This window comes from Pipra filicauda, unplaced genomic scaffold, assembly GCF_003945595.2.
Source record: "Pipra filicauda isolate LSUMZ 115617 unplaced genomic scaffold, ASM394559v2 scaffold378_size695849_pilon, whole genome shotgun sequence".
NCBI classification, from domain to species: Eukaryota; Metazoa; Chordata; class Aves; order Passeriformes; family Pipridae; genus Pipra; species Pipra filicauda.
In genome coordinates, this window is record NW_024104507.1 from 16,469 (window position 1) to 304,826 (window position 288,358).

Genomic DNA, 288,358 nt, shown 5'->3' on the forward strand with positions numbered 1-288,358 from the left:
TGAGTGTTTACCCCCATTTCAGTTCCTATTTCCATCTCACTCTCCTTGACTTTGGGCATTTTGCCTGACCTCCCTTTGCTGCAGTGTCTGATGTGTGACAAGGGAAACATCCAGACCTGACATTTGTCTGCCTCTTCCTGAGCCTTCTACCCAACTAGGTCAGAATTGGAGCCAGGACTGGAAGAGCCATTGAATTCAGACATCACTCAAATATTTACAGAAACAGCTTTATCCTACTTCGGTGTCTCCAAACAGATCAAAACGAGTTGGTTTTTGTTTGCCAGGTCAACAACTTCGTTTCAAACATTAGCGATGCATTAGTTGATGTAAACTCATAAGTACCTCACTGTTTTTTTCACACACACAAACTCCCCAACCAACAAAAGCACAGACATTCTGCAGAGAGCATTGACACGGGGTGAGACCAGCCATGGATCTCACACATCCTGCACAGGGAGTGGAGAGAGCTCTAAGCCCATGGTGGGGATGCTCTGAATAACCCTTTACTCTGGATCACTACTCCAATGAGCACACAGGAATTTTGACTCCCCGACACCAAAGAAACACAGTCAAAAGTTAACCCCTCCCTCTCCATGTCTTGGTTTGTAATTCTGCTGAACTTCGCTGAACTGTTTAAAAAAAATCTGGAATGTCAATGCATTGCCAGATGCACACATTAAGAGGAAACTGCCCATATTTAAATTCATTAATCAAGCAGAGACTGAATTATTCCAGTTCCAGGGATCCCCACAAAAAAACTTCTGGGTCAGGAATATACTGAGAATGGGCTGTGTTTGATGAACACTAGTCATTATATACCTGCTCCTGTTTTGCCTGGTGTCCCTCTCTTTGCTGTCTACTGTACTTCCACTGTCCTTTCTTGTGGATGCTCAACATAATCTGGCAGCTTCACTTTTCTTCCTTTTCTGTGAGCACTTTTTTTTAAAATCTTCTACAGTCTTAATATACTCAGTAATTTTAGTTTTATCAGTTCAGAGGACGAGCAATTTCTAGGGCACTAATAAATGACTCTTTTTTTAATGCTTTTTTTTTTTCATTAGTAGACTTCCAGATGCATTGAACAACATTCAAAACAAGGCTTGTCTCCACTTAACAAAGTTAAATTCATTGAAGCACTTCCTGTTATTAGGAGAAATAAAATTACTGAAACTGAGCTAGATGCTTGATATCATTGACAGGATAAAATCCTTGTTCCTATCATAAATATGTTTTACCCCAGGTTTAATCTTTTTACATTTCAAAAATTGCTGTTTTACTCTAAGTAGCAACTTAACTGTTATCATTAATACTAAAGCAGTAACTAAAGTTGCAGTCCTGATGTGCCTTTTTTTTTTTTTTTTAGTAAATGTAAAGGAAAAGCTTGAGAAAAATGTTATTTCTTGCAGAAATGATTATAACAGCTGAACAAAAATATTGCTGAATGAATTTTGCTGTATTTTGCTGAATTTTGTGGTTCTTTATCCCACAGACTTGGTAGTTTTTGAGGCTAGAATTTCCATTATTTAATAAAAATATGAGTTCCGCAACACGCATAACCCAATACTCTTTCTCTGTGCCTTAAGGACCTTTTGAAAGCTTCAATACCTTGATTATGCTTTTCCTGAACTTTTTGACTGCTGTCAAAAAATTTTAGCCTTTACTAGGAATCATTTTTTTGTAAGAACTTTTCAAATATCAAAGTAGAAATGTTCTTTGTTCCAAAGAATTGTCTCTCAAAGGGAGTAAAATGCAATTAGACTGTTTTGGGCTTTGGAGTTAGTTGGAGGTCTTTGTAGTGTACCCCAGAATCTGGGTAGCTCTGCCTTTCCAAGTAGAGCTATGTTTGCTTTATATCTATATTGTCTTTTCCAGCCTGTGCTATGTTGTGGCTGGACTCAATGATCTTAAGGTCTTTTCCAACCTAAATAATTCTATGATTCTATGACCTAATGAGGCTAATTAAAATTGCTGGTTTCCATTATAATAAGCATTATGTATCCATGACACCAAAAAGAAATATGTGTGTTTTCCCAAAGAAAAGGAGAGAGAAAATCCAGAGTGACTTGTCCTTTTCTGTGTACAGTTTCAATGATGTGGTTAAAGAACTGGTTTGTAAGTCCTTGTTTCTGCCCTGTCAGTTCTCTGCACAAGCCACAATTGCCAAAGAAGAGAGGCACATGTGGAGAACAGACTGTGGAAGTGTTGTCATTGAGTGAAAATTCATCAGTGAGCTTCTTTAGTTATTTATCTTAGTTCATCAAAATAGGGATTCTCCCCCTCTTGGGTAGCATTGTCATAGTGAAATGATGCGGCCCTGTGGATAATATCAAAATAATATCAAAGTCCCTTTTTCTTATCACAATAACTTTTAAATGGAGCTTGTCATTTGGATATCTGAATAAGTGTGATCAGAAACCTAAATATAACAACTTGTTATAGAGGCCACAAAAGCGCATTTGTCATCTCTTTTGACCTGCAAATTATGTCTGTAAAGAGGGCAGCACTTCCTAGTGAGAGCTAAAGATCAAATCCAATATGATCATTGGTACAGTCATTTCTGCTTGCTGGGTTGAGACAGTGGGAATTACCCTAAATTTGTCTTCAAGAGGCAATTGTCCACAACCCTTGCCACGACAGGAACGTCACTAGTCTATTTTAAAACTGGGAACTAGTTAGAGCAAGGAGTAATGGATATCTATGTTATGTTCTCTGTGCTCCCCAGTGATGTAAGACTGGCTGTGTCTCTGAGATGACAGCAGAGCTACTGAAGCTACTGAACAGTATTTTCATACCAGCAAAGTTCCAAAACATGTGCTGGGAATAATGCCTACACTATACCCTTCTTCTCTAAAGGTCAGATTTACAGGAGTTGCAATACAGACTCATATACAGATGTTCAAATTCCGTGGATTGAATGATTGATGGGTTTGTATTTTTACCCCGATTATTTTCTTCACTTGGCTTTCAGGTTTCTGAGCCACTCAGATTATGTTTCTAGGATGCTTTTTTGGTGAACATTAAAGTCAGGTGTCGTTCCAAGAAAAGGCAGGTGAAAGATGAGAGTATTTCCTGGGATCTTGGTCTTTTTAAAGAAAAATACATAGCACAGAGTCTGTGAAGTTCTCCATAGCACAGGCTTGTATAGCACGGTTTGATGCTGGGTGAAGAGTCCAACCTAACAGTCAGTGAGCTGGTACTTCTGCCTGGCACAGAGGGGGGGCTAACAATGGAACCAGTCGTGTGCTGGGGCTGGCTGTGCTAATTAGCACCTCACTCCTGCATTTATCCTGCAGCAAACTGGGCTTGCCTGTTGCTCAGACATCTCTGCACCAGTCTGCACTGCGCTGTATCTGTAGGAAGAGAACTTCAGATCCTTAAGTTAGAAGAAGAGACAAAGCAAGCATCCTTTCTGAGCGTGGCAATGCACTCAGAGGATTTGGTTGTCGCTTCACTTGGTGCACAGAGGGCCAGTTTGGTACAATTTGTTTCTTCCCTCTTCTGTTCTCACTCCATGTTCATGCTCTCTCTGGATTTACTTTTTGAAAATTGGAGCTGCTGAGTTATACCACTAAGATACAGTTTTCCTTGGTGCATTTCATTAAAGAATGCTAATAATATTCCAGGCTTCGTGCATCCAATTGGTTAAAAATGCCTGGAAAGAGTAGGTGTATTGCCCTGCTCTTGACTGCATCTGGCTTGACTCAATTAGTCTGGAGATAAAATTATGTTAATGGGGTGGGCTTGCACAGACAGAAAAGCCTGTGGGTGAACACACAGGGTTTTAAATAGGTTAGAGTCTTCATTTGGTTTTTGGTCCCTGACGAATTTGAATAGAGAATTGTCCATATATATTGTAAAAATATGAAAATGGTTTTGAAGTTCTAGAGGGAATATTGAAATGTAAATATCTAGTTTATAGCTGAAAAATTATACAGATATTTTAAATTTTTTTATAAAAACTTTATGAACTTCTGTATGTTATTGTTACCTCTGTTCCCCCCACATAAAAGTTCACTTTAGTTCCATGTTCTATCCCTTTCATCTTACTGTAAACACAGGCTTTCAGAAATATATATAAAATTTTCCCCCCTCCGGATCTGTCAGTGAAGGGCTGAAATTCCATTTCCTCCTAGAGACTCACTTAATGTTCACATTCTGTATTATCCTTAACTCTTTCCTCTTCCTCTCTGCCAATCTCTGATTTTATTTATTTATTTGGGGGGTGGATTTGCCCTGCTCTTCACAGCTGTGCTTGTCACATAATGTTTCCTTTCATCTCTAAGTTTCAAGGTATTCTGCTCCTTCCTGAGTTGTGGTGAAAGCTTACAACGTGACCAAGTATTCCTTGTCCCTATAAATGCTGACTGTGCCAAAGAGAGGATAAACCCACACATATTTCATAACTCAGTAGCTATTTTCCCTTTGGAGTGTGACATCCATGTTGAGAAGGTGAATCTGTACAAGCAGCAAAGGCAGGCTGGGAGGACAAGTACTAGGGGAAAAGAAGATATCAGTGTGGGGCTTCTGCAGAAACTAAATTCAGTTGGTGTTAGAATAATAATGAGGAAGAATAAGCAGAGGAGTCACCACCTCAGTCCTGCTGAATTAGGCTGAACTGACTTCTGAAGTGGGCTTGTTGCACAGCACTGCTCAAACGCCACGGATGTTGAGAAAAAGGTTAAGAGCTGAACACGGAGAAGTATCTGCATTTTGCTCAACCTCAGTCTCCCCAGAAACACAACAGAGCTAACCCACACAGCTGAAAAGCAGAAAGCTTCTTGAAAAGGTTAGGCTTTCTTTTGTACCAGTCTGGGCAGAATCAGATGTGATGGTTAAAGAGATATGAAAAGGCCTTTGCTGTGGTAGAGTGTTGCACTGTCTGTTACTCCGGCCACCCTTGACACGGGAGGGAAAATTCTATTGCAGAATTGCCTTTGATATGAGAGGGGAATTAACAGTTATTGGAAATAGGATCAGGTAAAATGTAATTTTTCTATGTTGTGTCTTTCTTGCATTACTAATAGTTGCCAGGGAAACCAACAGAACTCTAAATTCTTCTGCTGGAAAGGCGGCTATGGTTATAAACAAGGTCATTTAAAACTGTGCCTGAAGATTATAAAGGTACTAGTGGGGACCTGCTGTGGGTTCTGCTCTGCAGCCTGGAGCCCATCTATATGCTCAATTTCAATTAGATAAAAAATGTTGATCCTGGTCAACAATATTAAGGGGTTTTTTTTTGTTTTTTGGTCTTTTTTTTGTTTGGTTGGTTGGTTGGTTTTTTTTACGATAAACAATACCCCTCAATTATTCTGATTTATTCCTCAAGAGGAATTATTGTACACCAAGTGTGAAGTTTGCCTCCCTGAATTGTCACATTGCTCTGCAAGCTCCTGTTAGAATCCAGGATCTGTCAGTCTGCTGTGCTTTCCGTGGGGAAACTGGATACCATTCAGTAGCTTTACCAGCATTTTAATATGATAACAAAGTAAACTGTAGCTGTCTTTGGACAAGAGGTATAATCATTTCCAGGAGGTTAGGCTCGGCTAACTGTTTGTCTTTCATCTACAAGGGCTCTGTTTCTTGTGCTTTAGTGTCCACCTTTGTCAGGCACAGCTCTGAACCTTGACACATCCATCATCAGGCTTTCAGGGAAAAAATGCCCAAGTTTGTACATAAATCTTTTTAAGGAACAGATGCTTATGAACTTTTCTCTCATGTTGACTTTACAGGTCTGACGTTTATTACCTTACTGATTTCAGCTAAAGCTTATGAGGGAATTGATTTAGGATGAAAACAGGTAATTATAGCTTGATTAGAATCACTTGCAGCTTCAAAGGACCCTCATGTCATTCTGCATTAAATAATGATCATAAAATCAATTTGTGTATCTCCGATTCCCCTTTTTACCTTTTCTGAAGGTGATATTCTTTGCGAAGGACACATTTTTTCATGATGTTTTATTGCTCTGAATAGCACTTCCATTCCTGATTTACTTAAATTTTTTGGTCCCATGCTTGAATACATTGAGGTTGTTAAGACAACCAAAGGTAATTGACAGCTCTGAATGCTTCTTCCAGAAAGTGCCATAGAACTTACACCAGTTTTTGCTCTTTAAACCAACTGTTTCTGGCTGTCACAAATCCCACACACTTTACCCTTTACCATTTACTCCTGGATTTAATTTTTGTCTTTTTAGTGATGCAGAGGACAAACCTGATGCTCAGAGGAGTAGCAGTTGCAAGCTATCTGTGACTACTTGTGCTGTTCAATGTGACCAAAGTGTGTGCAGATTTGTCTTGCTATCTCACTCTTAGTTCTCCCAGGTATTGTTGGCAGCATGTCCTGGCATTTGGGAAGCTTTGTTGTCCACACTGAACTCCATGCCCTTCAGACTCTGAGGCAGCTTGCTTAAAAAGAGCTCTGCTTAGGAAAAAAAAGATGATGCTGACACCGCTTCTGTGCCACATTTGGAGTTCTCAGCACAGGGAACTTAAAAGAATTTCATACAGGCATCAATGGGTTTTGTTAATTAGAATAAAATGGTTGCATTTGAAATTTGTACATTTATTAGTACAATAAAAGGATGAATTTTTTAGCTGTATTTCTGTTGATGTCACTCATCAGAGATATAACTCAGCATTTCTCACTTGGGAAGTATCTCCAAAAGGCAGGTAAATGTTGTTACTTACTTATTACAGGATTGTGAAAAGTAGTTAGAGAAGATTCTGGTGTGACCAAAATCTTTGAGGAAAAGCTTGTAGGGACAAGCTGCAGCTCTCTGCTTCCCCAGGGGGAGTATTTGACATTCTACCATCAGTGAAGCAGTAGAAATGATTTCAGAGAATTGTTGCAGAGGAAAAACTTTTCACACATCTGAAAGCAAAGCAGTCTGTCACAAAAAGTTCAAAGGCAGATCTTGTGGAGTGTAATATCCCTTTGTCTGGACTTCTGATACTTTAATTTTCAGCTATTTAATATTTAAAGAAATGGGCACTGAAGCCTTTGCCATCATGCATTTTGATTTTCAGCTTCATGTTCCTGTGAATGAACTAGTGCAATTTTGTCTTTTTTTTCATATGCATTTGGTTGTGCAGGTAGATTACAGACTAAAAGTTACTGATTGTGATTAGGTGGTTTTAAGTCTCAATATTGTTCTAATCAATCAGTTTTCTTTTCAGCATCAGACGTTCACATATGTAGTAATTTTCTTTGGCATAGTTATTCTTTGATTGTAAATGCCCCATGAGTAGGGCATTATAATAGGGAGGCACATTTTACTTTGAGGATTGATATTCCTTATTTTTTTCTCTACTTTGGTTTTTTTAGTGTCTCATTGTTTTCTTTAACAATAGCTGTGGCAAGGGGAGAACTACTGTGACAGCCCAACAGCTAAAACATATGTTAGTTAACGTGTTAATTTATCATTAAACACAGTTTACAGATCCAAACATAAACCTCATGGGAAACATAGTAGCTATTAGTTATACAAACAATATACTTTGGCCTAATTTTGGACCTCATCATCTCAATAGAATTATCAAAACAACAGATATTTGTCTACCAAGCATGTCTAAATGTCATGTAATTTGAGGAAGAACTAAGACCAAAGAATTTCCCCTAAAATATGTTTTTCCTCACTATTTGAAAAGCAAAAACATAAGGGGAAAATTTAATGAAAAGGAAGGATATTTTCCAAATGAAAAGATGTTATGGATTAAGAAATCAATATATTTAATTCTAAGAGAATCCCAGTCCACTTTCTGAGTTCAGACTCAGAAAGAGTCCAGACTCTTTCAAAACACAGAGTGGTTCTTCTACTCTTTGCCAACAGTGAGAGGTGGTTTGTGATAAATCTTGATATACTCAAAAGTTTTTAATAAAAAGAAAATCCATCTACCATTTTTTTATCAAATTTCCAGGTTTTTCCACCTTGCCTATGGTGCAGAATTTTGTGAGGAAAAGGAGTTGGTCTCTTGTGCTACCATATCGGAATACACTAAAGTGACATCTGCCATCTGTCATTTGAGTACTAAACATCTACATTATCTACCTTTTTTTTTTTTCATTTTTTTTTGTCTGGTGATGTTGCAAATTTGTGGAATTGTAATTCAAAATTCTTTGCCCAGTTGTCAAGGCTGCCTAATTTTAAAGGTAACCTGTGAACTAATGCATGTCCCCCTCCATCAGGAGCCAGTGGTATCCACCTTTCTGTGGTGTCCTCCCTACGAGTGCCATATTATAGTGCAATATGTCACAAATATGATGTGACAGATAATTTAAGAGTCTTCTAACCTGCAGGTTGTGTTTTAGTCAGGTCTGTTATGATGGAGCATGAGAGAAAAGCAGGGCTTTGAGGGCCTGGGGGATGTTACATGGCTGTTTTAACCTTAGGAAAGGCATAGTCCTGTACCCATTAACTTCTTTAGCTCCACATGCAATTTGCTGCTCAGACATACAGTAATCATGGCCATACATCAGAGATATTGTCATTGCCATGCTCTCCCCTGGACATGCCCCACTGGCAACTCTCACAGCTGTTTGTCCCCTTGGCCTGACACTGCACAGCAGTTCTTATTATAACACCAAGATTACTTTAATCTCATGTATAATTCAGCTTCACGTCCGATTCCATTCTGTCGTTTGTCCTGTGACCTTTCGTGACTACCACAAATGCCAGCCTGGATTCTTTTCAAGGGGTCCAGTTCCACCTCTTTTTCCATCTGTGGAAGGATCCCCAGTTGGCTAAATCTTCCTGTTAAGGGATGCTCAGTGTGCATTGCCAGAGGAGTCTGTCAGGAAATGTTCAGGGTTATTTTACTGGGACTGTTCTGCCTGGACCTTGATTCTCTCCAGTAGAGATAAGTTTCAAAATTTAGTGTGTATTTAGTGTTGTTTCAATTATTGCTGAGAATTGAAGGGGAGCAGGATTAAATCTCTTACATTCTAGAATGAGGCAAATAGTATGCCTTTTTTTTTTATTTTCTTAAAGAAAAAATGTAGCATTTAAGTGCTTTGGATACCAGGATCATTCTGGCTGGAAAACTCCTCACAATTTTATTTTGTCTCATTATTCCCTAAAAAGGTAACCATTAACTGATTTGCTAGAAATGTTTGGAGATTAAAAGTTATGATGCAGTATTTATAGCATAAAGGTAAAATTCTTCTTTTCTTATTACAATGTGTGTCTTAATACCATTGTATTCTTTCTTAAAAACTAGAAAGTCAGACTCTTGAAGAAGATGGTTTTCTCATGATGTCACTTCTGTCAGTAACAGCTCTCAGAGTGCAGTGCAGTCATGTGTCAAGAAGCATTATAATTATGCAGCCTGCATAAGAGTTCTTATTTTATCTCCTTGCAATTATACAGCAATATTTTTCCTAACTTAATGTCCAGAAAAGTAAGAATAATGCCCTTTGCATAAGCAGATAAATCTTTAGCTTCTTCGTTCACAGCCTGGCAATACTTGCATTTTTATTTTTTTAGTCTATAATAATTAGTCTTCACAACAGTCAGATTTTATCATTAAAAGTATACCCTTGATCAGTCCCTAGGCACACAGTTTTACCCAAATATTTGATCCTTGGAAGTCTGCCAGTACTTTCAGACTAAAAGATTACTTGAAGTTTCTTTTACATAATGTATGCCAAATTGTTCTTCTCCTGAAATACTTACAGAACTATTTCTGCTATTCCCAGAGCACCACTGAGTAATTCCTTACTGAATTTCTTACTGTATTGAATATTCATGAAAACTTCTGAAATATGACAATGTTTCTTCTAGAGATGGTTCTTCCAGTGTCTCACCCATAGAGACTGGTTTGTTCCACCTGTTACTTTTTTTCTTATGGTTGGATGATTCTTCCAAAGGAGAATGCAAGACTGAAGAACCATGGTCATTGTCAGTTCTAGCCCTTTGCTGGCACAGATGACAACATCTGATCCTTTTGCAACTTTAGCAGACCTCAGCTGAAGCTAGTTAGGTGCCTTTACTTGATACTCTTATTAGTATATTGTCTCATAACATCATTGTTACGACAGAAGAATTTCCAAACTTATTTTGCCAATGGCCACTTCACACCTGGTCCTCTTAGTACACCAGGATGGAGAACCCCTGAGCACCGTCAGACATGGAGTTACAGCTTCCTTTTCAGTACCCTAAATAAGCTCCATTAGTTTGACCTTACATTTGTCTTCTTTGATGTCGAGTCTGATAATGATCATATAGAATTCCATGTCCTGTGGGTACTGTGAACCTGGTACACCACTGTGCTCTGTAACAGAGAATGTGATGTGAAAAAAATTCTGTTTGTTCCCCTCCTGTAAGCAATTAATGTGGACCTATTCTGGGAGCCACATACAGCAGCTTTTCTGACATTGCATAACTCGGGTCTTTATAGATGGGATGGTGATGTTTGTTAGTAGCTCTTGCATTCTTAGCTGCATTCATAACTGTAGGAGAAGAATTAAAGCTAAGAGTACTTTCAGCAATACTCAAATCTCTAGAACAAGAATTCAGTCATTGTTGCCTGCTTGTTTAGCCCATATCATTTATATGTGCTCGTTTACGTAAACAGAAACACTTGACAAATGACTGATGGAAAAAGAACTGTTTCTGACTCAAGACTCCAAATTTATTGTAAATTTTATTCAGAAGTGTCTAAACCAAGGATTGTTTTCTTTTCAATGATTTGATTTATATTTTTTTAGTCAGAGTTTTATAATTTGTGTATCTGGATGTTCTCCCAGAATCAGTCTCATGAACTAGTCTTCTCTAAGAACTCCCCTTGTTGTGAAGAGAAGAGAAATGAGCAATCAAGTGCTGTTCAGTGGAGTCAGATATAGCTATATTAGTGTTCAGTACTTATTTCTATTTTTAACAATTGTATTTAATTAGAAAATTTCAAGTAAGTACAGAACATATACCTTTACCATGCATTTCAGTGACAATGCATGAGAGACACTCCAGCAGAAGAAGCCAGAATAACAGAAGACAATGTTTGTTCTTTGATTATATCTATTTCATTTTCCCCAAGCTTCAGAATAGCTCAGTATCAATCCTGTTTCTCTTATCTCTTTGATTAACTTGAGTTGTCTCAAAGAACTATGTATTTTCAGAGAATCTACATAGTAGTTATAAATACCCTGAGAAATTCCTATCTTGGTGGTTTCTGCCTTCCTGGTAAAACAGTAAAATGCTATTGAAAATAAATAGAAAAAAAATAAAAAAGAGTAACAAGTGGCACAAACATCATCTTGCTGTAGAGACCAGTACAGTTGTCTTGTCCTCCACACAACCAGACCAAACATGTGACTGAGAAAGAGTCTAAAATAGTACTGCAGAAGTGCAGTGAAGTATCAGCATAAAGGAGCTCCTATGGAAACCATCCTACCAAAGGCTCTGGTTTTGTAAAATGTTTGGAACAGTTTTTAAGATGCTGTTATCTTCAAAGTTCATGCCAGAACTCAGCCTGCTTATGGGTTTAAGAAGAAAATAGGCCATGTACACGTCCAAAAAATGGCTGGACTGTAGTTTGCTGTAATTCTGCAGGCATCTGACAGAGCAATGCTGTTAAAACTGCTCGATCCTCTGCTTTTCTCAGCCAGTAGCACTTTTCCAATTCCAGTTTGCTTCCAGAAAGTAATCAGACAGACTCTGGTGAAAGCATGTGCCATGAAAATTAGTTCAACGCAGAGATGTTCAAGCTAGGTGAGATCCAAGCTTATAAATTCACATAAATTCACTTAAGCTTATAAATTCACTGCATAGTCTTTTCTGACCAGGACCAGATAAAATCTAACCAAATTAACTTGGTACCAAGCCTAAATTAAGAAGCTTTGATTCTTGTCAAACGATTATTACCTTTGGGACCATGCCAGACCTTTGTGACTAGACTCTCTCTGGATCTAAGATCAGAGGCCTGTAGCCAGCATTGCTATTCCAATTTGTCCATTCCAAATTTCATGATTAATATGAGTAAAATGAGGTGCTTCAGCATCTGTCAGTATAAAAACTTCTAGTGTCTTCCTTGTGAAATTCTTAGGACATACCATGTGTTCTGTTTGCAGCCACAGATATACAGAGCAGAAGTGACTCAGCATTTCCAACCTCATGATAAAAGTAACAAAAAAAAAAAAAAAAAAGAGTTGGTCTCCTTTCCTCAATTCCCCTTTTCTCCCCAGCAAATCGTGAGCTTGAAAAATACCAAGTTAGTGTTACAACCTCCTACTCTTTGTTTTTTTTTTTTTACTCTTTTCTGTGGTGGAGGAGGAAGAGTCAGTTTGGGTTATAGTTCTTGGATAATCACAGGAGTTTAGAAACCCCGTCTACTGTGCTATTTGACAGCAGTGAAAACTGATCAAGGTTATTCATCCCTCTAACCATTGACCTCTACATTCAATAAACACACAGTTGAAAAATTACAGCATCAAGGAATTTGTCAAATCTGGCCAGAGAGCATGAATTTAAAGAAACAACCTGTGCAAACCTATGAAAAATCACTTTGTAAAAATGACACTTACTGAAAAACAACCCCAATACCTGCTTATATGTATTCAGACATGGGGTTTTTTTTAGAAATAAAGTATTGTTTTGTTTTTGCTTTTACTTACCAATGAGAAAGAGTTGATGGCTTGCTTTTGGGGCTTTTCTATTTTTTTAACTTCTGTGTATTCAGCAACAGCATTTTATATTACATTGATATACATCTGCCGGTGGTGGGGCTTTCCTAGCTAGCAGAGGGATATAATTTTTAGATATGTACATCCTAGATTGATAAAAATTCAATGATGCCTCTGGAAATGGAGAGTAGAAAAAGAAAAGAGAAAAGCTCATTCTACTATTTACTAGTTGGTTAAAGCACACAGAGAAAAATTGGACTAAAATCTAAAATCAATCAACCTAGAACAGAAATCAGCGTCTTTGCGGAGGGTGGGGATGAAAAAAGGGTAAGGATGGGAAAGGGTAAGGATAAAAAGGAATAAGGGAGACCCTTCTGTTGAGGCACGAGGTTCGGAGTAGACTCCCTCACCAAACTTTGCCCCAGACTTGACTGAGAGTTTAGGCCTAAAAGTTTTAACAGCACTTAAATTTAACAGCACTTAATTGATAGATTAATTTAAACTGTTTAACAGAAGATTCTGTAGAATTCGCTATAAGCACAACAGTAACTCACAAGCCTAATGAGTCTAACATATTTAAGAATTTAGGAGACCAACATTAACAGCACATTTGTTATAGTATATTCACATGTGCACACACACAGACATAAAGGAGTATGTACAGGTATATCCTGTGAAAAATTCCCCTGGAGTTTAGTGAGGGAGTCTCATCAGATGCCTTTGCATGTTCTCAGCAGGCAGAGGGTTGAGCCTTGGGCCGTGGGGGTATCAGCCCAGGCTCTGTTGCTGTTAGTTGGCCTTCCAAGTACAGCGAAGTTCAGGGTTCACTGGCTCTGAGAGGCCCCACTCAGAGATGCTGCTCACACCTGCTGTGCTCCAGGAGAGCTCAAAAGGTCCCTCAGGACTGTTCTTTGCAGGGTCACAAGAGACTTGCTTCTCACCACAGTAATTTTCCATCCTGGCCCCGATTCGGGTTGATAACTTTCTTTGAAAGTTCAGCAACAAAAACGTTGTTGCACTTGGGTTGTTGTTCCGGCAAGAAAAACAAGTTTCCAAGGCTGTTCAAAAGCAGGAGCTCGTTAGCCAGCACAAATTCCAGGGAGCAGACAGTGTTTCTGGTAAGCTCCAGAGGAGCTCAGCCTGGGTGCTGTTCATCAAGGTCGAGGCCAAACGAGCATTTGTGAGATGATGGTGCAGCCCAAGGGGTGTGTGTGTGTGGGATGGTGGTACCACCACATACCCTTTAGGGTTGTATGGTGAAAAGTTACATTTATGGCCACTTTCTAAAAGCAAAGATAGCTCATTTTCCTGTCTGGGTTTGGTAGAGACAAAACTGTGAAATGGGAGCTTTTCTGGTCAAAATGCAGCAACCTGGAGCTTATTTAATTAAAAAGTTTTTTTGTGAGGTGTTTACATGAATCTTCAGTGAAATGTATTTCTGCCCACTGTTTACCTTTCATTGAGTACCTTTTTAAAAATGCCCATGACAAATAGTGAAAAAAAACAGAAAATATACAGTGTATTCAAACTAAACAGTTAGAGCATAGCAAAACCAAGTAATTCAAATTACCATGATGTATTATAATTTTCACAATTTATGAAACACTTGCAAATATATAAATGCATTTGATTAAAATAGAGCAGTATTCACTTATGAAAAACTTAATAATTAAGGAGCTAAATGAAAAGGAATATTATTTTTAATTACTAGTTCTGTGCTGATGCATCTCTTTATTGGCTTCCTGTACCAACCCATCCCTTCCCTAATTGATTTTTAATACATGTTCTTCTTTTGAAAGAAATTGAACCAACTTTGCATATCCACCATGCTTGTTTTATACATCTTTAATAAATCAAATCACAGTTATTAAGGTCTGCAATTATCTGTGTCTGAAATGTTGACTAGATATAAATAAAACTCTTGTTTGAATGTTGCTCTTAATTATGTGCTTTGATTTTCATGACTCGCATTTTAGAAAACTGTAAAAAATGTAATTGCTAATGAATGTCTGTGCTAGGGTGTGATTATATTGCACTGTCTCTTATACAAGCATTTGAATTTGAATATAAATATTTTTCCTGTTGCTGTTGCATGAGCACTGGTACTAAAATGTCGAAGTAATGCTAATGCATGTGTGTGTAAAGTTTTAGTTTGTGTCTGAAGTACCTTGACACTGAAATAATTAGACAGAGAGAAAGACTTATAGTGAAATAGTGTTACTGCTGTAATGGCTGAAAGGCAGAACTTCTGGTTTGGATAATTTAATTTTTTTTTCAATGCCATCAAATCTTTCTGTTTTAGAATATTTGCCAGTGGTGAAGCCTTAGTCAGTCTAGTTAATCTTGTCCTGTGTATTCACTTTCATAGAGAAGATATAAAGGCAAAAATGCACGTGAGGGAGGGACAGAACAAATGCTGAAAGGTGTATTTTCAGTTTTCATTGTATGGCCCAGTGACACATACGCTGTTGTGATGGAGCCACAGCGAGCTGTACTGCTGGCTAGTTGTCCACAGAGAGTTGAAGTCAAAGAAATTCTCCAGTACATCATTAGACAAGGCAGAAGAGGCAGACTCCATATTAATTCTGCTTGCTCTTTAATTTCAGGAAGTCACTTCTGAGCCGTATGGATATGTTCAGGCGGGGGCTCTGTGTGATCTCAGAGTAGCTGAAGGGCATCAGATGTCCTATTTCTGCCACTGAGATGTGCCTCAGCAGCCAAGTAATAGATTATAAATCTCTGAAAGCGTTTTTCAGTCATGCATTTTTACCATATCCCTAAACTGACCACAGGATTTCAAAGAGCATAAAAATCACTTGTACCAGAGGATTTTGCAGCATAGGTAATACTGTGGAAACTCACTGTACTGTCATTTTGACACAAATAATTGGGCATGGAGCTGCACACATACAGAAAAAAAGGGAAAAAAAAAAATCTTTATCGTGTGCTACCACACAGGATGTGTAGTGTGGACTTACAATTGTAATAATCCATCACTGTCTGCCTGTATTGAAATGGAAAACAAAAAAAATGGTCTTTGGACTGCAAAAAATAAAATTGAATACCTGTGGTACAGCTACATTGTTGGGTTATATTGTAGCTGGTATGTCTGCAAAACTGAACTCTTTTACTATTCCACTTCAAATTTATTGCCAAGTAAAGTCAATTTGTGAAGACGAGGACTTACTGGTTTGTAACTAAAATGTTTTATTCTGAATAAATTGGGTGCATATTTATCATTCCCTGCAATGTTACTTTTTACAAAATACAGACATTTCTTTTATCTCATTCAGTTTGCTTTTCACCAAAGGAATAATTGCACTGCTGATAGCTGGGAAAAAAATTATCATTTGTATTTGTAAAGAGGAATCTGCCCATTTGTGCAATGGAGGCTGAGTTTTGAAGGCATTATATGTACAAATTAGGGATATATATGTATTCCCACAGTTTTAGACTGCTTCTAGCTGGGCTGCAGCCAAAAGAGAGCAAGGTGAGAGCCATCAGCTGTGACAGGCTGGAAGGGTGATCTCCATGGAAAACAGTTTGCTTGTAGGCACGGGCAGTTGTAACTCACAGGGAAAGCAGATGCCATATTCCCTTTTAGGCTCAGTGGACACAAAGGATGCTTTTGCTGTCACTGCTGCTGACACTGTCACCCAATGGAGCCTCAGCTTTACCCCAAGTGATCAGTCTGTTGCAGTGTTACATCCTTCTGTCACGTCCTGCTCACTGCTGAGGGGATTGTGTCACAAAGACAAGTTGTTCTAAGACATTACTCAACAATGTGTTGCCATTTTTTCTCTATTAGCACTTTTTGCTTCAGCACCTGAAAGAAAGTTGGAAAACTTGACTTGCTTTATGATGAAGAACAACAATCACACACTTTGCATAGGGTGGTTAAAAAATTAAATAAATGGGAAAAAAAAAGAAGTGATTGATGACTACACAGGTTTCCCAAGAAAATAAGGTTCTCTAAACCAGTAACCATACATTAATGAGCTATGTCACAGTTCTCATTTTCTCTTATTTTTATTTTGCTTTTCAGTGCTTAGTACATTTGTTACAGTGAGACTGGTGCTTAGTAAATTTTGTTACAGAGTGGTGTAGTATTATTTCAATAGATTGCCGAACATTTTTAATTGATTTCTTCATTTGTTTTCTGATGCTTCATCCTGTGCTCCTGGCATTGCTAAGAGCATAACATTAGTGAAATCCAGTGTTGCATTAGTGAGGCATCTTTTCCTTTTTGCTGCCTGATGTGGCAATGACAAGCAGAACAGACCAATTCAACCACTGTTACAGTGCAAACTCTGCTGCCCATCACTGAGTTTCCAGGGCTTGTTTGCAAAATAGGCAATATCTGTTTTACAAAACATGGTGCTTTTAAATCACAACTAAAGGTGGCTCACATAAACATATTTTCCTAAGGGAGCAAAAAGAAACAAGTGATCCTGTACTGGTTGAGGGAATGTATCAAATATGGAAGAGATGTGCTTTTTTCTAGTACTGAATCTCACCCTGGTAATGAAGCAAAGGTGCATTGGAGTTATGACTGTAGGGCTCCGCTGAACCTTCTGTGGCTTGGTGCATTGAAAATGCGTGAAGAATTAACATTGCTTGCAAGATGGACATTTGTGATGCAGAAGAGGCTGCTGGGAAATGATTACGATGCTTCTCTTGCTTTTATGGATGGTAAAAAAGCCACTCAAAAGAGAAATGTAGAATGTATGAGAAGGTGAGTAGCTACAGGTGGAGACTGGAGGGGTAAAGGAGTTAAGTGGGCAGGTTTGAGTGCTCATGGCAGCAGAGAGGATGATGCAGGAATATGGAGTTCTGTGCATAGGTGAGGAAGAACTTGCAGCTGTCCTGAAGTGATCTTAATTTCTATACTAAATTTCAGTATTATTCTTTTAATAGTGCTCTTGCTCTATTCTATTCTCTTGCTTGGGGATGCACTGACTCTGATTAAACAAGGTTTCTTTTCTGGTATTTGATATAACTGTTAGAGGAATGGAGTCCTGGCTCTTTGTGTTGGCTTGCTCTTATGATTTATGTCTCATGTATTCATTGCACTCTCTCCAACATGTTCTTGGAAGGTGTGGGAAGCAATCTTTTTCTTGTGGGAAGGAGTTTTATCACTCTTTTAAAAAGCCAGTTCTGAGGAGAGGGTCTGCTGAAACACCAGCTCCTTGTCTCTGGTGATTTGTCTCTTAATGCACAATGTTGTGCCAACAGTACAAAGAATGAATTCTTACTGATTCGTATAGGAATCAGAAATGTGCTTTCTCTTTGCCTTTTCTACCCCAAAAAGTTCATCAGGCCTGAAAGTTTCTTTCCACAAAAAGCCCAGAGAATCAGACAATTTATTGTTAAAAACATAATGCCATAGTTGCCAAGTATTGTACCTGATGGATAAGAAGGATATAGTTAAATGTCTTATAATTTATGTCAGATTACATTTTTAACAAAATTTCTTCCCTTGGTTGTGTAAGAAATCCCGGTGTTTGTGCTTGGTAGAGTCTGACAGCAACAAAAAATTTTGCTAGATTTAATAATTAAATACACAGCAGAGGTGGCAGATAAGTTGGAGAGTGAACTCAGCTGGTTTTTGTTTTTTTTTTTTTGCTTTGCTGTGTTTAGCTTTGCTTTTATTCCAGTGTTGTGCTGGTCCTCACTGCTCCTGTAATGGTTGAGCAGAGGTTTTGTCACATCCTTGCATGGGCTCCACATGCTGTTAATGAGCAAACAAGGTGCAGAATGAACCTTGTGGGAAGATGCCCCAGGGAAAACAGACGTGTCTGAAGGCAGGAAAAAAAAAGATGAATTAAAAAAATGAAACTAAAACCAAAAATGCCCTCACAACAAGATATGTCTGCAGTTATAGGGAGAGTATTAGCTCGCTTCGTTCACACACAGAGTTGAATGCATTTACGTTTTACTTTTTCCCCACTCTCTCTCTCCTCCTCAGAGGCATATTTGAAATCAACATGATTTATAGTTAGAGTTAAGGATTCTTGTGAGACAAATCAAACTCATTTTCATTTCACTATTGCAAGAGAGCTACATCAGGGAGTGATTTTATAGGAAAAGAAGCATTGGAAACCACCACAAAGAACTCACAGAAATTACGATTATAGGAAAGCTTAAAAATCAGTTGGTATAGATCAAAGATGATAACAGGTATGATGAGATAGTGAGTTAAATTAAGTTTGGTCATCATGTTGTCTAACATCCTTCAATGCAGTGAAAAATGCCTTTTCTGTAGCTGTTAGAAACTTAAGCTGGACACACAAACAAAAGAACTTTTGTATTATTCCGAAACCTTTCAGAAAGGTGTTGTTCTGCAGGTGCAACAGTGCTACAGAGAGTAATTATTCTCATTGTAAATGTTGCAGAAAACCTTCCTGAATGCTGGTGCTGGGGGATCCTTTGAGATAATGCCTTGAAGGGCTCATACATGGATGCAGTTGACACCGATCAATCACACTGGGTTGGTTTTCATCACGTAAAGTACAACGTGCACGGTAAGATTCCATTTGTAAAGAATAAACCTACCAATCTACGAATAAAAGGTAAGTTTTATTTGCAGTCATGTATGTGCCTCCCTAGGTGCTAAAGGTTCCAAATTGTCAAATGCTAAATTTTTATTTCCATATTTTCAATAACTATTGTCGAGGTAATTCAGATGTGTGATTTGTATTTCTTAGAGAAATAGGAATCTTATTAAGTGTTATGGGATGCTGGGACAGAGATGAGCAAAATAATCAACTTTAAATAGCAGTGAGCAACAGAATTAGGATAGGAAGACTAAACAGTACACAATAAGCAAAGAAGAGCAATTTCAGATGCAATGTCAGAATTGAAAAATTGGTATGAACATACTTTGAAGTTTTATGACTAAAAGCAGTTATTTTTTGATTCTGGAAACTTGACAGTGCATGACAGAAGGCAGATTTCTTAGAATTATCTTTGGCTAGAATATTTCATTTTATTAGATAAGCATCTGTTGTTATTTCTGTAAACAGGCTAAAAATAATTGTCAGCTTCTCTCAATTTCCAAAATTACCAGTACACTTGTAGTGACATAACACCGTAAAATAATTTTAATAGCTATTACTGATGGTCATCTTTTATAAAGCCTGACTGTGTCCATTCTGCAATGTTATTTTGTGTGTGAATGCATTTTCTATGTTGTGTTCATGAGTATACATGACCTGTTAAGTGAGAGTTCAGTACTAACCTTGCAAAGTGGTGTTCGAAGGCCAAGCTACTCATGTGTTCAGTTGTAGTCACAGTGGCTATTAATATACCTCTTCTGAATATCAGTGGGTCTCTCCTGATCCAGGACTGCTCCAGGAGAAGTTTTCTATGTTATAATTGGTGAATGGTATAAAGATGAGAATGTGGAACAACAGTTACCTGAAGAAATTCAAAGGAACGCTGTGTTACTCTTAGAGGCAGAGATTGTAGAAAAGTTCATGTAGAGTCACACTGTCTTAGGTAACACCTCATATATATCTGTATTCTGCTTCCTGGGTGGTAACAGTGTTGGTACCTACGGAAAAAGACCAACTGTGGCTGTGCTGTGCAAATTACAGCCATATGTGAATGACATGACTGAGAATTACACCTGATGATGCTGCAGTTGAGAACTTCAGACTCGAGCACTGCTGTGTGATGTGTGTTGCAGGCAGTTTGGTTCCTCTCAGCCCTCCTGCATTGCAGGCTAAGACAAAACTGTAATTCAGAGTCTGTCATTTTACAACCACAAGTTTATGCCACTACTTTTGCTGTAGAAATAAGGAGCCAGCTGGGTCAGCTGGAACTAGCACTAGACTTTTGTTAGCATCATGGTTTAGGTCATCAGAAACAATTTGTAATTGCATCACTCTTTGTTTGCCAGCAACTCAGAGGCTGCACATCAGTATTGCTGGTGTAGTCATTTGCTAACACTCAATCCTGTGTTTGAGCCCTTAGACTGAAATGAGTTGATTGCAGATTAAGTTCAAGGTAAAACATGGTTTTACCTTGAAGATAAACACATTAAGGAAGTAAGAGTTTTCAGAGTTCATTATACAGTCTGATGAATTTGAGACATCTTGTTTTCTCTGAGGCTATGAAGTTGAGATCTGAGCTATTTAGGGAGACAGGGCTGTAAAACCCATCAAATTTTGTCATCCACCATCTCAGGCATCTTCCAGAAGATGTTAAATCCAAGAAGAGAATATTCCCTCCACAACTCCTCCCTTGCTACTTCTAACATACTTCAGAATCCTTTCTAAATTGAGAGGATGTTTTTGAAGTACACTTACTTAAGAGGAAGCATTGAGGGGTTTGAGTTGCTCCAATCAAAAAGAAATCATTTAAGTCCTGTTAAGGATTCTTCTGTTGCTGTGTGGTACTCAGCAGTTTGAGTTTGGCAACTTCTCGACACAGAAAAGTAATATATATAATGAAAAAATAAGAAATAAGAGATGAATGATCTTTTCCAGGCCAAGATGTCCAAAGTGTTATGTAAAACTAAATTTTCAAAAGCTGGTGAAGAAACTTGGCTTTCCACCTAAGGCAAATCAGTATTATCTCTTAAGACCTTAGTAGCACCTTTAATGTTGTTTCCAATGGGAAACACTTTTGAAAAGAAATGCTGCAAATGCCAGGCTTCCTTTCAAAACTGGGCTTCACTTTTACAATGATAGACAAGTGATGATGGAGTGGAATTTCTACATGTAAAGCCTCTTTTCTGTGCCTGAATTTTGAGGTGTCTTAAGATCTCACCTTGTCTCTTTGTCATCTCATACAGGAAGTCCCAGAACACACAAATTACCAGTAGTACCCTTTTGCTCTAAGATACAACCCTTGTAATGATTAGAGGGACTCTGGTCAAGCCCAAATTTCGGAGACTTCCCTCCTCCTGTTGAGTGCTGGCTGCTTTGCACTGCTTCTTGTCTCAGCCTGTCCGCTCCCTTGGTTGCTTGAGGCTTTAAAAGTTGCCCTCAGGCCCTTCTTCCTAAAAGTAGCTCTCAGCTCTTGTATTTCATTCTTGTTTGGACAGTAAATTCATGGGCTTTCTCTGTCCGTGTGTATGTACAGCCAGAGATAATTTTGTGGAACAGCAATCAGGAGAAAAGCCCAAGGCCTGGAGCCAAGGGAGAGAGGGACCTGCTGGACCATTAAGCAGTGTGTGCATAATTCATGCTGTGTCTGGGAGGAAGGAGCAGCAGCCCAGGCTCTCCCAGCCACCCTCTGTGGCTAAATTGATTTTGTGTATTGCAACCAAACTTGACTTATGCTGATTTACTTTACATGATGCGCAATGGTTAATGAATGGGTAGATGGAATGGCTGTATCAACTGCAAAAATTGAATCTGAGAGATCAGGAGGCTCTTAAACTGTACCTGCTTGACACCTTGCTGTTGTCTCTGTGTGGGACAATACCTGGAAACCCTTGTTTGTGGACTAGTCAAGTGTTCACACAGAATTTTTAAAATAGAATTTTGTGTCTTTTGCACTTCATTTCTTGTATACCCATTGCACGTAAACCTGGAGTTTCTGACAGAAAATTACAGCCCCAGTCCCAGAAAATACTGACTTTTCTGTTGTTCATTGATTGTCCCTGGTGGCACACTGCAGGGATGCCAGGAGACTGTCATTTCTGAATTTGGAGTTCTGCCTGGGGACGGAGGACTGAGCCTCAGCCACTGTGAGTGCCAGGCAGCTCTCAGATGAAAAGGGTTCTGTGGCCTGCAGCAAATAGCAAAGGTGCTGTCTGTGTGAGACAGGCTCTTCTAGCCTGTGTACAAGGGAGATAAAATCAGACAAAACTGGGAAAAGAAGGGCATTATGCATGTAAACAAACATGATAAAGACAGTACAGTGGCAGCGTTAGGAGAGGTTGGATAGAGCAGTTTCTAAGTAACTAATAAGTGGGGGGGTGAACGCTCCTCCTTTCAGAGGCAGTAATCTAATATCAGATATCTACATCCTAGGTGAATGCTACCATGAAAAATACAGCCCCATAGCATCTAGCATCTTTGGCTGGGCTTGGAAAAACCACCACCACAAAGAATGGTCTTTAGTCCTCTAAAGAGAGGGGTAGTGCCACACTCCTAACTGGATTTTAAGCCGTGAATTGAGGTAAGAGCAGCCATTACCCAGTAAAACATTGTAAAGTGCATAAACATCATTGCTTGATATTTTATGGGCTCCTGTCAAGATCATTCCAAGACCTGATTCATGGATTTGTTTAACTTAGGTTGTTGATGGCTTTACTTTTTTAAGAACAAGAATGACTGCTGCAGACTAATTAAAGCTCAGGAGAATAAAATACATTTGGAAATCACACTTTCAAGTAACCTGCAATACCTCTAAGATATATTTTTAGTAATGTAAGAAGCAACTCTAATCACTAAAATAAACTCATCAATGTCCTCACTTCTGCTGGAATCAGGAATTTGGGCCACCATTCTCAGCATGTAGGTGTAAAAATCTGTCATTCAGTCTGGAAGCTGCAGGAATATATTCCCTCTCTCCATATGAATCCCCATTCTGTATTGTGCCTGTCCAGAGTGTGAACAATTTCCTTTAACAAGAGCAGAGGGACAGTCAGTCTCATTTACAGCCTCAAAAAGTCAAGAGTTTACAACATTCCTTACTGTGGCATACTTGGCACTCTAAAGGATATTGCTGTCTAGGTGGTAGTTCAGTAGACAACTCCTTTGGCTGGGATTTTCACTAGGAAATCTTCTAGAAGATTTATATCTGTGAATTTAAATTTTCTTGATGCCTCAAGCAGAAATGTTAATATCCAAACAAGGCCTTTGTAAGGAATACAGAATTGACAGCCACACAGTAAACACGAAACTTGGTTAGTGATTGAAAGGATTCAAAAATGACATGGTTGACAATACTCAGATGGAGGAAAATAAATTGTCTAGACTTTGCCAGCTTGTTTCCCATGGTTGTTCTGAGAGGTCTATTCTGTAGAAAAGGGGTGGCTGTAATAGCAGAAGTTGTAACTGTCAATTTGTTAAAAGGCAAAGTAAATTATCAGCTTGAGAAAAACATTTTGGAATATTTCATCTATAATGTCCAACACCAGGGAGCAAAGTCTTTTTTTTTGAATATTTGTAATAGCATAGAAGTGATGAGGAAAGATGCTTTGGTAGGAGAGGGACTAAAACCAAAGTCGTGAAACAAAGTTTTAATTGAACATAAAATATCTGAAACTTAAATGAGCAATTTTTCATTTCTTCTGCAAGTTCTGTTCTAACCACTGAATCACACACAGAAATTGCAGTGACATAAACAGGATTTTCTTATAAATATCCATGCCAAGAAATGGCAAAATGGAAGTAGATATTTCTCATTATTTGCAAAAATGTTTCTGCATAATTACTTCTGCCAACATTTCATTGCTTTAGTATCCCCTTGAAGGATTGCCTTTCAAAGTGGGTTTTATTGCAGTCTTTAAAGATAATGCAAGGTTGTATCTCTGGTGCTTTAAGGGAAAAGGAACTTAAAATGCAGGCTCCCATTTCTCTCTTTACCTAATCAGGGTGTGCCTGCAGTGCTTTTGAGAGTGTTTCAATGTTTCTGTAATATTTTCTGTAATGGTTTTACTTTCAGTAGAATGCATCTTGCAGAAGGTCACCAAAAGGTTGAGATGTACCAATTAGCAAATATTCTCATGATGTGCACAGCCTCAGTCTGAAACTCAGCTTGTAGCTTCATGTGAATTTTTGAATACAAGATGTGCTTCTAAAATTACCTTTAGCAGGTCACTTTTTAGTTTCTACCTTCTCATCGTATCCCCAGCAGTAATGGATCTTGGTTTTCCTGGATCCAATTACACTGCACAGGGCTATCCAGAGGATGTGGATACAGGCTAGTAAACTGCATATTTGAATTAATTTCCCATATAGAGTTTTTTGACCTCTGAGTGTCTTTTTATTTGCATGAAACACTCAACTCTGTATCACTGGGTCTATGAAAGCTAGAGCTGTCTCAGTCTTGACTGTGTAGTTAACATGATCCTATACATTGATCCTACAAGGTGTGAAAAGATAAAGTTTTCTACCACCTCTGATCCTTGAGGACCCCAGTCTCAGCTGGTGTATGAAGAGCTTTTGTAGGGTTTTTCACCTTGCAAGAGGATGCCACTGCTTTCTTTCAAGAGTGGCCAGCAGAAGAGAAAAGAGTTGTGCTGCTTCCCTCCAGCCTGGTGATCAGGGCATTCCCTGACAAGTAGAACAGCCATCTGTGTCTTGTACAGCAACTGCCTTGCATTAAATGCTCATGTTGCCTTTTAGGAGACATCCCTGCTGTTTAGAAGGTGCTTCAGAATTCACTGGTTCAGGAATGAACGTCTGACTCCAGCACTTCTGTGGAGCACAAGAAAGTTTCTAGTTTCTGGTCCTTAATGCCTGGGCTGATTTTTTCCCCCATATTGTGTTATTAAGGAGCTGGTAACTAGAAACATAAAAAAAATTAATTGATTAATAAACCCCAAACCAAAAAACTCCCCACCCTGTCCTGCTAAAGAAAAAAGAAAACCTCTGAAACAGCTTTCCATGAACTCATCCTATGGAATCTCCTTCCTTCTTAACAGTTTGAGCTCTGCTTTTCATCCACTTGAATGAGCACAGGAGTGCAATAAGGATGTATTGTAACGTGGTAAATAATTACCTGCTAGCTTCAAGGAAGAAACAATGTTGGAATCACAGTTTCAGAGAGGGTGTTGACAGCAGAATATCTTTCCACCTGGGTGTCATCTTTTTGTGGAAATTAAATCTCAACCTCTATGGCCTTCAGTTTGGGTAGTGTCTCATAGAAGGTGGTTTCTGAGCTGCAAAGTTTTGATTCAAATTTTCCTATCCACATCTGATTAGGTATTAGATCTGGAGCATGGGGTCAAGTTTTTCCAGTCTTCATGCACAATATACTCTTAGGGAGAAAAAAATGCCCCAAGTACAGGGAAGGAAGGAGAGAAGGAAGGAAGTTACTCTGTTGTCCATGTAAACCTGAGGAACTGCATAGTTCTGTTTCATCCTATCACTTTCTGTCAAAGGTAGACATAGCTGGAGGTTTTGTTTGAACTCTACATGCTTCTGATTTCTTGAACATGTTCTTTCTCTACAGAGCACTGCTCACTGTGCAGGAAATTTTAAGTTGTAATTTCTTTTCAAGCTACCACCAATTTTTCTCAGTAGAAAAGAATTGACTTGGTGTCAATTTTAACTGGTGGTAGATGGAGGGACATTTTTCCTACCTGCAGTAAAAAGGCCATGGCAACTCTGAGAGTACCTGCCTATGTCTGTTTCCTGTGAACTAAACAAAAATAAAATAAATAAAGTGCAGTCAGTTCTGAAAACTGATGCCTGTCCTTTTTCAGGAGCAGTTGAAAGTTAATTGAAAAGGGGGAAAAAAAAGGGTTTACTGCTCTCCCCATTTTTAGCTTAACTCTGCAGTAATCAGAGACTAAGAACTTTCTACATGCTCTTGGGAAAATGTCAATGTCTTCTATTTTGTTATGACATTTGAAAGCTGTGACAAATGAATACATACGTGTAACCCACTCACCAGTAGTCATTATACCTGTCCTTCCCATTTTGCCCACTCTGTTGTACATGGGGAATTGTTTTGGTTCTCGGATATGGATCCTGTCTGTTCAGTTCAAACAATAATGGCTCGTGCATTAATTCTGATCACTGTCAACAAGGATTAGCTGTGACAGTCCCCGGTGCTGTTTTCAATTTACAGGGCTGCAAATTTGGAGCCAGTGTAGCTGAACTTCAGTGCTGCTGAAGTGTGGTGAGCAGGAACCCCCACACAGTGGGGTTTGATGGCAAATTTTGCCACTCCTTCACATTATTGCTTGCCCACAGAAGCACTGCAGCACTGGATAATCCAACTGACTCTCACCTGGGGCTGAACTAAGGTGCTCCTCATAGGGCTCTCACCTGCCAGGATGATATGTTGTGCTGTCTCAAACATGCCCATATGTTTTTGGGCAAAGTCATGTGATGAAGGTTGACACCAGATTCCCTGGAATGATTCAAAGTGAGTTCTAGCCATCCACAAAGGTGAATGTGGGTAGATCTCAGGCTATCCTCAGTGGGAGTAGGGGCATTGGCTACAGGCTCCTATGGTTACCTTGGGCTTTGGGTCTTGGTAGAGATGTGAACAGGGCTTTTGTAACAGCCTTTGAAGAATCTCTGTACATGTGCTGGTAGAAGTGTCTGCACACAGCTGATCCACCCAGTGCTTATACTGGCCAGTCATTACTTTTAATTAATAGCAGGATTGATTTGGAGAGAGGGGCTTCCAGACTGGGGAGAGAGGTAGATAATTTTCTATTTCGTCTTTTCTCTTCTTCTTTCGAAAATTGCACTCCTTCATCCTTGAGTTTTTTGCCACATTAGATATGGACCAGATATATGAGACTTGTATGGAAGATACTCCATGATTCTGGGGGTTTGTACTTCAGTCAGTGGAAGGCTCAGACTAAAGACCAAGCCATGGTCTCGAACAGACATGAGTGTGCTAGAACAGCATTTGGTCTGAAGGGGGTGGAACATTAGCACATCTAAGCAGGCCTTTATGTTTACTGAGTTACTGAAAATCCAGAACCCAGTTCCCATGTAGAATGGAAATAAAGACGAGAGATATTAATGAGAATTCAGAGTCTGTTGTTTCCCCTGATTTCCCTATGTTAGTACAGGCAATGCAATTTAATGAATCTATTGCTGCTTGGCTAAAAGGCTTTGTCTAACTTTTATTTTCCTTGTCTGTGACACTTTGCTATTTGCAAAGGGGTTATGCAGAAGTTAAACCATAGTAAGATTAAAATCAGGGTAATGAGAGTTACCCTGATGAGAGTGTGCTGACATCTGAGAGCAAATGTTTGACCTTCTGAATTTTGAAGAAGCTGCTAAGAGCCTGGATGTGCAGTACACATGCCAGGGAGGCAGCGTAAAGAAAGGCCTGTCATATTTTGGCTCGGAGCCGACAGACATGATTTGCAGCATCCTTGCAAAGAGGAAGCCTAGGTAGCTGTGTGATAAGCATGGAATAGACAGATTTCAGATATCCACATACAAATTCATTTTTTCCCTTCAGTTCAGAAACCACCAACATATCACATCCACAATGCCCCAAAGCATCCTCCCAGCCAGTTGGCTCTTAACAAGAATAGAACCAATTTCTTAATCCTTACTACCACCTCCTGCCAACACACTATGGAAATAGAAGATGTATCTGCTTCAAAAAGCATTTGTCTGCTTTCCTGGGCAGGCTTATGCTTCAGAGGTGACAGCTGGTGCAGGAAAGAAGCACTTATTTATACATACGTATATATAAAAATATATCTATTTATATAAAAATATCCATGAAGATATATATATATATGTACATAAATATATATGCATACAGCAAATGCTTTATGTGTGCATGTGTGTATATGAAAAGGAAGAAACCAAGGAAACAGATGAACTGCCAGTTTTCCTGTTCAATTTTATGTCTTAGTGCTTTAGAAGAGTAGGGACAATGTCTGTATCTCTAATGAGCAGCAGACAGAGTAGACCTTATCTTGGGATGGTTTCTAGGCCTGGCAAAGTACATTTTTTGCAAATTCTCAATTTGACATCAAATAAATTCTTAAATATGCAGAAGATCAACTGTCTTGGTTCTCCCCTTCATAAAAAAATAATCCTGCACTCATCATTTACAGAGAGTGACTCAGTAAATTCTTGGTAATGACATCTGTAGTGAAAGGAAGTATCAAGAGAAACCGAAAGAAGGCAGTTGAATTTAAAGTTGCTAAAGACCTCAAAGAGAAAAGTAACTCATAATCCTTCTGAAAGAAAAGAAAATTCAACATGTTGACATACTCGTACAGAGTTAACAGATGCTACATGCCATAGCCTGAGCTCTCTGCAAATGAAAACTGCAATAAAAAGCATTTTAAGAATATGGATTTTATTTTTTTTTCCGAAAAAATCTCTTTTCTTGCTAAATCTTTCTCAAATTCATATTAAACAACGTGCTTGCCTTGGCACTGAAGAGATGCAAAAATTGTCAATCTAAAAATTTGCTTCATCTCTAAGAGAACAAGCACGCATTGGATACCAAATGCTGGCTTGAAATGTATGTATTCATTCCCAGTTTAGCATCTACTCATAGTACATAAAATGCAATGAGATATAAAGTGTACAGAAAACACTGCTCCCCCAACCCAGTTCTAATAGCACATACTTACCACCATTCTTATGTTAATGAGGTGTGTGTACAGGAAGATTAAAACCTGCCTTCACTCTGCTTAAAGAACCTGAGGGAGACCAACACATCTGGTCTAGGGGGAAGATCAGTCTGTCAAAACCATTATTTCACATCATTTGCAGCAGCTTAGAACAAGGGTGGGAAGGAGAGAAGGAGATTTATTAACTTCAAGGCAGCCATATATCTGTTCTATCCTACCTGCCACTTTCTCAATTTGTTTAATAATCAGTAGCCTTGACACTCACGTATTATCTTTAGTACCTTGATAACTTTTATTCTTAATTGCTCTCTTTTACTTGGTTGGTTATAGCTCAACTACTAGAAACCAAAAGGGGTTCACATCAGGGCCAGCAAGTACTGGTGAGTGTTTCCTGGTCCAAACTCAAGTGGTGAGTGGTGATGCTACAGAAACTGTGGCTGTTTACTTGGGTTGATTGTTGTTTCCTAGAAAGATCTTAGATATCAAAAGGACATCTTTTGGAACAAAAGTGCATGGGTGTGATGGACAAATAGACAGATTTTACTAGTGACCCTGAGGAACTGTATCTTTAGTCACATTGTCATTAGTGAAGCCAGTGGGCTTGTTTTAGCTCCCAGCTCCACAGCTCTTCCACAGAGCAGTGACATTTCCCTTAGAGTTTTAGTCAATTAATGCAAGAAATGTTATGAAAAACAGTAATATTTTGTCTGTTGTTCTGTTACTTGCTGAGAATAATGATACATGCATAAGAGATGGTAGTTGGTTGGGTACAAGCAGGTAGTGCAGATGGAGAAGGAAAGGTGTTTTTCAAAGCACTTAGAACTATTTTAATCCACTTTGTTACAGTGACATTGCCTCTAATCCTTTCCTGATATATTATTGATAAACGTTTCACAATGTACATCACAGTAGGATTCATCAGACTTGACATTTTATCCTCACAGTGCATTTGGGAAGCTCAGAAGTCTTCTATTTCCCATTTTACATTTACATTTATTTCTCATTTTCTTGACATTGAGAGAGAAGAGAGTGTAAGGCAAATTGTTTGAACTTCAGTTTCTGCAGTTAGGCAAGAACTGCTCATCTTGTTAAAAATCAGGCCAAAGATTTTGGTCTCTAAATATAGATTTAAAAATCTAATATTAGATACATCATATGGGAGAGATTGACCTCTGTGATTGACCAGTACTGTGTAAGGGCCCTACAGTAAATCTCAGAGACAGATTTTTGATCTCCTAAAGTTTCATTGCTAAAAAGTTACTTTTACAAGGATTTTTATGCAAAAAAATCTTTAGACACATCTTAACAATGAGATTTAAGTTGGCTAAATGTGTTTGAAAAACTGGATTTCTTTTCAGAAACTGAACAAAAAAATAAGACAAAATAAGTTTTGGTCAGTTTGAATAAAAAAAATATTAACTGCTTGCTTGGGGATTTTCTTCTGAAACAACAAACCAAGAAAAAAAATGTTCTGGCTAGATATGAGATGGTTTAACTCAGTAAAAAAAAAAAATTGATTTTTTTTTTGAGCTTGTGTCTCTTTTTTAAGAAAAATATTGAGTATGCGTATTTTTCCAGCTGAATTGATTTAAGTTAAAAAAAAAAAAAAGGTATAAAAGTTTAAACTCAAAACTTTTTACTCATGCCTTGTTGTAAATAAGTACTTTGTCTGGTTAGTCCTCCAAAATTTTGTATAAACCTTTATTTTGAATTTATGAGAGCTCTGATTATGAAGCTCAATATTGTAACTTGGACTCAAGCAACCTCTGTATGAGCCCTCTGGGTAATGTCCTGTTACAAGTGAATTCTTCCTTCTTTCTGTTTAGTTTGGTTTGGTTTATTGTTGTTTTGTTTTCTTGGAAGTGTGACTTTTCTGAGGACTGTCATAATACAGATGATATGTAGTCCATTGCTTACTTTACCACAACACATTGTGCATCCTAAATATCCGTGTTTGTCACAAACTCAGGCCAGTACAGATACTATAATCTAGTTTATTAAATAAGCTGATTAGTGTTTATTTAATTGGATAACTAAGAAGTTAATAGCACACAAAGCTGAAGAGCCTTAACAGTGGAGTCTGACAAGAAAAACAGATACAAAAATCACTAGTATGGGGAATCAGGTCTTATTTAAAAATTAAATTATACAAATCCATTCAATTACCTTGAATTAATTCCTAAGTGTACCCATGCACACACTGTGAAACATCATTAAGATCCATCACAGTCATATTGATTTGAATTAATTCTCTGCAACAGCAGAGATCCATGCACTATTTTGTAAACTAAATCAACTTTTCAAGAGCTCTGTTCTCCAGTAGTTCAACAGAGAAAAGCAGAGAAGACCAAGAAACAGCACCCAAAGTCAAACCTGTGACTATTGTGTGATACAACGAGCTCAGGCATTTTGAGTCTCACCCCAGCAGCACCAAGTTCACCAGAGACTGCAAAACCCTGTCCAAAACCAGGGTAAGTTAGGTTTTTCTTTCTTTCTTTTTTTTTTTTTTTTCCCCCTACAAATCTGAGAGCTCTTAGGGTCTGAATAGGTTTGTTTAAAAGAAACCTGAACTTCTGTACAAAACCCTCTGTGATTTGTTTTGACTGCACAGGAGATACCCTTAGAATGACTTCCCACATCTCTTGTATCAAATCATCTCATACTCCAGGAATACAATGTGCTTTCTGACTTGAAAAGAGTATTGTGTGTTAAAAGGCAACTTTTGCTTTTGAAAAATGCTGGCACAAAGCACCACTTCCAGTTTTATTCTTAAGAGTGACCTGATACTTGTTGTCAAATTCTGATGCCTTAGAGGTACATGGCATGATAATTTTTTCTTGAAGGGGCAGAAGTCTCATAGAATTTTTGGCTGTTTCTGTTCAAGGCCGTTATTCCTTTTGTTCAGGCAGCATTTTATCATTGCAGGCTCTGGTTAGCAAACATAGTCCACTCTTACTCTAACTGGAGAAGTGTATATAACATATTATTCTTACAAATTTACAGAAAACCACCTTTCAAATACATTTCAGTACTAGTTGTTTAGTAAAACAAAATTTTCCATACAGTGTAATGGCCCTACGTGACTAAATATTTATTAGATCAAATAGGCTGCAGATTTGAAAATAAAAAAGTCATGCATAGAAAAAAATTCACAAGCCTCACAAAAAAGAAATTCCCAAGAAAGTGTCACAAAGTGATTTAGACCTTGAATGATAAACTGGTTTGAGACCATGCTGTTTGCTGCTTTCCTCATTATTACAAAATCCCATGTGTTGTACTGCACACCGAATTTGGAAGTTGCCTTTTTGGTGGGACAAATTTAAACAAAGCTTTTAAGAGCTTTTTGAGTTTTCAGCAGTTTTTAAGCCCTAACCTGTAGTCCCTTCTCTAACCATATATACAAACACAAACACAGGTGCACACACTTCATGTGTAGCCATTCAGGAAAAGCTAGAGGGTAAATAACACATTAATTTGGTTGAGTCACCAACAAGTTTTGTTTAAAGAGGAAACGAAATATTAAGGTTTACAGAAGCAGAAATGAACACACATCTAGTCAGTGACTATAGGAACTACTTTTTGTATAAAAGGAACTGGAGCATTATTGCTTAGTACTGATAAAGGACTTAGAGGTTCCTCTTCATAGTCATTGACAAAACAGACCTAATCTGCCCCTCTTGTGAAGCCACTTTCAGGAGAATTATTCAGTTTTCATAATAATCATGGAAAATTAGGAGGAATGATGCAGCCAAGTAGTATTTCTGTTAGGAAAATATCTATTTTCTACGCATCGCAATTAGTGAGATATGAGTCAAATGAGGACAAAACAGACTCTTGTATTGTGTTTGTGGGAGCTTAGGGTTTATATTTGCTTGTTCTGCATGGGAAGACTGTGCATGTCCTGTGGTGCCCTAGGATTCTCTCTAGCTAGGTAATGCTCAATTTGGCATCAAAAGCTGTCTCCCAGTCTTTGTATCCTAGATTTGTTTGAGTAACCACAAGATGGGAGGAGCTCATCCTACACATCTGTCCAAACACTTCCCTACCTCCTTAAAATTTGTCTCTTGACAAATTAGGCTGCTGCTGAGTTGTGCTGTACTGTGCATTAGGGTCTGGGAGAATAAACTAGGTGTTTTATTCTCTGTCTGCACCACACAGCTCAGCTCATTATTACTCTTATTGGGTGTCATTATGATAAAATAATGGTTAAGGTAAAAAATTGATTTCTTCACCTATGCTGCTGTCAAAGGGCTTCAAAATGATGGCTAAGGATTGCTGACAGCTTCATACGAAATATTAGCATCATGGCTTAAATCAAGTTAATGTTGGAGAGGTAATTAAATCCACAGAACTGAAAATGAGGAGATGATTTTTTCTCTTTGCTGTTGTCTCCCTTATCTCTGGCACCTCCAGTTTTCTGAGATCAGTTACACCAAAGGACAGAGCATAGGTGTATGTTATTTAAGTATGCATAAATTATATTCAATGCAAAATAAAACTAGTTCACACAGTAAACAGGCAGTGAACTGCTGAATTGGGTGAATTTATGAGAAGAGTTATTTCAATTTTCTAGATGGATTGTGACTGAAAGTCCCTCTTAAAATGCTTAATTCATCTGCAGTTCAGCTCTGTGAGGGACTCCCCATCACTGTGAGTTACTGCAGTACTTGTAATTGGGGCACTCCAGCTCTGTCTCCTGGGCTGTATTTGTGGTGCTACAGAAGAGTGCTTTGCCAGCAGACTACAGCCATGTACCCTGCACCAGCCTCTTTCTTTGGCAGCACTGAAATGCTTGTCTGAAATATTACACTACATGTCCACTGCAGTACTGTACAGTGAAATGATTAGATCTGCAGCTCATATAAATCAGCTTATCACCACTGCCACCAGCGTGCTGCATGTCACGTGAAAACTTGGTCTATCACCTTCTGCGTAACTTTTACAATTTTTTATCTCAAGTTATTTCTTAGTGTTGCCTGAGAACCTTTTCTACATTTTACAGTTGAGATGACTAACTTCCCAGCTTACACAGGTTAGGAATTTTTAGATTGGGATCAGAAAGGATAAAATTGTTCCTTGTGACACGGTTGACGCATCCAAGTCGAAATACTGTATTTATTCAACATGTACTTCTTTCACAGGAAAAAGTGTTCAGTGTCATTTATTATGGTTTTCACTATGGAAAACTCATTTCTGTAAAAGTTACAGGAATGTAAAATAAAGGGTCTTCTACTGACTGTTGCTTTATAGTCTTGTGTGGTTATGAAGAGCTCTGTGAGAGTAGCATGGAATGATTCATCTGTATGAATTGCAGCAGTGCTGCACCTCAGTGTTGTGCTTGTCTTTGAGAATGCTGTGGAGCTGTTACCACCTAGTGCCAGGGACTTTTAAAGAGATTTGTGTTAATTCAGGGTATATTGGCATAGTAGAATGGGCTGGACAGCTTCAAACTGCTCTGTTCTTTTCAAGGAGTGCTCTACACTAAGTTTTTTTGTTTCAAGGTGAATATGTTCCTACTTAGAATACAAGTTGTATCTATAAAGTCAGTGGGAAATCTGGTAGATTGAATGACTTGTTTTCCTTAAAGAAAACTCCAAAGTAGTATGTCCTTACTGTATAATATTGGAAATCCAGCCTGGTCACTGTAAAACAGAGAAAAGCTCTGAATGTTTCCATCCTGAAAAGTTTTTTAAAATGGCAGTAAGTGATCTAAATTTACAGGCGTGAATACTTATCTGAAATTGAAGGGGAGAAAAGCACCTAACACATATTTAGGCAAAGAAAACCCACCATTCTAGTCTGTAGGAAAAAAAAAATTACTGAAACCTTTCAGAATGCATTGAAAAGGATAATGTCATACTATTAGGAAAACTTGCAATTAGATTCAGGTAGGCTGTTAAATTGGCTTATTAAATTCAATCTGCAATCTGAATAGCACTGAAGGTTTGGAGGAAAAAAATGTGTCAGCCAGTTATGTCCACTGTTGCTGTGACAACAGGATTGGAGAACAGTCTGATTAAAACAAAACAAGCTCTCCCAAAAATAACCACTAAAACCAACAGAAGAACATTCTGCTGGCCCTACTACACCCAAATAATCAGAAAATAAGAACATGGTGATGTTCCAACTTAATGAAAATGAACCATAGAAGTATTGAAATTCTACCTGCTGCTGTTGTCTAGAAAAATAGTAAACCCAGAAATGGATAACTCAAAGCTGTTGTCTGTTTGGGTGTCTAAATGGAAATGGACCCCCATGTCTTGCCTGTAGCTGCGACACAAATTACTGTTACCTTTTTGTATAACGTTTTATCTTCAATTTGTGGACCAAACTAACTGATTTACCCGTTACTGTGGTGCAGTCACCTCCTTATTTTTAGCTCTGTACATGTAGCTGGGTATTTGCAGGGCATAGCAACTGTTATATCCAACTTCAGGGTCACAAGCCACAGGATGGTAACAGTGGCAGGCAAGGGTCATTGTTTTCTTCAAATTAATTTCAACTCATTAAGCCAAATTATAGGAGGTACCCACAAGTTGTGAGGATGAGGGCAAAGATGTACAATTATTCTAATTTGAATAATTATTCTAATTTGAATGCGTTTAGTGATTGGGGAAATTCTGGTTGTTGGAAGCAGAAAAAAAGGAGAGAGAGAAAAGGCTAAATTTTAAACCTACCACTTAAAATATGTCTACTAAGACGTAATTCAACTAAGTAGCAGCAAGTAACTTTAATTAATCTCTAATTAAACCCATGAGTTTTAGCTGAGAGAGGGTTTGGTTTCTTAAAAATCATAATAAAAAAAAATACCTCCTCCACCAAAGACTGTATTTCCAGACTCTCTTAGCCTTAATTGCAGTCACAAACACCTCAAGCAATTTTCTGGGCCAATTAAATCAGGGCAGTGGCTAGATTAACATATTGCAGTGCATTTGGTGTGCTTGCTTGCACATTTGGTGTGCTTGCTCACTAGAGTTAAATGGCTTGAAAAGTGAGGAACAGCCTGGCCCCCAGACCTAGATCTTGCAGCTGGCATTGCTCTGCAATTGCTGTGGCTACTTCAAATCTTTATGGGTAATATTTTTTTCTACTGATGCCTAAGGAGACTTAAAAGGTAGGAAAATAGCAAAAACAACTACAAAAAAAAAAAAAAAAAAAAGGAGAACAAAAGGTGACGGGAAAAAATTGAGCCTTTCTTATTACCTGGCATTCTATATGCTGAGAACAGATTCCACTGAAGAAGAGCTCTTCCTTCTGTGCTCTGCTCCACCGCAGCATAATCAGCTCTGTTTGTGTTCCCTATATAAGGGAATGAAGTTTTGCATTGATATTTTTTAATATACATCTACTGTAATGTTACTTTGAGGGGTGATTCACTGCATAGGAGCAGACATCAATACTGAAGACAAGGCAACATTTTCCTTCATTTTTTGGAAGCATTTACACAGACTAAAAGACAGTGAAATTTGACAATGCTTTTCCCAGTGCAAACACTGAGGATATAGAGAGTTCTGTTTCTGAGACCTACGTCTCTTGAGTATGTGATTTATGTGATGCATTTGTCTATTTTCTAAAGGGTTAATTGAGAAGGGGCACTGAAATAAGCTAAATATGATGTTTATGTGAGCTGATCCATTTCATTTGTTTCATACAGTCTTAAAAAATATTGTCTCCCTGCCTGCTTCTCTGTTGACCTTAGATTACTTCTTATTTGCGACCACATTTATATTTCATGCAATGGAAATGGAAGCAAAGAAGTTTCATACTGTAAATATAAAGGAAGAGGAAATAGTAACATCAAACACTGACGACAGATGAGAAACCAATGTCAGAAAATCTGGATGGAAATTCTATTTGAAATTGGAGAATATCTTCTACAGCAGGAGAGTGAAATGGAGGTCACAGCAATAAACAAGTTTATGTGAGGGAGGGAACTTGCCAACTCCAAAGCACATTTAGATCACATGGGTATGATGATGGGACAGGCCCCTTTCTTTCCATCTAAGTTGTGTGCATATGGAGTCTACACACCTGGACAACCTTCTAGGCACCTACATTTCTGCTGAGGTGTAACTGTAGGAATCTTAGACTTTGACAGCTTAACACCTACCTTATAGACATGTCCTGGTGAGGATCCGCAGGATGGATGTTTTCCATGCATACTTCTTCACTTAGGAAATATGACCTGGCATCTGTGCTCAGAGTTTCAAGATTTTTGAATGCAAACTGAAAAGATTTTAAGTAATTTTTAAAACAGGACATTTTGTGGTAATACGAATGATTCTTTGGGATTAAAATAATGTGGTTTTGTTTCCTAGTTTTAAAGCAATGATAATACTAAAAGAAACGGAGGTTATTTAAAAGCAGAAAGAACATGACTGATGACATTTACAAAGACATGAAACTAACCCTCCAGTGTCAGAATATTTTAAATTAGGCATGTCTATTGAGGTATTAGCTAGCAGAGGTGTATCTGTCTTTGTAGTGTTATTTATGCAAATTCATTTTGAGCTGCAAGATTTATAAAGTTTATGTCACTAAATCAAACAATCATACATAAAAGGTGTGAAACATGGACCAAGTCAGTAGTGTGACCCTTTTGGATAGCCTCAGATTTTATATACTTGATTTATTACCTTCATTCTCATAAATAGGTCTGGATTTCCTTGTCCATTAGTAAGCTTTTAAGCAAATTGCATATTCTTATCAAAGTTCATGTAAACTGTAGCAACTTTAAAATGACATTTAGAGAAACAGAAGAGCAGCCTTTCAGCTGCCCTGATGAAAAGGATTGTCAGATCCATCTGATATTGTCTCCCTTTATTTTGCTGCAGTTGTTACCAATATTGAAAAGCATGAACTGGCTATAACAGAGTCTGCAATGGTTCTTGCTATGACTTCTGCTGGCTACTTTATCTCTTTTACCAGGATAGCCACTGACTTCCTAAAACAGGAGATCCTTTGGAATGATTAATCTATGACTTAGGCCACAGCCAAACAATGCTGCTGAATACATGTGGGTGGCTTCATAATGTTGCCTTACAGAAGGCAAGACATGGCATAGTCCATTAGAAGGGTGTGAAAGGCTGACTGTATTTCTAGTCACATGTGAGCACAGTTTTTTGCAGCTTTAAAAGAAATTCATGTCTGTTTGAAATTTTCTGACTTAGCAAACCTGAGCTGTTCAGGTATTGGACTGTGTTAGAATTGCACAATCAGTTGATTTGATTGTGTTGAGAAATGTCTCCATCAGATTCCATCCCAGTAAAAGCTTTACTGATCTCATAACTGTTTAGCAGAATAGAACAAAGACTTTCCATTCTGGGATAATTTGGAATTTGCTATCCCTGACTGTTTTGAATTTTAGGTGAACTTAAAGGTTAAAATGAGCTGAAACCAAGTTTTACTTGATTAAGGGGGTCTGAAGAAATCAGATCTCTTGTACTGAAAGTGCTCATTTCTATTTCTCTCAGATTTGATATAAATAGTGGCATAAGTATTCCTAACATCAGACTGACTATTGTGTGTGGAATAAAGCCTGAGGCTGGTAGAAATTTCTATGAGCTTGTATTGGAAGAGTTTCCAATCCAGAAATGCTTATGGTGCAAATCTAGAGTCAGACAGTAGTTCAGAGCTGCATACCAGATGAGATATGTAAAGAATAGAAATTATTTATTCTAAATGGACATGAAGAAACACAATCTGGAAAGACAAAAAAAAGAAAAAAAGAAAGTTTTTGCTCAAACATTTGGCACCATCAACACAAACCAAATGAGATTCATGTCCATGCTCTGTTCTGGCCTTGCAATGTCCTCAGCAAATTCCATAAAATATCCATCTGTGTGAAAGGCAAAATGCAGCAATGGAAAACTGAGCTTGATGGGAAAGTGCACAACAGAACTATGCACATGAAATACTTGCTCAGGATCTGCTCTGCTCTATGATGCTGCCTCTGCAAAAGGAGAGTGCCTTTTATATGTTTTTCATCCTTTGCTGTATGTCAGGTGCTGGACCAATGCACCACTGTGTGAGGCAATGCCATCAGCCTACAGAAACTTGTACCAAAACCCCTCAGTTCAGCACAGCCTTGGTTTGTTCCCAATTAATGGGACACCTTACAGTTCCAGTAGAATTAGACAATCACTTGGAAAACTGGTAAGAAGAGAAAAAGAAGGCTGTTTCATATGCCATTTTATTGAAGTCTTGAGCTTTAAATATGGATGATTTAATTTGGGGTGATGCTGTGACTGAACAACTAAGATATTTTAAAAAGAAAGTTGTAATTGGAAGAAGTGTTTAAAGTTTGAATTTTGAGATAAATTGCATTGCCTATGTGTATGTGGAGACTTTAACAACTCAAAATCTAAAAAGTACCTTAATGTATCTGACATTTACACAGAAATGTCTCTCATTCCCTTTGTTTGTTTGTTTGTTTTCCATTTTGAGCCCCTGGGAATTTTGGGTCACGGCTCAAAACTTGGCTGCTGGTGTTTCATATCCAGGCTTGTGGTTACTGGGCATTGTAATGCCTTTTGCTGTGTTTCTGTGATCTGCTTGCCATCCACCTCCATCATGAATAATTAGTTCAGCATTCTTAAGTAACAATTATGAGAGATGATTTAATTGTCTTTCAGAAGTCCTAATCTAACTAATTTTCACATCTGTTTAATATAGTTTTTTCACTGAAGTACTCATGTTATACTCTCTCCTTCTTAATGCTGTTTTCTCATCCAAAACAACACACTAAACACCTTCAGTTTTGGTGAGGTGAATGATTGAAACCTTTGGTGGAGAGTTCCTGGTACTCAAAATTTCGTGTTAGGATGTGAAAACTCTATACAGATGTACATAAGATGTTATCATGTCCATTTAAATCTAAAATGCAAAAAAAGCCAGAGAAGCTTTTGTAGTAAGAACCTGAGTGTTTCCTAGGACCATTAGCAGGCCACATTCAGAACTTGGCTTCTACTTGGCTCCTGATCTACTCACTAACCTGTGCTTCCTCCCTAAAGTTCATTGCAGAAATGGTACCAGTGAGAAGTTTGTCAAAATCTGTAGTTCAGCTACTTGTGCCATCTTCACATAAGGAAAACTTAAAATATTAAGCTATAGTATATTTAAGCTATTAAACTGTACTGTGACATTAGAATGGCAAGGATATGCTTTTCCTCTGGAAAGGCAGTAGAAAATAAGCAGTAAATCTGTTATGACAAGTGAAAAGTGCATAAATGTTATAATCTTCACTGACAAAACCATACCTTGGTTTAGGTAAGATTAGACTTCAAAGCCTGGTTGTTTGTGCTGTGCTAAATTCTGCATCTGTGCTTCTAAGGTGAATTTAACTATGGAACAGAAGTTCACGGAACATCAACGTCATGTAGGTCAGGTGTAGCTTAGATTGTGTGAAAGTTCGTGATTTGCAGTGAAACCTCAAAATCAATAAATCACCTGGGAGAACATGGTGGTGGCTGAGTGTAGTGCACATGCTGTGCTTTTAGCACCTGGTTTGGAGAGTAGAAAAGTTCCAAACACGTTCCTGTTTGTGTTCTCAGCTGTGAGTAATGCACATTTTTGGAAGAAAGTTCTACTGTAAAGATTTCTTTTAAATATGGGTACCCTGCAGTTTTACACCAGCTGGAGCTTTGGCCCAAGCTGTTTGATCTGTCTTTCATGAGGAGAGTGTAGGATTTCTGTGCCTGAGTGATGGCAGGAATGCTATGTAGGTTAGAACCCTTGGGCAGAGCTGCACTGGAGAGGTTCTAATGAGTGACAAGGTAAGCCCTTTAAAAATGCAATGACAAAAAAATCAACCGGCAGATCATTTGTACAGGACTTACAAGAGGAAAAGGTAGATATAGAATATTAAAAAGTATAAAATAAGGAGTTTCATCCAAATGGATGTCTATTGTTCTCAGCTGGGTCAACAGGCATATTGGTGTTCCTTAGGAAAAGAAGCATGAGATGCTTGGTAAATATCAAATAATTTGTAGGATAGGTTTAATAAGTGCTAAAAAGCTGAGTTCTCTTGTTTAAAAGAGAAAAAATCCCCAAATCCCAGAAGGTATTCCCAGCAAGAGTTTCAAAAATTTCAACCTAAAATGTAACCTGATTTTTATCAGAGCTAAATCCTCAGTATCTCCTTCTATGGGAAGCTTTCAATGCCTGGTCTCCTCAAATACTGGAACAGTACAATTTTACAACAGGCTTTCTCTTTGCCTAACATCCACATTAATTTTCTCTGGCTCAAAAACCTGAGAAATTGTAATTAACAATAAACCAGCTCCCTGTCACAGATTCAATGTTGTGAGCAGAACCTGCTTGCTTTGAAAGGGATATGAAGACTGTGACTGTTGGATTGCAGAGACTGAGAGCACTGCACAGATGACACATTTGATTTCTGTAGGGAAGGGGAAAACTGACTGCTCTAACTAATGACATTCCCTCTTGGCCAGAGTTACTGTAGAGAAAATGGCAAGGCTGGTATTGTAGTAGAAAATGTTAAGGCAATGAAGTTGAGGTAAAGGAAATACAGTCATGAAAAGCACCCCACTAATTTAGGTTTCAACTTCTTAGACTTTGAGATGTTCCAGACAAGTGAGAAAGCTCATCTGAGTGATGAATGGTACGAGAAGGAAGTTAAACAAACAAATGTATAGAGAGAAGCTCCTCATAGAAGTTCCTCACAATGGGTGATTTCACTTTCTGCTGGAGCAGGTCTGAGCTATATAAGAACAGTTAAGTCAAAAGGGCCTGTTGTGCTCAGCACTTTTGCAAATTGTATTGCTCAGTGATGTGTGTGGCTGAGCAAGAACTAATTTGTTCTTAGAGCACCTGGTTTTTTAGGGTTGTTAACCTGATTTGAAAAGATTTTTACGTGTATATACTATATATATAAAAACATATATTTACATGCACGCACACACATATGAATCAAAACAGTAAGAATCAGGGCTTTTAATTTTAGTGTTATGTTAGAACCTGACCAAACCTTGAAGTTGTGTGGGTTTTGACACAATGGTGAAAGAGGTGTGTTGCTTCTTACAGTTGGTGTCTGCCTGGAGTTCAGCTGTAGTGATCCATCTAATTATTTGAATTCAACAGATTTAGGAGTGAAATGATGCTCATTTCTCAGAATGATTTGAGTAAAGTACTGTGGAAAATGTGAAATTCCACTGCTGACACCACAGAAATTATGGCATAAGAAAACAACGGAAGTTGATATTTGGAATAATTATCCTATTATTCTGTTGCATAAGTGCTTGTGTGCACAGAACGTGTCCTGCACGCTGTGACAGAAATCAGAGGAGAGATGAGCTTGACTGAGTCACAGAAGAAAATACAAAATATACTCCAACCCCTCAGGAAAACTGAACTTTGAAACAAACTTTGTGGCTGCTGTAGGTGTTGCTCGCACGTACACTGCAGAAGGACAGGAAAAGGTGAAGGTGGCAGGTTGATCCCTGAAGTAGCATCTGCTTCTGCCTCTGCTACTACTGCTGAGCAAAAAGCTGATTGTCTTTCTGTCCTTCCCTTCCATTTTTCTTGCTTTCTTTTAAATTGTGGGGGAAGATGCCAGTGGACAGGAAACAGAGAAGTGGATGAGGAAATCTTTTATTGTTGCTGCACAACCTTCTACTGAATTTTGATTGACTAATTCACTTTATGCAGGTGACTCCACAGATTGGCTCATTGCAGTGGATTGTTTTTTGTAAGTCCTTGAGGATTTTTCTGCCTGGTCTGAGATTCTTTTCTCAGCTTTTCCCATTCCTTGTGTTTTCCTTCCATTTCTCTATTTTTATTTGCACTGCTGCATATATTAAAAGACAAAGAGGTTTGATTTTACTAATCTCCTTGTGCCTATGTGTGTAGTGTACCAAGTGTGGAATAAAGAGTGATTAAAGTATCTTTTTAGAGGATAACAGAGTGAAGGACATACAGCTTGACTTTGCTGTTAAACCTACACAAGTAGATGAGGAAAGACCTGATTATCAGGATGTCAGGTAACTGAATTGTTATTCCTTGGAAAGCACCTGAAGTGTTTTTAGACTATATTTTTTTTAACACTATATTTTCTTCTCTCAGGGTTGCAACTTTATGATTTTGTTTCCCTTTTTCTTAATGTTGTTGGTGTAAATCCTCTGTGTTTAATGGCTCAGTGAGGAATGCCTGAGGTTCTCTCCAAGTTACTATTGATAGAAGATGAACATGAAAATGCATTTAAGTTCAGCAGTGTCTTCTAGTTTGTCAGGTACCCTAGATTTTATTTTTATTTTTTACTGATGGGAGGAAGAGGGGCATCCTCCATTTTTGCCCCTTTGCAGGGTAATTTTGAGCGCAGCTTGATTGGTATTATCAGTTTGCTGTGAAACAAGTGAGCAGTCTGTGGATTGCTCATTCTTCTTTTCCTCAGAGCACGTGCAGGACTTCAGAGAGGCATCACCCAGGTGCTCTCTGTCAGGAGCTGTGAGAGCTTCTCACACTGCAAATGCCATGAGAGTTCAGAAGATATTTGGCAGCGCATAAGAACTGATCCTGTTCCTGACTGACCATTCCTGTGGTGTGTTGGATGAGCTGAGGAAAACCATTGCCCTTGTTTTCCTTTTTGTCTGACTTATTTAGATTACAAATGGCACATGTGGTGTTGCCAAGTGGCAACTTACAGAAAGCATTATAATACCCTGATATAGATAATATGTATCAAAATTAGCTGGTGCTGGGGCACTTGCCCTTCAGCAGTAAAGATGCTGTTCATATGGATTCAGAACTATTCTGGAGGTGTTAGAACAGGATAGATACGGTGCTCATAAATTATTGCATCTTAGGCACACAACCAGATCCATAAAAAGGATTGTTTCTTGTTATATATTGGCCTCCTACCAAATGAAAATCCTGTTCTGACTTGCAAACCTTAGGAAATGTTTCACTCCTGAGAAAGAACAATAGAGGGAACATCAAAGTAACTGGAATCCAGCAGAAGAGTTTTAAAATAGATTTAACTGTCCCATTTTGGATAAATTGGCAATAAGAAGGAGAAAACTTTCTAAGGAGAAAATAGTGAGAACAAGTGCTCTGGGAGGCAAAGTATTAAGAGGCTGCTGGTCATGCCAAGTGATGCAGGTAGCAGTATTAGCCCTTTCTGCTGTGGATCATCATGGCACCTTTGAGGAATACGGGACTGAGGATGAGGGAAAAAATGTGTTGTCCATATATTGTATGTACGTGGCTTTGTGCATTCTTCCTATGCATCTAGAGTCATTCTACCTCCTTTTTTTTTCTCTTTAGAGGTCGCTACATAGGCACTATACTAAAAGTTGTGTTTGGTTTGGTTTGGTTTTTTTTTTTTTTGTCTCTGGATATGTAATGAATTCTGGTAACATAATTTTTCGCACCATTAAAGCTAATAGGTTTTCATTACCATTTCCACTGGTGTCAGCATTTCAGTGTCATATAATTTTATTTACTTTTTCACCACACAAATACACCCTGGTTCTCTGTGTACCATCTGCTGCAAGAGTTTGAGCTGGAGGATTGATGGTGCGATAACACACTCGGGATCTGCTGTTGTTGGGGAAGGGACATCCAGCTCTGCAGCCGTGGGCTCCAGTGTAACACAGATATCAGGAGCGGCAAACACAAACCACAGAGTCATCACAGTGCATCCTGGGGGAATTTTTTGACACTAGGAACAATCTGAATCTCTCAGTTAGGTTGCTGCACGTGCTTTGTGCTGTGTAACTCTTCCTGTTTCCGAGCTAATTTTAAAGAAAAAAACCTTACAGAATTCCAAGAGAATAAATAAACTGAAAAATGTTGGTATTATTTTCTGATAGTAGTAAGCAATATCGAACAGTAAGTATCAGCTGGAATGTATCTCAGTAGAAGTTGTTTTAAAAGTGCAATAAAATTCTAATGTCTTCTGAAAGGTTATTATCCAAGTAAAGAAGACATTTATGTATAAAGCTGTACCAATTTGTCTCGTCGAGATGGGGCTTTTCATGAAACCAAATGTGAACTAATTCTTTTTTCACTTACCTTGTAAGTAGCTTCATTCCACCACTACTGAAGTCAATGACAGAGCTACCATTAAATTCTTTTCGAATAATAGCACAGAACTGATGGCAAAAAGGCCGTGAGGTGGCAATTCCAGCTGGCAGCATTTACAAAGGAGACTTTATGAGGAAGTTGGATAAATTCAAAGCCAAAGTGCAGTAGAAGGTGACAAATTCTCAATCATTAGACTGGATTTACAGAAAAATTTACTATAACAAATTAAAAAACTGACAGAACTTGGTATTAGTGCTGTTACTTTTAATTGGTGGAATGTAGCAGAACTATGGAATTATGAGCTGGTAATGAGGTTTATAGAAACCAATTAAAGTATAAATGTTAAGAATGGCTGTATTGAGTGGCTGGGAAAAATTTTCAGGCATTTCCTGAGGTTGTGTTCTTCACAAAGATGTTTTAATTGCTAAGGATACTGCTCTGAAAAGCAAGTAGCTTATTTTATTACATTCTGTTACTTCTGTAGGTACCCACTTATCCCTCTAGATTGTAAATAGTTTCTTTCTGCCGATTTGGTAGTTTATGTTTCCTTTTTTGAAGTGATTTGGGGTCATTCCATTTCTCTCTGTATATTCCTTTCATGGGGAATATGGATCATCACCTGTCACTGGAAATCCACCTGTCTTACTGTGGCAAGCTCCTGAAGTAGTATCATCCACAGGAGATGTTTGCATAGTAGTTCTGGCCCAATCTGCTCCTGGCAGCTAGAAATAAGCATCTGAAGGAAAGATAAAGCTGGTGAATGGATTAATATCCAGTTACAAACATTTCTTTCCCAGAGCGAAGTGTGATATTAAATCACAGCAGGGCAGTTGGAACTGGATGGCCTAAAGGTCCCTTCCAACCCAAATCATTCTGTGATTCTGTGATTCTATGACTCTATGAAATGAGTCTCTCATGTTGGATTTAAATATTTTTGTACCTGGATCTTTGTCTATCCTCATACTTCAGCTCCTCACTTGTAAATTGGGAATAATAGGAATGTTCCTCTTCTCAGGCATGTAACTCAGTCTCAAAATCGTGCATACAAATGTTTCAAAGGTGTAAGAACTCTTTTCTATGACCTTCCTCATCATGATGTCTATCTAGAGTGGGTAAATATCATCATAACTTCTTTTCAGTTGTGAAAATCCCAAAGAAACAGCTTCCATACAGTACTTAGAAAAAAAGAATTCTGACTTCCTAGACTGCAACACAGAAAGGTAAAGGGAGGCTCACAATAAATATTTTTAACTTATACAATTCTAGGGTTTAGGAAAGGTGGAAAAAATGAAGAAAAAAGCAATACACAGCCTCCTCAAATTAAAAATGGTACTTTTTTCCTCCTTATAAAAACAAAGAACTAGACAAATCTGGCAAAGCTGCAGTGGGACTATTTGTACTCATTAGTTCCTGCATAGTTATGTCTTCCTATGATTTTATTTTATATATATGTCACTTTGAGTTCTGACCCAAAATCCTTTTGCTTCTGTGTGAGTGATGGATAGATTTCCTGGTCCTGCTGCTCTGGATCTGCTGGCATGTTCATTCTTTATTCAAGTGTGTCCCTATTCAGGTCTGCCTTCAGGTAAACAAGTCTCTTTTGCAGTCTCCTTATGCACGAGAATTTTCCCATGCCCTTAATCAGATTTAACTAAGCCCTTAATTGTCTCATTATATTTGGTCAGATTTTCTAATACGATCATTTACATCACTTAGATGACATCGAGTGGTTATAATCTGGCTGCAAATTCCCTGTGGCTTAGAGAAACTAATGGCTGGACAGAATCTGACAGCTCAGAGTTTTCTCCTTCTTTCCAGCATAGTTGATTTGCTGGAGGGGAATAGAGAATATGTGTGGGGGTGCATGAGATCAGCTGTGTTACATCAGTCCAGGGCTGGGAAGGAGTGTGGCCCAGTGGGTTTCAACCACTTGTAGGATGAAGAGTTGTAAGAGTTGTGTTTATTTATGTCACTGAATGCAGTAAAATTTAACCTCAGAAGATTGGGTAATAATTTATGTGTCTCAAGTGGGTGAAATATTCAAGTGTCACACTCTGCAAAATCCCAATGGCTGTGCTATTTAAGGCAGGTTCTGTTTTTATCAATAGATCATTTGTGACATATGACAAAAAAAGAAAGAGAGCCTGGGGCAAAATAGATTTTAGCTAGGTCTGAATTAGATTTTATAGGTCAGCTATTCTCAGTTAATTCAATACCATCTGATTGCTAAAAAGGTGCTTAATGAGGCTTAATTAGAAGGGATGTCTTTTATTGTCATTTTATGCTGTTGCATTTATATGAACCCAGGCTTTGGCAGCAGGTTTTTCTCTTAGTGATTCTTGGGTCTCAATCAAACAAAGGCCAATAAATGATCCCATTGGCTCCAGGCTTCCTGTCTGATGCTTGGAGTGTAAGGAGCATAAGAACAATCTTTAGAGAACGTGTGACCAATGCACAGAAAGGGTCTTAACCTTAAGCTGCTTGCTAGCTTGATGAACAGAGAAATAAAGCAATAAATGTCATAGTAACTTGAAACTTGAATGTTGCATTTCAAGGGAATAGGAATTTTATGGAAATTTTATTATTTAAAAATTCTTCCGTGTTTTCTATGTCATTCTATTCTTCAATTTTTAAATTCCCTCAATACATGATCAATTAATGTCATAATGGGACATTACAGCAGAAAAGCCCCCCAAAATATTACCTTTCTAAAGAAGACTTAAGCACAGTCACTTCTTGGTATTCACTCTCTCATCAAAATTTTGTAAAGATTTTTCCTGTTTGTCATAATAAGCTTCACTCTTATGTATATTATTGTACTGTAGTTCCTAAATATGTCATAAATATGAATACAGACATGCATTTAAAAAAAAAAAGTAAGTCAGGAAGTAATATTTAAAGCAAAATCACAGCATTTTAAATTAAATTAATTTCCAGGCATTTAAGCTATATTAATCCTTGAGTATTTGGGTATTTCAGAACAAAGGCAATAATATCAAATGAAAACGTACTTCAAAAATCTCTTGCTCTTAAAAAAAACCTCCAGCATTTTCAATTTTTTTTTTTTTTAAAAGAGAGATTGTTTCGAATTTCCAAAATATTTTCTACTGACCAGCCAGATGGAACAAGTTTTGTGATCAGACTCCTAAGAGGCTGCTGCATTTTCTCTGAGATACACCCAGTTCTGAACACACCAACCCTCTGTGGTCTGCTAAGTGAAACAGAAGTGGTGTATACATATAACCAGTCACTGTGCAAGCCCCAAATAGCCCAATGTACATATGTGTTTTGGCTAAACTGATATTGGAAATGCTAAGGACAGGCAGATTTGACTGACAAAAAAACAAAAAAAAAATAAAGAAAGGATGTTGACATGACAATAAATTAATTGGGTTTGATTTATAATAAATGTATCTTTGTCAAGCTCCCAGATGTGCTTCTCTTACAGTTGAATGCTGTTAAATTCTATACAATGACAGCCTCATTAAATTAAAATTAAATGCTAATTTAACACATCTAAAGGCATTATCACATTTTATTCTGAACTGTGTTTCTAATGACTTCAAATCATGTGTGATGCATTTGTTGCGAATTTCTGTTGCGATTGTTCCGGAGAATTTGTGGGGTTTTATTTAATAAATTATATCCCCTTTCCCTGTAACATTTTACAACAATAATGAAGGCACAAGAGTTAATGAAGCACAAACTGAAGGCATAAACAAGGAAGTGGTTCATACAAAATACATGGAAATCTAACGACTAATTGAGAGAGAAATAAGATTGTCACGAAGAAGATGCAATGAAAATTTAGATGAAGAATTTCAAGTTATACTTTCAGCCATCAAAATCCTACCAATTGAAACGTTAGATGGTGTACTAATAGATTATTTCGATTATTTTTGTTTAGTGAAATTAGGATATATTTCTTTTCAATACACATGCTGCTTGAGCAACTAACCTTTAACTAATGTGCTAATGCCACTTCCAATTGATGTACCTATTTAAAATGAACAATGCTTGTGACAGAATACTGAAAACAATTAGGATGAACTTGTCAAAATTAATAGAAGAGATGACATCTTCATCTTAGACAGCAAAGGCTATTAGAATCAAATGTTTTTCATAAGAAGACTTCTCACTGTTTGTGTGTGGTTTCAAAAAGATGCACGTTCCCATTCTCGTCTTACAAAAGATAAGTGATCTGAGTAGATCCCAGCTGGATTGAGGTAAGGATTGTAGAGTCTTAGAATTTCCTTCAGGAAACTCATATTCTTTAAGTTTTTTGTTTTTCCTTTCTCTGATGTTGCCAGTAAAAGGTGCTCCCAGGCAGCCCTCAGGAAGTGCCGAGTTCCCGGGAAGCCTCTGCATGCCTTTCAGTAGGTACCTGAGCTTTCAGGTGCTGATGCACATTGTAGATACAGCCTCAGATTTGTTCATGTGAAAGGATACTCCTTGAAAAATACCTGTTCATGAGAAAACTGAAAGGACATAATGTAGTATGGAACAGACTGTTCCACGAGCAACAGAACTACATAAATTTAGCTTCCTGTAGATTTTTTCCCATGTTCTTATATCCAGCTTCACATTTCGTGCCCTCTTTGATCTTATTCATTACCACAGTACCATTCCCATCCCTTAAATACCTCTATATTTGAAATCTTCTGCCTCACACATGATCTGAATCTTTCTTATGGACATTCTTATGTTATTCTATATAATATGATCACCTGTGCAATGTGAAAGATAAATCAAACATCCTGGACAGTACCTAGCAGCAGTAGCATCTCTCCAATGGTTTTATTATTATTTGATGGCAGAAGAAAAACTGCCATTGCAATAATGTCCTTTTTTAAAATAAAAACTAAAGTAATTATGCTAATATTTGCTTAAAAATCAAAGGTTATTGCATATAGTTTAAGGATAAGCTTGCTTGCTGTGTTTTGCTGAGAGCTTGCCTAATCTTCCTTAGTCAATAACTTACATATACTTTGCTAGAACATCTTAGATTTGCTATGTCTCTCCCATATACTGAATTAAAGGCAAGATGCTAATCTCAGTAAAGTATCTTGAGATCTTCCTGTTTTCCATGTGTTCTGTCTGAGCCTCTGTGGTACTAAAAGTAAATCTTTGGAGTGCATTTCAACAGAGTGATAGTACATTGCTATTATTTTTGGAACTATATTTGATGTTGCATAATTACTACTGTGAGTTCTGTGCCACCAGAAGCCTTCATTAATCACAAATATTTTGCTCTTCTAGTTATGGCTCTTCCTTCCCTTGTTCCGCTGACTTCCGTTTTCTTTCTTATTTTATTTGAATCACTGGCCCAGAGCAGCTATAAAGTGTAGACATTTATGGGCAAAACAAAGAACAGCAAATTCTACATTGGGCAATGTAGGCAGTCATTTGTTTGTTTGCATGCTGAGAAACCTGCCAAAAGTACCAGAACTTCTCTCTGGTGAATAATGTAATAAATTAGATTTCATCACCATGTAATCACAGGTCCATGAGAATTGGGTATAAAATCTTTCTTCAAATATTTCCTCAGTGGAGCCCATCGTGATATACACACAGACTCTGTTTGAAAACGTACTTGCTTATTACGTGCCTGTGTTTGCTTTTCAAAGAAAAACAACCTTTTTTACCTCAAAACCTGCATGGAGGCTCTGCGTGTTACTAGTTAATAATGTGTAAAGAAGAGTTGACTGTAAAAGTAGGGCATATTTGTAAGCATCTGCTACATTTATATTCTCTAAATATGTCCGTTTGAGTAGGCAGAGCCACAATTTAGCTGAAACACAACAAGATCAAAAAAAAGACTTTACAAATAATATGACTTTCTTTCGAAAACGTCCTGTTTTAAAAGCATCAAGATGTAAATAAATAAATGAGGAGGACTGCAAGAGTTCAATGAAGCTGATATGGTCTGGGAACCTGGTGGCTACTTCTGTTGTGTTTATTGACATTGTTTCATCTTTAAGTACACAAGTCAGCTGCTGGAGGGCCAGATGTGCTGGGGTGCATCAGTCAGTCAAAGTACATCAGTCCAACACTGCTGAGAATCCTGTTAAAGCCACAGCAAACAGAGGATGTGGCCACTGGGTTATGAGATGATTTTCTAAGTATTAGTTTCTCAATAACTATGTAAAAACTATTACTAGGGTTTGAGAACCTTGTAAAAAAAGGCATCAGTGGATTCACTGGTGTCTTACCCTCATCCGTGGAAGATTTGAGGCATCCGAAAAAAGCTCATAAGGTAATAAACTTTGAGTGTTTTTCAATACATTAGGTATATACTGCATTTTTCTGATAACAGTGAGCTGGCAGGAATACATGAAAATGGGTAAAATCACAGGAAGGTACCTGTAGACACCCTGTCCTAGAAAATATTCTGCTTGACAGAACTTTTCTTCTGGGGCATCAGCACTTGTTTACAACACAGGGATTTCTGGACCCTAAAGTTCTTCGGTGGATTCCTTTTGATAAATTTAAGAAACTGTTGCTTTAGGGTTCTTTTTTCCTAGGGGGTGGTGGTGTTCATTTCTGTATGTAGACAGCATACTGGGTCTCAGAATCCTGCCTTATTGTTTTAAATATAGTTCCTTAACGTTATTTCCCCTCTTTAATTAAGTGATTACAGCTTTATGCAAAGGTCTTTTTACTTCTAATAGGGTCTTTTATTCTGAGTTTAAAAGCAACATCTTTTTTTCCCTTCCTCTATTATAGTCATGAAGATTTTTATACACTTGTCATGAGCTCCACATAATAGTATCTTTTAATAGTCTTTCTATCATGGCTAAGTGGTTTTACCTTTTTAGCTGTTCCTTTTTGTTTTCTTTCAGAAAGTTGCTTCTTTTTCATATAATCCTCTCCCTGGAATTGAGTATTACTGTGCTTGATTTGTGTGGGGCTTCCTCACTCCTCCAAAAGCACTAAAATCAATTTTGAATTGAAGAGTTGCTCTTATTTTGGAAATGGGTCTTCAGTAACTGTAGCTTGGGCTGCATCCAATATGCTGCTAAGGGAGTAATGAAGAATTGCTTTTGCACTTCTGGATTCTTCTTTTTATCAACAAATTAGGACATTTTGCTTTTCTGTCTATTTGTATTTTCTCTTATCACTGGTGTTAGAAAGGTAATGTGGAAAATATCATGTAGGGGTGTTGCAATTCTTTAGACACCTTTACTTTTAAAAATTGTTATTATTCCCCTAACTCTGAATTTAAGTGATGAAGAGGGAGGAAGATAATTTTGCATGAACCTTCATCTGTTTGCCTATCACTGTTTCCCTAAACTGTAATTATACAGGATGTTTTAAAGTATATATATCTATTAGATATCAGAAAATCACGGGATGGATTAGCTTGGAAGGGACCACAGTAGGTCAGCAGGTCCAACGCCTCTACTAAAGCAGGGTCAAACCAGAGCACATGGCACAGGATTGTATCCAGACAATCTGGAATATCTCCAGTGAGGGAGACTCCACACCCTCTCTGGCAAAATGTTCCAGTGCTGGGTCACTGCACAGGAAAGAAGTTCCTCATGTTCAGGTGGAACTTCCTGGGCATGAATTTGTGCCTGTTGCCTCTTGTCCTACTGCTGGGCACCCCTGAGCAGAGCCTGGTCCATCCTCTGACCCCTCCCTGCAGACACTGACAGACATGGATGAGGTCCCCTCTCAGTTGTCTCTTCTCGAGGTTGAACCAGCCCAGCTCCCTCAGCCTTTCCTCATCAGAGGGATGCTCCAGTCCCTCAATCATTTTTGTCACCCTCTGCTAGACCTGCTCCAGGAGCTCCTCTTCTCTCTTGTCCTGAGGAGCCCAGAACTGGACTCAACACTCCAGATGTGCCTCACCAGGGCTGAGTAGAGGGGCAGGATCACCTCCGTCGACCTGCTGGCAATTCTGTTCCTAATGCACCACAGGATACCTCTGGTCTTCTTGGCACAAGGACATTGCTGGCTCATGGACAGCTTGTTGTCCAACAAATCCTTCTCCTCAGAGCTGCTCTCCAGCAGGTCAGTCCCTGGCCCATACTGGTGCCAGGGTTATTCCTCTCCAGCTGCAGGACCCTGCACTTGCCTTTGTTGAACTTCAGACAGTTTTTCTCTGCCCATCTCTCCAACCTGTTGAGGTCCTTCTGAAGGGCTGCAGAGCCCTCTGGGGTACCAGCCACTGCCCCTGGCTGTGTGTCATCAGCAAACTCGCTGAGGAGGCACCTGCCCCTTCATCCAAGACATTGATGAATAAGTTAAACAATACTGGGCTCAGTTTAAGATTAAAAATCTGATTTAGCCTTTGTTTGCTGAAGATTTGCCATCAAGTTTTTCATTTCGTATGGTAAAGAATATCCAAAAAACCTCTTACTGTCATGCAAGATGTACAAATTGCTAATAACATTGAAAATCCTTGTTTTCTTCAAAAAATAATCCAGGAGTTTCCTAAATATGTCATAAATAATCCAGGAATTTCCTTTTAAATTAAGGAGTTAATATTTTATGTGATTAGAATTAGCTTTGGGAACATTTATCTCATCATGTTTGAATATTCAAGTCCATGATGTATTTTGAGCTAATTTTGGGCAGATTCATTAGGAGAAAAAAAAAAGGTGTTGTTATTAATAGTAATTTGAAGGAACTTTTGTTGAAGATTAAGTTCCTGTTAGACTAGATATTTTACAAGTGATAAATATAGTAACAGTCTTACATAGAGAAGGTGTAAAATCTGAGACTTGCGTTAGTAAGAAGTTGCGCAGTTATTAGATTTTCATTTCCCAGTATTCACTGGGATTGTTATCCTGATACAATCAACTTTAATGATGCTACTTTCCTTCCTAGTATATTTCCAGAAGAGACTGGGGGGAAAAAAAAAGTCTTAGTATGATGGAAATGATGAATATTTGAGATCAGGTTGGGAAAACCACTAAATAAAATGCTATAATTTTTTTTTTCTTTTAAAGCATTTGATGTTCTCAAAATGAATTTTAAACATATTTTGCCCTTCATAAAATATGATTATGTTTAGATTGTTCATTTTATAAAGTAAAACTTTCAATTTAAAGTATTGGAGAAATACCATATGATTTTTCTCTATATTTCTAATAATTAATGCAGTTAGTCATTATTAGTCAGTCAGTATTACCTTGTATATCATCCATCATTTTAGAATGGATACTATTAACTGGAAAGGATTTTTTTTGACCTAATACAATATAAATAAGAAGTGATTTGCATAGTAAATAGAAAAAAATAAATGCATCCAAATTTTGGAGATCTGTGTCTGTACATATAATAAAGGAAATTATACTACTTAAAGAAAAAAAGATGGATTTCATCCCTTCTGCACGTAGTACTCCTTGGAGTTAGGTCTGATATCATGTAAAAGACCCTTCTCTTAAAATGCTATAAGCTGCTTTGATTAGACAACTCATGGTACAGTAAACAGTTCAAAACCTATAAAAAAAGCTTTTTTTGGGTAGCTGATTAAGTGCATTGTCAGATATAGGGATAGTAAAAAAAAACAAGTAAAAGGAGGACAGTCTAAAAAAAGCTCCATGCAGATTATCCCTTCAGTCATTCCTTTTTTATTAGTTTCATCATCAATTGCAAGATCTATTTTTTTTTTAATTGAGGTATTGTATTTAAGTAAAGTGTCATTTGCTAATAGACAGTTAATTGGTCTAATTGTCTACTGTAATTAGCTGAACTCTAGTATGTCTTTATTTTAAATATTGAAGGTCTGATTACAATTCCTTCTTGTGAATAGGGGAAGAAGGTACCATTAAACTAACTGTTTAGGCAAAGTGAAAATATTCTGCTCCTTTATGTGCTGTCAAAGATTTGAGCACCTAAGGATGCATCTTGGGAATCCTTATCCATCCAGAAGAACTTGCCTTGGGATGTGCTGTGAGTAGTGAGGATGTGGTAACCACATTCCAGCCACTTCTCAGCACCACAGCACCGTGCAGCAGTCAGAGAAGGGCAAGTGGTCATCTTACAAAGGTTAGTGCCTTGGCAAGACACGTAAAAGAGAAGCAGAATATTTCAGTTTATTCATTATGCTAAGCTCTGAAGAAACTGTAGTGGAATCATATTTTTCTGTTCTACAGTAGGAGGTTGGTGTTTGTTCTCACAGCCCACAACTAAGAAATGGACTCTTCATTTTTTCAAAATAACAGTGAAATCAAACTTCTGAAACTGCCAGTGTAGGTCAGAACAATTACCTGAATCTTTTTATGATAGAAATGTGCTTCTTCTGCTTAATAGTGAGTGTTTTCTGAATTGCATGAAACATCTGTTCTTAGTGAAATTTCTTGGGATAGATATCATACCTAGAGCCAGAATTACATCAGAGTAGCTTCATGATGTCTTTATTGAAGGGCTATCTCTGGCCAGGCTTTATGGGGCTGCTTAGGGACAACAGCTGTGGAACGTGTCAGGCACATACATGAGAGTTTATGAACAGTGAATGTCCTGCAGTACACTCACAGCACGGTGTCATTGCAGGGCAGTGTTACAGAGTAGGGATTATCTTAAAAGTGAAGGTTTGATCATTTCTTTATCAGCATCTAAGACATTTTGACACATGAGCCAGCAGTGTGGCTGCTGGGACGCGTTGGGAATGCTGCTGCACAGCTGGCACATCACGCAGTGTTTATCAGGAAGAAAAAGGGACTTCATTTCCATCAGCTTCTGGCAGTACAGTTTACAGCTATCCTTTTCTTTAGGGACCACTATAATTTTTATCATTAAAAGAAAGAATTCCTCTATTGTAACAGTGGAAAGCCATTAGCTGCAGGAGTTTCACTGTGAGTGCTAATCCTTTCCTGAGGCTGGCTCCAACAGAAAAACAGAGATGAACAAGTGCTTGCTGAAGTGCTCATAATTCATCTGGGTGCTGTGCAAGCACTCAGTTTATTTCTGCTTCCAAGTTTTATATTTCTAAATCTTCAGAAAGGAACAATGAGGAAAAGAAAAGCCTATTTAAAACTGTGCTCCCCTTGCCTCAAGATATCTCCATCCCAACACAGACCATGGGAAAGCTGGTATTTTTCTCTAGGGAAGTCAGTGGTATTTTTGTTTCCTGAAGCATCTCTGCCTTTAGTCCTTTCTGAACAAACCACATGTAGCACCAAAATCTGGATTCAAAGAGTCCACTAATCCACCAAGATCCCGCGTTGAATTTTATTGAAGTGATTATTTGCTAAAGAAAAGGAGTAATTCAGTTATTCAAAGATTGTTGTTGTGTAATGGAAAATGTATGTTCTCTCCCTGTTTCTTTGATACCTCCATGTTGACTAATTTTTAAAATCCCCAAAAATAGAGAATGTGAAATTGCAATAAGTTAAGAATGTTGTTCTGTCAGTTATGTGTTAGATACACAGTTGGCTGGTGTTTGTGTTAACTTATGATCTTTTACATTGTGAACTTGCAAACCCTTTCTGTTGTGACCAAAACTTTTTAGAAAAGTATTTTTTAGGCTTGATGAGCTAATCAGCTTGATATAAAATTGCTTGTATGACTTACCCTTGAAACTTTCTTTGCTTTACATACATGTTTAAATGGATAGTACTTGCAGTGGTTTCTTATAACTAAAGGATGGTTCGTTTAATCCTGGAACCTTAGTAACTCCCTCAGATGGCCATTTAAATATGGGTTAAAATGTAATAAGGCAAAAATGAAATTATCAATGTCTATCTGAGATGATATTAGTTTTTATGCAGGATAATTTTGTCTTGCAGACATTTTTTGATTCCTTCTCCTGTTACAAATATCTTAAATAAATAAGCTCTGTTTGGAACAGTTATAGTTTGGGATACTTCACATTCTGCTTCATTATCTTGTAACTGTAGTATAAATTTACACTAATCCATTCATTCTTCCTCTCTCATATGCAATCTGACGTCACATAAACTGATGTAAACAGAAAAATTACTTGTGTCAGCAAACCTACTGTAATTTGAGGCTGTTAAAGTAGAGGTTAGAATCTGGCTGTGAGTATAAATAGAATGTAATCTAATTTCCTGAGGTCTGCAGATTCAGTAACTTTTGATATTTATGAATTCAAACCCTAGCAATGGTTATGCTGACATGCAGCTGCTTGATGCAGCTTAAAATTGGGTGAAGGAAAGTTTATGAGAGGAGTGTATGTCCAACTTAAGACTGAGTCTGGAGGTAGGGCTGTGAAAGTGAATCCTCAGTTTCTGATACTCCCTGTCCCATCCTGTGCACACACACCTCTGCTCCTATTTTGTGTGCTTATAGTCTAGGTAATTTTTTTGCATCTCTTGAAGTGAAACTGTGAAATTTAACTCACTAAAGAACATTTTTCCCTTTGAGGAAAATAAACCAAAACCATCAAAACCACGATATCCGCCAAAATTCCAACCTCAATATCCACTGTGGATTTCTAGTGCTCTGTTTTGCGGGAACGACTTCTAGTTAATAAATGGCTTTTGCTGAGATGTTCATTTTTGCTTTTCTCAGACTTCTCACTGCTGCAGGGATGGCAAGGACATTTGTGTGGGGGGAAGCACCCTGGCCATGCAGAACAGGGGGCTGTAATTTTCATCTCTTTGTCCCTGGATATTATGACTTGGCTCTATAAGCAGCAAAAGTCAGGGTGGACAGTCAGCAAAAGCCTTTTCATCTCAACAGACTTCACTAGAGCTGAACTAATGCAAATGTAATGGTGAGAGAGTGGAAGAAAAATAAGGGAGTCAATGCTTTGGACTTCAGGCTGTGAAACAGAGACTCATCTGTTCATAGCAGTCCTTCCATCAATTCGTTGACAAGCTGCAATATCTTTAACTGGCCAAACACCTTGCAGATATTTCTATTTGTTGAATCAGCCATGCAAAACATAAAAAAATTAATCTGTTATGGAAACTAAATTGCAGGCAACTCTCAAGTGTCTGTTCTGCCAGTTAATGATAGTAGTGTTAAAAAAGATAACCACTGTCATTATGTTCATGACTGCATTTTATACTTTAACTTTATTTTCAAAGGGACATACTCACAAGTTTTTCATCTGTTTTATATACATATGGTTCTGTAAATTTTCTGCTTTAGTTGCATGCAATCATCAAGTTTGCCATCATAGGGCTGTATTGTTGTAGTTCTCATTCCAAATGAAGAGAGCATAAATTGCTGACTCGAGCAGTGCAGTGTTTCTGAAGTTTGAAGTAAATCTTACTCGTGTAATTATCTTTCACTGTAGTAGGACCAGCTAAATCACGAAGCTGCCATACCCGGCATGATGTGTGAGCTTTCATTTTACCTGGTGCTGTGGAAGGGCTAAAAGTTTCTACAGCTTGTGCAGTGGAGCTGGGCTTTCTGTCTGGGTGCTATAACTCACACCCTTGAAGTTCAGAGAGAGTGTGGAAAATGCATGTATATACCCCTTTCCAGCAACTCTGGGAATGCCTCTCTGCATATGACCTGAATTTTTCAGTCTGTAGTGGCCCAAACAACAAATGAACCCCATCTGCTGACAGAAGCCAGCCTGGACCAAGGACATTGGAGCTAACCTCAACACTTTCCAGAGTTAACTAAAACATGGTAAAAGAGACTGTCATTGCCTTTAAATTAAGGCTGGAGAGTATTATGTGTGTGGGTTAAATATGTGCCTATTAGGGGATTGTGTATGCAAAAAATAGCTGGTGTTTCTAGGAGACAAGGTAGACATATAAATTAGGAGAAATGAAGAAATGTCATTACCACTTGTAGATGGGAACTGAGTTACAGAAAAATATCTTGTATGCAAAAATAACATCATCCCGAGTTTGCAGAGAACCAGTAACAGTAATTCTGAGACTTGTGACTTGCTATAATTCTGGCAATGAATCCACATCCAGTGTTAACCAAACACCATTGTTCATTAAAGTATTTAAGTGAATAGAAGAATAAGCCTGTTTTGAAAAGCTCTAGACTATACTTTCCAAATTCATTGAGATTATATTTTAAGTATATTGAGTCACTATAATCTCCTAGGCTTTACGCAACAGCAAAATGATCAAGAGAAGCCCTCACCGAGTTCAGAAGTGTTTTGTAAAACTCTATTACTGTGTATGACAAACTGTGTGTTCAGAAGTTCTTCTACTCTGAATTGCAAGCATTCCAGCAACCTCAGTTTGGAGTGAGACACCCCAAGCGGTGGGACAGCTTAATAGGGAGCTAATGGTGAACCAATCTAGTGTTTATTGGCTTTATTGGTAGTATTAAGCATTACTGTTTGGGTTTGCCAAAAGCACAGAGAAAAATGATGCTGCTCCTATTACTACATAACTTTGGCATGTGCTACAGCTCGTTGGAACAACCCACGTTTCTGTTTGAGTCACTGGAGGATGGAGAGCTCCTGGGAGCTCCTGGGGATGGAACAGTGTGATCTGAGCAACTGCTGCTAAGTTTGAAATTGTATTTCAGTTTTCTTTTAAAGACAAGAGCTGCAGAGTGAAGTTAGGAACAGACAGTGTTGAGATGTTCTGCACTGAGTGTCTCCCATTCCATAAACATTGAAAGTATCAGATGACAAATGTGACTGCCTTCAGGGCAAAGAGCTAAGGGCACAGTTTGGGGTGCTCAGTCATTTTATGTGTCCTCAGCTGAGCTGGACCTGATATAGGACAGCTCTGTGTTCCTTGGATAACTGGAGCATTTGCAGGTACTTGGTAAAGGAAAAGCTGAATTTCCAATACCTAAAAAAGCCTTAACATGGGGCCTTTTTAAAAAAAAAAAGACTAGTAGGTCTGGAAAATTTTACATCAGCCAGCTTCACTTCCCAGAAAAACACATGAGTAGAGAAAGGTAGATGTATGGCCTACTTTGCTTACCTAATTCTGTATAGTCAACAGGAAAGAGTTTCAGCACAGAGTAATTCAGGGCACCAAAGCTGGGCCTACTCCAAGAGAGGCTCTTTCCTTGGATGCACAGAGTCTAAGGTGACTGGCCTTTTAAATGGACTACCTGAATTTGGGCATTACAGATACTCATCCACCTGGATATCAACAAAGTATTGTAAGCATTGTCAACTGAATTATTCATTCCTGACTTTAGGTACTTGAGTAAGGAGCATAAATATGCTCCTACCTATCTTTAAGCTTCTTTATCAGTAGAGGCAAGTGAAATTTCAGATTGCTTGCCTAGAATTTTGTAACCGTAGGAATATTTAAGTATTGGAATAAATGAACTGTGGAATGGATAGTTCTAAAGAATATATTAAATAGTTCTAACAAATATATTAATTGAATGAAATCGTTGTTATTAATGGTTTAGAAGGCAATGATCACTTTGGATTAGGACAGTAGTAGAGCAGCTTCTCACAGGACAGTCCCACTTGGTTTCTGTGGTTGCTTCTTTACGATTGTACCTTCCATTAGACTGTGGACAGGTAAGTTGTAGGTAGCTTCTTGTTTCATTCCTTGAAGTGCAGAAGAATTTTAATTTTAGTTGTAAGAGAGTGGTGCTGCTCCTCTCAGTCAACTTTGTGAATATCTGAGTCATATTCTTCATGACAGGGGTTCAAAATCTGAAATACCTAGTATGTGAAAATAGCAGCTGTGCCTTAAATTAGAGTCAAAGACTGAGATGTTTTTTTTGAATCATGTATTAATAGATAAAGCTGAGATATATGACTACCACTAGCATAGAAATAAAGCTACAGTTTAAATCTCTTTAGAAATTAAATATGTCACTTATGCATGTATGAATCAGAAGTCACATCTAAATGTGCCAAACTTCTGTCAGCTATCATTAGGGGTTTACAACTTTTTGTTCCCCTGTAAGTTTTCTGGCTTTTGTTCATATTTGTTCAGTGTAGGAACAATGGGCCCTTAACAACATGTATTTGGCTCATTTCTACTCAGTTATCAGCTTCCTGAGCAGAGAGCCTTTTATAGACTGTGACACAATTGTTAATTATGAGTACTGCTCTGTTCATGCTTTGGAATACTAGTGGAAGATTAAGGTATTCAGAGAGACATAAAATTGGCCACCTTGTGTCAGCGTGGCATAAAAAGGCCTGATTTGGGAAGTTCAAACTCTTGAATTCATGACATTTGGAGGAGTCCAAGTTGGTATTTCTGACTCATATAGAATTAAGTAGCAAAGACAGGCTTGATTTTGCAAGGTGCTCTCCAATATTCTGAACTTCTCTACAAGTGGAATTTTGTTTCCACAAATTGTATTTCCACACCTCCCTCTCATCAGGGAAACCCTATGCATTCATATTACAGAAAAAGTTTAGTGAGTCTGTTCCCAAAGTCCTCCCTGGAGGTGGGTTCCAATGAAATGACAAAGATATACAGCAGCTGGAAATGAGAAGGGTCACCCAGATGATACACCCAGAGCTGGTGAGGGACAGAGGGAAGCAAAGGAGCAAGAGGAGAAGCAGCATGGTCAGTGCAGCTCTGAATTCTGAGGGAGCCCTGGTGGTGAGTGTGATCCACTCTTTTTGCCAAAGAAACTCACAACCCTGGGAAGAGCTGCATTATTTAGTTCTTTGCGATAGAGCTGCAAGAGCCTATGGGTGATGGATACCTCTCAAGCAAATTCAGGTGCCCTGCCATTTTTTTATGCAATATCTACTAATAAGCACAAAATAAACACAAACTTATAAGCAGATATTGTTTGTTGTGTTCACTGTGAGGAAAAAAATTGGCACACTCTGTTAGTCCATCCCTGTCTTGGATTTCAGCTCTCAGATAAACACAGCTTTCCAGTCAAAGACAGTATTTAGCATAGCTTGAAAAGTGGGCTTGTTTATTTTTAGTGTTTAGAAGGATCAGCTCTCAGACAACTCATTTTTCACATAAACCAACTCATAAATTACTCGGATGCTATCTCAGTCATATCCTAAATATGCCAAGTAAGTGAAGGTCACACAATGTAAATTGAAGCTGTACAAGTTTGTCTGCTGGTTTTTATGTTTGTATGCCATGGAAGGGAAAGACCCATATATAATTTTTTTCCCCAAGCTGCTTTTTCACTCCATCTGCAACCCTTAAACCACTGAGGGAATACCCTTTCCCTAGTGAATAACTGGTGTCGGTGGGCAATGCCAATTCAGTCTGAATTAGGAGAAGAGTTAGACTAGGCCAGTTCCTTCTAGACAAAAACTTTGTAAGAAGTACCATTAGCAAGAGTTTTCATCACGAAAACCAAAAACACTTGGTGTTCAATTGTTTTATTTATATGAGGAAATCTAAGGGGAAAACCCCAAAAAACAACAACAGCAAAAAAACCTCCAAACAAACAAAAAGAACTCCACAACCCTCCCAACTCAGCAGTTGGAAATCCACCGTATTTTGGGGAAAATGGCAATGTACATTTTCTTTTTCTGCCAAAAATGTGCCTTTATCATTGCCAGCCACAAACTCAGCTCCTAATGGCTTGAGTAGCCTATTCGAATTCCTAAACCCTTTAAGTGATGTCTTTAAGTGATGACTGTCAGGATGATGAAGATATTGGAGCATCTCTCCTGTCAGGAAAGACTGAGAGATGGGACTGTTTAAATAACAATTTTTTGCACTTTTACTTATATTTAACATATATTACTTTTATTGTGTTGCTCCCTACATAGCCATAAATTAGTACTTTCCAGTAGGTTTTAGAGTATCAAGAAATTCCACTTTCCAGTTATGCCATATGGACATTCATGTCTGAAAAACATAAAGATTGGTTGTGGAAAATGGTCAACCAAGTTGAAGTTTCACAGAGGTGGAGTTTGACCAAGACTTTACAACTTTGGAAGTAATGGATTATTTCAAACAACAGTATTTCTTTTTTGGTTGTTTAAAGATTTCTCAGTCTCCAAAATCACACTTTGATTTATGCCCCTACATTCTGGTGGCTTACTGCAAAATATTTATCTAATCAATTGTGAGACTGTCACAGAGGAAAAGTCAAGTGCCTATTTAGAATGCAAATTGGTATATTCTAAAAGCTGTAGTGTTTCTGTGTCTGCTACAGCATTCTGCCCCCTTTTGTGCTACTAACATCCCATGATGCTGAATATTTAATTACATACTGTGCTAAGTGACTGATTACAGTGGTTGGGGCCTTTTTGTATTGCACATTAATAATATGGGGGGAAATTCTAATGTTCAGCCCCAGGTACATGCAGGACTCAATGGTCTGAAGTTTAGTCTAAAACTGATCTTAATATAATTACAAGTATGTTGGGTTTTTTACTCTCTGAAGCATTTGGGGACAATTTAAAGTGTAAGATCTTATATTTGTGTTAGGCAGTTCCAACTATGACTTCCAATACTTAGGCTCTTATAAGCAGAGAAAGTTGTGATTTCTGATTACTTTAGTGTCGTAGTCTTTCTCTCTTTGTGATTACTTTCTGTCCTGATTTTATAGTGGTTAACCACAGCTATAAGTGAATGGAATACATCCCCTAAAAAGTCCCCCTGAGAAAGTATGTCCTCCTCTGCACCAGCCATTCTCTTCCAGTTTACAAAACTTTCTGAGTCATGAGGCAAGACTAGCACTTTTCAGAATCCCCAGGTCTGAAGACAACTGAAAGACTTGACATATTTTTATACCCTTGATAAGACTAAATTGTACTTTAATGGAGATCAAAAAGTGAAGCCACAGAAAATACTTGGAGTCATTTTAGAACTGTTGTTTATACCTTTTTCCTCTGTAATATTGCACAGACTCTTTTTGTCAGGCATTGGGAGGAAAAAAAATCTGGCTTTTGCTATGGCAACACAGAGGACTTAGAAAATGATCTCTCAGCATGGAAGAATGATGACTCCTAAAATAGTGTAGAAGCAGTGAAAAAGAGTGAGATTCTCTCTTTTGCCAAGGTCTTTTCAGCTCGGGAGTGGAGGTTCTCCCACAGAACTGGCTGTCATTCTCTCATCATTAAACTTCTTTAAACGTACAGTAATTTAGAGCAACCTATACACTGATGTAATTTATGACTGTCTGACTGTTGTTTGCAAGGACCCATGTATATATTGTGAGCTGTCAGAGTGCAACAACACTTTACCCAACTTTAATGCATCCCCAGTCTGCAAGTGAGGGGGAGGGATAAATAGCAGAGGATGAGGATCCTCTCACTTTATACTGGTTAGTTCCAAAGAGCTCAGAGAAGTTTTGAGAAAATGAATGTTTTTAGCCTTATTTAGGTACTTTGTACTTTTCAAAGAACTTTCTATGCAGGTAGAAAATTGATCACAAACAGCTTTAGGAGATGGCTGTTTTGCTTCACTAATCCAAGCAGCCAATAATTTATGAACAAAACGATGTCACAAATCTGTGAGGTGATGTTTAGTAATACAGCATTGTGGTTACCACCTTTGAATAAATCTAGAGGAAAAAAAAGCTGGCTGTTCAGTTCCACAAAGTTTGAATGAATTACTTCAATGATTTTAAAAATGGCTCTGAAAAAACTCTTATATTTCCAGTTAATGAGAATGAATAAAAGTAATCCATATGCCAGATTTTTTTTATTGCTGGCATGTGCAATAAAAATTAAAATAGAAATAAATAAATATCAAAACAATGTCTTTTAATTAAAAGCACAAGTACCAAGGAGATTTTTGGAAAGCTTAGTATCCTCTGTCACCTTCTCTGGCATCATATAAGATTTTCACCATTTGGAACCAATATTATATAAAATCCACTTTCAGGATTTCTGCATTGTCCAGTCCAGTCCCTAACCTAGTTATTCCTTTCATTCTTCTCTACAGTTCTTCTTACACAACAAAATAGTCATACATGGGAGATATTAAAAGAAAATTTGCTGACACAATAAGATCTATTTCATATGCCCCTTGAATTCACTGGTTCTAATCTTTCCCTTTTGTAATCATGTGCTGTACAATGTTATCTCACAGCTTTCTCAGTCTGCCAGCCAGATGTAGAGTGTTCTCCACCAAAATATCCCTGATTGATAAAGGGTGTTTGGTGTGTTTAAAGGGCCATAGTTTCTGCTGCCATTCAGAACACTTCTCTTTCTAGCCCAACAAGCCTTAATGAAGAATGGTGTCTCATAGCCATATTCAGTCTAGGAGTACTGTGAGCATTCCTTTTTGAGAGGACTTCATGTTAGCTGTCTCTGAGATCAAAGAGATGTCAGCTGACTCCCTGGAGCCCTATAGACTGCTGGAAGTGAAAACCCTTTGTGTGTCTTGTTTCTCAAAAGCTGCTTATCAGCCTTATAGGCAAAGGTAGGTATTTAAAGGAGTCCCCTGACCCGTTCGTACATGATACACTGAGATTTTTGTGTTTCCAGGGATGTTACTCTAAAGTACATGAGTAAACATCCTTTGCCTGAAGGAGAGGTTACTCAAATGGGTTTTGGAACTGCTATGTTTTGCTCTGTACCTGTGCCCATATTATCTGAAGTTACTCAGACCTACCCCTACTGTACATATAACTCATGTGAGAGCTGACATACCCAGGGCAGTTATTCTCTGGACTCAGGGTTTCAATCAATGGCCTTTCAGCCCATGTTCCTAAATGATTGAATACTTCATTCTGGAGTAACAATCTCCCTCTGAACAAATCTCTCCAGACACACATATCCCATGTGGAACTTGCAGGTCCTTCTGTTCTTATACAGCTCAGCTATATGAGCTTTATGTGTTAAGAGCCTTCTGTGTTCTGCAAACAATTTTGTTTAGTGTGTTTGAGAGGATTAGGACTGGTCTACAAGTTCTGTGCTTTGAGGAGGGTTGTGATTTGTTTTCTTCTTTATTCCTGTAGTTGTTTTAAGTCTGTCCCTTGAGTTGTTGCAGCCGTTTTGCCATCAAAGGTATCAGAGTATTTTATTCAGCTTTTAGTAAAGGTATATAATCTATACACATATAAATTCCTTTATGCTTTTATCACTAAAATGCTCAGGCAGAGGGATGGAGGAGGAAGTCATACTGTTCTAACTATTGCATTACAGGTAAGAAGACAACAATTTTTATTTGTAGTCAAGATTGTGGCTATCAGTAAAAGTCAGCATTACTAAAAACTATGTACTAGAAATTGTTTACCATTAGGGAGGTGTGTGTGTTGTGTGTTTTTTCTCTGGCTCTTTACAATTCATTATTTGTATTTTATAGCATTTGAGTGTGAAATGCCTCCATTGCTATCAACACAGGGCCTGTTCTCCCTCTGCAGTCTCTCCTAAACCAGAATCTATTAATCCACTTATCCTTTGTCTTCAGTGTGGTTCTCACACTATCAGCCTCAACCGAAGCATCAGTCTACCATACAATTGTCTCTCTCTATATATATATAATTTTTTCTTTTGCCAACTGAAGGGGCTTACTCTCTTACCCACTCTTTTAACATAAATGGGACACTTATGATCTCACAACCTTTGTAACTGGGATTAAATCTGCTCTCTTTCATGATGCCAAAGCTGCCTTTCCTTGTTACTTATCATCACCCACATTGTATTCTTGCACTGGCATTGCTTATCCATGGGGAGGTAATTTCTGGAATGCAAAGACCACTGCTGTGCTAACTTTTGATGGTGGCAGCCATGGTTAAGTCTAAGCACATTTAGATCTGCCTTCACATATAAACAGCTGATTTTGTAGTCATGAAAATATTTGCACTCTTGGCACTCCAAGATCTTATCTATGTTCCTCACATGCTGCATCCACAGTGTATGAGATTTTGAAGAAATGCCTCACAAATCTTGTAACTAGTTCAGTAAACTGAATGAAAGAAAAGTCATCTATGTAACCAACTGCAAAACATCTTTGGTAATACAAAGACATACCTATGCAGTCTGAAGATGCTCCATAGGACTGGAGTGCAATGGTTCTCTTACATCAGGAGTTAATGGAAAACAATATTTTACAAATATGAGTATCACAAAGAGCAGGTATTTGAGCTTTTATACTGTGCAAGGTCTCTGTGGGTCTGGGAGAAAAAACTTTCTTATGTGAAAACATGGACTGTGGGGGAAAGGGAGAGGAATATGTCAACATCTTGTGACATAAATACATATTTATCTATAAGACATGGCTGAGTTCCTTTGCAGCCTTCCTTCACCACTTCTGTCTGCATGTGAAACAATTCTGGACAAATCCCAGATCACAAAGAGCAGGTATTTGAGCCTTTGTGCGAAAGGTCAAGGCTGTGGGTTGGGAGAAAAAACCACACCTCTTATGACATGGACTGTGGGGGAAAGGGAGAGGAATATGTTAACATCTTGTGACATAAATACATATTTATCTCTAAGACATGGCTGTTCATAGAGTTCCTTTGCAGCCTGCCTTCACCACTTCTGTCTGCATGTGAGACTGCAAAGCTGTTCTGGAGCTCGATCCAAGAGCATTTCCATTCCTTTGTGTTGAAGACTCAAGGCTGTAGTTTGCCACACCTCTTATGATGGTGATGGGGTCTCATGAGAGGCTTCAGTTTTCTCCCAGTTGCTGTCTTCATTAGGAAAAAAATTCTTCAGAAACAAAGGATACCTCAACCATGCCTGTGTAGAGTTTTACTGGGACTCTGCTGCCATAGAGGAGAGGTAGTGAGACTACAAGGGATAGTCTAGAGTTTTACTGTGTGCTTAGATCTTGCCTTTCCTCCTTCCAGCAGGGCTCCCAGTGTAATGGGACATGGTCATCTCTGGTTCAAGTGTCAGGCTGGCTTAGGGCATTGCTGTGAATTTTGACTTCTAATAATAACTGATTAAAGTTCTCTCTGCACCATACATTTATTAAAGGACTTTTCCCACATGTAAAATATGTAGCTGCTTTAAAAGAAAACTCCCAACTCACAGATTCAGCTTTTGGGCATTTTATGCAGGAACCTTCTTTGATGTACTGTTAGTTCTGCTTGGTGACATGAGGTAATCTCAGCCTGTTATGGAAGCAGAATCATCTCATACTCCCACAGAATAGAAGCTGAGTGAAGCTGCAGAAAACTGAAGTGGGCTCTTTTTAGAATCCATCTCTCTTGAATCCATCTCTCTATTGAATCCATCCTAAAACCACAGAATTAAGGCCAATAAGACCTGGAAAGACCCAAATGTTGTACCTCTGGGCTGGACTTTTAGACATATTGACAATTAGGGAAAGCAAATATGTGCATGGTGTAGAAATAGAATATGTATTTGTACTCATAAAAATGTCTATATGTACAACTTTGAATAGGGATATGAACACTAGGAATATATTTCCTGTTCAAGCAAAAAGCTCTGTCAGAAGTCAGGGACTTGAACTTGAAACAAGTACTAAATTTTTTTTCAGGGTTGCATCAACACCTCAGAAATGGAGAGAAGAGGAGAAAATTCTAAGTTACAGTTATCAGTAGACTTCTCTCTTACCTGCTAACACTAGGGTTTTGTACTAGAAAAAGATATAATGAAAAACCAGAAAATTATGAAAAATGAAAAGTTCCTTATGCTAAAAAGAAAGGACAATGGTATTTATATGATCTTTAAAAACTAAGCAATAATGACACTTGAAAGGCTTGAATGAATGGAACAAGGGGTGGTTTGCTGAACTGTTTTGTAGAAATCTCTTCCCCTAGAAGCATCACTAAATTGATTAACTTATTAAGAAGCACACATTTTCACTGAAAGAGAAGGATTTCTTTATCCTTATTTCTGCCATCTATGTGTTCTGGTTGATGTCAACATGTTTTAATCAAAAGAAATTGTTTAATAGCTTGATTACACAGAATAAAATATCTAGTTGTACTTCAGGTCAACTAACAGATACAAATTGGGCTGGCCATCTTTAATTAGAATGTTTGTGTTTTTTTTTTAATTTCTCCTGTCAGGCTACAAGGAATCTATCCTTATAATCAAAATGTTCTCAGGGGAGTAGAAAGAAATCTGAACCATGGAAATTTAAATGAAAATGCAAGAAGTGAAATGGAGTGAGCATTGCCATTTGAGATAAAGTGCTAATAAAACACTCAGGTATTAGCTTCTGAAGGAGATTTTTATAGAAATCCCTTGCAGCGCTGGAAAGGCTGGTATAATATTGTAATTGGCATCCCTGACCTGGTTCATTTATACTGCAGGAAGTTTTTTGTCTCTTGCTTGCAAAGTTCATGATAAAACAAAGCTCCCAGAATTCTCTGCTCTTTAGCTTCACAGGTCTTAATTAAAAATACTTATTTAGCCTTTTAGTAAAGTATCTGTGAAGGTACTATGATGCTTACAGGATTTTTTCATTACAGCATAGTGAAAAATAAACTGGTTTAGCCATGAAACAGAGAGCATAATCATCATCAGGTGTTCTTTCCTGAGCACTCTTGGATAAGATTTTTTGCAATAGCTTTGACAAGAATTTTACTTAGCAGACTGTGAAAACATGACCTTCAAAGTTATGTTGTGTTCTAATCATGTGTACAGTGCCCTGTAACCAAATCTGAAGCTCACGCATTGCGTGTTTGGGTGTCATTTTTCAAAACACTTTTATTGCTCATCTAGGCCTGGAAACTCTGTTAAAACCAAATCAAGCATTCATTCCTACAAAAGAGGCAAAAATACAGCCTTATTAGCTGTAACAAAGTCAGCATCAGCTCTGGCATGAGGGTGGTTACCAAAGGCAAAACAAAGTAAGAAAATTATTCAGGAGCTGAAATATTTGATTGAGATATTGAAGGTTCATTACAAGTATTAGCAATTCTTTGCAGGCCAATATAACACAGCCTTCTCACATCTCCTGGTGTAATTACAGCGAGGAGGAAAAGATTTTCAGGTCAGGTCCTTAATTTAGATAATTCTGTCTTAATATTCAAGTATAATAAACCAAAGGATTAACATTGTGAGTGCTGAAGGGACTGTTGTGCCTTGCAGCATTTCACTCCAGCCAGCTTTATTGAGGACGTGTTTAATATCTTTCTTGCTTTATAACACGGACTCTGCTCTACAGAAATGGAATTAATGCTTTGGTTATTTCTTTCCTTCCTGACCATCACTCTCGAGGTGACACCTTGCTCAGCTGCAAATCATTATTTCAGCACCCTGTAGGGGTGGGTGCTCACCAAAGGTGAGCAATAGTGTGGGCACAGTGTTTCAGACATTCCCTTTCTTTGATGTGTAAATCCCAGAGAGCTGCAAACATGTGCCCAGCCATGTGCCACACTTGTGTTGACTTTGCAAGTCCTTCCCACTGGAGCAGAAAATACAGGTACAAAAATGGCAATGATTGAGACATTCTCATAACTTAAAATGTACTTTCCTCTCTGTGAAATAACTGTTATTGAACAGTAAAAGTATAGGCTTTGTTTTACTGCTATTCATCAAAATCTCTTCCCCTTTCCCAGAAATTTGTTCTGACTTGACAAAATGTATAGTTTTTTGAGTAACAACCTATATTAACAGACACAAAGGCTAATAGAATTTGAGCATCTTGAAGTGTGATTTAATTTGACGACTGTAGTCTGTGAATATTAACTACTAACAAATTAAATTATTCAATGGCAAATCACATCAGGCAGGCACCTCTGTAATATCAATCGTTTTTGTCATTATAATAATTCTTCCAAACAGTAGGATGCAGGCAGACTCTGCATTAATGTTTTGGCTCAAGGTGTTCATTTGTAAATGAACAATTCATCATGTGAAGGAAAAGGGAAATAGCTGCAGGTTTGTGTCAGATTGCCCTGGTATTAACTGCTACTCTTTGATGTGACATTGTCTGGACCTAATGCCAGTGGGAGTAATAGAGGAGGAGAGTGGCCATTCCATTATTTTGGATGAATTAAACCATTGGCTGCCACTACCCAAGTATAATGTTTTTAGTGATCCATATCCATAACTTGCATTAATGAAAAATTGACATGCTAGCTGTTTGCTTCCAAACTTTGAAAATATGACCTCTATATACATATACCATTATAAAATAAGTACCTAGGAAGTATCTTAAAGTTATTTCTTTTTCTTCTCTTTGAAAAAATAGAGCCAGGGCATGCTGAGATTAACAGGAGTAATTATTTTGTTTTCTATTGACTTAGTATTAGCTTTTATAGGAATGTATTACTGAACTGCCACCAGGGATATAATTTATTCTGGCAACCATAGAATGAAATTAGCAATTGGAGGGTTATTGCATAGTGCACCATAAGGGAAAAAGGTGCACCCTTAGTCACATACAACAGTAAATCTTACTGCCAAAATTTATGCAGACAGAATCTAGATAGTACCAAAGCACAAGTTTGTCCCCAGCTCACAAAAATTGAGTGGAACAGACTTTAGGCTTCCTAATTCTGTTGTAAAGAACTAGATTTTAGGATACATTACTGTTTGTTTAAAATATTTTGTATTTGACTATTCCATAGAAGAAAACCTTGTTATAAAGTGCATTTTGTGTGTATATTTAGGGACTAAAAATATTAGGATTTTAAAGAAAATTCAATTTTTATCCCAGAATACATAGCATATGATGGTTTAACATCTAACAAAGTCAAAGAGATAATTTGAATGTCTCTGAATTCAATCAATACTTTGATTCTGCTAAAAATAATCCTATTTCTTAATGTTATTAAATTTATGTTTATTGCAGGGCTACATGCCAGGAAATAGATATAGTTTGTTCATCTTATTTTTAAAATAATGCTGTGTACTTTTGAAACAAGACACACAGCTGCTTTCTTTGACCTTTTTATGTTTTTAGTGGGCGTTCTCTTTCAGTTCTCAGGCAGTCACTTTTGAGATACTCTTTATCCTTTTTACAAGTATTAGCAGTCTCAGTATAAGAAAACTAAATCCAACCAGAAACCTCTGCAAGGCCTCGAAGGTTTGTTTTGTCTTGTCCATGGGGTTTCATAAGTTTAGGAATAGTTTGTCTAAGCTTAAAACACACAACCCAATCTGCTCCAGTCACGAGGTGTCTTAGAGTAATATCTTCAGTGGTCTAACAGAATATTGATGTTCTGTGGAGCAGATATGCCAGGTTACCTTGACCTGTCAATATGGGATTACAGTTGCATTAGTATATTTGACTTCTTTGCCTGCTCTCAAATGATCAAAGAGACTTTTGTTTCTTCTCCCAGGAGCCATCTGCACAGCACAATAGACTCAGGTCTGGCTTTCTTCCCCATTTATTGCTTTAGAGAACAGCAAGTATTTGGTACCATCATAAAGAGTTCTTCTCCCTCCTTAGTGTTCATTGTATATCATATGCCTCTCTTCTCTGCTTTGGGTGGTTTAACACATTTAGATACTTTTCACAGTCTCCTCACTCTAACCAGAACGATGCTGAAAGCCAGAGAAATTCAGCTCCTACTTCCTCAGCTTTGTCAGTCTTGCTGGTGCTCAGTCTAAAGGAGAGTCATGTCAGTGAGAAGCACTTCACATCATAACAGTGTGACACAAACCTGGAGCTATTTCCTCTCTGTTTCACAAGATGAATTGCTCATTTGTAAATGAGCACCTGGAGCCAAAATATGAGTCCTGACTTTGACTACATTGCGGTGTTCAGAAAACTCTCCTGGTTTCCAATTCACTGCAAACCTGAAAAATCATACAGTGTTTACTGACAGGTTAATAAAACCTTTCTAGTCAACAAAGACAGAGTTTACAGAATTGCACAGAATCACTGGAAAGACTGAAGCTTGCTCTAATGCTGAGACAAGGGAAGATGAAACAGTCCAACCACCCTTTGGCTTAGGGTCTGGGATTTTGTTTAGCACAAACATAGATCAAAACTTAACTTTTTTTTAAGTATAAAGGCCTACTTCCATGATTGCAGAATTAATATTTTCCAATTCTCACATTTATTTTATTACCTTTTTCAAATTTGTAGAAGGGAATTACAAACTTTTCAGCGTCCAGAGCTGTATGTTGTATTGCAGTTACTGAATGTCTGGTGTTAAATACCATCTAACTACTTTGTTAATTACTTTCATTTTCTTTTGATTCTCAGGCCTGTGACTGGTGATATTACACAAAGTATCAAAGCATTATAGGATATTTTAATTAATATCAAGCTATCTAAACCAAGAAAAGTTGTTTTATGCTAAGCTCTAGAAGTTTGGGATTTTAGGTATAATAGAAGGAGATTTGCTGATAGAACAGCCATGTGTCAATGTATTACTAATTAGTTTTCTTTGTTTTCCTGAACAGGCAATACCTCTGTACATATAAAAACCCATTGCTTAGGATTTAGTGAGTAGGATTTGTATGCTTCTTAAGTTACAGCCCTTTCAAGATGCTCAACTTGGCTCCCAAGGGAAGCCAGCATTGCAAAAAAATGATAACAAAATAAAAGTACAAAGATACCCAGCTTCTTAAAGATTGAGAGAATTTTGCACATACAACCCTAATTATCAGTGTAGCCTAACTACCATTGTAACAGTGATTAAATAACTAACATGCCTATGCTTAGCAATCCCCCAAGTACTTACAGTTTTAGAATATAAACAAGTTTTAGGCATTTGTGCTTTGTGCTAGCATTGCCAATCTCACTATTATGTTGGCTATGCAGTCACTTTTAGTGCCCTCTATCCACTAACAGAATGGAGAGCTGTTCATGGAATTTACATTTTATATTTGTTTCTTAGTTTTTGATGTTACTGATCTGCAAGAGAACTGTTCTCTTTTATTGTGTGAGAGCTTTCCTTTTTCAAGAACGCTTTCAAAGATTCAAGGACAATGATTTGACCACACTACACCTCTCCACATAGTTGTTGACTCCTTCAAAGAGCTGTAAGAGGCTTGAAGGACATACCTGCCACCTACAGAAGCTGCATGACTTCTTCCCTTATGGTTATCCAAATATCTGTCAGTTCTAGTTTTCATTCTGATTTTTACCTATTTACCTGAAAGTCACAATTGTTTATCTATGGTTTCTTGCACACCTGATGGAGTCCCTTTCAAAGGCTGGGGTTGCATTTGCTGCCTTCCATTCCTCAGGAGCTGTAAAGGATTTAAGTGACAGATTTTATGACACCACAGTTAGCATGTGTTTTGCTTCCTATTTATGTATAGTCAACTTTTCTCTAAGGACTTGAGTGCACAGGAGCATACAAAACATCTGTTTAAAAGCTGTGTTTTATTCACCTACTTCACTGAGAGGAGGGAGAGACACTAATTTTTCATTGCAGCGTAAATCAAATGTATTATTCAGCCAGTGTGACCTTGCCAGCAGGTCCCAAATATCTTCCAGTCCTTGAGATTTTATTTAGTATAAATGGATCACATTCAGTATTAGCTGGAAGAAGATCAAATGTAAGTGCTGACTTACTGGTTATTAAAAAAAAAAAGAACAATTTGTTAGATATCAATAGGATATTTACCTATTACTGTGTTCATAAGAGATAACTAAAAGCACACAATAATCAATGCAAGGGGAAAGTCATACTTTATTCCTTATTTCCATCTGATGTTATCAAAAAAAGGATAAGAGGGTTTTATACTTCCATTAATGTTTTTTTCAGAGTAAGCAACTGTCCACAGGGGCCTCTCCTTTTGTTTTATAACACACATGTTGTCAGGAGAAACAGGTGGCATGAATTTTACTAGAAGAGCGATTCTCTTCATCAAAAATTTATTCTGTGTCTGGGAACAATTCTCAGTTCATTTTAGCCTGCTCTCACATGACCCACGTTGGCTCAGTGATTTGAAACCCAGATGATTTTCAGACCCTTTGTTTATTTCTTCTAAGTCACAACTGTTTGCATTTTAAATCTTATGCACACTGACGATTGGTAGCTGGTTTTATTTCTGCTCATGCTGTGCTGACCAATCTGCTACAAATCCACTGCAAGGGATTGGCAAAATTCTTTTTTTTTTTCACTTTTTTTTTTCTTTTTCCAGCCAGGTCAAGGTACTGTTGAAATGACTCAACCATTTTCCTGAAGAGCAATAAGACTATGCTAAAATGGTTTTGCTTTTTTTTATTTTAGAAGAAAAACTGGATATGTAGAACATCAGACTACTTTGGTTGCTATTTGGTTTTCTCTTCCCAGTGAAATGCCTCATGTAGCCAGAACCATAGCATGGGGGGGGGGGGGGGGCAGCAGAAAAACTCAGCCTGAGCTTTCTTGTCCCTGTAGCTGGATATTAACACTTTTCAGTAAGAAGTTTTCACCTCCAGTTATTTGACATATTATTTCTTTTACCAAGGGACTAGGTAAGTGTTGCACATTTATTTCCGACAAAGCTGAGCTAGTCAGGAAACAGAACAAGTCCTTTATTGGTGTGACTAAGCTATGTCTCTTGCTGGAAAGAAAACACTATTTAAATACTATTAAATCACACTTAATTTAGGAGGAATCAGAATAACTTCCCTCTAAAATTGCCTGCTGCCAGGAAATATTTTTGCTCTTAGTATTAAATACACACAATAGACAGTATTTTTAGAAAGTGTCTACTGTATTGTTTAGGATCACAGTGAAGTTGCTATACCTGGAAAGCTTCAAATTGTGCTAGATTATCTTCTCAGTATTGGAAAATATCTGAGACTTTACAATCCACATATTTTATTCCTTCAACATTCTAGAAATAGCTTTCAGTGCATTCCTGCTGGAGACCTGCATGGATGAGCAAGGAGCTTCTGGTAAATCTCAAATGGAAGAACAAAGTTTGCAGAAGGTGGAAAAAGGGACACACCACTTGAAAGGAAGATGGGAATGCTGTCAGAGTATGCAGGGATGCACTGAGGAAGTCTGAGGTCCACTTGGAATTATGTCTGGCAAGAGAGGTCACAGACAAGAAGGGCTTCTTCAAGTGTATCAGTAACAAAAGGAAAACTAAGGAAAATGTGGGCCCAGAGCTGAATGAGGTGGGAGTCTGGGGGATGAGGGATACAAAGAAGGTGGAGTTACTGAATGTCTTCTTGCTTTAGTCTTTACTGCAAATGCCTCAGGAACTGTAGAGCCTGGAGGCAAGAGAGATAGTCTGGAGAAAGGAATACTTTCCCTTGATTGAGGACTGGATTAGAGATCCAACAACAGCTGTAGAGAGGAAATTTAAACCTTTCACCTAGAAAGCAACTGGAAATAAAGCCATTCCCTGCAAAAGCATCCCTGTATAAGCACAGGGAAGAAAAGCTGTTACAGCTCACTGGTGTCCAGCTGGCAGCAATTGGGAGGAGCTGATCTTGGTTTCTGGAGACAATAGTGGCAACAGAAATCAGGTTCCTTGTAGGTGATGTGAAACTGGAAGCTCTGAAAGCTGACATAGGGTCATCAATGGATTCTTCCCTCTGACATTTTTGGTTTTTTCTCATGGTCCAATTAATAAAGAAAAGCTTAAGGTGTGAAAATGAAAAGTTCATCAATAAGGTCTTTTCCTAAAGACATACCCATCAATTCAGTGGTAGAGCTGGATATATGACTATTGCCAGGCCTTGCTCACATGCACAAAGGTTATAAAACTGATAGGAAAATGCAGCACCTCTGGCCCTTTACAGTGGTGTTTGAATACATGCTGTTTTACACATTTAGGACACTGTAATTAGTAGATAATGCAAGTAGTTATTAGTATTTCTGAAGTATAAACATCATGGCTGTTTGCTGTATCCCACTTTCCCCAACATATTTAGCCACTGTTTCCAACCTGACTTATGCCATTTTTGCAGCATTGACATTGAATTTTTTTGTTGTGCTTAAATAACATTGCTTGTTAGACTGTGGTTCCCTTTGCTCATCCCTGTTGACCTCAATGTTTCAGCTGATATTACTGCCTGTAGCATTCTGGCACAGCCTATTGGAGCCAGTGATTTTTTGTTTCTATTTTCTACGACCTACTCAGTAACATATCCACTGCCACTCCATTTACATTAATGACCCTCTGTTAAATTATGAGGGTGTTTTGCCCTGAATTTCTTATCAGACCTAGTTCTGGAAGTCATCACCTTTCTGTATTTGTGGCTTAGGAAAGCTCTGTGATACAAATTTTTGAAGGCTAAGCAAATATTCTGAGGAAGAATCGCAACAGTGTTGACTTGCTCATATAATCTTTAAGATATCTGTTTGTGGCTATTCAAGGGAAGGGGTGCAAGGAAATGGTGATCTTGGTTCTGATATATAAGGGCATTTTATATATTCAACTTGTAATGCTTATTATTTTTAGGCAGGTACTGTAGAGATCCATATTCTTCATACTTACCAATGTCTTTCTCCTCTATGAATTCCTTCAGTTCTTCTTATTAAAAGGATTAAGTCTGTAATTGTGCCATCCAAGAGGGATCATAATATCCCCTCTGAGTTTCCCAGATTTGAAATGGTAGGATAATGTCAACTACCAGTGAGTGTGGTTGAAGTTTGCTGTACTAACGTCAGCCTGAGCGCTTCTTTTTAACTCATTTCTTTTTTTAACATCCCAGCTAGCATAAAGGGAAAATAACTGAATAATGAAGCTCCTAATTGGCTGTAAATAGATAGAAATATGTGTTAACATATGGTGACAGTTAATGGTGGCTTACTTTGTATAAAAGAATTCTATCATTTGTCTGTCCAAATGATCTCACCACAGAAGCATGGCAACATTAGTGTGATACAAGTTTCTTTCAGTTTTTTCTACATGATAGCTAGAGTTTAATATTAACCAACTCTTATTTTCCGTGGCTTGGCAGCAAATATGATCTTTGATCATAGATCTCATTTGTACGACACTTTTTTTTTTTCCTTTTAGTAATTTAGTGCCGTTTAGTATAAACGTGCAAAATAAACATGGTTTGCTGGCTACTAAACCAAAACAAATGTATTTTTCCCACTTAACAATCTTCACATTTGCAGTTAGCCTTGTGCATAGCAAAACAGAGGCTGTGGAGCATATGTGAGGATTCAGTTTTACTGGCAGAAGGAAAGCTTTTTAAATGTGAAGCACACCCACTGGGCAGTTTGGAATCTAGGGCAAAAATTGCTATTTCGCTCACTCCTTCCCCATATTTACAAATCTTTTATACAAAGATCTGTAGTGTTTATTGGAAAGCAATTCTGGAGCTGGCTGGTTTTGGCAGGTGGGCAAAGCATCTGAAAATTTTCAGCCTTAAAGAAACAATTGATGCTTGATAATGGATGGTAGCAAACAGCGCAGTGCAAATAGGAAAAGGAATACACTGTGAACGGTCACTTGCCTCTAAAGGATGAGTTAATTTACTTACAGCTGGTTTGAGTTTGCATTGTCCCTCTCCATCACTCTGAATTTTGCAGACTGAAGCGAATCTCACACCTCAGCAAAACCAGGTGTACACAAGCACAGCCTTTATAGATTTTAATTCATCAAGAAAGACATTTCACTTTACAAGTTTTCCACAAGTCTCCTTTGTCAACTTCCATAAAGCTTATTTGAATTATCCTCTTAGCACAAACTAAGGAAGTTTATAGTATATATATGGATTCTTTTGTCTGCAAGTACTACCATGTGCATTTTCCTCAGACTGTGTATGAACCAGAACTACAACTACACGCAGGTTAGGGAAGGATAAGGGAATTTTTAACTGCACACTATGAGGGGTCATTTTTAAAAATTTCTAAAAAATTCATGTTTAGCTGTAAACTACCTGTCATCCCAGTAAGGTTTGGTGGTGCCCCCACCAATAACTCTGAGTAGTACCTTTGTAAGTGGCCTGTTGAGTCCCAGGCAGCTGCTCCTCAAGCACGGCTCTGAACTGCAGTATGTGAGGAGGTTCTGATTAAAGGACTGGGGTACAGTCTAGCCCTCTGCATTTGGTCAATGGAAAGTATGGCTTAATACTAAAAAAGGAATGTCTTTTAATGTTCCCAGAATGCTGCTAATTATTCACACTTCATGAACTCAACAGGCTGTAAATAGCAGGCAATCATGCATTATTTGTGAATGGTGCCCTTGCAGTTCTACTTGATCCTATAATATACACAGTTAATATGGAAACTTGTGAATCATTCCCAGGGAAGCATTACCATGCTCTGTAGACACCTGGATTAAAAATTTTCTTGCACACTTTTACAGATGCATTTTTTACTTTTTAGTGTAAACCAGACAATGTTACAAATTGTTAATATCTCTGTAAATTAAATCCGTTTGATTTCTTGGATTGTCAGATACACTAAGGGAAATCTTATCTTTTTGCTGTTTACTATTTTACTACAAGATTGTTCTTCCTGTACCAAATGCCATCCCATCTGTGGGAGTTGCACACAGAAGCTGTGGGAAGTCTCATAGTTTCCATATGCACGTTCAGTGAGATGCTGGAGTTTTGATATATTGTGAAGGTGTCCAGCCTCTCACCAGATTTCAAACTCAATTTACAAATTTTTTGCTTCTGCTTTCATGTTCGATGCAGCCCGGCTGAGATTCCCTCTCCCAATTTGCATGATGGATGTTGTCTCCTCCTTGTAGCAATGTTGGTCAAGGGATCTTGGAAGCTATAAGGGTCAGGAACCACCACTTGATTATCTTCTGCAATGCTAGAAGGGCTTAGAAATGTGTGTGGTATGAATTGTGGATAAGCTGAGTGTCCCTTTTTTCCTCAATATGTGCCAAAGTGCCAGAATCTCTTATAGGTACAAGTCAAGTGAATGGGTTTCCAGGAATGAAAGAAATGGTGAAGTGCTGAAGTACTATATTTTTTATGGAAGTTTATCTGTTCTGCTCAACCAGCATCAGGTTAAGATGGCTAAAAGAGGTCTAAATTATTAAAGCTCATATTTATTTTAGAACACATTTGACATTCATAGCATTTATATTTTGATAAGGTGTCTTCCAGGTTATGTAAATATTGAGCTTGGGTCTTTATATGAGAAGAGACAGAAAATTAAGAGTTTTCTTCCCTGCAGGTACAATATAAACCCAATAATTTAACTTTGTGTAGTAGGTGCACCATTGTTTAATATTCTTAAGTAATTCCTGAAAATGATGAATAGGAAGGCAGTAAAACTTACAGAGTACAGGTATATAGGTTAGTGGCCACTAACTGAAGGAAGGCTGTTTATGGTGTGTGGGATGGAAAGATGTTCATATCGGTTTTCTGGTTTAAACATCAATAAACTTCCAGACTTAGAGGCCCCGTGGTCTTATTCAGTACCTTGTGCTGATGGATGAGCTTCACCAGGATCATGACAGCAAATGAATTATTAGTGAAAAGTAATATAGGACCTGGGTCACAAAACTGCACTCCATTGCCCTCAGTACAGTACAATATGTTTACTTTTAATTGTAATAGTTTTATTAGGTGTCTGCTTTAGGCTGTACTAGAACAGACACAGTCTAGATTCCCCCCTTGTGTAAATTACTGTAGCTCCCTGGGGATCTTAATAATTTTAGCAGTCATGATCTGATCCAGGAGAGCCTGAACATAGAATTTCCCTTTGACCTTGTGACAATGTTCTAATTATTTTCATAAGGAAAGTTAATACAGCTGAGCAGAGAGTAGATCCTACTAGACTTGTAACAGTATTGTCCACAGGATGATGCAGAAGCAGAAAGATCACAACCTCCATCAATAAGTAAAGGATACTGTAAAACACCTAAATGGAATGGAAATAATCACTACTTGGCTATCAGGGCAAAATAAATGCACTGACGTTTGTCTTATCCCCCAGCCAGACAACAAAATTTGTGTTCCCTCTGTCAGTCTCAGCAAATTCTCATTTTCTTTTCTTGTCAATCAAGTGTTTGTTTTCCTCTCCTGTATTTTGGCATCCTCCTCCCCTCCACTTTTTTTTTTTTAATTCTAGCAATACTGTATTCTTTAAAGCTCTTATATCCCACCTCCAGATTCTTTTCATTTCCTTTGCCTTTATTTTAGACTTCACTTTTTTTTTCCTCCCTTATCTTTTTCTTCCCTCTGTCTCTAGAAAGTTCAGTGTGCAAGTTAATCTAACAGCATGAAGCCAACTGATATGATCAAGACTTGTGAAATAGAAACTAAGCTCTGATTGACTTTTAGAGCTTACTGGTGGCAAATCTCACATGAACAAATTGGTTCTTGACATTTGATCAGGTCTGCTTGCTTCTTAAAATATGCTTTAAAATTAACCTGTAAGCCTTTGTTCTGGAAATGTTGTACAATTGTTTCATAGAACTTTTCCATAGAACAGTTCTTGATTTGATAAATTTAATCAAAGTCAGTTATAGTAAATTCACACCATTCTAATCCCATATATTAACGAGAAGTTAAAGTCTCCTTCTGCATTTCTATAAAGATTCAAGCTTCACAGAAAAAATAATATCTTCTTTATGTGGTTATTGCCTTAGAGAGAATGATATTAATTGTATCATATATATCTATACAATACTCATATAGAATCATAGCATGGTTTGGGTTGGAAAGGACATTGAAGATCATCCAGTCCCAACTCCCCTGCCCTGGACAGGGACAACTTCCACAAGACCAGGTTGCTCAAAGCCCCATCCAACCTGGCCTTGAAGTTATCAGGGATGTGAAAACTTCCAACACTTCTGCAGCTTCTCTGAGCAACGTGTTCTAGCGTCTCACCACCCTCATAGGAAATAATTTCTTCTTGGTGTGTAATCTAAGCCTATCCTTTCAGTTTAAAGCTATTCCTCCTCGCCCTTGTAAAAAGTCCCTCTCCAGCTCTCTTGTAGTCCCTTTAGGCACTGGAAGGTGCTTGAAGATCTCCCTGGAGCCTTCTCTTCTCCAGGCTGAACAACCCCAGCTCTCTCAGACTGTATTTACACTAGAGGTGCTCCAACCCTCTGATCATCTTTGTGGCTTCTTCTGGACTTGCTCCAACAGGTCCATGCCTTTCTTGTGCTGGGGACCCTAGAGCTGGATGCAATATTCCAGGGGAGTTCTTCCCCAGTCTATACTCACATCTGGGATTGCCCTGACCCAGGTTCAGCATCTTGCACTTGGACTTGTTGAACTTCATTATGCTCAGGCGGGCCCAATTCTCAAGCTTGTCCAGGTTCCCTGGATGGCATCCCTTCCTTCTGTTGTGCCAACAGCCCCCTCAGCTTTGTGTCCTTTGCAAACTTGCTGCGGGTGCCCTCGATCCCTCTGGCCAAGCCATGTCAGCCTTGCTTGAGAGACTTGTGAGTTCCTGGTGGAGTTCTCAGTTCTTGGTCAGGTTTCCCTGAGACCAAGAACCCCCATCCAGCTTGATCTAGTGCTGAGCCAGGAACTTTATGCAGCCACTGCTGCTGCTGCTGTGTCATATTCCCTGCATTGCTTTGCTTTCTTCCTGTCTTTGGACTAAGACAACCCATCTCTGCTGCCATGCTGATGACCCTTAATGTAACTGTCAACGTGTTGTCTGCAAGTATTAATTAAATAACTATTACCCCTTCAAGGACATAGAATAGGCTTTATCAAATGCATCATAATAATTAGGTTCTTAATTAAAAGAACTAATTATGTTGAAACTTATCCTGTTGGGAAACAGATACCAAAAAATCTGAGATCAGCATAAGCTAACCTCTGTAAGCCATTGTAGGACACGGGATTGCAGCTCTCCCATCCATTCCTGATCCTGACACTTTCAGCATTCCATTTAGCCCTGTTCTAGGCACGAGATGTGACAGAGAACACACACTGTGCCTCTTTTCTCAGGCACAGTGACTTGGCTCAGCATTTCAACCTCGCTGCTGAGCAGAGGTTCAGAGGCAGCAGCCAGGTCCAAGGTCCATTCAGATCAGTGCACAGTGCTCAGGAAAGCTGGATAAGGCCCTTAGAGTATAGATGAGCTGAAGCTTTCCTATAGCTTCAAGGAGGCAGGAGACTGGTGTTTTAACCTGTCATGTAAGAAGTGCACAGAGGATGTTAAATGTCCTTTTTGAGGCACTGGGCAGGCAACACCGATGGTGGGAACTCCAGGAGGTGGGAAGGCTTGGTTTTGCCACAGCTGATTGGGATTCTGAATTATGCATCCAGTTTCCAGAGGGTCTCTCATTCATCATTTCATGTTGAACGACCAAGTGATTTCTGCTCTTCCCTCTCTTATTCAGAGGACAATATTAACCATGTGCATTTCAAACAACTGCAGCAGTCCTACTAAATTTACCCACAGTTCCAAATATCATAGCAGTAATGCCCTCATTCTGTCATATTTGTTTGAAATGTGTGTATTTGTGTAATTTTACCCTGAGTGGAAAAAAATACAAAAAGCAGAATTAACTGTTTCTCAGTCTTCAGACAGCTTCATTCTGCCAGTACTATTAAAAAATAGAAATAATTGCTCGGAGATCAGAGATAATTATCTCAGGGGCCTGTTGATACCATTTTGCTTATCATTTTGTTTAATACAACTTTTGTTGTATTGGCTCAGCAGTACTTTTTAAACATTCTACTCTAATGAAAACCTTGTAAGAAGAGTAAAGACTTTAAAAATAAATGGGAAATAAATGAATGGACTTGATAAATAGAAAACTTCATATATATATTTTGCTACAATAAAATCAGTCAGTGCTAAGAAGGCTTTGCATATATTCCATGAAGACACATAGATCATATTAAGTTGGTGTCATAAACACCGAAAGGCAGATTCTTGACTTGCCATGGCATAAAATGGGATGGTTATGGCTTCCATTTCAGAGGGAAATTATTCAAGACCACAAACTAGTGGCTTGGAGCATGCTGCAGCATTTAAAATTCTCTTTTCAACAACAAATTCAGTGTCTCCTTACAAATTGCTTTGTTGCTGGGAGGATTTTCAGTTATATGAAAACTTCCTATAATAAACCACTGCTGTTCAAATAAAGTCTTTACTCCTGCTCCTACTGAATTTACATGGACTTCACTGATACAGGATTGCAACGAAAGGGTGCAATGGGCTTGTACTCTCTTTGATGGGTGCATTTCATCCTTTTGCAATAAGAAAGGAAAAAAGTAGATAATACGCTGATATTTTTAGAAGAGTTGTCCTTACAGCCTGAATTTTCTTTCATACTTAGCATGCCTTAGATTGAAAACCGAAGGGTATCAAATAGCAGTGAGCCAAAATAACAATACATATTTTACACTTCAATGGCTCTTTCTACCTGGGACTCTCAGAACTCTAAATACCTCCTGATGGAATCTAATCATTTGTGAAAAACACACAAACCCCCTTTTAGCAAAGAAAGAAACAATTCTGTAATTAATATGACTCATCTCTATGACTTTCAAAGCACTGTTCTAAGTTACTTGATTTCTCAGTTTGCTATTCTTGCTACAGAAGGAAATGAATGATGTGCATTTACCACACTTACACTCTAGTTGTGGATACATTTCCTATAGGAAAATCCTTATCTTCCTAAAAGTTCTTCTGGATAAACTCACAATTATGCAATTATTGCATGGATGAATTGCCCTGTTTGATCAGTTGATATCTGAAAATATTCCTTTAGTGGAGATAATGTAAATGAAGAAGAGAGGTAGTTATTTTTGCTTTGTTTATTTTATAAAGGAGAGAAGTGTGGATAGGTGTGAATTGGGAGACAAGAGGGCTCACCTAAAGCAAGAGTACAGGCTGCATTGTCTTTCTGTCTGCTTAGCACAAAACAGAAGAGTAAAATGTGCATGTTTATTATTGTAGAGAGCAAGTAATAAAGAAGAATGATTATTTACTTGCTATAGAAAGTAATATCCGTGGCTTTCCAAATGAAGATTAATGGTGTTGGTTCTGTGATTAAGATGTTAAAAATCCCATTCAGGAAAGGCTTTGTTTTGTGCATTATATTACTCTTTTTGTCAGCACAGATCACAAGAGGTGGATGGAGGAATGTCTGCGTGGGAAGGGGATCTAGACATCTCCAGCTGATTGCTAATTTATCTTTACTTGACTTCTGCGTTAGGGATGACTAGAAATTGTACTGTACAAAGTGTGATGGCTTCAGAGGCACCTTTTCCTAACGTGAGCACCTTGGAAAATCTGCCACTACTGAGGCTGCTACTCAGACTGGAGTTTCATCCTGGGAGCTGGGATAGAAGCTCCAGGAGATCATAAGGATTGCTTGTCCTTTTGGAACTGAGTGTTCCTTAGTTGCCTGAGGCACTGTTTATCTGGACAGATGTGACTGTTGTCAAAATACCAGCAACTAAAAAAAAAGAGATAAATCACCAAATTTCATAAACTCACATGACTTATTTGGTAAAACAGTTTTTCATGTTGGTGGTGCAAACATGTGACCATTTAGACACCTTCTAGAGCTGCTCAGAGCTTGAAAAACAAATGAGTATTATCTGCTTAAAAATGCATGTATTTCTTTTATGACCAGATGTTAAAGAGGTGATTTATGGTATGACTCAAAACTTAGACACCAGTAAGCCTTTGAAAATGTTACCTTTTTCTCCTAAGAACTTTCATTTACAAAAGGACATGTAAAAAAAATGGAGTGATTTATCTCGGTGAATAAGAGCAAAGTGAGGTCACTCTCTGTGAGCAGCAACTGTTATGATAAACAGATCATAAAGCCATGGTTGGCTAAGCAGAATAATTTTAAATACTTTGTTAGATACTCACAGCAACTGTACATAGCTGGTGCTGCCTCAGAGTGATCAGCACTGAGATTCCCAACACTTGGTGGAATCTCTTGCTTGCTTGCTATTCAGTACAAAACCACTGAGTCCCCTCATGGTAGTAACTTCCAGGCATCTTCCAATTTATTTTCTCTCTCTCCTGCATTTTTCTTAGGTTTAGTTGACTAGATGAGATGAACAAGTATTTTTGCTACTCTACAGACTGCTGGATCTTTCTCTTTGTGTAAATATATCCAAATGTGGCCTTTCCCAGCTGGAGAGTTTGTAACTTTCCTGCTGGTGTGATGTGTGCTGCCCCTGACAATTCATCTGCTACAAACTCCATTTCTAGCTAAGGCCCCTGTGTTTTAAATCTCAAGATGTGTCTGAAAAAGCCCTATTACCTCTAAGAAGGTAAGGAGGGAGATGAGGATCTGTATCTTAGGAATCTCTGTGGGATTCCAGGATTTGCTAAGTCTTGCTAAAAAGATGGTTTTCAAAGGAGGAATCTAGCCATAGACAGAAATTTTGGTACAGAGTTATCTGAGCTGAGTATCTTCAAGAAGAGAGGTGGTTGGGGAAGATTTTAGGCTCAGGGAGCACTAAGAATGTGTGGCATATAGGAAGGATGTGTAGAGGGCTGCATACCACTAAATATATACCCTTCTCATTAAAAAAAAATCATATAAGAGAACATTTCTTGCTTCTTTCCTTTGACTATTTTTTTCTCTTGACAAGAGCTTCACTTTGCTCTTAAAACATTGAAAATTCATGTGTTTCTACAAGAAGCTTGAAGATCTGTATGGATGTGACTTGAAAATATAAACTGCTTTGGAGGTTTCATCCATTTCCTCTTCAGTAAGACTTTTAGCTCTTAATTTGACATGGGGAGAAGACTTGTCTAATTCACAAAGGCATAAATACTATGCAGACAATGGCAATTTGCTGAGGTGGGTGAGATGAATCAGCTCATGGTGGGGCTGATTTCTTCTGCTAACTATAGAAAGAACACTGGTGATTTAACTAGACAAGATTGCTCATGTTGAGATAGCTACTCTTAAGTGACATGAATCCCACATGAATGACAAAATCAAACAGCCAAAAAAAGCAACAGTTATTATAGAGAATCATCTGTGGAGGCAGTAATGCTTATAGTTCATCTCTCCAAGGACTGTCTCTATTATCACTAGAATTTAAATCTCTTGCTGCACTGGACTAGAGAGAACAGTACTGCCATGTTTGGTAAAGAGATAATAATTCCTCTGCTTTAAAAGGGTAGATCAGTGCACAATCTTTAAGAACAAGTCAAGCACCAATCTCAAGGGAGCAACTTTGCTTAAAAAATGATGGTGTTATGTGACCCACTTTGTTCTCAGGGCAGAGAGAGTCCAGTCTTCTTCCATCTTTCTTCCATCTGTGCTTACAGAAAGGACTTGAAGCCAGGGTCAATTAATAAGCAAGACAGGGCTCATTTGTTCTTTCACTGTTGAGGTCATTAGGGAGTCTGGTCTCCCTGTCTCCTGTTCAGGATGGTCCTGTTCATACATTTGGGACAGATTACTATTTACCTCAGTCTAGAAATGCAAGGCTGGTTCTGTGGCATTCCCCATCTTTACTACACCCCCCAACACCACCCCCCCCCCCCCCCCGTCAAAAACCAGGTTGATTTCTGAACATTGTTCATCACAGACGAGGCAAAATGTACCACGTGCTGGAGAATTAGCAGAGTAGAGCTAAATTATTTGAAGTAGTTGTTGCCCCTGTTTTCCATCCCATGAAAAACAATATTTAGCTAATAACATGGTATTGGGAATGTGTTTTCTTCTAGAAGGGAATGGGGACTGCATTCAGAGTAATATTTGTAGATATTATTTGTAGATATTATTGTTGATAACACTGTAGTAATAATTTGCAGTAGAACTTCACCTCATGCCTCTTTCCATTTCTGTAAGTCTGGGAGAACTTCAACTCAGCATGAGTAATGATGTGAAAAAACCCACCATCTGGACCACCTGTGTCCCAGACAGCAGCAGTACATTCAAGGGGTTGTACTCTGGGATGCCACTTTGCATCTCAGCAGCTCCACCACTGGATTCCTGTTGGACCTCCAATACAAAATACTTCCTCTTATATAACCATTTTAATATTTATCTTCCTCTGTGTCCTTGTTGTCTTACGCATTTTATCTAATTTTAAAAAATAGTGGCCGGTTATTGAATGCAGTGAGATCAGGAGTGTCAGGGCAGGCTCCCAGGACTCTCTCGAGGAGAACTGTCTGGGCTGTTCACACTTTTCCAGTCAGCTGAAGCACAGAACACCTCAGACTGAATTCCTTAGCCCTTAGAATGGGATTGCTAGAAGACTGCTAGATTTCTTAGAAAATTAGCCAAGTTTAAGAGAATGCAGACAGCTTTGGATGGATAGACATCACCCCAGTGCAACTGTCTGACTGTGCCCTGCCAGCAGTTCTTTGGGAAGCAAAAAGGCAGGTGCCTGCTGTCTGGTTTTATTAGGCTGAAGCCCATCAAAGCCTGACTGTGGAATGTGAGATGGCATGTCATGCTGGAGGAGCCTGTCTCTATGTGTGAATGTGAGGGTCCCTCCTAGGAGGGCAGAACTCTCCTTTTTGGTGGCCTTGACAATCTATTCAGGGCTGTGCTTCTGTGTCTCTGTTGCAGTTCCTCTTCTGTCTCTTATTTCCCCTTAGCAGAAGCAGCCTGGCTGTTACTCACCCCGACCACCAGAGGCAGCAAAATTCAATTTATCAATCCAATTAATTCAATTAATAAGCAAAATCCGACAGATCAGAGAACTGTAATCAACATTGCAATCCATGTTGTTAAAAGGAGTTACTTCAGTGAAGGGGACATGCCATTGTCCTTTCCACACTCGTATTTTATTAACTCAGAAGAAACTGTTGAGTTGTTATTAAATGGAATCTCATATAATGGCAAGTGTTCTGGAAAGATGCTGGCAAGGCTTGCAAAGTTTTGTTAATTTTCCTCAGAGCTTTCACAGCTTTCAGTGTGGCTTTTTCACAAAGCTAAACTTAGAGGATTAACACCACTCTCCTCATGGGACTCTGTTTACCAAGGGAACTTTGGTCAAAGGGAGAAAAGTGGACAACTTCAGACTTTTCATGTCAGTGCTACTTACAGAACAAATATCCATTGGCAGGGTAAGAGCCTGAAGAAGAAGAAAAGCAGCTTTCTACCTATTGTGCAATAAATCAAAAGGTTCCAGCGAATTTCTTTGAGAGTTAGCAAAACTGCTTAATCGAGGATTTCAAAGGCTGATCAAAACTGTTTTCAGTTATTCCTGACTTGCACTTGTATCATTCCAGACTGAGCTGAGTCTTTTTCCCTAGTACATTCCTTTATTTAAAGGCAATAGAAAGAAGAGAAAGCAGTGAATTTCAATTATCAGAACCCCAACGTGTGGGAAATATGACTTCAATTCTTCCTCTGGAACATCTGAATAAGAGCAAATAATTACAAGTTCTTCACTAATAAAAAGCAGAGGAAAAAAGAAACAATAAGAGAACATTTTCAGAAATTGGATTTTCGTTATCTGCAACAATCCAGGAAGCTTATCTATTGTGGAAAAAGCAAGTCTGATTCTAAGTGGCATAAATATTTGCATGATAATAAGGTTATGTATTTCAGATGGAGTCAATGTATTGCTCACAAGGAAGAAACAGCTGTGGCCTTCCTTGGGAAAACGTGACTTTCTAAATGTGACTTTGTGTATGACCCAAGACTCTACAGTTAAGTTTTCTTTGAAAGTACATTTACTGTTACAGTGCAGTTACCACTGATTACAGACTCACATCCAAACTCTGAGGGTGGCAAAATAGGTAAGAAAGAGCTGTTGAGAAGCTTTAATCTTTGCAAATAAGGAAGAAGTCCCAAATGAAGAATTCATGGAAGAATACATTGCATTTCTAACTCTAAGAATTAAAAGGCTTTGTGAAGCACCAAGTGTATAAATGTATCAATCACAGAGTTTTATTACAGAAATTAGTCATTTATATCCCAAAATTAACTAGGTAGGGAAATTTCAAAGATCTTTTTCTTTTCAAATGTGACTCCAAATTCCAAAGAGTGGCAAATTGTATTGGTTCTAAAGCAGTGAAATGGAAGTGAGCAACACACTGCATTGCTTGTAACACCGATCCATTATTGGTATAAATGTCGATTGTTTACAAAACAAAGCAGCTGCATCCTCAGCTACTATAAACCATTAGAGTGATGTTTATGGAGCTAAACACTGTTTACAGCAGCTGAGGATCTAGATATCCTTACTTAAATAATAAACTCTGTTATTCTTAGGAGAGAAAAAAATTACCGCTTAAAATCTCAAAGATGAACATGTTCAAAGGATCATTGAATGTCTACATTCCTTGATCTACATTTCTCCCAGAACTTAAAGAGAACAAGTCTTTTCAGGGACTGTTTGAAATACTGCTTTTGATGTACTTCTGCTGGTCCAGGACAGATGGTTTACATTGCACTGCTAGAAATATTTTGTGGTGTACCATGTATCTTATGTTCTAGATAAATGGAATCTAAACAACTGCCAATTATCTAGAAGTATGACACTGTGCATGGAATCAGAGCACTCACCACATCCAGCCAAAAAAAACCCATGTCACTTACAGTCTAGAAATCGGGAATAATTGTTCACGTGTCCCATTTTATGAATCAGCAAAAAAATGAGAGCATTAGTCTTCACAGACTAAGCCAAAACAACAGTGAATGAATTGTAATTGGTTAATCAAAAGCAAATTTAAAAGGTGAGGTGAAATTATCTCTCTGTTGTGTTGAATGGATATTGTGACACAGATTCTTGTAGCATGTAGGCCTAGGATTAGAAATCAGCTCTTTGTTGCATGGAAGCATCAGATTGCTAGGTATGACATGTCCACATACATTCTAGAAGACAGTATTTGAAAAATGGTGGGCTTTCCAACACATAGTTGGATTTTACAGTGTGTAGTTAGGCTATATATGGAAAAATATGCCCACAATCTGCATTCAATGGACAAGAGAATTATTGCAGTTACTATGGAGTAGAAAAAATGAGAGGGTTACAGAGCACAGGGAAGAAGCTGAAAAGGAAAGTTGAATGAATTTCTCTCTCTCCTCTGAGTGCCAGGTTCCTATTTCAGCAGCTGTCTGCCACTCAGAGCCTCTCTTGGCTCACTTGCTAGCATAAAAGCTGTCTGCAGTAGCCAAACTGACACAGAAAAAAAGGTGAATCAGAAAATAACTGGTATGCTAAGAACTCTTTCTGAAAGGATTCTGTAGGGCAGAAACAGACAAAATGATTCAACTCAGCCAGAGAGGAAAAACTGTGGAGATGGGATACTGTGTATTTTCAATAGTTTAAAAACAGATTGTAGCTTTTCCCACCCTCCCCGTTTCATTCCACGTATCTCATCTCCTTTTGCAAGGAGACAGTATCTTTTCCCGTTACAAGGTAATCTTTATGGTCTGTTTTTAGCTGCAAAAACAGAAAACTAAACTAAATCTGACATGTACACACCACCTTCTTAGAGCAAAAAGCATACACGAGGGTTAGAAGCAGTGCACTATTGCTGCATTTGGAAGAAGCTATAAAGCCACAAGCACTTGCTTTGAAAAACAATTATACCCAACAATTCTCATCAGTAAATCTCACTAGACTAAGGTAGAAAGTATCATCCTCCTTATTTAATGATGCAGAAATTAAAGCATGGGGACACAGGTATGCCTTGTGCAAGGGCACTGGCAGAACCAAATAGAGAACACTAATTTTTCAGTTCCCAGCAAATGAGCTTTTAACTAGGCCCACTGCCTCCCTCTCTAAGCAAATAAATAAATAAATACAATAATATAAACAAAGTCCTTGGTGGTTCAATTTTAGGCGTTCCCTATGAATTATCCATTAGGACTCTACTGCTAGGAATTATTCCCATGCATTATTTGGAGAATGAAAAGAAGCCATGGAAAACGTAAGCCACCATCAAACGAATGTGTAAACATTGCATTACGGAAAAGAAGGCCACATCAATAAATAAGAATTATCCACTCAGTTGTAGTAAGTAGCTTATGAGTTGGATGCAATGGTAAATATAGTATCAGAGAACACAAACTAAAAAGTGTACCACTAATTAAAGTGTGAACCATAGCATTAAGCATTTTCCCCATTATCATTGTCTTTTCACATGAACCATGCTTTATGTTGGAATCACAGCAAACCTGCTCTAACTTTAAGTCTGAGATTTCTCAGCTCTCCAAGGGAATTGCCTGTCCAATTCCCTCAGCCTTTAGGAAAGCAGCCTGTGTACCATTTCCTTTACATGTTCCACAAAAAAATAGGCATTTTTGTAAGCTCTTTGAGTCATAAGCTGAAGTCCTCAGCTTTCTGGTAGTCTCCTTTTAACATCTTGACAGTTAAGACAATTATAATCTATTTTTTCTCCCTTCCCCCTCCCCTGCTCCCCACTATCTTGCACAAAATCCCCTACACAACACTGTTAGAATTCTATTTGCTTCACTAGGAATCATAATAAATCCCTCTGAAACCTTCAGAAAAAAAAAGCCCAGAAAATTTGAAAGGCTTTTCCCAACCTCTAACTCCCTCTCTTTTTTCTGTTGTAAGTAAGCATGTAAGCTGAATATTATAAGGTTTTACGTAGATACTTATTAGTGTGTAGTTGTTTCAAGTTGGAATACATCTGAATAAAATCAACAGCTCAGCAGAACACAGCAGATGTGATGGGAGCAGTAAAGCTTTGGTAAAGCTTTGTTCACTTGAGTGGATCACTGAGTTTCTGAAAGTTCTGACTTGTTCGAGTCTCAGCTGCCTGGTACTTGATGAATTTGGTTACTTGTGAAATAAGATAAAGGAAAAACAAAGATTTAGCTGAGCATATTCCATTTGCCTTCCATAGCAAGAATACAGTCAGGAATAATCAAGAATTAAAATTCGGAAGAGACAGAATAAACCAAAGATTCCAAGCAAAACCTCACCCTTTCAGGAGCAGGAGATGTGATAGACAAAATGTCCCATCACTCAAATATTATTGAAAATCTCATACTTAGTGACTTGAGTATGAACTTGGAGTATGCTGACTTCAGATTTATGGGAATGAGTCTTCAGTCTGGAAAACTCCCAAGTGACATTTTAAGTGATAATAAGAGGACATAACCATTTTTCTCTCCCCTCTGCCACTCACAAGTGAGTGAGTTCAATAGGATTGCCCTTATTTGATGAGATTATTGTCACTCATGCCAATGTACCAAATCTGTAACAAATCCCTGGAGAGAAGGAAAAAAGTTTATAGCATGGGAAATAACAGCCTTAACTCCACTTCCTTTGCCTCTCAGTTGAGAGGCTCTTAGAACTAAAATCAAGATGTTTAAAAATAAACTCTGCCATATTATCAGTGATCTCAAGGGGATTTTTTTTCCAGGCTTTTGTATGGAAATAAGTTTTATCTCAAGAGGAGATAACTGCAACAGGCCTGTATACATTAGTTGTGCTTTTTTCCAGTGCAGACAACATTCTTAAAAAGGCTGTGCTGGCTCCTACTCAGAAGGTAACTGGTGTCCAACACTTCTGGAGAGCAATGCACACAGAGGGCAAGAAGAGAAGGTACCAAGAATCTGTGTTGCCAGGATGCAAATCTATAGATGGTCTGTCACCATAAAGAATCAACATTGTCATATTGCAGACACTTTGTTGTGCTGCTGTAATTTCTGTTATACTGCAAATATGGATTTACATCACCTTGATTGCCAAATGGTAGTGCCACCTTCCCTCTTAAGATCAGCCACTATGATTTGCATTGCTCTTGTTTTATAAGTAGCTACAAATATTCATCTGAACAGTTTGCTGAAAAGTTAGTTTGTATAACAGACCCTAAAAGCTAAAAGTCTATGGCATTAAGTGCACAAACAGTTAATTCATTGCATTTTTTAAAATAGAAAAAAAAAAAAACATTCAGAAATACTGCAATCAGTTCTACTCTTCCAAAGTTCACCTAGCTTACTTTTTCCAAGCACAGTGTACAACCAGTGGTAATGTAGATGTGTACACATGGGGTAACAATCAGAGATGGGCACCAAATTCTGAGTGCTTCAGTGTATCCTTAAAGCTAATGAAAGTGCATCTGGCCTCTAATTTTATCCCTCCAAATGGTTAACAGCATGTAACAAAACCTGCTGCTGCACTCAAAGGGGTGTCCTCTCTGTTCAGGATTTCAGGGAAAAAAAACCCACTCTTATAGTGCCTTGTTTTTCAGACTTCACTCATACTCTTGAGTCTATTTGGTGTTTAGAACGACTGCATCTCCCATTGCCACTCCAACATTTCTCTCATTCAAAACAATCTATTCATCTGTATTAATAAACATGTCAATCTACTGGTTCAAAAAAATCCAACTAACCCTCTAAGAACACAAAAAACCCACAAAAAACTTCTCATTAATCCACCTCCCTCATTAGCTAGGATTAAAAACCTTAGTCAAAATGCTTGGCCTTGTGCCCAGAAAAGCTATGAGATCAATAATCCAAACAGACTTAATGATCCTCTTAGAAAAGAATAACTTTTGTACTTCTCCTGTGGAACGCTTCGAAAAAGTGAGGGGAAATACACCACAAGTGTCACATCATCTGTATAAGTTAATTTATCTGTTATTTTTGGAGTTGGGGGAGGTCTTGGGAAAAGAGTTTTGTTTTTTTTTTCTTCTCTCTCTCTTAAATGACATTTATTGTCTGCAAAAATAGTAATATGAAAAATCACAAAGTGTATCAATGATTAGCCTCTAAGAACCTAAGAAGTTTCATTAACATTTCCAGTATCTCATTTCACTCATGAGCAGTTTAAAATTATTGCATTTGTATTCCTGTACAAGCTCAGTATTCTATATGATTTTTATTTAGGCAATTTAACTTGTTGGGATCCTTATTTTGACACTATTAATTACAGTTTCTAACTTCAAAAAGTGTAATTTTTATTTTACAAACTCAAGTACTGACGAAAAAAACCCCAAAACTAAGGCCTATCATATAGTTCTCTACCAGCACAAGAAGGTGTTATAAAAAGCCAGTGCATTTGACCGAAGCAGGCTATAAACTCCACAGGGAATATTTTTCATGGACAGAATGGAAATGTCTTGAGGTAGAGAGGGGCAGATACTCAGCAGAGCATATATATTGCATGTGGGTATGCTAGAAAATTATCAGGCTGGGCTGACCACAGCTGTGTGGGAATTAGTATTATCAGTGCTCATCATCTATCCTCTCTACAATTCCTGGAAAAAAACAGGCGTATCTGTAGCCCAATCCACGCAATATATTTTTGAGGGGGAATAAATCACCTTTGAATGGCCTGGTTTTTGCTATTTACTCCAGAGATGCTACACAACCAGTTTGAGTTTAAAATTTTCGTGGCTAATTTTGGCAAGATTAGCTCATGCTGAAGAGAACTCGCCAAAATTACAGCAAAGTGTGATGTGATGTCAGTAGCTTCAGAGAGCTCATCCGCTTGTTCTCGCTCAGAAAAGCTGCTGGCATGGCCAGGGTTGGCACACAGGCAATCCTGCATGGAAATGCTGTGGGATCTTAGGCTTCTCTTCTCTGCCCAACCAGTGGAAGAGGGGTCAGTTATGCAGACCTGGAATACCACTGGGATCAGGTGTCTCATTTCACACTGGGCTACTCAGCAGTGTCAGAAGAGGAGGTGAGGACTGGCCTCTCAGTGGAGCAGGGACAGCAGCTCAAGGCTGAAATAGGCCCTGCAGAACTTGCTAGAGAAGGAAAGGAGTGCTTAGGGGACAGGTACAAGTGGAAAAGCTGGGGCATTACATGGTGAGGGCTTGGGAAGCAATAATAGAGGTGAGGTAGGAACTGAGCAAATGCTGGAGCTCAAAAATGATGGAGTCTGATGGGAGAGAGAAACTGCAGAAACAAGGACTACCAGTGGGCATTTGGAGTGGCTCTGCAGCAGATTTGAGCACCCAGAGACAAAGTACAGACACTTCTGCAAAAAGTGGCATTTGTTTTGTGGGGAGAAAAAAGGAAGTATGTTGCTAAACTTAATGCTTACCTAGAAAGGTGCCTTAAAAAACGTATTTATGCTTTGGAAGTGTACTTCCCCCTATTTTCACTGGAGATAACTGCATAGCTTCAACAGTGCTTTAGTCTGCACAGTTACTGTTTCTGTAAAGGTCATTATGTCCACTTTCACAAAAGAAAACTTATGAAGAAAGAAAACTATTCGTATCCCATTTTCCTGAGGGGGGAAGAAATACTTTGCTAACCTGGTTACATAATTTCACAGTCCAACTTTTCAAACTATGAAAGAAATTTTTTTCAGACTCATTATAAAGCCAGTACTCAGGCAAGCAGCTCTCCCCCTAACAAGCAGTAGATTCCAGGGTTGCACAGCTGAAGGAATGTGGAGACCTTCTATTCAGCAGCTGCCGACACATTTTCCCTGTTAAACAAATCTCTTTAAGTGTAACTGAAAAAAAATCTTCTCTCTCACCTGGACACTCTCTGAAAAGAATTGCTTAATAGATGTCAGCTGAAGGGTATAAAAACAAACCTAAAAGATCTACAGCAATAATGATTTTTAAGCCGGTACTGGTGATGCAAAATAAAACCTAGTCCTTAAATAAAGTCCACATGGAAAGCTAAGGAAATGTAAAGCAATAGCAACCTCTGTAAAGTATGGCTGTGCTACCAAGGCAAACATGAAAGTTGTCTGACACTGCAGTAGTAAAAACAAACAATATAAAGTTACTACAAGAGTCAGTTCCCCATCTCTGTTGTTTGCAAACACAAGAAAATTAAAAACATTTCTGTTGGAAAAATTTGCATTTTTCTGAGTAAAAAAACCTGTAATTGCTTCTGGTTCACTGGAGAATAATAAATAATAGTACCCTAGCTGCTGCCAGAGGTAACATGGTACTTGTTTTGCAGACAATACTAAAATCATACCTGGAAAGAGTCAATTACTTTAAAATAATACTTTTCTTAGTGTTTCAGTAATAAATGCTTTTAATTGCCCAGGGAAAGGAGCCATAGTAAGACAGTCAGTACTGGAAGCTTTCAAGCAAGTACCTTGCTCAAAGACGGATGCTATTCCAGTCAAATGTTCCAAGTTCAACTAAAGTGATACCATTTCGCCTCCTTCTTGAAGTGAGACCATTTTGGAGACTGATTCTTCAGTAGCTCGTTGTAGCACTTCAGCTTTAAACCTGATCTAACGAACAGCCATAGATGCTATGGACTCTAAACATAAAGAATTGACATGTTAGCATATTAATGTACCCAAATGTCACATAAATCATTAGAAGACAGTTTGCTGAATGACTCAGATATCTGGCAATACACATGCAAAGCCTCTTCAGCTCTTAAATATAAAGCAACTTCCTTTTGGCAAAGTCCTGATTAGAACAACATTGATTGTAGTTATTTATAGCTTAAATGCTATTGCTGAAAATTTCTCTGAGTTGTAGATACTGTGTTATTAACTATAGTAAAGCTCTAAAAATCAGTCAGCAGAGGCCACTTCAATCTCCGCATGATAATAAAGGATTATTATGTGCAGTAACCTATTTATGAAAAGGAAACAGTGTGCTTCTTTCAGACTCCATCAATTGCTTTAATAAGGAATTGAAAAGCCTGGCCTACTTTATATGCAGATCACCATCCCAGTTGCATAAGGATTTAGAATAGACAAAACAAAACTGTTTTTGTTGTAAATAAGGGCTGTTTGTTTAAATCGCACAATCATGTTTGCATCTAAAAATTATTTAGAAGCTAATAAGCCTTAATAAAGTTTGACTGTGTACTTGTTAATAAAAATGGTTTCAATATTCTCCAGGAAGGAAATGTAAATTGGAGGTGATAACATAAAGCTTGAAGCAAAACAGGCCTGAGTTAATGGGAAAGGAGAAGACTCATGGCATTTGTTCACTGATGGGCTTAAGAAAACCAATGCTGAGAATGGAATTCGGTTAAAACATTTTACAAAATTTAAGATCATGAACTTAATGGTAGTTTTCTCTAGCAGATTAGAATTATTGCAGTATTACTTTTGCTTTAGAGACTGAAAACTAGACATAATTCAGACCACTGAAAGTTAGTGTGATGTACATACTGATTTTGGCTACCTTGATTTGGAGGAATCCAGAAACGCAGGTTCAAATTTTACCTTTGACATTGGTTCATTTGCCTGTATGTTAATAAATTTAATGAGGTGTGGGATGACCCCTGCTGGTGTCCCTGCTTATGAAAAAAAATATGTATCTGGCAGGAAGAGGACATATTAATTTCAGTCCAAAAAGTTACAAATATAAACTCTGTCACAAAATGTATAAAAATACCTAATTTAATGCATAAAATATTATGAGTAATGTTCTGTTAAGTATGAAAATAATCTTAAGCCACTGAACATTACTGTGTTAGAACTGCAATGCAAGGTATTAAGAAGGACATTAATTGTTCAGTTCACTATGACATTGTGTTAAACATCTTTTATTAATGAGCTGTTATTCCCAGCAGAGGCGCTTGATAACCTCTAGTCCATTGCTAAATCCTCTCAGTTGGTTTCAGTGAATCACTCTAAACAAACCTAGAAGGAAAAAATATCCCAATAATTTACATTTGAGTCTGTAAGGTCCTAGAACTAGAGTCATTTAAAGAAGGGCAGCTTTCCTATAAATCAAACCTTCTGATTTAATGCAGCTGACATATAGATCTATTTTACAATTTTTTTTTTAATTTCAAAAATACAACACATTAAAATAGGTTCAATTTATCAAAGCTAAGAGCAACAATTAAGTAATAATGTACTTAAAGTGCAAAGGCACTTTAACACAAAAAAGTGACGCCCAGTGGCTATAGTTGGTAATTGAAATAGCAGTACCGTATATTATTATTTACAAAAGGAAGTCATAGTCCAGGAAAAAAGACCTTTGGAGATCTTCTACATAATACATTAAGTTTCCACTTTGAAATTAAAAGAAAAGAAAAACAACAAAAAACCCAAAGACCCCCTTCCTCATTTCCTTCAAAATCAAAAAGAATTATGCAAGATCTATTACAGAAAGGTACATTTTAAGTGACAGTTCCTACAGAAGGGTCAAAAGGAGAGAGAAATAACTTAAAGAGAACGTTGCAAAAGCAACACCATATCCCTGCTATGCTGCAAGGGTTCCTTTTCTCTCTCCCTCTCTGATTTAAAAAAGTGGAAATGTTGGGAATGCGACAGATGATATCAGCACTGAGTTCAGACTCAATGAAATGTGATGCTGAGCTCATTTAAAAAATTTCCTTTGTCTCCCACCTCCCCCCTCACAGCTGACTGATTGCAGTTTGTTTTTCCAGAACTTCGAGGTAGTCTGGTTCTGTTTGTAGCTTTCCTTGGAGTAAAGGATGCTCGGGTTTAGACTGTTCTGCAAAATATTTCCTGGGAGTTCCATATAAAACAGTTTTATTTATCCTGTCCTGGTTTTGGCGTCTTGATTCATATGAAGGGGCAAACTGCCTTTTGGGTAAGGTACAAAAGTTATAATGAACTAATCCTCCAGCCGGCAGTTCCTTGACCCTTTCTGCAATATTTTGATACAGAAGCTCTGGTTCCCTCGGCGAGGATTGCTTTTCCAGCAATTCAGCTGCACTGATGGTAAATGCAAGACTGGTGGGGTCTTCCTTTTTGTGGTCAAGACTGCTATAGCTAAACTCATGGAGATTCCTGTAATAGGCAACTGGATCCCCTTCCTTTTGCATGTAAATTGGGTTTTGGCACATCTGTCCAACGGGAGGGGGAATGTAGTTATAAACGTGTCCTTCAGTTTTGTCGTGGGTCTCAGTGTTGTAAGACCCATACTGGAGCTGAAAGGAACTTATATCTACGTTGTTGGCGCTGCTGGGCATGCTTTGCACCCCCTTCCGGCGCTTAAGGACGAAGACAAACAGGCCTGCCCCAAAACAAACTGATAAAATAAACACAACCAGCAATCCTAAAATTAAGACAGACAGTGGAACTTCAGTATGTAATTCTGGGTAGGAGCTGGGTGAGACACCGAGGAGATGGGGTATATCTGTGTTCTGGTTCATGGAGAGGAGAGAAGAATCTAACAGGTTGGGGTTCTCTGGGCAGATGGCTTCTTTGCTCAGGAATTTCAGATGCTCTCCAGAGTGCTTGGTGGGAGACTCACATATGACTTCATTGATAACTACGGGGGGATTTGACTGCTGGTTGTTCTGGTCAGTGACTTTCTCTATCCAGTTCCTCAGCCCCAGGATGTCACATGTGCAGTCCCAAGGGTTCTCCTGGAGGTCTATCTGAATTAGAGCTGAGAGCTGGTCCAAGACTCCTCTCACAGGCAGGTGTGAGAAATGATTGTTTCTAAGGTTGAGTCTGGTGAGGGAAGTGCCGCCAAAGACATTGTCAGGCAAGGATCTGAGCAGGTTGTTGTTGAGAAACAACAGATGAAGATTACTCAGAGCATCAAATGTGCGTGGCAGGATCTCCTTAATGACATTGTACTCTAGGTAGAGATATTGCAGGCTGTGCAGCCCTTCGAACATAGACCGGTACAGGATCTCAAGGTAGTTGCCATTAAGATAAAGTCTACGTAAACTTGTGAGGTTTGTAAAGGCACCTTCTTGTATCACTGCAATTCTGTTATTTCCTAGATGTAGCAAATCCAGAGAGCTGTACTCTGTGAGATCGGTTCTATAAATGACTTGCAGATAGTTACTGGTAAGGTAAAGTTTCTTTGGACTGGTTGGCCTGGGGTGGAGATCGGAGATGTTACTTATCTTTTTCTCTTGGCAGTTGACATTTAAGCCATTGTCTGAGCTCTGTGACGTACAGATGCAGCCAGCCGGGCAGGTGATGGGCACTGGAGACTTTGTCTGGTAAACCATGATAGGTCCGAATATTTGCCTGTCCTTGGACACAGAGACACGGGGGGTGGGGCGGTTCCTGGTTTTGGGTGGCCGGCTGGCTTTTGGGGCTCTGGTGGGATTCATGGCAGAGTTGGCTGTGGGCGATAGCCTGGAGATGTGCGGGTCTGAGAGGACAGGATGTTTTTCTCTCTGGTTCGAATCGCTGGAGCTTTTCCTAGGGCAGAGATCTTGCCTGGTGAGCTGGGTCACATCTTTTCCATGAAGCCTGAAGGGGGTTTCGCAGACTATTTCGCCCACAAACACGGTGATGGTGTCTAGCCAGGCCTTGAGTGGCAGCAAGTCGCAGGTGCAGTTCCAGGGGTTTTCCTCCAGCTGGATTTCCATGATGCCTCCAATGTGCTCCAGCACACCAGCAAAAGGCATCATCTTCAGCCGGTTCCCCCGCAGGTCCAGGTGAGTGAGGAGCACAAAGCGGAAGACATTGCTGGGCAGGGACAGCAGGAGGTTGTCATTGAGAATCAGCACCTTGAGCTTGTTTAGCTTGCTGAATGCCCCCGCTTCAATGGCACTGATGTAATTGTAATCAGCCTGTAGGTACTCCAGGCTCTCCAAGCCCAGGAACGTGTCTTCCTTCAGCACTTCCAGCTTGTTGTTATTAAGGTGCAGCCTCTTGAGGGTGCGAAGGCCGCTGAAGGCCCCTGTGCGGATCTCCTGCATGTCGTTGTTGCCCAAGTGGAGGGTCACGGCATTGGAGTAGTTGACAAACTCATTGGGGAACAGGCGGGTCAGCGCGTTCCCATTGAGAAACAGCTGGTAGATCTTGGATGGTGGCGGCAGGAGGAGGCTGACGGTTGTAAATCCTTTGTTTTCACAATTAATGTTCAGCACGTTCTCCTTCTCCTCACAAGGGCAGCGGCTCTTGCTGCAAATGTCTTTGGCAGGTTTGCGACTCTCTGTCCGCGAGATCCCAGCCACTGTTAACAAACTGAGCAACCAAACACCCTTCAGCATCTTTATGCGCCGTCGATCCCCGCTTTGGTACCTACAGTCAAACCTTTTGAGACAGGTAAGGAGAGAAAGAAGAAATCCCCAGTGAAAACGGCCGGGACCAGAGGCAGCTCCGGGAGGGGGAGGCAGAGGCAGCTCGGGGAGGGCGAAGCAGGTCGGAAGGTTGACGGGGCGCTGGAAGGAGAGCTGCAAGGCAGCGACTTGCAAAGTCCTCTGGAATCCCCCCTCCTCCTCCCTTCCTTCTGCTCTCGGAAAGCGCCTGCGGAGCTACTATGGGGGAAGCCCCGTCGGGGAGCTCCCCGAAAACCGGGGTCCCGGCGCTGCGCTCCCCGCCCGACCTCTCCGCCGCCTCCCGCTGGCACCGCGATCCCGTTCCCGCTGCCCGTCCCGATCCCGGCTGCCCTGCTCCCGGTCACCGCCAGCATCTTAAACTGGGGCTGGGAAAACAAACGCCGGGAAACCCTCCCTAAGCCGCTCCCCGCCGCAGGGAGACCCCGGCCCGCGCCCCTCGCGCTCGTACCTGCTCTCGGGGCGCCCGAGCGGGCAGCGGGGGCAGGGGCCGCCGCCGAGAGCCGCCGCGCCCCGGGAGCCAGGAGCCCGGCGGCGAGAGGCATCGCCCGCACAGCGCCTCAGGAGGAGCCCAGCGGGGCGCCGCCGTTCCCGTCCAGTCCCGTCCAGTCCCGTCCCGTCCCGGCGGGAAGTTGGGCCGGGCGGGGGCCGAGGCGGCGGCGGCGCCGCTGCGGGAGCGCGGGCTCAGCGCGGGCTCTGCGCGGGGCGCGGCGGGCGCGGCGCTTTTGCGGGTGCCCCGCGCGGAGCCGCGCTGACGTCAGCCGGGGGCGGGGGGGACACGTTTTTCCCAGCCCACCCCCCCTCCATCCTCTGTCCCCGTCCCCCCCCTCCCTTCGCGGCTCTCGCAGCCGGCTCCGCTCCCGGCTCGGCTGCGCATCGCGGGAGCGCTCTGACAGCACCTGCAGGACAGCGCGGGCACTCGGAGCCGGGAAGGGGAATAAGGTAACGAGCGGATTTACCTGGGTCCGGAGAATTTTTTAGCCCCGGGTCCCTAAATCCGTGCCCTCAAAACCAGAGAGCAAGTCAAGCAGCTTCTTCGGCACAAGCCAGCCGGCGAGCGCTCCCGCCCCGCACACACATTCACCGCACACACGCGTATCCCACACAGACACACGCACACCCCGCACAGACACACGCGCACCCCACACATCACACACGCGCACACCCCACACACGCACAATCTGGCTCTCGCAGCAGCGGTGCTGCAAATCCCCGATCTGGCATCAGCATCGATCCCCCGCTCCGGCTGCAGCAGCCCCCTTCCCAAACTGCCGTGCCGAGCTCTGCCCAGAGCGTTGGTGTTTTCTACACGTTCAGGGAAGTTCAACACCTTCCACCAAGCCGGGCTGGCAGGCAACGGCAGTCTCATGCCTGAATCCCTACACTCTCTGGAATGCTTCCCCGAGTGCTGAGCAGCCAAGAGCACATCTAACGCCATCATTCCCACTGGCTGGATTAGTCTCATTGCCCCATTGCAATATTGTGGTGTAGCGTTTGGCTTCCTTTATAAAGAACAGAATGGTGGATGTGGGTTATTGGGACTTTGCTTAAGCCCCATGCCCCGGGCACAGATCTGATGGGAAAGGCTGGCTGCTCTTGATTTCTATCTGAAAGGTAAAACTTTGGGTTCACACTGGGGAAAAAAAGCAAAAGACACTCCACAATGAATTTTTAAAGCTCTAATATGGCAGGGTGCATTATTGACAGATTCTTATCGGGAACTATATGCACTTTACTTAGTCTTGAGAATGTAAAGGTTTACTGCCAAAAGAGTGTTGGACTTGGCAAAAGTGGCACTGTCATCTCGTGGTGTTCTTTAGCCATTACGTATCAGAGCCTACATTTTAGGAGCAGCAGAAATGTGCTGTCTGTTCTTATCTCTCTTCTTGAGATTGGAAAAGGTAACATCCTGCAGCAGCCAGCACAGATGCCTTTGCAATGCTCCTGGGCAGGAATAGTGTTGGAGTTTGCATTTGGGATTGGAGCAGTTGCAGTTTTCCTATCTAAAATTTGGAGAGCTTGTGGAAAGAGCAGGAGCATCCCACATTGGAGCATGCTTTTGCTGTGGTGCTGCGTGAATTTCAAGAGGATTGGGATTCTGAAATGCACTCAGAGCTGCTCCATTCTAACACTCTTTATCCAGCTGAATTCAGGAGCACAAATTGCTAAGATCAGGAAAGATGTTTGTGGCAGATCTGTGGTTTTACAACACTAATACACCAGCAGCCAGATTACTATTCTGTGAGATTTTTTTGCTTGTTTTCAGCTTTAAACAGTAGGATATGGTGTTTGGGGAGCAAAATTGGACTAGTTACAGGATGTAACCAATCCTATTTTCAGCTTTTTCTGACACAGGCTGGGGGCATGAGCCTAAAAAGAGGAGGTAAAAGTAGACCTAGGTTGATTTTTTTGTTTTATCTCTTTCTGAAAGTAGCATGTTCACACACAGCTGCCCACACTGACACATGCACAGAGGCACACACACGTTCCTGTAACCTGCCTGAGCAGCCCTGCACAGTGTTGCCAGCACTCACAGGGCTCACTCCAACACACAGCAAAAATGAAGGCAGAAGTAAGTCCAGTGCATTTTCCCCTCATCTCACGGTGTACATTTGTTTCATGTCCATGAGTCTTCAGTCACGTGCAGCTTTCTGGAGAGCAAGGATCATGCCCTGGAATTGGCTTATGAGGCAACATGTACTGTCCCACTTGCTGGTGTTTACTAGTACGTAGGAATTGTGTTTGTGGTAACTGCTGATGCTGCCTTGGAAGGGAAAGTGTACGCATGGCATGGCTCAGCAGTAATTACCAGATTCATGTGGGATGGAAGGAACAGCATGTTAGGGGATTGCAACAGTAATAAGACACAGAGATGATACTGATTCTATTACACTGCAAATGCATGCATATAATAACCACTGTTGTAGGAGGAGGAACAAGGGTTTAAAAAAAATAATAGCTACAGCTTTTTATTTAGGAACAAAGTCATGATTTCTCAGCATGCCTGAAGTGTTTTATAATCCCTTCAATTAAAAACAGAGTATAAAGGAACAGCTTTGTTCCTCCACCTGTTTTACTGCCTTTTTATTTTGCATGTTGAATGCAGGAATGTTTTCAGGCTGTGAATGTCTGGGAGCTTCCAGGAACGGAAGACCAGGAGGCAGGTTAATACAGCAGCCCATGAGGGTTTGGGGAAACTCTGTTATGCCTGATTTATAAGCATTGTGAAGCTTTCCTTTTTACCAAACACTTTGCTGCATTCCCTCATTCTATGCAGTTATGAAGACTGAGTACAGACTCACAGATTTTGAGGCTTAATAGAACCATCGTGGCTTTGGGGTCTTGCATAACCCAGGCCATCAGCTAAATTGAAATTAAACTAGATCATACTCACAGGAAGAAGGAAGAGAAAAACAAAAAAACTGAAACCCAATAACATATCCCTGCATATTTTAGCAATTGCCTATGGTGAAAATCTGCCATAATGTTTGGTAAATTGTTCCAATAGGTTTCATCTCCCAGTGTAAAAAATTGTGCTTCCTCTACAACTCTGCATCTATCTACCTTCAGTTTGAAATGTTTATCCTTGTAATATCCTTGTCTGCTGGCTTAAGAGCCCTTAATTATCCCATACCTGATTCCCATGGGACACTTCCAGACTGCTGCAGAGCAAGTATGAACTGAATACTTGCCTGATACCAGCCTTATCCCACTTCAAGTAGTCTGTTAGTCCTGTGCTGCTACAGACACCGAGCAGCTCTTGGCTCTTGCATGGTCCTGAAGTCACAACTTTATTGATCTGCTGGCAAGGGAAAGAAAAAACCAGACCATGGCACGAAGCACAAGCACATAAAATTTGGCACAGATCATTACCCTTCCTGCCTAGTGCACATCATGCTGTTGTCCTTCTGGGAGAGTAAATATCAAGAAACAGAAAAAGTCTGGAAGTGTGGGGATAATTTTCTTTCTCCACATTGTGTTTGCGGGTGGATGCTAAACACTTATACATCTTTATCTTTCAGTTTATCTGGTTTTGTTTCTCTGTATATAAATGAAGAAGGAACAAATATATCCACAAAGTCTCAGGGAATTAAGAAAAGAAGACAACAAGAAAGGAAGCAAAAAACTTTGTGAATTTGATGGAGGGAAGGATTTAATTTTATTGATCATTAGAAACTATTAACATAGCCTGGATACTGCTAAACAAGTAAAGAAGAGTTTATTCATATAGCATAAATAGATGCCAATGTTTATTTCTGTGAACAAAACATCATGACTGATGTTGTAAAATAATGGGAATTTGTAAATTTAGGTATATAGTGATCTAATGTGTTCCTTCTTCTGTAGGAACTGCATGTGAGGTGCCTCCTCTCTGTCAGGTTTTAGGGTTCTGAGACAATCATCACTGCTCTTCAAAAAGTAGCCTGTGTTCTTGCTTTCTCTGTATGCCTCTGTGTATATGTGCCTATTTGGAGCTGGAGACGTTCTCCCCCCATAACTATGTACATTTCTGGGATCTTTCCTGTACTGTAAAGTGGGATATTTTTAAGCCTCACTTAAAAGTAATTGTTAAGGTAATAAACGGTTTCCAGATTTAGCAGTGAGCAGTATGCAAAATAATTGTTACTTGTAATCCAAGGTTTTATCTCATCCAGCAGCACTGGGAAGTGTGCTGTAAAGGACAGGATGAAAGAGGAGTCTCTGGCTTTCACTTTCTTTGGGCAAGGGGTGAGCAGGGGATGAGTGAAGGAGTGTGAGCACACAGGACAGGGAGGGAGGAGCTGGCAGGCTCTGCCCACCATGGCCCTGGCTCCATCCCTGCTCACCCCTGCCCAGCAACAGCAAACTGGAGCAATGTGTGCCCGAGAGAGCCAGAGGAGGGACATGTTTGTGGTGAAGTCTGTGTGGAAGGGGAGCTGGTGGATGAGCCAGTCTGTGGGCACAGAGACACTCCAGAGTATGTGGTGCCTGCTGAGTTGCCTTTTGCTGGCAATCAGTAATTGCCTTTGCCATCAACTGTAACAAATTTCTTTGTTTTCCAGATGAATTTTTTAGCTTCATTTCTCCCAACCATTTAAGCATATGGAGAACTGGCCTACTTCAGAATACTGTTTACTGACACATCATGATTACCGACTGTATAACTAAAAAAATTTAATGAACTATGACTTAAAATCAACAGGCTTTCTAACTCTTCCCTCAGTTTCTGCTTCCTCCTAGGAAGCAGTTTTGAGACCCATTATCTCACTGCAACATAATTTTTTGCAAAGAGACTTTATCATAATTTGTTTCAGTATATCTGGGATAATCCGTTTTGTAACAGCACAGTGTGATTCTACACTGGTGGTACGAACCACAGCAGTAGAACTATCAGTTTCTGGTGTTTTGTACCATTAATCCTAACTGTCTAAAGAAGAGAATTTTGTGTGTTATAATAGCACTAATATTGGTTTCAGCAGGAAATATGATAGAGAAGCTGTGTGTCAGAAAGCACTCCAGGTAACCTGTGTTTTGGGGACACTGACAGACTCATGACTATGTAATTAAGACTGAACATTATTTTAGATTTAGCCTAATTATTTTTCTTTCTTATATAGAAAAATAAATCTCCATTCCCCTTCCACACTCACACCTTTTATCACAGGACCCAGCAAAGTACTACAAGACAGTTGATATTTATGGATGTCTTCATCCTATTCAGCAAAGTAGTATGTCTGATCCAAAGCCCTTTGGTGTCAATGGAAGGACTCCTACTGATTTCAGTGGGATTTGGATCAGATCCCTGAACAAATGTTTAACTTCAAAGCCTGCACTTATGTTTTACTGAGTGGTTTAAATATTTTTGGAAGTGCTTTATTTCATCGTGTCAATAGGTCTTTTTCTCTGATAGGAACAACGAGATGAATCTTTCTGATGATAGATATTCTGTGCTGGCATTTCTGAGCATAAGGACAAAAAAAAAAGCCTGGATTTTTGGTTTGGGTTTTTTTCTCTCTTTAAAACAACAATGGATTTATCATTTATTGCATTCCAAATGCCTGAATGTCTAGAGTAATATCTACCACTACCATTTATAAGTGCAATTTTTCAGATTTCCTCAGAGTCATAATCTATGTGTTACATCCTGTGAATGTTTTTAACTGGAAATGTCCCATAATGCAAGCACAAGTGCACACAAGTGTTTTTAGTGATTCAGAGAGTCTTGTTTAAATTATTGGGTCTTCTTGCTTTACTTCAATGGACGTCTGGCTCATATTTGCATAATGCAGTTGATGTATGGGTATGGTGAATATTCACTGTTGAAAGTCTGGTGAGTTGATGTGTGAGAGCTTTCTTCCCTTTATTTATTAGTAGTAAAAGAAACATAATGAAATCTCTCCATATCATTATTTTTATGGCAGTCATGTTGAAAGAACACAAATCCCACTGCGCTAATGACATATCCAGCAATATGTGAGGAGCAGGAGCAATGGGTGAAATTCAGTCCTGGGCAGAAGGCCAGTCTAGAATGATTCATCATGAAAGCCCCCAATTAAGACCTCAAAACAGGGCTTAAGTGAGACTTCAGTGCCCTATGCCTTGAGCTGGCTTTCTGCAACAGTGGGAGAAAGTTCCTTCAAATGAATTATTCATCATAAATAATGCATTCTATTAGTTTAGCCTATTTTTCTTGATTCCTTGAATTTATTTAATTGAAATTACTCACCAAATAATTTCTATGAATAATCATGGCCTGAGGATTATTTTTGAGCAGTTCACGGTGAGCGTTTCATATTCCACATGCAGAGTGAGAGCCGTGTCATTGAGTTGGCATTCTGCACAGAGGTCACATAGCTCGGGTTTTGCTCCAGAAAAAAATGAGATGAGTAGAAAAAAACCAGCATTTTTTACGAATCCATGTGTTCACAAAAGATCTTTCCACTAAATTCATTCCATGAGATATTTATGAACAGTCGCCGACTGAAGAAAAATGTTGGACTGTCATTGACTTTTGTGTTTTCCACCTGGTTTCTAACAGGAATTTGATGGTGTGTGTGCATGTCTGGCTGTGAGTCAAGGTCCCCTCCCTTCATAAAAATTTTGAACCAGGACTGATGAAAGCAGGTGCTACTAGAGGTGTTATTTTCCCACTTCTTCAGTGGAAGTAAGTGACTGAGAATTGCCCCAACCAGCTGAAAGGCTTCAGCCTGGCCTCATTGCATTGAGTCTGGCTAAGATGGAATTCATTTTCCCCAGTGCAGCCCTTCTAGTGCTGTGCTGGGTATTTGCACCTAGAAGGGGTTTGATGACACACCAGTGTTTTGGCTACAGCATCAGTGTTTTGTTCCCACAGCATCAAGGCTGTCTCTCCAACATTCCCTCCTCACCAATAGGCTGGGGAGGAGCAAGGTCTTGGGAGAGCACAAAGCCAGGACAGCTGCTCCCAACTGGCCAAAAGGGTATTCCAGACCATATGATGTCTGCTCAGTGATAAAAACTAAGAGAAAGGACATTTGTTACTGGGATGTTTGTTTTCTGGAGCAACTGCTAGTGAAGACCTACTTCCCTGGAATTGGCTGGACAACTCCTGCTGAGAAGAAGTCTTTTGTTTTCCTTTGCTTACACATGTGACCTTTGCTTTTGCTTTATTAAACTGCCGTTATCTTGACCCATTAAGGTTTTTTTCCATCTTAATTGCTCTCCTCTGCCCCATCCCATCCTGCTGAGGGGGGCAGTGGTAGAGCAGCTTGGTGGGTACCTGACATCCAGCCAAAGTCCACCCATCACACTTACCCACTGCTGTCTCTCAGAAAAATCCACATCAGAGTTTGGCTCAAAACTGAAAATCTGTGGTTTGACTGCTCACCCAAGTGACTGCCAGGAGCAGGGAGGGGGACGAGTTGCTCCTGCAATACTGAGTAATAATGGATTGGAGGAGCCCACTGAAAATGTTTTCACTTCAGATCAGATAACATTGTTTGCAGGGCTGTTCCAAGGTTTCTGCATAGGCTCAGTGTGATAACTTCACCCTGTAAAGTCATGTAGGTGCAAAAGAACTTGTGGGCCCAAGATGGTGATTTCTGGTGTCAGAGGTGAAGCCAGTTTATGGCTACTCACTCAGCACAGTGCAGGCCAAGAAGCCACCTTGAGTCAATAGGAAAGAAGAGATTACACTGAAAAAGCAACCAGCTTACCTCTGAAATGGGGGTATAATAAATCAGGGAAAAAAACCAAAAAAACCCAAAAAAAACCACAAAAACCCCCACAGTGATTAGCTTTTAGGAAGAAATAGTTTCTGTTTTGTTTTTCCAAGAATAGAAAAGTCAAGTCTCTGACAATTAAAGACTTCATTTTTTGACTAAAGAAAAATATTTCCTGCTCTCCTGCAGTCTTTTCCACATCACTCTAGCCAGAAACTTTGCTGTCTCTGAGCAGTAATCATTTACCTGAAAAATACCCTATAATATTTCTCTTTGTGGAGGTTGGTAGTACAGATGCTGACTTTGAAGCGTGATGTACGACTCCAAGTGGCATGAAAAGAAATTGATGAGACAATTAGAACTTATGAGAATGGTGCTTGCATTAATATGTTGGGGAGAATCACCTAGAATAAAGTATTTCAAACTCCACAGAAACCTTAGAATTTATTTGGCATCTCAAGTAGCTCCCTGAGTTGTTATTGCACAAAGCACAATACAAACATACATAAAATCCTGACCTAGACTTCAGCCACTGACTAATCTCCCTTTGACTTCATGGGGCCAGGATTCCAGCTGACTTCTACTCCAGGGAGTTACACAGAAACACACACAGATCCTGAGCATCTAGTATGACTTCTGCTTTATATTGTTGTCATTGTGGTCTAGGATGCTGAAGATATTTAGTTATCTCCCTTCTAGCCTATATGCCAGGGTAGGCCAGGGAACACCTGAACCTGGTGAGTACTCAGAGGATAAGTGTGTGCCTGACTGTTACACAGAGGGATCTTGTTCCTTGTGTGGTGTCTTTCTAGTCCATGAGATTCCATGTGAGGTGGAACAGCTATGGCAAGAGGGCATGAATATTTGGCCTCAATATGAAGTGTCTTAATGCATTCCATAACACTTGTGGCATTTCTTTCCATTCCAAAGCATATAATTTTTGAATAACTGCCCGTCCTTTACATGGCCTCTTCTTTTACCCTCTATCAGTCTGCTTCCTGTAAAGCAATAAAAGCCTTTGCACAGCAGGAGATTTTTATGTCCACTTTGTGACTGAGCAGCAAGTAAAGCTGGGAGGAGAAGAGGACAGCTCAGTCAGCCTTGGTAATCAGCTCTGGCTTGGAACCTGGAAAACCCATTTGAACACACATTTGCTCCTGTGTTTTTGCTTTGCAACCACTGCACTGGTTAGCATTTGAGATTTCTGACTAGAAATATTGTTCCTTTTGCAGATAGAAGTGTTTGGTTTTATTATTTCTAGCTGGTGCTACTGATGCACTTGGAATTAAATAGGGAGGAGATCATTCCTTTATGGCTATTTACTTATGAACTGACCGATGGTCCAGATCATGTCACATATAAGTATTTCAGTACTTTCCTTTTTAGAGATGTTGTATCTTTCTGAAGCCTTTCTTGCCTTATGACAACTACTTTTTTACTTTTGATAATTATATTTTTAATGATACAAATATCTTAAATATATTGTCTTTTAGCAGAATACTTTGACATCAACAGCTACACAGGTCTCATTTTGCAAACCACAGCTTACTCTGTACCTGTAGAAGAACTGGGCTTGAGGCAGGTGCATTGCACCTACAAATTTCTCCCTGCAAAACCAGATTTTTAGTTGTTATTTTTTACCCTTTCTGATATTAAAATTTGTACTCAGTATTATTGGTATTTTGACACTGCAGGAACATCTGATAACATGAGTCATGGACCAGCCTCATTGTTGTATTGTTAGCTGTTTTGCTTATCTCTTTCCTTCTTCTGTAGAGTGCAAGCATAGCTGTGAGAAGGGGGTCGTATAATTTTTGTTCCATACCTTGAGAGCCTTTGTAATATGAAGGTTTAGATCTAGAATTATAATTGTGTGGGATGCTGTATGCACAAGCAGAATGACAGCCCTTGCCAGGTAGTTTACAATGATGTATTGAGAATTCTTTAAAGTGAACGTGGACATGGAAGATGCACCTATCTCTGAAAGATAGGTACAATTAGATTGACAACTTGGATGTCAGGCTTCTTGTTGATGTAATTTAAAATAGTTGTTGCCACTCCCTCCCTCCCTCTATTCCCTGAAATATGTCTTATACTGGAAATGCTGACAAGACCCTCATCATTTGCGATGGCACCGTGCACAGCTTTAAATACTGGTTATAAATGTTAATGTGTTATCTGAATGATATTTTTTCCATATGTAGGCAGCTCAGGATAGAGTTTCAGTAATAAATTTAACGAGTTCAGGGGGAAGATGCAGTATATGCTTATGTGAGTATTATAATGATTGGCATTTTTGCAAACAGCATATGATAAGTGGCGCAATTTTATTTTCAAAGTTTAATCAATAGAGAGCTCTTTGATATTGCCATGTACTTTTCAAATAGATGATTCCTAAGAATGACAGCAAAACAATTTCTCTATCATGGTGTGTATATGCTTGGGGTTTAATCAATCTGCTTTAGTGATTGTCATAAATTTTGATATTCCAAAAAATAAATAGAAGCTATAAAATAATTATGCTCTGGGGTGTCATCCTGTTGCTGCTTGCCTGGGTCATCTGACTTCACAAATATTTAAAAGGATGCACAGTCCATCACTGTGCCAGTTACAAGAGCATGGGCCGTGTAGCATTTTATTCCTATTTATTGTAAACCCACACCAGCTATTGCACAGGAAATTGAGGTGGATCTTCAAGGGCTTAAGAAGGACTTTATGAATGCCTTGTGTTAAACTTTTGGAAGTGAATTTGCTCTCAAATAAGAGGAGCCAGAAATTACCACCTCACTACACAGCAGCCTCCCCTGTAATTTTGATCCCTGTGGGGTCATCAGAAGTGGCTGAAGCTCCTTCTGTGTGAACCAGAACATCCACCTAACCCAAATCCCCTGGGGTGGTCCCTTCAGTGGTCCCAGCACCAATATAGGTGCTCTTCTAGGAGTCTGAGAGGAGCAGTACACCCCTGGCCTTTCTCTGGGACGTTTCAAGCCAGTAGAGAGGACTTTGGGGAGATGCCCAATGCTCTGGGTGAGCTTTGTTCTTGCTGAGCGGAGCCCAGTTGCCTGTGTCTCTTTTGTTCTTGGAAACAACAGTAGCAGCTGAAAGCTGAACTTTGGAAGATCATTTCACAAGCATTTGAAGGCTGGCCGTGTCCACACAGAGCTGTGGTGCCAGCCCAGCTTGTCCTCCCTATTGCAGGAGCCTGCAGAAATTCATGCTGGCCCCACGAAACCAGTCCCAGGGAAGCCTGCCTGGAACAGACGGTGTCAACGATTTATTGGATGTGGCAGCAGAAGGACACACATGATGAGCTTGGAGATAACCTTTGGCAGGGAACTCTCTCTGTCACTTCCAGTCTTTCTGATAAAAAAATATAGTAACTGGTAGGCATTTGGGAAACAGGGAAGCTGGAGCATTTCAGGTGATTTGACCTGAATGTAGCAGAGTGCCATGAGCACTGATGCAGAACCTCCAGAGATGTCAGCAGATCTGTGCCAGGCACCACTGCAGGGTATGACCCGGTCGGCATCAGGATGGATCCTCATCTAGCACAGGAATTCCTCCAGAGCCATGAGGGATTTGGGCAGGCTGACATCAGTGTAAGACCAGGGTTTAAGTGTGCTGTGCATACTAGATGAGTTGTTGTAGACACTTGTGAAAAAAAAAACATCATTGAAAATTTATTTATTTTTAGCACTTTTTAGTTGCAGCAAGAAGATCCCATTGCAACATCCAGATATTACAGCCTCAGCTGTAGCTCCACTTACTTTCATGCAAGGATTCAAGAGGATGACCTAGAGAGAGCAAAGGGTTTTTACTCTTTTTTTTTAAAAATTTTGTTTTGTAATATATATGCGTGTGTGTGAGCTCTGTATGGGTAAATATATACATGTAAGTATGGACATCTGTTTGTTTAAATAACATGTGTTTTCCTTTGCTGTCCCTGACCAATATCAATTGCTGTGCTGCCTTTGTAAATATGCTGCAATGGCCGATTCTTTTGAATTCTTTGTGCTATCTTTGCTTATGCTGAATAGCAGCTGACACTTTAATTGGGATGACTGAGCTGAGTGCATTCGCCTTTGGAATTGGACACTTTTCAGTCTGAAGAGAGGGTACCACAGACTGACTTTTCTGTCTTTATCCTCAACCAAAACTCCATTAAATCAGACCTACAGTTTGTAGCAAGGGACAATCTCCGTTGCATTGAAACACATGGGAAAGGCTGGAGACTCAGTTTTGAAGGTTAATTAGATCCTGAAAAGAAGAATTAACTGAATTTGTTTTCTGTATTTTTTTCCCCTATTTTTAAGAATCTTTTTAATTACTTTCATCTCTGTTGGTGATGACCACTTTTCTCTTTATAGGAAAAATATCATGTACTTTTGAGTTTATTAAAAACCTTTTTGATAGACAGATTCTAATTCTCATTTTAAACAAAAATAAGCATAGTGCTGGCACATTGTGTTAAAATTTAGGCATCAGAACTTACTCTATATTAATATGAGCTAATCTTTATTTTTGTTTAACTGAGTGCTAACATTATTCAGACTTAGGCACTAAATGGAATTTATTTTTTTTTTTCAGTTGGCTACATTATCTTTGGAAAATGAAGGAAGGAATAGTTTAGGACATGACCATTCAAAAACTCTTTGGTGGGGGTGGAAGTTTCAGCAACCAGTTCTTTTTTTCAGGTTCCTGTTACGCAGCTGCTGTTGACCCTACTATTGATTCAGAAAGGTAAATATTCTCCTTTTCAACTCTCTCTGGAAGATTGTCTTTGGCTGCATGAAAACATGCTTCTTGTATTGTTATAGTAACAATATTTAAGTGACCTGCTCGTGTACCAGCAGAAAAATCACTTCTGTGCCCCTAAAGAAGGCTCTCAAAACCTAAGAGTTCCAGCAAAGACAGTCTCCTTGTGGAAGACCATGAAAGGTTTGAGGTAGGAGAAAACTGTTGGTTGGAGTCAGTCTTATAACTTTCTTCTTTGTGTGGCTGAAAATAGAGCTATTTATCATGCTTACCCTTCGGTGTCAATATACATGAAGAATGGAATGTGTTGTAGGAGGGAGACATCATCTTGTTCTTTTACTCAATTTTAGTTGAACTGATTTTGCAGAGGAGTAAAGTTGTATTTTTAGTCCTCCTCCCCATTCCAGGTTTCCTTGTGTTACATTCACCTCCAGCCCTTTCCCCCATATCCCTTCAGAAAGCTCCCTTAACCTTTAGCAATAATCCAGGCAGGTGGTGGTTTGAGCAAGTTCAAGAAAGGCACTGTAATTTCAGCAGTGATAATATGGTTTTTCTCATTCTGATGGTGTTCCTTGCTCCATGTTAGATTAAAGCATTTTTCTGTGACTTTACTGTTGCTGTAGAACGGACTTCAGTCATGAAAGAGTGATGTTCTCGATGGATTGGAGGATTTTCTTCTTGATCCTTTTTTTCTGTTCTTGTGATCTCAGCTCTAGGTTTTAGATCTGTTGTACTGAATGTAAAAGACCTGGAAAAAGCAAGACTGGACAGAGACTGACAAGATAGACTTCCAATCAGTCATGTTACAAATAAAAAAAAGTATTCAAAGTGAAAGAAGCACGGAGGAGGGACTGCTGTGGGAATGCAAAAGAAAAATGGGGTAAACTGAATTTTTAGAGCATGTTTTGGGGATCCTGGGGTGATCAGAAGTAATCAAATGTTGGAACTGGAAGCCACGACCATGTAAAACAGTGCTGAAACTAATTGTCCTGGTGTGATGCTGAGGTGAGGTGATATCTCCTGGTGTTTATGAACAAGTGCATGCTGCAGTTTGCTTTGTTTCTTGGAGTGGATTGAGGCTCTCTGCAGCTTATGGCAGAAGGGCAGCCCCAGCTTGTTCTCTCTTTTCCGTATATTGGTTACTGAAAAGCAAGAGATACCAACACTTCTGTAGCTCTGCCCCTCTGTCCCTAGAGGCAGTGTGAGCCAGTCTTCTGCTATGATTAAGACCCATGCACTCTCCTGTTGCAGACCCCTGAAGCCAGTGTGGTGATTCTCAACTGGGCAAACGCAAGCAAGCAGGAGCCACTGTAAGAACACCTGTCCCTGTGTTTCTCTTGGTGTTCTAGTGCTCTGTTTACATGATCACACATCGGTTTCAGGGCTAATGACCTGCTTGAGGTGCTGAAGGAATACAGTCACACAGTTAGTCAGGCTTAGCTTCAGAAATTATTGGGACCATTACTAGATCTTGGAGTTTTACTTTTCCATTCTGGCTGTGTTTCATTCACACTTAGGCATTTCACACCTGCTGTCATGGAAGAGTTCTTCAACACAGCCCCATTTCACACATCCTCAGGCATCCAGGAACATCTGGAAAGTGACTGATTTCATCCGGCTTACAGCACATTCTCAAGTCTTGGCATTCTTGCTTTCATGGCTTTGGGGTTTTGCAATGTAAAATCAAACAGGCATCAGTTGACATATGCAGATACAAACAGATTAACTGGAGGTACAAAGCAGGGAGGTGAAGGGGTTCACAATTAACTAGTGTTGTCTAATGGAAGCTGTGTCATGGATTCCCCCTGTGGCTTTGAAACTGCTGGCAAAACAAAGTCCAGGCTTATTTGACACTGAACCCAGTACTACTGCTGGTATCTGTGCAGTGCCAAGGAACCTTGACTACGGCTCAGAAGCCCCTTGCTCTGGATAATGGAAAACACAGAACAAGATGGTCACTGCCTCAATTGTAACTGTTGTGTGAAACAGAGATTCCTTGATGCCATCAGTCTCTAAACAGCCTACAGAGAGCACAAAACCAATCTCCTTTGAAAGATAGACTTGGTTTTGCTGACGTTAGAAAACAAGTTGTTTGGATTCCATACAAGGGAGCATCTGATGATGAGTTGCTTTTATACAGAGCAAGTCAAGATGCTTTATGTAATTGCTTAGTGTCAGAACAAAGCTGTATTAACAGAGCTTAGCAAGTTAGGGACCCAAAGCCATCCTTTTTTGGCACCTCCTGAAAGTAGTATATTACTTTGCTCACAGGCAAAGTGCTGTCTGAGCAGAGGAGCTGAGGTAGGCAGACAAATACCATGGCCAGGTTCATGTAATGCTTGTTGAGGTCAAACCTCCTGGAAGGCAGTGCAACAGAGGTGCTCTGTCCTGAGCTTCTGAGGCTGTCACCTGCTAATTGGATAGACTGTCTCTGCCTTAGTACTGATCAGAGTTAATGCCCAAGATCAAAAGATAGCTCAATGAAGATAAATTTGCAGCATGAGAGAATTCATCATGTATTTAAAGTTACTGAAATGTGCAATAAGCAAAGCACTGATATCATGGAGGTGTGCATAAGAATGTAGTGAGGCAAGATCCCGAGGCACTCACTGAATCTGAAGAGTTTACCATGGAGTTTAAAGAATATTAAGGTTCCTAATTTGTGTTTGAAGTTATAGACTCCTCCCAATATTAAAATATATTAAAATTCATCCCTCAGATTCTCTAGAAATGGTCCCACATTTCTAGAATATACCACAGGACTTTCTGTTTGCTGTCTGATCTTTCTACCACTATATGAGTATGTAAAACTGAGGCAAAACTGGCTCCCACTGCCATAAGTCTGTGATATAGGGGACTCCGACTGCAACAAAGGCAGAGAAATTCCTGCCACACAGATGTAAGAATGAGGAAGCACTGTGTTGGGGATACTATTCTTTCCCATTAAGCTTCAGCCTTGTCTTTCATCACCAATGAAAATTTATTGTCTTACAGCTGAGTACCCCTTACCTCTATCTTGAAGGGCCTCAATAAAGGTGAGAACTCAGGCATTATGTAAACTGCTGGAACACCTGTTACAGTAATTTTTCATTTTACTGAAATCTGTAAAGTTTTTCCAATCGCCTTTCATTCTATTCAGACACTTTGGGATATATGGCAGGTGAAGGCTTTTGAAATAGAGTGAAATCTAACCTGGAAATGTGGGGGAGCTTTTTTTAAAGCAGGTGTACATACACACACTTCCTGCACAAACAACCTCCTTTTTGCCCAAGTGGAAGGAGATGTGTTCTCAAAATTTGCAGCCAGCACATCGTGTTTACATGTGTTACGCTTCCAGGGCATCAAACAGCGATCAGCAGGGTAAGGCTGGAGAGGACAGAACCTTTCTTTCTGCTGCAGAACATTCTGGTGGGGTGTAAGACAGCGAGGAAACATGGGGACTGCTGAGGAGGTCTGTGCTGTACAGGTAGAACTCACCATCCTCTGACCAGCAGAATGCTAATGCAGAGGATGAAAAGCACTGTTTAAGGCAGATGGAGTGTATTGAGGTGTGTGTGTGTTCTGCTACTTCATTAGCAGCACTCAGTGTTCCTTCAGTGCTCTGATCCTTGATGGCCTTTGAGCATGAGACTGCTTCCAGTAATTTGCCTCATCTACTTCTTCCTTATCAGATGGCCTGTAGCAGACACCCACCATAATGTCACCCAGCATGGGCTGCCCTCTGGTCCTGACCCATATGCTGCCAACTGTCTTGTCACCTGTCCCAAGGCACAGACAGCTCCAGGTGTCCCAGTTGCTCTCTCACATAAAGGGCAGCTCTCCCTCCTTGATGTCCTGGCCTGTCCTCCCTGAAGAGCTGGATCCATCCATAGCAGCCCTCCATGGCAGCTGACCACCCCCCTCCTGATCCTACCAAGCTAGTGCATCACGTGTCTGTGGTGCCAGCAAGATCATAGCCCATCCCAGCACCTTTGCTGCCTTCTGTTTGTCCCCTGTAGTGTACAGACACTGGGGACCATTATGAACCACTGTGAGTCAGCATTTAGACTTTGCACCCTGTTCCAGCAGCAGGCAGGTGCAGGGGAGGTCAACCAGCCCCAGAAGGATTTCTTTACTTGCACAGCACTTTCCAGCTCCAATGAACCACTCGACATCGAGGGGCAGACATCTCACCAGTGGCTCACACACCTGCCCCAGCACCCTGGTTAGGCTGCCCTGCACTTGTGTGAGCCCAGCTGCCTGTTGGTGTGGCGTTTCACAGGTGTACCAAGTGCACAGAATTTAGCAAAACTGTGACCTGAGCCCTCTGCACAGCGCTCATTAGCAGCAGGCTCAGCCCTCAGCACTGCCTGCTGCATACTAACAACTTGTTTTCACCGTTGCAGGGCATGGGAACTGCCTCTGTGTGCCGACATCCTCAGCCATTCCTCCCGTGGCTGCTCGGGGTGCTGGGGCAGCCCTCGGGGTTTTGGGAGGTCACAGGTGATCACATTTACGAGAGGATAAAAAAGAAACTATCACTTGTTGAGAAGACTTTTCACAGGATTTGTGATAAGTAAGAGTTTGTCTTTTTTTTTTTTTTTCCTTAGTTTGCAGACACTTTTTCTGTAACTTCTCTTTTGCCCTGGGTTGAGACAAGATGCCCTCTATGCTGGCAATACGATGCTGTGGATGTGGCAGTCTTTCTTTTTCACAGCCCCACGCTGATTGCAGGGCAAGCAGGCAGGGCAAAAATAAATCTGAAAAGGAAAAAAAGGTGGTGCCATTCTGTTTTCCCTTCCCCCTTTTCTGCCTGCTCTTTTTCTCAGGTCTTTTCCCCTGGTACAAATGCAGGTAAAACCCTCTGAGTTCCAACTAGCAAAATGCAGAGAACCATGGGCTCAGTCAGTATGTATTTACTCTACTTTCCTCTTTTATTTCTCCTTGTAATCCAGACAAGTCTTACATGTTTTCTGCTCCATTCTTTGGGTCAAGAACACACTGGTTAATAGCCAATTATTTCATACCCTGAGGAAGTTTTGGGGAGAAGTTCCTGGGAAGAGTCAACTTGTTTTGGGAAATGAGACTAATATTAAGTGAGATATTTCCCTTTGCTCTCCTTTTTCATACTGTCCCATTGCAGCACAAGGCTGAATTTATTGCTATAATAGCTGTGATTCAGATAAAGCATAATAGTTTCCCTGAATTGGTTGTTGGGGTTTTTTTTTCTTCTTCACAAAAATTGAAGGTTTAGCCAGGACTTTGTGGCAAAATTTGTTAGGTAATTAAATTCTGCTTACTAAAAATCCCCATTTTAGAATCTATCCCAGAATACAGCTTGCTTTTCCTTTGAGCACTTTTAAAGGACTAATTCATTTTAAATTCACAGCTCTCCAAATTCTGAAGCCTGCTGAAATTTTCCTTGACAGCCTAAACCAAAATGTGCAGCTCCACCTGAGGCATCTAAAGGTACATTTTTGCATGCTTAATTGTTGTTGTCTGTATTCTTGTTTAGATACAAGTCATTTAGACTCAACCAATGACTAGCAGAAGTAAACAAAATTATTTGCACGGGAAAAGCAAGCACTATTTAAAACTATATTTTCAGTAACAAGTAACATAGGCCATGAATAAATTCAATTTGTGTTTCAAGGGCTTTTTTGCGTGTGCAAAAATCCAGTAGTGAAAAAATAGGCTGAAAGATAATCTGAGGGGTGCAGTCCAGAACAGCAATCCAGAAGAGATGATCCACAGTAAAAAATACTGCAATTTATTTTTTTTAATTTACTTCTGCTACTTTAATTTATTATTGTTTATTCATTTGATAGATGGCATTTAATTTCAGTTTGAGAGCTTCAGGATGAGAGTTTGATGCTAATGGTTGGAATTTAGTCCTGGGCAGAAAGCCAACATGCCACAGCCATGTTCCACTTATGCCCTCCAAGCTGTATTTAAGTGGCCTTCTGTTGCCCTTAGGGTATGTTTTACACAGGAAGCTTAAAGCCTATTGCAGGCCTGTAGCTCACTTGCTGGAGCAAGGGAAAGATGGCTTTCCCTCTCTTCTGTTCTCTTCAGCAAGAAAATCAAATTATTGGATTACTGGCCCTTTGATTGTGCTCAGCACAGATAGTTCAAAATCCCATTTTATTGGACCTCTGAGATGAAACGTAAATGGTTGAGGAAAAAAAATGCATTAAATTGGTCTAATATGTCAATAGTATGCTAATACCTGGCTAAGTGGAATGGCTATGACTGTTCTTCTAAACAGCCTAATGTATGTAACATTTCTGCTGCTAGACTGCCCATGTGAAAAATAAAAACAGTAAACCAAAAAAAGCCACCCATAGGACCCTATTAGAGGGATAAATTAATGCAGATTTTCTTTCCTTGCTTATTTTTATTTCTGGAAAAGAAAATCAAAGCAAACAGATTGATCCTTTGCAGGGTCAAAGTTGTAATTAACTGAGGATCTATGCAGCACATGAAATATTGGGGGTAATAGATTAGAACCTGACTGCTTTGTTCTACATATACCTTCATATACATTGACTTGAACTTTGAATTTGCTACTCTCAGTCATTTTTTGTTTCTTGCACATATGTTTTATGTATTTATTTAGGGCTAAATTCTATTTGTTACCTTGTGTTTTTAAGACACAATACCAGCAGAGACTGGGAGAAGCATTGTAATAGATTTTAAATGACTTTATTATTGTCATCATTGCGCATATTCACCCATAAGTATCATGGTCCAAACTATTTTGAGGTAAATCATTAAATTGTACAAAATAAATAAATAAGTCCATGTGAAAGTGCAGCTGAAGCGAATCCCTGTACTTTACAAAGTGGAGAAGATTTCTTTAATAGCCAAGGATTTGATTCTTCCATTTTATATTAGACTGGTTTCTCTACATGTTTCTTGTTAAAATTGTTATCTCACTGTCCTTTTGTACTGATGTGTCTCTAGAGCAATAAATAGCTATTGAAATGCAGCTGTCACTGTGACTGTGTGTGAATTCCTTTCACTGCCCAGTTTTGATGAATGCAGTCTGGACAGGGAGCAGAGGCTGCACCTTTGGATGATGGGAGCAGGTACCTCTTGTGTTCAAGTGAATTTTTTGCCGGCCAAATATCTGAGTAGATATTTTAAAGAGCTGGGTTTAGAAGAGAGCCTCTAAAACTGACTGATAAAATCCACATTAAATTAGAAGCTGAGACATATTTTTGTAGCTTGCTGAGATTCTAGCACACACTGGTATTAGTAAGATAATAAATGCATAATGGATGTGGCGCTTACCCACCTGAATATTTCTGAGTTAAAAAAAAAAGATTGATAGACAACGCATTCCATTAATTCTCTCTTTTACAACTAATAAACTTCCAGTTCATTAAGTTATTACATGCCATTCTTCATCTCGCAAATAGAACCCATAATTCAGTTTTTCCCAGAGCTGCACATTCTTTAAGTCTACAGACTAAATTGCCAGAGCACATTTTGTCAATAAAGCTTCTGTTTGGTGGGAGAAGGAAGGGGCAGTTAAGTAAAGTAATATGAAATGCAACCCATTTTTTGTGTCAGAGGTCATGTATTTGCTTCAATATTGCTTTTATTCTATTAATAAGTTCACTGAATGATGATTATTATGGAAAGTTGGTGGTTATTCACTGCATTATGTTTAAAATGTTCTACATTTTCTTTCAGGCTTTTACACTTGTGAATCTTTAGCATTATCTTGAGAAGTAAACTGTCCTTTTGCAGTGAATCCCTGACAATGTATTAGTTCAACTGTGCATTTACTGAGGGATAAAATCTTTCTTCTGTGAGCAGTGGGAAAGCCAGAGAGGCAAACAAAAAATCAGCCATGTTCTGCAGCCCTGGACCAAAAGACTTGTCGCTTCCTGAGCCAGCACAGCCCAGCACAGACGCAGGCAGCCAGTGACACCTTCAGCATGGAAAGTTATATGGGACTAATTTGCGTCCTAGACCAAGTTTCCAACACTGCTCTTCTCACCAGGGCTTGAAGAGGGATTACTGTGCTCTGTGTTAAGTCTAATATATAGTATCTATCTGTAAAAAATACAACCTGAGATAAAATGCTTGCCTAGGGAGTGGGATAGAGTGGTCCAGGCTCTTCACAGCTTGCAGTGATTTAATACCATTTTTGCTGTCCAGAGAAACAGGCAATTGTGATGAGATTAAAAAAAAAAACAGTCTGCCCTTTGCTCTGCCAGCCCTGGCATCTGGGTAGATGCTCAGATAAGGGTGCCAGTAGGTTGTAGCTGATCTGCCCCCTGAGACAGCACTGTGTGAAGAGGGAGTGAAGTGAGGGAAGGGAGGGGGAACAGGGCAAAGCAGCCACACTGCAGCAGGTTTAGCTCTATTTTGGGGGGTGGCAGGGGCAGACCCCGGGAAGCATCGCAGTGCCTGCCTTGGGGAGGAGTTGCTCTAACCCTGGGAGGCTCAGAGCCTGTCTTTTCCCTTGTCTCCCCCTCTTCTGATTAAAGCCTGCTTGCTGTTTTCTTCTCAGTGGAAATCAGCAGCTGTGAGCAGTCAGCATTTTCACCAGAAGGAGAAGAAGCTGTTCCCTACCCGAACTTTCTGAGGGGTGTGTGGTTCAGTTTGTTGCAAGTGTGTCAGCAAATTAACATCACCTCTGTAGGTGAATGGGCACTGAGTCAGGGTTAGTCTGGCAAGGAGAGGAATGAGAAAGGTTAGCGCTGACCAGGAGTATTCAAGCCTGCACACTACTGGGAGGAGGTGTTGAGTAACATTTTAGCCTGTCTGGATCTGTCCAAAATGCTATCACACTGTATTATGTTTCTTTAATATCAGCCAGTAATTCTTCTCATGATATTTGTAGTTAGCAAATACACGTGTGATTGTTGTCAATTGAAGTAATAATGGTGTAGTTGGAAAACATTCTTTTAAAACAAAAAGTGGTAAAATGGTACTAAGACAACAGTATAATGGGATTACTTTCATGAAAATTACAGACTGTGAATTATAAATAAGAGAACAATAGAAAACTTTTTTTTTTTTAGTGGAAAATATAATAAATGCAAGGGAAGCCAAAAGTTTCTCATTGATCCTTTTCCCAGAGATCACTCAGGGAACCTCTCATGCAGAACAGTCTATCTTTGAAGAAGATGCAGTTTGTGTATGTTCAGTCTCTGCAAGTCCCTCACAGCTACAGCAGAGTGTGCACTTGTGGATCCATATTGTTATGTGCTCTTGGGCTTATCTCCATCTGGACTTGAAACCCTGCTTAGAATATATCCTGCCTTCACACTATGGAATCGTGCTGCCTAGGCTATATTACTGTCCTAAGCTAACCTCTGAAATGCTGGCTCTCTGGACCATCATGGAGTTGAGTCAATAATGTTTTGCCTTATCAAAGCATTTCTAAAATCTGATTTTTCTAGATAGCTAGGTGGTGTAATATTCAGTATTCTAATGGAGTTTCTTAATCTACCGTCACTCTTTACTGTGATCTTGGCTCATGTAATTTGATTAGCCATTCATAACTTTAGTACCTAATATATAAAAAATGGTAGTGAGCTGAGAACACTGGAAATATTCACAAGAATCAGAAAAGCAGACTGGGAGCTGTGGGCCTTTTGTAACTGCTGACATATCCTGAGAGGCCCTTACACTGAATTTATCCAGTACTTTTGAGCTCTTGCTTTATGTTAAAATAAATAAATAAGTAAAGCTCTTATCTTTAGGCTTGTTGCTTTTTTATCAAGGGAAGTTTTAATGAGGAAGTTTAACTCATCAATGTTAAATTTTCTACTAATTACATGAAAGTGATTTTTCCCCTGCAGGCAGGTTCTGTTATCTGACACTCCTGAACTAGTGGGTAGCATCCATGGATGGTGCTATCCTACTTTAGTCTTCAAAAAAAAAAAAAATTCTAGGAAGTTATTGATTAGTTAAATAGACACTTCAGAGCTGCATGTTGTTTCTGTAATTCCAGAACTGGGATAGATATGCTCAGTTTTTCTGCTATAATATACACTGCTCCAAGGGCAAGATGCTTTATGATTCAAAATAATATATTTGACAACATAAGTGAGGGGTCTAGGTCACACCTAGTAACTTAAGCATGTGGTTTTGCTCATTGTTATATTAAAAAAACAAACCAAAACAAATGTAGTTAGGAGATCAGCATTCACTCCTGGCACACTGGCTATTTTTGCATGCTGGCTGTTTTTCATTTTACAGGCCTATCATGAGCTGAGATCAAAGTCACTTTTTTTCCCCTACCGAGCAAATAAATTGCAAGTCCTGGAGCAGCTCACAATGTGCTGTAATTCTTGGCTATAACATCTATGAGATATGTTTAAACTGAATGATCCACTGCTCAGAGGAGTGATGGCTTCTTTTATAGCCCTCTTGTTCTTGTAGACAGTAAACCACTGAATAGACCATGAACACAAGGGCAGGATCACCACATTGTCATCTTTTCTGGAGTCTTGCGTGTACTTTTGTCAGTTCTGTGGAGCTCCTTACACCTCACACATTCAGGACTAACTAGTAGTGGTATTTTTTCTTCAGTCTATGTTTTGAATATTAAAACTGATAATTACTAGTCAAGTTTGTACATGTCTTTGAAGAAGATACAAGTATGTATCTGCTTTAAACTCACATGTAACCTATATGTATCAAACCCTTTTTTATACATGTTATTGTTCCTTCCAGTAGGTCTTTCTCCAATCTGCCCACAAAATGTTTTTCTACTTCCAGACAGACTCTACACTTCCTATCTCCTATTTACTCAGTCACCTTGTAAATGCAGAGTATTATTGTGTAGAGAAAGTGCAGCTTTCTCACCGACTCTGTGACTGAAAATTGCACTTATTGTAATTTTTCTTCTCTCCTGTCCTTGAGAGATCCAGCAATATCATTTTATCTATTACATGACTTTCTTACTTGACATTCCTTTGTCATTGCCAGGCACAAAGAACTGAAAAAGGCTGGGATATATGGGAAAGGAGAGGCCAGGATTGTTCCACATAGATCACAGAGCAGATGTGCCAGGGAAGGTCTGGTCTGTAATGCTGCACTAAAGGCAATTGCATTGCTTGTCTCTTTAAATGCTAAAGAATAACACTCATGCTCACAGCTTCTTCATTTGTTAAACTATCATATCCATAGAAGCAAGGCAACATTTAACATTTTTTTGTACTCATGCTGGCTACTGTGATTGAAAACCCCCACCCCAGACTTTACTGGGTTTCTACTAGTGAGTGGTATGCTTTATACTAGTGAGTGGTATGCTTGTGGGATAAACTGTTTTCATGTATTAAATATAATGTCTGTCTAGGTACTGATTTTATTTTCCTGTTTAATTTATTCTCCAGATTCTCTGGCCTTCAGTCAATGCACTGGCTGATTAAATTATTATCCCAATAATGAGATTTGACACAATCTATGCCAGTTACCTGTGTGACCTGCTAAGTAGGTTAATTGGCAACCCTGAATAATTATCAACCACCTCATCTTGCTGATTGAGAGTGTGCCAATAAATGAAACATAAAAATGCTGAAAGAGACACAGTTTTTAATTTCAACTTCTGAATTTTTTCAAAGAAACTTTTTAGCTATTAGCTTATTAATAAGACACAGCAATTTAAAAAATACCTCTTTTATTAGTATAGTTTGCTCTTGTGCATCATCACAACTTCCTAGGAGAAAAAGGACTCAGTGACATATTAGATAAACAGGTCCTTCTATACTGCAACTTGCTTGTATAAGTGAATAGTTGCATCCTCAGAGAGCCAGCTCAAAAGTGAGGAAAATTCAAGAAGTCAAAGTGATATTTGTGGTGACATTGCAAGACTTATGTTTTAATGCCTTTCTGTGAAACCTTGAGAACTAGAAATTAACTTTATTGTTCAATGAAAGCTGTGATTTTTCTATTCCCATTTCTCAGGAAACAAAGTTAAGAAAAATAAATATGGTACCTACTGACTCTGACATGTATTGGGTGTATCTAATCTTTTCTACTTTGTTCATTTCTGAAAAGGCAGTATGGTATTTTTTTCTACCTTAGAAAATGTAAGATTGGAACTTAGAGAGGAAGAATTGACTGCTAGAGATGAGAAGATGGGGGGAAAATATGTGAGATTTAAACTTGTGGTCTTTTCACAAGGTAATGAGCCCACATTAGTGGTTCAGAACAATGGACTTAATCAGATTTCTTCTAGAATAATTTCTCTGCCCTGGCCAGAAATCCCATCAAAACTCGGGGTAGAAAGAACCATCAAAAAATCCATTTCTTGTTATCAGCAGTTAATGACTGCAACAAAAAGAATGTTCACAGAGGCACTTTGGAGACCCCCACTTGTGCTCTGCCCTGTCCTTGGGCATGTTTGTGGCACAACTGGTGGTCCTGGGCTGGTCCTTCTCCACTGTGACCCTGCAGCCTGTGAGCACAGGCACCACTGATGGAATCACACAAATAAGTATTAAGTGCAGAGTAATTTTGGCCCAGCTAAATCTGATTATCATGTGCCATCTCTTGTAACATTTTAGCACAGTCTTCCAGCAATTAAAGGCTTGCACAGTCCCCTGATCCACCCCCTCTGGTTGCCACTGACATTCTTCTACTTCAGCCTCTGTGTGTGTTTCCGTGTTTAAGCTCATGCCATAATGGAAAGCAGAGTGTGCACTTTTCTGTGTTCAGAAATGGGTCCTTCAAGAAGATACCCAATCCAAAGCCACCTCAATCTTTCAGTTTGTTGGCTTCTGGGCTTTAAGGTGGGCTGATATAGTTCAAGAGAGAATTCTGATGAAATCACATAAACCTGAGCCTGAGCAAGTCAGCAGAGCTCAGATGTTGAGCGAGTGACTCACATATTAACACCAAACATATGCTCAAGCCTTTTTCTGGATCATGGCCATATTGAACTATAATGACCTAAATGGATTTACTCCCCAGACAAATTCACCCTTCACTTTCCTCCCACCCACACATACATTTGCACCTCAATCAACCACTTATGTCTCCTTCTATTTCCTATATCCTACTTTTATTAAAAACTTTATGGCTTGTTTAATCTCTTCTAAGCATGGCTTTATTTCCTCTCTTGGTTTCCTCTATGATTCATCATCAGGGCTTTTTTTGCCCCTACCTAAAGGTTTTCAATTTCTCTGCACAAATTTAATAAAAGCAAAATTGTTAAGGCTTATTAAAGAAGCTGTCCTGTCTTTTTGTGCTCCTTCATCTCACCCCCCTCCTTCCCCTTAAAAAGATGAAGAAGGTGTTGAAGTTGCACATCAGGTGAAACTACTGTCTACAAATGGAAAAAATAATATCTTTCAGCTCTCTTTCTGTGGATTTTTTTTTCTGGCATGTGGTCTTGATGTCTAAAATTATAGGCATTTAGATGTCAGGTAGCAGAAGAGAAAAAAATATTTTAAAAAAAAGGAGGCATTGTGGCAAAATATCAAAGAACTGATGTGTTGGTGGTAGTTATAAGGTCTTTTATTCCTCAAGAATAGCACAGCTTTATAAAGTTTTTATCATACCTGATAGAAAATTAAGGGCTGCTGATATTTTGCAGCTCATTACTCATTGCTTGTTGATTACATAAGTGTTTTTGAATGAGGGAGCACTGTAAGGTCCTGTGAGAAGCTAAGCTGACATGACTTCTGTCTTTCCTTTTTTTTACGACAGTCAATAGCTCAGTTGTAAGGAACAGAATTGCTCTTTGTGACATTCTTTTGGGAGAGCTAGCTAAAATTTGAGAGCAGAAAAGCATTTCTGGGAAAAAAAACAACCCAGCATGCCAGACAAATCAATAAGTGGACGGAGCCGAGTCTGAGACTTTTGGATTGGGTTAAAACCTAAATCAAGATAGTATTGACTCTGCAAAGCCTGTATTTTTGGGGGTGGGTATATCAGAATCAATAGTGCCTTCTTGCTTTATTGGAAAACTTCTATGTATCTGTGCAAGCAAATCCATTCTACAATTGTATTTATTTTCTTGAGCTAAAGTTTTCTATTTGGTGTGTGTGACCTGTGTGTTGTGGCTCTATGGAAATAACAAAAGGTGGATTGTGTGTGGTATCTGTCACCAGTGTTCTCTACTGATGATATTTGTAAAGGAAATGAAATATTCTTTGATGAATAAATTATGTACAACTCATATATGTAAGTTCTCTACCACCTGTTCACCATTACCTCAGAAATAATTATTTTATTTTCTGGGAAAAAGATACAGGCATACATTGATCAGGATGTGAAAGCATAAACTGTGGGCTTTAATGATCTAATGCTTTGCATCTATGAAGTTTCCCATCCAAGATCTTATTGTATCCAATATATCCAACATTACATTACTTAAATGTATCACATCTTTGCTAAAGCTAGATGTTTGTAGTCCCGTTTTGCAGATAAAGCTGCAAGGACAATGCAAATTTTACCTGTTTGTGCTCTAAGTTAGTCAAGACTCTTGTGATCCTACACTTGGGCAAAAGCATTTGGGCTGATCCTGACTGTTGGGAAAGCTCAGCTGGGCTTAGTAGTTTAAACTGAGTTATGTTGCTCTTGTTCAGAACTGGTTTGTGTTGGCCACCTCAGAGTGCACCCAGGGAAAGCCTCTCTCTTTGTTCCCCTGCCTATATAGACTTGCCTTAAATAAATCTGAAAAAGAGACTTAGGTATCTTTGATCATTTAGAATGGAGTTGATCCAGTATTAGCTTGCTATAAAGCCACTGAAAAATGTGAACCTAATCTCCACAGTTAAACCATCAAGCACACCATAACCAGGCCCCTGTCTTCTGCAGGTTTTAGAAATAAAAAGCATTGCTAAAATTTTAATTAACTATTTTGTAGAGCAAACCCACTGCATTCCCAGTGAGCTCATTATGGTAGAAAATGAATCTATCACAGTTAACATTTCCTAACTCCTAATGCCTCTGATTTTTGCTTGTGCTACCAGTCTTCCCTTATCTGCCTCATAAGTACTCTGAGTGTGGTACCTATGAAATAATATCCAGGTATGGTATTTAATCTCTTGGCAGGAAAGAAAAAAACACAATGCACTTACTCAGCAATTCCTTCTGAATAATGGTCTGGTGATCCGATTTTCTCCTTCTGGATACAACCAAGTTATTACTTCAGCAGAACTGCCTGCAGTGCCAACACACACACAGATGAAGTCATAATAACAGTTCATTTTACACACACACATGCACATCCTCCAAATGGTGTTCCTAAGAATAGAGCTTAGAAAACCTTCTTGATAACATGAGTATGAAAGAGGGTTTTGTGCAATTGATATACACGTTCTGCTTGGTGCTTGGTATTGATTGCATCTGCTTCTACAGGATGTAAAATAAGTGTGTTAAATGCTAGAACTGTGGTTCCAATAAAATAAAAATTCTGAATTATTAGCTGTATTTTCCATTATTTTTTTGTTACATTTAACATCTCAGAGTTCATATTAAAATTCTTCCTGAGTCAGAAGAAATAAATTCAGTCTTCTGGGTGAAACAATCCCTACAGGGCTGATGAAATTCAAGCTTTAAATTTGTCTATATTGTAAACTATGGTTCACTGCAGAATGACAAAAAGTTTAAGAAAATAGAGGTGTAATATATGAATGCATGAGGGACTGGAGATTCAAAAATGTGTGGTTTTAATTGCGGTTTAGGTAAATTGTAAAGGTAGGAAAAAATTAAATGGTTTATAGCTATATAATAATGATGTTCAATAATGAAGCATTCATTGCAGGTAGAGATTGGAAATGTAATGACCACATCTTTTTCTGATGGATTTCTTTAAAAACCTTTCTGAGATGATGTCATAACATGGTGTGTTTCCACAGGGTACTGAAAGTGCAGGAACTCTCTTCATAAAGGAAAACCTGCACGGGCAGTCACCCTGGTTTCCCTACAGCTTTTCCCTAAGACTAAAATTTGCTTAAGGAAAGTTTCAATAAGAAGGCAGATCCGATGGCTGAGTCCCACAGAGCAAGGGACTGGGAAGAAAGAGCTCTTCAGCTTCTTCTGCACCACACTGGACACCAGTTACTGCCCCTGTGCCATTGTCTGCATTTTGTGGGGTCATTTATGAGGCAGATCAATGGATTGATCCCTGCTAAGAGTAACCAGTCAGGAAGATCAATTAACACACTGAAAGTAAGTAATTTCATAAAATAAATCAATTTGCACCATCAAAGGAACTATTAAAAACTGATGGGCAATCTCACCCTTTGGGCTTGAAAAGAATAGACCTGTTCTGATACAAAACAGCAATGATTTCATTAAGTAACAACAATCAATTGCTAACTTTTTTTTGCAGTTTAGGAATCCTTTTTGTTCCTGAGAATACAAAAGAAGCCCAATAGCTAGTGAAGCACCTTTACTGTGCTTTGCATATATGTAAACTGTCTGGACTGAGTAGGGCACTGTCCAGGTTTATGTAACAACTGCTGAGAGTAGAAAATAGCTGTAATCCTAATAACACCTTTTGACTACAATTGATTTCTTCTTGTGAGGTCTTCATGACCGATGAAGAGCAAATTACTGGTACATGTAACAACCTGAGAAGCAAATAAGTCCCATTAAAATATTTTGCTGGTGTTCATAAACCAGTGCTTCCCAGAAATCCATCCCTGTCAAATAAATAACTTTTTGTTTCTCATGGAATACAGAGAGCGCAGGTTACTATGGTGATCAACAGAACACAGAATAAACTCTGATTCATCATAACTGCCACATGCTAGAGGAAAAAAAAAGAACCCGAACATCATCTTGCGGTTTTGAGCTGGATCTCTGAAAAATATTTTGAGAAAACAAAACAACTGTATGATGTCCAAACAACACTGGGCGAAGTATCACAAAAATGAAGAGTTGCAGTAGTATGCCACTTAAAATAAAAATGTTTCAAGTCTGAAACATTTTAAAAGTCATGATCACAAACCTTAGTTTTTTTAGTCTAATCAATGGAACATATAGAACTGTGAGGGGAATGCTTTAGGCCACATGGTTGTGCATCTTCATCTGGGTCAGGGACACCCTGGCCTTTGCCTGTCATGTACTTTCAGCGCCCAGTTGTTAAATCCTCCTTGCTCTGTGTTTTATGTTCAGAGGGCTGAATCATTGACATTGGGCAGCCACTGAGCAGGGACAGCTTTGATGCCAGTTTTGGAGGCTTCACTCTTTTGATAAATATGACTCCCATGTTTTTAGTTGCATTTATTTGCACTCACTGTTGGCTTTTCACTATCGAGGCTTGAAGGAAGTCATGAAGTAGCATTTACATCTGCTTTCTCTAATATTTGTAATCAGCACACTAGTTTTTCAAATGCATGCAGTGAATTCCACAGCACAAAATGCAATGCTATAGTTATTTCTAGTAATCCCCAAGTTTAGTTTAAAGTAATGAAACACAACTTTGATTAATGCAGTTTTATCACAGTGCAAGTCAGACCTTTCTGTTGGTCTTTACAGTGACATTGAAATGGTTTAGGAGCAAGGAAGGCAGTCTAGAGCTAATACAGCTGCGTGGACCTAGAAAACAGCACTTGCTGCCTGGTTTTAGATTGTATGCCATTTGTTTTTACATATTTCAGCTTCCAACCTCAACACTACATCAGATCTACAAAACATCCACATGAATTAAAACAGAAAGATCCCCTAGTAGCTTGTATGCTGACCTTCAGAACTCAACTCTACCAGGTCACCAAAGTCTCCATTCACATTCATTAAGACCTGTAGAGCAGCTTTGAGATGGATGTCTACTTTTTCCTGCTCTATCCATTCCTGCTCTATCTACTAAGTAACCTGCTACCCTGATATGCTTTTGAAAGGGATAATAACCTACTTTTTAATCGTAAGGCTGCACGAGGGACTTGGTGAAAGTGATTAAAAAAATTCTGGTCTGTTGTAAGATGCTTCTAACTACTGCCCACTCTGGAGGTTTGAAGCCCTACACAGTTATTATCCAGATGGTGTCTTTGTACCAGTTTTATCTCTAGTCCCAAGCCTTCTCTCCCCAGACATTCCTGGTAGTGAATTTAAGTCACGCAAACCCTGTGCAGCATGAAAGTCGTCTGCAGCCTCCACGGTTCAAAAGGACGTGCCTGTGGGTTCACAATTATACCAAGTCTTTCCATCAAAAGGGTTGAAAGCAGGAGATTCAAAGGCTGGTAAAATCCAGGGCCCACGGCTTTCATCATTTGATGATGCTACAGAGGATGTTTTCTTCCCAGCCAAATCATGCTCACCACTCCCCCTTCTCAGATGGGGTAGCTCCCCTTTGATACCCCTGAGAGAACTGCAGACTCTTGCTGACATGGTGTGTTTTCCATATATTTAAGGTGAGGAGGGGAAGGGAGAGAGGGAGACAGAGAAGTAGAAATAATATCTTTCACATTTCATATTATTGGCAGCCATTTCTGAATTTCTTAAGGACTTCAGAACTTAGTAAGAATAAAGATGGGGTTTTTCTTTCTTAGAGACATGCTATAATTCAAACAAAAATCAGATTGGCAAAAACATCTGATTTACGCCTTAGATCAGACTTTATAATGTAGACGTATAATCTATATTATAAAGTCAGCCTGGTCACTCAGAAGGTAACAAGCATCTTTGTTATTCTTCACATGTACATTACAAACTAGCTCTTATTTCCCAACCCTTGACTAATTGGTGTCACTCTGGTGTCATTCTTCTAACCCATCACTTCTCCCTAGCATGGGTGCCTTTTGTCTTTAAAATGTCAGATTAAATATCATCAGCATTTGCAATCTTCTGGATAGAACATTTAAAATTAAAATGGTTGGGGTCAATATATATAGACACTAAAATGGAACTTATTCAGTAAAAATCTATATGGATGGACAATTACTGCAGTACCAGCTCTTCTCTAACGCAAATGTCATTCAACATTATGGCCTGGCTGGAACGACTGCATCACAACTGAGCCATGAATTCTAAAAGCACCAGCCATTTCAATTGCACCTTTCTTAAAAAATAAAAAATCTCCAAAACTTAGTTGCTCACTAACCTCTTTTAATAAAGGGCACTGTATTTTATGTGTATGACTAATATCTCCGTATGCTTAATAAATTCTGTGACAACTGTATAATCATTCCCAATAACTGTGGGTTTCGAATGGAAGAAGCACCTGGATAATGGAGATCTGAAGAAGCACTGAGGTTAAATCTCCTCTTGTTTCTCATGAGCAGTAGCCTTTTATGGGATGAGTATGCCCCAAACTCGTGTAGATACAAATGCCTGTGTCATGCTGTGCCTCCCTAAGCATTATTCTGCATAAATATTTATGCCTTTCTAATTTTACCTGGTATGATCATGGAAAGCAAGGGTAGTGAGTATACGAACATACCCACAAATTACCCAGTTTTCATCTCAGAAAACAATTTAGTAATTTTTCCCATGTTAGTCCAACATTAGTAGAAGTTCAAGTAATCAACAACTGTCACGTTTACCAAATTATAGGCAGAATACACACTTAAAACCCTGGGTTAAATTTTAAATCCAGTTCTTAGTTTTGCTGCTGTTTTGTTCTCTGGGAATTTGACCAGTTGTTCTTCCAACTCTACTGCTCTGCACAGATATGAGATTTCCCAGCTGGGCAGGCAGCAGAGACTACACACATGAATGACAGGAAGGCAATCAGGCACAATGGGAAGTCAGGTGAGAGGGCCATTAGCAAAAATCTGGCTCAGTTTGACCACACTGTCTTCAGGGGCTGCTATTATTAATTTTTCTCCTAAATTATGTTCCCCAGTATAAATTATAGGGGAAGAAAATCATAAAGAATACTACTAAAGAGCATTTGATGAGGCAAGTTGGTACCCTCGTGAGAGATTTCAATAAAAGTGATTTTATTGAAAATAAAACCAAGGATAGTCTTCAAAGCAAAGGCTGTGCACACTGTTTCGGGTGGAGAAGCTGACACTTTTTGGAAAGAACAAAAATCTACCAGCTGTTGAGACTTGAGCTCGAGGTGGGTTTGCTATGAATGAAGATAAAGGCAGACACACCAAAGCTTTTAAGCAAACCCTCTCAGCCTTTGTAACTTTCCGTGTCAAAGCAGGTACTTACACAGGTCCAGGATGAAAATGTTTTAACAATGACTTTCCATTCAGGAACTGCAGCTTAAAAGTCCTGCTCATACCCAGCTAACTGTGAAGATAAAATGCAGATGCTGGTGCATGAGACTGTGGGGTTTAGCTGTTCTACCCAGAGTGCTGGATGTGCTCAGCATCACACTGCCCTTGGGCAAGGATGGGAAGTACCTGTTCTTGCAGTGCCCTGGCTCTGCAGGCCAGCAGAGAGTGTTTACTTCTCCTCTTTTTCCTTCTGACATACAAATAGCTGTTGTTATATTTCACATTATTTTGACCAAGAATGAAAGTAATTCTCTAAAACGCAATTAAACGCAATTAGAGATAAATGTTATCAAAAATCCTATTAAAAATGGTGGAAGCTCCAATTTTACATTGCCAATTTTAGGATGATTAAATAAAAAAAGGTGAGAAATCTGCACCCAATGAAATTACATTTAAACAGTGGAACTAATAATATTCCTATTTAGCTTTAAACATTAGTTCACTGAGGATGCATTTCACCATGAGTAAAACATTCCACAATGGTGGTATTTTATGTTAAACTCCAGTGAATACCTTCTTCCTGCTTTGTAACAACTGGTGTTGGTGCAGAAGAAGGGAAGAAAAAAAAGTAACAGACATTTTCTTCAGTGATCTGTCTATATGGAGAGCTGCATTTAATTATTTGGAAACTCATTTATTACTGGGCTCCTATAACACTTCTGATAGGATTGTAGGGAACATTCCAATAAACACTCTATTGCTCTTGAAGCAGGAAATAATTAGCTTTCAGTTTGCTTCAGTTCTGACCAAAATAAAGTAAACCAGTCCTGGTAGAAGGAGAGCCTGAATTTCTGCTTCCAAACACCATTATATACTTAACAAAAACTTAAAAAAAAAAAAAGAGAGGTGGATGGGCTCAAATCTTGAGAGCTCCTCAAACTGTGCATGAACAGACTTTTGAGGATGATTCATTGCAGTTCCTTGAGCAGAAGGTCTAAACAGGAGGTCCAGAGCTCAGCTGTGTGTGCTGACAAGGTGCTGAGTAACTCCCTTATGGTCCTGGATAGTTGGGCCTCACTGCTGGAGCCCCTGGGGGCAGGGAAGCAGCCATTCCAACCCCCTCTCCTGGCCTGACTGGCATGGACTGAGATATATTTTCATTGTTTTCCCACATTCCTTGTCAAATACCTTGGAAGTCATCCCTGAGCAGCGCAAAAGTACCAGTTCTGTTGCCTCCTGCCTAAAAGCAAAGGCAAGTCTTAGACTGTGGGTCTCAAACTGGTTTCAGCCTTGCTCTGCTTCTCTCCTAGGCAAGAGAGTAGAATTATATCCAGGATTATTTTTAATGAAGATTGCACAGGAGATGATTGACCTATAATAAAGATTATGAATTGTGTGATATCAAGGAAAATAATCTATATGAAGATGTCCATTTTATATTCAATTGTCACATATCTGTCACTTATTTATCCAGTCCTGTAAGATAGACAAGAGTCTATATTAAAGTGCAAATCCATATAAAAGAAGAGAGAGTCAATAACTATCAATAGTGTCACTGTCATTAACCAGAAAAATGGCAATTTTTTAAAAAAAATTCCTACTGGTTTTGACATATTTTCCATTGGATAAGGAAGTAAAGAAGTTCCAAACCAAGTCCAAACCAACATATTTCCTAAGAGTTGCTTTTCTTCAGTACCTGTCTTGGTTTTATGATGTGCTATATCATCTCAGGACAGCTGGGTTGCAGCAGTGCAGTTCCACAGCCCTGTGCTGGATCAGTCTGGTGTGTGGCACACACTTGGCTGTAGCTCATCCCTGTGACATTCTGACTCAGCCCCACAGGATTTAGTGCTTCGAGAACCCTGTTGGAGAAGGGATATTTATGCCCAGAGGAGAGGGAGAGTTGTAGATGAGAAGGTTTTTAATGCATGGCTTTCACCCACAACCCCAATCCATTTGGATTTAGTGTCCTTGTTTGGAAATGTTCTGCTGAAGGCATCTCCTTTCCCCTGAGGGCAAATGAATGTGTTGTAACAGTGCTGGAATTAATCTGAGCAGATAGAAGGTCAGGAGGGAGGTCTTCACTTCAGAAAGGAAATATGATTATACTCCTCATTGGACAAGTCCTTTGATTTGTTCACAGTACCTGTGGGAGGTCCCTGATGCCAGGATCCTTCAGGGGCCTTCGTCTCAGCAATGTCACTTAGATGACAAGGCAACTTGGAAGCAACAATTGCTCTTTTGACCAAAGCATTCACCCACACATTCAGGATTTTGCAGGGTTTTCTGCTTAGAGGAAATATGTGTGGAAGACCAGTAGCTCTTTGAAGAAGACCTATTATTATTTTCAGAGAACACAGACCTATTTCCCTGAATGCTGAAGGAATCAAACAAGAAGCAGCATTGTCTTTGCTCACAGCTTCTGCCTCTATATGCTGGCCTGTCAGGCTGAAAAGGGCTCTCACATGCTTTTTATTCCTCTTCAGCTTTTCTCAAGTCTTCATTGCAGAGAGATAAAGGTGGTACAGTAAGGAACACGGCTACTTGAGGCTTTGCTGGGTCGCTGAAATAATTTTGGAGGCAAATATATTTTTATTAATCTGCAAGGGTTCGTTTTACAGTGTTTCTGTGCTATACAATGTTCATAATACCATGGGCCCAGCTTCACAGGTTGAAGCAGCACATTATCAATGGTGGTGGTGCACTATATTTTTTGTTTCTTAAATCTATGTTTGAAGGAAACGCTATAAAGAGGTGCTTCTGCTCATGGCAGAGGATGGTAAATTTAGTTGGAAACAGAGGCTATTTAAACCTGCAGTTTCTGAGCTCTCATACAGAAGTTTGAATCTGTTATACAAAAATCCTCTCAACACTACTTTCTAACTTACCTAATTTTTATATGCAGCTGTGGTAGAAATGTGTTCTTTTTGATGAAAGAGAAAGAGGATGAACATATTTGTGTCATTGCTGCCCTCCCAAAAGATTATACCAGTCTATGGGACAGCTATTTCTATGTTCTCCTCTGAGGAAAGCACTGAAAGAAGCTATAACTTCCTGTGGCAATCTCAGCTCACCTGCTTTCCCAGCTTTCTCTAAGGCAGTGGAGTTCTGGTGGGATCACAGCTCCAGGTCCACCTCCTGCATAGATGGGATTTCAACAAACACCATTCTTTACAGTATAACTCAGCACCTCCAGGCATCTAACACTGAATGGACAAGACAGAATCAAGAATTTGAAGGGGAAATATGGACTTTTTGTTGAAGAGTTTAAATGAGAAGTGTCTGATTTGGCAATAAATCTGCTAACTAGTCTTTTTTTCTTCGCTAGGACTTCTAAATTTAATTACTCTGACCCCAACTATCCTGAGCAGTCTTTGTATGGCTGGCAGTACAGAAGGAATGGATTTGCCATAGGTTAGTAGTTAAGGTTTTGTTTCTCATCAAGAAAACTCAATTTTTGCAGAGGTATGCCTCTTCCCAGACAGGGAAAATGCTGGGCATTCTGAAAAGCAGCTTGACTTTAGCTTGAACTGGGAGGTCTCAAAAGAGCAACAGTGCCAAGGGTTGGCTGTAAATAGCTGCAGAAATCTTTACACCTGGCAGTGGCACTTGGCTGAAAATGCCACCTTCCAATTTTTTTTCCAGTTCTCACTTAATTTCCTCTGAAAACTCAGTGCAGATGTACTTAACCTAGTGTATAGTGCTGAGATCATGAAATTAATGAGAGACCATGCATTCTGGGTAAAAGAAAACTGTGCACTAGAAACTCTCATGTTAATGAGGTTTTAAGGATCTTCCCCTATCGTTCCCCTTCCCAGGAATTTCTAAGCATCCTACCATGGCTCCTCTTTTTCAGGCTGCCAAGCAGCTGCCAAGGCCTGGACGTGTCCAAGAGGGTTGGTCTCTGTTTGGGTCCCTCCAGCTTGGGGGCAGTGGTCCCTCTGCTCTGCCCTTTCTTTTCCTCTGGACTTCCAGAGAAGGAGTTGCAGTGGTAACAGCTGTTTCTTCCATGGCTCATCCATACACAGGGAATGCCAGTGTTTCTGTGGGATTTAGTGTTCATGTGCAAGGAAGATTTCTCTTTGTAGCAAAACCACTGCCAGAATGGAAGAGTGAGGTAGGATTTGTATTCTTGACCTGCACTTGTGTAGAGATGGAATAATTCTTTATAAAATAGAAAGGATGGGATTTAGTGGACAGTTGAGGGTATATCTTAATTAATCTCTTTGCCAATTAAAAGATGGAAGTTCTAATTAAGGTGACCTCAAAGCAATTATTCAGACTTGTGTATTTACATTAATTAGACTACCAAAGCATTAAGAGTAAGATTATGACTTTGCAGATGGCACAAAGTCAATTTTCCATGTTGAAGTACCTCACTACCTAATTTGTAATGAGGGAAGATGTCACAATTGCACCATTTCTACTACATAGTTATTTTGTCTCCCAGGATTTCAGGTCTAGAACAAAATTAAGAGGAGGATGCTTGTGTTGAGGATTTAGGTCACAGCTTCATTCCTGATGATGGGGAGATTGATGCTGAAATGTTTATTTGTCACATGCAGTGGAAGTCTTCTCGCAGGAGGCAACTGCTTCTTTTCACTCCCACTTAAGTATTCACCAAAGTAACACCTAATCAAGTATGATATCACTACTTCTATTTAGCACATGCATTTGGGCTTTATCGTTTTCTAGAGAAAATCTAATCTACTCATAAAATACTTAATTACCATGATGATTAAGCAGTGGATGTTAAGACCATAAATAGCATTAAAAAAAACAAAACCAAAAAACCAAAAACAAAAGAAAAAACAAAACCCAAAAACAAACCACAAAAAGCCACAAAACAAACAAACAAAAAAACAAACAAACCAAAAATTATGCCAGTGGCTGTGAGCCCCTTCTGAGAATTTGGGACTCGGACTTATTTCGTGTTTCCGTAAGTAATCAGTGACACTAATTGCCATCCTGCCGACTCTATGGATTCATCACAAATCCTCAGGAATCCTGATTTAGGATCCTGCTGACTGCACCAGTTTGTTGTGAATGGGTGATTTAGATGGTGCTTAAAGAACCACCATCAAAGGTGTTAACAAAATTCCATGGCAAGGCTCACTCTATTACTCTACTGCACAATCATTTAGGCAGTGATTCAAAGCTGCACAAATCAAAATTACCAAGACAAAAATCAAAGTTATCATGCAAGGTTATGCACAATATCAGTCACTTACCAGAATCTGCTGTTGGTGAAAGGTCTCTCTGCCTCAAGGAGACCCCTTGAGAGGTGCCCAGTTCAAGAGGAGACCACCACTGTGCAGTCAGGCTGCTTGGTAGGGAGAGCTCAAGGAAGGTTCACTTAAGCTACCATATTTATGGAATAAAGTGGTTGTCTTGTATTCAAATAACATGCAAAGGAGAAGGTAGGCATGACACTCCTTGTACTCACAACTGTGTTCCTTGATAAATGAGTCCTGGGAAATCCACCTGCTATTGAAGTGTTAGTCTCATGAGCGGTGTTCCAAGCTCATACGTGTCGATGCTCACTGGGTCACTCTGCTCCTCTCTGGGTTTTCAGAGAACAGATTGGAACTAGAGAAGTTTTTGGTCCAGTTGCAGCTCAGGAATTTGCCTTCCTTGGAGCCTCTACCAAAATACACTTCTTTGGTTGAGGAGTCGTCAACATCCATCACAGTGCCAAAGTCCACTGACAGAAATAATCAGGACCAGATATTTCCATATCAGACCGAATCAGTCATTTTAAAAAAATGATGCTACTTTTATGTGGATGAACATTTCTGAACTGTCAAATACCTTGAAAATCTCTCAGAGTATTAGAAGTTGTTGTCTATTAATTGATAACAACGTTATGTGATGCAGCATGAAACCATATGCCTCTAAAATATTTTTGCCTGTCAAATTTATATTTCACCTGCTATAATGCTATCAGTGTTTTAGCAGAAAAACAGCCAAAATTTAATTATTGTGGGAAAGAAAAAATAAAAGTAAAAATTTCTACAGAGCCACCTGAGACAACACCATCTGACATTTAAATATTTTTAAGACTGTATTATTGCCCTTGTGGAAGAACCAGATGAAAATCAGGAAGGGTTTGGAGCTCTGGATGGGTCCACTGGCATTTTTGCACTCATGAATGCCCATTTGATGTCCAGGGAGGAAGTTGGGAAGGAATCACATAGATATTTGTCCTTGAAAAAGTGGAATCTACCTTACCTGCAAACTCCACACAAATACCAATCTGCCTTTGCTTCACACACCCCTTAAAGTCTCTGTTATTTAAATTTTCTTCTGAAAATTTAATCAGCTAATACAAAACCATGCCCATTTTTTATCTTCCAGTCACTCCAAGCACTCACATACATTCTCGTTTCTGTTTACCCCCAGTCCTGACCTAAAAAGTTGGTTTAGAATAGGGTAAAATACAAGTAGCTGGAGATTGGAACAGACTTACTGATTCATCTCTGTGTGGTTCACTATAAACTGTTCTGAAAAACACAATGTAAATCACATTTAAAATGTCAGAATTGGACTACGTTCAAGATAGTATTAGACTAGAAAAAGACACTATTTTAGCTGGAGAATGCCTGGAAGGATATGGACTGATCTCTTTTGACCCAAGTAGCAGAATCAATATTTAATGATTTGGGGAATTTGCTGGTTCAGCGGGGAAAAAAATAGTAGAACTGTTGCATTTCTGTTTATTTATTAAAAATGTACAAAATTCCACCTTCTTGAGCAGAGAATCCAGTGAGACTTGCTTTAATGTTTACAGCTCCAAACTTTATTCAGCTGCCACATTAACTCAAAAACCTACTTTTTGAATCTGTTGTCGAGGTCAAACCCAGGTGTTGCTCAGGCTGTACAAAAACATCTGCTGCCTCGCTCTTCCCTGTGAACAGCCTGTCATCCACACCAACACATTCGCTCATAACCCGTCACAAAACAGTGCAATACATGGAAAAAAATCCTCAAACAAGAAATATTGAATTTTTTATGATATCCTACAGTTTTCTTTGGCTGTGGAAAGGACTGCATATATCTTATGAGTGTTTTAAATGAAAGTTAAACCCAAACATTTTAAAAGCTTTAGTCCAACCTTTAAATATAGGACAGACAAGAGCAGAAGATTTCCTCTGCAAGCCAGTAAGTTATTTGTCAAAAACAAAGCCAGAATAAAATTCTCTTCTAAAGAGTTAGATTGTCAAAGTTCGGTACTAAATTCAGTCTGAGTTCACTCAAGTGTGAAAAAATGGAATTTCAGTACTGCATTAACTGTATATTTCAAGCAAACAACCATCTTTAACTGTGGCATCTCTTCTGACATCTCCATAATGTGTAAGCATGTACATAAATGTATATACAAACTAGGTTTATCATTGAGTCTAGACAATGGAAAAAAATGCTCTACTGTCATGAAATTCAGTTGCATAATGGAAAATTCCACAAACAGCTGGGATTTACTCTTCAAAAATATCCCACACTCTATTCAAAGACACTTAATCCATTTTCAAAGATAATTTTTCAGTTTTCTTATTTCACACTTTGCTAAGATACATCAACATCTTTCGCTTTTTCCCTCCTCCCTCCTATTGTAAAGTTCTGGTGCTATATTCAACTTCTTACCTTCTTTTCCTCGAGGTGATGCTTCCACCCTGGGCATCTCTGAGTAATGCCAAAGAGAGAATTACCAGGGCTGCATAATATAGGGACAAACTATTTCACAGTTGAATAGATCTGAGCTCTCCAGGCAAGAAGATAATAGAAGTTATGGCTATGAGGTGTCTGGGTTACTCCTTGGGGTGCAAAAAAAGTCCATCTTTACCCAAAGGTGAAGGAAAATATAGCAAACTACGGCAGAATACAATTGTATATATAACCCACTCATGCAACTTTTACTCCTGTGATGAAGGGAAGAGCAGAAGGAGAGAGAGACACAGTGAAAATAAATGTGTCTTACTAGATCATACATTATTTGATCTACTATGGTGATCTTCCAAGAAAGAAGTGAAAAATCAGGTTTACAGTAATTCACTACAGAAAAGAAAATTGCCTTTATCTCCTTGCTAATTTACTTACCAAAATTAATGCACAGACACTCTAATTTTATAGCATGAAATACCTTAGAGTACACTGGTAAGCTCTACCCATATTTTTTTTTACAGTTTGCATACAAAGGCTGTCAATGGCCTTATGAAAAACGTAAATTGGAACAAACATTCTGTAGAGAGCCCTGCAGCTATAAAGCAAGATATATTCACCCAGATTTTCTTTCTAGTAAATTAATGTAAGTCTGATTTTAATTCAGTTGTGTTGTAATATATCAATAAGTCTGTCCAGGTATGGTAAAGAGCTTCAGGGCTGCTAACTCAGCCTCTGGAAGGGTTGTTACCCTTGTGTTGGCATCCAGAGACAGGAGACTGAAAACCAGTCAAGGGTCAGATGAAAGGCTTGGCACAGCAGTCAAAAATTTCCATTTTAAAGTAGCTACTGAGCCACTAAGACACTGTCTTGAATAGAGATAGTTGCCTTAAAGAGAACTCTTTGAACAAGAACAAGGCAACCCATGCCTGGCTTTGCAGGCCCCTGGAAAGAACTTACCTGTTCTTCATGTCCCAGGGACCACTCTCAGGAGCCCTGCAATGTTCTGTCCAAATGCACCAGCAATGGGGTCTAACCCAGCACTCGCTCAGAGGTCTTCTTATATTGTGGCATTTTCAGCTTTAAAGGAAAACAAAAGGAAGGAAATATTGGACATTCTCCTTCCCCCCTGTTCCCTCGCCCTCACCCCTCAGTAATGTCACGAGTATTTTCAACAAGCAAAAAGCACCCAAACGGGCCTGTGTGTTCCACTCACAGCTAGTCATCATCACAGGAACTACAGTGCATTTGTCATTTTTCTTGAAGCTTGCAGCACATAAGTATCATTTATATCTCTGGTCTTTCATATACCAGCCCTCAAACCACCACTCACCGCTGAGATATTCCATTAGTGTCATGCTGGGAGTGGAATATGTTTCGGGGTTTTATAACACAACTTTGAACCAGAGCCTCGTAACTAGTCTTACTCTCAAGATTACAGTTCATCTTACAGTAGGAAGGAAAAGTGGATGTGATGCATTTGAGCACTTCCCTGCCTGTGCAGTAAGGAAGCTGCTGGCTGACACACGGCTGCTCTGGCCCTGAGTGAGCAGTGAAATAGGGGATGCAGTCAGACCACGGGACAAACTGTGACTCAGTCAGTGTTTTTTCCTGCTCCTTGCTCGCATAAGGAGTGAGTAACTTTGCACCTGCTTGTCAAATAGCTTACTCCCTGTCTGGAGTGCAAAAAAGGGAATTATCCAACTCTTTGTGTCTTTGACCCACCTCCTCTGTGAACCCATCTGTATCTGATGGGCTTAGTGACAACGTGCCTGAGCAGCAGCCTAAGGAAAGGGAGTTTATCTCCCAGAAACACCTCTTTGTTCAGCCAAACAGCTAATAACAGCACAATACCAAATGAATATCAAGTGGCTGTAATAATCATTATTTGAATCTTTACCTGTTCTTATTTGGAACATAATATTTTCAAATACTGAATGCAGAGAAGGGCAGGATTGATGGTGGTGTCAGCTCTAAAGTGCTCTACTTCCCTTTCAGAGCTCATCTGGCATTTTCAGAGACTTTGGTGAAGTGTAGGACTACTAATCTCAGATCAAAAGGGTGAGAGTCAAATCAGAACCTGGATTTCAGACTCATTTCTTAATTTTAACATGTGGAAGATGTTGCATTGCTCTGTGCATTCATTGCTCCCTTGTCAGTCTTAGAGGAGAATGATGACTCTACACCTTTTGATTAAGGCCTCAGTTGTTAAAGGTTTACAGATCAACATTTATCCCATTCTCCATACAGCTTACATTTTTTTAACTTTGTAATTTTTCCTTTTTTTTTTTTTTTTAATATTCCGTAGAATCTTCTTTCAGGAGTGGGGAAATCAGCTTCAAAGGGACTGACTGTGGAAGGCAGTGATTGACTGCTCAGGAATGGGAGGATTCAGCTGGGATGGAGACGGGGAGAACAGCGGGGCCTGGGGCTGTGATGAGATGCAGGGGAAAGATGAACTGACTGCTGATAGCAGGAAGGAGGAACAGATGCTCATTAAAGCACTTTGTAAAACTGTGCTGATGACCTGAGTAAGATGTAGCAATGCCTTTATCAACTTTTTTCTTTCTTAAACATGCACTTATTTGCTCTCATTCACACACCAATATAATGGATGTCAAGTGCCAGGACTGAAAGGAAAAGCACTAAAGGCTTTCTTTGGCAGCACTGTTTCCAAAGGCTTTGTGTATATCCTGGTGAGTAACAGAGCAAGCTGCCTGCTACCAGAACTGGCTTCCTGAAAGGAGACAACTCAGAAATCCTCAGTCATATCAGACAACATTCTGCAATGAACTTCACTGACTTTATGTGAGAGGAAGGTGTTATTCTAGGGTTAACATTAGCAGAATGCTGTCCATAGCAAATCAGAAGGCAGTCTATATTCTTATAAATAATGAGAAGTAAATACGTGTCTAGAGTTTGTGCCAAGTTTATCTGATGCATCCATGACAGACATAGAGTGAGGGTAAGCCATGCTACAATACAGCATTCCTTCCATGTTACTGCAGAGCAGCTGCTCTTGCTCACCACTGAGACCTACATCCCATCCCCTTCCCTTGTCCTGTACGTGTCTACCAAAGTGGGAGCAAAAATCTATGAAATCCAAAATGCAGGCCTATATAGCCTCTTTACATTACTGGAAATCATTACACAGAATAAAAGCAAGGTTGAGTTGGGTCCAAATTAACTAAGAAAACATTGTCAAAACATATTCTGCGGTAATAAAGACAGAGAAAGAAAAAAGGACTTTTTGTTAGTTCCCATTTATTTAATGATGATATGAACTCCGAGCTAGCTATTTTGTGTGTCAGGAAGTAATTGTGCATGACCAGTTTTTGCTCTTGTAAGAATTTTACCTTGTGGCTACATTCTGTTTGAGATCATTTCAAGGAATATTTTGATCACTTGCAGGCTTTTCAAAGGTTTGTTCACTTATTGAACAAGGTAGGGGAAAAAAGAGACTTTGTTTGACTAAAGTAACCTTCCAAGGAAATCAGGATTCATACAGAACATTTAAAGGCTTCGTAGTCTTTTCCAGTGATTGTGATGGCATCCCATGCTTCCCAGTAATCAGCTGAAGAGCTCCCAGTCTCCTGAAGACACTTCTGCCTCACAGAAACTTTCATTATTAGTTTTCAAAACAACTCATGCCACCAAGTGGAGATACAGCCACCACCTTTTACATATCCCAGAGAAATGGATTGGAGTGGCCTAGACATGTTTACATGGACTAACAAATACAAAAGCATGAAAAGTCTAATCTTAGGAATGTTCAGCTCAAACAGGCTAAGTTAAGACCAAATAATCCTATATTTAAGATGGTTCCTAAGAGTTTCTGCTGAACTAATTTTATTATTTTTATGCATCTGTTGAACATTGTTCTGTAAAGATGGTCATTTTTGCCTTGCACTGTGCTAGTTACTGAAGTTCATGAGATTCAAAGTGACAACAACCAAGCACTTGTTTAAAACTTTTACAAGCTTAGATTCTCTCTAATTGCACAGGCTGCTCAGGCCTGAAGAGCAGAGGTGAGGCACTAGTCTATTTTCAACTGCATAGACTTTTCCAGGGAAAAATTATACAACTGACTGAGGTTTTTTATGCATACTTGAGACTCTGATTTTATTAATCATCATATCATATCATATGTAATTAATATTAATCCTCACAATATCATATGTAATACTCAATGTAAACAATGGAGTTAAGTGTCATTCCCAGTAATAATCAAGAACAACATTTGTGAGGCATTCAAGCTTTTGCTTTAAAAAAATTCGTCTGTAAGAGACAATTTGCTAACACACGACTTTCTCATTATACATGTTATTAGCACTCAGATATCACAGTGTGCTCCCTTTGCAGCACAGAAGGCCATGCAATCCTTAGAATGTAAAAAAAAGGGCAGAGTGATAACCATGATGATCAAAATTACAGAAAAATTACCCAGGATTTTAAATAATACAGTAAGTACCTGGCAGGCTTTCAATTACTGAAGGCAATTACCAGACAATTACAAATACCTCCAGTTCAGGACAGACAGCAATGAGGCAATTTTATCTTTTTTTTTTTTTTTTTTTTTTCTCCTGCCACTCAAAAATACCCTAGTATTTGAAATACCTTGAGATCTAAAAAGAAAATGTGAAATTTCAACTGTGCTGTACTGCATTGATGGGAATTTCAGATACTTAGTAAAACTAATAGTCCCAGGTATGTTCTATGCTGTATACTATCACTACCATGTTACTTCACATATGACTAAATGGTTGAGATTGTGTTTAGGAGTTTTAAAAGATCACTTGGAGGCTCAACGTCTTTCTAAAAATGAAGTTTTCATTAAAACTGTTTGAAAATAAGCCTGTAAATTGCTTGTAATTGACTACTTTGTTCCCATTCCTTTTTCAGAAATAAATCAGAAAAGAGAAGTAGAACACATATAAACACACAGACCATATGTAAAGGGAAAGGTGATATAACTTCAAATAAATGAAACCTATGAATTTATCTTTTCACCAAAATTACTTGTATATTTTCCGAACCACTTATAAAGGCTAAAAAATTGAGTTCATATGAAGATATAAAAAAGGAATAACCTTTTTAAAATAGGTTTTAACTTTTTTGGTAGTTGTAACTGGGGAGCAAAAGAACTGAGAACTTACAAAGGGAGGAAGGGATGCTGTGGGTTTCTGTGTCTCCTGCTGCTGGGTGTAGCACCACTTCTTGCCTTTGCCTCTTCTCTCTCTGCTTCTCCATGAGTCCTGAGGATGCTTCAAGCTGCCATTTACTTTTTTGGAAACCAGGAGAGCTGACCACAATTTCTGTTTTTAGCTCACCTTCAGCCTCTGCCAAGGGGAAATAGGAATAGAACAAATCCTTTCCATTCTAATGTAAAAATATTTGTATATCTATAGATAGATGTATAGATAGATGGGTGATTGATAGAGATAGGTATATAAATTGAAACATAAACATGTGGAAATCCTTGTTCTGTCAACATGTTCTTGTATTGACTGACATCACCTCTGACAAAAGCCAGTAAGTAGGAAAGGATTTAGAAACCCCTTTGAATAATATTCCTCACGGAACTTCAATAAGATGATGCAAAATAAACTGCAACAGAGTTCAGGTGAACAGGGCACATACCTCAGAGGGTTTTTTTCCATGTGGCTGTAAAAATCCTTTGAAGTTGGCCATTGGGGAATGCTTCTTTCAGCAATTTGAAGCATTTCTCAGGGGAAACATAATTGTCTTTTTACCTGATATTTTTCTATGAGACCCAAGAAATTCCCCAAAGATATTTCCTTTCCCACAGACAAATGGGAAGTTAATATTTTATATGGAGATGAGCACAGTCCTCTGATGCAGCTTAATGTATTTTTTGTGATTCAAATGCCATTGAATTACCAGCACAATGGGTCAAATTTGCCCGAGGGGAGTTCATGCTAATAAAGTGACAGGAGGGTTGTGGCAGGCTCAGAGCAAGGTAAATATGTTGAACATATTTAACTTGGGAATGGCTTCTCCAGAGGAACTGAACACATCTCAGAGACTCCTTCAATATTTCAACGTTTAATCTCTGTTAGCAAGTGGTGAAATCAGATATGAATTGTATGACACACATTTAATGTGGGGACAATGACAAGCAAAGTTTAAAGAATCTGAGCCTGGCTGACTACACAAGCAACCCTCTTTCATGCTCTTGTCCATGCCTGCCAATGGAGTCAGCTGCATTTCTTTTCCCTTTTATATTTGTAGCCAGTTCAATCCAGGAACAGCAAGTGAATGAGAAGACACCAGGAAAGTGCACAGAGGAAGTAAAAATACAAAGGACAAGCACATACCGTTTTCTATCTTCCAGAACCAAACCTTAAAAATCCCTGAGGCTTTCTGGAGTGAGATGTATGTAGGTGGTGACAAGGGGTTTCAAGGCCATGGTTGCCATGGAAAATGGGGGTGATCTCTTGGCTCTTTGTGTGATAGATGACTGAAAGATGTGGGACTGGCTCAGATCAGCCACTTTGGGCCTTGTGGTTTTAATAAGATGATTCTAGACTCAAGTAATGAAGAGGCATGAGGAGCAAAACTTGGGTATAATTCAGGCTGGTTGGATCTGGACATAACTCTTCTGTAAAACACACTGTTTTCTTCTGCTATTAACAGACAGCTTTTTTCTCTGCTGTTGGAACAGTAAGCAGCACTTCAATCTCACTCAACACCCAAGCATGAACACTTTCCAGGTGAGAAAAGGGTGAAAGAAGTAGCTACTATTTGCTCTGCTTGCTTATTAGAAGGTGACATATGTGTTGGGTGCTGGATCATCAACTGCCTTATGATATGTGTTGCAGTCAGCCAAAGCAGATGTTAAAATAGCATCTCATTCAGCAGAGAGAGTGTAAACTGTACATTCATACACTTTGCTGAATGTATGTGAATATGCAAGGTGCTGAGCAACAGTAAATTCTTCCTGAAATATTTAATCTGCACACCTATGGTATTTAGGATGTATAAAAGACAAATCAGATCTGGGTAGAGACAGAAATTAATCATTTCCCCAAATTCTGATTTCTGTTTGACTGATTCCTTCCAATCTATCCCCTTATTATGACTTTAAAACCTGACATTTTCAGTAGGGCTATGTGTTTTAAATGATAATTTATTTCATGCCAGGGAATTCTGTGATTTGATAGCCACAGTGAAGAAAGCACAAGAACCGTTTCTAGGTTGAAAGGACATGAATTTAAAGCAATCCCTACATCTTTTTCTTCAGCACTATAATTGTGTAAATATGGATTTGTAGAAACATACAGCTGAGGTGTGGAGGTGGGAAAGACGATGTTCTTGCCCAGGGGAACAGATGTGATATAAACATTTTTCTCATGAATACACCTATTCTTGTACTGTTGTGCCATATTTATCCTTTTAAATGTATGCATGCTTTGGAAACTGAAGTAAAGGCTACACCTCAATTGTCTGAGCGAAATATTAACTCCTTAGTATTTTATTTGTATTTGGAAATCTGAAATAAGAGAGTGCTGTGTTAGTACACTGGTGTTTAAAAGCTGTTTTACAATCAGGTCTTCATTCAACCTAAGCAATAATAATGATGCACATTATTAATCTATATTTTCTTCACAATATGAAGTCAAACTTTTTAATTTTAAATTTATAATTTATAGTCAGATGGAGATGCAGGGGTGGAAGATTCAAATTTCTGGGCTGGACAATGAAATGCCTGAGGAGTCCCAGACACTTGTGGTCAAGGGCCATTTCTGTGAATTGTAGGCACATGGTCCTGCCCCCACAGCCTTGTGAGTGGTCCTGGTCCAGCAGTCACATGGTGGAGGAAATCATCCAGCCTCTCCCCCATAAACTGCCCAAATAATGAGGGTAAGATGTTTTGTTTGTCTAAATCAGCTCTTGCTCTGTGGCAGTGGGAATAAGGCTGCTCAGCCAGAGAGGAGCTGTGAGGCTGGAGAGGTTCTCTGAGGACTGTCTATGTACTTAGCTAGATGAATAGTGAGTCAGTGGGGCATGGGAAAACAGCTGCCACATTTATCTTCCTCACACTAGCAACTGAGAGTCATTACCAGGATCCTAATACACCAAAGGATACTTTGAACACAGATGATCCTCATTTATTTGTCTACACATACTTAAAATGTTGCTTTGTGGTGTAAGTTATGGCACAGGAGGAAGAGTTTGGGCTGAAGTTATTTTAGGGACTATTTAAGTGCAAGAGTTTAAAGCTGATTTGTTCTTTTCCAATATCCTCTTTCTCATTGTACCATGGGGAACCTGTTTTTGTGAGCCAATCATCATTTTTCTTAAACATATAGAGAAATTATGAAGGATAATTATATCTCAGGGGCACCTTAATTGCCCCAATTACTTGGCCAGTTTTGACAGCCAGATCTGATGAAGAGAGGGAGGAAGGGAGATCTGTAGATACAAGACAACATTTTAGTGGTACTTGGACAATACTCATGGTACAGCTATAATAATCAAAACATCAGTGTTTAAAAGTATACTGCATGCAATATAAACTGGAGTAGAAAAAGAGCTTTGGTGAATTATAAGAAATACTTTACCCAGTCAGCCTTCTGCTTGAGATATCCAGCATTAGCACTAAATCAATTATAATTAAGTTGCACGTAACTAAAATTGGCAAATTCAATTTCCGCAACTTTTCATTATAGCTTAGCTGCTGTAATGGCAGATTGAATTACAACACCTTCCACAATATCTTCCAGGTATAGTCATTATCAAACATAATTCTACTTTTTACTTCTTTTTAGTATGAAAATTAAACAATATAGAATTGTCCTGGATCAATGATGAGGTTACTGCTTCTGGTACAATAGGCAATATAAAATCCCTGACATCATGTGAGGGTGCACAGATGCTAAAGAGCCATTTCAGGGTTTTTTAGGCATAATGGATGTTTTTTGGTGTTAGAAGATGAAAGCCAAATATTTGAACTCACAGTGATAATGCTAGCTTGAATAAAAAAAAAAAAAAAAAAAAAAAAGAGTAGAAATGTCCACTCTGCAACTTCTGAAAATGATGTAATCATCCTCTTTGTTGGAAGGCTTTGGTGTTAGTATGATTTCAAGAACGTGGTTAATGTTGAGCGCACCCTTGTAATCTGTCTTGTAGAGGTGCTTTCTTGAACTGAGGTCATGATTAAGTGTATAAGTAGAAACAGAGGCCTTCCTCTTTTTCTGTCTCAAATGCTGTTACACCTGGAACAAGGTTTTAACATCTTGCCCAAATGAGCAAAATGTTATTCTCATTATTAAACTGGCAGCTGCACAAATGCAATTGGATCAGATATAAAATGGATGCTCTTCCATGAGGTTATTCTTTGGGGTAATCAGGGAGCAGGCAACCCTATATTATAGCAAAACTTTATTCCCTGGTCCCTAAATCTCCAAATTAGTTATCTAAAAAATTCAGCTTTTTACAAGAAAGGTAGAAGAGAAGCCGGGAAAAATATCTATGTTTAAAATGCACATATTTTGAATAGGTCTGTGAGATAGAAACATCCAATTTCTTTAGCCCAGGGTTCTCAGTAAAAAGTAACAAGAAAAAAAAAAAAGGGAGCAGTTTTCAGAGTCTCAGAAATCATCAGGGATGTATTTATGCCTGCATTGGAATGCAACACAAAACACATCTCCGTGATGAACTACTAGTACCAGGCATATCGATAGCCCCTGTTCCTAATAAAATTTATTCATCATGTGAAATAAACATGGTAATACAGTCAAAAGCTCACTACTGAGCCATTCTTACCAGTGCACACATCATCTATCACACTGAGACCCACTGGCAGGTTGGCTCCTGAAGAAAAGATCATCTTCATGCAAACCTTAATATTGCCATAAGCCACTCTAGGCAAGCAGTGGGGTGCCTGCCCAATCCTTTTCCAACAGACTTGTTTTACTGGAAAACAAAAATTACTGAAAGTAAGGAATATAACAATCAGCTTCAAGGTTCAGCTCACCCCTGTTTACTGCTCTGATTCCAGAGATTAGCCTCTTTATTTCCTACAGAGAGATTAGCAATCAAAGCTAAATTATATTTTCATTGGATAAATCATTTACAAGTATTTGGGTCTTTGGTCTTAAAGCTTCAGCACGACTGAAAAAGCTCTGCTCTCATTTCAAGTGTATTCAAGTAGAATCTATGTGTAAACTGGTCCTATCACCTGGAAATTCCAGGTTCCATTGGAAATTATCACAAACAGATGTAAAAACCATTATCAGCCAGAGAGCTGAATATAATCCTTAGGGAGGGTGACATATTTTATAGTTTCTTTGGACTCAGGCTACATGGTTACTACATGGGAGACTGTATCACAAAAAAGTTATAGGGCCAAAGTACTTAGCAAATGCAAAAATGTCAAATGATCTTGCAGGCTGCATGCTTCATATAGCTAAAATCCACTGGATACATATCATACATCTGAAGGATAAATGAACTGGAAAATTCATAGGCAAAGCTTGAGAGCCACAATTCATAGAATCATAAAATATGAGGTTGGAAGGAGACCTCAGTTCATCTGTTTGTGACACATACGTGCTCTGAGAGCCAAAAGTTAGTCATTATTTTGTAAATAAAATCAGATCCTCATACCTACAACGTTCAAGCACCTTTCCCAGTTTTCTCTAGCCTAGCCTTAGTATCAAGACTGTTGTTACTTAGACTTGCAAACAATGCATTCTGTCCAGAAGAAACTTATAATCACTTAGCAGCATTAATCTTATTTTCTGTGTCATTAGGATTCATGTTCATCATACTCTTGGTGGAGGACAATGGATCAGATGTAGAACATATGTGCTTGTGCCAGAACACAAATCCAACCATTTTAACTTTCACCAAAGATTGAAACCTGCACTCTTTAAATCCTGTAGATGTCAGCCAAGCATACATCTTTTAGAGGATGAAATAGTAGTTCAGATACTAATTTTGCTCTCCTCAGTTTTCTTCCTTCTTGGCATTTTAAAATCTCCAAATACAATACTTTTTCCAGCATAAAGAAAATCCTTCAAACAGATATAAACAACAAGTGACCCTGGACTCCACTACAGCTATGAAAATAGTAAAGAACATCTAGACTGCTGTTTCTTCTTGCAAACATACAGACAGCTCTTCCTGTTCCATCAGAAGTGACTCATGGAGCTCTGCAGAGCTCACTCTGGCACCTCCCTGGGTGTTGGGACTGCAAGCACACGTAGGTGATGCTGGTATTCCCACCCAGGGATGGTTGCTGCAGCCAGCCCACTGCAAATGGACAGTTCTTTAATGAGCTCTTTACTGCTGCCCCTCAGGGGAACTGTAAGTCTGATTTAACTCTGCTGCACATTTCAGAGATAGAACAGAGCACATGTCCCAGCCTCAAGTGCTCAGCTACCTTGGGCCATCAGTTTTCTAATTCACATTAGTTAGCACTTAATGCCAGCGACAGTGATGTTTCAACTATTGATCCACATACACAGATAGTATTTAATTTTCAGTGGTACCCAGGACATCTCAGATAGTAGGTGGCATAATTTAGTAGTCTAGCAAATTGATGAGAATGTTGCTGCTTTCATCAATGTGTATTAGGGTACAATTGATCAAGTATCCTTATTACATTCTGCTAACAGGATTGAAAATCCCAAAGATAATTTCACTGTAATGCTTGCCTTGCATTGGCAAAGTACACATGGAAATTTCATAGCCTTGCTGATTTTTAATCATTATGAGCAAAATTAATCCATTTCCAGAGAACCTAACAGAAATTTATCAGCCCATCAAGTTAAAAAAGGACTTAAAGAGGGCTGATCAATAAGGTTGGATTTCACCCAAGGTTGCTGTGATTTCATGTATGTCTGTAGAAGTCAAATAAGCCATACAAATGTCGGGTTGTTAGTTTTTAATCTATACTTTAACATGCACTCTGGGTGTCTGAATAGATTATTGATGATCCCTGGAAGCAAAGGTGGACAGTGCTGAACCCAGGAAAAAAAAGTGTTATTCAAATAAGCAAAACTTAAGTACTGCCATTGTTAAATATGGTTTTTATGTCTCCACCCCTTCAATAGAACCTACTTCATATATTAACTATATTTTAACTGTACTTTTCTTACCCCTTCCTTTTAGTTTCCACTTCCCTACCCATCCATCCCCTCAGGTAGCAATAAAGATAAGCTGTACTTTTGTCTCACTTGTTCCTGTTTCTAAGGTCATTCACAAATAAAAATGTATAGCTTATCTTAATAAGACTTTAGAAATAATGACTTAGTTTCTACTCAGTAGAATCTGTGTTAAACAACAAGAATAAACAACAAGACAGTAAATAGGGCAGGTAAATCTACTTACTTAAAAAACTCTGGCAAATAAATGTCAGTATTTTGGAAAATTTACCTGTTAAACATCAACTTTATCACTGTTATCACTATTAATTTTCTCTCTGAAAGCAGGTAAAGGTATTGGGCACTTCCTGCTAGATACTGGATGAACATATACCAAAGTAAGTTAGTTTCAGACTTTATCCTGAAAGATGAGAGAAAATAGAAAAATACAGTGCAGAAAGCAGAAAAACATGCTAAGGGCAGCTAAAACTTATCTGCCAAAAAATATTCTCAAAGGAAATTTAAGTTTTTGAAAAACTATTGTTTTAAATGAATAATACATTTTTATTAGAAAACAATTGAATTTGAAATTGCCCTAAAATAAAAAGGGGTCAGAAGCAGCTTAGAAGCAGCTACAACTTTCCAGAAGCATCATCTGAAAGTAAACAAAACCTACCTTCCTTCTGTCAATCTTGTGATAGCTTTGCCAAAGTGATATTTCTAAAAGATTGACCAGAAAAAAAACCCTGTGTGGTAGCTGGAAGACTTTAGGGGTTGTTTCCCTGCTAATGAGTCAACTCATGCAAATACAGCTGCAGAAAAATTGAACAGCTCAAATCACTGATAAAACAACGCTACAAAACTAATTGATTTGAAGCAAATGAGTCAGCTCAGAGGCTGGCAGGATGGCCTGCTGTGAGAAGGCACTGCTGGAGACCATCCAGCCCAAGCCCAGCTCAGAGCAGGAGCAGCTGGAACAGGCTTCCCATGGACATGGCCAGTTTGATTTTCAGTGTCTCCGATGATGGAGACTCCACAGCCTCTGTGGAGCCTCCTGTTCCAAAGTGTGAGCATCCTCACAGTAAGAAAGTGGTTTTTTTAGGTGGAATTTCCTCAGTTTGGGCTCATTGCCTCTCGTCCTCTCACTGTGCAACGCTGAAGGAAGTCTGGTTCCATCTTCTTTTCTCTCTCCATCAGTTATTTATGACAAGGAGAAGATCTCTGTGAGCCTCCTCTTCCGCAGGCTGAACAGTCCCAGCTCTTTCAGTCTCTCCTTCTATGACAGATGCTCCAAGCTCTTAATCATCTTAATGGCTCTTTGATACTCTGTGATATCCACTGTTAAATTTAAAATCAATCAATTTTCTCCATCATGTTTATCAGGTTTTTAAAATTCAGTTATTCCCAAGAGTGAACAAAGGCTGTCCCTGTTGGCACTTTCACTGCCATCACCTACTCTTTTGCCTCCTTTTATTCCCACATTCCCAATTTCTCAGTTTTGATTGCATCAGGTTCCCTGTTTTCAGGATCACCAATGAATAGGGCTGGAAACTGTTTCAGTTGCTTAAAAATAATGGAGGAAAGATATTTCTTTCCCTTTATTTTAATAGCAGTAAAATTTAGACTGCTCCTTTGTAATATTTTGAGGATATAAAGTGTGACTGTGCTGCTATCTTAGAGTGATTGCTCTTGGTATGTTTGATCATGTGAAGATGTTGGTTTTTACTTTTCTAAGTAGCCACTCTCAGAACATGAATGCAACAGAGCATAATGATGCACTGAAAACTGTGCAACCAATTAGGCAAAAATATTGAAAGAAAAGAATTCATTAACGTGTCTCTTGAGATTTGATGCCCATATGGGCCTGTAGACTTCTTTCAGAATAAATACTTTGATGAGCTGGTCATGTTTGTTCCTTATTTTAATATTTTTATATTTAATCTTATCATTGAAATTCAATTCCTTTCTCCTGGGTTTGCAGGAGTTCTGATACCCTGTAAATTATGCAATCCACTGGGAACCTTCTTTACTTATACTTTTGCATATGGGTAGCTAGAGGGAGGATGTCTTTCCCTCTAAGCCATTACCTTAAGTCTGGAGATCTATTCATTCAACTGAATACACCTGTGGAGTATTTCTACTACAGGAATATTACTACTGTCTATCTGGTTTTGTCTACCTTTTGATCTTCTCCTGAGCTGGGAAAGCTACTCCAGAAACGTCTTTGCTCCATGGATTTGGGGAGTAGACCACCAGTGACTGGGCAGTGTTGGATAAATGAGGAAAAACATGTTTTTGCAGCAACATATCACAACAGTTCTAGTCACAGGTTAGAAATCCACTGTGGGGAAAACGGCTCATCCAGAGAAAAAATCCTGTGTCATGGCCCTTTATGATACTTCATGATAACAGTATAAGAAAGGAAGGATAGATGGATATAAATTCAGCACATCTGTGACTGATTATGATGGAAGTTGGCAAACAAAAAGGGTTGGAAGGAGGATTTTGGGGAACTGTAGTTCACATGGAAATTACTCAGTAACTCATATTCTGTCTCATCAGACATCATATAGAAAGATGAAATCAATTGAACTGCAGGCTGCAAAACAGAAGAGATAAAAATAAAAATAAACGACAAATAGAAAAAATATATGCAAATTAGATGTAAGTTGTCTGATCCATTAGATCTTTCTATCAGCAGTCATTGCTCTGCTTTCTTGCAGATTAGGAAAAATACATGCCCATTAAATAAAGGTCAGCCTTTCTCAATCAAATATAAATGTTAATTTTTAAAATATGTATTTTCTGGTTCTCTCTTTACCCTGTTCTATGCAGGGCAAATGTTTTTGTCTTGTCTTGCTTCTGTCTGTTTTTTTCTTCTTACTGTGGAGACAAATGAGAATGACATCTGCATTTTTGCTGAGTTATGAAAGTTAACAAAACTTGATACAAAATGGTGATGGTAATGAAAGAATTGATGACATTTCAAGCTAACATTTTAGTAACATTTACGAGTGTTTTAACTTAAAAATGTATTGAATAAAGATTTTTCAGAATTAGGCCCAATCTCAAAAAGTTTGTGGCTATTTATACCGATTTTAACTAAGTATATCTTACCTTGGTTTCTAGAGTAAATGACCAGAGACGAGTTCCTAGACAGCATTTCTCAAAGTGTGGCTTAGAGCTCTTTATTGGTCATAAATGAGTCACAAAAATCATGCTACCTCAGCATTGCTGAGCCCAGCTCAGTCCTCCAACACTGGCCTCAGTAATTTCAATTAGTTCTCACCCCTTATCCCCAGATGACCAGAATTGCTGCCAGGAAGCAAAGGTGCTGCAGGGATTTTCAGAATGAGAAAGAGGAAAAGAGAGTTATGGGAAGAGACTGGAGCCCTGACTGCTCACAGCAGTTCAAGAAATGTTGCTGCAAAGAAAAGAAAATACTTTAGTTTTTGCTGCATTAGTGCAAACATTGATTGAAAGTTTCCCACTTACAGCATCTGTACTGCAAGAAAGTGGAATAATAGTAGGAGCTGAGACCAGAAATGATACAGAACAACACCAGCCTAATTCAGCTCTAGAAAAATACTGCTATTGTGGTTTAACCCCAGTCAGCAACTCAGCCCCAGACAGCCACTGGTTCATTCTCCTCCCGTTGGGATGGTACACATGATTGAAAGGTTAAAAGTAAGAAAACTTGTGGGTTGAGACAAAAACAGTTTAATAATTGAAATAAAATCTATTAATAATTAATAACAAATATAAAAAATTAAAAGTTGAAAATAACAACAAGGGAGAGAAATAAAAACCAAGAAAAAGAAGTGATGCACAGTGCAATTGCTCACCACCAGTGGATTGATGCCCAGGCTGTTCCCAAGCAGTGACCTCTGGCCAGCTTTCCCCCTAATTTATATGCTGAGCATTATGTCCTATGGTCTGGAATGACCCTTTGGTCAGTTGGGATCAGCTGTCCTGGCTGTGTCCCTTCCCACTCCATGTGCAGCCCAGGCCTGCTCACGAACAGGGCAGCATGAGAAGCTGGAAAGTCCTTGAGTTGGTGCAAACACTGCTCAGCAACAACCAAAACATCAGTGTATTTTTAACACTATTCTCAACTTAAATCAAGCACAGTGCTGTAGCAGGTACTGGGAAGAAAATTATCTCAGCTGAAAGCAGGACAACTGCCCAATGTTATACTTTTTAAGCAGGTGGGGAAGCTAAGTAAAGTTTTGATACAAGATTAGAATCTCTGTGGCTGCATGCAGGTAAAGGTTGGATTCTGCAGCTCAAATCCACAGGCACTGAAGAATGACACTCTCACCTGAAGGTTCAGGAGGCAGACACTGAGTGTCAATGCTGACTTCCCACAGATCTTCAGCTCAGTTCAGGGTCTTGGTCCTGATCTTTGTGGGCTCCATTGCTCCCAATCTTCACAGATCCTGGACTCTTTTCAGCCCCTTTGCAGAATGACATGACATTACAAAGCGAGGAAAGCACAGCCATGACAAAAGAAGTCATACGAGAGCAGAGGTGAAATTCTCCCTGAAGCTCAGTTCCTCACAAATCTCTTTGCCTGAACTGCTCCGTGCATTTCATTAATGTGACTTTCTCTAAAATAAATGCATTATAGCAGATAAATTAAAATGTGCTCAATCACTGCTACCTCTCCAAAAAAAAGAAAAAATTAAAAAGAGGCTGAGTAAACCAAGTATGATAGATTTCGTTAGTGATACACATGTCAGGGTGAAAATCCAATTTTATTACAATGTTTTGCCATAGCAATTCACATGGAACAGAAAAAATGTTTTCCAACTGACTCTAGAATATAACTGCCTGAGTACAAAATATTTACCTATCTAGATCTTCATTTTTCATATAAGAGACATAAAATTACCTCTGCTGCAGCCACTACCACCTCTAATATCTGCCCTATAAAATAAAAGTCCATATGTAACATAAATGAAGTATGAATGCTCTGCAGAACTTGCTACAGTACCCAAGGTATTCTGTGCCCTCATCCAAAGCCTTTGGAGACAAAGATCCAGCTAGACAAAGAGAGCTTCTGTGACAGAAAGACGTATACCTGAGGTTTTTCAGATGTACCCAAACCACTGAAATCAGGTCAGCAATGCGGAGCAGAAAAGCTCGGTAGAAATCTAAATCCAAACAAAAATATTTTCAGAATCGGAGCTCAAAAAAATTCTGAGGATAACTATAAAGAGAATATATGAACAATCTTTTACAGTTAGTTGTATTTTTTTTCCTTTCTGCTTTATCTCAAAACTGACTCTCTGTAGGCTCCAGATAGCAGAAACCTGCAGAGAAAGTGATCCCGGTTCCACCCCCACCCTCTCTAATCTACTTTTATTATAATTAAAGAATAAATCACACAAATTAAATTTTCACAAAAGCCTCTATTGTTTTACATTTACTTCCATTTTTATTCTGACATTGCAGAGATGTTGTTTTCTTATTTATCATCAGAGATGTTGTTAAAACGTGGGAAGTGGCACGATGGGGTAAATGTATGAAGGAACAAAACTCAAACTTTTTGCCTGGCTCATATTAGTGACTATCATCTGATAGCCTTCCTGTAATAAATCCAGGGAAGAGAAGGCACAGTTTAGAAAAGTTTTAGATATCCTGCTCTATGCTGCCTACAAAATCTTTGTGGACAATTACAGTTAAAGCAATGATAGCCATGGGGAGGGTGCCATTGGATAACTGCAATCACTTGATGTTAGCATGTTATAAACAGAGTGTTTCAACCTTCAATTTTAGAACCATTTCAACTAGAATACGAAAATATTTTAATTACAAACTGAATTCAAAATCACCTCAAAAAGAATAAATGAAAATTTCAATTTGTTTTTGAGAAAAGTATTTTTGGAGGGAACCCTTCCAAAGGGTTGTTTGGATCAGACGCTGAACTGAAAAGTCCATAAATAATGGACTTTGTGCTGTAACATTGAAATTATTACTAATTCCATTTCATATAATATGCTTTGCATAACTAGCAGTTACTTCAGACAATGTTTTTCTCTTATTTATTTTCACAGTACTGGAGACGTGATCCTTGCCCATGCCTGGCCATGACTACATTTTAGAAATAATTAATGTCATAGGAAGAAATGGAGTCTTGAGTTCCTAACTGCTGTTCACAGCCATTGTAAAGATTCTCTGAGACAGAATGTTTAACTGTGGGAGGAAATGTTTACCTGCTGGAATGGCCATTTCCAAACAACAAACCACTCCCTTTTGCACATTTTCTGTAAAAGAGGAGAAAAAAAAACCCTGAGAGTTTGCACACAGCATGTTCATGTCTGTTAGTACCTATCAAAAGACTCCTTTCAAATTAAATAACTAATAGGTGCCAGACCCACTGACTGCAGTCTGTTGATGTTACAGCATTCCCAGTCCCACTTCACAGTTGCAGATTAGTTTGTTTTGAGAAACATGGAAACTTTCTAATTTGCCTTCTCTCAGACACAATTACAATATGCATGAAACAGAGGAGACGAATTTGTCAGCATTATTACAGTAGCAAGATAAGAGATCCTTAGAAGTGACTTTTCTTTCTCAGATGCATAAATATTAAAGTGTAATTGAGGCTGGAAATTACCTCTGAAGGTCATCTTGTCCAATCACCTTTTTACAACAGGTAAAAATAACTCTGTTGCATTTGAAGGAAACAGATTCTTTCTATGCTCTGATCTAAGATGTTATGAAAGTTTATATATTGTCAGATTTATATTCAGGAGACAATTTTTTTTTTTTTAAATCTAACCGCAGAACTTGGGTCTTCAGAGACCCAATTCAAAGTTTCTAATTAGCTCTTTTACCTATATATCCACTTTCTGCATATTACCACAAGATAGAAATTGGCCATGAGGGAGAAGGCTTCTGATAAAGAACAGAACATTCAAAGATATGTGCTGAGATACCAACTGGTAACTAGGCAGAAACTAAAAAACACATAATCTGGAAGAATGCAGGGAAGGGCAAAGAGCAGCCTGGGCTAGTGGTTGTACATGAAGTGGTACAGGGGCATGAGGACTCCTGGGCTGATGAAACCAAGGTGCAAAGGATGCAGAGCAGGACAATTGAGGTGGCATTTGTGTATAAGTAGCTCTTAAACCTGTGTTGATTTGCACACACGCACTTGGCCACTGATCCATGACTTGGGATGTACTCTCAGACCTCAGTGGTTTATTTTCCCTTTCTGTTTGACAGCCTTTGTGTTCGCCTTTGAAAAAGTATTTTTGCTGCCCAGTGAGACAGAAGCAAAGAGAGAGGGTTGTAAATAGGCTATCTGCACCACCATGACAATCTCCTCGGGAGACAGCACGGGGGTTCAGCCAGCGTGGCTCTGTCGTGCAGCCAAGCCACTTTTCAAACAGCTTGTCCAGAACCAGAGGCTTTTCCAGCAGCCTGCATGCTGCAGAAGGACACATGATTATTCTGCTAGAGAGGGGGAACCTGCCGAGCCAGAACTCTGTCACTTTATTAAGTAAGAGTTTGTGAGGAAGCCGTGTGAATTAATCAGGGAGTCAGACAGCAACTTGACTAAATCACTGAGGAGGAGTCCTGCACTAGTAATGAGTTATTGTGTCCCCTGCCTGGGGGAAAGGAACACATGTGTCAGGAGCTATGCTGACTGTATAAAATGACCTGGACAAATTACTTGAGGATTTTTCCCAGAACAGGGGAAAAAAAAGTGTGTATAACTCTTTTTCCCCATAGAACTATTGTCACATAACAGTGCTTGGGTGTTTATTTCTTCCTCAGCTGAAAATCCAAGGATAAACCCAGAATATTTCAATTGCTTCCATCCATTACACAGAGAGCAACAGGATTAGGAAAAAAGGAATATATTGCCTTCTAAAAATCATGGCTTTGATAGAGAAAACTGATTTGGAACTGTGAAAAGCTCAAGCTGTTTTATTCTGCAAGTGCCAATGGAGATTGCACAAAGCCTGCCTGGAGACTCTGGCATGTAACAGGACAAATGGAAAAATGGATTTACTCGAGCTTGGGTATTTAATGGTTATTAATGGGGAATCTATGGTACAGCATGTTGCTTATAGTGTATAATACAAAAATATGTGTAGTACAAAAATATGTACCATATTTTTGTATTGCACATTCGTAACAGTGGTTCACTCAACACCCCAATATGCAGGAAGGCCACAGTTAGATATTTAAAAGTGTAATATTCACAAAAGCACCCAAGGAGACCTTATAAAAAAGACATCAGCAGAAATAATTAGGAAATTTGAGTCAAAACCTTTAGAGGATTTGCCTAATTGCTTTCACTTTTGTAAATATAAGTAGTCTAATTTTTAGGCACCTATATATGTTTGGCTCAAGATAATTAGCTCTGTGCAGACCACCCCAGAAGACAAAATTGGGAGTGGGGAGGGATGAAATAAGGACTGTCATCACATAAGCCACAATCATGTAACACACATTTATTGTCACCTTAATGTAACAACCAAGCCTCCCCACCTTCCACTGAGGCTGCATCAGTCAGTGCTGTGAAGCACAAGCTGCACTACCAGAGATGTCACCATTTTACGAGGGTGAAAAACACAGAGGGAAAGTTATATGACCTGTAGTAAAATGAGAAGGCTCACTTTGCAAGACGTGGAGATACATAAACACTGATAAAAGTCAGGCATATTCTGGTCTACCACTTTTGAGTATTTACAAGGAAGAGACTGTTACAAGACTTCTCCCTAAAATAAACAGTATACAGATTGCTATCTCTGACACAAACATCTAAATCTGCATTTAACGAGAACAAAATACATGAGGGAAACAAAAAAAAAAACAATCAAAAGATGCTCAAGAGTACTTGCTTCTTGATTGTTCCCCAGAATCTCAGATTTATCTTCAATTATTGCACAACTACCAGCAGTTCTAAGGGTGAATCATTGTCTCTATAAAACCTAGGGAATTTGAGAATACTGCTGCATATATTCATCAGATATGGAGAACTAGAGCTATAGCTTTAACCTATAAGAACTTCAGGGAGAACTGAAGTTTTATTTCTGTTTTGTTATAGATGTCACCACATAAGCAATTCCAGAGGAGAACCTTCCAGTAATCTTCCTGAGAGAATTAGAAAGTTTATGAAAACTATAATCTTTATACTTCTTTATCAGTGATAGAGTGGAGTACAAGGCTTTGGGGATTTTTAAATCTTTGTGCGTCTGAAAATTTTTCCTTGTTTGTCCGATCTGCAATATGTTCCTCACAACATCTCTGAGTATGTTCCTGTGAAAGAGATGGTTTTAACCCCATCTGGCAAACATGACACTGAGACACAGCGGCACTTGCTTGTGTTTCATAGCAACTGCCCAGAATGCTCGATCTGTTGAGAGTTTAAAAAGAGAGTCTGTAGCAGGGAGTGGGGCTGGCCTGTTCTCCTAAAATTCACAGGGGGGTTAACCAGATCCAGGCAGACACCTAGAAGGACATAAAGTACTTCCAATGACTATTTCTACAATGAGAGGATTGTTATTAATTAGGCTAGTTTAATCTCCCAGGCTCTGGTTCAAGACCCTGGTCCACAAAGTATCCAGCTGTGTTCCCAAGATAATCCATATTTCACACTGAATGTAGCATACTAGTTCATCAAACTGAATTAGGTCCTGCCACATTCTCTGCTGCTTTAACTTCCATTAAACCTTATTCTGTATTAGCTGACTCATTGCAGCACACAGTTTAAGCTAAAGGACAGAGATTGAGAAAATCTATAGTTAAAATAGCATTATGATCTTTATTTGTGTGGGGTAGCAGTTCTCTCCCTTAACACAGGAGATAAACTGCTGCTTGAGGAATGTGGCAGCCTTTAGCAGTTATTTACCTTCCTGGACTTCCAGCAAAATTTTGAGAAAGAAACAACCATCACCCATCACCAATCCCTTTTTCCCACCGAAATCTCTTCCCTCAGAATGCATCAAATAAAAAAAATTCCCCCAACTCTCGTTGGGGGGTTATTGTCTGCACTCAAGGATTGAAAAAGGCAAATACAACCCCCATTGCTAGGCTAAGAAAGTATTCCCTTCCTGAGTGTATAAATGTTAAGCAGACAAAATAAAAGGCAGTGCTAATGGCTGATTGAAACCCAAAAGCCCAGAGACATTTACATTCAGCACCGTCACCCAAGGAAGCTTCTCTGCTGAAGGAGGGGAGATGATGCAGTTTTAGGCAACAAACATGATGCCTAACATAACTGACTGAGTCAAGTGCAGAAAACAACTCTAGCTTGCTTTCCTGATTTTAACAGCCCTTTATTTTTACCTGGTGGCACTGTTTGTTCTTTAATATAATCTTCCTCTGAATGGTTGTGGTTTCTATAACAGAAATGTAACAACACACAGGGAGCTCCCTCCTTAGAATCAGCCTGACCTGAGTGGAAGCCAGAAAGCTTACTGGGTTATAATAATCATGTGCAAATTTTTATTGTATTTTTTTTTTTCACATGAAAATCAAGTTGGTTTGGCAGGTCTGGCACTGCACATCATGCCTTCTCAGTCCTGGCCTCAAAGAATTCATCAGCTACCTAACCTTTGGTATGGATCGTGAGCAAGGGTGTACAGAGTCTTCACTCAGTTTATCTTATCATTACCATTCAGATTTATCCCCCATCTCCCAGCGAGTAATATGCTTGCAGGGGTCTGGCAAGCAGGACAGACAGAGGGCTGATCTGAATTCAGACTTCTATTTTTGGCATTCTACCTTGATAGCTGGTGTATTTCTTCATTACTGCTCCGTATGTAACCTCCAAGTGATAAGTGCAGGAAATAACCCAAATAAGAGTAATGGAAAAACAGGTTTCCTTTGCAGACAGTGATAAAAAAAAGTCTAATTTCCATTCCAGCTGGCACACAGACAGCCCAGGCCAGGTTTATCTGACAGTGCGTCTGAGCTATGTTCTTCCACATCATTTGCCACTCTGAATTTTAACCAAGGAAAGTGTATTGACAAGAGAATTTGTTAAGAACTTTTCTTTATCTTGTCTATGCTATTGCCACATCTTCAACTTCATTGAAAATGATAGGCAGTATAGCAAAGTTGAAAAATATAATTTACCTTTATTTCCATGAGCTTTGAGCCAGGGCTTCCCAGATGCTCCCAAAGGTCACACACAGCCTGCAAAAGACTTGCAAAGGAAGCCCTTGCTTGAGATGTTGCATTTGATTTAGGTAATGCATTGAACATTGATTTTGTTATATAGCATTCCTAACCCGATTTCTCACGTTTAAGCAACTGCTTGTGAACTAAACTTGGAAGACCCTGCTCAAGATTTTCTAAATCTCAACTCCTTTTTAAAAGAAAATTATCAATGTTCAATTCTGTTAAAAGGTAGCATTTTGAGGAAATTTTGAGCAAAACACTCTGAGGGCTCTGATTTATGAAAGAGTGTAAAACCCACATATTCTGGTGTCCATTTCAATAAATGAGTACCTCTTACTGTATAGAACCTGGCATTACCATGACAGTGCTTGTTATGATTACAAAGATAAAAATCCCCCTCCAATAGCATTAATGAGAGGATAAGACTGGGGTCAGGTTTTAAAGCTAAGAAAGAGTGATTTCTGTGAATGTTTATGAGGAAAACTACATAGAATTGATATTGGAAAGGAGTCCAGGAGTGTATATGCTACATGAATTAAATTGACATTTTCCAAAACCTTTTCTATTGCACACACTACTCACCTTTTAATCAAACCTTAAAACATTAATAGTACCATATTGAAACATAGAAAAAAAATAAAATACCACATAGGTTTAAATTTGTAATGGGGGAAAGAGAAAGTTGAAGGGAATAGACAGCAACAATGAAAGCATATCCAAATCAGGAACTGCAGTTTTTACATTACATTATGATTTTATCTAAAATTTGTTTTAATCCTTGTGTAATCCCCAGCCCAGATGAAGAACTGCATGTTGAGAGCATAAAGCTAGAAGGATTATTGCTGCACAAATATTTTGGCTAAGAGTTTCACCTTGGAGAAAGTGAGCCCTGGCAGGGCCAATAAATTTTAAAATTTTGACAGTGTGGTGGAAAATTTTAAAATGCAAAGTTGCCATCAAACCTTGGCACAAACTGTGCCTTCAGTCACAGGTATTCCTTTCAGAGAAACCTGTGGCTTGGGCAAATCAAATAAGATCAAACAGTACTCTGATAATACAAAAATCCCCAAGCTGGTCTAGGAACTGCCTGTTTGTTTCCTTGGACATTAGAACAAACCATATTTGTTCTTTCCCACCTCTCCCCCAAGATTCCCAGGTAAGTTTGCTTAACTTCTTGGTCTTGTTGTTTCTCTGGTTGCCATGAAGGAATTTCAACTTGCAGCAGGAAACCAGCCCGGTTTGTTCCTCCTCACAGCTCTTGCCACGAGCAGTGCTTTGACTTTGCAGGAGGGAAAATGGATTTTTTTAGACGCCTCACTGATAACCCTCAACATCCTGCAGCCCAGCACGGGCAGGGAAAGTCCTACAGATCCTGCACAAAGCACTGACTCCAGGGATGCAGAGCAACAGCTGAATTTCTGTACAATTTCTGATACCAAAGATCTGCCCATGCTGTGCTGTAGGAGTTCTATTGTCCTTTTAGCTGACAGGAGTACTCCAGATGCTTTCACATCATCTTTGAATACTGAGTTTGAACAACCTGGGTATAATCACTGGGAGCTTTTTCTCTGAGAGATTAAATATGTAATATTTTATAACCCAGTTTAAATGTGTCCCATGCAAAATTCAGGATTGGATTTTCAATATGTAACTTTCTTTTAATTTTTAAATGAGCTCTTGCAACAATTTTTATTTTATTATCTGTATCTATGGAATGATGAGTAAATCAAAAATATTAAAATCTACAGATAATTTGATATTTAATCATTATTTTAGTCTTGTAAAATGAAATTTTAACCAATAATAAATTTAGATTTAATCAGAACTATATCTGTCACTATATCATTAGATTGCTGAGTTGTCAAATAACTGAAATCCATTACCCTGACATAAACTTCTAGTTTCCAAGGCAATTTAGTCTCTAAGCTCTGAAGAGCTGCCAGTTAAATAACTATGGTTTCTTTTAAGCATAAGGTAGAGAAAACTAAAATTCAAAATAAAGGGAAAAAAGAGAATTGTAGAACAGTAACAAAATGAAATTACATCAAAACATTTTTAATATAAACATAAATTCTCTACAAAAATAATAAAAAATGAATGTTTGGAAGAATTCTTAAATATTATTAGTAAACTCTACTGATTAAGACACTTAAATCCAATGCTTTTTATCATTAATGAATGGAGTCCATTAAATGAGTCTCCAGATAATTTATTTCATTTTTTGCAAATCTACTCACATCAAGGTTTAGCAATAATGCAAAAAGAAGCCTACATGAAAAGAAAATTAAAATTATAACTGATTTGGTGGGAAGGGAAATGGACAACCATCATTTGCTCTTAAAGGAAATCTATTCCATTGACCCAGCTTTTAGAGCAAGGCAAAAAGAGTAAAACTATATAGATTATAGGTCTGCAAATGGAGGGCTCATTTTGAACTGCATTGACTTTCAACTTGTGGAATAGGTTGTGAATAAACCCAAACAAACAAACAACCTCCCTCCAAATGAAGTTATGTGCTGCTTTTATTTATTGAGGTTTTTTGTTCCACATTAAAAAGAAAAATAAAACCCAAACAAACCCCAAACCAAATACCTCCTGTCAAAATACCCAACCAATCAAACAAAAAAACCCAGAAAACCCAGGAAAAAGGGGTGTATCTTTGCAACATAGGTAAAGATTCCTCTTTCCTTTTTCTCATTCCAGTACAAGGGAAACTACCATCTACTTACTATTACTCTTTGCTGGACTTTTCCAAGTTTTCTATTTTTAGAATTTCTATTCCCTCCACAACCTTCATTTCTAACCCATTTTTCTGCTCTCTAACATCTTTTCTTTCTTCGAATCTGAATCTGGGATGTTTTGCAAGATGGTTGATTATGAGAGAATATTACAAGGAATATGAAACACAATTTTTGTGTGTGCATGCATCGACTCCTCTGACTGTGGGAGAGTCCCAGGAAACTGCAGTTTTCTGGGTTTTTTCCCTGCAAGGGTGAATACAGACCATGCCATGGTTCAAGAGACCTTAAGGCAAAAGTTTGTCTACAAAAAAAAAAATAGAGACTTAGTTAATTTGGAAGTTTGGGTCACAAAAATTTGTCTCTTCCATAACAGATCTCCTTAATGTCACTGTTCCTCACCAGTGAGTTTGTTAGTCAATCTGGATTGTTGTTGTTGTTGTTGTATCCATCTGTTCTTCTCTCTCATCCCCTCATCCAGTCCAGTGCTGTCTTTGCCTTTTTTGACTGCAGGTGGCTGTTAAAATTCTGCCCTAAGTGCTTGTTTTTGAGGTGGCTTGGGGGGTTCCTGAAGGGGGGAAAGGCATGTATGCTTGCTGTGCTGCTGCTGTGCCTCTCACTTCTTCTGTTCATCCCATCCACAATTCAGACAACTGAAACTCAGAAAAGATCCAGTGTAAAAGAATTGGAGCCAGGAGGTGGCTGTGTCTTGCAGACACTGATGTGAGCACTGCTGGGCAAATGTCTGTGGGCCTGGCTGCTGGCATTATCTTCTTCTCCAAAATGAAGGAATTGGTAAGCAGGATTGCAGTAGGCTGTTACTTGGCATGCTGTATCCACCCCCTTCTGTGTCATGGGCTTTCAGACAGCCTAAGAGTTATTCATGTGGCAAACATCTGGATTTACATAGCAGCCAGGAGGGCTAGTCAGTTCTGGTACAGAGAAGGGACATGTGCAGAATAAAACCAACAACCCTAAATCAGAACCTGTTCAGGGGCAGTTCAGTACCACTACACTGTCCATCCAGCTGGAAAAGTAGAATTCAGGAAGAGGATTACAAAGAATTACAAAGATTTTAGAGGAAGGATTATTTTGGCTGCTCAATGGCACATGGACAATATCTAGCACCTTCACAGAAGCTTATTGTCTAAAACCATAATAATGTGTGTTCTATTCCTAGGGCTGATTTATCAGGAAGGCAATGAAATGAATCAACATAAACTCCAAAGCAGAAGAGTCACATCTGACAGGGTTTACAGGAAAGCAAACAAGAAGCTTACAGCAGTGTTAATGTACCCTTACATATTAACACTTACATATGGGCCAGCAGAAATTGTCTGTCACCATCCAGAGGCAGGAACAACAAATTGTACTCAAGCCTGTGGGAAACCATAGTTAGAATTCATCTAACACAAGCAATGGTTAGACCAAAGAAACTTTTAATCTAGGACTAAAAGGGAGGTAAAACTGCAAGAGATAACCTAAGAGAACTCAGATTCTGCTAGGTTTTCGTATATTGTTGTGTATTTATCTGCTCATTTAGATACACAGGGAATCAGTACGAAAATAGGTTTTCCACAAAGGTGTTCAGTGAAGAAGAGGGATGAACTCTTTGCAAGCATGTGGCAGCATCCCTTTCCCTGTGATACATGCCAAGCTAAGGAGAATATTCTTAAAAATATCTGTAAACATATGTCACAATCTTGCTTCTTTCAGGATACAGAACTGTTTTCTGGGTATTTAATTTGCTTTTGGTTTCACTGGAGGCACCAGAGATTGGCAAAAGCTGTTGTACAAAAGACAGAGTAACCACCACTTGCCATTTGAAAGCCAAAATCTTATGAAGGCAAGTGAGTTACCTGAAGGCACATGACTGCAGGATTTGATTTCATTGGGAATACAATATTTGCATCTGCCTGTGAGAGGGGTAGGGTTAGGGTACAAAGTAGAAGTGATAAGCCAAACATATCTTTTCCCATACTAGATGTTGATTAGATGAAGAATGCCTGCTGAGGTTGAATAAACAACAGATGTTTTTGGCTTTTGTTCCCTGAAGCTGGAAAAAGTTGATAGCTAAACAGTAACAACATGTTATGAATCATTCTTGTAGTTTTATTAATATGTTCATTTGACTTTAGCTCTAAAATATTAATATAAAATGCTGAAAGAGCTAATGAGACAGTGGTACTTCAATGTTTCTCTCAGTGATGTCACAGAAGGGTTTATTGATTCTATTTAACTTCTAATTGGCTCACATTATTAAATTATCATCATTCAGGCTAGAAATTAGTTTAAATGATCAATCAACAAAAATTAAGGTCAAGATTATTAGTGACAGAGTGGATAGGCAGATAAATAGATCAATAGAAAGAAATAAAGATAGATCAAGCAGAAGTTTAGACCAAACGGAAAAAGTAGGTCGACCTTTTTCTCTTTCTTAATTACATACCCACTGGCTTTTTCTGTGGGGACTTGAAATCTTGAAGTCTATTTCTTCACTGCATAATTAGAATTCTCAGATCTGACTGATCATGTCAAATTTTGAAGCAGAACAAATAGTGAAAACTGGGCACACTGAGATGTTGAGCCATCAAATTCCATTAGTAAAGTCACGGCTTAATAGAATCCTCTACTAATTCTACCAAGTTAAGATATGTGGAACACAGAAATACTTAAAAAAAAAAAAGCTCCACATTAATTAAAGAAACTTGTGATAAATCAGTCTAGACTGGTGCATAACCCTAAATTTGAACTGTTAGATTAGCATGGTTATAAACTGACTGCACTTTTTTTTCTAATATATCCCAATCACTAATTACTGAAAGCACACTCCTAATTTAACTAATATTCCCAAATCAAGGATTTTTTTACTTGACTTTGTTCTATCACACCACTGACTCAGGAACATTGTATAATATCTAGTAAGCTTCCCATTTTCACAAAGTGTGTCTGATCTTTTCTCAGCCACATCCAGAACATTTTATATTTTCTCCTCATTAGCCCAGAATAGGCTGCATTCTCCTTAATGATCACTAGGGATCACTCAGATTTCTGCACAAACTAGGACAAGCTATTTCACTGTTTTGCACCTTGGCTTTCCTATCTGAAAATGAGGATGTTGATTTTTGCCCTCTTTCCTTTAAATGAATTGAGACATGTGTATAAAATACTGCTCAACGTTAAAAAGAACAATAATTTTATTTTCTGTTTTCCCATCAAAATAGCACCTCAGGTTTGCTGCTAAAAATTTTAAAAGTTATACACCAGTTTTCTGTTTTAGGAAGAGTCTGACTGTACTGCTAACTACTCAGATTAACATCTGTGTCCTGAATTATGACTGTATTATTTCTTTGCAGGGTTTCCCAAAGCTCCTTCCAAGGGATAGCCGGGTACAGGGACACCTCTATGTCTCTTTATATGCTTCCAGAGGCACCCACAGCTACAGTTTGAAAGGTGGGCAACCTTCTACATCCAAGCCTGTCTCCTTCCTTACCAATCCTGCCTCCTGGCCACTGTGTCAGCCTTTGTGTCATTGGAAGAAGAGGGACAGCAAAAAAAGGTTGTATTCACCAGTGGTATCAGACTTCAGATGCTGTGTGGATAAATAAGTCCTGCCATGATGATCCAGAAGAATAGTTTCTTGGGATAAGCTACCAGATGACTCCTTCACTACACAGTGAAACTTGAGGAAGACATGAGCAAGACATAAGATCCTCTCCCAGTAGCAGAGGATCAGACTTCATGAATGAGGAATTTCCATGTTTCCGTGAAAACTGACCACTCATCCGTAATTTAATAACATATAAAACACATAAACATATAAAACTCTTCCATGTGTATTTGCCAGTAATAAGGGACTCACCTTTCTCAAAAGGGCAAGAAGATCTTTGCTCATGAGCCTGCAGGGCTCACTGACAGAGCTTTGCACTAAGGCAGGACAGGGGCAGTGGTTTTAAATGAAAAGAGGGTTGATTTAGATCAGATATATGGAAGAAGTCTTTTACAATAAGGGGAGTAAAACACCAACACAGGTTGCCCAGAATGGTGGTGGATGCCCCATCCCTGGAAACATTCAAGGTCATTTGGATGGGGGGCTCTGAGCAACCTGATCTAGGTGAAGATTTCTCTGTTCAGTGCAGGGCGCTTGGTCCAGAAGACCTCTAAAGGTACCTTCCAACACCAAGTGTACTATGATTCTATGAAAGTTTCCAGATATATTCTTTACTCTCTTTTTTGTCTTTTAAATAATTTCCTTTCCTTTTCTTTTATTTTTCCTGCTATATTTCACTATCCTCACTACTATGCACTTGCTCACAGTAGCAGTTGCTCTGCATTAGAGCTGATTAAAAGCATAAAGAAATGTACTGAAGAAAGAAGTTACCATAGTCACTCCTGAAATGTTTGTACAGCCATTTCATGCTTTCAGAAAGTTCAAAATAGTGGGAAAAACCACAAATGGAAAAAAGTTAGGAAGAACTGAAGAGATTCTTCCTGACAGTCAGTAAAAACATACATTTCCAAATATTTCTGAATTACATTTTCAACTCCCATTTTCCCCCCAAGTCTCAAATGCCCACCTCTCAGACCAAGGTAGTTTCTCTTGTTTCGATTCACTTTTCCACGGTGCAGACTGCTTGGCTTTTTAAGTCTGGAGAATTCTTCTACCTACAAACAAAAATCAATGCATATCCTCCTTAGAGCAGATAAGGGCCGCAACGGTCCTTCATCAGTCTTCTGATGATGTGTATTATTTTAGGTGCCTGGTCTGTGATTTTGAATGGGGCAGAACAGATGAGATGGCTTTCTCTAGACACATTCCTCAGCCTTTTTGAACTCCCAATGGAAAGTTGCTGTTTATTCTCTCCTCACACCCACTCAGCCTCGCTGCGCCTCAGCAGCTGCCGTAAAATTCTCCCCCTGATGCTGATGCATAACTCACATCTGCATTAATCAGAGCACATAAGGAGAAGCAGTGAGAGGGAAAATATACCCTCGTGAATTTGGAAGCTCTGAGAGCATCTAAGAATATGTGTTATCGTTTCCTTGAGTGTACTATTAAAAATAAAATAAAGCATCTCAAACGCACAGGATTCAGTTCAAGATACACAGACATCTGAACCAAGTAGGGTTCAATTTTTCCTTGTTTCTCTGGTGTTGTTCAAGTCTTTCTAAAAACAAGCAAACAATAAACAACTGCAAGGCACTCTGGAGAATATTTCAGCCCAGCTGTGCTAAAGTAAAATGTGAAATACTGCATACAATGACGCTGAAACTTTGCTCAAATTGTCATAAGTCTCTCTTGTCACATGCATTTACATTAGCTGCTGAACACTGAACTGACTCCACAACATGTCTAAGCAAATTACAAACCAAATAAGGAGGAAAAAAAGAAAGTAAAATTACTTTTCTTCCATAAATTGCTATTATATACTACAGAGGTTACAAGAAAAAAGTGACAAAGAAAAGACAGTAAATATTTTCTCAGTTTTGAGAAAAAGCTATGAGGAGGGGAAAATAAAGAAAACAAACAAAAAAAGATGCATTAAAAATAAAAACATTAGGCCGAGAAAATTAGTCAAATCGAGCCACTGTCACAGGGCAGATGAGCTTATCATGTTTTAAAGAGAGAGTTATATTTTCAGTAGCAGATATACTAATATCTTTCTCACAGACATTTATTCAGTGATTTGAGGCTCAGCAGAAAAGAAATTCCTAATTTTCCACAGTCAAAGATATTCAGTAGCTTGTCCCTGGATACCCAGGGAATATGAGTCCAAGTCTTATCCTCTCTGTGCATCTCATAGTCAATGTTATCAATATTATTATAAGAAACAATACTGTAGAAATGTGAGTTCACAGCATCCAGTTATGTCAGTTAGTCTCTGAAAATAAAATACTAAAAAAAAAAAAAAAAAAAAAAAAACAGAGAGAGAAGAAGGAAAAAAAAAAAGAAAATTTGAACAGAAATATGAGAAATATGTTCTGGAAAACCACTGACAGTTTGGTTTATTGAAGTTCAGAAAGGACAAAAGATGAGAACGGGAAGAAAAAGGGAACTCAATTCATCACATAAGGCAAATGACCTACTGTAATAAAGTTATATCTGTCATCTCTTAGGTGGCTTCTTGAATGTAAATACAGGAGTTGTGCTCATGATGATCTTCATCACTGTTCCGAGGACACTGATAGATTAGGGAACTGACAAGGTCTCTCTAGGACTTCGACATGTTTGAAGTATTTCTCCTCTATCTGTGAATAAATCAGAGGAAAAATTTCAGTGGAAGGCAGGTGTGTCCTTCTCAAGTCCCTTTTGTGCTGCTCTCTGCATGCAGGTGATTTGTAGTCCCCTCACCAGCTTGATGGAAACATGAGGCAACTCCAGACATGGGCTAAAACAAATGCTTGCCATGTGGATATTTTCAATAGCAGGCAATTTTTTTCCATGTGGCTTAAAGTCTACAACATCTTGAAGAAAAAAGATCTTTAAGAAGAATAACACAAAAGTCACCATACTTAAAGGCAAATTATGTTTTCAATATTTTTGGAAGTTTTCATGTATTTAATTTGCTATACTGCTCTAAGTTCTTTTCAAATATTCCCTCTAGGAATAGTTAAAGACTGTAAATGTTCCTGAATCACAGAAAAATTACAGGAGACATTAACACTATGTCTGCACCTAGCATTAGAATGGTAATTTGTAAGGAATGATTAATATCCAGAAATGAATGACAAATAAAACTTGCACCAGCCTGAAGCCAGATATTTTAAAAAAGATGAAGCAGTTGCAAAAAGTATGACTGCAATTTAAAAAAGAAGCAACAGTGAATGTCAGAGTGGAGGGAGAGGAGGAAAGAGAAAAAAGGATAGCAGTTCTGAAGATTATTAAGAGCAATCACTTTACATTGCAGGTGATGTTGTAGTACACATGATGTGTGATAGTACCTGGGTTAATGGCTGGGTTAGATGGTCTCAGAGGTCTTCCCCAGCTAAATGATTCTATGATTCTCTGACTTATCTGGGTACACAAAAAAGTTGAATAATCAGTAAACAAGTGAATAAAGCAAAGGAGTTAATGGATATGAAAATCAACATATATTCAAGTAGAGTTGTGGTTGTTTTCCAGAGTCCTAAATACATAATAACATTACTTTATTCTTCTCTCTATTTCCTGACCTTTTGCTTACCTCTCTCAAATTTTTCAGTTGTATTAATTAAACTTGTCATCTTAAACTGGTGTGTTTTTTTCTTCCAAAGTAGACATTTCACTGTATTTCCTTCCAATATTTCCTGTCTACCTTGTAGGAGGGATTAGAAAGGATTTCCAAAGTACCTGGAAAACATCCAGGTACTATGTGACCTCTTTTCATTGGTGATCATGATAGAGAGCAAAGTCAGAGCAAAACTGAATGGCCTGACCAAAGAAATCCCATTTCTGACAGGCTGAGCCAAAAGCAACTGCAGCCAAACTCTGAGCTGAACTTGAAGTGCAGTGGAATAAAGGACATCTACATCTGCCTTTGTGGAGAAAAATGAGGAGAAAAATGTTTATGCTACATGCCCAAGGCATACAGAGGTTGCATTGTGAATGTCCAAGCAGGACAAGAATCCTGTTGGACTCCTGCTTAGTTGCCAGCTGGTACCAACAATTTTCATCTACTCAAGATTAATGGATCCAGTGGTTCATCTAAGGTTAGTTTCTGCGAAATGGTCCAAGAGGATTTTTTTCTCTTTATTTGTATTTTTAATTTTACTTTCTTTCCTAACCTATTTTTCTTGCATCTTTCACATTTTGCCGTGATGCTAATTAATCTTGTCATCAGCTTACATTCATGACACATCTTCACAGACAAGTTATCCTGAGTTAATTTTTAACATAATATTCATGCGTTCATAATTCAAATATTCACATATTCCAACACAGTTTTAAGGAAGGCATAAGCAGTAAGAAGATTAGTGCTGAATATTCAGATATAGGTAAAAGAAGGACATCACTCTGTATGAAGAGACTCGTCTGTAATTGTTTCCAGAACAAGTCAGTGTTGAGATTTTGTTTGTGCTTGTGTGGTTTCGTGTTTAACTCTCTGAAGTCCATGAAAACATATTGTTTCCAATAAGCTTTAGGTGTATGTAAAGCCTGTACATGGCATCTCAGGATCACAAATGTCAGTGATAGTCCCTCTATGACTGAGTTGTCCGAGCCCAATGACATCCAGTAGCAATTTCAAATGGCACAAACTGTAGTAGTCTGGAGACTGCTACAGGGGTTAAAAAGAATCATATTTCTAAAACTCATTCTCTACACTGAAAAAATTACGGTTTACCCTGATAACATTCAGTAGGAACTCACTCCACAATGGCAGTGCATGTCTACAAGGGCAATCTTTACAAGGAAGGCATGAACCTCACCTGCTTGAGTGGATTAAATCAGGCAGGGGCCACAGCTACTCCAAGGGACTCAAAAACACACCCTGTGAGTGTGTGGAGTCATTTGGTGATCAGTCTCAACACACCACCCAGAATCTGCAGAACATTTAGTTCAGAAGTCACTGTAAGAAAAAGAAGAAAAGAAGCCTGACTGAACTTCCTTCCTTGATTTAGTGAGGGGTATTAGACTATTGCTTTTGGATACAAATTTTGCCATTGTTCTACTTTAGTGCTGAGCTTCAGACTTTCAGGCATAGGTACTCTCAGTTAAAGTGAATTACCACTTCGATAATAAATCACAGTGATGAGAGACAGATTATGAGATATAAGTGGCTAAACTTTGCTTTTTCCTGGTTTCAGATGTATGAACAAGGATCCTGGTTAGCTGTAAATGTAATTTTTAGACCCCAAAATGGAACTGAGTTTTATATCTGCCCACTGTAACTCAAACCCAGGTGCCCTAAATAATTTATCTTTGTACTGGCTCTTAACTCACCAAAGATTTCAGAAAAAAAAAAAAAAAGATAAAGGACTAAAAAGAAATATAAAAAGAAATTTGAGATAGCATCAAATATGGCAACAGCATTTATATTTGAAAGTAATCTGATAAGAGGAAAAAAGGGGAAACACTTCTAGCAGCTGAATTAAAGCTCTGAGGAGTTAAGAAAATTAGAACAGAAAAAAGATGACACTTCTGAAGCTGAACCCAAAGGTGAGAGAAAATATCTAATCTGCAACACAGTCTGCTTAGTGTCCCATAACTCAGCACAGGATTTTTCAGCAATAAGTACAGAGAGAAGCCAGTTAGGAATTGGAAGCATCAGTGAGAACATCACAAAGGGTAATGGAAAAGTTCCAGATGACTTCATGAGACTGTGGATCAGGCAAAAGAGTCAGTTAAAGTTGAATGGTGGGAACAGGTTTTCCCTTGGCAATTCTGGGAAAAACTATTTTCCACAACAGATTTTTGGGAAATTGTATTATAAATCAAAAAATTCTTTAGACACACATTTAAAATCTTTTTTTCATGGTTGAATCTTTCTGACAATTTCAAATATATGTTGTTTTCATACAAAACTTCATTTTGTGAATGAAAAAAATTCATGATGAGAAAATGCTCCCCTCTTCTCCCAAAATTGTGGAAACAAAGACAAATTAAAATAGGTGATTTTAATTTTGCAAGACATTTGATTCTCTCCACATGCAATAACAAGTTTTAATTCATATCCAGTGTTCCTGATGTGATTTAAAAAAAACAAGAAAACAAGACTCCAAGTCTGTCATATCTGCCAGAGTCTTCCTTTCTAACAGTATTCATTATTGCTCAAACCAGTGCAAGAAACAGATAATACGTGTTTTGTTCTTTTGACAACTATTAATTTCATTGAAAGCATAGACGTTTAGGCCTGTGTAGACACAAGATTTAAACAAGCAGTGTTTAAAACAAATCTCATTTTAAAAAGCTTGATTGACGTGGCAGTGTGCCATGTGACTGTTTTGCAAATTATAACTTGTATCCATTAGAACAAAAAAGTAGAAAAAGTTTGCCTTTTCTTTTAGGCATGTCAGATCAGGCAAAAGAGTTTCCTACTTTGAAGAGATTTGCTGTAGATGCCAGAGGCAGGACAAATAGGTATTTGGAAAAAAAATTGAACGTAATATATCAGTTGTGAAATGCAGAGTGTTTTCTGCTCTCCTTTGATGAGTGACCTGTTCCTCACACAGCTTCCAGTGAACATAACAACAGTTCATGTTCTCTGGGGTAGGATCTGGAAAGTTCTGGACTAAAAATACCAAAGATCACCAGCTACATTCATGGGACCAGCAAACTTCTCTAGGTGTGACAACCAAGACACCTTCTGGTTGCAGACTGTGACCTGGGTGAATGTGGCTTTGCCACTAGTCTTCCAAAATTCTGCTGAGTTGGTACCTAAAATAATCCTGCAACATCGGTTTCAGATTTAAGCCCCTGAAGATGAAAAAGCAAAAGGTCACATAAAAAGCTTTACAAAGGAATCAGGCACCCCAGATTTGAGCCTGGCCAAGAAAATCAGAGCAGGAACAGTTTTATTCCCCTGGTATCATACTCTTCCAGTAGAGAAGTTTGATTTTTCAGGCCACTCACCCCGAGGATCTGCCTCTTGCATATGGGATGAAACAAGAGCTGAAGTGAAGCAGTTCACAGCTACTCTCCCAGCCTCCAGACTGACAGTCTCTCCACTCACGGTGTGCAGCTCTGACCTTTCCTTGCACTTCAGGGAAGGCAATCACCTCTACTGCCTCCTAAAATGTTTCAGCATCTACCACAGCCAGTCTTGTGTCTTCTGTCTGCCAAGACATCTTTCTACTGAAGGATGTGAACTAGCAGCTTTTGTTTGTTAGAGTTTAAAATTAAAAATCATCATCCTAGAGAACAGCTCAGCCTCTCTCTCTCTTTGTGCATATGTTCTTTACCTTCAGGAAACCCAAGTAATTCAACTTAGCATTTGCAGTGAAAAAGGTTTAAGGAGACTACATTGTTTTTGATTCCTTGAGGGAACCTCCACTACTTTTTGTTTCAAGTAAAAAATTTCTAGAAACTTCTACAGTTCTTTAGAGCCAGATGTAACATTTGGAACTATCATTTCCATCAAAATTAGATGCAGTGCTGGAATTTAAATATTCTTCCTGCTCAAATCTGGCAGTGACCAAAATCATGCTGTCAGACTCTCAGCCTTGTATTCAGAGAGAGCACCTAAAGCCAGCTCTTAGGAGCCTAAGTGTTCATGCTTTGCCCATAGTGGTCCCAAGAGCCCATTTCACTCTCGTAGAATCATTGAAGTTCTCCCAGATAAAGTACAATCATGAATTCAGCATCACCATATCCGCCACTAAACCACATCTTCAAGTGCCACATTGACCTGGCTTTTCAACACTTCCAGGGATGGTGATTCCACCACTGCCCTGGGCAGTCTGTTCCAATACTTGACCACACTTTCAGGCAAGAAATTTTCCCTAGTCTTACCTCTAAAGCTTAAGAATATTAGAATTATTAATGTTGGTCAGGATATTTTGGCTGATAATCCACAGGTGGGGCTGGAGGCTCACAGGGAACTGTCTCTGTAACTGTTCTGGGGAACACCTTGCTTAAAATACTGCTTTTAACCTCAATTCTGCAAAATAAGCAACAGTGACCTTTTAAGCTTCCCCCCCCCTTTTTTAAACTATATAAGTTTTTAGAAGAAAAAAAGTAAAGCTTCTACACATGTCACTCATTTGAGGCTCTTACCACTTTAACACTGTGCAACAATTCTCACCCTGATTGTACCTTATTTTCTTCAGACCTTGAAACTTTCCATCCATTTTACATCCTCTCATCCCCAAATTGGATCCCCAAGTTCAGCTCCACATCCTGTCCTCCCAGAGCCCTTTGTATCTCGCAGCTGAGTGAATTTTAAACTGAATTTACTATGGCTGAAGCATGAGATTTCCTTCCTCAGACACTAGAGACTCTACTCAGAAAGAAATACCACCTCAGCTGTATTTAGATAACTAGAAAAGACCTAGCTTTGTACTTTTAGAATAACAAAACAGAAGCCAGCACATATCTACTTCTCCTAATTAAATGACACTGTTAAAGGCTTGAGTTTAAGATGTATCTGAGTGAAGATGCATGAAAGTGAGGAATACAAATCAGTCTATAAGTGAAAAAATAGAGATGTGGAAATAGTGGCAAGGAGATTTTTATCACTTTTTAAGTGACAGGTCAATTACCTTGTTTACTGAAAAACAAAAACATTTTTCTGTTAATGAAGACCAAGTTCTCAAATTGGCAAGTAAATGGAGTTTAAAAGTGTCAAATAAGTTTTTCCTTATTTGTTAAGGGTATAAATATTCTACATGGAAATCATGAAACCATGAAGTCAGAGTTTTCCACAAGAAATAAATATGCAGACAATTTATCAGTTGCCACTGGAAATTAGTCATAATATTACTTATAATTTTTCTTCCATACAGTTAATAATCATGTATGTTAAAACATTTACTTTATAATTCATGAGATTTGGACACTAAAGAAGTTCTGAAATTGGGCGTACAATTTTAGAAACTCATAAATATACATGACCAAAAATCCATAAATAGCAACATGTCTATCCAACTAAGAAATGTGCTACTTTTGTGTTTTTATAATCATGCATTGAAATAAGATCAGCCAACTATTTGTGGCTGATGGAAAATGTGATACAGAGACACACACCCTTGAGTACTAGAAATGATGGTTAATGTGTAATGTTAACTGGTGGTATGATTAATTGTGTCTTAAAATCAGTGGAATGAGCCAGACTCTATAAAAAACTTCAAACTGGTTCTTCTGTGATGTTTGGGGGGCAAAAAAGGCACAAAGGGGAAAAAGCAGCTTTTAGAGTATTATTCTTTTGAATTTCTTCCTTATGAGACACAATGCTAGAGCATGCAGAAAAATAAACTATTTTTGTTTCTTGCAAAAATGTTGAAGTTTGAACTAGGACCATGTGGAGATTTTGAAAGAATCCTGCACCAAGGAACGTTCTGAGGAGTCTGACACTAAGGTCATGCATCCAGCATGAATTCCTTCTAAATTAGGCAAAGCTGGACTGCACTTCCCATGTCAGGTAAGTGCCCTGACCCCACGGTCCTGGCTGCCTGGGGGAAGGATGGGCTCTGCTGTCTTTTTCCCTATTGCCCACTATGGGACTTTTGATGGAACTAATACGCTGCCACAACAGCTTTTCACTTTAAATGGATCTTTGCTTTCTGATGAAAAGCCATTCAGTTAGGGGGAAAAAAAAAATAGAATATCTCCTTGTTCTAACAAACAGGAGGTGATGTCTATTACTCAGGCTTGACAGTGCCTGACTTGTATGGGGGTGGAAAAATGAACACCTGGAGTGTTTTACTCTTTCCATATTTCACAGGGGAAGAAAAGTTTATTCCCCACAGCAGTGGCATCCTCTGCTCCATTTTGGCTTGAGCAGAGAGATAAGAAAAAACCTCTTATTATTCAGGTTGTGTCACAGATACAGGAAATCTGTGAGGGACCAGCTCATCAAGAAGAAAGATTTCCACCCACACGGGTCAGCTCAGTGAGTGCACAGTGTGGCCTGTGTGGGGGGAAAACAGCACAGCCTCCCATCAGCCAGGGATGGTGCTGGGAAAGGGAGGGACTGAAGAGGAACTGCAAAGTTTGTGGGGATGCCGGTTCTGCCACGGCCACCCACACACCCCCAGCAGGAGTCACAGCTGACACTGGCACTGCAAGGCCTGGGGGGATTTGGGTCTGAACTTTGCCATGAGTTTGACACTTTCCAATGCCTCCTCCAGCAGCATTTTGTAAAGCTCTTGGCTCATGGGTGCTTTGCTTGAATGGCTAAATCAATGATATCATCACATTTACCATTCTGAGGAAGTGCTTCATGTTTTCCTGAGGCTCTGAGATTAAGTATCTTGAAAACTAAATGGCATCTGCAGGCTGTTATTTCTGAAGTGCCAGACACTGAAGGATCATAAAGTCAACTTTCTGAGGCTTCATTAAAAAAAAAAAATTAAAAATGAGTAACACAAGTGGAAGTAGTAACAGGAACTGTGTTACTACACAGTAAACCTTCAAATCAACAGTCTGACTAATGCATGAGTCATTATTCATATTAAAAATAATTGCTAAATAAAACCCACAAAAAAATAAGTTATGTGGAACTTTAGTAATACATGTATACAAGTTTTCTGTGCAAACTAAAAATCAGCTTATATTCTTAAGCCTTATAAATTATTGACTTTTCATCAAAAAGCAGATAATACATTACCCATCCATATACTTCAACCATCATACTATAGCTTGTGCCCAAGTTTAGATCTTGTGTATAGATTTACTCTTCTTCTAATGCATCCCAATATCACAACCAATCCCTCCGAAAAGACAGCTTGTAGACTTCTGCAAACAGCCAGCTGAGTTAAATCTTAGCAGTTCTAACCTCAGAGCTTAATTGATTACAGTGAAGATTAAAGCAGACATATTCCAACTCCAAGATTTATTGCTTGCTGTACCAATGATAGGTTTCTGTCACACTAGGGTCAATACAGACTTTCTATACTTGCAAACAGTAAATACAATATAATTGCACTTCAGAGTCAGATGGATATCAGCAGAGAAAGGACTATGAATGTGTGTAGCTAGCAGAAAACATCATAGGTTCAAAAATATGAGTTGAGAGCACTACAGAAAAATGATTTGAGATCCATAAATTTCCTTGGATGTAGAGCAAGCACACAGATGGGTGAGAAATAGCAGAATTTAAATTACTTTGTTGTTCAGTTACAGCTTAAAATAGCATCCATTTAAATATTAAAGAATATAGTGATTTGGCTCATAATACACAATTACAACATCTTTTAGAAACCAGATGAATGTTTAGAAGCTTTATGCTGCCTGAACCCTGGCTACAATGCTTGGCAACCCAAAAGTAACCTCAATCAGCCGAGAAAATTCTTTCAGGAAAAACCTGCCTGAAAGCAGTTTAGCAGAAGGAGATTATTGAATTATTTTTTGCCAGTCTGTCAGGGGTTCACAGTGCCTTCATCTGCTTCCTGGGTCTTTGCAGTGACTGCAGAAAATGTCTGTGCAAAATTCAAGAATTATTGGCTGTGTTTTGAATTCATCAACATGGAAAGAACACTGCCAACAGGGTCAAGTTGGTTATTTACCAGCATAGGAACAGCAGAGGATTAAAAAAAAACAACAACAAACAACCTTAAGTACCCATCTGACTGAAAACACGTTAGTATGACAAGATGGATGAAATTTGAAGATGTCATTGTCTGAAATCACACCAAAAAAGAAAGGGAGGGGAGAGTAAAAAAATCTGCAGAAACCAGTCTTTTGAAGCAGAGACAGGATGAAAGATTGGTACAATCTCAGAGAAATGACCCCAAAAGATGACAGTGGATGTCCCTAATTCAAAATAGTCACACCCGGGACAGGAATATTCTGTCCAAGTTACATTTTAATGATGAAGAAACACATTCTGAAAATTGGATGTGAATCTGTTTACGCTGTTTCATCCATCTTTCTTTTTCTCTTGAGCTACTTAATGCAAAGAACAGTTCATTTTTTATCTTTTTCTTTTCTCTTCCTTTTTTTTTTTTTTCCCCTGACATCTGTGTTATTTCGATTACTAGGTGGCCCATAAGGGACAAATTGTTAGCACCCAAGGAAGTCTGCAGCCTGTGGGACTGAAAGTCACCCAAGTCTGTGCCAAAAGCACGAAGGAGGAGCCACTAGAAATGGAAGAGTCTCAACAGGAAAAGATCCGAAATCAAAGAGCTCTACTAGTCTGGAGCCTAAAGCCTGGGCATTACTAAGTGTTCAGCTCACATTCAACTTTTCAGTGCAATATTAGAGATGACAACACAATAAAGTAATGTATGAGAGCAACAGCACTAAAACCATGGGTTTCTGGTGTGAAGGGAGCAGTGACCCTAATTTAAACAGGTCACTTCCTGGCTCTAGATAGGTCTGAAAACACAGGTGACATTGTAGAAAGGAGACTGGAAACATTATTGTTCATGTGTAATTCTGGAGCTTAAACTGGGATTATGTGTTTTATGTCCTCCTCAGCTCAGTTATGCAGGAAGGAGAACAGCTACTTGTTAACTTTGAGACATTACTGCTCCCACAAGCCAAACACAGTGTGACAAACACTTCAGTACCATAGAAAATGATGCAATTAGGGACAACTACTGCACAGATTTTTTTTTTAACTTTGTGAAATATATAAATTCAAATGTGTGATATTTAGTGATAAATTCTTAAAATGCATACATCTTTTTCACCTGTATTTTTTGTTTAATTCCTTTATGTTTGGTTGGTTGGTTTGGGGGGGTTGTTTTTGTTTTTAGAGACCTTCTTTGAGGATATGGAACCTTCTCTTACCGTTTTACTACTAAAGATTCTCCTTTAGTATCTGTTGTAGTACAAAAGCAAAGGCTGGAAACTCTGATTACAGCATTTACAGATTCAGAATCCCCATAAAACAAATCCAGTCCTGGTCCAAAGGCATTATAAGTTGAGTGCATGATAACAACAATCTAAATATAAACAAGCTTCCATAATAATTGCTACTGCTTTCTAAATTAGGTTTACCCAAGCATATACTTTCTCGTAGGTAGTTTTGAACTGAACTGTCTCACAGGAGTGTGTCCACCAGGAAACAGAATAGCTCAGAAGGTGTGAATGATTCAGATGCATCATCAGGAACAACAAGATCCCAATGCATTTAGTCATATTTCACTGCCTCCTACATAATTAATTTAATTTATTTGCTGTGCTCTCAATCCACTTCTCCATTATTACGAAAAGAACCGAGGCTTGAAAATCATCTAAGTACCCATGGATATGGAAATACATTGTGACAGGTGACTGTGTGAAAAGACATGTCTGGGGTGAGATTTATTTCAGCTTGCTGTGTCCACACACTTTTTTATAGCAGCTATCCTGTCTCTTTAGTCGGTGAGTATCTCCTCAGAGAGGAAAAAATGCCCTGTGGCATTGATTGTATATTGGGTTTGGATCCATTAAATCCCTCTAATTCCCGTTGGCTAAGCATACTGGATATAAGTCACGCTAGGCACAGAGCCTTTGGGAAAATTCAGTACATTGGAGTCCAGGTCCAAAGGCTTTAAATTATTAGATTCATTCTTAGGGACCAGAAACTGTGTGACTCAGGTAAACAAACCTCTCTGTATTCCTGGAATTGAAGGCAATCAAATTTCATTTTCTTTTAGAGAGTTTATTTGCTATTAGTGACACAGATTGAGTTCATTATCGAATATTCCCGTGGGACAACCAAGACTGGGCCTTTGTATTTGCAGCACATGGTGCTCAACACAGCAAATTAACCTGGGAGAGCTTTATTCTCCATTGCTCCAGGCTACATTGCAACTGGAAGTCTTAGGGGGATTTGAGGGTCCTGAATGAAAGATTATTTCTTAGTTTAAAATAGGTGTTGCTGACTATCTGAATGTGTTATTACCAAAAGAATAATGATTCTCCTCTCTTTTCGCATTTTTTTAATGACTAAAATAAATTACTTTGACATACACCTTAATTATAAAAAGCATTACCAAACTCTATGATGGTATAGGAAATACAGTTATTAAAATAACAAATGGCTCTAAGCACAGAAGAGTCTCAAGTAGGTTGGAAGACAGGTCTACAATTCAAAATGATTTTGGCAAACTAAGAAAATACTGCAGACAAAAAAAATAAGATGCCATTCAATAAAGACAGCTGTAAAGTTTAACACCTGGGCAGGAAGAATAAACTGCAAAAATACTGGCTGGGGAACAATTCACTAGGCAACGGTGATGCTGAAAGGAAACTGGGGACTAGAATAGCTCACCAACTCCAAGCTGTTGAAAAAATAAAGGAAAAGGCTGAAGGAGGATGCATAAGTGGGAATATTTTCTATTGGATGGAGGACACTGGCCTCTTCGCTTCACAGGTGGGACCAGAGCATCAGTGGTGGTTCATACTGAGAACTGCACTCCAAGAAAGAGAAGAATAATGGTCCTCAGTGTAATTTTCTGATTCCTCAGTATAGATATTCTCTTTTTTTTTTTTTTTTTTTTAATATCCAGAATATGCTCAACTGGAAATAATTTACCTTCTGAGTTATTTTTTCACACTTGATACAGAGGTGACCAAAAAAGAAATCTGTCACATCAGCCTGGAATTTGACATGTTTTTAATAAAACATGAATTAATTTTTATTGCTGTATCCATTCTACGCATTTAAAAAAAAAAATCATAAAAAATGCATGTGAAAATTCTGAAATATTTTATTCTATTTGCTGACCTGAAAGGAAATGCTTAGTTTCAACTGGTCATTAGCTGAGTTGGCTGATCTCAGTGCCTTTGTTGCCCAGTGGGAACCACAAAACTGTGTCCCTCTTTGGCCAGGTTTCAGTTTCCCTTCCTTATTGTTGGCTCAAACACACAAAATCTAAGGTTGGTCAGAAACAAATTATTTCCTGACAGAGAATTTTTACTGACATAGACTTTTCTTTTGCAGAAATGCTGAAGTTAAAGAAAAACCCATTTAGTAGTGAGAACGTACTTGAAATGTAACCAAAGATTCTCAGATTTTTACCTTTGAGGGAAAAAATATTAATCTTCCATTATGACTAATGTTACTTATCTCCCAGAGCTAGAGGTCTATCTTCAAATCCTCGTGCAGGCAGAGTATTCCACATGAAGCTCAGATAACCCAACACCACCAGACATCCTTTTTTGGAAAAAGATCCTATTCTACACCCTCTCTCCATCAGGTTGCTGACTCATTAGAACAGGCAAGGTCACACTTTGAGTTTGACTCTGAGTATAACACCACAGGTTTCAGGGATTTCCATCTTTTCCCACTAAGGTTTAGATTTTTTGCGGCTTGAAAGTGAAAGAGAGCTCTAACGTTGACTTTCAAAAGTACATTTGCAGATCAGCTTATTATAATTTGCACTGAATTATTAATGCTGAGCCGACTGATTAATTCAGAATGTGTGTGCTGGTTCTACCAGAGCATACTGTGCTCCACAGAGCAAATGAAATCGGAGCAGATTGAGAGGGGCAGATCTTGTGCAGCTTCTTTGCTGACCCCTGCAGGCACAAGCTGATTCTGTCAATTTTTACCTTTGACTACATCTGTTTTGTACACTTCTTGCACAACACGGAGCTCAGGAGGAAATTAAATATGGCCTAAATCTACATTCTAATGCAATTCTAATGCACCACATTATTTCTGGTAATAATCTCCCCCCACAGAAAGAATTGATGCATATTATCAAGTGTGAATATATTTAATGATTTAAAAGAGAAATGAGTTCATTAAAATACTCATTCACCTCAAAACAGTACTAAGTCAGAGGAACAGGTGAGGAAATGGTTCTGCCAGGTTTTTCAAACAATACAAAAAGAAATGATAGCATTTGATAGAAATTATTGTATCTATCTTTTTGAGGTGTATCAATATGATACATACATAACATCATCAAGGTTTGTGTTTTCCAAACTTTCTATTGCCTGGGTTTCTTTCCTGGCATCCTCCTCCTTCTTGATTTACTGCCTTCTCCAGCCCCTCTGGGCTGCCTCCTGTGCTCTCCAGCCTGGGAACACCTGCTGCTGCTTCCCCTCTACCACTCCTGATCCAACTCACTCATCCTCTTCCTCAGATTTGTGCCTCCATTTCTTAATTCCAGACCTCTACTTCTGCCTCCATGCTCAGATATCTTTTTGACAGCTCCTACTGTTCCATACTTCCCCACCTCCTCATTGCTTTTCCTTCCTTCTCCTCCCCCGTAAGCACTTTTGTCTCTGTTGCAGCTCCTCACACCTGCCTCCCACACCTTGCCTTGGGCTGCTGTGCTCAGCTGAGCTCACACTGGGCTCCCAGTTCAGTCCCAGTGCACTCTGCACCATTACCAGTACCCAGCACCCTTCCCCACCCACCAGCACCCTTCTGCTGGGGGTCCTGACTGCTCAGTTCAGATAATGGTATTACCATGAGGGCATCATCCTCTGCTGTGTCCATTCTGTGCAAGCTGCTCTCTCTGATCAAAGTAAAAAATGGTACTTTTTACAATTTTCTGAGTTGCAAAAGATCGAGAGTTTCTATTCATGAGAACACCACGCAGTGTTTAGAGTGACAGGTAAAAACAAACAACCAACATGCAAAAAATCCCCACGATGTACTAGGTTTGTTTTGGAAATCAGACATAGAGATCTACCAGAGAAAAGAACTAATGTGAACTCCTAATGATATATAAATATTCCCTGTGGGAAAATAAATAAAACAATGCTCCTTTTGCAACAGCAGGTATGAAATCTTAACAGTGTGAAAAAAACCCACCTTAATCTTAAGCTTTTCTGTTTCTTGAATCTGTTTACATCACGAAGCCTTTCTGAAGCAGGTGAGCAATAAAAGATGATGAACCATAGTTCCTTACCTGAGTGATCAGAGAACATTGCATGCAGACCTCAAATAAGATGGATTTCAAGAGCATTAGTCCTATATAGATATAAGCACATTTTTAAGACAGATGTGAGTTTCTTAAATAAACAGTGCCTCACCAGGTAGTTGAAAGTTGGACTGTTATTTCTTGGACACCTGTTCTTTCAATCTAGCAAGATCATGTGAGTTTAGTATGACTATTGATATCTTCTGTATTTCAGCACTGCATGAACATGAACTAAGTAACATGGAGGGGAGAGGAATCCATGTAACTTTCTAACCACATCATTTTTGGAAGAGCAAAATAAATGGATTTGTCTTACTGAAACAGGTGATGAATACAAATACTAGATAAAAATGTTCTAATGTTAATCAGATGTGGGTTTAGAATCAGATTTTACTGCAGTTACAAAAGAAGATAAAGACTTTGAGAAACTGCCACTATACCTGAGAAAAATGAAGTCTCCATGTTTCCTCAAAAATACCTCCAGGTGGGATTCTCAGGCAGAGGAGGACCAGTCAGCTCTCAAATTTCAGTTGTCATTTTCTATCTGGTTATTCTATTTATTTCCTTAGACATAATGATGAAATAAACATAACATTCCAGGCATGTAAATGAAAATTTCAGTGACAATATTTGGATTCATCTTCACACAAGGAAAAGCTGAGAATTCTCAGCTTCTACAAATCAATCTGTGCCTCTGTGAAAGATTTCTTGATCTATGCAGACTGAAACAAGGGAGAATAAATTAATGGCTACCTGGAAGTCTGAAAAGTTATAGTTAGTTCTGAATTAAAGCCATGAAAAGGAAAATTAATTCTGAATGTTGAAAAATATTTTTTAATTATGTGTTCCGTTAAACAACAAGGGCATGTGGACCCATGAAAGCAGCTTTATGAGGTGATATTTTATGATTGGGTGGGAAAACTAATTTTAAGCATCCTTCAGGGCATAATTTTGCATTGGATAAAATACAGGGATGGTATTTTGCTTTCAATTGTTTCTATAATTCTAAGACGAATTGAAAAATTACTGCTCTTTGACCACTGCCTTCTCTATTAATACTTTTCAATCAAGTTATTGTTCTTTTTCAGATGTCATCTTTGACTGAGTATTTCTGATAAGTCAGGACCTGCTCTGGGTTTCCAAATGTGCAGCAACTGTTAGGTGTGCAGCAGACAGCAGGAAGATATTCAGGCAGCACAAAGTGCTTTTTAGAACCATTAAATGATGATCCATCTTGGAAACATTACCTAATGTCAACTTTATGTGCCTAAAATCAGAAAAATACAGGTCAAATTTTCATCTCCAAACTTTCTAATGGCGTCTACAAAACTGCAAAATTCCCCTCTACAGAAATGTCTTTTTGTAAACAGTATTGTCCTTTCCAGATTTATTGTCTGCAGGGCACGAAAACACAAATAAAATAAGCACAGAATAAGGTAGTAAACACAACAGATTTTTAATAATTCCCATTTGCCCATGCTCCTCCTCTGTCATTTACTGCCATGGATCCTAACTGTGGTCTGTGACAGTGAATTGAAAAAGTCCTGTTAAATGACCATGACTGGCCTAAAAAGACGAATTTAACATTTAAGTGTTTTCAGAACTTCAGTTTAATATATTCTCTGGGAACATTTTTATTGTATTTTCTCTTTCACTCTAATTGTTCCATTTTAATTTGTCCTCTCTAAGCATATCATTCATTTCTACATTGCTCTTGTTTCTCAAGGTGAAGAGCAAGCCCTCAGTCAAGTAGACTCTTATGAAAATAGACAAAAGAAAGAAGTAAAATTACAAGGTAATAAGAAAATGTTAAGAAAAAACCCCATAATTCTGTGAAAAAAATCTATGTATTCTTTATCCCTGTAAACAGCTGTTTATTCCTGTAAACAGTTCCAATATCCTTAGGATATTTCCCTTTTGTACCTATTCGCTCATACAGATGCAATATATTCAGTTTCTCTATCTAAACAGAGATTTTTATCTAACTACCCAATTAGAGTAGCCTGAAGAGAAGGGGAGAGAATACCTTATATAGTTCTCTGTTTTATCCAGAGGGCAGGTAAAGAAATGGTTTTTTATTTATCTACATAGATAAGCAATATAAATGAGAAAGAGTAAATAGATTCAGGTTCTCTGTCCGTATTTGTATCAAAATTGCTATAGTTTCTCATTTCAGATTCAATACTTTTCATTATTTTGCTTATGTTTATTTAACTATGGTTTTGTTCTGTCATTGTTAATTCAAATATTATGAAACTTTGACTGGGTTATTTTTTAAATACCTGTAAAATCTTCATTGATTTTGATGGAAGCAGATGTAAATCAATAATGAGAGTTTCAGAAAAAAAGAGCTATTCATTATTGGACAGAACTAATACAATTCGATGCTATGCTGTTTCATTTCAGAATAAATAATGCAAAATAAATGAGGAAATTTAAAACATTTCATTGCAACTTTGCAAAGTTGCAAAATATTAAAGAAGTAAAACCCATTAAATAATAATAGCTCAAGGCTGTAAACTTCCATTCCACAGAAATTAAGAAGAAAATTACCTTAATGAGAAAAATATGCAACTGCTCGGGTAACTGTACCCAAAATAAGAGTATGTGTGCATGCCTGACTGAATAAATCGTCTAACTAAAAAATTTCTCTTAGAAACTCCCCTAGAACATGCTATTATGAACAATTTATTTCATAGTTTTGGCTCAGAAAGGCAGTGGTTCAATACTGTGCCAGTGAAAATTGTGATCTGTAAAAATCTGTGAGGTTCCTAATTGGCAAAGTTAGTGCACAGTTCAGTTTGATTATGTTGTCATAATATAGGCAAAGTTAAATAATTGGATGACAGATGTGTCAACTGCAGCCCTGAATTTAAACTACAGATGAAATTAAGAAGAATAAACTATTTCAAGGCTTGTGGCCAACAAGTCAGAGGCAGTGAAGTAGTGACTCATCAAGTAAAATACATCTTTCTCTGGGCTTCCCCAATAACTCAGGACACTGAATGAGTTAAATCAGACAGCTGGGGGGATGATGGAAGAGGTGCTATAAGCACTCCTTCACCGAGTAAAGCAGCTTTTCTGGCTCTGAAATCAACTGATCCAATATACAGAAGATTTTCCTATTCCAATTCCACCAGAATTTTAAAGCCACCCTCAAGCACTCTGAATCAAAGGTAACATAAAAACTGCTTTTAGCAAAACCGAGGAATAGAGCATCGAAACTTCAAACCTCTGCCAGACAAAGCAAACGAACAAACAGAAATCCCAGAGCAGAATTACACTCAATGAAATCCTACATTAGTGTTTAATCTGTTCAGCCATGGGGTACCTTGTAGGCAAGTTGGTTAATTTTTTTTTCTGTACTGCAATTTCCCCACACATAAAATAGGACAGCGATGTTTGCTTAGTTGCAGTGGTTGTGAGAATTTAAACCCTGCACACATCTCTGTTTTGCAGGCAGGAACAAACACCCATTTGCATAGCACTGGGCTGGGGAAGGTACCATTAATCATAAAGAACATTAATCATAAAGAAGAGATCAAGCATTTTTTCTGAATTGTTCTGAGAAAGGTTATTAATCCTAAAATCCAAGATAGGACTTCAGTGTACCTGCGCTTCCTCCAGCTTTGGACGTTTTGCTGACCTGCCTAAATTAGAGGCCCCATCATTCTCTGTTCCCTCGACAGATTTTTGGGAAGGAGGGATGCTCCAGATGGCATTCCAGATCCTGCCTGGTACAAATCACCCCCTGCAGCTGTCTCCTCTCCACACACAGCCTAAGGTGAGCACTTGAGGTTCTTCAGTAGGAAATGACAGTTAAGAATTCTTTAAAGGAAGAATTCTTTAAAGGAAGAATTCAGGATAAATCCAAAAATTATGGGAGGTATCCTAACGTAATTGAGAACCAACCAGTTTTTAATCTCCAAACCCTATGTTTCATTTGTAACAGTAGAAATGTAAGTTTTCAATAACAATATCTTACTAGCACATCCAGATTTCTCTGTAACACTCCATATGTTGAGTGAAAACTCCAAAGTAAGGGTGTTTTTCACCCCAGTTTTACTCATACTGCAGGTGCATCTCTTAAAGCACAAACACTTACACAGATTCATTGTGTATTCATAAACAAGGATACTTTTATTTCTTAATTTTATGTAAAATTTCTTTTGAGGACTTAGAACTGTTACAGTAAAATACATGTAACAGAGATTAGAATTTTCACTGTTAACGAGAACGCAATTTAATGACCCTAAGCATGGACTGTAAGAGGCACTGTTATGCCACATTAATGGTGTTTTCCTGCAAAAGCCAATTACTTCAGGCCACAATGATAACCTATTTCGTAGCAATAAGTCATGGTTGCAAAAAGATTTCCATCTCTTATAATTATCTTTAGGAAATGGGTGAGGGGCAATACAAAAGTTGTCACTGATAATACAGGGCATCAGGAAACAAAAGAACAAAAACATAGATGCAGCTCCTGGAATAGGCATTTGTTGCTAGGAGGAGGATGACTACTATTAAAAAAAAATCCCCTTCTGAAGCCAGAAGAGGAGGAAATAAAAATATTTCAATGGGCATTTTAGCAAAACAACTAAAAATATCTTTCAAATGTTCTCCCAAGTTTCAAGCATTGGGGAAGTTTTTTTCTCTCTCTCACCTCTCCATTTTCTGGTTTTTTTTATTACTTGGCTATTTCCCTCTCAAAACTTTTCTAAGAAAACAATGTTTTGAGAAAGTGTTGTGTTCTCTTCTTTGCTAAAAAATACGCTGGTACTGAGCAAATCACACATATTTTCTATCCAGCGGAGGCCAGTTACATCCACTGACCCATTGATTTTTCAGCTATCAGGTAACTATAAAGCCTCTGGGTTCTTAGCAACACATGGAAGAAGAAAAGAATTTTAATCATATTCTTCTTCTGTGAGATGCTCTACTTGGAAATAGATTTTATTTAAAGAAATACTATGAAGAAAAAAATCAAATCACACTTCAGTCAGTTCTCTTCCTGTCTACTGTTGTTGAGGCAGCTTCAATGGTTCCCCATGGCAGTTGATTGACTCTCCCAGCTCCCTCTAACAGCTCTAGGAAAGAGAAGCAACTTTTTGGAGAAACAGTTTTATGAAGATGCAAGGTGACAGGAGAAACAAAAGCAAATGTAGTAACAGAAACTACTTTTAACCTTTTTAACTGACCTGACTTGAAGTTGACCTTGAGCCTTTAACTTGGATTTGTTTTAACTTTTCTAAGCCAATTACTCCTTCCATTCTATTACAAGCTGAAAGTATAAAATGTCACACATATTTGATTTCCTTTACATAGCACTGTGTCTGTAGAAGAGTACCCTCATATAAACTGTTTGAACAATAAAATCTTGGCCTGACTGATATTATTTGGAGATTTGTCATCAACTTAAGAAATTCAGAAGTGCTTCAATAATACAGAATATAAGATTCATGGTGATTTAGTTTGTGGTGTTTTAAAGATCCCTGTAAGCCAGTCATTTCAGTTGTGACAGTATAAGCCAAATTGACAACATAGCATATATCTAAACAGCACTCATGCAGTTTCTGGCTCCATAAGTTTTGCAGATAGGAGTATCAGCCAAAATTTATTAAGCAATTATATATGATTAATTGTACTGTTACAAATATATGAAGATTATTCATCATCTCTCCCATGACTCCTTTCACAGCTTGCTGGTATAGGTCTGTATTATATTTTTATTTGTCATTTCTTCTGTTTGTATTTTAATCTGTGATCAGAAAAACAAGATCTTTGTCTGGTCAGCAGACTTAATGTTACCTGGCTTTTAGTAGTCATAGCAATGGCGTTGAGCTCAACCTTGGGAATTATCCATCACATCCTATATGTGTCCATTTTCACCTTCTGGTTACAGGACTGTTAAAGAGAGGGTAGAATTGACTTGTGCAAGACATACTGTGCCTGATTAGCTGACTGGGAAATACAATTCAGGTCCTCAGACTTCCATCCACTCAACTATGTGCTTAATAACTGCCTCTGGATTAGATAATGGATCCTGTACTCAAGGAAATGAAAGAGGAGCTTTCACCATGAAGTTCAGTTCGTAAACAGCAATTTATTCCACTGTAAGGTCTCACCGAGAACTCAGCAAAAATAGATGGAATTGAGGATTTCAAAACTGAAGACCACACATGAAAGATCTTTTCTGTTTATGCAGCAAAAAAAAAAAAATAATTGCTATATCACATATTACTGAGGTTATGAAGAGGCATTTATTTTTTATTTATATCTCTCATTAAATATCACAGAACTCCACTCAAAGTTATGGTCTTAGTTCTGAGTTTATTCTGAAGAATTTAGAAATAATTGTCAGTGCTTCTTGGCCCACCGAAATGCCACCTGGATTTTCAAGTATAAGGGAATAAACCTAGAAATAATCTTTTTCACAACAAACTTTTTGGTGTTCAGTAACTCTATCTTCCCTTTCTTTCTCCTTGCTAGTCCAGCCAATATTCACATTAGCTGAGATGTATTTGTTTTGTAATTGAATTTCAGTTTAATGTATTACTGGAAATTACTTTTGAAAAAAATCGTAAGGGAAGAGGCCTCAGTACTGCTTTCCCAAACTGAAAAATAACTTCCCCTGCATATACACCACCCAGAGTTATTAGATCTGTCTTCCCAACACAGAACACAGGCTGCTGGCTAAAAAAGAATAACTGATAGTTAACCTCTTGGGCTAAAGAAAAGATTCAGCTTTCACTGTCTTTTGAGTTTGTTTTCTTTTCTGCTTGTGGCAAAACAGTTGAAAATGAGAAAATGTAAGGAATGTGCTTTTTTCACATGCAGGTGCACAAGTCTGTAATAAATGGTATCTGGAACATAACCATGTTCAATAGTCCCTGTTCCTTCTATTCTGGGTACAGGTAGATGCAGAAGTCTTATTGTCTCTAAACACTCTCACCTTCTAGCTGGTTCTGAAATACAGTCTTTTTATCCTGGAGTCATTTCAGTATCATTTTGAAATGGGATTTAAAATCTGCAGGCATGGTATTGATAGCAATGCCATTTAGGCACTGTCTTGTTTTTGCTTCCCATTTAATGAGCGACCACAGTAGAAAATAGTAGATATTATCCAAGAAGTTCCCAAGTTCTAGTCTCTCAAATTATCAGATCACATGTAACCAACGTGAAATTTTTAACTCCCCTGTCATGTCCTAATCTGACACACCATAACTTCAAAATAAACAGTGGTAAGGAAAAATAAATCATCACTCTACAAACAGCCAGAGCTTTATGGTTCACAGCTCTGCATGGTAATCCCTTCTTGTCACTGCCTGGTTTGTATACTCAGTGTAATAGGTACAATCCATGACAACTGACTCATAAAACTTAGATATTAAACAGCAATTAGTGTCAAAAATTATGATAGAACTTAACAACTTCCTTAAAAAAAATGTCCTTTTGGGTTCTAAAGCATGTTATCCCCTTCTGAAACAATTTATCATTATTCTGAGGCAATCACCATATCTACCTCCAGTTTCTGATGTACAAATTTTCCAAAAATCTGTTTTCTATAATGCCCATCCATTCAGTCAACACCATTTTGGTCAGTATTAAGGATGCCTGAATGCACAACAGACAGATTCCATGGAATCCACCACACAATAAAGACATTAAACTGTCATCTGGCATATACAGCTGAGGTTCAGCCAAATTCACTTTGTGCAAATTTAACTTGTGTTAAGCCAAGCAAAATGAATTATTGTCACAGAACAACTGACAGATGACTATAGGGTGAAAATAAACATGAGGTTAATTAAATCTTTGACTGGTAATAGGAAGGATAATACACTTATTTTTTGGCCATGATGTTCTTACCACAATGGGAGAAACATTCAACATATTCTATTTCCAAAGGAAGAATGGAGGTCATAAATTTTAAGCCAGTTATGAAGTGGTTCTAGAAACAGTTGGCAGATCACACCAGCACCTAAATACCATGAGCTGGGAGACTTTTATCATAATGGTTTTCTGACATAAAATTCCATTTCTGAAGGGAAAAAAATTCTCTGATAAGATGCTGATTGTCCACCAGAAATTAAGCAAAATGTAGTACTTCATTGGGAGTCTACTTGACCAGGATATTTTGACTGCCTAACTGCCTCAAATCACCTCACTTCCATCAGATTAAAATATCAAATTTATTTTCTTATGTTATCTCTCTTGATATGTACAGTAATTCTGCATCCTTTTTTTTTACCTTGTCAAAGTACCCAGAAGATAATTTTTATGAACAACCTTTCCCCTGAATTTGCCAGTGTCAAAGCATCTGCTCTATGGGAATTGTCTACATTTCCTCTACAGTTGATGAAAGGAGGAGTGGAAGTCTCATCCTTCTGGGTGATTCTTCTCTCTCTCTCTCTCTCTCTCTCTCCCCCTTCTCACAATAAGCAAGCACCTCTGTGACCAAAATGCAGATATTTTTTGGCACATCCAGATATTTTTTGGTGCATCCTGGGCTGCATCAAAAGCAGCGCGACGTGGGCAGCTCTTGTCTGCTGTTATGAGACCCCACCTGGAGTCCATCCAGCTCTGGGGCCCCAACGTAAGAAAGCCATGGAGCTCCTCAAGAGAGTCCAGAGGAGAACCACAAAGATGCTCAGAGGGCTGGAGCATCTTGCCTATAAGAACAAGCTGAGAGAGTTGGATTGTCCAGCTGAGAGCTGGATTGTTCTGTCTGGAAAAGAGAGGATTCTGGGGTGACATTAGAGCAGCATTCCAGTAACTAAAGGGGCTACAAGAGAGCTGGAGAGGGACATGTTACAAGGACATATAGTGACAGCACAAAGGGTAATGGCTTTAACTGAAAGAGAGTAGGTTTAGAGTCAATCTGTCTGGTTTTTAAATAGTTATGTTTGCTAGCATGAAATGCAACTAGCTAGAGATGCTCTGGGAAAGCAAAACCAAGCACTAGTTGCTTACAGACAATTTTTTTCCAAAATTATATGCTCAAAACAGTGTAATTCCAGTCAAGACAGAATTGACTGATTGTGCTTCTAATGTCTTTTGTTAAAGAATAACAGCAACCTTTCTCTACCCCATCCCTCCTCCCCACTTTTCTTGAATGAATCATATTTTTGGCAAAGGGGCTGCACCCTCCTTCTGTCTCAGATTTCTCCCCATATTCTGAACAAGATGTAACCTTTTGTACCCATTTATTACATCACCAGGCCCACATCCACTGCTGTGCATTGGGAAAACAAGCAGCACAGCCCTGAACAGAATGGTAATTACAGCCCTGGCTCCCAGGCTACAAATGCGTGTGCAAGCACATCTGCAGAGTCAGAAGGGGGTAAACACTCATATTGAGAAACTGGAGTTTAGCAGAGTTGATCCTCAGAATTCACTCTCCTGTGAACTTTTCATAGTGAGTTAACTTTCTTTGCCTGGGATGCAATTAGAGATTTACAAACCGAGCCTCACACACCAGCACAGCCCCCTCTTTTCGTAAGTGCAGCACGTCCTCGTGGGCACATGATCCACTGAAGCTGTTGCTCCATTGTAATCAAAACACACAAATTCCTTTGCATTAGATCAAATCAAAGACCACCTGTTCCTTGCAGGAGGCTGCAGCCCTGACTGAGTTGCCACACTGTCAATGAGAGCATAAATCAGCCAGAAATTCAGCCAAAGAAGTCAGGCTGGGACCTGCTCTTGACTCCTGAAATCCCAGCAGACAACTCTGAGAAATTTGACATTAAAAAGTCACATCACTTTTCAGATCTCTGCATGACAGCCAAGAATGTGGATATCACATCCACTCACTATTATTTGAACTGTATTGAGTCTCTAGATTTGTGAATTTATATCTTTAATAAATTGGAAATATGTAATACATTGTCTGTCCCACCACTCAAGTGGTTTGGACTAAAAACTATGCAAACCATTTTATAGGAACAAGTTGACCTTAATTTTCTAAGCGTATTATCACGATAATAGTCTCATGTAATTCAGATATGACCACTTTTTGCAAGATTGGAGTCGTGGGCAGGGAGAGTAGGCTTTGCATCAACAAACCTTTAGGTAACCTTTCTATCTGAAGGCAGTAAATATCTATAATTTTTTATAAAAATGACTTGAGTGGTGGGACAGACAGGGTATTACCTATTTCCAATTTATTATAGATATAAATTCAGAAATCTGGACTATTCACAACAATAAAACACAAATCACAAAGCAAAAGAGACTAAAATCAGGTTGCCCTGGCTAAGCAAAACAGTGAAAGATTCACATATGTATGTGTATACACAAACACATGTATAAATAAATTCTCAAATTAATTCGAGGCCTTCTGTTGCTACATAACTGCTCCTTCTATGCAGAGAAAACAATTGGGAATACTTTAGTATAATTAGGGACAGAATTTAAAGATTCATTTCCTTCATGATTGCATTAATTATACATTTTAAGCAAGAAACAGAACTGTTGCTCTTATTTAAGAATTATGCCCTAAAAGTTGTGTAAAACACAACTTTTCAAAGATGAGATAAAGATCTTCTTGTCTACTTTTTTGCTTCAAGATTGGCCCAGCCTATTTTTCTTGACTTGTGCCCTCATTACATGAAATACTTACTTCCTAAATGGTAGTAGGCATTTTTTCAACCCGTCACCTGTGAGCTCCAAGTTGTCAAAGTGTTTGTTTCTTACTTAAACTTTGATGCTATTTCATACCCTATGAAAACACTTCCTACTTTAATTTTGACTGCCATAATAAACTAGACCTGGGTGCTGCTTGCAAAAACTTTATTTACTGTCAACCTTTCCTGCAAGCTTGGATTTTTTGGCTTCTCTGACTGTACATTTCATGAAAATTTGGTATGGAATTCTGGTCCAGAGAGGTCAACAGAAGGAATGGTATTGATCACAAGGCTGGAATTTCGTGTCCTGTGTTTAAAGGAGGAGACAATTTAGGACACATTTTGCAGGGATTGATGACTCTTTCATCAAAATCAATATTTGAAGCTCATTCCAGCAGTCTGAAGTTGCCAGAAATTATTTATCTGCTTATCTTTGCTCAATATGTTAATAGCTTCCTGAATTTCTGATAATACATCTTGGAAACTGTTATCTCCTTTTTTCACTTATCAGTGGCATACTGGGACACCTTATCAGTGTCCACTACATAATTTCTTTGAAAAATGTGAGAGGGAAGCAAAGGAAGCAAATGTCAAAAAATTGATGAAGTGTTTTGCAAATTTATAGCTCTGGCTTAGTTCTTGTCAAAAGGATTCCCGTGTCTTAACTGGGATCATTTCTACATGTTTGTCAGAAATTGAAGTGAAATGTTGGTTTAATTAATTCAATACAGTTAAAACTTAGGATAAACCCCCAGTGGTTCTCAGCACTCTGCACGACAGAGGAATTTACAACAAGCACTGACATCTCTGCAGACTTCAGTGTCAGGCAGTGATTTCCCTTGCCCACAGGTACTGCAGGCTCTGCAGTTCCCAACAGCATTTAGACCTTGAGCTCGTTTCAGTCAGCTATGACATTTTGTATAAATGTTATAGGACAACTTTATGGACGACAGAAAAGTTAATTTCATCCTCCAATTTAAAAAAGAAAAAAGCCCTCTCTGTCCTTATAGCAGCTGACACCAGCAGGGCCTAATGAACCTGTTAATTTTCTAATATACACTAATGAAAACTGTGATTAGTTACAGGCCAGCTGGGCTGCTAAATAGTTGATTTATATCATATTTAAAATGAGAGCTCAGAAAATAAAGGGCTTATACTTATCTCTAGTCTCCAGAATTAAAGGTTAAATCTGACCTTGGGATTTGGGGGCCTTTTAAGTTTTGTTTTGTTCTTTACACAGAATACTTGAGGCTCTTCATGTTCATTGACAATACTGTACAGAAGTCCAGTTCTACTGAAAAGAGGAACCTTGTAAATTAAACAAGGAAATCAGAGAAGCATTTTACTCCTTTACTGAATCTCCTGTTTCACTCTCTTCCCTATTGAAATACAAGTATTTCAGCTAATCACCATGCAGTGGATACATTCCTTCACTTGTCCTGTTCAGTAAAGAGAATTTTAAGTTAATTAATTTCATATTTTCATTACACCGAACTAGGATTAACAGAAAACACTGCAACTTTACACAGCTAAAGAAACCCTCTTCCAGTTAGGCAATCGTAATTAGTGCTTTGATTTTGCAATAGGGTGAAAATCTTTATTCTGTATCTTGTACAGACTTTTAAATTGTTTGTTTGGATAGTCCAATAGGCACAAATTGCTTATTTTACCTTATTATGTTGGAAGCTTATGGCATTAGACCAAATATATATATAAGATCAATAAATTATTAACATTTTAGAGGGAATAGAAAAACAATGGCATTCATCTTCTGAATGATCCAAGGAAACGAGACTTCATTGGTTATTTTGGAGGCAAAACCTAATAAAACTAATTTTAACTAACAAAAGCCTCTCTCTTTAAAGAATTTTCTGGAGAACTGCAAATATTAAGGCCAAATGCCATAACTGCCAAGGTGTTTGGTTTACATATTTTGAAGTTCTACTGGAGTGAAGGTAAATTCCATTTCTCCGTATTTTTTACTCACAGGTCTAGAAAAATCTCTAGTAACTTCCTGGGAAAATGGCAACAGCATCAGAGATAAACCCCAAAGTACATGACATTTTTCAAGTTTCCCCTGCTGAAGTGAATTAACAAGCACATTTTCCCCAGTGTTCCCCATGCTAATAAAATGCAGGAAGTCAGCATCTCTCTCTCTCTCTCTCAATGAAATTAAACCCATCTATAACTATCATTCTTCGTTTGTATAGTCAGAACAGGAGCCCTGTTAATTCAAAATACAAAAAAAATTGCATGAAGAACGATGAGACCCTAAGTTGAAATAGTTTTTTTTCATTTATCAAGATGCAAGATCTTGTTTTTATTTCTTACCAATCTGTTTTGCTGCTACGTTACGTTCAGTCACTATTGCAGTTATCAAAGACTGTGCAGAGAAGACTCAGTGATGGCTTTGGCACAGGACAAGGATGTAATCTAGTGATTTAGTGTGTATAATAGAAGGAAGATGGGTTTTAACTCTGCTCTAACTGCAGCAGTAAAAAAACCTACCTGACTAAATTGCATACCTAATTTTACATGTCCAATGACAATTCTGCTGAGGTATTTTCAGACCAGTTCTGCAAAGCACTTGATCATTTGCCAGCCTGAAAGGATGTAAAAAGCCAAAAAGTCCTATTTGGATGTTCTGTCCTGAGTAAGAGCATTACATCCTTGTCTGTGTTCAGCCCTCAATCTTTACTAAAGTTATTTCATTACTCTGAAATTAGGCCACCTATTTATTTGCCTAAGATTTTGGTCAGGAAGAGCAATACTGTCCCACTGCACTGAGGCACGGCCTGCTTGCTTCATTATTGTCCATCAGCACCCAACACCAGAGAAAAGACAGGAAGAAACCAAACATGAAACAATTATCTTCCTCCACTTACCCATTTTCAAAATTTTCTAAAGTTTGAAGCTGCAAGTTTAATAGTATTTCTATATTTCTCTTAGTCCTAAGTTTACTCTGAATACTTCTATTTCTCATTTACATTTTTATGTCTATTTTTTTGCCCTCCACAGCTTCAAATTCCAGAGTTCAACACTAATTGCACATTGTGTGATTAAAGAGAAACGTGTTTTCTTTTTACAGTTTTAAGCTCATTTTTTTCCCCATGTGAACTTTCATTTTTCTTGTCACCTTGACTACCCAAGGTAAACAAATTTGAAAACAGAAGCACAGGCCTCTAATAAATAGCATTTACAACACTGAATCTGAATGACCTGTCTAATTCACAAATATATTTTCATAATTAATTATCCATGCATGTATTCACAGGTGTGTAATACTGAAAATCCCAATTTCACTTCACTGAATTCACTGAACTTCTATGAAATCTTCTGAAATTTAACATCTAATATTAAAGTCAAATATAAGTGAGCAGCATCTAAACTTTTTTTTCTTTAAAGGAGAAAAAAATTCCCTACATTAAATTGATTCCTGTTATTAGAAACAGTAACAGTGGTAACAAGTTAATGCCTAGCTTCTAGCTGAGGCTATCATCCTACTTTTAGAAGAGATGAGATCTGGGACCTAAACAAAATATTCCTTTTACTTCAAAGAAAATACCAGAAGCATAGATGTAGACACACTCTTACCAAGACTGCTGAAACTAAAGATTGTTAATGGTATTCCAGCCCTCTCCAAAAAATTGAGACCCAAGTGTGGTATAATCACATAAAAAGAAAACTGCCTTCCATCTGTCTCTGTGGTTGAGTAAAAAGATGAAAAAAATGGATCAATTAAGAGGAATAAAGAAAACATCCACCAACATAATTGAAGCACTGGCACTATTATCAAGAAGATAATCCAATATTATCTTTTGACTGTCTTCAAAGAGGATGCTCTTGTCCACAGATATTTTAGAATAACTAAGTGCACTATCAAACCACAAAACCATTTAAAGAATGCTGAATAAGCCATTTGGAATTCTATGGCAGTCACAGAGCATTTTAAATTATGCTCATAATATTCTTTTCCTCAGGAAAGTTATTCAGTGTACCTTAATGGAATGGAAATTTTCATACCAAGTGTAGAAATCTGATGAACTGAACACCACTGAAACATTTATTTGTATACCACCAGCATAACCTATGTCTTTAAAAAGAGCTACAACACACTACATGCAGCTTTATCTCCTGATGAACATGTATTCTTACAGAATTTCAACTAAAACAGGTATCATAGCAGTTGGTGTGGCAGGATATGACATCACGAGCTTTGTAAGTTAATTCCAAGGATATGAAACTTCCCCTCAGCATCAGAATGGATTATAGTATTGTAGCATCAAGAAGAAGCTCTGGTGAGACCCCTTGCAGACCAGTTTTACTGTAAATAAGACACAATTTCATCGAGAGTACATCTCCAAAATTACCCCAGTGTGATAGAAACTGTTATTCTGTGAATTCTGAGATAACAGGAACAGAAAAGAAAAAAGAGAAAAGAAAAAAACTCACCCCCCCCCCGCCTTAACATAGTTTCTAATGCTCTTGGGTGCTCACTGGTGTAACATAAAGAGATCTCCTTCAGGTCAAGGGAAGGGGTAAGATGTTCATATGGACCTCAGATCTTCAAAATTTATAAGCTAATAAAATGTATATATATCTTTAATTACTCTAAGAACCTGTTGAGGAAGAATTGGGCAATCTCTGTTAGGAATATAGATATGTTTCTTGAAAAGAAGTATATAAATGTGGAATATCATTTGTTAGCAATAGCCACTAGTGTAAATTCCTTACCACTGCTCTCCTGAAGCAAATGACAGAGCAGAAATCTCAAGAAAATATGTTCTCACTGACGTTTCAGACTAAGCGGCAGCACAAAAGTATCTCTCTTGGGCTTTCGTGCAAAACCTCCTTGGAGGCTGCACCACCAGTAACTTATGCAATTAATTGTAATTATTATGGAATCAATGCTAGTGTGTTGCCTTGGAGTGATGCTCACAGACAAACAAACCAAATACCTGGGTTGTAAAAAAGGTACAGAGGTAAGCAAAGAGGAAATAAGAAAAAAAAAAAGTAGTTCCTTAAGCAATTTTGCAGGAAAACAAATCCTCCCAAGAAGGCCTGTTTTCATCTTCTCTTTGACCTGAGTGTCTCTTCACTACACTCACACTGCTCTGCTCCAAACAGCTCAATGTCTGATGAAAGAGCTAATGCATGTAATTCCAAAAGCTCTTCATCATATTTCTATATATTTGTGTCTGCCACCATCCTAATGAAGTGTCATGGAAAACGCCAGCAGTAAATAATAATCTCAAACAAGAAAGTAGACTGCTCATGTTATGGTTTTCAGGTGACACTTTCCATACTGCTAATTAATCTGTCAAAAGCATAAAGTTGTTTAATGAACTAAAATAATTTCTCATTCATGACAGTAATTATGTCAAAAGGAATATTTGTATTTGAAGTCTTGATTGATTTTGTGCTAAGATCACTACCTATTAATGTATTTATTCTGAAAAATTACACTGCCACCACCCACAATGAAAACGACCTTGTGGGGAAACCACTGAAGCTCAAGTACCTTCTCTCTTCTATATATAACATACATTATCACAAAAGAAGTTAAATATAATTTCCTTAATGGAAAAAGGATGTCCTTAATTGCTTTATATAAAAATCAATTTAAATAGCAGAAGATGGAAAATGTCAAACCCCTAAAAACTTACTAATTATATTACCAAATACGATTTACCATTTACAGTCCTGTTATTGACAGATTTAGAAGACAGAGATAATTTTGTGAGTCCAGGAGGAAATCTAGCAATATGTGTTACAAAACATATAAATGGTATATAATAGCATTATATTTTAAGAGATACCATGGTACAGTATCTGAAGTAAGGCATTTGTTCCATAAAGCTTTTCACACTAAAAGATACTGTGGAACTAGATGAAGCACCTGATCTACATGTTGAGCTACTCACAGATTTTGGAGACCAGAGCAGAGTATAAAATTATCTGGTTTTATTATGTAGTTTTGTGGGTCATAATATATATGGAATATATATATATATATATTTGGAAAAACAAACACACATCACTTTTCATGCTGACAGATTGACAGAGGATGACATTCCACATTGAAACCCTATCAAAGAAATACTGAGCAGCTCTGGTAGCAGAGCTTTATTTCACTATTTTTTTAGTAGTCTCCAGATTTAAATAAATATATTTAGCTGTAAATACCACTGTTAAGGTAATGACCTCAGTGGCTTCTGTGAAAGTTCTCTTTTAAAAGGAAAATATATGATTTTGCCTATTTATATTAAAATGGTTTATTGTTTTCCTATAGCTCTTTTAACAGTTTCCATAATTAAGGCATTCTCCTTGAAACACGGGAACATAAAACTGCTTTACAACACAGCATTCAGCAACATTAGACTCACAGACCAAATGTACTGCTTTGATCAGCAAAGGTAAAGAAATGAAGAATGTGATAAAGTTGAATTCAGAAAAATTTAGATCAAACTATCTGTGAGGTTCAGTCCAGTAAGACCATCTTGAGTTCCTGGCAAGAACTGAAATAGTTCTTTAAAGTAAGTCTTTTGGTATGTAAAAATATATATGTGACATCACAAACTGAAATAAAGGGCAAAACAGAACTCAACACTGAAAATGAGTCTTCTCCATTGTATAGTTCTTCTCTGGCTGCTGAGAGTTCCTTCCATAATTAACCCCCCCAAAACACCTCACACATTCTCCCTGTTCATCCTCTGTGCTTGAGAAACAGGTTTATGGGCTGAAGAAAAGCTCAAGATCTGTGTTCTTTGCACTGCGTGTCTTTCCCATCTGAGAGCAACTCTACAAGGCAATCCAAAGAAATTAGGAATGCAGTGCATCTAAGAGTAAAATAAAGGTATGCTTTACACAGTACAGTAGGAGTCCTGCTCTGCCCTGGGTCAGAGTTATGAACTATCAAAACAGACATTGAGCCCAAGACGTTTGGATATTTTTCATACTCACTCACGTGGCTCACTTATCCTTCTTCCTTCCACCCCAACTGGATTTTGCCTTTTCTGAAGCATGATAAGGATGTCTACTTACCACTGTATGTGACTTTGCAGAACTCTTCCTCCCTAAACTTGATTGGCACCTGCCCACGTTTGTTTCTCAGTGTGACAAGTTTGAAACTTAAGCGAGACCAGTGTTACCATTGCTCTCCTTTTAAATCTTCAGAACCAGTGAGCAAATATTATTGCTCAGTCAAAGATGAAAGAAGAGCAACATCAAGTTTCACTTAGAAAATCTCGGTAATAGTCAACTTTTCTCTCACCATCTGAGCAGCCCTGCTGACTAAAAGAGTTTCCTCTGACTTATGGGGAGGGAGACGAGGCTTACAACGTATTTCACGAGAATGACTAAACAAGAAGGCTCAAATCAGTTGTAAATCCTGTCTGGAACAAGAGTGAGAGCAGGCCCAGGCTACTAAGGCTGAAATATTATTCTTTTAACTTGATTGGTTTTGTGCTTTAAAAGCTTTTGGTGAGGGTTGTTATACTCTTGCTTTACCAGGTGCTCTTCTATAACACAGACATGTCATTACACTCTTTGTTCCCTACAGCCATTTTATACAGTGATTCAGTTCCAACACAAAACCACTTCCCTCCCTCCCGATTGATTATGTTCTTTACAGCTGTTGATGGAAAAGACTGTCCACCTAGTGATACCCTGAAGGCTTCAAGGCTTCTTCATAACACTGTCAGTCATCCTGTCACACCCTGCTATTGGAAAACCTCCTTTCACTTCTGCCATAGCTGGTTCCCACTTAACTTCATGCCACAATGGTCTTTCCTCAAGTCATTCTTGTTAAATTCGGTTCCACATCTGATGAATTTAATCTAAGCACTCCTTGCTTTAATCAGAGAACTCTCTCTTTCATATTTTCACCTTCACATAACATCTCTAATCAGATACTGTCTTTCGTACTGATTGGAACTAAAATTGTCAGAAAAAGGTACCAGAACAGGGAAACATGAGAAATTAGTCCATTCTCAGAAAGCTGTCTGTTTTCTGGCACATATGCATTGATTTAAACACAGAAGCATGAGGTTTTAATGTGAACTCTGGTTATTATTTTTATCTATTTTACTTTAAACATAGGTGAATTTCTCTCAGATGAGATTCAGTTTGTTTCTGAATCAGCTTCTGTCTCTGAATTTCTAGAGGAACCTGAAGATATTCAGTGAACATGGAGCTGACAAGAAATGCACCTCCTCAAAATAATATATTTGCTTGTATCTCCATTTTGTCATCATTTTCAGCCTTGCCTGTTAGTCATTTTTTTGGTTGAAACACAGTCAAGAAATGTCTCCTTTGAAATTAATAAGGTTGAATGAAAAAGCAGCAGAAGGGCAGCAAATCATGGCCCTTTACCCATATACTTGTATGAAAAATGTCATACTATGCCTCAACATGTCAGACTTATTGCTCATGATAGAACATTTCTCTTGCAGAGAGTTCTAAGAACTACATCTGTTTTCCAGGCTATTCTTTTTCTGGCTTGTTAGCAATGAAAATGAAATTTCGCATGACTATGTCAAATAAACTTCTAAACCCAGCTATATAAAAAATTAATGTTTTCTTGGAATTGCAAAATGGCAAATTTAAGTTATCAAAAAATTGGACTGTGTGCTCTATGCTCTATGATCATTATTGCTAGACAATAGTATTTGAATATAAATAAAATTACAGATACAAATATACAGCAAAAAAATGCGAAAGAAATTTTCTGCCAAACCAAAGGAAATTAAAAGCCAATAAATTAAATAAAATGAGAACAGCAGAGCTGACATTTATGAAGAAAATCTATCAGTTTGGAGAATAAGAACCAGTACAGTTACTGATGCTTTTCAAGCAAAGCAACATGTTACCCTGTCAAGAAATATCAGCAGCAGTTAAAATCAAAGTAAATCATACTAAATAATATTTTGAATTACTTTGACGGAAACAGGTTAGTGATTAGATCGCAAAATGAGCCTAAACATCTTAAAACGAACTATTCCTGGTTTTCCTTTTATAATATTTTTTTTTTTATTTTTTCACTTAAGGAGCAACAGATGTGAAAAACATTCAAGTGCAGAGTTATAGATGCCAAAAATTTGCCTTCACTTCTAACACAAGTTCTGAAGTGCACTGGATGAAGTCAAGGTGTACCAGGCTTTGAGTAGGAGGAAGGTGTTCAAGGCCAGGTTGGATGGAGCTTTGAGTGACTTGGTCTGGTGGAAGGGCCCTGCCCACAGCAGTGGGATTGGAACTAGGTGATCTTTAAGTGCTTTCCAACCCAACCATCAGTGAAATCCTTCGGGCAATGCATGGATATTCTCCTCATTTAATGGACTGTCCATCCAGCAGCTCTGTGTTATGTGGCACAAGTATGAAATCCAGCTTTGCTAATGGCACCCCTCAATTATCAAGTATTTTATTTCAGTAAAATTATTCTCATTTCTTTGCTGCTTTACTATAGTAAGGTCAGTTATAACAGAATGTATATTAAATCCATCTCCTTAGCAAGCTCCTGTGCAGCAGGAGTTTTTGGAGGCTCTGCTTATAAGAACAGCAGCATTTTTAGTTAATCTTGCACTAGGTTTACCAATCTTCTGTGGAGAAATCCAAAGCATGGAAAACTGAAAGCATATTGTTTGTGAAAGCCTCCATATGCTGAGAACAACTTATTTCTCAGAGCAAGTGGCAAAACAGTTGGACCATTTTTCTTAAAGATCTGACAGCCAAATGCTGAGACTGAACAAAGACAGCGATTAAAAAAATGACGTAGTGAGTGGGGATGAATGTGGTCTGTCATTATAAACTAGATTCACACTGTGACTGGCAGGTGACAGACCAGATTCTTTGTAGTTTAAATTATTTTGGAAAAGTACATGCCAATTAATGCTCTTTTCATATTGCTAATGTAGTTACAGATTCAGTATTGCATCTCAGTGTTAAAATACCTATTTATTGCAACTAAATCATGCTTTCACTGTTTAGAAAAAAAATCTTCCTTTTCTTATTTCTCCTTCTCCTCCTGCACCTTCCCACCCCATTGGTTTGAAACTCTGGATTTGTGCCTTATAAAAGTAAATCACAATCTCCATTGACATAAAGAGGCAGAACTCAGTTAACTTCTCCTGTGATGATTAGAATGTGTAACTGCAGTCAGTTTATTCTCTGACTTCTTGAATCGCTAGACAAGGGTTCAGAGGGTTAGTGGCCCTAAAGAAAAATGTTAACCTGCTCTGCCTTGACTCAGTTAATACTTCTTTTCCAAGTTAATTGCAATTTTCCTGGTGGTCAAAATTAAAATTTGTGTAAAGCTGTTATACATTAAGAAGTTTTTATGTTGAAACAGTAAAATGCAAAAAGTCAGGTTAGGTTCTCAAAACTAAAAGCCCGAGCTCACTGGGTTACTGATCAATGGTATGTCTTAATGCCTTATCTCCAGTTCAAAAATTGCAAAATAACTGCAGCACAAACATTAATTGACCATATTTACTACCATGGAAACAGCACTTCTTGTCTTTAAATAGCTTTGAGAACACTGACTAGTCTTAAAAACAGCTGGGGAGACAGGAAACCCCCCCATCTCTGAGGATTTGAGTCAAAGTAATGAAAAAGATTATTAAATTCCTGATAGCAACTGTAGCCAATACAGAATTACTTATCTCTGAAACACAGTAAGGTGAATTTCATTACAATGCTAAGCTACATAACTGGTCATGTCAGTCTTGTAAACTTACATCTTAAATGTATATGTCAACATTTGGAAAATGTCCTGAGTATTGGAATAACACTAATAGAAATTGATTTATATTTTTGATTTCTGGTGTAATAGACTTCTAAAGTTCTGCTTCTCTTTGGCATCCAACACAAATACTCAATTATTTTCCTTAGTCTAACTATATTTTTTGAATGCATTTTATTATAGCATAATCTCAGTATGATTTGGTTTTCTCAGCATTACAAATGTGGTGCTTGGGGATGTGGTTTAGAGGTGGACTTGGTACTACTGGGTCAGCAGCTGGACTTGATGAACTCAGAGGACTTTTGCAACCTAAACAGGTCTATGATTCCATGAACAGTATGGGAACAGCATGGAAATATATACATTTAAGAGCATAAGAATTGTGGTATAAGAGAAAAAATTTAGTTCAGTTTTGTGTCTAACACAATTACTGTTAGGGGAAAAAACAAAGATTCATGAGTAAAGTGGTCTTTAATTTCAGATGACATCTCAGCTGACAGACTTAAATTTTACGGAGTCTGCAACTGGAAGTTGCACCTTGGCCACCTTATTTTGTAGTTTCTGAATGATTTATCTGAATGATTTATCTGTCTAATTTCTTCCTTTGAAATTATAATTTTGGCTTCTAAGACTTCCCATGGCAATGCTTTCCATATGAAAGTTCAGTGTTATGTGAAGAAGTATCTCCCATCTGATAACTTTAGAGCAACCAATTAAATCCCTGTATGTGACAACTCTTCCCTACTCACTTTCCCCACAGAATTCACTGAAGTCTGCTGCTTCTCCCTGTTGCATCCTTAATGCAGCTCTGGCTCGAAGTACAGTCAGAGCTAACACTTCACAGGAGCACAGAAGACATGATTTTAAATCCTAGATCATTGACAATATAATTCCAGTAATGTTTACCATTGCCTTGGGAGTCTTTTCAGCCTTTCCCAGCACAGCTGACTGCATTAGTTGCTCAAAGAAGAGGAAGCTGATTTGCATAATTCCATGTGTTAATATGAAAGGGTTTGCAGTTCATTGAAAATTTACTATTAGCATAAAATCTGGGGGGTTAATTTTTTGTTTTGTTTTGTTTGTTTGGGGGTTTTTTTGTGTTTCTACTGGATTATTAGCCAGATACCAGCTTTGGTGGTCAATATTTCCTTCCTGTTCATATAACTCCCCTCACCCATCCCATCCTCTTTCTCCCAACCAAAACCCTAAAACTTCTTTGTAGACTATAATTTCCTGAAACTTCCATTTCTTAACACAAAAAAAACATGCAACAACCCTAAAACTTTTTGGTTCATGATTCATATTTGTGCAGCACTGAGGAGAATGAACAAACCAACAAAAAATCAGTTCCTCTTCTGTCAGTGGAAGAAAAGAGTTTTTAGTTCCTTTCTCATTTAATCTCACCCTCGGTTTTGTGGAGCCATGTGAAATTATAGTTTAAGAACGTTAATTTTGAGGTCACACCAGGCAGGAGACTCAGTGCTTTAGTTTTGGAGGAAGGATCAGGAAATCATAACAGAATCTTATTAAGTTACTTTCAGTTCCCAGAAAGCCACTACTCTCTGTACAGGAATTTGGTGTTATGGAAACCAAAAATTCCATTTCCAAATGAAAATTAAAATTTGCTGGCAGGGAGGAATGTGCAACATTAAAATTTTTCAGAAAATTAGGACAATTACAGGAAAATTCACTCATTAGATAAATCAGTGCAGGATCACATATTTGGTTTCCCATGTGGGACTTGGTTTACTGGTTCAGTGCTTCTTCCAGTGGTGAGCCTGGTCAATGCACACTGAGAACTCATAACAAAATCTCCCATCTTTGGGCCCAGTCAATATCATTATACAATTGCTATGTGTCCATCTGTGCAAAATATACCCCTTAATTCACTTTCCATTAAGTATTAGAACACCATTAGCTCATTGAACTGGGCTTTGTTGAAGAATCTGTAAGGATAGTTATGCAGTGTTTTCCTTGGCCATGCTACAAAACCTCATTCAATTACAATTCTGGTCCCTAATGGTTTGCTTCTTATCAGTCTCATGCCAGGAATTTGAGTGTGTTCAAAAAGTGTCTTTGTATCTCTATTTACACTGTTTCTCAAGGCCCTAATTTATACATTTTGTTTTGCCTTTTTTAATAAATGTTGTGTTCAGAAATGCTGGGGTAGATGAATAACCAGATTTCACCCAGATGCTTGTCCTCAATCATGTAATTCGAAGTGCAGTACATGAGAGAAACATGCACTCAGAAGCAAAACTGACTGCGAGTGTTTTCTAAAGCAGGCTTTTAAAATCTACTCCCGAAATCTGCAGAGTCCTCCCAGAGTAGTCTCCCTACCAAAACCAACATTATTTCAATTTTCATTTCATTTCAAATTTCATTTTCAGTCTTTTTTTTTTTTTAACTTTATATCTTACTACTGACCCTCATGGATCAATGCTAAAAGGAAAAAAAATATACACATATGGATCTTTGTCTCCTATAATTGCAACCAATTACATTCTACATATGATCATAAAATCATGGAATCATTTAGGTTGGAAAAGACCTCTAAGATCATCGAGTCCAACTGCCAAACCTACCACTAAACCATGTCCCCAAGTGCCATATGCACCCAGCTTTTAAATACCTCCAGGGTTGGTGACTCCACACTTCCCTTGGCAGCCTGTTCCAGTGCTTGACAACCCTTTCAGTGAAGAAATTTTTCCTAATATCCAATCTAAACCTCCCCTGGCACAATTTGAGGCCATTTCCTCTGGTCCTATTGCCCATTACCTGGGAGATCGACCCCCACCTGGCTACAACCTCCATCAGGGAGTTGTAGAGAGGGATGAGGTCCCCCCTGAGCCTCTTTTTTTCCAAGATAAACATGCCCAGCTCTCTCAGCCACTCCTCATCAAACTTGTGCTCCAGACTCTCCACCAGCTCTGTTTCCTTTCTCTGGACCTCTTGCTATGAGTGGTTTTAAGTATTTTCCTTGGACGAAGAAGAATTCCTGGATCAAAAAGACCAGATCTTTTACCAGAGAGCATTCAGCCCAGCAACTAAGTAACAACGAAATGAAACCAACTCTGTTCTAGATATATTCTTATCTGGCTCAAATTCAACAACTTATGAATGACTTCTCTCTCCTTAGGATGTACTAGACAATAGCTGGTTGATCTTTGGAATAATTTTGAAAGATGTAAAATAATAATGCCAGCGCAAAGCTATGTTTTACTGCTTATTTGCTCATCAAGAGCATTTCCCTAAAGCACTCAGAGATAATAACAAGCAATTCTTTATAAATTGCTTGCATTCCTTCATGTCTTACACCACAACTGCCAGATCTGTCTCCCAGCAAGACACTTCATCACAGACAGGTTTGGGAGGAAAAGCAGACTATATAGTCTGCTGTTGTTGAAGTCTGAAATGGGAAAGAGAAAAAAGGGAAAGAGAAACCAGGGACAGATACCAATGAATTATGGACACTTATCAGCTAAGTTATAGAACATACACAACTATTTTTATCCAGAAAACATGCAACATCAGTGTTTTAAACAAATACTTATAAGGACATGGTGGAATTAGCTAAAACATAACTCAGCCTGCAACTCTGGATTTGTAAATTCAATTTTGCAAAGTTAGCTGCTTTTACTGGGTAGTCAGACAGTCTGAAGCCCTTGTGACCCAGCTCATAGCACTGGTCTTTACATGCAGAATTATGAACATAGTTACTGCCAAAATGGCAGTGAAGGAATTGGTTGCATACATATGTATATAGATATACTTTTACAAGTGTAAATTAAAGGAAACCAATTTTTCTTTTCAGGATTGAATTTACCCTATTCCAAATACACAGAAATTTATAAAGTGGTATACAGTAATGAAGAAACATATCAGCTTTGATATGTTAATTATGTTGGAATTTTAGATGTTATCTGAAGGATTACTTTGCGCACAACCTTGAAATGTTACTCCTGAATCTCAAAACTGTTCTCAGATTTATAATCCATCTGCAAATATGCCACGCTTTTCAATTTAAAAAGGTTTCTAATTGCATGAGTTAGATCATACTTCCTCAATGAGATTACCAATTAATGCAAAATTATTGCTGAGGGTAAGATTCCAAGCTTCATAAAAGCAAAGCTAACTTAAAGGAGTGTCCTACAGAACTGTGCCTTTTCCCTGGAATGGGAAGATGCATCACTGAAACATGTCAAGAGTTTATTAACTAACATGAGGATGGCAATTTTTCTTATGGATGTTTGTTTTTTATCTTATACCCGCATTGAAATCCTCCAACAAGCCTGCACATTAGCCATTTGGCAGTGTAAATAGAACTAATTGCAAAAGTAGGATGGTAATTAGCAGCTTACAGTGTCCTGAAATTAGGAAGTTGAAAACACAGTCATAAAGCTGTATATACATTCCTCCAAATAACTAGTAGAATTCCTGAAGATTTTTGTCCTTTTTCCCACTAGTACACAGATCAGTTTATTCCTTCTTCAATTTCAACTTTTCAAAATTAGAAAACAGCTGCTTTGGTTTGTGAAATCATTCTTTTATCTAAAGTCTTATAGTATTGCTTTTTTCCACTCAATGGTATAAGTGGTTTACAGGGTTCTCACCTCTTTAAAGCCAAGATGTTGTCATCATAGAAAGCTGTTGTTTAAGACAATACACTCAACTGCAATACAGTGACACAACAAATTTAAGCAGGTGAATACAGGTTCACAAGATTAACTCCTACTCATTTTTACCCAAGGGGGTAAAAATTCCATTCCAAACTTGGTATTGATACAGCTTTCTGTATATGTGTATATTTAAATATAATTTTTTCTCTCTGTGAATAATTTTACTACATGTTTATTTCCCTGGGAATGGTACTTACTTGGGTAAACATCTTGAACCACAGCTGCACGTTGTCATTAAGGAAAATTGAGGACAATTGTGTATGTTAATCTTATTATAAACTCTTTCAACCAGAAAATGTTTTGCACTGGCCTACACAACTTTTTTAAAATTCAATATGCTGTTATGCTATTTCCTGTAGAATCATCTTAATTTCTCTTCAGATTTCATAGAGCTCTCTCTGAACAATTATCTTAGAAGTTATCTTTAATTAACTGGCTCCTTTCACCAATGGATCCACTCATAGAGAAGCAGCTGCATAAGCAAATAGTTCCAAACTTTGCAACAAATACAGTAAGTAGCTTTGCCTTGTCTGAAGTACGGCAGGTTCTAAAAGGGTATCTGCCATTCATTATCCCTTTCTGCCACTTCTTAACATTACTTCTAGCACTGGTGCGTGGAATTTTCAATTTAATTTTCTTTTCCCATCAGAGCATTTACAGGGAGTGAAGCAGTCATCCAGCTGAACAGCACTAGTTGCAGTCTAAAAGTTAAGACTATGTAGAAGGGTCTTGCTGAATGAAGATGGCTCAGTATTCCCACTGAGAAAGCAACTCAGCTCCTGGAATAACCCCTGAGGCTGGCAGTGACAGCCAGCTGGAAGGCTGAGTTTGCTGTTTGTATCAGAGAGATTTCTGCTCTCCACAATACCCTTGCTGGTGAGTTCATCCAGGCTAACAGTCCCAGCAGCCTCAGTGCCCCAGTCATGGAAATTACTCTTCACCAGGGACTCCATCTGAATAACAGGAACACGGAGAAAGAATGAAAGGAGGAAGAATAAAATCCTGTCCCCTTGGAAATGACTGGTTGCATTCTCAGTGACTTCCATGAGGTGAGGGGAATCTGTTTTTTCCTTCTATTTTCATGATTAGCAAAACATAACCAACATTGTAAACCTGCAATAAAAGACATAACTCCATGTGACACTATTTTGCACATTTCAGGAAGATCTTTCCCAATGTCTCCAGCAGCTATGCAGAGGAGTGCTTGAATAGGCTGCAAATTGAAGATACCTTTATGAAGGATATTTAGGCAGGGTTCTACAATCCTAATTTGCTGCCCATTAACTAGATTTGTTTCATCTTGATGACCTAGCCCTTAGGAGTTATGTTTTACAAGTCTTTTTCACTATGCAAGTCCCTTTGCTTTTCTTCAAAGAGCAGCTGAGATTCTCATCCAATAACTTACTCTTTAAAACTGGTACTTAAAAATACCAGCAGCTTTTAAGGGGCTTGAAATAGCTACAAGTATAGTCACTACTTTGTGTATTGTCAAGTTGTAATCTGGTGGACATACGAAAGATGCTCATTTTTGCAATAATGGGGCTCTTGGAAGCATGAGCTTCTTCACATAATAAAAGAACCAAGTCAAGAAATCAATACATGATTTATACTAATAACAGTCTATTTGATATAATGATACTGAATTGTTATCAGAACATAACATAGTTATATGATGTGAAATACTAAAGGTGACAAATAAAATCTATATTTTGTTGTATACAAGAAACTCATTTGCTTGTTTATAATTGCTGTTTCTTGAATAAAGAACAGTTAGAAATCAGTGTGCAGCTGTTATGTTATCAAATCACACAAACCTGCCAGTGAAACTTCTAAAAATTGATTTAATTTATTTCAAATTTTGCTTACCGTGTGCATATTTTTGCTTCCCTACAAAACAATTTTGTTTAAATTCAGGCACCTTCCAGTTAAGACTGGAAATTTTGTAGTCACTTATGATTACATACTGAGCCTGCATATTTTTATAGCAATCCAGAGATGCGAGCACAAACATTTTTGTCTCTTGCACAGAAATAGGATGTTTCATGGTAATGAAAAATGAACAGTGAGAGATTGTACTGGCAGTCCTTCCAATGGAAATAATTGAGATGATGGCATGGCCCACCTGGTATCTAGTCTGAACAGATTGTAGAAGGACATTGAAAGAAAGGACAGGGGCAAAGAGTACAGGGAGGAAACCAGACAGAGACATTCATTACAAGACCATAACCATGCAGTGTTAGGAGAAAAAAAAAGAAACTAATACCTTTAAAAGAGTCAGAAAGGCCTATGTTCCAGTAACATCTCTGCAGAGCTAGCACAATATAGCATTAACCTCACATAAACATATATACGCCTTTCTAAGTATGCCACTTCTGCTCTAACACAATTTTAAAAATCTTGCAAGCACTAAGATCCTCTAAAACGGGTTGTGCTGGGTAAGGGAAGAGCAGTTGACCAGTACTTTTTCCTCATTATCTTCATAAGACTCAGCATAGACAAGTGACTGCAAACTACTTAAATATTCCCCACAGATCTATTTTAAGCACTCATATTTCAATCAGTGGTTCAGAAGGAAGCTGCAGTATAAACACATTCCATTCAACTAGATTTGCATATTGATGTCAGTAGTTTGAATCAAACCAATTAGACCATGTAGTTATCTATGGAAAACATATGGCAGACTGATAAAAACCCAGTTCTATGTTTAAAATCTACAGTATTTCATTTACATAGCAAAAAGCAGCTGAAGGAGGATGCTATTCTTCAAGGACTAGACAAACTGATATAAGGAGAACTCCTTGGGCTGGATCCTCAGCTGGTATAAAATCACACTGAATACACTGGTGAATTGAAATGGAACTAATCACTCTAAAAGCAAACACGTGCTCATATAGACACTGAATCAAGCACTGATTTCTCTTTGTTCTCAGTTCCTTATCCATGAAATGGGGCTATCCCATTTTCTCACTCATTTCAATTAGAGCAAAAGTTCTTCAGAAAGGGCATTACCTCTTTGCTTTAAAAAAAAAAATTACAAAAGCACCATCTAGTTTGAGCTACCACCTTAACATGAATAATGGCAATGGTACCTCAACCTTTTTATCTCTAAGTTTTCCCTTTCACAGTGGCCTAAAAGCTTTTCTTAGCTCATGTTTATCTTCAGCAATAAATCAGGCTTGCATTGCATCTGTGCCTCATTGGGGTGCACAGAACAAAACAAGACAAATTAAACTGTAAAACAGTTGCTGAGGAAAGAAATAAAGAAGGACAGATAAATGAATTCGGGTGGGAAAGACAACATTGATTCTAAACATCATCTTTTACTGCTGCTGCTTCTCATATTAAAAAGGAAAAAAATCAACTCCTTTGAGCAGGCAGTGATTTAACTATAAAAATATCTGGTCTGCACAACGTGACTAATCATCTCATCAGTACCATGCTCAGAAGACCAATTTATATGTTCTTCTGGCAATAACTGTATTTTAAGCATTTAAGCCCTTCCTAATAATATGTTCATGGCTCCTGCCTGCTCTTTTACTGAATGAAACACTGGCATGATTTGTTGGGTGACATCATTTACAAACAATGACATTGCTGTCTGAAATGAATAACAATTAAAAAAAAAAAAAAAGAATGAATCCACTATCATCTATTTGAAATTCATGCTTAGCACTGTATAAAGTGACAATATATGCTAATTTCTCTCCCCTCCTACACATTCTTCAGCAGCTAAGACACATTCTTCAGCAAATAAGTCAGTTCACTGCAGATAGTTTATTCCACAGCTACTGAATCAGGAAGTGCCAGGAGACATGACCATGGATCAGGACAAAACAGTAAATTTTGTTGTTTTTTTTTTTTATTTCCATACACCCCTCAGTACATATGTATGTATTAAAAAAGGAAGATCAAAATCATCCAAATCTAGAGAGTATTCAGAGTTCAAGGAAAACCAAAATGTTGCCTTTTTCTCATTGATATTCTTATAGCAAATACTGAAGCAAGGAACTCTGCTAAATATTGTCCTGTCTCTGAAACCTGAAATAGCTTTAGTTCATGGTGAAGATTTTATTAAGTTTATATTAATTACACTGAAAAGCAAGGTTAACAACAAAAATAAGTCTTGGAAGTATTAAAACACTTAGTTAAATAAGAAATAACCTACTGCCTGAATGCTGAAGTTAATTAAGATTCACAGAAATCTCTGCTGATACCCCAAAAAAGAATGTCCCCTTCTGCATATTCAAATCAAATACTTTCCCAGACCAGGCAGTTCCTTTACATTGAATCATTTCTGTTGGAAAAGGCCCTTTATGAGTTCAAATAATCCAGCACTGCCAAGTCAGCACCAAAACAAGTCCCCAGGTGCCACATCTACATGTCTTTTAAATACCTCCAGGGATGGTGACTCAGTTGCCTCCCTGGGCAGCCTGTTCCAAAGTTTGATAACTCTTTCAGTCAAGACATTTTTCCTGATATCCAACCTAAATCTCCCCTGGCACCACTTGAGGCCATTTCCTCTCTGTGATGGATGCACTGGGCTCCTTAACCAAAATAGAAGCAATCTGGTAGAGGCTGTAGAGGAGGTAAACACCTGAGCTGTAACTGGGCCAAGAACTTCCCGAGTCCCAACCTGTTCTGTGGAAATCCCCAAAGGAGCAGAGTGACCCAGGGAGCACTGACACGTATGAGCTTGGAACACCAATCAAAGATTGACACATCAATAGTGGGCTGCTCTCGGCAGGACTGAGATTTCCCTTTTAGCTCGGTAAAGAACTGAAAATACTGCAGATAGAAGAATCAAAACACTGTATGGAACCATCCATGTGGTTCACGTGTAGCTTTCTGCTTAACAACTTCCCAAAAAGCAAGCCTGGATACTTATTCATGGTTGTTTTAACCTCTTGAATTGATACACGGCAAGAAAAGTGGTAAATCTGCTGCCTCTGAGTGAAAAGAATAGTAAATTTTATTCCACATGCTTATTGTTCCAACAGATTGAATACTTACACGACTGATTTGGTTTTGTGTTGGTGTATAGTGTCTATTGAATATAAAATTCACTTAACAGAGAACGAACTGAAAAGCAGAATAACAGTTACCTGACAAGCAACCAGCAGTGATTGAGGATGTGTATATTAGAGTTCTGGGAGTGATTCATGTCTCTTTTATGCTATTTAATATCTTTGAGGGTAGCAAACTGATGAAGAACAAAAACAGAACTGCTGCATAGACTGGCTTGGATCAGTGGTTAGGCTGTGACCATTTTAATTTGACTGGAGGAAATGGTATACTGTTGGAAAAAAGGAAAGTAATCTGTGCAAAGTGAACTCAATTTGGAAAACAGTAAATCCAGAAGTGAGGCTTGGAAGTTGAACGTAGATAAATTTAAGTTGGATTAATATAAAAGTTTAAATGGGTGGTGTCTTCAGATTTGAAACTCACTTAATTGAAACTGTCTTCCAGTGAAAGCCATAAATTCTTTCCTGGGCACTTTAAAATCAATGGGCTCTATTTGTTATTTGTGATTTAGTCCAGGACAAAGTGCTAAGCCTAGAAAAGGAACAATCAAGTGATCTGATTCAGTCTCATGCTCCTTCTAGCTTGAATTTTTTTTCCTTAAAAAAACAAACACATAAACAAAAAAAAATGCTGGTATGGACAAAATGAATTTACTAATTTATTGTTGTGAAAATCCAACTGAGTCCTGGGCATTTGAGCTATATTTGTTTTGCTATGTTCGGTAAACAACTGCATCCCTCCCATCTCTGACTCTGCTACCACTCTGTAACTTCAGAAATACATGTCAGAACAACTTCAAGAGTCTATCAGAACTCCATTTCTAGAGTTATCAAAACCAGTACTCAGTAGTAACAGAGCTTCTCACCTCGAAAAATCTCTGTTTGTCTAAAGGAAAACCTTTGCATTCTGACATTAAAAAGCAAAGCAAGACTTTTATTAGTTCAACTGAGGATGCAATGAGAAAACATAATTATATTTAAACATATCAGTAGGCAACAATTCACATGGAATTATTTTAAATGGGTACCATAAAAGAAAGAGAAGCACCAGTTTGGTCAGTTTTTCTGGAATAAAGCAAACATATCAAGATCAAATACAATTACTAATCTGAAATCCTTCTGTCATAATTTGTCACCAAGAAAACAAGAGAGAAAGCAAAAAGGAAAAAGAAATCCGAGAAACTTATAATTTCTTCACTATCCACTTCAACAAATACACCAGGCTTTAGGATATATTATACAAAATGTCCAATATTCTTCATGCAACAAGATTAGACAGACCTAAGTAGAAGACAGAAGTTACCTCTCCCCCTGCCATGGGAACAAAGAAGTACAGCAAACATTAGAAAATTTCCTGGAAACATCTTGTTTTTACCAGAATAAATAGGCAGGTGCATGAATTCTCCCTAGCTCTGGGTCAATGTGGGAAAAACAGCAGATACTGAGTGTGGTACAGAGATGACTGAAAGCCATTGGATATTCAGGTCTTAATTCTCTATTTAAGCATCTGAGCCTTTCGAATGGACAGAAACATATTCTCCCTTTTGCTGTTTTATTTTGGAATTGGCGAGGGATGACAACAATGAAACAGCTGTGGCTAAAGCTAATGAATATTAATTTTCCAATACAATCACTTGTGCATATACATCCATGCTTTTTGTTGAATTGCTTTAGGCAGTATTCTAAAATATGCTTGAATAAAGCAGTGGCTAAAGCAGTACACCCAGACAGAATGGGAAGTACCTCTTAAATCCCAACTATGAGACACAGGACAGAAACACAGCCAGAAATTCAAAGAAAAAAAAAAACCTCCATGGGAACCACTGTCAAACAGGTACTAAACTGCTAATTATCCACCATGCATGGAGATGCTAATGGTGTTTCAAGGATAGCAGGGCTGTTCACCATTCATCAGCTCCACTGCTCCACGGGCTGCTTTCCTGACACAAAGCAATGTAGCACAACCAAATATGACAATTTACAACCCTGTATTTTAGCAAAGAACAGCATGAAAAAGCATCTCTACCTGAAAAGCACTTCTTATCTCAAGGACTTTGAGATTACAAGCAGTGAAATGTTTTGGGAGAATGCACATTACACAGGCACATGTGAGAAGAACCAGTTCCAGACTGTGTGCTGGACTTCAAAAATTTGCAGTTATCTTTGGTACCTACCTACCACATCTACCTACCTCAGATTAAAAGCAATTTATTTACAAACAGAAACTTCAGACAACTAAGGGAATCTGAATGCCATTGTTGAACTTTGACTTAAAGGAGACAAGTATATAAAAAATCATTGCCAGCTGATATGTATACGTATCCTTTCCACTGAAAATAAAATATATTTAAAAGTGAATGATAATGGTCTATACATTTTAATTTTCTGTACATCTAACAAACTTGTAGAAACATTTTTCATTGCTTAGTTTAGTCAAGCATTTTCCCACAGTCGTTTTGAAGTTGGTCAAATCCCTAAACAGTCCAGCAATTTATAAGCAATTCCTGTTTATTTTTAACTCAATTCACTGTAACTGTCCTGTCCTTCAATATTTTAATTAAGAATCACAACTGAGGGGCAATTTTCACTTACATAAGAAAAATGATTAATTTAACTCTAAGTCAACATGAAATTTGTACGAGTTTTTATCCTTGCTTGCTTTTCTGTAGTCCTCTGTGATAATCTGTGCTCTCTGACTGAAGAAGCTATAGGGAAAGCTTTGTGTTTAATGCATTAGCATGAATAAAATTAGAAACATCTGGTGAGAAGACACCTGACTGAACACACACACAGCAAGCAGGGAAGTCTTGCCTGAGGAAATGGCTCTGTGAGGAAGGGTGCTCTCCACATTCTGTTCCCTGTCACACAGCACTGATGGAGCTTAGCTGCTTTGAAATATTCCTGGTAACTTTATAATAGCAGGGCTTTGTTGAATCAAAATTATTCTAATATGGTGGCCAACTGTCAAACAACCAAACACAACTGACATTATGCTGTTGAGTAAACAGTCGCCATTTCCCTTCTTAGATCTCACATTGTTTCTCCTTGCATTTAACCCCTGAAGAGAGTGATCAAAGAAGCAATGCTCTATTGTATTCTATTTCATTGGAGAGGTTAGGACCATAAAGCAGGGGAGAAATCTGTTCTCTCCACCAGTAGGTTCTTGGCATACTGCTCTTTTTTTTTCTTTTTACATTACACATTCCCCCATTAAGTTTCACTGTTTCCCAGAAATATTTATAAGATCCTGTCACAGACTGAAAATAGTTAATGGCTTAAATTGTAAGATAACCAAAAGACTTTTGTCCAGTGTAGCAAACTGAAAAGAAACAGCTGCACAACCAGCAAAGCCTACCCCTCCCCAAATATGCCTGCCAGGAAAGGACCTTCAGATGAGATAAGTGGGTCCTATTGTCCAGCTATCCCAGGTGCCAAAGGGCATGCATGCCTGAAGCTACAAACTGGATTGCCAGGTAAGGGAAAAGGCAAATCCCGCAAAGTAGGATAATCCTTCTTATCATGCCAATGTCCTCCCTTACATGATGACTCTGCTGTCAAGAGCCTTCTGGGGAGCATGGAAGACTCCTGACCTGTCCTGTGACATGATCCATTGAAAAACTCCCCATCCCAGAGCGAGGTAACAAGGCGTTCCCACCTGAGCTTGAAGTGTATTGAAGTCTATAATCTTTGAGGATTTTTTTGGGGGGAGAAGAGGGGTTTCCCCCCAGCCCCAATAGATCATGACCATCACTTGGACAGAAATGTAACCACCACCTCACCCAAAAGACATGGAAGCTGCAACTACCAAATTTCATCTCTGGATACAGCGGGTGGTGACCAGATATATCTTAGGACCCTTATCCTTTTTTTTCCTCTCTCCTCCATACACATTTTCTTAAGTGCTATTATTCTTTAATATTGCTATATTGCTATAGATAAAAACAGAAAAAACATACCTGCTTACCTTTGAAACAAAATTGTTCTAAAATAAACCCTACATAACCTTAACACTACAAATCATAACGTTACCATAACTTTACAAACACCGATTATTCAGTGCCATTTCACTCTCATCCACCCCAAGGGATTTACTAACAAGAGCCTGAGTTACCCTCCCCTTCCAAGGTGGGTTGTAACAGACCCCCCTCGAAAAGTTATTGAGTTTCATTAGCCTGCTGCTTCACCTCTCTTCAATTTTATTGATGGAAATATTGATTAATGCTGAAGGCATTTTCAGATCATTCGATGCCTACTTTCCTGACCCTGCATTTAAGATTTTTTACAGCAAATCAGGAGCATCTCCTGGAAAAAAATATTTCTGCCTTGGTAAGAACGTAAGTACTCAGAGGTCTTCATCCAGTAGGAGTGAACAGCCACAGCATATGTTCAGTTTGATCATCACTGCTTTGACCTTATTATGCTGTATCTGATTATTAACTTAAAATGCAGTATCCTTTAGCATATGGTACATTAGGGCTTGCAGCAGAGAGGGAGTGTTCAGGACTGTTGCCTTTATACAGCAGTACATTTGTAATATCTGAATCACATTCTATTTCAAGAGCAGTGCAACGTGGACCTGTCGTCAGTGCACGACAATGGCCTTGAATATAGACATTTCTATCTGACACCAGCTGCAACACTCATGGAAGGGCTGGAATTCTGTGTGCAGTGCTGCAGTCTTTTGGAATACAAGATGGACATTGGGCAGCGTTACAGGGATAATACACCTCTTGTCTTTATCTAATTTTCTGTCTGCTGATGATAATAGGAATAAAGGGGAAAAAAAAAGTCTCCTGAAACAAACAAATACCCCCCCAACCACCCACTCTACTCAACTCTAAAAATAACACATGCCATGAATAGAGGCATTTGTTCATTAACTTCCTTTTCATCTGATGCAATCTTCTCCCTTTGATATTGAAATGTGGATGAATTTATCATCACTAGCATGGTTTTAAAGAATAGAAGAAATAGAAAAAAATATTCTGATGGTTATCCTGTTTTAAATACTGTGATGATCACTAACGTGTCACTGATGTCTTTTCACAATTTTATGTTTTGACAGAAGACCCTCTAGCTGCAGAAAGGTAATTCATTTCCAAGCTCTATCACTCCTCAGTTTCTTGCCAAAATTTCCACAGAAACAATACATTGTTGTGCTGAGTTTTATGACTTGAATCTCTTCTACTAGTAACTACACCGAGGGAACAAACTTATTTCACACAGGCCATCAATCAGTCTTTAGAGAGCAAAACCTTGTGGTTACTCTTTTACCAGTCTGGTCTGTAAGTAATGATTTAAGGAAAAAATTTGGAATATTGTTACCAGCTCTCTGGGCCTGTCAGACTTCCACTCAAAACAAGCAGAAAATATTTCCTATGAACAAGCATTGATCAAGGATTCAGCAGAGCTAGTTTTCTCCTGTCTGTCAGTTAGCCATATAGTAATTCTTATTTATCTTATTCATTAACAACACTAGTTGTTCACATGTTTCTGTCAGCAACAGCACTACCAGATTTAAAGAAAACAACCCTGACCTTTTCCGGAGGATACTGGGAACCAAAGGTTGTTTTCTAGACTTTGGTATCAATAAAGATCTATTCCAGTTTTATGGGATATTCAGCCATCTGCCAAAGCATCAGCTGTATAAACTGATGCAACACAACTAAGTTAAGAAAAAAAAAAAAAAAATTCCAATTTGCAGCAACAGAAGCTCTAACAGTGTTTCGGATCACTGCATTTCCACCTCACTGTAAATCTTGTGTTTCTATTATGATTAAGGCCCCTGGTAGGACTGAACAATACACAAATCCTTGCAAACAGATGTGATGCAGCTGAAGGTCCTGAAGAAACAGACTGTGATAGAGCATGGTGTTCAGGGACCTCCCTGTGACTGGATAAAGGCATATAACCCATCTTTAGGAAAAAAAGAAGAAGGAATTTATGGGAAACATCAGTCTGTGGGAAAATTGTGGAGTAAGACCTCATCAAAGCCATTTCTAATCGCAAGAAGAGAAACAAGAAAAGCGACAGGGAAAAGGCAAAGTCCAGCTGGTGACCAGGTGCTAGTGGGATCTCTCAGGAATTGATACTTTAACACCAGGCCCAATATTTCTCAAGTTTTTTATTAACAACCTGGATGGTGAGCAAGAGAACACCCAGTTGGCAGATGGTACTGAAATGGGAGTAGTGGCTGATTTATTGAGGGTTATTACCTTCTGCTTGGAATATTTTGTCCAGAGTTGAGTTTCTCAGTACAAGACAGACATCGACACAATGGAGTGAGTGCAGCACTAACAAGATGATCGGGGGCTGAAGCACAGAACACGGGTTTGTTTAACCTTAAGAATACATGAGCATGGAAGCACTCACACCTGTCCCTATATTGCTGGCAGCACTTGTCCTTGTGCTTTGGCTTTCAAAGTGTGTTTTCATCATTAAACCTGTAGGATCTTGCTTGGCTGGGAGCTATTTTGGTATCCACAGCAGCATTCTGTCCATTAGGAGAAATGACATATCAAGGACAGACAGCAGCAATCACATACTTCAGGTAAGTAAACACAACAGTAAGAAATGGTATTCCTTATATTAACTGCACCAAGAATATACTTCTTATTACAACTAATAATAAAGGCATGTCCTTCTGAAATATAAATATAGGATGTCTTAAACTGTAATAAACAAGTAAAATGGTATTCAGCAAAACAAGCATGTTACATATCAGTCTTCACAGTTTCCAACAAAAGTGAAGATTATCAGGAATAGACATTACTGCTTTTTAAATAGAATTGTGCATAACACTGTTTAACAGACACAGGATGATGATTATTATAGGCTGGGCAGGCTAAGTTAAATCTTACTTCTCGCTGCTTCCATGCCAATTTACTTTAAAACTGTTATTGTAAGAGCCCTGACAGGAGCAATACCACAGAATCAACAAGTCTCATCACTGTTGTCATAGCCAAATAGATCCAGATGCTGGTACTGAAGGATGAAGATGTTGCAAAGTGCACATGTTTTAGCCCTTTCACAAAGGCACAAACGAGATGAGATCATTCAGTATTGACTGTACCCAGGAGATGTAATCCCTTGGAGGCCAAAGAGGGGGTTCTGCAGAGAGCACAGGGAGCAGGCACCCGTCTGACTCCATCAGCTGCTGTCTGTCACCCTGCAGGCTGCTGGACAAGCCAAGTTTCTTTCACATTATGAATCATAGAAAAAAATCATAGAATTGACCAGGTTGGAAAAGGCCTTTGAGATCATCGAGTCCAACCCTTGATCCTTATGGAGATTCTTCTTTTCCTTCTAAGAGGACAAAACTACAAAAGGCAGGACCATCAGTGCATACAGGAAGCAACTTGCAACTAATAATCTCCCAGGTGAGACTGAAACTACCTATAAGTCGAAAAGCCCAATCCTGTAACATATAGGATATTTGCCTACTTCCTATTATTGGAGACAGAAGACTACCCAGATAACAAAGACTATTCTTGTATAAAAAGTAGTTCTTAAGATATTCTGTATTGAGATTTCTTCCTACTTAAAAATGTCTAGATACTTGGAAATTGTCTAAGCTCTAATTTTAAGCTTCATATGATCTCAAATACAGAGCGCCTCAAAATATCTTATTACTTAAATTGGACCACTGCCATAGTAAGGTTTCCTGTAGATTAAAAGGAGAAGTGAAAAGGTTACATTTCCTTTGTTTACCAGAAATTTTTACTCATTGAAAAATAGGTCTTTGCTTCTGAATAGTCTTAGAAAATAAATATTCATAAATCAAAGCATGTTATTTCTGTAGGAAAACTGAAATCATCCATATCTAATATGTGCAGTTGATTTTGGATATTGCAAATGAATTCTCATTTTAAAAAAGGAGAAAAAAAGACATTTATGATCTCATGTATGATTTTCATTTACATCCATCGTTTCAAATTTGAGAAGTCAGACAAAAAGCTGAATATCAGAGGAGCAGTTTCTTATCCTTTAATTTGGTATTATTATTTGACCCACTATCTGCAGCTCAGATTGTTCTGTTATGATCCACTCACTGGACCTCACTCAGTCATGTTCCTTGTAATAGTTGGTATTTTGGCTAGTTTTCCGCTTCCAATTTTTTTTAATTTTTAGGTTTTTTTTTTATTTTATTTTTTTTAATGTTCATACAACCATCCTGAACAAATCAATGGCCTTTTATCTTCTGTAGGAAGAGTAGTTCAGTGCAGCCACACATACAAACTTGAGGATAATGACCAATCTGTTCCAATATTTTTGACCCACCTCTTTCAGAGAAGAATAGTTTTCAGTAACTATTCAGCCTAGCAGACAATCAAAATGGAAATGATTGTCATTGATATGGCATTCTCTGGGTTTGAAAATCCTATTTTTAGGAGTTGATTTATACCTTTTTGATTTATACCTTCATTTTTGCAAATATAGGAAAATATGAGGCTGATTTTTAATTTAAAGTACTTTAGCTGCATTGTCTCAGCTGATCAGTAAAGCTTTAGAAACCTGGATATCTGAACATCCAGTCTGTTCTGTTAAGTGTCTTATTGCATAACCTTTAGCTGACTGTTGTGTGGTAACCATAACACTGACAAAGCAGCACATGTAATTTAACACAAACATAATTTTCTAATCATTCTTCGCTTAGGATTGTGGGGTCCTAAGGTCAAACCCAGGTCACTAAATATACAAAATTAGAAAAAGAGTGTGTGCAGAGTGCCCCCAGCTCTCTGCCAGGTGCTCCACAAACACCATGCCTGGGTTACCAAGGGAAGCAAGGGCCAAAACCCTTTCTCTCTTTCAGTGAGAGCATCACTCAGCACAGAGGGCTTCCTCCTCCTCTGCATTGCAGTGATCCAGGTGCAGAAGAGCTGGATCATGACGTGTAAGAGTTGAGACAACATCCATTACCTCCCACCATAACAACAGAACATTTTGCTTTCTACCCCGAGGGTCATAATTCGCTGTTATTGCCACAATGAGACTTCTGCTGCAAGTGTTTGGAAATATTGCTTGCATATAATGGGTTCTGATACATTAGTGAGGCTCCTCTGGGACTCCCAAAAGTACAGCATGCCCTCTAGCAATTCCCAACAGCTTAGCAGAGCTAGGGATGTCACAGTGTGCATTGTTTTATTCTTATCTCACCACTGTGTGGCCTAAAATCAGTGCATTGGTGCAGGGGAACCTGGCAGCTCAAGTACAGGTAACTATAGAAACATAGAATCATTAAGGTTGGAAAAGACCTCCAAGGTCATCGGGTTCAACCTTCAACCAAATACCACCAAGCCCACTAATAAATAGTAAAGTGCCACTTCTACTTGTTTTTTTGAACACTTGCAGGGATGGTGACTCCACCTCCCTGGGAAGCCCATTCCAATGCTTAACCACTCTCTCAGTGAAGAATTTTTTCCTAATATCTAACCTGAACATCTCCTGGTACAGCTTGAGGCCATTTCCCTTGTCCTGGGAGAAGAGACCGACCCTCACCTGCCCACAACCTTTCAGGAAGTTGTAAGGAGGAAGAAGGTCTCCCCTGAGCTTCCTTTTCTCCATACTAAACAACACAGCACCCTCAGCCCTCTGCTGCAAGTGAGGGCAGCTTTACACTGGCACAGGGCTGCCTTCCTCTCCCTTGGAGGGGGCTGTCAAGCAGAGCTGTGCTCCTGCCATGGTGCTGTTCCCTCCCTGATCACTGCTGCCCTCAGCTACACAGTCAGGAGAGCAAGACTGACACTTCCCTTGACTGACAGGGTAGCTTCAGACTCCTGGGCATTGCCATTTAACTATTTTTTGAACACAGAGGTAAATCCCATTATTACCTCCTGAATTCAAGGGAGCTGAAGGGGAAATCCTCTCCTCCATCTTCTAGGGATCACATCAGCGCTACAGGAGACCTGGGAGAGAAAGATGAGGAGAGAATACCCCCGTGAATTTGATTTCTATTCCGTCTCCAAGATAACAGCCAGTGCTGTATGAGTCACAGGAGAGCACAGCAGGCAAGGAAGAAAGCATAACCTGAAATTCAATTGAAAGACACTGGCAAAAAAAAAAAAAAAAAAAAAAAGATTATATTTTCTTGACACTGGAGTTCTGTCCTGATTTCATTTTTCTTTTACTTTGGGAAACTGCTCTTGAATACTGGAAAGTGAACATAATGTGAACATTTGCTTTCTTGCCCCTCCAATACATGAAGATCCCTCACATCTCTTCCTTTTTGGAAAACATTTTAAAGCAGGAGTGCTATAGCTCTTCCCAAGAGGCACAGTTCTCCTTTGTCAGAGTATGTGCAGGGTATTTTTTCCAAGGTTGGTGAGAGGGATGCAACCTACAACATCTGCTAATGGCTGGAAACCTGCTGTGCCTCTGAATTAGATTTTTATGACAGACGAGATGTGTCTGCCAGGAAAGAGGCCTTTAAACTGGTCCATCTATTATTTTCTTAATTTACAGAGGTGGCATGTACACCTTTTCAGATATGTTTCAGGAATTTGTTTCAGGAAAGAAAAAGCAAGAAGCGAGATAGGCACAGAGAGGATGAAAAGCACAGGGAAAGAAGTCCCCACGACTGTTTCAGTACCTACACCCACTATCACACCCTAGCAGGATCTGGCCCTTGCAACAAGACATCTACTAAAAGGTTGTTAAATCCCTGGCTCTTGGACACCTCTACCTCCTTTGGTGGGCTCAGAATACTGAATTTCTCTGTTCAGTCTTCAAGGTTACCTCCAATTTTCAAACCTCTTCAGTCAGTAAAATAGAAGAAATTAAGGCAATTTCATCCAACAGTTGCCAGGCTTTCCAGGCCCCCCAAGCCTGCTGCAGTTCACAGTACAGGCAGAAGAGGATTGTTTTCCTTTGGAAGTTTTTATACTGCCATTTATATTTTTATGATGAGAGAATTATATACATAATTTTCACAAAGAAAACCCTTGAATTCTAAAAAAACCCCTCCCTTTAGCATGCACACATGCATGCATGCACATATACAGTGCATTTTTGAGGGAGGTAGTATAATTTGCTGAGTGGGATTAAAAAAATACAAACCAACAACATCCAAACAAACACCAAAAGAAACCACAAAAACACCCTCCCTCTCTGCCTCTCCACAAACAAATAAATAAGTTCCTAAGGCTTGGTACCCATAACCTTTGTCAACTTCAGCCATAAATAAAACTGAGGGACAGACACAGCCTTAACAAAAAAATTGCCCACATTCTGAAAAGATTAACATTAGAGATTACCAGATGCCCTACACATGGATATTATGGATACAAAAAAGAACGTTCCCAGAAAAAACAAACTTTAGTTTTAGCCAAACACTCAGACTCATGCACTACTTCCAATCTTCCTGGTTTTTCAGCCTTAACCCCCCCATTATCTGAGGCTCAACCCTCTCTGGTAGAGACTCACTCATGCCAAGGTGTAGCAATCTGATGTTCTACAAACACAAAGAAATTATACCTGTGCTCATTTTCATTTCCAGCTCCCCAGTCTGAACCAGCAGAATTGTGTCTGCAATTTCTACTAGTCCCATGGATTTGGATTTCTATAGCAAACAGAAGATAAGGCATCTAAATTAAATATTTGAAACTATGGGTTCCAAAGTTTAATATTTCAGCTGAAGTAAGCATTCCCAGGCACAGCTGTTTGGCCTCCAAACATCTTAATTAAAAACCTTTTGGGAGGATAATAACATTTGCCATTCAATCAAACACTGGACAATTTTACAGCTGATACCAAATGTTATATGATAAACTAAGAGCTGAGTTTCAAAGCATCACTGGCAGTAACGACAAAGACAGAGTTGATCTAAAAATCTCACGTAATAAGTTTCTTTTACACTCATTGAAGAGGAAATATTTTTGTAAACTACTGTGGGACTTTTTTCTAATGTCAGTATAAAAGCTAATTCATGTGCAGTCCAGCTGAAATTTAGTGAGACCTGGGCATTAAATTCTTCATAAGCAATTCTATGCACCTGTTACAGAAAGCAATTTTTTTTGAATGGTATTCTGAAATTAATCAAACACCAGTCTTTAAAAAAAAAAAACAAACAACCACAAAAAAAACCAAACAACCAAACAAAAAAAATCACCAATGAGGGTGTAGCTTAACAGGAAAATACAAGCTGTCAGCAATACCCAGAATAATGTCACAATGCAAGGATGGAATTCTCCATTAACGTGTCTGCTTTACAATACATCCTGAAAAAGGGAAAGCAAGGTCTTGATGTTTACAGAATTCACATAATGCATACCAAAGCTTTTTATAACTTGAACATCACATAGCTGATGTTCAAGTTATGAAAAGGTTTTTATGTGTTATGTGTTGTTCATAACGCTATAAAAGCAAAGTATTAATTTCACTGGTTCAATGTGTTGTGTGTTATTTTTTTGTGGTTGGATTTTTTGGTTTTTGGGGGGTTTTGTCCTTTCTGTATGTAACCATATATTCTGTATTGTTATGCTTAGCTCTCTCGTATTCCATTTTATTTCTGGTGGTAGGTACTTAGTCATCTAACACAAAAGAGAAATTATCTTTCAATGCTAAGAAGAAAGACTACTTTATTTTTGGTTGGTTGGCTTTCTTTTGTTAATGATCGCAGATGATTTAAAAACTAGATTAAATTGCTATCTAGTGCAACAGCAAAACAATTAGTGTAAAACCATATCCGTTAATTATTTCTGTGAATGAATGAATGACTCAATACTTCAAAAAGTCCTACAAGTAACTTTCCGGCAGCCCAGTACTTATTGGAAAGAAGTAAGGAGAAATAAACTGTTGCTGCTTTAGAAAATGAGGTCGCAAGGAAATTCATTAGATGGACAGAAATCCTCAAGGCCTCGATTCTGCAATTAGATGCAGGATATTGGAGAACTGTGTCTCTGGAGAATCCTGCTACTTTGAAATAGAGTTTCAATTGTCTGCTGTGGGATACCAAACCAGGGTGGAGGGTCTGTCTCCGTCAGAAGGATTGATGAAATGATGACATACTTGAATCGTTATAATTTGCAAAGTTTTGCATCCAGTTTAAGTCAAATAAACAGGATTTTTTTGAATTTCTGCCATAAATAAAAGGTCAGGAAACTGTTAATAGGAAAGATGAAGACTGAATCCTAATTGCCTGCTCTGCAGCAGGAAGAGTTTCTTCACTTTGCATATGCTATTTTTTTACCTTTCTAAATTAAATTGTCATTTGCTGGAAGAAAAACAAAACCAAACCACAACCAGCCCTTTGTACTTTTTCTGCCCTCTACATAACATATGCTTTGAATATTAACACACTTGAAAGCCCAGGGAAGGATCTGTTCCTTTCCACAGTGAAGCTACTCAGCCTTAAACCTAAGGGTCATCACAAGAGAATTTCTGTACTCTATAGATATTGAAGTCCATTATTTGAGTTACAGCATTGAATCATAGAATATCTGAAGTTAAAAGGAACACATAAAGACCATCAAGTCCAAGTCTTCAGTCCTTGCAGGACTATCTAAATCTAGACGTTATGATGTTGTCCAGACCTTGCTTGAATCCTGCCAGGTTTGGGTCCATGACCACTCCCCTGGGGAGCCTGTTCCAGTGACAACCACTCTGTGGGTAAAGAACCTTTTCCTAATATTCAGTTTGAACTTCTCCTGATGCAGCTTCATTCCATTTTTTGGTGTCCTATCACTGGCCACCAGAGGAACAGGACAAGGTCCTGATAGTGGAAATACTTAACAGTAATGTTCTGAAAATTTTTTAAGCGCTCCTCTTTGCCCATAGTGAAGCCACAGAACTTATTTCATTGTGTGCTAAGAAGAACTTCTGAGTTTCTCAGAGGTGAAAATCTCCCATCCCACTTTTAATTTCACACATTGGAAAAGTAAAGGGTGATGTTACTTGCACATTTTAAGGAGGCAGGTCTGGGGCCAGGAGTGTTAAGTGTTTATTGACTGTGCAATAATCAATAGCTCGAGGTGCTTAAGCTATCACAGCCAGAACAAAAAAAAAAAAAAAACAAACAAAAAAACCAACTGTTTATCCTGCCTTTTGGGCATGGAGAGAGCCAGGGTCATCTGGTGAGCAAAAGCTTTGGTGTGTGCCAGCAACTCTGGTGCAGCAGCACAGCAGCAGAGCCTGGGCTAACAAACCTCTCCTGCAAGTGAGAGGCTGCAGCAGCCACAGCACAGCATTAATATGACCTTTCGTGTCTGGACCAGAGATAGTGTGAAGCAGCCTGGGCTCAGCTCCTCTTTGCCTGCAGGTGGTACTCTGAGGACCTCCACAGAGCCTGCATGTCCTGAATATGAGGTTATAAAGAGCCTACCTAGAGGACTGCTCATTACAAGGACACCCAGCAAGGAAACCTGCAGAGGAAACTTAAAAAAAAAAAAAAAAAATCTCTGCATAATTGTATCATCTTAATCATAAGACTGTCCTTTTTTCCTTCTACCATCCCTGCTCCATATAGTATCCATCTTTCACGTTCTGCAAGCGAGATGGCAGAAGTTAATATGAGAAAAAAATGCACCCCAAAAAATAAGCAGCTCCCAGCAACACATAAACTGAGAGGAAAAATCTTGCAGTCTCTTTTTCTTTTTTTAACGATGATTAGCTACGTGAAAAATGCAATTAATCTTTCCCTAATTGTTTTGTTTTGACATTCATAGTAGCTCTTTTTTAACTGAGACCCAGCATGTATATGTCCTCTATGGAACAACAGGTTGTTTGCAGGCTTTTTCTTCTTACAAAAATTATACCATCTAGGAAGCTAACATAAAAAAGCAGGACCTTTGCACTTTCCCATTTCTCAGAGAATTGGAAGGAGATCACAAACATATTAATTTCTGGTTAAGAGAATAAAGTATTATTTTTAATTTAAAAGGGAATTATTCTGGACTTTGACAAATCAGCTTCATAAGGAGGTTTAAATTAAAATAAAGTAAAAGGGAGCCCTCAAATGGCATTTTGTTAAGAAAGAGGTTGACAATGAATTTGAAGAGATTAAATTCAGATTACTATAGGTCTATATGCTAATTATGGAGGTCAGATTAATTATAAAATCCCAAAATATAATCAGGCTTCTTTATTTCAAAGTCATGTCCTCTAAGTTGCCTGATTCAGTTTTTATAATTAAGCTCACCTTGTTAATTCTAGTAAGTGAAAAGAGCTTTGTCCATTGCACTGGAAGTAAATAAGGGATCAGTCAGGACTTGTGACTGGGAATATTAGAAATTAGCCTTGAGGGGAGCAAAGAAAAGAGCACAAAAAGGAGATCTTGGTCCTTCAGTGTCTCATGGGATCGCCAAAGGGGGCCACAATCCACTAAAATTACTGCTCTTATTGCCAAACTGGCCACAATAGCCTAAAGATCTGAGCACAGTGTCCTGGGCCCTGTGCAAGGGTGGGAGGAACAAAATCAAATATTCATATAGTAATTTAAAGAGAAACTAGAATAATAATTAAAAAAATAATTTAAACAAGGAATAAATTGGAATAAATATTGAATATACATAATATTCAACTGTAACGAACAAGTGAATACACTATAAATTGTGTTTTTCCTGCACTGAAGCAGGTTACCATTACTGACAATAGTAACTTTGTACTGCCTCATGAAGAAACTGCTGATGATTATGTGGTCAGAATTGTCCTTCTAAATTTTTTTGGCAATTAAAATACTGTGACTCTTTCAGTTTATCCGCTGAAGCAAGATGAAGATAAATATATTAGTAGCAGAGCTTCACTGCAAAATACAGCATTACATTTGGTATTTGGGCTCTCTTATGACCCCCTGTCGTGAAACATGCACAACGTCCTCTGCCTCTAATCACACACCAGGGTGCCATAAATCCAAAGCATCAGGAACACACTGCAAGATCATTATTTCTCCAAATAAAAGCAGTGTGAATATATATAGCCATCTTCCCTCAGTCTACAGTTAAACCCTTCTATGCACCACAAACCTGACTTATAAAATGTGTCCTTTGAACTGGGACAGCGAGTGCTAATGACAAATAACAGGTTCCTGTAAATTCTAAGAATTGGCTACTAGTCACGAAAAACTTTGATTAAATTTGGCTTAGCATTCATTAACCTGGCATGATGCATAGAGTCAAATGCAGGGAAAACCTTTCATTAGCTGCAGTTCAGCTTCAGGTGTCATGCCCAGTCGAGCAGTTTGCCCACCTCCTCCTCTCCAAGGCCACAGCTCTGCTTTGCAGCACTTCTGAGGGGAAACAGTTTCCCAGACTAAGTCTACAAATTGTTTTCAAGCTGCCTGTCTTCCCTCTGGAGTCATTAACAGCTAATTAATACTTGGTCTATTTGTCATCTTGTCTGCTCTTCCCTCAAATAATCAATTTATTTAAAAAGGCCGTGTCCTAGCAGAGACTGGCAAACCCTGCCCTTCAGAATATGCAGCTCACCCAGACATGGTCTCAATGTCAGTAGTTGTTCTTTAAGAACAAATACTGTAAAAACTGCAGGAATTTTGGATCTGCACACAGAAGATATGCAGCTTATTGTAAAGGAACAGCCAGCCTCTTTCCGGCAATGTTGCTATAAATTTCAGATTCATCAGTTTGCAGATGACAGCATGGAGCCCACAGAGATATCTTTTAAATAGTTTAATATAGAAGAGAGTTGAATTATTCTCAGAATTCCTTTACGAGTGTAAAAAATAAAATTTTAAATTGAACTGTTGACAGGACGTTTTCCTCTGATGTCACAGCAGGATTATCAAAGAGTAGTTGAAATGCTGATATGGAAAAAAGCCTCTGAAATATATATATAGGGGAAATCCTCACTGCCTGAGGTAATGTCAATGCCCAGCAGGCAGCTCAGCCTCACGCAGCTGCTCACTCCCTCTGCAGTGGGATGGGGAAGAGAACCAGAAAGGTAAAGTGAGAAAACTCATAGGTTGAAATAAAGTCCTCCTTGTTTCCCAGTTGTTTTTATTGCTGAGCATGACAGCATATGCTCTGGGATATCCCTTGGGTCAGCTGGGGTCAGCTGTCCCATCTGTGTCCCCTCTCAGCTCCTTGTGCACCCCCAGCCTCTCACTGGTGTGTGGGATGAGGAGCAGGAAATGCCTTGGCTCTGGGTAAGTGCTGCCCAGATATAACAGGAAATATCCCTGTATTATCAAAGTGATTTTCAGCACAAATCCAAAACACAGTCCCATGCCAGCTCTTATGAAAAAATTAACTGCATCCCAGCCCAAAGCAGCACAGGTAAAATTGTGATAACACATACTATTAAGGGGAGTGACTATGAGGATTACACATTACTTGAAAAGGGATAAGACATCATTCATCCAGGCTAGTAAGACATAAAATTCATGAAGACACTATTAATTCTAGAGTAAGGTAAAGATTGACTGAAGTCTTCATCAAGACAATAGTCAGTCTGGCAGTGCCATACCTGCAGGCACACGAAGGCAATACCTGTACTAAGAGAGATAATGCTCACAGAGCATTACAACCTTCACCTACTGCTATTGCATCTACCACATCTGATAGAGGGAAAACTTCAGCAAATGCAAGTCTTTGCAAAGCTGTTCAGTGCCAACTGTAACAACCAGAACATCCCTCTTGTGCATGAGTGGAGAAAAAGGGTGGGGCTGCCTGAATCCACAGCAGTTGCAAGCCTAACATTAACCCAATATTGCCTGTGGATCAATATGATAGAGGACAGATTTGTCTCTCTAGACTGTAGCAAGCATTTCTAGTCTAAGCTTCTACAGAAGCAGATGTTAAAGGAAGTGAGAAGTACTGTTGTCCATTACCAGACAGACACCCTCTATATCATCCCTTCTTTCTGTATCCTGCCTACTCCTCTACTGTGCAGGTCCAAGAGTAAAATGGTGTTCCTTAAAAGCAGAACAGAAAGCTTTTGTTTGGTCCATTGTGCTGTGCTGCACTTTAATTCAGGCTTTGGAGGCAATGCACGACTGAGAAAGCAGTGTGGGAAAGGGACTGGAGCCAATGGGCACTGGAGCTACACTGACAGAGTTGCCAGCGAGGATATCTGTGAAATGATGGCTTCACTCTGGCTGCCCTTAGCAGTTAACTAATATTTATTTGAGTGGAGCAAATGAGACACAGCTGTATGCAACACTGACATGCCAAGAAAGCAAACCAGTTTGGGCCATCCAGTCATTAAACTCACTAATCATGTTCAAATGAAACATTCCCACAATGAGTTCAGAATGTACCACACTGAAACCTGTGCTTTAGCACAAGCTTCTAGAAATACAACCTCTAGAAATGCAGTCTATCTTATTGCTGGAGTGGTCCGAGCTATTCCCAATTATTTCCAGAAAGATCTCACATTTTGAATATTTTCTCAAAGATATCTAGATCATACAGCTAAAACTCCTTCATAGTTTGAACTCTGCAACTCAGCACAGGCTTTTCTGTTCAAATAGCTATAGGAGACCTAGACAAGGCTCGCTCACAGAAGCAGATGTCAGCTTGCACCTATTAGCAGCAAGGGCAGTATTAAGATGAACATATGTTTGCATATTAAAGATGTTACAGCATCCTTTTTCTTGGCAGTAAGATTATGCTTTTGCAAATACCATTGACAGAAGAAACATCTACTGACCCAGTAAGAATCCTATGAACAATATTCCATATGCCAGTAGAATGACATCTAAATTGAGGAAAAGGTTACATATGGCCATCAAGGCAAAATTAGCTACAACCAAAGGTTAATGAAATAATACAATCACCTAATTTTACAGCTTCTCCTGAGAATTAACAAGGCTTTATTTCAGAAGAAATAGAGAAAGAAATATATATGTTCCTCTCTTTGCCTTTCACTGTGCATTTTGGTTTGGGAAGACTGAACACTACTTACATTGGTGATATTATATTAGGCACTGTTAGAGAGAGCTTGAAACATTAGCAATAAAGTTTATGCCCTTTCTAACTTCCTCTTCTCTTTTTAATGATGGGAAGAAAATGTCAGTTGGAGACCTATTTCGTTTGAGTTAGCCTATGCTGAACATTTAGAAGTAGTCTGAATAACTCCAGCACAGAGCTTCATTATTTATTTGACAGCTGCAGTCAGAGCCTGAACTAAGGTCATATCATGCTATGCCCTGTGCCATCATAAAGTGAGGTAAAGTGTCTCTGGCCAAAGAGTTTATAGGCTAAATTTGGGCTATAATCTGGCAGGTCTTTTGACATTTTAAAAAAGTCTAATTTCAATGGAACTTCTTGGGTTCCAACAATTTGGGTACAACTCTTTTGTACCTGATAATATCAGGAGCCTGGTGTTACCCCAAGAAAGTCTGTGCTCTGTGAAAAGTGGGTGAGCCTTCCTTACACAGCACTCAGCTCAAACTGGTGAGAAAACTGCTTCCAAGGCCTGGCTACAGGGACACCAGGCTGGACACATCCTCTTGACTGTGGCAGTCAGTCAAAAGTGATTGAGCACATATGGATAATATGATGCCACCTTATTCCCAGGAAGTTGTACGATTTGTGTGGCTGACAGTCTGTGCCTGCTTTGTGGACATAACAGACAAGTGACTGATGAGCAGAGCAGAACAGACAGCCACGGTGCCACACGTGGGCAAGAACAATTTGAATTCAATATAAACATCATGGAGTTCAAGGAAATCACGCTTCTACGGAATATACATCAAATTAAGTAAGGGTTGAAGTCTGAAAACCTCATCTTTTCCTTGGAAGGGAAAAAACAGAAAAATAAAAAAACATTTCTCAATAATAGCCAAAGTTCCCAGAATTTTATTTTCTCATGATCTGATTACATACCAGAAGAAATTTGTAGTCTGGGAAAAAAAAAAAAGCGATGACATGCTCTGTCTATATCAAAACTGAATATATCAAATTACTTTTGTACTCCATTATTCCAATTTTGGAATGGTTGACCTACAGGACCAAAGATACCAGAGGAAATATATACAACATATAGTTAGGACTCCCAACAGACTCGAGCAATATTGACTGTAACCATTAACATCCAATGATTACAAAGATAAAACAGAAGGCTCTTTGACATATTTCTTGGTGTTTTTTTTTAAATCTAAAATTAAAAGAGTTGAATAATAAACAGCAATATCTACACTACAAAACAAAACCCAAAGAGTATTATTTTCCATTAGGACTACTTAATTTCTGACTCTTATCTTCTGCTGATAAAAGAAAGTACTATGGTTCACTACATTCAGTGCTCAACCCAGTGGTTTTAGGAGGTATTAAAGTCAGCCTTATTTTTACATGCAGGCTTTCACATCTTAAAAAGAACTTTTCATTTCAGTGGTACTGAATCTTTAAAAGTGTATATGCTGCACCTTTTGCAAGAAATTGTTTTCCTTCAATCAGTGCTTACAGAAGTCAGACATGGTCAAGGAAATACTGACTGATTAAAAACAAGCTGCTGAAAATTAACTACTCACAAATGTCCCCTGCAAATCTGATTCGACTTAGATTTGTATGCCAAAATAGAAAAATTCTAGTAAGACACCTATTAATCATTTCTATTGTCATCCACTTGAACCTTTAAATAGAGTTATTATATTTAATACTCTTATAGAAAAATAGAGACTGAACAAAGTTATTATCCAATGACTGTACATACTGTAAGCATTTAGCTTTTCCCCCTACTTTGTTCAGATTGATATTAAAAAAAAAAAAAATAAATTAACTTGGGCACAGCAGAAAATCCCAAAAAGCTAATCTGAGAAAGGTCAAATTTTTTTTTTTTCCAATTCTAGTGAAGATTGAAAAGTACTTCCAATTTTGGTATATTATTAAAGACAGCATTCTACTGCAGGAAAATTGGGATTCCAAAAAGGAATGTTGCACACTGGGGATCTGACACTGTTTAATGATTGGGGGATTTCTCAGTGAAATTTTATTTAACCCATCTCACTGTATTAACCTGTATTCTCTACTATTGTAGAGGTACATCTTCACCTAGATTTATTTTTTTCCAAGACTGGCATTCCCATACCTCAAACTTCACTATATCCATTTATAGTAACTCCCTCATCAGAAAACTTGTGGGATTTTAAAATTCAAACAACTAGAGCATAGAAGTTTTATTATCCCCCAAAATACAGTTGAACAGTTGCTGTGATTTGACAGGTGCCTTTCTGTTTTAACTGGGTCCTAGTGCTCTGAAGAAGCCTCAGAATTGCCAGCTGTAAGGATCATGATAACAGATGAATACACATTAATAGCCCAGCTAATTTAACTATTTTTTTTGCTAATGGAGCTACATCCAACAAGGCAAAGGTCTGAGTCAAGAATGCACCAACAGGCTGACCACCCTAAAGACCATGCAGCCTCCCTGCAGCTGTATCCCTGCTCACTGAAGGCACTGCTGTCCCTGCCTTGATGCTGCCCATGGCTCCTGGCTCACCTCCCTTTGCAGAGCCTCTCTTGTGCTGTTCCCTGACACCCTGTCCGTGAAAAAAAAATGCAAGTGATTCCTCACTTCCCGTGCCAACAAGAATTCTCATTTCATTAGAAAGAGTTCATTAAAACCTAAAGGAAAATCTGCTTTGTTTTTCACTCAAAACATCCTTCAAGATTCTACTGACAACTCCAGAAAAGAGGACAATTATTGTATTAGTATTATGGAACTGAACTTGGAAGTGCAGAAAACTTCATTTCACACACAACAATCTACTGTCACAGAATAAATCCATTTGTTGTGATGACAAATTATCCTGGACTTCAGCTCAGAGGCTTGAGATTGCCAGTTTACACAGTCTCCAGAAGGAGGGACCTCCAACCACTCCTCTGCCTTAAGGGGGCTGACAGCAGGCAGCAGCTTTACCCATTTCACAGTGAATGCTCCACCTATCCTCAGACTTTTCTTGACAGAGAGGCACCAGCAAGACTGAGGTAGTAGATTGCCAGAGTTTGCAAATGAAGGAACATCTTATTTAATTCCAAAGGAAAGATATTTTTGTAAAATTACCTCTAAATGCACTTGAGGTAATATTTTGACTTCTATTAAAAGCAGCCACAGAATTCTGTCAGCTTGGATAGAAAGAGAACTGCAGCAACAGTAAAATCTATTACAGTTCTTCAGAGCAGATACTTTAGTAGAAGTAACTTTTAAAACTATATCATAAGGTCTATTCTCAGTTACATATATCATCTTCCTGACATTATTGCTCTGAGCAGAGCTCCTCAAGTGCAAAATGTGAGCATTTTTAAAATGTGATTCTTTGTTAAGTAATAAAGTTTTAAAGCAAATTGGAGCGTTATAACAGTTATTTAAAACCCAGCACATTTCTCAGAACATTCTCACTCATAAATCAGCAGTCAAATCTTTTTTTTCCGATACTGATGAATGAAACTGGTCAAAAATTGTCTAGATTTATCATAACTGCTGGTGTCTGAGGCAGCTCAGTGTTGTGACACTTGCATTTGCTGAGCACAATATGGAACAGCTAATGAAGGCACAGATACAATTTGCCTTGTGTGCTGAACAGCTCCACTACATACATATGCTGCTTTTAAAATAGGATATGATCCCCATAAAGTTTTTAGGGAGCTCTGAGTACTCTGGCACAGTGCATACATCCATCTGTTCCCATTGTCTTTTGATGCTCTGGTTCTTTCACAAGGGTTCTCAGAAAGGCCATAGTTCACCTTCTAACATGAAATTTTCTTACTCACCAGAGCTAATTGTTTGTCAGATTATGTGAAAAATCGGTTTGGTTCACAGAGTTGATTGATGAAAGGTGTTGATTAGTGAAATCTGAGTTGGATGATCCTCAGATTTCAAAAGAATCTGGATTATCCCAAGCAGAGCCACTGTAATTAGGAACATCATCTCCAAGTCTCAAAATGGTGAATAGGATTCTCTTTTCACTCAAATATTGACCTGGGATTACATGAGTAGACCATATTTCTTTTAAAAGAGTGAAAATTACTGGACTGCATAGAATTGTGATGAAAGCTGAATTTCATTAAGATGCTGCAGAATGAAGTTGATTTGACCTACTATGTAGATAAAAATCTAAAAACAAGAATATAAGAATATAATCACAACTTTGTTGAGAAGAGTACATTAGTGTAGTTTTGATTTTGTTTGGTTTTTTTTGTTTTGTTTTTTTTTGTTGTTGTTTTTTTTTGTTTTTGTTTTTTTTTGTTTTTTTTTTTAAGTGTTCCATTGTCCAAAAACTCAGTGAAATAAAACTGTATAAGACTTATGAAATGCACAGCCTATTTTGGCAGGAGTTTTTCAAAACCAAGTTATTGAACATCAATCACTACCAAATCCCACTAGCATCAAGAACTTTTAAAAAGTTATAACTATGACTAATTTAATAACTGTATGACATTTTTCAGAAGATAAGTTACCTAGATGAAAATATCCTAAGATGTAATCAAAGACAAGTTATAAAATGTGCTCCCATGTGCTTTTTGAGCATAAGACAATTAAAATAAATGACAGGAAAATGTTTGCCTCATTTATCACTGAAAACATTCTGTTGCTACAATAAAGATGAAACTGTTCAGAAGATTATGTGAGACAAAGTCCTGTAAAACTTGGTGCAAAATTAAAAAAAAATTAATTGAAAAGTCATACATGAGAATGTTTTACAAGGTAAAGCAGTCTCTTGAGATCTTATTAAGGCTGAAAAACCCAGATATTTGCATGAAGTCAGTAAGCACATTCTGTTATATTTTATCACAATCACACCAGTAAGAGCTACCCCTGAAATTTTATACAACAAAAAAAACAAGAGATGTGTCTTTAAGTGTCCAAGGGGTAAATGGAAATATAGTTAATTTGTAAGACTGTCACAGTTTGATGGAAAGTGTCCTACAGCAAAAATGTTTCTAGTATATCTCCCTCAGCTATGTTCCTAAACAATAAAAAAATAGGGTTTTTAATTATATTTTAAAAAATAAAATAATATTTTAGTTCACTTGGAAATTTATTATCTTTCCAACTGATATCTTTCCCTATCATTTCACACTGATCAGAAGTGAAAAAATAGACTAAAATTTGAATACTTAATAAAACAAATATTAGAATTGGTAATAACAATACACGGCTTCAACAGTGGAAGTGTCTACCAGCATGTCTTTGATGGACACATTACAATTGATGGACACATCACAATTGTACAACAATTTAAGAGGTTTTGCTTTTTTTTCCCCCCCTTGATATTCACCTGTGATTTGGCAATTGAAAGTCTAAGTCTGTTCAGGTTCTCAAAGAAAGCTGTGGAAGGACATTGTGTTTTCTTTTCAGAACAGGAGTGGATGGGGCTCAAAAGAATATTCATGATACAATTCACATTCTCCCAGGTCAGGTCTGCTTCTTTTTTCTAAAGCATTCAGAGCTCTGTCTGGCTTGAGAAATGACAGCCAACATGCTTGAACTGCAAAGAATTTTCATTTTTTGCTCTATATCAGGCCCTGAGACCTTTTGACTACATTGGATCTAATGCAAGACTTAGTGTGTATAAGGCCAAGGACAGTCTCTTTAAACAGAATTAGGTTCTGTTGGTTCAATTGTCTTATCTCTAAGTCAGCAGAACGAGGTATTCAGTGTGAAGAGAGACAAACAACATATTTTTTGGCTGTTAAAGTAGTTATTCATTTCTACCACGTGTTATCAGCTTATCTGAAGCAATGATAACAAAAAAAACCCCAAGACTGAACTATCAGAATTGGTTTTTTTCAGAAGTCCTCAACATGCTCAAAGTTTTTCCAGGTAAATCTAAAACCTACAAGGGAGTGGGAACTCCTGCCAAAATAGACTGCACTGAGTCTCTGTTGAAATGAGCCATCAGGGTTTTTTCATTAGTAAATTAGTCTTATCTCAAAGATTCACTTTCGGACAAGAGAGGACTATATTTAGTTCTAGTTCTCAGTCAGTGACTGTCACTCTCTCTCATTGTATTGAGGAGACATTAAGAAGTCTATTCTTCCATTCTTTTGTCTTGCTCCTTGCAAAACACTGACAAGTTGAGTGGGAAGCAGCAGCTGGAAAAGGAGCAGGGGAAAAAAAAACCAAACCAAAACATAACAAAAACCCTCCACAAAAAGCCAAACTCACAAAAAACCCCCACAGGGTAAGGAGCATTTTGGTCTTGGCTTAAAATCTCGGGGGCAGTGGAACACATTTGCCTTGGAGAAACTTGCTCAGTGAGATTTTAGTCAAACAAGCAGTTAAGAACAGTGTGATACCAAGATTTAATTCAAGCAGAGCCCCCTCAATTGTTTCACTGCTTGTAAAGAGCAGCCAAACAAGACCTGCAGCTCACACGTGAAGGAATTGTCTCCGGTTCTGTGGCTCTGCAGCAGTCAGGACTCATCTTTGCCCAAAACTCATATGGCAGAACAGAATTTGGTTCCTGTTATCGAATCAGAGCCTTAGGGAATGAAAAAGGTTCTCTCCAAGTGTATTACTACCATCTTCAGAGGAGCAATAAAAGGAAGGATAAACCTGACTTATCGTCATCAGTTATGATGGGGGTAGTGTCATTCTCATCTGCAGCACTTGAATCACAGCCCTTCACATGCTTTCCATCTCCTGAGGAAGCAGGAGATGACTCTTATGACAAAGCACTGTTTCATTTTAATCCACTACCTGTGTCCTGAGATGAAAATGATCAGTCAGGGTAGCAGACCATAACCAGAAAGCAAGGAGTTCTAAACACAGCAAACAGATTGACAGGCTAATAAATAAAATAACTATATCCTAAGCCTCTTTCAACCAGAGGGATATAAAACCCCTTCTTATTTTGGTTGTCCTTGCCCGGAATTTTTTAAAATCTATCTCTGCAACAGAAAAAAAAAAAATATTGCCATCAACATAACCACAGCAGCAAATCTTTTCTGGCCAAGCAAAGACAAGAAGATCTTAGACTTCCTGCAAGCTTCTTGCACTGTAAATGATGCAATTTTGAATTTCCACAAGTAGAGTGATGAATGGGGGATATGCAATATGGGGATATTGCATTTATATTTGTATACTACTCTCTATAAATCAGATGAACATTGTCTGATCCCTCACTGCTGATGTACCTGGTACTGTCACTTCCATCTGTGCCTCAGCTGTTCCTTCACTACTGAAAGATCTAGTGCGACTGTGACAAGTTCCTTATTGATTGCAAAGACATCATTCAGATTCCAAAATCAAGGAATTGCAATGCATAATCTGCTGCTGAATGACTCCTGGCACTTTAGTATGTAGCTGAACTCTCCACTCCCATCTAGTAGAAATGTTTTATACTCAACTTGTGTGTCCATCCATAAATAACATATCATGAGGACCATTGGAAAGGCAGCCCAAAAACATCAGAAAGCAAAAGCAAGTATAATGAAATGAGAAATCTTAAAATTCACACCCAGAAAAAAGAAAGAAAAGTAATTTCGGGAAAAAGGCAGTAATATTTAAAAATTCAGTAATATAAGCAAACACGTGAAAACACATTTTAAAAAGTTCTTGTTAAAAAACCCACAAATCCCCCAGCATTTACCAGCAGCTACCACACTGTGGCATCCTATGATAACAAAGTATGTGACTGTGTATTTGAGAGAAATTAACTTTAAGAAGACCAAAAACACTTCTGATAATCTAGAGCAAGATATGTGGATAAATGTTGACCTTTTAACAGCAGCGAACATAAAACAGTAGACTTTCCGTCTCTCAGAAGGCTGCTTAAATTATTGTCTTTTACTTAAGGAAGGGCATTTAATCCATAACCTTCGCAGTTATCTGTGAAACACTTCAAAGTTCTCAAAGCAAAAAAAAAAAAAAAAGTCTAAGGTATTGACAATAAAAAAATTGCTAATTAGAAGGAAATGGAAAATGGAAACGGAAAGTGACTGTCCATGTAAAGTTCATTTGGCTGTACTGAGTTATTCTAGTCCTTTAGTGGTATAACAATATTCATGGTATTGTCAAGAGATTTTATTTAAAAAAAAATATAAGTACTTGGGTTTATATTTGTAAAAGGAGAACTAATAAACAAAGTAGAAATATTGCTGCATTGTCTGTACAGAGAAGTCACCAGTATTGGAGTACATACTTAATGGTAGATGTTGAATGGTGCTAGAATAAATTGAAAATCCAAAATTATGCAGCACAGCTCCATTAATACATAAAGATTTCATCATGATTAATGGCAGTATAATGCATACTCAAGGAATGAAAAATAATTTGTCTCACATAATGGGTTACCACCTTGTCAGTTGAGGAGACTCAATTTTGCTGTGACCTTCCAACAAATGCAGTCACAGGTTCATTAGCCACGTTCTTTGCGTGACCTAGAAAAATACAATGGAAATCCAATTTTTGAAGTCCGTTACAAAATGTTTTTCTATTTCTGGGCTGAATGCAATAATGGGATGAGTATATATTGGAACAGGGGACTGATCAGTAAGAACCACCCTGTTCAATCTTATGGTTTTTCATTCAGGAATACAGGGCCATCAGTTGTTCCAGATCATTCCTTTTGTAGCACAGAAGAGACAAATAGGTATGTACACTTCCACTTTTAATGGAATGGTCTTACTTTATTGTAAACCAGTTGACAAAGTGCTGGTTTTTGTGAGCTTTCAGAGGAGTGTGAATGTATAGAATCTCCTTACACTTCAACACAGCAAGTCTAAAAAAGCCACAACCCAAGTCTTTTGTTACAAGTAAAGGCTTGAAGGCTGGATAATTTGTTCAAGTGGGGGGTATTGTTATCTCAAGTGCTGTAGATGGTTATCACAGACCCACGAATTTGTTATCTCAGCCAGAAGAAAATTACTTTCTTCAAAATGGCTCATCTCAGTTATCATACCTAATGCAGTGTGGATTAAGACAAGGAGGGCTGACTAGAGGAGGAGAAGCACAGCTAGATCTGCCACCAAGAGCTTGGAAATGTGACATGGCACATTGTACATGTGCTGTGAAGTAGCAGTATGGCAAGCTGGTTAGCCTGAAAAATAGAAGCATTTTTCCCCGAGGTCTGCTTGACATCACATCATGAATAGCTATTAAATTGCTTTTACGTTTATTCAGTGCACTCAGCAGGTAATAACACAGAAAGGATAAAAGATTATAAGCCAAATTAGACACAATGGTCCTTCTCTCAATGTGTGAATGACTCTCTGAAACTTCCTATCAGATGAAGTACAAGGTCACTGAAAACTACCCCAACCAGCTTTGAACATAAACTTGGGTTCAAAGCAGCGCAGCTGCAAAGATGAGATGCTCTGCTCAGACTAATAAAATATACACACTTAGTATCACTTCACTGCCTCACACACAGTTGTACTGACTTAAACCTCAGTCTCCAGTGGATGACAATTTCCTCACAGATCCTGAATTCAACACATCCCTTTGACAAGCCAGAGGCAAAAAACGCACCCCAAGAGCCCCCCACCCAGGCCCCCAAAACAATGAAGTTTGAGTGAACGAGAGAAAATTTTTACAATGGTACAGAAAAATGTCCAAAAACCTCACTAAGCACTGGGAAAAGTTAACTCAAGTATATGCCTAAACCATAAGTTACCATGTGTATTCGGGTTTCATTGTGCCAGCTGGGGTAACCACAGCCCCAGAGCTGGAGCACCATGGGAGTTGGTCCCATAATGATCATCAGGGCAACTAATTCAGCATTTGGATCTGCTTTGATTGCTAAAGCTCAAGCCATAACCTTTCTGTTCTCCACACAGACAATAACATGATGTTGAGGGAGGATATATTGCACTGACACCCCTTGCCCATACATACAGAAGATGACTCCTGGCAAGTTTTTCTCCATTTGTTATATTCACTATACCCCTGTCAATGAAGGCTGGACTTTTCAAAGACATTCAGAGGTCTACAAAGCCTAGGGAAGATTTTGAGAAGTTCCCAAAATCAAGTGTCTTCCCAAATTTAATTTGTCTGAGAGGTCTTTTTCATCCTCTTACCTTCTCTCATTCCTTTACTTTCTTCCCTTACACTTCAAAAGTTTTTTGTATTCACTGAACAATTGTACATCTTTTAAATCCCTTCCAGAGTCTTTAAAACCAAAGGAAGAAAAAAAAATAGTCACCCCAAATCTTTAGCTCAGAAAAAGCCCCCACTTTCTCAAAGATCTAAAAACCAAAAATTTGATAGAACTATCTTTCAGTCATCAGTTCAATATGGTCACATTCTCCTACTCATAGTCAATGAAAACTGTATAGTTAGAGAAACAGGAAATTTACTTGTTTTCCCTGCCCCCTTTTCCATTACATTAGAAAAAAAAAAAAAACAAACTACAAAAACAAAAGCATAGCCACAGATACAGTTACACTCTTTCAATGTTGAGAAATTCAGAAAAAAATTCAAATAATGACACACACACGCACACAAAAAAAAAAAACAAGTTCAAGATATGATTTCTCTATCAGAAAGAGGGATCTGAAAACAATCAAAAATACATTAGGGTGGGTGACATGTTCAGTAAATTGAAGGCAAGACAATTCCTGTAAATCAGCCTGATGTGGTAGATTAAATTTAAAGCTACCCAGGATATGGACAACAGTCTGTCCTAGCAGGGTTATTTACATGGACATCAATTAAGACTGTATATTTGTTTTTTCCTCTTGCTCCTATACTATGTCATATCTTTCTGATAAGCTGTTTTTTTCAGTGGGGAAGAAAGAAATAATCATAATGATCACATCAGGAAGAAACATTCTACCCTGGTCAAAACTGCACTTCTAAGAGAACATTTCTTTAGTTAGCTTAAGAAATTTTCTATTTCACTGACTTCATCTCAGAGTAAGCAAATAAAGTTCAGTAAACCAGTAAAATTATAAAGCTAAGATGCTACTTTAAAAAATATTGTGGGGAAGGGAGCACATGCACCATAGAACAAAGCAATCTTCCAGTGTTTATTGTCAGGGAAATTTAAGTATCCATAAAGGACCTGAGACTACCTTGTGGCTGAGGTGAAACAATCAGGTTCTAAAGCAGTCAAAGTAATGGATCTCCTCCTTGGGTTAAAGTAGAGCTATTCCACTGGCAGCACGAGGGGAACCCAAAGGGCATTTTGTTTCCTTTAAGGGAGCTGAAGTTTAGCACAGCCCAGAGCCACAGCCTGAAAGCTCCTGTTGGTTCGGTTTAATCTCATTCACCAAACCAGAACTTATTTATGTCAGGAGCTCATCACTGTTAAAGAGACAAAATAAAGTGTTGGTATTTGATAAAATTGTCTTAGCACAGTCAAGGTGACACAGCAGCAGATCTCTGCCCAGGCAGAGCACTTTTATTAGGGGGAAATGAAGAAAAGATGAGCCAATGACCTTTGTACTGCCTTTCTCAATCATTCAAGAACAGGCACAATTTTACCTGAATGAGATAGAATTTTGTGGCTTGTCCTCTGTAAATTCTAGGCAATACAAAATAACCAAGAACAGAAGCAGAGCATAGGAAGTGCCATAAACAATCAGCAAAAATTATTTTCTAAGAAGGATTTCTGTTCACTCAGCACAGTGTAAGTCTCACTCTCTCTTTAGTCAGTGCTATCGTAATAAAGCCTTTGGGTGGCTATAATTCCATCAGTGCTGCTGTAGTGATAAAATATACTGTCTATTAGTTTAAATTTATTGCCTAATGTTATACAAAACTACTCATAAAAGCAATGGAGAATGATCAGTTATTTTTATTAAAAAAAAAGAACAACACAAAAAGATGCCAGACTCTGACCTGGAAGACACGTGGATAGGATGACTATCAAATGAGGACAAGAAGGGAATAGGACAACTTAGAAAATTATGAAGGAGTATAGCAATACTCATGCTTACATTTTCCATGATTTAAAAATGATTTAGAATAGTACTAACTGCGAGTAACAAATCTGGATTCCATTGCATCATCTTGGGAGATTCATAGCAAATGTTATTTCAAAGTCACTGCCTGTAGAGAATACAAGCTTTTTATTTAGTCCATGTATCATATGATTTAATAGAGCAAAACAATATTACCAAGATTTGGGCTAGTATTATTTAATTACCTTAAAATTATACATGAATGGAAAGCCAAAAAGAAAATTAGGATACATTTCTACATGACTGTCATTGATTTTCCTGCTGAAAACAGGAAGTCTCTTTTCAATATTCCTAAAAAAAAAAAAAAAAAGATACTAAAATCTTTATCTAAAACATTAATAGACACATGCAAAGCTAACCAGCCAGAACAGGATTTTCTTATGTGCTGTTAATCTTGGATCTGCCTGTGCTAATCACTAACACTGATGGCAGAAAGAAAAATGTACCTTAAGATGGTTCAACAGCAAATAATGGGTCAAATATTTGCAAATTCAGCTCTTCAAACTAAAGGATAAAATTCTGGAAAATGTATTTGCTATTTTACAAAAAAAACCCAAAAACAAACAACGACCCCAAACAACAATAAAACACTAAGTTTACTTTGTGGCTGAGACTCAATTCTATGCAATATAAAACAAAGTAAAGCTTTGTGGTCGAGCCTTCTGAAGATATTCTTTAGTAATCATACATCCTTAACTGCATTAGTAGTAGCTTATACATCTATGGATGCCTGTTGCTACTTAATTTTAAAAGGTTTCTAATCTTGTAATGAAACTGTATTTTTGACCAGTCACAAAGCAGAATCTGATTTGAGCATCATAATATAATTAATTGTGGATTTTAGTGTCTCATTTGAAATAATTTATTCAGATTTGAGAAATACACTGCACATCTATGATTGCATTACATAAAAAGCAAATAAACTACATAATTGAAAATTAACCACATGGATTATTTATCATAAAATGGAATTACTTGGAGATCAAAGACTGGTGCCAACCAGTTTGCAGTTTGTCTCTTGTTTGGTCACTTGCAGCTGTAAAACAAGAGACTGAAACTCTGCTGCTTGATTTTTAACTGCTTTAACAGTACTTGGAAAGTGATTGGAAAAGTTGGGTCAATCACACTCGAGACTCAAAATGGGCTTCACATTTGGTGGGCGAATAAAAATATTACAGTGCAACCTATAATTTTATGAGCCTTCATAGACTGCTAAAAGAATAAATGAAAAAAAAAAAGAGAGGAACTGTATGGCCTTTGGAAATGTACAGTACAGAATATAATTGCTCTGATTTCCACCTGCAGATTTTGCATCTGAAGGATATCAGGAGTAGTAATATTTTGGTGTATTGTTTCTGAAAGCACTCTCTGCTGTGTTATCCAACCAGTCATCACCCATGACTGCCATAGCACATGGTAACTGGGAGATATAATAGGCAATTTTCAAATCACGACCTATAATATTCACAGGAAAACTGGAAACTCGTGTGTGTTACTTGACTGCTTTGTTACCTGCAGGGTAGAGCAGAGCTCTCTGGGGTTCACCTGATGCTACATCTGAAGAAAGGTGAACAAGCACACACTGTGGGTGCTTAAAGAACAAAATACAACTGAATGGGAGCGGTGGAAAAGCAAGACACCAGGCTATGGATAAGGAAATAATGGAGCTCACAGTAAGGAGGAATCTGAGACTTAGTACTCACACAGCATCAGAACTGCTGGTTCTAACCCAAAGAGACACAGCTCTTCTGCTTCCTTTCTTTGCTTACACTGAAACACAAATGAAAACCAGACTCCACATCAACAGGTTCTTGCCCTCCTTGTGCTGGGGGTCCCGGAGCTGGATGCAGAACTGCAGGCAGGGTCTCACAGAGCAGAGGGGAGGAGAATCACCTCCCATGACCTGCTGCCCACTCTGCTTGTGATGCAGCCCAGGAGATGTTTGGCTCTCTGGGCTGCCAGAGCACATTGATGGCTCAAGTCCAGCCTCTCATCCATCAGCACCCCCAGGTCCTCCTCCTCAGGGCTGCTCCCAGTGAGTTCTTTCCCTCAGTCTGTACTCATGTCTACACTGTAGTCCCCCTCCACTACAAAACCTTGCCACATAAACACAAGACAAGGATAAAACAAATGCTTTTTGGCATATCTTCTCTCCCTTGTTCAGCTGAAAAAAAGGAGTAACAGAATGGTTTGGTGGGCACCTGGTGCCCAGTCATGGTGAATCCATCACAGTCCTTTTTCTTGTCTACTTCTTCCCCCTACCTTAATAGATACATCTCCTTTCTTACTTCCCTGCTTTCTATGTCCTTCCAGTCTGTCAGTCAGCACAACCTTTCCTGACACATTTTGACCTTTACAATTCATAGATAAAATAACATTTTCTGACTCCATATAATTTCAGTGTAAAACCGTGCTCTATTTAAGTGGAAGGAACTGGGCTATCCACATCAATTTTGTATAATGTGTTCTGCCAAATTAGTCAGTGAATATCATGACATTATACAGAAAAGGCCTATTTGGTTTCTATGAAGCCATTTATCAGGCATACTATAAGGAACAATACATCAATAATGTGGTGCCACATGAGCAAATGCGGCAGAAGTTTTGTCCCTTCACTTTTGTGTAATTTCACAGTGCATAAAGATGAGATAATTTGACCCTTGAGAGAATAGTGCCTTCATGCAAACATGTGCACTGAAATCAACTTGTCAGATTATCGCCCAAAATTAGGGCTAAGCAGATTTTATGTATTACTAGTTTGCCTTTCAATTCTGAAAGTACCATCAACTTTCTCACCAATGTGTCAGTCAGCACAAAATCCCAGCACTCATTTGATGTATTAAATTCTTACAGGGAGCTGTCCCACACTACCTGTTCTTGGCCCACTGCTCTCCCCTTTAATTCATCTTCTGCCTACGATCTTATACATTTGTATCTCCTCCAAATATGCAGAACATCTAATTGTCTTAGTTTACACCTGTTGTATCTGCAGCTTGCTAAATGAAGAAAAATTATTAAGGTGTCCATACTTCAGCTGTTTTGACTGTCTGTACAACAAAGATAATTCCATGACTGATATTATATTCAAACAACTCTCACACTGGTTCATATGTCTTTGTGTGTTCATTTTCAAGCATTATTAAAGATTTGATTACATGCCATATGAAACTTTTGGGAGAACTATTGTCCAACATCTGACACTTCATCATTCTTCTAAAAAAAGGATTCCAAAGCCACTCAAAGCAATTGCCACTGTGCCCTATGCATTTGTGCTGCTCAATTGATGTGGACAATTATAAATTTCCTAGTAGACCAAATTCTCTCCCCGAAGCTCAACGAAATGTGTATCTGGATGCAAGGCAGAACAAGCATAGAGAGGTGCAAGCCTGAACAATTTATACCTTTCAAAAATATATATTCAGTGAAAGGCCTGAGAGGAAGGTCTTATGAAAGGTAAATTAAATACATTACCTTTCACTACCTGTTTTTATTCTGTGTGGAAAAGCTGTCATTTTATCAGGATGAAAAAATAACGGAAGAATATACGTACTAAATGTGAAAGTCAAACTGAAGTCTAATGAATTTTGTATGCTCATGAGTTCAGATAATTTTTTCCATCTGTTTTGATGCTGACTGATAGAGAATAATCTAAGTGAACAAAAACTTCTCAGAAGTTCCTGAGCACCTTGGAGCTTTGTATACTTGAATATTTCCTATATGACCTTTGACTATGGTATTATAGATGAAAGTTCTGGTAAGGAATTAGGAGAAGCAAGCAAATGATTAAAAGAACCAATCCCAATTTGCATTTGCAAAGCCCAAGTGATAAATACTGAGTTCTTTAGTTCCTGTGTGAAATTCAAGGCTTCAGAGACAGAAGTAGCAGAGTTTTAGAACATCTTCAAAATGTAATGCCTTTCTCAGTGTTTCATTACTTTCCCCCCCAATATGTATTACAAAAATTAGAGTGAACACCATTGAAAGAAAGCCAGAGGAGAAATGGTACTTCTGTGGCTCAGATCACTATTCCTGGGATTCACAGAAGTCTACAGAAAGTAAGGCTATTTACAGTCTGCCTCAAGGCAGATTTTACGACATCACTTAACATCGTCCTATTATAAATCATCACAGAAAAATTCACACTTAAGTTGCTTTCCAGTTCCTGCAGGAGGAAAGGGGCACAAAGGAGCTCTCCCTTCCATAAATAACTGCTAAGGACTAGAGCTATTTGTTAGGAAGCCAGCAACTTCAAAGGTTGGCTTTATTGGAATTACTGGTAATGCACTACTTTGAATGAGTAAAGCTATGACAAGTTCTTTCCTATATGAAGGGCTACTGCAGGTAAAGTGTGTGATTGAACACAAGAAACACTATAAAATGCCTTGAACTTTCAAAAAGAATAGCTTGTTTAAAATTATCTTTAGAACAATAGCCCTAAGTAAGCTTTTTGCAGGTGATGATACTTCAGATGTCATTTCTTCTTTGAAGGCAGTGCTGGAAAGATTGGAATTGTTTTTCTTCATAATTATTACATATATATTTTCGGATTCATAAATTGTTAAATTTTACATCCCCTTCAGGAATCAAAACACAAATGCATCCCATGATTCCTTCAGAAACGCTCATTGAAAGGAAAAATCAAAATCTTGTATGAGTATTCTAAATTATTATTTTGATTAAATGTTACATATTCACAACATATGTCAGTGCTAATGTCTTACCTTCTTAAACTTCTTCCAAGATAAAGTCCTGCTAACCCTATTTATGACTACAGTGAGATCACTTGCAATGGAGCTATTTACTTTAGCTAGTACCAAACCAAAATTCAGTCAGCTTATTTCAGGAGTAATCATGCCCAAGTTTGGGTTTTGACATAAGAATATATTAAAAATACCATTAACATAATAATAACATTTGCTATTTACAGAAATATTAGACAAATTTTATAGGTAGTTTTAAGGAGGCCAAATTCTACCAAGAGCTAAGTATCTCTTATCTAAGTATCTCGTTGGCTTCTGTTGACCAGTTGAGTGGTCACGGCCATAATTCTGTATACCAGGGTCAAATGTGCTGCTTCTGTAGATTGGAACAGCTGAATCAGAATGGTTCTGTTACGGTGCTGTCTGTGTGGGGGAGATGTAAAATGTGTATATCTGTCACTGCTTAAGAAGAGAATTCTCATTTCATGGAGAGACTGATGCATTTTGCCTCCACAAGCAAAAAGCTCAGAATGCCTGTTTTAATTGCCTGAAGTTATAACTAAACCCACTAACAAATGTATGTAGCATATGCACAATGATTCAAGGCACAGTGAATCACACAAGAGAAGAATCACAAATAAGAAGTGAAGAAGTTTCTGCTTTTCAGGGCCACCTGACATGAACCTATAAAAGATGTGGCTGCATATACAGAGAGAGGAGAGGCCTGGAAAAACACATAACCATTTTAAACACCTGTTCCATAATATTTTCTCGTAGAATACTTGAAGCCATTTTGTGTCTTATTTATGATCCAACCACACAGCAGATGTATCAATGTAGCTGAAAACACTCCAGGAAAATACACACAACAGGAAAATATTTTTCAAGGACTTAAATATCTCAAGGCAGTTCTACCTTAGTTTCAAGTTAAATCTAATAAAGCCTAGTCACATTCCAAAAAAGAGAATGAATATCTTCCTCTGAGCATAGATATTAAGTGCAGTACTGCACAATTCTGGTTAACCAGCAAACCTACAGGCATAAGTTTCTTGTTTCACCCAAAAATGTTTTCCTTATGTACTTTATGTAAGTAAATCTTACTTTGTGTAAGCCTAAAGTAGGTTAAACTAGTTTTAGGCACGTGTAAGTGTAAAGCACGTGTAAGCAAAACTGGAGGACAGACAATTTGGTCATTGTCTTCCATCAAACTGGTCTGAAACTTTTCATGACAATGAGATGCTTCAGAATTTCTGAAGCCATTCTCTGCACTTATTCCTTTTAAGAAATAAAAACATTATTCTGACACAGTTCTGGAACAGATTCCATGAAGTATTATCTTAGAGGACTTAATCACCACAGAAATTTACAGCTCTCCCCCTAAAAACTATTGTGAGGAGGAAAAAAGTAAGATGAAAATTTTCATTCAGGCTTTCTCTGCAAATCTCATCTTTGAGATGCCTGCTTTCATAAACCAGATACCACACCCCCTTTCCCTTTAGAAATCCATACATTTGTGCCACTGGTAGCCACATAAGGAAGAGGGAGCTCAGCTAGAGAACAAAAAGCAAAAAGGGAAAAATAACTGAAGCTCCAGAGATGGTAATATCCCTATAGGAGGTAGGAGTGTTCCACTTGGCCTGAAAGCCAGTGCTACAACCTAAACAGGAGTCCCATCAGCACAGAAACCCTTACCTAGTTCTTGTGGTTTGACTTCATAATTTTCTGCCAGTGTATAAACCAGATAAATCCATTTATCCTTCTCATTAATTGTAAGAGGAGGAAGGGGAGAGCTTATTCTAACACATTTAAAATACTGTCACATACAAAGCTGCCATAAATCACCATTGTTCTCTTCACCTTAAGCAACCTACAAAGACTAGAGTATCTGAACAGCTGCTCTGTTTTCCTTTTGTGTGCAAACATTTTAAAATTTAATATATTGACACAATTTCAACATAAATTGACTATACTTTCTGCCCAATTACTTCATGATTTGGATAAGCAGTGTTTTGAAATTCTGTCAGAATCATTCTTACAAGATGAACCCTTGGAAAGCCTTGAACATTTGCAAAGAAAATGTTAATTTAACTAATTTTTATTCATGTGACCTATTAACATTTTAATACACAAAAATTTGGCCGTTTCAAAATAAACATAGTAAATCATTTGGAATTCAAATGGAGTCAATGAATTTAATTTAGTAATGGAAATGAGGCTTTTGGTTCCCAGTGAGTCACAAGTATGTTTTTACTTACAAAAATGTTAGAAGAATTAGAACATTAAATATTCCTGAGAACAATTCATTTATAATTTTAGCCAGGAACATTTTTAGTGAGCATTTGAAAGACAATAAAATGAACAGAAACAAAGAAACATTTTTATTCCATTCCAAATCATCAATTTCCTACAATTAGGGTTTTATGTTGACGTAATCCTTGCCTTCTGGCTCTTTTCTGAGTCAATTATATAATTTGCTTTTGACAGAAATAAGATTTGACTTAGATATTGAAATTTCATCAACGGAAAGTACTTAGTGAAAACAAAAGCAACTAAAGGTTGTTAAGACAACATAAGAAGTTTTGCAATGACCTGTGTGTCTCTTGTGCTTCTTTCCCTTCCCAACACGAATATTAGATTACCTAATACACTACTGTAGTTATGGCCTTTTCTCTTCACTCCTCTCCCCTCATTACACAGCCAAAGGAATATATTCCTTACAAATCTTTTATGGAGTTTCTCCTAACCAGTTCTATGTCAAGTGTCTGAGTTCTAATTGAGCTGCAAGAGAGTAAGATCAACTGTTCTTCCATTTCTCTGCAGAGGAGAACAACATTTTTTCAGTACTTGTTCTAGTGTCTTACCAAAACAAATCAAGACAAATCCCCACTGTTTTTTCTTAATAGTAGTGTTTCTTAACAGTGACTGCATAGATGAAAAGCTCTCTAGTAATGGAAGAATAAACAACAGCACAGTGTGCAAAAATATACCAACAACCAAGCAAGAGAAAGGAACCTTTCAGAGAAGAATAGGAGCTATTATCTTTTCCATGGTACTTGTTTTGTTTTTGGCATCATGAGAATTCTCTAAACACAATAATACACCGGTTTCAGAGGCAAAGGCACATTTAAGTCACAAAGAGCAGTAAAAGAATAAATCAGAAAAAAAATCTACTGACAGAGAATCCACCTCACAGAGAGGTGAGAGAGCCCTGCAGCAGCTAAAGAGTATTAATGGTTTGAAAATGCCAAAGCAGATTCTCAAGGAGAACACATTCTTAGAATGATCTTGGACTACTTAGCAATGATGCTGCGTGATTAATAAGGAGGAAACATTAGGAACACCATTTAATAGGAACCATTCTTTATACGGCAGCAATTACAATAGTTTTGATTGAAAAAATATTAGGAAAAATAACTCCTCTGTGATACTATCTGCTTCCTAGATTTTCGGTAATTGTTTCCTATCAGAAAATTTTGGCCTATTATAAGCTTCAGTAATTTAGTCTGCTCCACAGCATTCTCCAACTCTTTGCACTAAGCTTCGAAATCCTACCCTTCAAAGATCCTCATTTATTTCCCTAAAATAAGCCTACAGATCCTGTCTTGATTTAAAACACTTATCAGTTACTTGGCAAAAATTTATACTTAAAATCTAAGAGATTTCTTTTTTTTCCCTATAAAAAAGAATGTCCAAGACAGTAGTAGTTTCACAAGAGATCACAGTACTTCTCAAATATTTTCATATATTTCTTTTGACTTCCACTTAATTGTGGTAGTGTTTAAATTGCTGACACCAAGACCTGGAAGAAACAGGTGCAATTGCAAGTAGAAAATAGAAGAAACAAAAGGAAAAACTGGCCACCTATCTACAGCAATGACATTTCAGCACATAAAATTCCATCACTCAAAAAATATGTTTAAGGGTCCTAATGAACATATGAATGCTGGATATATTCATAAAGCATGATCAGCTTGCTGTATTTCAAAAATCTACGTTCTTAAATTCATGGTCTGTTTTGTCCAAACTGGATTAGCACCACAACTTCAGAGTCCAAAACCAAAGTAGGACACTAAGAAGTTTAAATAATTCTAAATTACATCACTATGGTCATTTTCTTGATGCAGATGAGCCACGCTGATTATATCTCAGCTAATTCATCTCAGAGTAGATATTTCAAAGTGAGAAAAAAATAAATCTAACTTCGAGTAAAATCACCTTCTTGGAATTTTTTCATGTCATGTATCCACAACAGCTTACCCTTTTTTTTTTTTTGCATGTGTTTCCTCTTGTACACAGGTGAAACCTAAATGAAGAAGTAGTTCCTGTGCATTGTACTAAAAGTCTACTAAAGATAGCCTAGAAAATATCTTTGGTGTAATACAACTTGAAAATAAAAAGGTAGAAATTAAAAAAATGTTGTCTGGTGCTACTTAAGTTATCAATCATCACATGATATCTTAAACAGGCAGTGTCAAAACATATCAAATAATATCTTCTAACTCTTTTATATTTTACTCACCAGGAAAGTGTACTCTGAAGATCGTGAGGATACACACACATTACTATCTTTAACCTGCAGTAAAATAGACCTGTGGTGGTTTCTCTCTTCTCCATATCCTATTTCCAGGAAACACCTTTAGTGTCTAAAATACTGACAACTTTCTGAGGGAACCACATCCAACAGAGACAAAAAGCACCATACACAGGTATCACAGTTTTTAAGGAGCCACTTGAAGCCACAAGAGGCACCAAGACTTTATATGTGCAATATATATCTTTTTGGCTTGTGTATTCAAGGAAAAACTTGTAAGGTCTAGATTCTTCTAGGTCCTGTTCATATAATATGGGGTCATTAAGGGGGGGGGGGAAGCAAGGCAGATAACCAGCTGCACCTGGTCTGCACAGCCTTTTGAAATTTCTCAAGGAATGGCCTCTTTTAAGGATCCACTTGCAGCCTTTGATTGGAGGTCTCTCCCACACAAACTGAGGTGAATTGCTCTAATCACAAAACTTCACTGATAATTGGCAGCACCTGCTCTTGCACAGTCATCTGTCAGATATTCCTTTCAGACTTTTTTTAGCTGACATGCAGATATTCATCCTAAAAGTTCACAGGAGTGATTTCAGTAAGATTACTGCCAAATATTTGTCAGTCTTTTTAAAGTAAGATTATCAAATGGATGGTAGGTTATCAAATGAGTCTTCCCTCTGCTGTATCTCTGAAATCTAACTTCTAGCTTCTTAAAATCAACTGGCTTTCTACAGTAATGAAACACATTTAAATACTTGTGACAAGTTAAAACAGAGGTAGAGTATGTTATAGTTTTCTAACACAGTTCTCCCAAGCACAGTCCTCCTAGGACCAAGAAATAACAGGCATTTTATAAGGGACCTGACAGTTTTATATTAATTTTTTTAAAATGATATTTCAGGACAATGCATTTCATCATCATAGAAAAATAGTAGTGATGATGATCCCTTTAGTTTAGCACCTTGTAGGCCTGTTTTCTACAATTTTTCTGCTACATTTCAAATGTCCTTCTTCCTCTCATCTGCCTTCTAGTCTGTAGCAATGTCAACACTTAGAATTGCATTTCCTTAAGATACTGTCAATATGGATAAAAATTATACATCTCTAATTTTTATCAGCATAGGGAAAATAACCCCAAGCACTGTAGCAATTAGTTATCTTGTAAGCTTTGGAATAAAATAATGAATGAAAAAATTATTTTAAGGTAGTATACTTATGTCACAATGCCCTTCACCAGCAAAGGAAGACTATCATTCAGGAAGCCTCCATTTCCATTAGATCTAGCCACTGACAACACTGAAACTTAGATTTCAAATTTTAAATTTAATTCAATTTGCTGCTGCAAATTTCATGCTGCAACTGCATGAAACATATCCACATTATTTCTTATTTAATTTACTCTGGTAGTCCTTAGAGCACCTGAGTCCTACATCGGTCCCTGCAAAGCTTGTCTTGGCCAACAGAAGATATCTTTATTTATTACATCACTTTGCTCATCACTCTCTCCTAACACGAATTTTGCAATGCTACTGATTCAAAAGTGATCCCAGTTAACCCTCTGACTGCCCCTTTCCAACAGGAGGGGAATTTTTCTAGTGAAAACTAAATTAATTTAATTGAATCTTGGCCATCTCCATTCACTCTGCCTCCAACTGTGTTATCCATCTGCAGCCAGGCTGCTACATATTTTAAATCGAAACTTTCCTTAACACTTAAATAAACAGGCATTACAATGTTTGTGTAGCGTATTTTAGAAAGTAAAAAAGGGAAACCTGTAACTTTTTCCTGGAACTGCTGCTAGCAGGATGGGGGATGGAGAATCCCAATGACTGAGCAGGATTCTGGAGTCACACTGGCAATCTGCTTAATTATCCTGGTTTTAATTGTTTTTTTTAGCTGCGAAATCATGGACTCAATGTGCTGTGTTTTGGTACAATATAAATAGACTTCTGGTTTATGAAACAAAGTGGTGAGGTGTATAATCACACAGACAGATTGAAACATACCTTAAATAAAAAAAAAAACCCCTTCACCACTAAAAAATTTGCGGCTTAGAAAATTCCAAGTTTGTCATAAACTGATTTAATAGCTCTGGATTTGATACACCATGAGTATCAAATCTTTCATGCTTGCCTAGAGTCTAAAGAATGAGAGCTGATCTAGATACAAAGAGTAACTCTTGAAGGCATACATTTCTCATGTGTATAAATAATATCTTGAAAAAAAATCCTCAAAATTCATACTATGTTTTTTCAATCAACTTAAATAAGCCATTCTTGATTTGCTCACAAGCTGAGACTCTGTGATCCATTTTTTGGCTGGAGTGATTTTTTGCAGTGAATCACAGACTCTTGAAAATAAAGTATGATAGTGAAAAGTCTGTGAGACTCTGGAGTGTAGCAGCAGGAATAGTGCTCCTAGAGTATTAAGAAAAAGCTCATACAGCTACTTTAAAAGCAGAGAAGTAAGGTGGCATCAAACCTAAAACACAGCAGCATTTCAGTAAAGAGAAAAAATTCATCATTCTGGCAGTCAGTAATTTTATAAAAGCTCCTGTTCTCATTATGCCTGTTAGTGTTTTAACTATAGATGAAAAATAGAAACTATTTTAGGTTATTCCTGGCAGACTGAAGTAGGTCTAAGGGTAGGTAACCAGATGGAAGAGGCTTACTTTTAAAGCTCTATATTTTACCTTCCATTCCCCCTGGCAGTTAAAGGAGAGGAAAGCACTTCTGAAAACTCCAGGCTCTCCTTGTAGAAGCAGTAATATATGTTTAACTAAAATGATTTTAAATATGCTGCTGTTGCTGCTGAATTTACTACAACAAAAACAACTGGAACATGTTTCACGTAGCACGAGAAGTAGCTTGGGAAACAGAAATCTTTGAAGAACATAAGTTCAGGTTTATTCAGGGAAAGTAGTCATCCCTTGAGAAAATGTGTGTGTTCTGGAGTGAAACACAAGATGTCAAAGGTCAGGAAAGGTTTATATGGAACATGCCTAATAGTCAGTTAAATCTGCTATCAGGAAAATCCCCTTGTTCTGACGTAGTGATAAAATGATTGTTCTCTTGGCCTGTGGTACCTCATGTATTTGAAAACGAATTTTGCCTTCTGAGCTTCCAGTGCAGAGAGGTTATTCTTAGTCTTGGCACATGCTGAACCACTAATGATGTGCTGTATAGACTGTGAAGCACATTCATTCAGCAAAAATCTCTGTCCATTTTAACAAGCCATGGTCAATAGGAGTCAGTTGATTGTTCCCACTCCATCCCTATGGTGAAATATCTCTGACAATATTAATTGGGATCCAGTTCTGATCACCCTGACATTAGTATAAATTCAATGACAACTGGGGGATAAGCATAATACTCCCTACCCAAACCTAGTTCATCATACAAACTGCAAATTCTTCAGTCATTTCATCTTGGAATGGTCACTAAAACCCTCTATTAGGCTTTTAGTAATAAAATTATAAGAAAAAGAATACCAGTCTTTTGTCATGCTAAAAAAAGTTTAAATGTTTGGCTTTTTTGTTGTTGTTATTGGTTTTGTTTGATTGGTTTTTGGTTGGTTTTTTGTTGTTGTTGTATTTTTTTTGTGTGGATACCAGCATGAGAAAACATATGTCCACAATTAATGTATTTGGGACCTTTTTCTTAGCTGTCACTCAAAGTCAGGGATGTTGGATGCTCTGTGTTTGGCTGTTACACAGAAATAATGGATTTGGAAGTTTTACTAAAAAAAGCATGCTCTTCTCACTAGGATGCAAGTGTTGGGTTCAACAGCCAGCCTGGAGATCAAAGCCAGTAATAAGATTCTCTGTGTGATTTCTGTGGAAAATTCATGAACAGCCCACTCAGAGTTTCTGTGTGGTGCTTCTGAAGAGGATAAAACTCACAGTGCTTTCCAAGTAAGGAGTGACTTTTGAAGTAGGCAGTGAAAGTGGAAGGGATTCCTATTTAGTCAGCAAACTGAGTTTAGGTATCAACAAGAAGTTGATAGCACAAACAAAAATAGTCTAAATGTATAAGTGACCCAATGGCAACACACCAGTTCCCCAGACAGTATCCTGTTAGTGCCAGTGTGTCTGGTCACCTTTGCTGTCAGCAAAACAAGCTCATATCTGCTTTTTCTTGTTGAAATGAATCTCGCTGCAAATGCAGAGCAAGGCTTGGACTCTTCAAGTAATAGAAGAAAAAGAACCACTTTGTAATTTTATTCCAAACAATGGAAGTTAGATTGTGCAATTCCATTGATTTCACCACCTGAGTTCCTTCCTGACCTGATTAAAACTGAAAGAGCAAAGGGTGAGTAATTCAAATCCATGGATGAACATGAGACACATGGTAAGAACAAGTGTTTAAAGCTCGATTGTTAGGGACCTAATAAGTTCCTGATTTTTCCACTGACCTTTATGCAAAGTGCAGTGTGTCTGAAACAAATTGTAATAAAAGCTAAGAAGCCTAGGAAATCTAGCAAAAAAGTTATGATTATTCAATAAATAATAAGTTTATTGGCCAGTTTGCTAAATTATGCAATTATTAGCATTGCTACAATTGAATTTGCAGATATTACATGTTTGAGCCCATAGCTTGTTCTCTTTTTGTACTCGTACTGGCTTAGTTTACAGAAGCTGAGCTAGTGAAATCCATGGGGAAAGATTTTCTTTCAGACATACTGCCCTCCATCAAGAGCTGGACTCTGATAGCTTTCTGATATGACCACTTGCCTGGAAGGCATGTTGGTCTTTTTCATATATATCAAACTGAATAGAAGTTCCTTTGATTTACAAGTCTTTAAGGGATAAAAATCAAACTTACACCTTTAGAGTGAAAAAAAATAAAAAAAGCTAGATTTTAGCTTTATTAGAGGGTTTTAGGAAGAGGAAAATTGAACAAGAAACAGAAATTGGGAATGGAGATTCTGGAAAACACAGAAATATCCAAATGTGCACAAACCTAAGGGTGTGTTGGACAGAGGCAAAGTGTGCAAATAAGCAGCAGAAAATCAGTCAGAAACTTTCTCTATCGCATGCAAATTTATTTTAGGCTAATAGTTATGGTAGTCTTCCTATCAACAGAACCAGTGGCTTTGCACAGTTCACTGATTATGATGCTCTGAACTACTCTGCCCTTACACACCTTTAGATTTTATGACTTTTATCTTATTTTCAGGTGGTTGCTTTGGTTATATGATGCAGTGACTACCAGAGTACCTTCTTATTTCTGTTTATAGCTGTGGGAATGTATTTGCATTTTACTACATAAATGTCCAGCATGAATAAACAGGGAAGTTAAGCAGACATTCTGATTTTTTTTTCATTGCACAATCTCAACAATAATGCTCCTGGGACTTGTTCATCTATTGCATGGACTATATCATCCATTTATACTTATTTTGAGCAATGGTCTCTAAAATACCTGTTCATTTGTATGCCCATGTGTTTCAGCCTACAGGGCACACAAGAATGAGGGTAAATATCAGGGCAGGGGTCAATAGTTGAGACTGGAGAGGTATAAAAAGATTCTAAAAATACACTTACAACTCTTAGTCATTCCCACACATCTTCTCATCAAAAACACATAAAAAGAAATTCAACAACCTTATTGACCACTTATTTGACTTGCATTAGTACTCACTGTACTGAAGGTTTTCATAGGAGCCATTAGCAGTATTTCATCCTTGCCATGTAAACTGCAGTTGTTTAGTCCAGCTAATTAGGCTGAAAACCAGATTATGTTTTGTTCAGTGGTAAATTATGATTCTGCATCCAGTGTTTCATCTTTGGTTATGACTTAAAAATACTGACCCCAATTATCAGCACTTCTATACACAATACTTACCATCCTATAATACTCATTCATCTCGGGTGCTGTACATTTAGGTTTTACAACAATCAAGTGATAGTTGTCAGGTCATATTCACCTCAAGGCAACTCAGCTCTGTGGGCAAGACAAAGTTTTACTTCTCCAAAGATAAAAGGAGACAGACTAAGAAATTAATCTAGTAGCTGTAAAAGGAAGCCAGGGGAACAGTAATGGAGCCAGGGGATGATCCTTGAAGATGTGACTGGTAATTGCTGCTGACACCAGATAGTCCTACTAATTACAGCTGCTGCAGCCCCATACAGACTTATTTGTCCATCAGGGATGATATGGCCACAATCAGAGAGCTGCCCACTGCTCTAAGCTATGCAAAGTACTCAGAATTTTGGCCCTCTATTTGCCCAATGGCAGTGCAACATCTACAATGCTAAACCCAGTATCACAGAACTGGAAGCCAGGACTCCTAAAACAGAGAGCTCTACTGGCTTGTCCATCTGGGACAAGGTAGAAGGTGGGAATTTCTCTAGTGGTTCCTAAGGAGTTTTGTCCACTTGGTTTGCACTCCCAGGAAAACATATTTTGTGGTTGATGTGCCAGCTCAGCAAAGGGTTTAAATACACACTTCATGAAAAGACATTTAGGCAGATGCACAAAAATCAGAATGCTGACAGACTTTCTGAAATAGACCTATACAAACATCCACTTATTGTCCAGAATACTGCTTGCAAAAAAATTACCATTTCATTTGTGTCACCAGTCACTCATTCTAGTTTTGCAGACAGGGCTGCAGTTTCAGAGAATTCATTCATCCTGAGAAACAATCAATTATACAAATGAAGAGTCTGACCATAACTATTTTTAATTCATGACCTAGTGTCTATATGTCAAGAGGAATTCTAAGAGTGAAGGTCACCTCCACAGCTGCTGAAGACCATGCAGTGGATGCTCTTGTATAGCACCAGAAGTGCAGCCAGAGCAAACTGAACTCTGTCCATGGAAGCTGCATTGATTCCTCTTGCATGAGCTACTTGGGAGCGTCAGCCACGAGGATTTGTCATGACTGTGTTCCAAGTTTACTGAAGACAGTCATTAGAGATCAGCAACTCATCATCCATATGACTGCAATCTACAGTTCCTCAGCTATGTAAGTCACATACTCAAGCTCACTGTGTGCATGTTGATTATAGCTTGGCCTCAATAGTTTGTCATCTAACTTTTCATCCTCATTTTTTATGAAATCTATCATTAAGTTACTCTTCATAATCTCATTATAAAGTCTATTTCTCTTTAGTGAACTCTTAACAATTTATGCTAAGTCAGAAATTGGCTAGTCCTCTTGGGAAACAAATGAAAATTTCAACCTGAAATAGAATTATTGTAATTTTTTTCTTTTTTTTTTTAATGGAATCTGGCTAACCTGTTACTAACCTATTACTGTATAAAGAGCATTAGGTAAGTTTTAAAGTTTTACTGGAAAAATGCCTGTCTGTCATCAGTTATTCTTGTACATTTTTAAAGAAATATTTAAAAATTTCGTAGGTATATCCAACCTTCTTCCCCATTAATATTAACAAGAATTGAAAACATCTGCCTAAAGCTATAAAAATCTTGAATGAACTGATAATATAAAATACAATACAGTGAAGAAGACTCTGCCCAGCTATATCAGCTGAGCAAGATACAGTACACAAGATTCCTGTGTGTATATTAAAAAGATTCTGTATCCTTCTGTTTATAAACAGAGATAAAGATAAATGTAGATTCTGGATCTACTTTATCTGTAATTCTGCAAAGCCAAAGAACTGCAAGATTTACTGGCTTTGAGGTTGTGTATTTCAATTATACTAAAGACTCCATTTCTTAGAAGAATTATCACTGCTTTGCAAATTACACCCAATTTATGCCCAGTAGCAATGAGTGACTAGTTAATATTCAGATCTTCAGCTGATGTTGAGAACTAAGGCTCTGCATGAGCTCGTACTCACATTCCATTTGCAGCAAGCAGGGAAAGGCTTTAGTCAGTTGTTCTAAGGCTGGAACTTTGAGAATCACACAATATCCTGAGTTGGAAGGAACCCACAAAGATCACTGAAGTCCAGCTCCTGACCCTGCAGAGGACACCCCAACAATCCCACCATGTGCCTGAGAGCATTACCCAAACACCCCTTGAGCTCTCTCGGCCTTGGTGCTGTGCCCACTGCCCTGGGGAGCCTGTTCAGTGCCAACCACCCTCTGGGGTAAGAACCTTTTCCTGAGATCCATGAATCCTAAAAATCGGCCCGAAAGACTGCTCAGAGACTTTTTTTATCTTTAAGCAGCAAGGTATTTGTTTGTTCAACACTGGGAGCAAGCCAGCTCGTGCTGGACAAACTTGCTCAACTAGAAAGTGCAAAAGCAAGCTATTTTATACACTTTAGATATGTGGTTACATCATTTATTATACATATTAATAAGTAGGAAAGACTCCGAGAGGAGTCTTTCCAGACATGTGCAGTCTTCTACTGTGGGGGTTTTCTCCTCAAGCCTTCATCCCTCTGGTGGTCACCATGGACATCTTCCTCAATTTGACCTCTTCAATTAGGTGACCTGAATTCTTCAAGCTTGCAAAATCCTGGCTCTGGGCCTTCTAGATCTTATTCAAATGTCTAGTTTACCTAATTTATTACTGTGTACGTACTACTCCTATTCTTTCTATAATAAGGCCTTTGGTCCAGTGAGCAGAACAGAACATATTAACCGGTACTCCTAAAATGTTCTTCTAGCAAAACAGGTATTGGGGTTCCTTAACAGGCCAAGATATCTCAGTTAACTCTTTTAGGCCTGGTTCCTGTTTCATCCAACCTAGACTTTCCCTGACACAGCTTCAGGCCAGTCCCTCATCACTGGTCACCCCAGAGCAGAGAGCAGTGCCTGATGCATTTTCAAAATAATCAAGTCCCAGCACACACTGAACCAGACTGTGCAGTGCAGATCTCCCAGGGCTTTAGTGGCACTGGGCTCCTCAGGCTCTTGTGTGCAGACACACTGCAGTTCCTACCTTCTGGATGGCAGGGTCTAACCCTGTGCCATGTAATGTATGTAATATATAGAGGGACACAGACACACCAAATTGCCTTTCTTCACTGAATGCCACATAAAACTTAGAAATACTGACAACTAAGCCTGGCCTTTTGTCTTATATGTTTATTGACTGTGCTTTTTACTACCTAATGGATGCCTTTATGGTGGGACTGTGTTACAGAAGATCAATTTTAAGTGTTAACCTTGGCTTTGGCAATTGTTTTTAGGTAGAAAGCAAAACTGACTGTTACTATGAAACTTCTGTGGAATAAATGAATTGATATATATCTGAAATTGTTTCCATAATGACAACTCTTAAAGAAAGATCTACTGGAAATGTAAATTATTTTGAAATGGATGGAAAAGGTTTTTCTAAAACACCTTGAACTTTAAATTAAAAAATCATATTTTTATTTATTTTAATTTATCCTTTAATTATTCCCATCTTTATAATGTTAAAGATTCATTTAAATGTTATATTCTATATTCTACAGTGCTTCTCTTAGATAAAAGAATTTAAATGGATCTTAACAGGAAACTGTGATTTTGTGACATCAAAATTTTAGAGATTTTTTTGTGGAAAAAGTTCATGTAAAATTACAATAGAATTTTAAACTCGTAAGCATTCAAAGATAAAAAACCAACTCCCGCTGAAACCTCATCTGTTACACTACAAAGAGCCATACATTGTAATCCTGAAATGGTTCATTATAATATGAACGATTTTCTCTTACTTATATTGGTTTCTCAGTTCAACACGAAAAATAATTTCAAATCAAAAAACGTGGCCCCTGACTTTTCAAACATCTGAAAATAAAATATTTTTATATCTTTAAACATTTTGCATTTAGATACCCTGAAATTCATATATTTTCAAGCTTTTTATGAGTTAACTTTTTCTGAAGGCAAAATTCTCAACTATTATTTTGGGTGATGTAACTTCTAAGATCGTATTTTACTGTGATTTATCACTTCCAGGTTTCATTAAAAAAATTCCAGGAGTTTAGTGCAGTAATGTTGCTTTTAAAAACCTATTTGTTTGGTATCCAGAAAAAAAAATAGCTCTGTTGCTAAGATAAATGGCCTACAAATATCTGTAAATTAGACCAAGACATATAGCAAGGTGACATTTATCAGTAATGCTTTATCTTGCAAATGACTGAGCACACTGGCCTCAGAGCAGCTAAACAAGTAATGGGCTACTCACTGTACAATGATTAATTCATGCATAATTCTTTAGGTTATTAGAGAGCAGTACTCAGTGTCTAGCTGATAGACTTTATAGAGAGCATGTTAGGAAATGTACAGTGGCCTTAAAATTTTGTTCTGAAGTGTGAATAAATACAGGAATAAGACTCCTTAACTCATACAGGAAATAAACGTCAGGCAAATGTCAGGATGAGTCAAGGAAGTATTACAGAAGTGCTTGAGCTGTACCATAGGCACATGCACTCTTACTGGAACTCATCAGTCAGTGCTTTCCCAGGACACTTTTTATGGAATTCGCAGGGTAGTGTACCTATGTGTGAGATTTCAACAAAGAAACTCAGACTTGGTGAAGCCTAAACTAGACAGCAAGGGTGAGAGTAATTAAAACAAATAACCCAAGGACCATAATTGATTATATGGGTTTAATCAGTAAAGGCTGTATTTCTTTTAAAGGGCCTTTTTTTCCAGTTCAGCATATTGGCCTTGATGAATGAATGTGAATAAAGTCCATGGCTTGCAGTAGGTTCTATTGTAGCAGTGACTCCACACAGCTCTTCAATTATTCATCTATGAATACTGGCTGCTTTACAAAGAGTAAAGTCAAAGGCCTTGACAGTCAACTGGATTTGCTAACAGGTGTAAATATAGAATAAATACAATGAGGTAATAGAGTTTTATTCATTGAAATATATTAAGAGAAAGAGAAATTTAACCCAAGCTATCTCAGTTGAATGGATGTCAAAGTGCTTGAGGAAGAAAAGACAAATTGTATGTTCAGGTCTCAGTGCTGAAGGCATAGCCAAATCACACATTCAGGCCTCAGAGTCATAAGCATTTTTACAATTTGCAAGAGCAAAGTATCACCTCTTTTTCAGAGAGAGAAACTAAACAAACTACTTAAGAAGAGATCCAATCTTTCTAAGTCTGTATGCGTTTGCACCAACTGATGAATATGAGTAGGGGTTTCTCAGACTTACAAGAAGTTCTGGACACTCTCCAGCAACCTCTCTCCTTCTGCTCTGCCAAGTCTGCTTGTTTATTTTCTGTCTGTCATTGTCTGCCACTCACAAGGCAGAATGAACATTACCTTGGATATGGGGTCCAAAGTTCCTTCATTGCATCTGTGCCCATACTGACCACATTAAACAGCACTGCTCTGGGGGAAAGAGGGGAGGCTTTACTCTGGAAAAAGCAAAATCTTGCAAAGGAGAGGCTTCATTATTCCCAGACAAGCCTGTAGAGCCATGCAGATCACACATATTATATAGGTAGAACAGCATATGAAGTCACTGATGTGCTACAGCTCTAGGCATATGAGGAAGATTAAACCTTTAAACCACAGGCTTTAATTTTCAGTAATTTTTTTGTTTGTTTGTTTGTTTTTCACTACAGTCCCTATTTCCCAAAACTTCTGAAACCTAACAAGTGCCCACAAAACAGCACATACTCACAAACAAGTTACTCCTGAGCCACAGCAAACCAGTGTTTCTTCTTGCAACATCCCTACACAGAAAATCCCTAGGAACTCAAACTTTTCCTGGAGTTCAGTGTTAAAGTACAGGGAAGCTGTCTGTACTCCAGTCACTTAGAACTGACTCAAAAATTCTAAAATAACTGGATGTTTCTATCCTTTACAAAACAGCCTTAACCAAAGGTGGCAGGGCCGTGTGAACGGGAACAGGTTGTGATGGTTACACGCTGCATTTTTCCATATTCCTGCTCTGCCCTCTCCTGGGACAGCCAGCACGGTGCTCACCCAACCCACAGCAGGCCATGGCATGGACAAACAGCACAGGAAAAATGAACTACACATCTGAACGACACATTCATGCTGTGAATCACTGCATTTTTCTAAATATCAAGTAGAAGAACAAACAACCCGAAAAGTAAGATGATTTGGGTATAGGTTTGCTATTTACTGTCACATTTAAATTAAAACCTTTAGATGAAAAGTGCAACATTTTTCTTAAATAAAAATTTCATTGTAACATGTCTTTATTTTTTCTGTTGTATTACCTGAGTATTTTATTTCAAATTTAAACTTCAAAATAAAAGGAAATCAACTGATATGTACTTATATGGATTTGTAAAGAGATTTTTTTTTTTTTTAAATTCAAAACTGTGTGCTGATTATATCATTTAGGGGTTGACTTTAACTAGCCTACATCTTTTGACTTATTTTTCAGTGGAAAGAGACACTTCCAGTTAATTTCAGATTAATCACTGATTGCTGGCCATCATTGCTGGTAATAGTTAAAAAAAAAATAAAAATTAGCTTTTTAAAATGAGAATGCTTAAAAATAAAGCCTGTAATATATTTTAGGAACGTAAAATAACCTGTACCCAAAGCTTCCATGCCATTTTGGGGCATAATAATCCCAAACCACTTCAAAACCCCACCCAACCTGGCCAACTTCCAGGGATGAGGCAACCACAGCTTCTCTGGGCAGTCTGTACCAGAGCCTCACTACCTTCACAATAAAGAATTTCTTCCTGATATCTATTCTAAACCTACTCTATTTCAGTTTAAAGCCATTCCCCCTTGTCCTATCACTACATGCTCTTGTAGAAAGTCTCTCTCCACCTTTCTTGTAGACTCCCTTCAGGTACTGAAAGGCCACAACAAGGTCACCCTGGAACCTTCTCCCCCACGCTGAACAATTCCAATTCTCCCAGCCTTTCCTAACAGGAGAGGTGCTCCAGCCCTCTTATCATCTTCGTGGCCTCAAGGTACCCTAATTTGAAATTGTCAGTTTAGCAGCATTTGTGAAAACTTTTAACCAATTGAGAAAGGAGGTCAGAAGTTCACATAAGTACAATTTATTTCTTTAAGCGGTGGTAACTTTGTCTGATAACTTCTTTCTGATGGGCCAGTCAGTCTTTCGATCTGTTCTTTGTGCAAGTTAAAAAGCATTCTGTTATTAATGCTTGACTGAGTAACTGTCACTTTACAGCAAGCAATATCCATCAGACAAAATGTGTACATCTACTTCAATTACAGGCAGACAAGTATAAAAGTTGCAAAAATAAAGCATTTAAGAGGAAACATGCCATTTGCATTGACAAGATCTCCGTTCCAGAGTATCCACTCCCCAGGTGAGGTAGATCTCTTGTCTTTGTGAATTTTGATCTACACTGTTTATAAAGCAGAGGGCAGCACCTCGGACAAAAACTCATCAGCAAATCATCAAGGCACAGCATAAGAATTTCTTCATGAATTGCCCCTTTGCCATTTAGTTAATGCAGTGACCTGTTGTACTGAGGATAAGTTATTAAGTAATGAAATGGGATGATTGGATTAAGCTAATTACTTGCTTTGAAATGACATTTGTACATAGATTCTTTGGCCTTGCCAGAATGAATTATACAGCCTAAACACTGTTTTTTGCATTCATTTCACAACTTCCAAAGCCATGTTTTACCTGATAGATTGGATCACTAAAAATGTGATTAAAAAATTAAGTCACATAATGCACTACTGCAGTGAAACAGACTCTGTATAACGAATCACAGGGTGATCAATCTAGCCTGAGGTGCCTGTATTAATAATTATAATAATAGGTCTGATCAGATTATTTAACAGAGCTAATATTCTGTGCAGAGGGATATAGAACCTAGGACTGCAAAGTTTTATATAAGAAATAATCATTCTGACAAAAAGACTGCAGTATGGAAAATGCTTTTTGCTTCTCTTTTATTTTACTAGTAAAACCACAGTTCAGAAAGTAAAAGAAGGCTTTGCTACAGTCTATCTGCTGGGGAATCTTTGTGAACAGGTTAGAAATTCCCACTGGTCTTGCTCCTCATCTCCTCTTTTTACTTTGTGTGCATGAAGAGAGCAGTTAATGGCTTTCTGTGTAGAAGAATAAAAGGCTGGTAGGTGTTTCAAATTTAATCCCACAGCAGACACAAGCCAAATGAGAAAATGTTTCTGTGGTACATCTCTACCTGCACTGTATGTCCCATTATCTTAATCCACCCTGACAATCCTGCTACTGCTTCTGACAGGTTTTGTGGCAGGAACCACTGAACAGAGAAGATAGGATCCATAATCGATCATCAGCTCAATCACTGCAGCCTCTGGCACAAAGACAGAGTGGAATCAGGGTCAAGAGAGGCAGAACATGTTGAAGGGGTGGAAAAAAGGGGAGGAGAAGAGATATCACACTGCAAAGGAAGAGAATGGAATAAAACAAATGGAAGGAGCCAAAAACAAAAGACCAGGATGTGCCAGAAGCAGCAGATTCTCACCACTTGTCACAAACGGACTGATTCACTTCACTTGTAAGAGAGAAGCAACTATATACTTTAGTAAAGCAGTGAGTTAATTCACAAAATTCTATTGTAAATGTGATAGTGGTTTAACAAGATTTGATGCCAAGGTACTCTTGACCCTGCATAGAGGACAGGGTCAGAAAAAGCTGTCAGGGAGACCCTCCTGTTGACTCACAAGGTTCAGGGAGGACCCCCTTGTTTTCTAAACTCCTTCTCAGAGAGGAGTCTAGGTTTGGGTGGATCCAGTCCTAGTCCCAGGTTTGGTCAGGGATTTATGTCTAAAGGATTATATGTGCACAATCAATCCTTTGTATCACGTAGCTAAGATTTCAAAGTTTAGCCTCCTATTGATCCCTTACCCAGGATCTGCTGTGGCAATCCTTACTTAAGGGGACACCTGTTCTTGGAGCAATATAAGATTTTCAAAGGTGAAAGGAGCCCAAGGAGAAGTGAATAAGCTTTCCTTGCAATAGCTAAAGCACAGTTCAACAGATACTAGTCCTGACTGAGGACTATTTCCCAGGTTGAGGTTTAGGGGAAGGCAGATGTACACCCACCAGGCAGCTAAGGGATACAGTTTCTTGTACGAAAATCTTGGTCTCTTTTCCCCTAAAAAAAAAAAAAAAGTAATTTCAGTTTTATCTATCTTATTTTCATCTATTTTTTTTTCTAATTATTTCCTGAAAGAGAACTCGGTTCTTATAGAATGACTTGTTCTTTCTTTTAGTGTTGACTGCAAGTTGCATGTCACCTCAAACATTTATCTTGTTCTATACTATATATTTGCACCTCCCCTTGCAGGCATTTTGGCTCTGATATAACCATTCTGGAAAGAGTCCTGAATGAAATCTAGTGTTCTGCTTCTCTTGTAAGATGTTTGGCTATATCCTAGGTAATGTGAAAGCAATTTATCCAATTTGTCAGAGGGGCTTTCTGCTGTATTTAAGCAAGAATCAATCTTCAATTAAATGATGAGCTAATGGTGTTAAATATATAAACTCAGTGAAAATTATTATAAAGTAGGATCCTGTAGGGCTCAGTTAGAAACATGGAAATAGCAAAGTAAAGAAGTTTTACACAGCTAAAACAATAAAGTTATTTTGAATACCAGTTTATTGGAGTGAATTTCACCTGACAGGAAAAGGGCTCTCTTTTGTAAATATTATCTGTGCAATCTAAGTGAAATCTTCAACTGTGGATAAATAGTTAGGATGGTTTTGTCTTGCTGTTTCTAGTTATTTTTTATGGCACAGTACCACCTAGAGGCCCTCTTGTCCTCTGTGCTTGTTCCTGTGAGAAGTGGGAAGCAGAACTTTTCAAGCTTTTTACCATTTGCATAGACAAGACAGAAACAACACGAGAAAGAAAAGGTGGAGAGGATGGAGTCCCTTCAGAAGAAATACAGGATCTCAAAGAGATAGCAGCCAAATTTCCTCTGTCATTGCATTTCTCCAGTATAAGTAGCCACTCAAATTGATGCAGAGATTTGATCTCCAGCCCTTTTTGCATGTCTCATGATATGCCACATCCTGTGAAATAATGCAATATGAAATAGTATTTCCTAACCCCTCTGTCTCATGGAGGAGGTGCAGATGTATCCCTCTGGCAGAGTTAAAGGCTCCCTTACTCTCATCCTTGCAAGCATTTTTAACGCAGAAATAAAATAGATCACCTCTAGAACACAATTTTAATTATATTAGATAGAATTTTCCTTTCTGGTTTACTCAATGAAACTACTGACACCTGCCACAGAGAATGTTCATTCTAAAGATAAACACTGTCTAATTGTCTGAGAGTCTCATTCTTTTCGCAGACAACAAAAATCAGCAGATTAAAAAAATTATTGCCAGCAGGATGTTCTGTATTTCATATGTAGCATGTAGCATCCTGCCTGAGCATTGATGCTACCTACAGCTCGGGGAATCTCCTGGAAGTTGCAGAGAAAGGTAATAGGACCAGGGTGATGCTATTTAGTCACTGCAGATCATCCAGGACAGGGCCCCAGAACATTGATACCTCCATTTAAGGGAAGCAGGGGCAGTGTTTCTTGCCTCCTCACTTGCAAGATTTCCGCACATACCCTTTATCTTCCCTCTGTGTGTAATGAAAAAGAGCATTATTCATGTTAAGAGAAGTACCAAAGTGCATTCTTTCAGAGAGAAACACACCTCGATGGAATTAAGCATAAGCCTCTCACCTCCTTAAAAGAGTAAAACTAAGTAAAACACTCAGTAATCTTTTCTATGATTATATATTTTATTGATATACTGATTTATATCATAAACACATTAAAGATAATTTCTAATGTGATATGAAATTCCTGCCATGAATTTCAAATGAGATATGTATCTTTTAAATTGTCTTTTAATAACCAGAAACCAGATTTGTGTTTATTGATAGTTGGCAATCTGTTAACAGATTGTCAGGAATATAAAATAGAAGAAACTTGTTGATGGATACTGCTTTGCATAGATTTAATGAGAAGTTAAAAAGATTATTCAATATTTTCTATTTGCAGTGGAGGAAAAGGCTTAAAGAAAAACTGGCAGCATTCAAGATATCTTGTCATTGCTAGACTGAAAATCAGTACAGTCTGATGGGTTGGCTTGCTTTTCTTTTCTTTGTTTGCAAGTTTTGCTTTTTGTATGACCACAGAAGAATTCAAAAATAAACAATGAAGTTAAAATCTCATTAATATAGACAATATGATTTCTTTGAAGCTAACTTTTAAATCAGTTAAAATTACACTTGTTCTCCCCTTCTACACTCAGGTAATTGCTATATTCAATTTTATCTGCAGGGGGCAATACATAATAAGAAATGCCTAATCTCTCCTATGCTTCAAGTACTATCAGAAAATCTGCAAGGAAAAGACAGATTTTACCAAGTCAACCAGAAGTCCAGTATGTGAATTATAGCCTTTTATTATGGATCTTTATGTATGTAAGCTGAGAGCTTTTCTGCTATTAATCTAAAAAACTGATTAAGTGATTGTCCCGATTTTTCAAGCTGTTCAGATCTCCCCATAGGAACGTTCTCCTTTTGTACTTTTAGGGAACTGCACTATTTTCTGCATTGCCTAACCCAGTGATGCATGGCATGCACACACACAAACTCACTGAGCACAAAAGGAAGGCAGGCTGTGGGCACACTAGAGGGAGCAGATAATAAAGGGGAAAATCAGTTGTCACTTCATTTCCCAGTCAGAAAACTCCATGTAAAATGAACACACTTTTTTTGAAAAGAAATAAGCCCTAAGATTAGGCACCTCATGTGTAACTGTTGGCTGTGCTGAGTGTTATGCAAGGACTGGCTCACAAGTGTGGGCATCTCAGAAAAAGAAACCTTGTGAATAAGATAGAAAAGATGATGAACAGGAAATTGCTTGGAAAAAAATGCTTGCACCTCAAAAAAAAATGCTTGCACCTCACCTTGGCTTTGTGAGAGCTGGTGAAACTAACCGAATTTGCTGAAGAGAGTTTAGATGAAGTAATAGTAGCAGGCATCACGTTGAATGAGAAAGGAATGAAAACATATTCAGGAAGGGTAGAGCAGGGAAAGCTTCACTCTCCTCACAAAGATTTTGTTCAGTATTCTGCTATTCAAATACAACATCAGAGACCTTAAGAAACTTAATACCTGTGTTCTCAATACAGGTATTCTGACAGATAACTGTCATCTTAATCATTAACATATTTAGACCAGAAATAAAGATGAAACCTCCCTGCTAATATTCCCGAGAGAGTTCACTGCTAGTGCCTCGCTCAGTAAAAGATCTGTAAAATCTCTTTGATAAGGCTTTGAAGCAGGCAGAGCTTTGCAGTGGATCTGCCTAGACCCTCTCCTCTAAGTCTAGGCAGAGGAACTCCCCAGAGGCCAGGAGGCTTTTGCATTAAAAAGAAAACTCCAACGGTTTTTATTCAAATATAAAACTGAATAATTAACTTTTTAATCAGACAACAGATGTTTACTGGGTAAGACAGAATATAAATAAAAAAAAGGTTATATAAAACTCTTCTTCTGCCTACACATCTGGGCAATGCAGATGCTTCAGCCAGCTCTGAGCTGCAGCAAACTGGCTCGTCCCTTTGACCATTCCTTCCAGCCCCTCCTGGCCTGCTCTCTCCTCCTTCCCCCATCCTCTGACTCCTGCATTATCTAAGTGCCAACATTATTTTCCTAAGCACAGAACTCACTAAATAGCTCTTTTGCTCCTTGCAGTCCTGTCTGGTTTTCCCCTTGATCAGCAGGATTGCTGGCAACCAACCTTTTTTTTTTTTTTAATTAGCAACAGCAGCACGGAGGCATTTTGTATTGGAATAGTATTTGACACAATTGAAAACAGACTTCCTGCCAAAAAGCCATGCTACTGCATTCTTAACTTTGCTCTTCTGTGTGACCCAAGCAGAATGCCACGAAGTGAATTTTCCTTGATCTTTCTCAAAGTCTCACTGCACACAGCCAAGAGGATTTTCTCTTTAGTGCTTGTGCATGGCATGAAACATGAATATTAATAGATGAGAAGAGGAACTTAAATTCAGATGCAAGATTTTTCTTACCGCTTTTGATTGTTTTTACTGAAAATACAAAATGCAAATATGAAGCTACTACAAACAACAACCAGTAAAACACAAAAGTCTCTTACTAGATGGCAGTAGCAAAAATGATACCAACTGCACACGTGAATTGAAACATCAGAAGTGACTTCAATTCCCATTCAGGCACAACGATGTCCTCTAGCACAGAAGAAAAAAAAAGTAACTAAATTTACAGATTGAAGTAGTTGTGCATTGGTGTCAAGAATATATTTAGAATGCAGTACTCCTTAGAGGCTACTTTTTGTGTCATACAGTATCAGATTCCAGTGTGTTAGAGGGGAAGCAATATTTCTCTGTAGGGTTTCTGATGCCAGGATGCTCCTCAGTGGTTTATTAACATAATTTCTTGGGTTTCCCTAAATTTAGTGTTTAGTAGCTGTTCTACCAAGAACATCTTTGTCAACATTCCCATCTCTGCATATGTGTTGACTCCTATGTCCTTTTGAAATTATATTCTGGTTTGAATGAGACGTGATCATTAAATTCTGCATACTCAAACATCACTTCAAATATAGGCAAATATATTCAATGCTCTGCCTTGGTAATTCCTTTAAAGAAACGAAAAACATTCAGTAAATGTTTATCTCCTTTAAGAAATTGTTATGATATGTTTTAATACTTTTCGGAGAGTTTCTCCAGCTATCCTTATAAAACTGCAGATATATGAGGTGCTATTTTGGACATCCAGCATTTCTTAGAGATGGACTCATTCCTTTTGGTTGCTGTACAGCCCGTGTGAGTTTTAGTGCAGTTGTTCCATCACAACTCTATTAGCCTGACACAAACTCCTCTATCATGAAGCCTCCCACTTCATGCATAACTGCTCCTACCTCCCATTTAGGTTCAGAGCCAACGTGCTAAATATAACATTATGGTATACCTGGGAACTGGCAAGTTTTCAGCCTTGATGGAAGAGCAGGAGTGCTCTGAGGTCAAGGCAAGCAGCACAGTATACAGTGGTCTGCCATAATCAGTCAAAGGCCTGAGCTACACAGAATTGTTCTTTGCAATTTCCCCTCTTGACCGCAATTCCAGCAGGTATCACGCCAGTGCTTTCTTCTAATATTGTTCAGGTTTTACGAAATCAAAGGATTACACTGTGTTTAGATCAACTGTGTCAGCTTGCACTTCTCAGAGCGAAAAAAAAAATGTGTTGTCAGAAGCACAGAGAAATACACTCTGTTTAACCCCGAGGTGATGGGAGATAACATAAGATCTCCCAGAAATGTGATTGTAATGGAATATGAAGAGGCACAAAGTATTGACATAGCTTAAAATCATGCCAAGTCCAAGCCAAGTAATACATCCAGAAAACAGTAAAATCACTGGGATTTTCTACAGTTGCAATGTATCTCATGGTGACTTGATAAGTGTTTGGAGTTCACAGAAGCAAGAAACAGCTGAGATTGGAAGGGACCTCTGGATGTCACCTTGCCCAACGCCCACTGAGAGCAGGATTGCCAAGACCATGCCCAGATAGCTTTCAAACATCTCCAAAGTGTGAGACTACACAACCTCTCCAGGCAAAAATTAATTTTGCTGTTGTCTATTGTGAAGGAACAGAGATAACTCAGAAATTATTAACTTATTATTGAACAGCTTGAATCAAGCTTAGCAATTCCTTTTTGGACTAAATTGTTAATGTATTAGTCTAAAAAGGAACAAGTTTTTTTCTACACTCATGTTGTAGAAAACACTTTCCTTTTGTTTGCTTCTAGTAAAAATGACTTCTGATTGTCCTATAACCCCCTAAATTCTCTTGACTGGATTCTCAGCTCATGTAGAGTGTATGAAAGCAATTATAAAGTGGCTTCCCTCAGCAGGTTATCTGACTATCAAACTGTCAAAGTTAGAGGTAATTTCCAAGGACATACTGATTTTCCCATAGTTTAATTTGCCCTTTTTTAGAATAGTGATATGATGGGCAGCTGTATGGCAGATTAATTGCCCAGTGACAACCAAAGTGGCTGAAGTTCAGTGGTGTGTGAAGTGATCCTCATATAAAACCTGCACCAGCAGAATAGTGGACTTAGATGACCTACTAGGTCATTCCTATTTCTGGTGTCCAGAACTGTGTTACAGAGTCGATAAATCAATGCAATATCCTTCTAAAAGGGAAATGTTACAGATATAAATGCTGCTAATTATATATAAGTCTGCAATTTACTTGGTAGAACTTAAAGTATTACTACTGCCTGTTACTAGATGTGTCTAAATGCCAGTAGGTTTCATTCAGTGCAAAGTATAATCTGAATTGCTAATCCAATGGCTTTCAAATGAAGTTGCTATTCATTTAACTGGAGATGTAAAAGACTGTGGTTGGAGCTGAAGGTCGTAATTTCATCACCCTTTATTATGTGGTTTAGATAATGGTCTGTTATGTACTATGTGTGTATCTAAAGTATATCATCATGGTTTTATTTCCCTGGGCTCTGGCATAGTGCATTTCTGTGTACACTTCTGATGAGTCATTTCCCTTTTTTTCACCCAGAGGACCATCACAGAAAATGATGCCTTGCCCTTTGTAACATGAGAGGACCAGGAACTTGTTGTCAATTGCCAGGGGCAAAAGAAGTTCAAAAACCTGTTTCCATTCTGTTCTTCTGTGTATTACAGTGTGGTAGTACAAGAGACACTGACAGACATCTCCTCTCTTCCATTTGCTACATTCCCATAAGGAAACAATCACTACCAAAAAAACCCCAAAAAAACCAAACAAAACCACACAAAAAACCCAAACCAAAAAACCCCACCGTTTTGTGCTTTGAAATTTAGGAAACAGAGATCAGACCATGATGGTTGCGGCTGGCATATATTTATGGAAGAAGGATAATGATGATATTCCATAAAATGAGCTGCTACAAAGCTTATGAAGCTCTGGATAAGACACACACCTGTGCACGTGATAAAAACTGTTTGCTATCTGCACGTGTAGGTGAAGGAAGTGGCAAATGCAAATTAGTTCTCACCCTGCAATGGAGGAGTATAAATAAAACAGGAAAGTGGCAGGAGTTTTCAGCTTTAGCCAAAGCACTCCAATGTGATTTCCTGCATCCTCTTCATAATGGGCCACTGCAGCAACTCCAAGTGCCTCCAGGGTGCAGATGGTCACAGCGAGGGCCATGTTTAGAAAATTCATTAGCATAATCTAGCCAGGGGAAGAAAAATGACCTATCTCCACACTGAAAAGCCAAGTCATAGGAAGATGTGAATGTCACTCTCTGTCACAATAACAGAAGAATTTGGGGAAGTGACCAGAGGGTGTTTCAGCTCACAGAGGGAACTCACAAATAGGAACTCAGTCTTGGATCAGGGTAAGCGCTCAATTGGTTTGAAGTGCAAGCACCTTGGTGAAGTTATTAACTCTCCCATACCATCATCTAGAACATCTGTACGTCAAAAAAACAAAGGAATGTAACAGTTGTTTTCAGTAAAGAGAGGCTAGGTGGGGAATTGGTGGGAGAAATTAATCTCTGAACCTCATGAGTTAGGACCAAGATAGCATCCAAAGGCACTCTGCAGCTTAGGGAGGTAGTACCCAGTAAAGCATTACATAAATTTGCAGTGTGTGGTCTTCCTGTGCATTAATTTCCATCATTACACAAACCCCCAAACTCCAGCCAACAGAGTTTAACAGGTGTTTCCTGATGCCTCCAAGTAAGCAAGTGCTTCAACAATGACACATCTTCACAGCACAGTACCAGTGCAAGCAGGTAATCCTTCACAGCAAGTCACATTCCCCACTGCACTGCGATGACAACAGAGAATTTTAGGTGAACTCATTGAGATTTTACTACTCAAAACCACACTGAACATCTAAGGTTGCAGCAACGAGTTTATAAATTGTAGTGGTTCTGGAGTAACTTGGGAGCTGATAATACTCTTTGGAGGACACCGAGAGGGGATAAGTTACAAACTCCCACTGACATTCAGTGCTGCCACGGGGGTGTTTATCTGCTGCTAGAGGGAGAGGAGAGAAGGAAGGGAGACTCCATGAAAGATCCTCTTTGCTCTGCTATTGGTCTCGTGAAATATCTGTAGCATCTCTTGATTAAAGTTTTCAGGAACATATATGCAAACACATATAAATACATGGGAGTACTGCCTCACTGTTAAACAGCCCAAAATCTCAAACATGTTCAAGGCATGATTATTATTTCACCACAGTTCTTATCTCACAGTACTTAAACTAAGTAGTAAATAAAGAATAATTTGAATTCTGACTTCAGATAAGAGGTAAAGATAAAAATCCCTGTGCTGCTCTGTTACAAAATGTGAACTGCAAATCACCACAGTTGATTTAAATAAATCACACACACTTTGATTCATCCCTTCATTCCCGTAGTATCAGCTGGTTGAATTAGGAATGTAATTGCCTTTAGAAGAAACCTGATTTTTCAAAATCAGGCAGTTGCCCATAAATGCAGCTTGATATCTGTTAAGGAAGTGATGACTATTAAGGAGGTGTAACCTTTAAACCTCTACAGCCTCAGTGTCTCTCTCAGGTACAGGACAAACCATTTAAATCATTCCATGAATGTCTAGAAATGGCAGTTTCCCACATTTAGCATAACATAACTATGTCAAGAATCAGCTGGATAACCCTATGTGACAGAAAGTAAAGAAGTTATTTAATTTTTTCTAATATTCTTCATGGGTTTCCAAAGCTATATTTCTCTTTAGAAATGAGAAATGAGAAATGAGAAAAACATTTCTATGAAGAGAATGTTGTGATTTTCTGTTTGATACCATGCTTTACTACCTCATTACTCCTCCCAGTAGAGAGTGTTGTGGGGAAATATTTTTGGTCTTTTCAGCAGAAACATTTGTCTGCTTGGCAGGTATTCCCAATGGTTATTTGTATAAACTAAGGTGATATTCTTGAATTTTACCCTTACTGGATGGATGGATAGATAGATACATTAGTACATATGAACAAACTCATCTCCCTGTTGAAATCAATTAGAAATACATACTTTGAAATTAAGGATTCCCTTTGATTTTAGTAGATTTTCATCATATATTATCCCTTCTCTGTACAGGACTAATTACTTTTTCCCTTAGTCTTAAGAGCAATCTCTGTATCTCTTCACTCTTGTCATCTTATCTCACTATACATTTTATTTTGAGAAGAACTTTACCTCTTTCAATCTGTAGAAATCATTATTACAGGAGGTACAGAACTCTCCTTCATTTAAACGGGAATTGCAAAAACTCAGAAAATTCATATCGAATACATTTAACTCTCACTTTTCATTTAATAACACTTTAAACTAATGCTATATCATTGGTCTTCCAATCATTGCTATTTTTCATATCTGTAGTTGCCTGTAACTTCTGTCTCACAGTGAGTGGAATTTCATTTTCAAATCCAGTTTTGCTAATCCCATCATGCACCACACTTTTCAATTCACCCACTGAAGACTGATTTAAAGTTAAATAGACTTATTACTCATAGCAACTACATCAAAGTTTCTAAAATTCTTTACTATCCAACTCTGGAAGAAGATGACATTCTGAAAGTCATTTTTATTTCTCGTGGGATATTTACCTATATTTTCTTCTCATTACAATTCAAATTCTCTACCTTCCAAAGTCTAACAGGGAGACTGAGCAGAATGTGGAGTTAAATTATTTCTTCCAAGCATGTTGGTTCAGAAACAATCTTTTTTTCCCCTGCATGTTGCTTTGTTATAATTCTGATTTTAAGAAAAATAACAATAACTCTATAGACATCCTGTAGAGGCACATGTACTTATTGTTTCCCAGTGCCTAACCCTTTAAATCTCTATTTACCCTTCTTTCTATTTATTTTCTTTGTTGCCTCATACTGTATGCTCTTTCAAGCAGAGATTAGCTTCATGTAGATATGCACAGCCGCCAGCACAAAGGATGCCATTCCCAATCAGAGCCTCTAGGCACTCCTGTAATACAAATAATAAATATTACCAGAATCTTCTATCCCTTTGACTTGCTGCCATAGTCAAGCATGGGCTTGCTATGAGTCGAGCAAAATTGTGGCATTAGTTGCATCCCAGTACTTTATAAGTCTGTCAACCCTTCAAATTCCTTAGGACATAAAGACTTTGAAAAACCTACCAAATGAGCCATTTCAAACCTAATGGACACCCTGTCTGAGCTGTTACTGTTTGCAGGCAATTATCATTTTCTTGGGGAAATGTCAGGGAAGGCTTTCATCTCCTAAAACACAGCACTTGGGTTTTATTTTTGTATGGATAGAGAAAAAGCACGAATTTATATCATGGATCACCTGTGCACCCAGCACACAGGCAAGAAAAGTCTTAGCTCTGCAGAATTGTAGGAATATAGGAACTGAGTTCTTCCATTTTGTATGAATTTGAGAAATCATAAAACATCACAGTACCATAACTCCCCCCCGTCTGTTAAAAAATGGAATAGTAATAATTTGCTAAAGTCAGAGGAGGTACTGTAAAGTATCTTTCCACAATACTAATTAAACATACTTTGAAAGATGACCCCAAAATGCTAAACCTGTTCTCACATTGTGGTGTTTTGCTAGTTAACAGCAATGAGAATTTTTATCTGGGGGCTGACTGCATTGCAAAAAATATTAAAAGTCATAAAATTAATCTGAAAGTTGTGTCTCAATCGCAGCTGAAAGTAGAGATTCCAGCCTTTAATTAGGACAAAACTATGTCTTGGCAAGAAGAAACTCAGAAAATACATTTTTTTTTTTTTTTTACTTTGGGGATGTAAACTACTGAAGAACCTTGTAGAAGTATCAAAGGACTAGGATGTTTTTGACTGTGATCTCATTTCAGAGCTTGGTCTTATATCTAATGTAATCAGAGTGCTGAACATCTCACATGCTGGATACTGTCCCAAGGAGCTTAATCTCTCAAAATTCCACTCCTCTTGCTGGACTGTAATCAGGCCATGTGAATTTGAATCTGTGCACACAGAGACAACGATATAAATTGAGTTCTAAAAAATTTGTTTTCAAAGAGTAAGCAAATAACATCCACACAGGTTTAATTCTAGCTGCGTTCCGGCAGTGCTCATATCTATTGCTTCTCATGCCCTGAAACTGTGTCTCTCACTATCAAGGAAAGGCAAGGAAACCTCTCTCACTGTCAAGGAAAGGCAACACAAAAGTAGGCAATAATATTAATTAATTTTTACAGTTGAACATCTAACTATAATAGTATACATATTTTAATGAAATACGTTCAAAGGCAACATAGTTCTAGTGAAACAAAGGTCGATACCTACAACAGAGGTACATGAGGAGTCACGTTCTGAAGTTCTTTGTTCCTTTCAAGGTACCATTTAAAAAAGTGTTCATATTTTGATAATAAAGAAGTGCACTGCAATTCTAAGGTCTTCTGAGGTAGCCTGGCCAACACAAGAAGTGCTGATTTAAAAATATTTTTGAAGGTGTGTAAGCAAAAAGAGGTTGTTTTTGTTGATTTTTTGTTTTGTTTTGGGGCTTTTCTTGTTTGTTTGTTTTTTGTTTTGAGTGTTTTCATGGACAACTTGGGATACTTTAGATTATTATATCACCATATGGATGTTTTTATTTGTTTTCCAAAATCTAAAGTGAAATCTTAAAAGTTATTTGTCTGGCTGTCATTTCATTTTGTTGTTCATAACAGCCAAGTTCCCAATGCTCCTTGGGAATGTGTAGTGTCAAAGGAGAGTAAGAAAGATACTGCCATGGTACTCATTCAGTGATTCTCATGACACTGTGATATTAATAACCAAAGGCTTAGGCACCATTACAAGTATTTCAGAGGAATATCCCTGTGAAATTAAACCCTCATGGTAGTGGGGACATGGCAAAGAATGGAAAACAATGCCCAGGGAACTGAAAACAGTTCACCACTAGTAAGAATGCTAATTACATACCTGTGTACAGAACGTGCACCTGAGTAAACCAAAATGCTTAAGATAATTCAAGAAATCAATTACAGTGGTAATTAGTTTATTCCACAGAAGAGTTAGTTATTCTTAGGCAATTTGGTTTCCCCACTCAGGCTGTTCTTTTTGAAGGTGAGAAGAAGAGATAAGCAAGGTTTCTCAGAGGAAAAGGTAAATCAGCAATTAATAACATGTTACCAGTTACCAGTATTGCAAGTAGCTATTTTCTATCAGCAGTTTTCAGGATACCACCACTCAGTGAGTATGGAACCATGCTGAACCAGGAATTCAGCTCCTCTGCCAGGGCAAAATTGAACCTGGAACTGGTTTATGCACGACCTAAACAGCAAGCCTTACAAAACTTGCAGAAACAGAGAAAAACTTTCAAAAATACACTCTTACAGTACCTAAGTGCACACTTACTCTGCAGCATTTGCAAAGAGAAAAAAGGGAAACAGATTGAAACATCACAAAAATCCCTAACAGCCAAGCCAGAACACCAGGGACTTCTGCAAGAAGGTAAATATTTGCTGAGACAGCAGGAACAAAATGCTTCAGCAAATTAGATTAATCAGAAAGGTTTTGGCAAGTTCTCATGGGCACAAGGTGCTTTAAGATTTGTAGTTCCAACACACCATTTGGCAAATACTTTTCTTGTGATTGCTTTCCAGAACACACTCAGCATCAAAAACCAGTTCAGCATTCCAACCTGCAAATGTCAAAAAGCTCTTCCAGGAGCAAAATCACACTTGGAAGACTTACCCAGCTGTGACAGCAATGCTAGCAAATAGTAGAAATGATTATTTAAAAAAAAAACTAAAGGAGTAACGGAAATAATATGAAAAAAATAACCAGCCCCAAGCTTAACAAAGCCAAGAGTTTTGAACTGAACAGTTTAAATGAGCACAGTGATTTGAGACTCTTAAGTAGACCCTATACTTGCAACTTCTGAGAATCTATGAAAGTCATTATTAGCATTTCAGCAACCACAAAAATAAAGATCTGTAAAGCTTTAGAAGACTTTCAGAGCCAGTAGAGCATATTGTTATAAGTAAATAAACAGATTTGTTACTCCCCAACAAATTAGTCCTCAGAAGGTTCCCTGTTGAATATATGTAAAGAAACCCATGAATGCAAGATTAAGAAGTAATTCAGTGTGAATTAGCAGCTTAGTTAAATTCACAGTGTCCTCTTCTGATTTATACCTTGAGTTAGCATGGTTGCAAATTTTAAGATGTGTGTAGTGCTGAAGAAGGACAATAGAAATAAACAGTACCCAAGCATATGTCATAAATAAACCTCAATCAATAAGAATGAGATTACTACTGTTTCATGCTGTAACTAAGCAAAAAAAAATTAAAGAAAAAAATGAAAAAGTGGTTCAAAATATTACAATTTTTTGTTAGTCTTTATTATTTGTTTTAAAAGTGGTGGCATTCCACTCAAAACAAAAATACTAATTCTTTCAATTCTGTGAATGACCTAGAATAGCAGAAGTATCCTTTCTATTCTTCATGTTTCTTTTTTTTTGTTTAATGATAAATTACATCACCTACGATGAAATGTGGTGTGTGCAGGAAAATGAAGAGTCAGCAGTTTAAAGATATTGAACTTTTATGGTAGACAAAACCTCAATTATTCATTCTGCCACTGGTTTATCAGATTCAGAGGCATGGAGGTGTGTGCAACTCTATCAATAATTTTGACATATGTGTAACTTTGTTTTTTTCATATAGTCAACTTGGCACTGTAAACTGTCCCTGACTTCATTTTGTGTTGTAAAATACTGCAAGACAACATATTCCTGATGGCAATAATTAATGTGGGATGTATTACTCACTACTCAGATCAGTGAACCCCAAAATCAATCCTGGATTGAAGGCAACATTTCAGGTACCGTAATTGTTCAAAAACTTCAGAATAGGAAAGTAAACAAGGATCTCTATTGCTGTTTGTTTGATTTTTTTAATTTCTTTTTTCGGTATAATTCTGCTCCTAACACTAGATATTTCCTCATGTTTATGGTCTTCCATCTAAGCACTTGTATTTCAACTGATCATATAAAACCATATCTA

At 38.3% G+C, this 288,358-nt stretch overlaps 1 protein-coding gene and 1 long non-coding RNA gene across 13 annotated transcripts; one reads left to right on the plus strand and one right to left on the minus strand.

Annotated features, from left to right (window-relative positions):
* Positions 1 to 19,113: 19,113 nt before the first annotated feature.
* On the plus strand, positions 19,114 to 185,556 carry LOC113988355. Of its 11 annotated transcripts, XR_005564861.1 has the most exons (8): positions 108,855 to 114,338; positions 114,859 to 118,703; positions 119,517 to 119,596; positions 168,519 to 168,664; positions 171,226 to 171,322; positions 175,309 to 175,558; positions 180,789 to 180,924; positions 183,485 to 185,556. It is a non-coding gene; the product is annotated as an uncharacterized LOC113988355 (long non-coding RNA). The 11 variants fall into 11 exon arrangements; XR_005564856.1 differs by lacking the exons at positions 175,309 to 175,558; positions 180,789 to 180,924; positions 183,485 to 185,556 and having other exon boundaries at positions 171,226 to 173,772; XR_005564859.1 differs by lacking the exons at positions 168,519 to 168,664; positions 171,226 to 171,322; positions 175,309 to 175,558; positions 180,789 to 180,924; positions 183,485 to 185,556 and adding an exon at positions 19,114 to 19,142 and having other exon boundaries at positions 113,981 to 114,338; positions 119,517 to 121,118.
* SLITRK2 (SLIT and NTRK like family member 2) lies at positions 97,593 to 102,261 on the minus strand. Of its 2 annotated transcripts, none has more exons than XM_027721841.2 (2): positions 102,173 to 102,261; positions 97,593 to 101,190 (listed from the first exon to the last, which is right to left on the minus strand). In XM_027721841.2, the coding sequence occupies exon 2, from the start codon at positions 101,145 to 101,147 to the stop codon at positions 98,574 to 98,576; it is 2,574 nt and encodes an 857-aa protein (XP_027577642.1). In that variant the 5' UTR covers positions 101,148 to 101,190; positions 102,173 to 102,261; the 3' UTR covers positions 97,593 to 98,573. The 2 variants fall into 2 exon arrangements, with proteins under 2 accessions (XP_027577642.1, XP_027577641.1); XM_027721840.2 differs by lacking the exon at positions 102,173 to 102,261 and adding an exon at positions 101,665 to 101,888.
* Positions 185,557 to 288,358: the final 102,802 nt, after the last annotated feature.

What these genes read in the sequence shown, in the direction of transcription:
- SLITRK2 (XM_027721841.2), bottom strand. Translation starts at nt 101,147, where the DNA reads ATGCTGAAGGGTGTTTGGTTGCTCAGTTTGTTAACAGTGGCTGGGATC.